The 269,986-nt window shown below is 36.6% G+C and overlaps 5 protein-coding genes and 1 pseudogene across 11 annotated transcripts; 4 read left to right on the top strand and 2 right to left on the bottom strand.

Moving 5' to 3' along the window:
• Nucleotides 1-9,677: 9,677 nt before the first annotated feature.
• On the top strand, nt 9,678-10,783 carry LOC141556905 (vesicle-associated membrane protein 8 pseudogene; annotated as a pseudogene).
• A 31,595-nt stretch (nt 10,784-42,378) lies between these two features.
• LOC141556904 (proton-coupled amino acid transporter 1-like) lies at nt 42,379-73,578 on the top strand. 2 transcript variants are annotated; one of them, XM_074291843.1, is made up of 10 exons: nt 42,379-42,710; nt 46,761-46,851; nt 47,526-47,614; nt 50,475-50,570; nt 56,820-56,904; nt 59,570-59,788; nt 62,758-62,856; nt 66,143-66,309; nt 69,903-70,072; nt 71,767-73,578. In XM_074291843.1, the coding sequence occupies exons 1-10, from the start codon at nt 42,511-42,513 to the stop codon at nt 72,039-72,041; spliced, it is 1,491 nt and encodes a 496-aa protein (XP_074147944.1). In that variant the 5' UTR covers nt 42,379-42,510; the 3' UTR covers nt 72,042-73,578. The 2 variants fall into 2 exon arrangements, with proteins under 2 accessions (XP_074147944.1, XP_074147945.1); XM_074291844.1 differs by lacking the exon at nt 59,570-59,788.
• A 13,013-nt stretch (nt 73,579-86,591) lies between these two features.
• Nucleotides 86,592-145,678, top strand: LOC141556902 (proton-coupled amino acid transporter 1-like). 4 transcript variants are annotated; one of them, XM_074291839.1, is made up of 12 exons: nt 86,607-86,746; nt 87,127-87,334; nt 87,938-88,091; nt 112,704-112,794; nt 116,747-116,835; nt 123,560-123,655; nt 128,151-128,235; nt 128,892-129,110; nt 130,941-131,039; nt 138,475-138,641; nt 142,206-142,375; nt 145,336-145,678. In XM_074291839.1, the coding sequence occupies exons 3-12, from the start codon at nt 87,943-87,945 to the stop codon at nt 145,605-145,607; spliced, it is 1,437 nt and encodes a 478-aa protein (XP_074147940.1). In that variant the 5' UTR covers nt 86,607-86,746; nt 87,127-87,334; nt 87,938-87,942; the 3' UTR covers nt 145,608-145,678. The 4 variants fall into 4 exon arrangements, with proteins under 4 accessions (XP_074147939.1, XP_074147942.1, XP_074147940.1 ...); XM_074291838.1 differs by lacking the exon at nt 87,127-87,334 and having other exon boundaries at nt 86,592-86,746; XM_074291840.1 differs by lacking the exon at nt 112,704-112,794 and having other exon boundaries at nt 86,610-86,746.
• Nucleotides 145,679-156,791: 11,113 nt separating this feature from the next.
• Nucleotides 156,792-169,973, bottom strand: GM2A (ganglioside GM2 activator). The gene is made up of 4 exons (XM_074291842.1): nt 169,820-169,973; nt 165,064-165,216; nt 158,327-158,512; nt 156,792-157,927 (listed from the first exon to the last, which is right to left on the bottom strand). The coding sequence occupies exons 1-4, from the start codon at nt 169,904-169,906 to the stop codon at nt 157,772-157,774; spliced, it is 582 nt and encodes a 193-aa protein (XP_074147943.1). The 5' UTR covers nt 169,907-169,973; the 3' UTR covers nt 156,792-157,771.
• A 30,892-nt stretch (nt 169,974-200,865) lies between these two features.
• On the top strand, nt 200,866-238,465 carry CCDC69 (coiled-coil domain containing 69). Of its 2 annotated transcripts, XM_074291833.1 has the most exons (10): nt 200,866-201,088; nt 210,502-210,571; nt 214,042-214,134; nt 217,095-217,219; nt 217,686-217,773; nt 221,020-221,093; nt 233,514-233,615; nt 234,332-234,451; nt 235,193-235,290; nt 236,609-238,465. In XM_074291833.1, exons 1-10 carry the CDS (start codon nt 201,041-201,043, stop codon nt 236,775-236,777), a joined length of 987 nt encoding a protein of 328 aa, XP_074147934.1. In that variant the 5' UTR covers nt 200,866-201,040; the 3' UTR covers nt 236,778-238,465. The 2 variants fall into 2 exon arrangements, with proteins under 2 accessions (XP_074147934.1, XP_074147935.1); XM_074291834.1 differs by lacking the exon at nt 214,042-214,134.
• On the bottom strand, nt 231,605-249,881 carry LOC141556901 (platelet-derived growth factor receptor-like protein). 2 transcript variants are annotated; one of them, XM_074291836.1, is made up of 5 exons: nt 249,756-249,881; nt 247,250-247,543; nt 243,339-243,478; nt 238,861-239,136; nt 231,605-233,683 (listed from the first exon to the last, which is right to left on the bottom strand). In XM_074291836.1, the coding sequence occupies exons 1-4, from the start codon at nt 249,868-249,870 to the stop codon at nt 238,906-238,908; spliced, it is 780 nt and encodes a 259-aa protein (XP_074147937.1). In that variant the 5' UTR covers nt 249,871-249,881; the 3' UTR covers nt 231,605-233,683; nt 238,861-238,905. The 2 variants fall into 2 exon arrangements, with proteins under 2 accessions (XP_074147937.1, XP_074147936.1); XM_074291835.1 differs by lacking the exon at nt 231,605-233,683 and having other exon boundaries at nt 238,453-239,136.
• Nucleotides 249,882-269,986: the final 20,105 nt, after the last annotated feature.

Here is a 269,986-nt window from a genome sequence, read left to right as displayed (position 1 = left end):
AAAAAAGGATAAGGATTGGAGGGAAAAGGACTATTGAATTGGCAACTAAAAGATCATAGGTGACTTTGAAGAAAGCAGTTAAATATTGAAGTTTCAAGCGTGATTGTAGAGGATTTAGAAGCTCAATAAGAGCAAAGGAAGCAGAAGCAGCTAGTTTAGATGGCTTTCTCCAGATTATCTAAGAAGAAAAAGAGACATGGAAAACAGCTAACAGGCTTATAATAGGATCAAGTGAAGGCTCTGTTAAGGAATGGAGAGCAATGGTCATGGCAGTGGGTTTTAGTGAAATAGCCAATAGTTAGGAAGATAAGAAAGTGTCAGTGAAAGTGAGAACAATCTCCTAAAAAGTACAGGAGGAATGGGATTGAATGAGATGAGGTGAGATCTTTCAAGACAGTTGTGAAAATCGAGTAAGGCTTCATCTACTTCAGAGTTCGAGTAGGCCTGAAGGACTCTGAAGTTCAAGGAAAGGGCATTGCCTTCCCCTCCTATGACATCTCCCTATTTCATCCAAATATGGGCAACTATGTACTTATTGGTCAAGTTCAATTTCATGGGCAGAGCTCTCGTTTAGAATGTAAGACTCTCAGCCAATGAGGATGAGGGTCAGTGGTGGGAGGGGGCGTTTTGCGTTAGGGATTAAAGGTGCTGTCCTGCCCCACAGGAGGCGCTTCCTCTCTTCGATAGTCTACTCGAAGAGTGGGACGCCCTTCTCGCGAGAATGTACAATAAACTTTGCTTTTCTCTAGAGCTCTCTCCAGATTTTTTTATTAAATGGTGTTCCCTCACCATTTCCGTACCACACAGTTTGGGGGCTCGTCCGGGATCCTTTACTCGGTGAGTAAGTGAACTCCTGGGTGCTAGTGGGATGGCGCCCTGCCTTGATTTAGGCAGCCCGCCAGCTTCCAGGGGCTTCTCCTTGCTCCCTGACGTAGAGTGGACCCGAAGTGGAGAAACTCAGAGAAAAGCAACGGAAACTCCGCGGTGAAAATCCCAATCGGTTGGTGGAGGACAGATCAGTCAAGAAATTTGCTGCGCAGCAACCCAGTGGAGGTAAGCGTCCTGTGAAGCCCCTTGAGTCTAGTTATAGGTTCTGGAGGGGGCTGTAGACGGTAGACAGGAAGAGAGCTAGGCCTTCCTGGGTGACTGAGTTAACCGGCGACGGTTAGCGTGTTTGGGCGTTTAGGAGTCTGTTAAACTCCTTCCAAATTCAATGGGTGTGGCCTAGTCCCAGCCAGCCCTCGCGGAGAGAAATGAGAAAAATATCAGAAAATACCGGTAGACATTCCCTTGGGAGATAAATTAAGTAATTGGAACAACCTGCCAAAATATGAGGAAAAATAAAAAGCAAGAAAAAGTGGATAAGGTATTGTTGTTTTGTTGCAGACTGGTGGTGCCAAAAGGATTAAATGGTACCTGAAAGGAAGGACCTGAGAGGATTTAATTCCATTAGCCCTTCCAGGGGCCTTCGGGCGGGGAGGAGAAATGTGTCTTTTGAAGCAGGGGTCGTTCCAGCTGACCAGAAATACCTGTTAGTGGATCCCATTTGGGATCAGAAACCCTGTACACGGGGAAGTATGTGGGATTGAGCCAGTGAAGATGGTGGCTTCCTTCCTCTTCCTCCCACGTGTCCTGACTGCAGCAGGGCCACATGGGCCGGGGGAAAGAAACCCGCTATTTAGTGAAGTTCATTGTTTTAAATCTGATAGTAAAGTAGTTTTACATTATTGGGAATTTAAAGCTGTGATTGGGATTTTAAGTTAAAACATAGGTTTTTAAAACAAAATGCTGGTAACTTACTTAGGGGAGATTGTGGTTGTATCTCCCTACTTAGATGGTATGTTTGCTAGAGGTATTGGGTAATTTGTAACTGAGCTATGCCTTAAGTATTTGTCAGCTCTGTTGGGCATGTATTAAGTTTTATGAAATTTGGGTCAGTTACGTGCAAACATTGAAGTGTAAAGTTTAAAAATATATACATATATATTTACTTAAAGACGGGACAGGAAAGATTGATTTGTAAAAGTAATTAATAGTTTAAATGGAGCTATGATATGCTATGGAGCTATGGTGGTGTGGGGGAAGGGTGACCACGTGGAGAGGTCCCTCCTCCCATTAAGTATAGTGGGTTTTTTTTTGTTTGTTAGTTTGTTTTTAATAACTGCACCTCCTTGCTGATTTAGATATTAATTATTTCTACTGTTTAAAGGAACAGCCTACATTTAGATAAAATCTTTTGGGACTGAAGCTAATATTTACTTGGAGTTTTGAATTCAGGTATAACTGTTTGCATAGGTCGTTAAACTCCACCATCTGGAGGTGGGATGGTTAAAATTAGGACAGCTACCTGAAGTAAAACTGCCTTAAATCATGCCCCTGGTTTTTCCTCTTATGTTTGTAATCAGAGCCAAGTGGTCAGTGAGATATACATTGCTAGGACCGCTCCCACTTTGCCTTTCTTTTTGAGACGAAGCTGGCAAACTCTGGAACCCCAATCCTAGACTCCTGACTATAGATCTATATTCAGATGCGTTTTTCATGTTTTGCATGATCATGGTGGGGAAAGAACTTTTGACACTCAATCCCCTATTAAATATGCAGAGAAGATGAAATGAAGGGGTATTCAAGTTAGAACAATATTAAATCTAGAGGGCTGGGAGATGGCTCACAGATTCCATAGTGTTGAAACATGAGGCAATACTATTAGAAAAGAATGCTCCATAATCCAAGATCATAATTTTAATCCTGCTTCCTTTTTGTCCCCTGGAGAACAGAACTATTGCTGTATAAAACTGTATGACTATTGCTATTTTGGGAAATTTACTAGTCTGTTGTGTATAATCTGATAATTTCTGTAAACAGGGGGGGAAGGGAAACTGAGATTTCAACTGGTCAGAAAATTGGGAAAAACTGATGTCTTATTTCAGTTCAGGCCTAATTGGAAACTACTTACTCTTTGCTTACCTCATCATTTTGGTTCCCTGATGAAGGACCTCGAAAACTAGACATAATTTGGGTACTGAATGGAACTCTGGAAAAGGTAAAAGATTTTTTTCTTTTTGCAGCAGACATCCAGGCTGCTTCTGGCCTAGATCGTTGTTAGAGCTCTATGCTCGGCACAATTCTTTTAAGAATTGCTGCGATTGACGAAAGGTCTCCTTTTGTCTCGCTCTCTTGTCTCTACAGATAAGGGAGAGGCTGCAAAAAGTTGAAAAAGCTCTTTACCTGTCCACTAGCTAGACACACCTGATTTTAGCAGAGGCTGGGTTTGGAGAAGGCTGCAGAGACAAAAGGCCTTTACAGGGGACTCTAGCTGAAAATTTGCTAGACTATGATTGGCTAGCTTATGTTTTAACTTTGAATTATTGTCCTGACTCAGTCCTGCCTCAGTTTCCCTGCCTCTTAGTTCTGCAAACCTCCCCCCCCCTGCCTCTTTATCAGAATACTTATGTTTCAGAATAGCAGAATGTCTCTCCCATTACAAGTTAATGGGAATCTCTTATCAAAACTTCTTGAATTCTCTTGTGTGGAATTAGACATTCTGTATATGATTGTATTTGCATTGGGTGTTTTTAAAAACAAACTGATTTATATGAATAATGTTCACTTATGAAAGATCTACTTGGATATAAACTCATTGGGACAAATTCATTATTGTTATCAACACAAGGTTATGATAAATATTTGTTTAGAATTTATGTATGGTTCTTCTAGGATGGTAAATGGGAAAAGAAATGGGTTTGTTAGAACTTCCACTGTACCAAGGGCAGTCTACCTGCCCATTAGTTGGCTCAAACTTGTGAATTGTTGTGAATTGTATGCTTTAAATCAAGCGTTAAAATTATTGCGTGTCCAAGATGGGAATATATATACTGATTCTAAATATGCCTGGGGTGTGGTGCATGTATTTGGGAGGATTTGGAAGGAAAGAGGATATGTAAACAGTAAAGGTAAAGAACTGGTTCATCATACACTAGTCAGAGAGATACTAGAAAATATTCTGACTCCTAGGAATATAGCAGTAATACATGTAAAGGGACATCAGATGGGAAATTCTTTTGAGGTAAGGGGAAATAGATTAGCAGACCGGGAGGCCAAGGGAGCCAGAGATCAGGAAATCTCTCATATAATGGCTTTGATACCTGTACTTCCCCCTAGTCTACCCTCTCCTAGTTTTACTCAGGAGGAAAAAGAGAAAGCCTCAACTCTCGGAGCAGTTGAGAACTCGGAAGGATGATGGCTCTTACCTGATGGCAGAGAGGTACTGACCAAAGCAAGTATGAGGCAAGTCCTTCAGCAACTGCACCAGGGCAGTCATTGGGATGTCCAAAACCTGTGTGATGCTATACTGACAAGGTATGTTTCCCCCGGCCTATATACTATGGCTCGACAACTGGTGGACGGTTGTCTTGTTTGTCGAAGGACTAACAGGGCTGCCCAACGCCAGCTTCCAAAAGGGGGACCACCTCCTGGAATCAGACCATTCCAAAGCATCCAGGTGGACTTTACTGAGCTGCCACCAGTGGGTCGCCTTAAGTTCTTGCTGGTCATAGTGGACCATCTGACCTCATGGGTGGAGGCATTCCCGTCAGGCCGAGCAACTGCCTCGACAGTAAGTAAGGTCTTATTAGAACAAATTATTCCTAGATATGGAATGGTGGAGAGGATAGACTCGGATCAGGGAACACATTTTTCTGCCCAGGTATTGCAGAATCTGATTAGGGCCTTAGAAATCACTTGGGATCTCCATACCCCTTTTCATCCTCCCTCTTCTGGGAAAGTAGAAAGGATGAACCAAGAAATAAAACGGCAGCTGACTAAGTTATCTTTAGAGACCCAACTACCTTGGACGAAATGCCTTCCTCTCGCTCTGGTTAGAATCAGGACCAAGCCACGTAGAGATATTGGGCTTTCACCTTATGAATTATTGTATGGTCATCCTTTCCAGGCTTATCCTAAGGGAGACTGGGACCCTATTTTAGAAACTAAGGATTTGTTTGTTAAGAGATATGTTAAATCATTGCTGGAACATTTGCAAGGACTTCAACAAAAAGGGCTAATAGCTCAGACTCCTCCTCTAGGTTTCCCTGTTCATAGAATTCAGGTTGGTGATTGGGTGCTGATCCGTTCCTGGAAGGACGAAAAGCTGACTCCGTGCTGGGACGGACCCTACCAAGTGATACTGACCTCAGATACTGCGATTCGCACCCAGGAACGAGGCTGGACACACCACACCAGGACAAAAGGACCTGTGGCGCCACCTTTATCAGAGTGGACAGTTGAAGACAGGGGAGACCTCCAATTACATAAGAGGAGGGGACCTCCACTGAATGGGAACACTGATTCTGAATCCAGTGCATTGTAACTGTATGACTTCTCTTTTCTTACTTTGGGTCTCTTTGCCTGTTTGTGATTTGATATATTTTCCTTTGGGAAGTTCACCTTAACTTTACGGTGTTATAATAGTTGAACATTATGAGGCTCTCCCTAAGCTTTGGGTTTATCTATTTCCTTATGACCTTCTAGAGATGAGAACCAATTTCTCCTGCTCATGCAGAATATAGGGAGAACATTTAACTTATCGAATTGTTGGATCTGTGGTGGATCCCAACAATTGAACCAATGGCCATGGGTACCTGTCCCCTTAAGCCCAGCCTGGATCCTTAGCAACAGATCCCAAATTCATAATGGGACCGGTTTCTGGAATTGAGAAGAGAAACATCAGTGGTCATTGACAGAAGATAGGAAAGGGAAATACTGCTTAAATCAGACAGGACAAGGTTTGAAGCTGGGAATTAGTGTATGTGAGTGGACCTATTCGAGAACAGACCTGAGGCCAAAGACAATTGATTGTACAAAAATGTCTAAATATTGGCGGGATACGGGGAGGAATCCTCAATTGAAGTGTGGGAAGGACTAGAAAGACTGTACCTTGGATGTTCTCCCAGAAATAGGAGAGCAGGGATATTGCTATCAACAAGTCACTACTGCTGAAGTAGAATGGAGTAGAATGGGATGTATTAAGATGTATAAAAGAGAATAAGAGGAAAGGGAACATATACATTGGGTACAGTTACCAATGGGGTTGGTATAATGTCACCCCAGGGACACCCGGGCAACATGGGACTCTGTTTTCCACATTTTGGAGTACCTCTAATCTAACAGGCCAGTGGCCAGTTGCCAATTGTAGTTGGAGAAAAGAGCAAGGTTTATGGAAATGCCAGTATGACCCCTTTGTGGGGAGAAGCCCCCTAGGGACGAGAGACCAACAATATTACCCTTTTACAAGGAATAGCTCAGACATTTCCAAGGGAACAACCTGCTCTAAAGGGTCATTATTGGATCTGTGGTTTAACTGCCTATACTCACCTGCCTCTCAATTGGACAGGGAATTGTTATATTGGACTAATAAGGCCAAAAGTTTTCTTTCTTCCCGAACAGGCAAACCAATATTTAGGGATTCAGTTGTATGATAATTTGGGAAGGGAGAAACGGAGTTTAGATAACTCCATCACTTGGACTGGAGATGCAAATGGTTGGGGTGAGGCCTGGCCTCCAGAAAGAATAGTCAAAGAGTATGGGCCAGCGACCTGGGCTCAAGATGGAAGTTGGGGATATAGAACTCCAATATACATGTTGAACAGGATAATTAGGCTTCAGGCAGTTGTAGAGGTTATCACCAATCAGACAGCAGAGGCACTAGATCTTTTGGCTGATGAAGCTACTCAAACCAGAGAGGCTATTTTACAACACAGACTTGTGCTGGATTATTTGTTGGCTGAAGAAGGGAGAGTTTGTGCTAAACTAAATTTATCCACATGTTGTATAAAGATTGATAACAATGGTAATCTAGTGAAGGAAATCACTAAGAACATTAGGAAACTTGCTCATGTTCCTGTACAGACTTGGACCTCACTGTTCAATACTTCTAGATGGTCCTGGTTTGGGAAGCTGGTGGAAGCAGCTCCTTTGGTTTGGCCTTATAGCTCTTAGTGGTGTTATATTATTCCCTATCTACGTCCCTTGTTTGATCAGATTAATAACCAGAATTGTCCAAAACTCATCATCTGGAATGATCAGGTTGGAAGAGAAAGCTGAAGGGTCTGTTAAATAGATGCTGTTAAAAGGGTAAGGGTGGAGCCGGTGGCCCAAGGCCAACAGGAACCAGAAGGAAGTGAGGAATTCATAGGGAATGTGAAATTATGTTACAAAAATTTGAAGAGATCTCAGTGTACAAAATAAGAGGTGGGACTGAATGAGATGAGGTGAGATCTTTCAAGACAGTTGTGAAAATCAAGTAAGGCTTCATCTACTTCAGAGTTCGAGTAGGCCTGAAGGACTCTGAAGTTCGAGGAAAGGGCATTGCCTTCCCCTCCTATGACATCTCCCTATTTCATCCAAATATGGGCAACTATGTACTTATTGGTCAAGTTCAATTTCATGGGTAGATCTCGCGTTTATAATGTAAGACTCTCAGCCAATGAGGATGAGGGTCAGTGGTGGGAGGGGGCGTTTTGCGTTAGGGATTAAAGGTGCTGTCCTGCCCACAGGAGGTGCTTCCTTTCTTCGATAGTCTACTCGAAGAGTGGGACGCCCTTCTCACGAGAATGTACAATAAACTTTGCTTTTCTCTAGAGCCCTCTCCAGCTTTTTTATTAAATGGTGACCCCTCACCATTTCCGTACCACACAGGATTCATGTAAAAGGGCTGCTTTGGCAAAAGAAAAAGTCCATTTGCATGATTCCCAATACCTCTGTTTTTGTCCCCCTGCATTTTTTATTTCCTTCACATGCTAATTGTACACTATTTCAAAGTCTGATTCCTTTTGTGCAGCAAAACAACTGTTTGGACATGTATACATATATTGTATTTAACTTATACTTTAACACATTTAGCATGTATTGGTCAACCTGCCATCTGGGGGTGGGGGAAAGGAGGGGGAAAATTAGAACAAAAGGTTTGGCAATTGTCAATGTTGTAAAATTACCCATGCATATATCTGGTAAATAAAAACTATTAAAGAAAAAAAAAAAGAAAAAGTCCACTTCACCTGAGACCAAAGTGAAGAAAATAGTAAAAGAAGGGTTTGCTAATAAATATTTAACAACAGATTCTCCAGCAATGCAGAACATGCTCTAAAATGATTTTCTGCATTATTAATTGCTTCTCCATCACTTTCTAAAGTTAAGATAATCAATAAAATAATAGATCAAGTTATAATTTGTAGTGTTTGCAAATTTCCCTATTCATACTGAAATTTTTAAAGTTGGTTTTGTTGGACAGAGCTAGTACAGACTAGCTCTAGCACTAAACTAACTTCTAATCTAACTGGACAGAGGAGTAAGGGATTTGAAAGTAGATGATATTATAAAACTGAATTGGTTCACCAGCAGATCAAAATAAGAAAGGGAAGAGAGTAAGTATTCTTGGCCTAAGAAAGAACTGCGGAATGGAGAGAAAAGAGGCCATAGTAAAGATGAATAATGAATAATTCAAAGTTGTAAGGGACAGATAAAGATATAATGATAAAAGACTATGATCAAATAAAGGACTTTCTGGAGTTCATGAACTTGGAAATGGAGCATTATGTAATCTCTGGTGTAAGGCTGGAAGAAAAGAGTAGAAATAAGATATATTGAGGACTAGAAATTTAGGATGCTTGAGGGATATGGATAGGTAGATAGAATATGTATGTGTATATATATACATATATATGTATGTATATATACATACATATATATAAAACATTTATAAATCTATCTTTCTATCATCTATCTATCCCCCCTAATTGGAGAGCAAAAGTTGAGTGAGGAAAAAGACAGTAAACCAGGCAATGAACTAATTGAAGAAGGACAGAGAATGTCCTGGGGTAGAAACGTATATGAAAATTGCTTATTATATGCTTATTGAAAGAATTATTTTTAAAATATTGTGCTTTGTAAATCATAACATGTAATACTAATGTGAGTTAACCTATTATCTTTGTAAAAAACCTTTTGAACCAATTCCTTCCCTCTAATCTTACTGCCATCTCTACAATTTGGACTATCATAATGTCCTTCTATCAGATCTTATCTCCACCCTCTTACAAGGTCTCCCTTCAATCTATCCTTCATACTCTGCCAGATTTACTTTTCTCATGCAAAGATTATGTTACCACCCTCCTCAAAATCTTTCAATGGTTTTTTTATTGCCTTCCCAGTAAAATTCAACCTCTAATTTGACATTTAAGTTCCTCCAAAATCTGGTACTACTCTATCTTTCTGGCCCAATTTTTCCCTTTCCAGTGCTCTATTCAGTCAAATTGAAAACTGGTCTACTCATCCTCTCACAATCTTCTGTTCAATACATATCTTCCTCCTTGACTTTTCTCACACCATTCCCTATATGTGAAATCTCTTTCTACTCCTCAATTCCTATACAAGTCCAATTCAAATGATTTTCTGAGAATCATTATTGATCTCATCCATCCTCTTCTCCCAACCTACCAGTAGTAAAAAATTACCTGCCTATCTGTTAGAAATCAAGGTGTCATCTAAATTCACATCTCTATCATGCAGACCAGTGTTCTGCAAATAATAGTCATTTAATAAATACTTATTAAAATGAGGTGGGTTCGCTCCGCGCTGCAACCTGTGGCTGCAGGTGTGCGGGGAGAGCCGCCCAGTCCGGGACGGGGCGCAGAGCGGCCGCCGGCGGGCGAGCCGGGCTCTGCCTTTGGGGCGGGCTAAAAGTTGGAATAAGCAGGAAGTCGGCCGAGCGCCGCCGGGACCCAAGTGCCCGAGCCAGTTCCCGGCGCTGCTGTCCCAGCTGTTGACGCGCCCCGGCGGGACGGGAGGCAGCGATGGAGGAAGCCAGTGGCGGAGGGGGCAGCAATCGGGTGAGGAGCCTGCAGAATGAGGTGGAAGGGGTGAAGAACATCATGACCCAGAATGTGGAGCGAATCCTGGCTCGGGGAGAAAACCTGGACCATCTCCGGAACAAGACGGAGGACCTGGAGGCTACGTCAGAACACCTCAAGACCACATCACAGAAGGTGGCTCGGAAGTTCTGGTGGAAAAATGTGAAAATGATCTTTCTCATCTGCGTGATCGTGGGCGTCATCATGCTGCCCGGCCACCCCATGGGCCCTTATCTGTGGGCCCTCTGTCCCACTGAATGAGATAAGGTGAGATCTCTCAAGACAGTTGCGAAAATCGAGTAAGGCTTCATCTACTTCAGAGTTCTAGTAGGCCTGAAGGACTTTGAAGTTCAAGTAAAGGACATTGCCTTCCCCTCCTATGATATCTCCCTATTTCATCCAAATATGGGCAACTATGTACTTATTGGTCAAGTTCAAATTCATGGGTAGATCACGCGTTTAGAATGTAAGACTCTCAGCCAATGAGGATGAGAGTCAGTGATGGGAGGGGCGTCTTGCGTTAGGGATTAAAGGTGCTGTCCTGCCTACAGGAGGCGCTTCCTCTCTTCGATGTCTACTCGAGGAGCTGGACGCCCGATTCTTGCGAGAACGTACAATAAACTTTGCTTTTCTCTAGAGCCCTCTCCAGCTTTTTTTTTTATTATATGGTGATCCCTCACCATTTCCGTACCACACACCACTCAGCCCTCCCCGTGTACCAGGTGTGTGGGGGGGAAGGAGGAAAGGGGAGGGCGGGCCTGCCCCGTCCGATGTACTAGACTGTGGCTGAGTTTCAGGGGGCTCTGCATGGGCCTGTGTCCCCTGGAATGCTGCTGGTGACCTGTGGGTAATAAAGACCTTTCAGTGTCCTCCCCCGTGTAGACAGTCTCCTCCCTGCCTCAAGGCCCTTTCTTGTCCCCTTTGCTCTAGGGCATTCCTGAGATCCTCCTCCAGCCTCCATGATTTTCTGCCTTAGGCATCAGGGTGGGACTAGGCTGATCCAAAGAAACTGGGACAGCTTCTAAGTTAGGTGAGCCCTAGGGGACAGAGAACCAGGAAGGCCAGGTCCAACATCGTGGGGATCGCACCCTGAGCAAGAAGCCTGAGTTTCTCCACGCTCTAGGCAACTCTCTGTGGCTACAAATTACAAAGTGCCATCCTGCACTGGGGAAGGGACTTCCCTCACCCGAGAATTCCCCCTTCCAGAGATATCACGAGTTCAGTCCCCATCCCCTCTCCTTGTTTTATAGTCTATTTCCACAGGATTTTGCTTACAAAAAGTTTGATCTGTAGAGTCAATTTAATTAGCATTGATTTTGGTCCCTGTTAGGGAGGCTGAGAGAGGGCTTGTGATTTCACTGACTTTCTTCCTGCCTCCCCTCCCCCATCAATGCAGATCAACTGCAGTTTTCCCTGAACTTTGGATCTTTGAGAACCATCTGGGAAAGGCCAGGTGACTTGTCCAGGGTCACCCAGCTAACATACATCAGATCTTGAACCCGATCTTGTATATAACTACTTATTTGCATATTGTCTCCCTGTAGAATGGGTATTCTTTGAAGGCCGGGAACTCCTTTTGCCTTTCTTTGTGTTCTGGTACTTAGCCTGGTATGTAGTAAAGGCTTAATAAATGCTTGTTATTAATTGAATAAAAAAAAAAAAAATGAGGTGGGTTCATGTACAAAGATGTTTGTTGCAGCCTTTTTTGTAGTGGCAAGAAACTGGAAACTGAGTGGAAACTGGAAACTGAATAAGCTATGATATATTAATGTATGGAACATTCTTGTTTTATAAGAAACAATAAGCAGGATGATTTCAGAGAAGCCTGGAGAGACTTATATGAACTTAAGATAAGTGAAATGAGCAGAACCAGGAGATAATTACACATGGCAACAAGATTATATGATGATCAATTTTAATGGACATATTATATATGATTCAGGCCAATTCCAGTAGTCTTGTGATGAAGAAAGCCATCTGCACCCACAGAGAGGACTGTGGGAACTGAGTGTGGATCACAACATAGCATTTTCACTATTTTGTTGCTGTTTGCTTACATTTTGATTTTTTTCTCATTTGTTCCCTTTTTGATCTGATTTTTCTTATGCAGCATGATATTTGTGGAAATATGTGTAGAAGAATTACACATAATTAACATGTATTAAATTACTTAATGTCTACAGGAGAGTATGGGGGGAAGGGAGGGAAAAACAATTTTGTAAGAGTGAATGTTGAAAATTATCCATGTGATACTTTAACATATTTAACATGTATTGGTCTACCTGCCATCTAGGGAAGGTGGTGAGGAGAAGGAGGGAAAAATTGGAACAAAAAGTTTTGCAATTGTCAATGCTGAAAAATTATCCTTGTATATATCTTATAAATAAAAAGCTATAATAAAAAAGAAAAAAAAAAGAAAATTATCCATGTTTATATTCTGAGAATATAAAGCTTTAATGAAAAAAAAATAAAATGAGGTGGTTTGTTGAGAAATATCACTAGCATCTTGGCAACAGTAAAATTACTACTCATATCTTACAAACATAACTTTTTACTTTAAAAAAGTCTGGTAGCCCAAGTGCTCCTAATTCTGATGAGAGAAGTAACTAAAATAGAGAGCTGCCAAGGTAGCAACAAGGTGGCGCCAAATTCCCACCATGAATTTATGGGTGTGCATGCTCACCTTCCTGTCCTTCCTAGAACTTTTGTTGATCATATGCAGGTTCAAAGTCCTGTCATCTTTTCCATGTTTGTTGATGCCAGCATGATGAAGAGCCTTTTCACAGTCTACTAGTACATCATCCAGGTCTGGACCCTGATCCTATACAAATGCTTTTGTGACAATAGTTCAGTCAGTAAATATTTATTAAACACTTGCTATGTACTAAATAGCATGATTTAAGCACTGGAAATTCATCAAGGTGATTAGGGGTACAGTACCTTAAAGTCAGAAGTAACTACCCAGATCCACATACCCAATTGTTGGTGAGTTTATTACCATCTTTATCAGAGTAAAAATAATTACATTAACTAGCATAAAGTAGCTGCTTTTTTTTTTTTTTTTAATGTTTTGATGTATGAATTGTCTTGATAGTTTCAAGAACTATCCAAAGGGGAAAAAATCAAGAAGGGGTAAAGTGAGGCTCATTAATTAAGTATAGCATTTTGAAAATTGTCAAATTTGAACTTTCTTTTGCATGTTAAATGATTAACTCTGTTATTTTATCAATTCTTTTAAATAGTTTAAAAGATTTTAATAGTTTAAATTCTTTTAAATAATTTAAATTGCTTTAATGTATTTTCAGAGTAATGATTAGTTACTTGACCTTAATCTGGTTGTGATTTTGGCTGAACCCAATCTATTTTTAAGATTAAAAACAAATAATTATAACTTTTTATTATAGAATACTAGTGCTGTAAAACAAACAACAGCTTAGAACAAAGTTAATGACTGGGATAGGGAGAGAAGATAATAATCCCTTAAATATTTAATGAGGATTGTTGTTTTCTTTTTTTTTTTTTTATTCATTTTTCCAAATTATCCCCCCCTCCCTCTACTCCCTCCCCCCGATGGCAGGTAATCCCATACATTTTACATGTGTTACAATATAACCTAGACACAATATATGTGTGTAAATACCATTTTCTTGTTGCACATTAATTATTAGCTTCCAAAGGTATAAGTAACCTGGATAGATAGACAGTAGTGCTAACAATTTACATTCACTTCCCAGTGTTTCTTCTCTGGGTGTAGCTACCTCTGTCCATCATTGATCAACTGGAAGTGAGTTGGATCTTCTTTATGTTGAAGATTTCCACTTCCATCAGAATACATCCTCATACAGTATTGTTGTTGAAGTGTATAGTGGTCTTCTGGTTCTGCTCATTTCACTCAGCAACAGTTGATTTAAGTCTCTCCAGGCCTCTTTGTATTCCTCCTGCTGGTCATTTCTTACAGAGCAATAATATTCCATAACCTTCATATACCACAATTTACCCAACCATTCTCCAATTGATGGACATCCATTCAACTTCCAGTTTCTAGCTACAACAAAAAGAGCTGCCACAAACATTTTGGCACATACAGGTCCCTTTCCACTCTTTAGTATTTCTTTGGGATATAATCCCAATAACAGCAATGCTGGGTCAAAGGGTATGCACAGTTTGACAACTTTTTGGGCATAGTTCCAAATTGCTCTCCAGAATGGCTAGATTCTTTCACAACTCCACCAGCAATGTATCAGTGTCCCAGTTTTCCCACATCCCCTCCAACATTCATCATTATTTGTTCCTGTCATCTTAGCCAATCTGACAGGTGTGTAGTGGTATCTCAGAGTTGTCTTAATTTGCATTTCTCTGATCAGTAGTGATTTGGAACACTCTTTCATATGAGTGGAAATAGTTTCAATTTTATCATCTGAGAATTGTCTGTTCATATCCCTTGACCATTTATCAATTGGAGAATGGTTTGGTTTCCTATAAATCAGGGTCAGTTCTCTATATATTTTGGAAATGAGACCTTTGTCAGAACCTTTACTTTTAAAAATATTTTCCCAATTTGTTACTTCCCTTCTAATCTTGTTTGCATTAGTATTGTTTGTACAGAAACTTTTTAGTTTGATGTAATCAAAATCTTCTATTTTGTGATCAATAATGATCTCTAGTTCTCCTCTGGTCATAAATTCCTTCCTCCTCCACAGGTCTGATAGGTAGACTATTCTCTGTTCCTCTAATCTATTTATGATCTCATTCTTTATGCCTAAATCATGGACCCATTTTGATCTTATCTTGGTATATGGTGTTAAGTGTGGGTCCATATCTAATTTCTGCTATACTAATTTCCAGTTTTCCCAACAGTTTCTTCCGAATAATGATTTTTTTTGTTTTTTTGTTTTTTATAAAACTTCTCTTTTATTAGAATGACCATGATAGACATCAAAAAATCATAACTATTTCCCTATACAAAGAACAGAAAAAGAGACCAGTAGAAAAAGAATTATGAATCTCCATTATGTACAACTTGGTTTTCTTCATTTAACATGGTAGTTTCCACACTGCCCTGCTTGTCTATGCTACCTTATAAAATTCCTTCTATGCGCTTCTGTTTATTTTTAACTTTCTTTTTTTTTTAATTAATAATTTTTTATTATATATATTTTTTTAATAATATTATCCCTTGTATCCATTTTTCCAAATTATCCCCCCTCCCTCTATTCCCTCCCCCCGATGACAGGCAATCCCATACATTTTACATGTGTTACAATATAGTCTAGATACAATACATGTGTGTGAATATCATTTTCTTGTTGCACAATAAACATTAGATTCCGAAGGTACATGCAACTTGGGCAGACAGATATTAGTGCTAACAATTTACATTCACTTCCCAGTGTTTCTTCTCTGGGTGTAGCTACCTCTGTCCATCATTGATCAACTGGAAGTGAGTTGGCTTTTCTTTATGTTGAAGATTTCCACTTCCATCAGAATACATCCTCATACAGTATTGTTGTTGAAGTGTATAGTGATCTTCTGGTTCTGCTCATTTCACTCAGCAACAATTGATGTAAGTCTCTCCAGGCCTCTGTATTCCTCCTGCTGGTCATTTCTTACAGAGCAATAATATTCCATAACCTTCATATACCACAATTTACCCAACCATTCTCCAACTGATGGACATCCATTCATCTTCCAGTTTCTAGCTACAACAAAAAGAGCTGCCACAAACATTTTGGCACATACAGGTCCCTTTCCACTCTTTAGTATTTCTTTGGGATATAAGCCCAGTAGTAGCGCTGCTGGGTCAAAGGGTATGCACAGTTTGATAACTTTTTGGGCATAATTCCAGATTGCTCTCCAGAATGGCTGGATTCTTTCGCAACTCCACCAACAATGCATCAGTGTCCCAGTTTCCCCACATCCCCTCCAACATTCATCATTATTTGTTCCTGTCATCTTAGCCAATCTGACAGGTGTGTAGTGGTATCTCAGAGTTGTCTTAATTTGCATTTCTCTGATCAGTAGTGATTTGGAACACTCTTTCATGTGAGTGGATATAGTTTCAATTTCTTCATCTGAGAATTGTCTGTTCATATCCTTTGACCATTTATCAATTGGAGAATGGTTCGGTTTCTTATAAATAAAGGTCAGTTCTCTATATATTTTGGAAATGAGACCTTTGTCAGAACCTTTGTTTTTAAAAATATTTTCCCAATTTGTTACTTCCCTTCTAATCTTGTTTGCATTAGTATTATTTGTACAGAAACTTTTTAGTTTGATGTAATCAAAATCTTCTATTTTGTGATCAATAATGATCTCTAGTTCTCCTCTGGTCATAAATTCCTTCCTCCTCCACAAGTCTGAGAGGTAGATTATCTTCTGTTCCTCTAATCTATTTATTATCTCCCTCTTTATGCATAAATCATGGACCCATTTTGATCTTATCTTGGTATATGGTGTTACGTGTGGATCCATATCTAATTTCTGCCATATTAATTTCCAGTTTTCCCAACAGTTTTTTCCAAATAATGAATTTTTATCCCTAATGTTGGTATCTTTGGGTTTGTCAAAGATTAGATTGCTATAGATGTACCCTTTTTTGTCCTTTGTATCTAATCTGTTCCACTGATCTACCGGTCTATTTCTTAGCCAATACCAAATGGTTTTGGTGACTGCTGCTATATAATGTAGCTTTAGATCAGGTACACTTAGACCACCTTCCTCTGACTTTTTTTTCATTAGTTCCCTTGCAATTCTCGACCTTTTATTCTTCCATATGAATTTTGTTGTTATTTTTTCTAGGTCATTGAAATAGTTTCTTGGGAGTCTGATTGGTATAGCACTAAATAAATAGATTAGTTTGGGGAGTATTGTCATCTTTATTATATTCGCTCGGCCTATCCAAGAGCACTGAATGTCTTTCCAATTATTTAAATCTGACTTTATTTTTGTGGCAAGTGTTTTGTAATTGTTCTCATATAATTCCTGACTATTCTTTGGTAGATGGATTCCCAAATACTTTATACTCTCAACATTTGTTTGGAATGGAATTTCTCTTTGTATCTCTTGCTGTTGCATTTTGTTGGTGATATATAAAAATGCGAGGATTTATGTGGATTTATTTTGTATCCTGCGACTTTGCTAAAATTCTGAATTATTTCTAATAGCTTTTTAGCAGAGTCTTTGGGGTTCCCTAAGTATACCATCATGTCATCTGCAAAGAGTGATAGTTTGATTTCCTCATTTCCTACTCTAATTCCTTGAATCTCTTTCTCGGCTCTTATTGCCGAGGCTAGCGTTGCTAGTACTATATTGAATAGTAATGGTGATAGTGGGCAGCCTTGTTTCACTCCTGATCTTACTGGGAAAGGTTGCAGTTTATTTCTATTGCATATTATGCTTACTGAAGGTCTTAAATATATGCTCTTGATTATTCTAAGGAATAATCCATTTATTCCTATACTCTCAAGAGGAATGGATGTTGGATTTTGTCAAATGCTTTTTCTGCATCTATTGAGATGATCATATGGTTTTTATTAATTTGATTATTAATATGGTCAATTATACTAATAGTTTTCCTAATATTAAACCAGCCCTGCATTCCTGGTATGAATCCTACTTGATCATAGTGTATTATCCTGGGGATGATTTTCTGAAGTCTTTTTGCTAATATCTTATTTTGATTTTAGCATCAATATTCATTAAGGAAATTGGTCTATAATTTTCTTTCTCAGTTTTCGATCGACCTGGTTTAGGTATCAGTACCATGTCTGTGTCATAAAAGGAGTTTGATAAGACTCCTTCATTCCCTATTTTTTCAAATAGTTTATATAGCATTGGGGCTAATTGTTCTTTAAATGTTTGGTAGAATTCACATGTAAATCCATCTGGTCCAGGGGATTTTTTCCTGGGGAGTTGATTAATAGCTTGTTCTATTTCTTTTTCTGAAATGGGACTATTTAAGCAATTTATTTCCTCCTCTGTTAATCTAGGAAGCCTATATTTTTGGAGGAAGTCATCCATTTCACTTAAGTTATCAAATTTATTGGCATAAAGTTGGGCAAAGTAACTCCTTATTATTTCTCTAATTTCCTCTTCATTGGTGGAAAGATCCCCCTTTTCATTTGTAAGACTAGGATTGTTGTTTTCTTTAGAGCGTAAGTTTTAAATAGTTTTAAATTCTTCAGTGTATAACAGGATGAGGTCATTGGTGCAAGATGCCTTGTTTAAAGATGCTCTTAATGACCACAGCAACTATCCTTGGCTTCTCTGACTCTGGGCAAAGTCAGACTGATCACATAGCTATTTACTCTATAAGTGTGAGAGGCTAACTGGTAGTTGTCCTTTGTTCTCAAAGAGGTCCAAAATGACATCACTATGTTAGAGTGGAGTTACAATATGTCAAACTGTGGCTGATCAGACCAAGATGAGCTTGGAATGCTCTGCCACAGGGTAAGGCACAAATCATCCCTGTGAACATTTGGGGTGGGCTCTCTTAACTGGGCATCTCATCTTTCTTTTGAACTAATTTAATTCTGCTTCACTCATAGAGCACAGCACCTTCTCTGATGAGGACATGCCATGCTAGATAGTCCTGTGTCAATGTCTCCAGTGTTATACAATAAATTCTAAAGCTCTTAAGAGCAACCTTAGGGGCAGCTAGGTGGTGCAGTGGATAGAGCACCAGCCCTGAAGTCAGGAGGACCCGAGTTCAAATTTGGTCTCAGATACTTAACACTTCTTAGCTATGTGACCCTGGGCAAGTCACTTAATGCCAAATGCCTCAGCAAAAAGAGAGAGAGAGAGAGAGAGAGAGAGAGAGAGAGAGAGAGAGAGAGAGAGAGAGAGAGAGAGACTTTAGAAGCATCCTTGCATCACTTGTAAGAAAAAAAAATTATGTGGAAGGTAATATGGCCACCAGATGGTACTGCAGCAACCTGGGAATGGTCTATTCTCCCCTCCCCCAGCCTCCAACATCTCCATTCCCCACCCTAACTTCATTGACCCTAGTACAATGGTAATCTAGAAGGGTGTGCTCTAAACTACACTTGGGTATTGCCTAAACACAAATTCTCTATCTTCCATTAGCTTGAACCATTATTTTTTCTTCAATACATAAGGTTCATCCATTTTCTTTTTTGCTCCCCCTTAGTTTATAGAATGAGATATATAATAATATAATTCTATAAATTACCATCATTGCTGATAGTGGTAATAATAATAATAACATTTATATAGTGCTCTAAGGTTTGCAAAGCATTTTACAAATATTATTTCATTTGATCTTCACAAAAATCTATTATTATCCCCATTTTCCAGGGGAGGAAACCGAGGTAAGCAGATTTTTTTTTTTTTTTTTAAAGCCCAGAGTCACACAGCTAGGAAGTATCTGACACAGGATTTATTTTTTTAAGCTTAGTTCTTCTTGACATCCCAGATAACACTTTATTCACTAAGCCTACAGGAAATGAAAATAGACAATTAAAAACTTCCAAATAATGGCTTTCAATAATGTTATGCTGAGCAGAAAAGAGTGCAAGAGCAAGAGCACCTGGTTTAGAGTCAGAGGATCTGAATTTAAATCTTGATTCCATTATTTTCTACCTGTATGGCTATGGGCAATCTCTAGGTCTGTTTCCTCTTCTTTAAAATGAAAGACCATTCAAAATAACAGTCGATAGTATAAAATATTTGGGAATATATCTACCAAAGGAGAGTCAGGAATTATATGAGCAAAATTACAAAACACTTGCCACAAAAATAAAGTTAGATTTAAATAATTGGAAAGACATTCAGTGTTCTTGGATAGGCCGAGCGAATATAATAAAGATGACAATACTCCCCAAACTAATCTATTTATTTAGTGCTATACCAATCAGACTGCCAAGAAACTATTTTAATGACCTAGAAAAAATAACAACAAAATTCATATGGAAGAATAAAAGGTCGAGAATTGCAAGGGAACTAATGAAAAAAAAGTCAGAGGAAGGTGGTCTAAGTGTACCTGATTTAAAGCTATATTATAAAGCAACAGTCACCAAAACCATTTGGTATTGGCTAAGAAATAGACTAGTTGATCAGTGGCATAGGTTAGGTTCACAGGGCAAGATAGTGTATAAAAATAGCAATCTAGTGTTTGACAAACCCAAAGATCCCAAATTTTGGGATAAGAATTCATTATTTGACAAAAACTGCTGGGAAAACTGGAAATTAGTATGGCAGAAACTAGGCATGGACCCACATTTAACACCACATACTAAGATTAGATCAAAATGGTTCAAGATTTAGGCATAAAGAATGAAATCATAAATAAATTGGAGGAACATGGGATGGTTTACCTCTCAGACTTGTGGAGGAGGAAGGAGTTTGTGTCCAAGGGAGAACTGGAGAGCATTATTGATCACAAAATAGAACATTTTGATTACACCAAATTTAAAAGTTTCTGCACAAACAAAACTAATGCAAACAAGATTAGAAGGGAAGTAACAAATTGGGAAAAAATTTTTACAGTTAAAGGTTCTGATAAAGGCCTCATCTCCAAAATATACAGAGAATTGACTTTAATTTATAAGAAATCAAGCCATTCTCCAATTGATAAATGGTCAAAGGATATGAACAGACCATTTTCAGATGATGAAATTAAAACTATTTCCACTCATATGAAAGAGTGTTCCAAATCACTATTGATCAGAGAAATGCAAATTAAGACAACTCTGAGGTATCATTACACACCTGTCAGATTGGCTAAGATGACAGGAACAAATAATGATGAATGTTGGAGGGGATGTGGGAAAACTGGGACACTGATGCATTGTTGGTGGAGTTGTGAAAGAATCCAACCATTCTGGAGAGCAATCTGGAATTATGCCCAAAAAGTTATCAAAATGTGCATACCCTTTGACCCAGCCATACTACTACTGGGCTTATACCCCAAGGAACTACTAAAGAAGGGAAAGGGACCTGTATGTGCCAAAATGTTTGTGGCAGCCCTTTTCATAGTGGCTAGAAGCTGGAAGATGAATGGATGTCCATCAATTGGGAGAATGGGTTGTGGGTAAACTATGGTATATGAATGTTATGGAATATTATTGTTCTATAAGAAATGACCAACAGGAGAAATACAGAGAGGCTTGGAGAGACTTACATCAACTGATGCCTGAGTGAAACGAGCAGAACCAGAAGATCATTATACACTTCAACAATGATATTGTACGAGGATGTATGCTGATGGAAGTGGATTTCTTCAACATAGAGAAGAGCTAATCCAATTCCAATTGATTAATGATAGACAGAACCAGCTACATCCAGAAAAGGAACACTGGGAAATGAACGTAAACTGTTATTTTTACCTTCTGAATCCAATTCTTCTTGTGCAACAAAAAATTCGGTTCTACACACATATATTGTATCTAGAATATACTGTAATATATTTAACATATATAAGACTGCTTGCCATCTGGGGAGGGGGTTGGGGGAGGAAGGGAAAAAATCTGAATAGAAGTAAGTGCAAGGGATAATGTTGTAAAAAATTACCCATGCATATGTACTGTCAAAAAAATGTTATAATTATAAAATAAAATAAAAATTAAAAAAAAATAATTAAAAAAAATTTAAAAAATTAAATGAAAGAGATTCTCTATTTGCATTGTTATATCAGTTTCCTCATTTTTAGTGGATTGTACTGGGTCAGGGATTCTTACCTTTGTATATATACATTGCAGATTCTTTTGATAATCTACTAAAATCTATTGAACTCTTCTTAGAATGATATTTTTAACTACATAAAATAAAATGCATAGAATCATATTGGAAAACAAATATATTTCAAATAGTTATCAAAATATTTTTTTTTAAATTATCTAAAATACTAACATGTATGCGTTGATCCGTGGGCCCCAGGTTAAAATCCTTGAACTAGAGGAACTCTATGGTCCCTTTTAGTTCTAAAGCAATGGTCCTAGGATCATATATATTTTATCCAAAAAAAAAAGGAAAACATTTGGAATAATTTGAAATGATCAGAGAAAAAAAAAAAAAGAAAAAGAAAAAAAAGAAAAAAAGGAAAAAACAAAACTCCAATGCAACTAATAAGTATTACAGCATAAAATAAACCAAAGAGAAGATACCAGATCCAATAATAGAAGCATAGGCTCTAGAAGTGAAAGTGCTTTTTGCAAGAAAAGTTAACAAGGGATAATATGCTCACTAAGAGAAATAAAGGGAAAATCTACCATCTATAAAATAAGATGAAAATTAAAATTAATAAAGAAAAAATAAAAACTTACATATCTGAGCTTCAGTGGCTTGAACCAATTATTGGATATTTTAATGAAAAAGTGCATTTACTGAGGAATAAGATGCTTCTTTTACAAGATAAAATAACAAATGAAAAGACAAATAACAAAACTAAAAAATCAATACAACAGAAAAAAATGAGAATTACATAAACCGAAAGAAAATTAAATCAGAGTCAAATTCTTTAGAGAGAATAATAAGTTTGATAACTGTCAGCTAATTTTTTTTTTTAAGAGAAAGTAATCAAAAATTTAGAAGGGGAACTCATAATAAAAGGAGAGAAGTAGTTAAATAATTATCCATCTTGTCAACAGACTTTATCTGTTTTCCAAGGACCATCCTAGATAAGTACAAAGAAGCTTATCACAGTAGGTTTGATGAGGGTTGGGGTCCCTTTAAGATTCCTAATTGCCCAACCCATGACTGACCTTGATTCACAAATTCTGGTCAAAGGCACCCTGTGAATATCCGGGCCCAGCCCCCACCATCATCAGCTCAGCTTCCCCCAGCCCTCACCTGATCTGGGCTAACTGAAAAGCCCACCAGAACTGGGTACCACCCATCATCTTCTAGGTATAAAAGAAACAAGCTGGAATGCCCTCCCAGCCAACACATGGTATCCTTCTAGCCATGTAAGGGTCCCTGCCGGCCAATGGCCACTTTTGGCCCTGGGGTCTTTCTAACAATAAACCTTTTATTTATCAATCTAGGTTTTCGGGCCTGTAAATTCATTTTACAGAGGACACTGCGCCTCATGGGATCTATGTGCCAATAAATGGGGTTCCCCCTTTCCTTTCCCTCATTAGGTTGACCAATTTATATTGAGATCTTCCTTGACCTGTGAGATAAAAACTTGGACTGACCCTCAGTCCTAGCTGGTGGACTTCTGCTTCTTCAGTGGCTTTGGCAGAATATTTAGAACAGGGACACATATTCTCAATTTTTATTACTTTTCTAGAGAAACTTGGATTTATCACTGGAGAAACTGAATTGTATACATCTTTAGATTAACGAAACCAGGCAAAAAATGTTGCAGCTAGATGAAAGTATGACTCACTTGCCTTGGAAAGGTAAATAGCGAAATATCAGCCTTGGTTTTACCATATATCCTCATTTAAAAAAAAAAAAAAAAAAAAAAAAAAAAAAACCAAAAACTAGTAAAGACAAAAATATGACAAAAAGCAAAGAACCAATTAAACTAGATCAAATTAGAGGTGTTTAAAGATGAAATTGAAAGGACAACTAACAGACAAAAAATGGAAATGATCTTTAAAGATTTCTATAAAAATCTCTTTTCTTCATCAATCAAAGTGGTATCACATTTTAATTGAAATACCTTAATTTCTGATGTATTACATAGGTAAATAGATATGGCACTAAACAAAATGAGCTGAAATAGATCAAATACCTGCAAAGGTGAAACTTTATAGCTGGTGTACATTGGGTGATTGATTCCCCAAATATACAAAAGAATATCAAAACTGTACCTTATTATTACAGGAAAAAAGATCATCAATAAAATATTAATAATTGCCAGCCATAAACCTATTTCCAATGTCTACAAAATCCTTGGGAGAATCAACATGTACATCAAAGTCATCCTTGATGATAATGTGAGAAGAAAACAAAAATTGATTGAGATACCATTGAGACCCATCATCACCTTACATAGAGCAACCCAACTAATGCATTTAAAAAACCAAGTAATTAGAAAATATTTATTATCTAGGAAATTATCCAGTTGAATGGAGCATATACAGAGCTAATCCATCACTACATATATTTTGATAGATACTATGCATTGACCTAAAATGGGGTCAGAATCAAATTAGGAGAATAGGCTGAATAGTCTTAAAAAATTACAATGTTTAAAAATGTTTTAAAATTTATCTCAAAAATTCCTTCGGTATCCTTCTGTTTCCTCCTAGAGTGCCATCCCACATAACAAATAATATTTTAGAAGAAAAAACAAAAAAGAAGAAAACAATGAATAAAACTAATCAATATGACTATTATCAATAGACGTGGCATTAAAGAAGAGATATTACCATCTGCTTTGTTGTTTAACTCTAAGGATCATGGGATCTTTCCATAAGACTCATAAATTATATATTCTTATATTATATTATATTTATTATGTCATGATATATATTCTTATAGGACATATGTCTATATATACACATACATATGTTCCTTGTTAGTCCTATTTATAGTTTGGTTTAACTTTTTTGTTTGATTCATCCCAAACTGAAAGAAAAGGCATTAAAACCTTCTTTCATTATTGTATTACTGTCTATGATTTCTTGTAGTTCAATTAGTTTTTTTCTTATGAATTTAGCTGGTAAGAATTCTTATGAATTCATAAATTCTTATGAATTTCTTATGAACTTGGTGAATATATATTTAATACTGATTTTGTTGTTGTCATCAATGATCTTTTTCAGCATAATGTAGCTTTCTTGTTTCTTTTTTTTATTGTGAATTTTTTTTGCTCTGTTCTACAGCATAATTGCTACACCTGTTTTTTTTTATCTGCTATATGTAAAAAAATTGTTCCAGTTACTCATTTTGAGTCTGTGTGTCATTAAAAAAAAAAAAAAAAAAAAAAAAAAAAGTCTGTTTCTTTTAAGCAATAAATTATGAGATTTTTTTTTTCTTGATTAAAATAATGAGTCAGGTTTATACTTCTAAAATTAGGATTTTCTTCCTCTCTTTTGAGAGGTGTGTTGTCTCCAAGAACCAAAACCCTGAAAATCACATCCATCATAAGCTCCCCCCACACACCTCCTATTATGGATTCTCTCTCTCCCATAGGGAAGCATTCTTTAGTGGGATCCCTTTTCCATCACCACATTAAAAGTTGCCTAGGATCATATAGCTAATAAGTGTCTGAGGCCAGATTTAAACTCAGAAAACTGTTTTACTGACTCCAGGCTCCACTATGTCAACTTTCTTACCGTTGTTTTAATTCTTCCCTTTGCCACCTTACCCATTCACCTGCATACCCTTTTCTTCCTAAAAGGCTGGAATTCTTTTCCCTTTATTGTTTAATTCAAATATATCACATATTTCTCTTTATTCTCTTTCTCCCCTCTTCCTTTTTATGTGCTCTCCCATTCGTCTTTAGTCCTACAAACAATAATGATTCACCAATAGACTGGGTATTACAAGGTGTAGTCCACAGAGTTTTGGGACTCTTTCTTCACCATCAGTTTTTCCTGTTACATTTTACTTTCACCCTCCTTTCCTTGTGTACTTTTAGAAAGAAATTTCTCAATTTGTTGTTATTGTTGTGTTGTCTTTATCATTGTTGTTTTTAATTTCTTAAGTGTCTTTAACTTTTGAATTTTTTTTCCTTCGTGGAATAACTTGTCTTCTTTCATTTCTGAATTGCTGCATTTTTTACTTTTCTTATAATTTGTTGTCTATATATTTGTTGCAAAATAAATAATCTGCTTATGTCTGACTTCTTCATATGTCTCTTTTTTTAATTGAATTTTGATAATCTGGCTCAGTTGGTATGTCACTTTGGATTATATCTTGAAATACTTTGCACTTCACAACACTATTCTATTCCAATCTACAATTTCTGGTGGGTATAGAATAATTTCTTTTCTTTTATATTCAAAAGTCTTTTCTCTTTGTTATTTACAGAATTTGTTGTTTGTCACCTGAATTGTTCAATGTAACTATAAGGATCTTGGATCCCTTGCAACAAAGGGATTTTTTTTCCCCCAAACATGATCTATGGATTCATTTATCTGTCACCTTACTATTTTCAGAAGTTCTGGGCAGTTTTCTTTTGTTATACTTTGTATTATGGTGTTTAGGTTGTTGTTGTTGTCTTAGAGAGATAAATGACGAATATACCAAAACTGAACCAAGAGTTTCTCTCATAATTTAGACAAATCATTTGATGATTTTTATCTTCTGTTCAAGTTAGTTGCATTAGTACACCGAACAGGAGCACTGTGAGGAAAGTGTCTTGTAAATTATAAGACTACATAAATGTATGTGGATTAGCAGGATAATAGTAATGTTAAAAGTTACTTGAGAAATTGATTCTTTCTTCTCCTTCATAATTATAGGTAGGTCATGAAAAATAGATAAGTTCCTTGAGAAGTGAAATGATTCTGCCTTTCTTTATGTCCCCAATGCTTAGTACAGAACTTGGTTCATAATAAGCCCTTAAATTCAGGTTGATGACTGAATGACTTAAAGGAATGGTGGAGGGTGAGGGGGAACCATCAGGAGCTAAGCATTAACTTGCAAACTCTGTTTTATTATTTTATTGCTCTTTGAATATTTATTTATATATATTTAATTATTTTCATTTACTCTAAATATGCCTATATCCATCTTGTCCTGGGGATTGTGTGGATGTTACTAAAGTCTCAGAAATAGTAAAAGGTTGGTCAGTCTTCTGGCTAAAGAAATACTTTGTACTTTCCTTAAAGCCCTTGCTCTAGGGCTAGGTATCTATCTAGGTATCTATGGATGTTAACAAATTCCTCTTTCAACCTCAGAAAAGGGTAGTGGGAGGAAGCTACCCCTATGCTTACTCCATAGATAAGGAAACATTGAAGGATTAGCTAGCAGATGGAAGATCTGAGACTAGTTATTGTGACTCAGCTGTGTTTCTTAGGCCTTGGATTACTCTGTCAAAGCTTCAGTGGAAGAAAGACCTTAAACATAAGAGTTTTTCTACCAAATGAGGCCTTCCTTCATGGGAAGAAAAAGGAAAATATTATAGTCAATTCAGCAAGTTAGTTACTGATTTTCCATTTGAGATTATCCAGTTCCTTTGTTTTTCTTCTTCCCTCTTGTCTTTTTCTTTTCCAAATGTTCTTGCAATTTAGTCTTCTCCATGTGACCAGGGATAAAGGGATAAGGAGGGAAAAGTGAAAGAAAGCTTCATAAATAAAGGAATAATAGTAGCATAACAATTTAACCCAGGATTTTTCTATTTGAACTCTATTGAATATGAAATAAGAAAAATGATATGAGGGGTTTTTTTATATTTTTTTTATAATATTATCCCTTGTATTCATTTTTCCAAATTATCCCCCCCTCCCTCTACTCCCTCCCCCCGATGACAGGCAATGTGATATGAGGTTTTAAAATTTGCAAAATATTTTACTTTTTAAAATCAGTCTTTTGGGGCAGAGCTTGATGGATTTCTATGAGAGAAACAAATCAACCAATAATGCTAAATTAAAGCAAAAGTTGTTTGCTTTTTTGTGTGGTGTTTTATATCATAAGGAAAAGTACTTTGGTTAGGATGAGAAGGCAGGGTAAGGGAGGGACAGGACAAGGATACATTGGGACCACTACTGCATGAAAGACAACTAGACATATAGGGAGGAGTTTAGGCCTTGAGTAGACTTATGATCAGACCTTGCAAAAACAGGATGGAGAGCCAAAAAGAAACTGCCCTGACCCAAGCTTTTGATTATTCCTCCATTTCTTTGTTTTAAACCATTTGGGCTATCCCATATAATAACCTAAAAGACAGAAAGACAGACAGAGAGAGACAGAGGAAAGGATGCTGATGAGAGTCATGTGTTTCATAAGGAAGAATAGGGTCAGGTTTATGTTCCTCTGACTGATACCTCATCCTTTATATGGATGTCAGAATAAATAATAAAGTTCTATGGGGAATGAGGGGTATTCCAGATATTAGAGTTTCCAGAGAAGATATTATTAAGGAAGAGAAGGAAGTATCTTTGGAGCATAGACAGCCTGTTGGAGAAAAACAAAGTACAGAAAATGTCACCATAGATGCATGAGGTATTATGTTCATTTTATAGAGGAGAAACTGAGGTTCAGAGCAATGAAATGAATTACCAGGTCCACATAGCTAGTGAGTATCTGAGGCAGGATTCAAAACCAGATCTTACTCTTTCCAAGGAAGTGTTGACAACACAATCAAAGCTCCATATAAAGCTTGCTATATATCAACATAATTTCATAATAATGTCTAATAAAGCATTTAATAATGTTTTATAGTATAATGAAAGAAATATTGGTTCTGGAGTCAGAGGGTCTAAGTTCAAATGCTGTTTCTGCTCATATCCTCTCTGTGATTTTGGGCAAGATTAGATCACATTCCTGAACTTTGATTTTTCAAGTATAAAATGAAGTAACACTAGATGGCCCCTGAGATCCCTTTCAGATTTAGATCTTTAATTTAGAATTTTTTCCCACAGTATATATGCATGAGTAATTTTTTAAATAATATTATCCCTTGTATTCATTTTTCCAAATTATCCTCTCCCTCCCTCTACTCCCTCCCCTTGGTGACAGGCAATCCCATACATTTTACATATGTTACAATATAACCTAGATACAATATATGTGTGTAAATACCATTTTCTTGTTGCACATTAAGTATTAGATTCCAAAGGTATAAGTAACCTGGGTAGATAGACAGTAGTGCTAACAATTTACATTCACTTCCTAGTGTTCCTTCTCTGGGTGTAGTTATTTCTGTCCAACATTGATCATCTGGAAGTGAGTTGGATCTTCTTTATGTTGAAGATATCCACTTCCATCAGAATACATCTTCATACAGCATTGAAGTGTACAGCGATCTTCTGGTTCTGTTTCAGATTTAGCTCTTAAAGCCCATTGTACCAAAATCTACCCTAAATCCAGAGTTCTAGTCCTTTGAGCCATCCCAAAAGCCCAACCCAAGTAAAACCTTGTGTAGGGCCCAAGTAGAGCATTTATTTTTTTAACTGGATTGTTTAATGTCTCAGAGAACTTTTGAACACCACTAGTTCACTAAGCGCCAAGATGGAGGAGAAAAGGCAGGAACCTGCCTGAGCTCTCCTTCAAACCCCTCCAAAAACCTTTAAATAATGATTATAAAAAATTTTAGAGCATCAGTACCCACAAAAAGATGGAGTAAAAGAAAGAACGAATAAGGGATTTTGAAAACCAACTAAGAAGTGGAGGGAAAATTGGGAAGAGAAATGAGAGTGATAAAGAAGGAAGTACAAAAAGCCAATAGGGAAAATAATGCTGTAAAAAGCAGAATTAGCCAAATGGAAAAGGTGGTACAAAGCCTACTGAGAAAAATAATTCCTTAAAAATTAGGATAAATTAATTGGAAACCAATGACTTTATGAGAAATCCAAGAAACAATAAAACAAAACTAAATGAATGAAGAAATAGAAAACAATGTGAAGTATCTCATTGGAAAAACAACTAATTTGGAAAATAGATTTAAAAACTATTGGACTACCAGAGATCTATGACAAAAAAAGAATCTGGACATTATCTTTTAAGAAATTATCAAGGAAATGTGTCCTACTTTTCTAAAATCAGAGGGAAAACAATCTACTGATCACCTCCTGAAAGAAATTCTAAGATAAAGACACCCAGGAATATTATACCCAAATTCTGGAACTTCCAAGTCAAGGAGAAAATGTTGCAAACATAAGCAAATATAATGGAATTATAGTCAGGATAACAAAGGATTTAGCAGCTTCTACATTAAAGGATCAGAGGACTTTGGATATAATATTTCTGAGAACAATGGCACAAGGATTACAATCAAGAATCACTTACCCAGCAAAAATAAATATAATTCTTCAGGGGGAAAAATATACATTCAATAAAATAGAGAAACATTCAATGAAATTCAAGCATTAGTGATGAAAAGATCAGAGCTGAATAGAAAAATTAACTTTCATATAGAGGACTCAGGAAAAGCAGAATGGGTTAATCAGAAAAGGGAAATCATAAGGGATTTAATAAATAGATTATACATTCTTCCTACATGGAAAGATGATACTTGTAACTCATAAGCACTTTCTCATTATTATGTCAATTAAAAGGAGTATGTCTAGACAGAGGGCACAGATTGAAATTTGAAGGGATTGCTGTTATGGGGATTATATCTCAAAGAAATACTAAAGAGTGGAAAGGGACCTGTATGTGCCAAAATGTTTGTGGCAGCTCTTTTTGTTGTAGCTAGAAACTGGAAGTTGAATGGATGTCCATCAATTGGAGAATGGTTGGGTAAATTGTGGTATATGAAGGTTATGGAATATTATTGCTCTGTAAGAAATGACCAGCAGGAGGAATACAAAGAGGCCTGGAGAGACTTAAATCAACTGTTGCTGAGTGAAATGAGCAGAACCAGAAGATCGCTGTACACTTCAACAACAATACTGTATGAGGATGTATTCTGATGGAAGTGGAAATCTTCAACATAAAGAAGATCCAACTCATTTCCAGTTGATCAATGATGGACAGAAATAACTACACCCAGAGAAGGAACACTGGGAAGCGAATGTAAATTGTTAGCATTACTGTCTATCTACCCAGGTTACTTATACCTTCGGAAGCTAATAATTAATGTGTATCTAGGTTATATTGTAACACATGTAAAATGTATGGGATTACCTGCCATCGGGGGGAGGGAGTGGAGGGAGGGAGGGGATAATTTGGAAAAATGAATAAAAAAAAAGAATAAAAAAAAAAGAAATTTGAAGGGATGATATCTTTAAAAAATAAAATTAAGGGGTGAGAGAAGAACATATTTGGAAAAGGGAAAGGAAGAGGTGGAATGATGTAAATTATATGTTCTAAAAAAACACACAAAAAAAGCTTTTAGAATGGAGGGGAAGAAAAGGAAGGAAAGGGGAGGAAAATAGGAAGGAAAAAAAGGGAAATATTCTCATCATAACTGGCTGGAAGAGGAAATATCATACACATTCAATATGGATATGATTCCTGTAGGAAAGTAAGAGAGAAAGGAAATAGGAACAGGGGAAAGGGTGATAGAAGGGACAGCATATTGAGGGAGGGAGGTGGTCAGAAGCAAAACACATTTTTTGAGCATTTATGCATCCTGTATTTATTTATTTATTCTCTGGTTATACATGTACATTCATTTTTTTAAAAAAAACCATTTCCTTATGAATCATGTTGGGAGAAAAATCAGAACAAAAGGGGAAAATCACAAGAGAAAAAAATAGAAGAAAAAAAAGTGAACATAGCATAGGTTGATTTATATTGAATGCATATAGCTCTCTCTTTCTCTAGATGAAGATGACATTTTCCTTGCAAAGTTTATTGGGATTGCCTTGGGTCCCTGAATCACTAAGAAGAACTAAGTCTTTTATAGTTGATCATAGCACAATCTTGCTATTACTAAATACAATGTATTTCTAGTTCTGCTTGTTTTATTTAACATCAGTTCATGCAAATCTTTCCAGGTCTTTCTAAAATTAGCTTGTTCATCAATTTTGTAGAACAATAATTTCCCATTTCTTTCATATATCATGACTTATTCAGCCATTCCCCAATTGATGGGCATCTACTCATTTTCCAATTCTTTGCCATTATAAAAAGAGCTGCTACAAACATTTTTACTCGGTTAGGTCCTTTTTCCTCTTTTTATGATTTCCTTGGGATACAAACCCAGTAGCAGCACTGCTGGATCAAAGGGAAAAGCAAAACACTTTTAAGGAGGCACAGGGTAAAAGGAGAGAGAAAAACCTGAATGGAAATAGTTAACACTAGTAATTGTAAAAAGAATTTTGAAGCAAAAAAGAAACAGAAGCTACTGGCCCAACTCCACTGCTGATCAGCCCAGAAACTTTGATCTGCTCCAGGTCTGACTGTGTGGGCTGGTCCCAGCTTACATCAATTGGTGGTTTCTTGATATTACTGCCAGACTTAGTGGGATACCCAGTCAACAAACTATACTGCTACCAAAACTTCAGCTTCCCCTAACTAACAGGGATTACAGGCAAGGGGCCATCACAACTGGCTGCTTCAGCCTTTTGAGGAAGAAAAAGTTTTTAAAAATTGCCTTTTGAAACCATACATAGGCTCTTGTCCTAATCCTAGTCAACTGCTCTTTCCTTCCATGCATTGTATCAAGCTTCAGTACAAGAGGGAAAAAGCACAGGAGAAGGAAAAGAAAAAAAAAACAGAAAAAAGAAAGGAACATAACATGTATTGATTTACATTCAATAACCATAGTCCTTTTCCAATGCATTTTCCAAAATGACATTTTCTATCCAAAGTTTCTTGGAATTGCCTTGGAAACAATATTTTTAACATTGTACCTCTTACCCTTATTCAAATTTATGAAAAGAGTAGACTCTTTGGCTGCAAAGTAATATTTTTATTCATTCTAAATTAATCTTCCAGGCCCCAGAAAGATGAATAATATATGAAGTATTATGCTAGAGAAAGTTCATCTAAGATTAAGTTCCAGTTCGTAAGTTCATCATAGGATTTAAGTATTATAGTCATTACCTAGTCCAATTCCCTTAAGCAGGAGACATGGGTTTCAGTAACTGTGTAATCTCAATTAACTCCCTTCCCATCACCCAGCCTCATTATATTTATTTAATATTTTCTTTTCCCCCAATTACATATAAAAACAATTTTTAACATTCATTTTTAAAATTCTGAGTTTCAAATTCTCTCCCTCCCTTACAAGGTGGTCAAATACTGTATATTATTATTACTCATATGGTCAAAAGGTCTGTTCTGTCTCAGGCTGGTCATGAATTCAATGAAGGAATATTCTCAAGTTGAACTGGTAATAACCCCATTGGGATCTATTAGCAGCACTGCCCTCATTATGATCATCCCACTTTTTCTGAAGATCATTCCCTATATATATAGAAGGCATAAACCTTGTCATCCTCACTGTTCCTGGTCAGTATTCTGGTCAGTATTTTGGGTTTTTGATGGAGACTTGCCAAGCACTCTATAAGTTGGTCCAGGTAAGTATTTTTCCCTTCTTTTTCAATTCTACCAGTGCCTTTACATGATGATTTTACATTATGATTTATGTTCTGAGGTAGCTGACTGCTCAGTGGATGGAGTATCTGTTAAATCTTCAGTCTGAGCTCAAATGCAGCCTTAGTTACTTACTAGATGTGTGATCCTGGGAAGTTGTTTGACCTAAATTTGCTTCATTTTCCTTGTCTGTCAAATCGTATATCACACTTACCTCTCAAGGTTTTTGTGAGAATAGAATGAGATAAATATTTGCAAAATATTGTACAAAATTTAAATGAAAGCTGTTATTATCTATCTCTAATTGAACATTTCTCCTTTTACTCCACAAAGGAATTTATAATTATATTCCCCTTGAGGAGCACTTAGTCTTTACTTCCCACGAGCTTTGTTTTCATGATCTCCTTTTCCTCCAGCCCAGATCTAGGTGAAATAAGTCTGATCTCCTTGTATATTAATAGTCTAGGTGCAGTAGCTAAATAATAGTAGCACTCATATGGTACTTTAACTTCTGCAAAGAGTTTTACTATTTTATCTCATTGGGATCTCACAATAATTTCATGAAGTAGGTATATCATCACCCCCAACTTCTTGTTTGCTTGTTTTTTTTTTCTTTCTCATGTTTTTCCCCTTTTGATCTGATTTTTTTTTGAACAGCATGCCAAATATGGAAATATGTTTAGAAGAATTATACATGTTTAACCTATATTGGAATGCTTGCTGTCTAGGGGAAGGAGAAAGGAATTAGGGAGGGAGAAAATTTTGAAACACAAGATTTTAAAAAGTTAATGGTGAAAACTATTTTTGCATGTATTTAGAAAAATAAAATATTATTACCATTTTTTTAAAAAAGAAAATAAAAATGGGATAATAGTAGTATTTAGCTTGCAGGGTTGTTTTAAGAATCAAATGAGACAATATTTTTGGCATGCTTAGTGCAGTGACTGGCATATCATAGATATTCAGTAAAGGTTTATTATCCTCCTTCCAGCTTATTACTATTAAGGGCATTATCATTAGTCCTCCCAGTCCCTAGGCACAAAATCAATATAATCCTCAACTCCTTTCTTACATTTATTACACATATCCAATCTGTCTATAAGTCTTGTTTATTTTATGTTCATAATACATCTGATAAACATTTATCAGATGCTTATCACATCATGTCTGGACTATTGCAGTGATCTTCTGATTGGCCCTTCACCTCAAGTCTTTTCCCATACCAATCCATCATCCATTCAGCTGCCAAGGTGATTTTCTTAAAGCAAAGATATGAACATGTCACCCCTTCACCATCATCCCTCATCTCATTCACTAAACTCCAGTGGCTCCCTATTATCTCCAGGATCAAATTTTAAAAATTGATTGACTTTTAAAGCCTTTTCAACCTGACCCCTTCCTACCTTTCTAATCTTATTAAATCTTATTGCTCTCCCTGTATTCCAAGAACTTTCTTGCTGCTCCTCAAATAGAATACTCTGTCTCCAGAGTCTGTGCATTTTCATTGATTTCTTATACCCACTCCTTTACTTGCGTCTTCCCTCATTTCCTTTAAGACTCAGTTCAAATCATAAAAAAGGGAAATGTGAATAAAAAGGGAAATTTTGCACATTGCAAAAATGTTTGTAGCACCACTTTTTATAGTGGCAAGGAAATGAAAATAGAATGGATGCCCAAGAGGTAGAGAATGGCTGAATAAGTTATGGTATATAAATGTTATGGAATATTATTATTCTATAAGAAACAATCAGCAGAATAATTTCAGAGAGGCCTGGAGAGACTTACACAAATTGATGCTAAATGAAGTAGTAGAACCAAGAGAACATTGTACACAGCAATAAGATTATTCGATGATCAATTCTGACTAACAGGGCTCTTTTCAACAGTGTGGTGATTGAGACCAGTTTCAATTGTCTTGTGATGGAAGAGCCATCTACATTCAAAGAAAGGACTGTGAGGGCTAAGTGTTAACCACAACATAGTATTTTCACTTTTTGTGATGGTCTAATGTGTTGGCTTGCTTTGTTTAATCATGCTTCTTTCTTGTGACAATTTCATTTGGGCTAGGGACTCATTGGGAAGGATATTCTTTTAAAAATTTTTATTAACTTTTATTTTTTTCTGGTTATGAATCATCTTGGGAGTGAAAAATCAGACAGAACAAGAGGGAAAAATCACGAGAGTGATTGTACATATATTGTACATAGTACATATATTGCCCAATCGGGCAATGATCAACTATGAAAGACTTAGTTCTTCTCACTGGTTCAGTGATCCAAAGCAATCCCAATAAACTTTGGATAGAAAATACCCTCTGCATCCAGAAAGCGAACTATAGAAATTGAATATAAGTCAATACATACTAGGTTCACTTCTTTTTTCTGATTTTTTTTTCTCTCATGATTTTTCCCTCCCAAGATGATTCATATCCAGAAAAAACAAAAGTTAATAAAAATTTTTAAAAGAATATCCTTCCCAATGAGTCCCTAGCCCAATTGAACTTGTCACAAGAAAGAAGCATGATTAAGCAAAGCAAACCAACACATTAGACCATGTCTGCCAAACATACCTCATTCTAAACCTGAAGCTTACCACCATTCTCCTTTCATCATCAATCTTCTGGAATCAAGATTGGTCATTTCATTAATTTAAGTACTAACATCTTTAACTGTTGTTTTTTTGTGTCATTATGACGAAGACATAAGTAAATTATTCTTTTGTTTCTGCTCACTTCACGGTATGTAAGTTCATACAATTCTTCCCCCAGGTTCTCTCACTTTTTTGTTAATTTATTTTTCCTTTTGGCTATGGTACATTACATTCACATATTCCTATTTGTGTTCTCTAATTGTTGGGATCCTACAAGGTTTCCAGTTTTGTTTTTGTTTTTACTATAAAATTATTTCTATAAATATCTTTGTATGCACAGCTCCTTTCTGACTTAAATATTCCTGGGATATGCCTAGATATAGTTTGCTATCTTTTTAAAGATAGTTCCAAATAATTTTCCAAGATGATTGGACAAATTTATAGCTTCTGCAACTTTACAGCTATCTAATCCCTCTTTCACATGATGACTCTTTGGATTCTTGAAGATAGCTTACATAGATATCTTACTTAGATCTTTTTCAAAGCTAAACATTCCCATTTTCTTCAATTAATCTTCACATGGCATCAGTCTCTAGTTCCCTCACTATTGTGATTACCCTCCTCCAGATGTGCTCAAATTTGCCTTTGTTGGTGACACTTGGAACTGAACACAGAATTCTACTAATGGTATGAACAGGTCAGAGGACAATGGGACTATTATTTCCTTCCTGGAGCCTCCTAGCCTCTCATAATGCAGCCTGAGTGGGTCATGTCACACTGTTGATTTCTGATAAACTTAAAATCTATTAAAATCTCCACATATTTTTCACAAAAACTGTTTTCTAGATACATTGTATTTTTGCATTTGATTTACTTGAATTCAAATTTAAAATTTACATGTACCTCTAATCAGTTTCACCTAATTTGGTCCATTTTTAGACTGTTAAAATCATCTTCGATTCCTGACTCTATAATACAAGATGTTAACTATCATTCCCATCTTCACATCATCTGCAAATTTTATAAGCAACTTTTCTTCTTGACTTGTTTTAAGATTTAGACAAGTTGTTTGTAGAGTTGCTACCTAGCCTTGATTACTGAATGGGTCAGTCAAACTGAGATTTGGAGAAAAAGGCCAAGGTCTCCCACCTCCTGGGCCATCTCCAATCTTCCTGATTCATCTCTAGCTTATGGTTCCATATGGCTCTGGAGGAGAAAGTGAGGCAGGTGACCTTGCAAAGCCCTCTGTCACATCAATCCAATTCATCTGCCTGTCATAGTATCACCTCCCTGATGTTAAGGTTCTCTTAAAGATGGAAGGACAACCAACAGCAACTTCCAACTAGGAATAATCTCTTCTTCACTTGATCTTGAGGTATTTTATATTCTTTTTAATAATCACTCAGTAAGCATTTCTTTTTTAAAATTTTTTATTAATTTTGTAATTGTAATTTTTGACAGTACATATGCATGGGTAATTTTTTTACAACATTATCCCTTGTACTCACTTCTGTTCTGAATTTTCCCCTCCTTCCTTCTACCCCCTGCCCTAGATGACAGGCAATCCCATACATATTAAATGTCTTATAGTATAGTATATCCTAGATACTACATGTATACCGAATTTCTTTTTGCACAGTAAGAATTGGATTCAGAAGGTAAAAGTAACCTGGGAAGAAAGACAATAGTACAGTTTACACTCCTTTCCCAGTGTTCCTTCTCTGGGTGTAGCTGGTTCTGTCCATCATTGATCAACTGAATCAGTAAACATTTCTTCAGGGCTTACTTAAGGGTTTCTGACAGTAGTGAAATGAACATGGGTGTGACTAGAAAGAAGATCTTCTAAGCCCTAGTTCTGGCTATATGCCTCTAAACAAATCACTTAACCTTTTGAATCTATTTCCTTAGCTATAAGTTGGGGATGATAGTTCCTGCCCTAAAGTTATAGAATCTTAGGGATCATTTAGCCGAATTTTTCACCCGATGTTGAAATTCTCATTTTACAATATTCCTGAATATGTGAATAAAAAGCATTAATTAAAAAATGAGTTGCTTATTGAGGAAGTGCATTTATCATCAATATGAATGCTTGTCAGAACACTGTAGAGAGAAGGCTTCTTTCCTGTATGTTTGATTCAATATTTGCTATAGTAGGGCCAGTACACACAAATGACACCTATTGGTGTCAGAGAAGGTATAATAGGTGAGTAGGAGTAATTTACTGAAGTAACATGGCTTCCATCCAACTTTGTAAGCTCAGCTACATAGAAGTGTCAGCCATTCAAGAATTCCTTCCTGTTCAAGCCCCATTGTTCAGATTTAATAGTCAAACTTTGCTCACTATACCATTTACAATGTATATATTATGCAAGATCCTGCCATTCAAGTATTTAATTGACAAAGTTGCTTTCTTTCATGGTCAATTTTAGAAATGCTAAAGTACAAAAGATAAGAAAGCTATTAATATTATGGCATGCAGGGAGACTTGGGATCTTGAAGATTATACTAACAAGGAACAAGCTCTGGAAGGTCCTACCAATGTGTCATTTGGAACTTTACTCTGAATGATACTCCTGAAGGATAAATAGTTAGGCATCAAGACAGTTTGTCAACTCCCTATCCTTGATTCCTGGCTACAGGAAAAAGGAAATGGTTCCATGTTTTGTTGTCAGAAATCCTTTTGACTTTGTCCAGAGAAAACTAGCAGTTTCAAGACCATAGTGGTAATTCCAAGGCTTTGTAGCCAGCCCTTCCAGTAGCCATATCCTTTGACTTTCAGGCTACTCTGCATATCTCATCTGGGAGAGTCCTGACAATCTGAGGCAGAACAGAAAGTATGCATGAAATTCAAGTAGAAGCTCTATAAGCTCCAAGTTGGGTACTGGAAATCAGTAAGAGACAAAAAGATATCATCAGATCCTGGAGCAACTGGGTTCCCAGGATTCCAGAGTTTAAGAAAAAGGAGAGAAGAGATTGGAGGGGGGAAAAAAAGCAACTCAAGTTAAATTAACAAACATTTGATACTTTTTTGACACTGGAAATACAAATATAAGCAGAAAGAAAACTAATCCCTGCTCTCAAGGGGTTTATATTCTAATAATGGAAGGTGATGTTTAAAAGATAGCTGAGGAACAGCAGGAAAAGAAAGAGGAAAAGGAAAGACAGGGAGCAGCTTGGAGGAAGAAGTCTGAGGAGTAAGGAATTGGGAAAGGAGTAGTGAAAATGGCTGGCCTAGGAATATCCCTCTAAATGGAAATTCATGGATGAATCCCCCTATCAAAGGAGGAGACCACAAAAGCAGAGAGAACTTCAAGGGTGAGAAGATGAATGAGACATATTGGGCAACTCCAGAGAATCAAGAGTGAAGTCAGAGGAGAAATAAAGGAATGAGCATATGGTTAGTGACAGGGAGGGATCCTAATGAAATTGGTAGTTGGACATTTCTAGTTATGCCACTGTATCAGCTCTTACTCTTCCTATATTTTCCTAAAGTGACCTCTATGTCCTCATTTGTTGTTGTTATTGTTGTTGTTCACAAGGGCAGGAAATCCAGGGGGGAAAAGACTCCCAGTCAGTGCTATCAGGCTCTAAGAATGCCAGTCTGGTGAAAATTTGGAAACAATCACACATACCCTGGTGGATTCCAGGGAACAGCAATAAGTGTTGCAAATGCTAGTAGCAATCCTCTGGAGCATGGTGAATCCAGGAATGTATTTTGGGGCAACAATTTTATCTTGATTAGACCAGGAGCTTGAATTCATTGTATTACATTCTCCAACATCCATCTCTTCATTAAAATTAAATGTAATAACCTTTCCTATTTATGTAGCATTTTAAAACACCTTTCTCATACCTTATCTGTGTAGCTAGGGTTAGTTATCTCCATTTCACAGAACAGTAAAGTGAGCTCAATGTAATTTGCCAAATGTCATATAAATAGTATCAAAATCAGCACTAACTCCCAATGTAATGATCTTTCCATCATATCCCTATACTTCTTAGAATCCTTTCTTCTATGAACCTGTTTCCTCACCACTATTGAAATAAACACCAGGTAACTGTTCCCCTGAACTGCCTTGAGAACATGTCGTTATTTGCTAAAGGGAAAAGAATCTGCATGATAATACCAATCCTTATATCTAGAATATAGTTTATAGTTTGACCTAACAAATCATGTCTCCAACTCCGTGAATGCCTTTTATGTCTATATTTTTTATTTAGAGACCTCCTTCTTCCTGTAGGTGAGAGAAATAAGAACTCTTATATCTTCTTTCCCATACCCTCACCCCACTAGACCTTGTTATAGAGACCAAGGGAATTTAAAAACTAAGACTTTTAATCCCAGTAAATCACTTTATAGGACTATAGGCTGTAGAGCTAGAAAGGACTTCAAAGAGTATATGTCTTAACTCTTTAGGTTTACACATTAAATTTTAGAAAGTTAAATTATTTACCCAAGGAAAGAAGTACAAAATACAAAAAGCTAATTCAGATCCTCTGATCTCAAAGTTAGCATTTTTCCAATTTATCACACTTTCTCTCTGGCCTCAATCTCCCCATCTGTAAAATGAGGGCATTGGACTGGATCTCTCTGTTCCATTGTAGTTCTGATATCTATGTTGTGTTTGGAAGTAGCATGACAGAACAGAATGAGCATTGAATTTGGAGTCAGAACACTGAGATTTCAGTCCCAAATCTGTCTTTTAATTTTTCTTGGCTTCATTTCCTCATCTGCAAAATGAAGAGTTGGATTAAAATAATCTTGAAAGACTCTGCTAGTTAAAAATGTGCTATTTCTTTCCAGCACTAGGATTCACTTGGGTTTTTTGATAGTACAAAATTAAGAAGCATGAATAACTAACTGTCTTTTCTCATCACTAGCATAAAGCCCTTTTATTAAAAATTTTAGGGGGCATTTTGACTTTGGGGAAGGAAGTGGATGGAATCTGGCTTAAGAATTACCTGAAAGAAGGAGACTCATGTATAATATGGATCATATGAGTAGGGAAAAAAAGCATGGTTCCATGAAGATGCTGAAGGACTTCTTCCCTTTTCCCATGAAGATCTGTTTTAAATTCTACTATCCCTGAATTTTATTTTCTTTCTCATTTTTTTAACTTTTTGACCTGATTTTTTTTTGTGCAGCAAGATAATTATATAATACATGCATGCCTATATTGTTTTTAACATATTTTTACCATGTTTAACATATATTGGATTACATGTCATCTAGGGGAGGTGGGGAGGGGGGAAAGGGGTAAAATGGGAACACAATGTTGAAAAATTATCCTTGAATGTTTTGAAAATGAAAAACTTCAATTAAAAAAAACTTCTACTTTCCCATTGCTTTCTAATAACTTAATCCAGATGTGCTATACTAAAATAACTCTTCAAAGATTGATTAGCAAATCTAGACTCAGATCCAGACCTTGAAGGTGCCATTCAAGTAGCCAATTAGCATTTTAAAAGTGCCTACTTAATATCAGCTCCAGAGGAAGGAGATGAAGGTAAAAAAGTAAAGGAGTAGCCTTTAAGTATGTTTACCTTCTCCTGGAAGTTGAGAGCAAGTCCTAAAATTTGTGTCAATATAGTACAGCTTGTGAAATAGATACAAAGTAATTGACAGAGGTGAGAACTCTGACAATTGAGGAAGTCAGGAAGGGCCAATTGAAGGAGACTCTTTGGGGGCAGCTAGGTGGTGCAGTGGATCAGCCCCAAAGTCAGAGGACCTGAATTGAAACTGGCCTCAGACACTTAACACTTCCTAGCTGTGTGACCTTGGGTAAGTCACTTAACCCCAATTGCCTCAGGAGGAAAAAGAAGAAGAGAAAGAAGAAAGAAGGAGGAGGAGGAGGGGGAGGAGGAGGAGGAGGAGGAGGAGGAGGAGGAGGAGGAGGAGGAGGAGGAAGAGGAGCAGGAGGAGGAGGAGGAGGAGGAGGAGGAGGAGGAGGAGGAGGAGGAGGAAGAGGAGGAGGAGGAGGAGGAGGAGGAGAAGAAGAAGAAGAAGAAGAATCTGTGGTGCTCTTGGAATCTCCATTTCTTTTAAGTATAGTGAGAAGATTTAATGGCAGAATGATGATTTATACAACAGAAAATAAGGTTCTTCAGGTCTGGGATTATTTTGTTTCTGAACCAATTGTGCCAGGCACAAAATAGATGCTTAATAAACATGTGGTTGTTGAACTGAATTAAAAGTAAGTGTCTACAAACCTTTTCTCATCTTCTTACTTGCTGGTACTCCTCCTCCAATTTTTGTTGTTTCATTCTTCAGATTTTCCAATTCTTTGAAACACCATTTGGGGTTTCTTATCTGAGACACCATATGCCCTTTTCTTCTTCAGTTCATATTACAGATGAGGAAACTGAGGCAAACAAGATTACATGACTTGCCTGAGTCCCATAGTTTATAAGTGTCTGAGGCCAGCCTCTTCCAATTACTTTCATCTATTTTGCATATGCCTGTATAATACATGTTGCCTTTTAAAAAATATACTCTCTCCTAGTGTACACAGTGTACAACACACAGTAGGTAGTCAATGAATACCTGTTGATTGATTGAGGAGAAGCAAACTCCAGTTTGGCCTCCCCCAAATCACTGTGGGATGTAGATAAGAGGTAGAGAAGCTGAACCTGGGGGCAGATAGACCTTAGTCTCCTTTAGGGAAGGGACTTCTGGTCACTTTTAGGGAAGGGACTTCTGTCTATTCTCTTTAGTGCCCTGAGAGAGCCTGAAACCAAAAGGCACTTCCATTGGGTCTCTAAGAGGGAAGGAGGATAGAATTAGCCCAGGAGAGTTGGGCGGAGCCTTATTTAAGCTCCAGAAGACTGCCTGTGAAGGCATAGTCAGTTGAGCTGTGATTGTCCACACCTGCAGTAAGCACCTATTTGCTTTCTTACTGGACATCTTTCCTCTACTTTGTCAATACTTTAAGAGGCACTTTTGGGGTCCGCAGCCATGGATAGTTCAAATAAAAATCCCACTGGAGATCTGGAGCTCAAGACCAAGAATACTGTGACCTTCAGTTCTAGTCCAGTAATCTCACCAGACAGCAACTGGAAGAACAAAGAATATAACAACTATGATTCAAAGAATGGGAGTACCCTTGAGGATGGGAGCAATGGCTCTGACCCACGCCACAAGGTCAAAGGAACAACGTAAGTCTATCTTTCTCATCTTTTATTTGGTTTCTATTCTATCTTATATGTAATACTCTTTGGGTTGTCCTCTGGCTCATTGTAGGTGGTGTTGAGATGTGAGTGTATTTCATCCTCCATCCTTGTGGGAAGATTAAAGTTAATTGAAAAGCTAAGATCAAAGCTCCTAGACACCAAGGATCTGGTCTGCTTTGCAGACTTAGTTTTACCTGTGCTGTCCCTAAAAAACTCTGAGTGCAGAGAAGAAACCCAGGCTGTTCTACGGGGTCCTATTATTCTCAGAATAAGGTTTTTGAATGCATAAAATAAAATGCATAGCTTTCCTGACTTCCTTCAAGTGTTAGAGTCCTCTGCTCTTTAAGAAACTTTTCCCATATCTCCTTTAACTTATTGCTTCTTCTATGTATCTCCAATTTATGCTGTGTATCTTGTTTTGTAATTCTGTACACATTGTCTTTCCTCAATAGATTGTGAGCTCCTTAAGAACAGGGACCATTTTTATTTTTTGCCTTTCTTTGTATCCCCAGTATACAATACCTGGCACATAGTAAGTGCTTAATAGATGCTTCTTGACTTGATTTTAAAGTGATTTTATAATTTAAATTCCTAATCTAGAGAAAATTTAGGACCATGAAAGCATCAGGGAGAACCTGTGGATTTCCGGTATTAATACTAATAGCTCAAACAACTACACGAGGAAGGGAGAATAAATATTATTATAATTGCCTTTTTGCAGATGGTGACAGGGAAGCCTAATCTTCCAACCCACTTCTCATGAAGATAAAAACAATAGAGACTCCAAATTATGTCAGTGATAGACTTTACTGACTCCTGGCTCTCTCTCTTCCCTTCAGACACTACTTTAAATCAATCATAACCAGGATAGGGTTTTCCTTGGGGAAATGTCTTTTGTTTCTTATCCAGGAATTGTCCCGAGGAATTCTCTTTGCATGTAGTTAGCTTGAATTGATGTACAGGATGCAAATTTGTTTCTTCAATATCTGCAAATGCGTACAACCCGCAAGGAAAGCCCCTGAGGTGGTGGAGAATTCAAGGACTGAGGGCACACTCTCCAAGCCTTATCTTGACATTTAATTTAGATGCCTCTTTTGGAGATGTATTTCCTTTGTGAAGCAAAGTGACTCTTCCCCACAATGGATTTTTAACAGAGGTGACCTAGAATTCACACAACTGTAGCACTAAAATAAAACCCAGAAACAATCTATTCAAATCCATCTCTTCACTTAACATAGCTGGGGATGGGAAATATGTTAACCTGAGATCACACCAGAAGTGAATGAGCCATTTACAATTAGACTCCAGGTTTCCGGATTGCTAGTCCAATGTTTTTTTGAATTGTTGCTGGAGATGGGTGGAATGTGTGTTTGAGGTTAAGTATTTCTAAGAGAAAAATATTAGCTCACTTTTGAACTCCCAAATTCTTAAGTAAACATTTCAAAAGTGAATCACTTATCCTTCCTTAGCCACACAAGCAACCTGTCTCCATCCAGCATTTGGGAATGCAGGGGCTATGCAGATGATATTTCTTCCTGGAAATTAAAAGGGGCATCTGATTAGTTGTGATCTCTGTTTACTGCTCTCCTTAACACTTAACAAGTTGAATAATTGCTCCTCAGCTATTAGAGGATTTAGATGTATAAAGAGAGGGTCTAGGTTGCTAGGATAAAGGGAATCACTATACTCACAAAACAAATATGATTTCTTAGCCCATGGACAAAGTTCTCTACCATGTCTTCAGAAAAAAAACTTTTTTTTACATACGAACTGAAGCCCACTTCAGTTTAACTTTGTCCAAGGGTAAGGAAGCAAAAGAGGAGGGACATACTGGTTAGTTATTTTTCAGCTAACAAAAGGTAAGAGTATTCTTGTTGAAATTTTGTTTTAGGATGAATTTGTCCTTCACACTTCTGGGTTTTCCAGGAACACTATCAAATCTTCTGCCTTCTCCCTCACTATGTAGATTATATATAAAACTCTGGTAACTTTCAACAAATTACTTTCTCTCTCTGACTCTTTGGAGGACAGCCTAATAGTTCATAAGAGAAAAGAACACTGAATTTCAAGTGAGGAGATCAAAATTCGAATGTTTATTCTCCTTCTTACCTGAGTAACCACAGATAATTCATGAACACTCCTGGCCCTCAATTTTCTCATCTGTAAAATGAAGTAATTGGACCAAGCAATAAGATTCCTTTCAATGCTGATATTCCTTGATCTAAGAACTGGCTGAATTCTTTTGTCCTACAGTATGTTCTCAGGGCTCCTGCTGTTCCATCATTTCAACCTACAATAGAAATTTCTACTCACTCAGAAGCACCAGGATCATTCTTGTGCAGAAGTCTGGGCCTTGATTTTTCACTCGGTGTAGAGAATAGTGGGAAGCTTTTAGGCCAAAAGCAGCTGTTAAATTGTGCTTTGCACTGTTATTTCTCAATCACCCACTGTTTGGACTGGCTTAACTACTAGGGGCCTATGCCTTTTTCTTGGCTGTTTACAAATGCTGGGGCTCCCTTGCCTTCTTCCCATAGGGAGTCATTTCAAATTCTAGAGATATTGCCACTTTTTTCACCACCCTTCAAGACTATTGTAGATTTTTTGTTGTTGTTGTTATTGATAATAGTGAGTAATATCTTTAAGGTTTGTAAAGAACATCATAAACCCTACCATATTTGAGCCTCATAACAGTCCTGAGAGGTAAAGGGTATAAATAGTATATTCCTTTTTACATAGGAGGAAAGTACTTTAAAAAATGAAATGATTTATCTAATGTACACAGCCAGTTAGACGGCAGAACTGGTAGACAAACTCATTCCTTCTTCCTTCAGTGATCTTTTGTTTGCTATTCTCTTGTTCTCTTTTTCACCTTTCCTTACATACAGCATGGGCTAATTTATTTATTCAGTCTTTGTCCCCAAAGAGCTTGTACTGGGTAAGATAATACACACACACACACACACACACACACACACACACACACACACACACACGAAGAATAAAGCATGTTCTGCTCCTGTCATGCACCTAAGTGCTATGAGGTCTCAAAGAAGGAAGAAATCACTTCTACTTCTACTCTTATGGAGTGAGAAGAATAATCAGAGAAGTCTTCTTAGACTACACAAATTTTGAATTGCCCCTTGATGGGATAGACAGAAGTGTGAGAGAGGGAGAAGGTCATTCCAGTGAAGACGAATCCTGGGAACAGAGATGGCAGAGCACAGGATGCATCTGGAAGAAATGGAATTCCTTATTTTAGCTAGAGTATATTAGAGGACTATGGTTGTGTGTGTGTATGTATGTATGTACGTATGATGATGATATTGATGATGATGACATAAATCTGTCTGAATGAAGACATCTTATAGTACTATATTGTTAGAGGCCTGAAATATCAAATCAAACAATTTGGACTTTATCTTCAATGCTCCACTACTGGAAAGTTTGAACAAGAGAATAACATGAGTTTTGCATTAGAAAGGTTGATTTGTTTATGAGTACAGAACGGGCAGGAAAAGATATCTTCTTCTTCCAAAATATCTGCAGTCCTTGGAGTGAATATTATAGAATATGAAGGCTCTATTTCCTTATGTTTGTTTTGCCTTCAGTCAACACAGCACGCCTAGCCGTCAGACCTTTGGCTTCCCATATTTCTGTGCTTTTTAACCTCCTAGGGAATTGATTTACTAGAATACTTACTTGAGATCAGTTCCACATTCAGGTGATGCCCAAAATCTGAATATCTTTTCCTTTTCAATGTGCCTCCACATGGGCTGCAAGTGGAAATGCAACAGAACCTTCCTTCAACAGAGCTTTGGCCGCCTGGGCTCTAGTTGTGGAGATAGAGCTCTTTTATAGTAATGTGGTAATTAATATAAATTCCAGATATTAGAGGACAATGGAGCTCACAAACTGCACCAGTAGCTACCATCTAAACCAGTTCTGTTGCTTACGGTCGCTGGAACTGCAATCAGGAAACTGAACATGAGGCACCCCTCCCTTGGTACTAACTCTCCCTCTTCTGCATCTCTGCAGGTGGTGGCAAACTGTGATTCACCTGGTGAAAGGGAATATTGGCACAGGTCTTCTGGGACTGCCCCTGGCAGCAAAGCAAGGAGGGCTCTTGGTAAGAGGTGTCTGTGTTGTGGGAGGGAGGAATACCCATCACTCTGGGAAAGAGTTGGTGGAGGTATTATCAATTTCATTCATTCATTCATTTACAATAATGAAATGGGAAAACTTATTCTTTACTGAACTTTGAAAAGGTAAGGCCTTTCTGAACACTAAGAGTGTCTTGGAAGATAGAACACTAAATCTTTATTAAACTATGTTTTTAAAAAAAAATTAGTGTAAATTTGGCTAGTCTCTGAAGTTATATGCTAAAGTGATATACTTAGAATCATGGAATGTCAGAACTGAAAGAAGATCATGATTGTCTACTTCTTCCTCCCCTCCCTCATTTTTTTTTTCAATTGAGAAGAGAAGATCACACAGTGAGAAAAATTTGAGCTAAAATCTGGATCTCTTCCAGGTTAAGTCAGTCTTTATTATACCACTGATATAATGCTTTTTTTTTTCTTGAGCACACTTGGGAAACTTACTAGAGTTCATATCAGCATTCATTTCATGCAATTTCTTCTTCAAAGTCACCATTTTCTTCTTCATTGGATCACTCAAATGGTTGTTTCCTAAGGATAAACTGTGACAATGTTGTCTTTGTTCAGTCGTCCCTGCATCTTATAATTTTGATAACTATATCTCTTTTTCTTTCTTCTTCCCACCACAAATTCCTCCCTAAAGATTGGTTGTCTAGGTCTGTTGGGCATGGGCATTATAGCTGTGCATTGTATGGGCATCTTGGTGAAGTGTGCTCAGCACCTGGGCCGCAGGTAAGATACATTTATTTCTTCCTGTTCTTGAATGAAATGTTCTGCATTTAACTCTATGTTCTCTTTTGGTACTCATGTGGCCATGTTTTATTTGCCTCCGATCTTAATGTGATACATGTATGATTTTTTTCAGATTTAAGTGAAACTACCATTACTATCTGTTTCTCAAATAGAATAAAAGTACTAAGCTGTCTCCACCTCACTTCTACCTCCTGTAAGGCAATTCCACTCTTTCTCCTTTAGAAGTGAATATCATATTGGACTTGCCCTAAGAAGAAATGGATGTGAATTCTGTTTCTAACACTTAGTGGTTTGGTCTCTAATTTTTTCATCTGAAAAACAAGGATAGTAGCTATCACATAGGTTTCAAATGTTAAAAAGCACTACATAAATGTTATCTATTATTGTTAAGATTGTGCCAGACTAGTGATCTATTCGGTCTATAATTTAGTATGCATGAAAGAGCATAGTATAACAGAAAGAGTCCTGAAATGGGAAACGAAAGACCTGAGTTCTAATCCCAGAATTACCACTCATTGACTGTGTGACTTAAAATAAATTGCTTGCTCTCTTTGGGTCTGTTTCTTAATTCTAAAGTGAGAGGTTGAAATAACAAGGATATTTGGGGTAGCTAGGGGGTGCAGTGGATAAAGCACCAGCCTTGAAGTCAGGAGGATCCAGATTCAAGACCTGAAACCTTGTCTCAGGCACTTAATACTTCTTTGCTGTGTGACCCTGGGCAAGTCACTTAACCCCAATTGCCTCAGGAAAAAAAAGAAAAAAGAAAAGAAAGAAAGAAAGAAATAGAATATTCAAGGAGCCTTCTAGCTATTATAGTCTATGATTCCTCTTGTGAAACCATGTATTTAGCATTTTTTCTCCATAAAGATCCTCCTCAGAGGTCCCATAGGCAGGGCAAATAGTATCCTAACCAACTAGCTTTTGCCTGACAATAGCATTTTTATAATGAACATTATTATTCATCTATCATTCACAATTACTCCTATAACCATTGAACTCCCACCAAGCATATTCCTCAATTTCTACCCTTATTGAGAGCAAACTATCTCCTAATCCCACCTACATCCCAACAATCTTGCCCATTCCTTCCACTGTGCCTTCTGGAATTCCCATTTCATAATTAATAGCTTCATCTTGGACATCTTTCTTTTATGTTTCTTCCATGTACTAGCCTTCCCTGAGATCTCTCCTTCTCCACAGGATACTACATGCCTAGCTATCTTCTCCAGCATCAGATGTACCTTCCCTCACACCTTCCCACAACACAGTGGTCCAGCAAAGAGAGTCAGAATGCTCCTCACCTCCTACTACCAACTCCAGAAAATCTCCCTGCTATCATCACTCATCAACATCTTTGAGGTTCCTCTCTTTCTCTGCCAAACTTCTAGAAAAAGTTGTCCACCCTCACTCCTCTTCCTCCACTTCTACTACCTTCACTTTCTCTCCTTCTACCCAAAAACCTTGCAAATTCATCACTTAAATAAAACTTCTTTCTCCAGAGTTACCAATTATCAAGTCTTTTCTCAGTTCTCATCTTACTTGACTACAATTGTTGTATTTGACACGGTCAACTAGGATGCTCTCTCTCTCTTCTCTGGGATTTCCTTATGCTGCTTCTGAGGGATTCTTTTTCTTTCCATCTGACCACTCCTCAGTCTCCTTTGCTGGATCATATCAGAGCCACTAACTATAGGTTTTCTTTTTTGTTCAGGCCCTCTTCTCTTCCTTCTATATATACTCTCTTGGTTACCTCATGAGCTCCATGAATTTAATAATCATCTCTACTCAGATCACTCCCAGGTCTTTATGTGCTGTCCAGTCTCTCCCTAGATTCAGTCTCATGTAACCAACTGTCCTCATATCCATTTAGCTAGCTAGCATTTATATGTAATATTTTTTTTGTTTTATTATAGCTTTTTATTTACAAGATATATGCATGGGTGATTTTTCAGCACTGACAATTGCAAAATGTTTTGTTTCAATTTTTCCCCTTCTTCCTCCCACCCTCTCCCCCAGATGGCAAGTAGACCAATACATGTTAAATATGTTAAAGTATATGTTAAATATAATATATGTATATATATCCATACAGTTATTTTGCTGCACAAGAAGAATTGGACTTTGAAATAATGTACTAACCTGTGAAGGAAATAAAAAATGCAAGCTGACAAAAACAGAGGGATTGGAAATGCTGTGTAGTGATTCATACTCAATTCCCAGAGTTCCTTCGCTGAGTGTAGCTGGTTCTATTCATTATTGAACAAATGGAACTGGTTTAGTTCATCTCATTGTTGAAGAGAGCCAGATCCATCAGAATTGAAGTTTGCAAAGAGCTTAGAAAAACTATCTCATTTGATCACCACAACAATTTCTAAGAGGCAGATGTTATTATTCTTCCCATTGTATAAATGAGGAACCTGAAATTATAAGGGGTTTAAGGACTTGCTCAGGGTCTTACAGCAAGTAAGTGTTTGAGAACAAAATTTGAATTCAGATTTTCCTGACACCAAACTTGGTACTCTGTCCACTGGACCACTTACCTGCCCTCTCATCTAGTTGTCTGCAGAGTCACATATTATCTCAAACTCCCCTAATTCAATAATAATCATATCATAGGGTTGTGACTATTTGAAGATAACATATTTAGACTGTTATGGTTTTACCTCTGTGAACTAAGACTAAGTCACTTAAAGAAACTGAAGTTTAAAGATAATCTGTAAAACTGGCCCAACTTTATTTCCACTATCTACTTGTTTATGAGGCAAGGACTTTGTAAACTCTGTTGTGCTACAGAAATGTTAACTGACCACTAATGTTTTGTATCATTCTTTTCCCTCAGGGTACAGAAGCCCTATTTGGATTATAGTGATGCAGTGATGTATGGATTAAAGACCAGTCCCTTCCCTTGGCTCCAGAAGCATGCTATATGGGGAAGGTAACAATGGGCACAGTCTCTTTATCTGGAAGGGGACAGAATACCTTGAAGTTCCACTGATCTCTTTGTGAAGCTTCTTGATCTGAAAAAACCTTGATAATCCAAATAATTGCATAGGAATTTTATATCTCTAGATTATAAGCTCCTTGAGGTTAGGGACCATGTATTTTATATTTATAATAGCTTCTTTTTTTAAAATACATGCAAAGATAGTTTTCAGCATTCACCCTTGCAAAACCTTGTGTTCCAAATTTTTCTCCCTCCATTCTCCATACTCCTTTCCCCAAGACAGCAAATAATCCAATATAAGTTAAACATATACAGTTCTTGTAAACATATTTCCACATTTATCATGCTGTATAAGAAAAATCAGATCAAAAAGGGGAAAATAATGAGAAAGAAAAAAAAAACAAGCAAACAACAACAAAATAGGTGAAAATGCTATGTTGCATTCACATTCATATTCAGTCCCTATAGTCCTCTTTCTCTCCATCACAAGTTATTAGAATTGGATTGAATCACCTCCTTATTTGAAAAGAGCCAAGTCCATCAGTTAATCATCACATAATCTTGTTATTGTCATTTACAATGATCTCCTAGTTATGCTCATTTCACTTAGCATCAGTTCATGTAAGTCTCTCCAGGCCTTTCTGAAATTATCCTGTTGATCATTTCTTATAATACAATAATATTCCATAACATATACCATACCATAGCATAACATTGCATATACCATAACTTATTCAGCCATTCCCCAACTGATGGGCATCCACTCAGTTTTCAGTTCCTCACCACTACAAAAGGGCTGCTTTTTTTTTGCACATATGGGCTCTTTTCCCTTTTAAAAGATCTTTTTGAGATACAAATTGGATTCACAGTTTGATAGCCCTTTGGGCCTAGTTCCAAACTGCTCTCCTCAAAGGTTGGATTGGTTCACCAGCAATGTAGTAGTGAGGGACCATGTTTTTAAACTGTATATCATTCTTGACACCTAACTTTGGATTTTATAACCAGTGGGCATTTAATGTTTGATTTATGAAAAATGTTTGTCAAAGAAACTAAATTTGCCCAGGTTCTGTCCTTGTTTTCTAATAATAATAATATCTAACATTTATATAGTACTTATTATATACCAGACACTGTTAAACACTGTATAATAATTATTTAATTTAATCTTCACAATAACTCTGGGAAATATGAGTGATAGTATCTCCATTTTACATATGGGCAAACTGAAACAAACAATAATTTTTTTAATTTAACTTGCATAGGGTAGGTAATCAATGTCTGAGGATAGATTTGGATTCATGTCTTTCTGAACTCAGACCCAGCAAACCACCTGTGCCACCTGATTGCCCTCTAAAGACTTTCAGCTCCAGTTAAAAGAACTGATGGAATTTATTTCTTGGTACCTATTCAACAGGATATAGTATGGATACTTCGAATACAGACTTTTAGAGAGACATTTGTCATCCCAGTATTTATCTCTGTAATTTCCTGTGATTGCCCTTTGGGGCCAAGGAAAATAAGTCTAATTCATATTCCATATGACAACCCTTCAAAGACTTAAGGGCAGGGAGAATCTTTTTTCCTAAGTCTTCTCTTTTTAAGTCTAAGCACCCCGTTCCTTCAGTCTACAAAGGGCATGGTTCCAGAGCTCTTGATCATCCTGGCTGCCCTTCATGTTTTACATGCTTCCTGATTTGTCCAGTCATTTTTCAGTCATGCCTGGCTTTTCATAACCATTTAAGGTTTTATTGGCAAAAATACTAGAATGGTTTGCCATTTTCTTCCCCAACTTACTGATAAACTTCCTAAAAAGTTAGTTTATAGAGATGTATTATCAATCTCCATTTAAATTTCAGAAATGCTCATCTCCTTCCATATACTATGCTATATTTGAATGTGTACATAAGGAGGTGGCATAGTGACTTGAATACTACATTTGGAATCAATAAAACCTGAGTTTGAATACTGTTCTGACATTTGGAGTGTGAGCAAATCAATTAACCCGTCTCACTCTTGGCTTTTCATGTCTATCAAATAGGAATAATAATAGCATTTATTTTATGGGGTTGTTGTGAAAACAGATAATATATAAGTAGCTTTATAGATTTTCAAGTACTATGTAAATATTGGCCATATTTATTATAATAAAAAGAAAATTTCAGTATTATTTCTGCCCCATCCCCAGGGAATTGAAAGTCTGGATTTGGAGTCTTTAACCTTTTTTTGTATCCTGGACTCCTTTGGCAGTCTAATGAAGTCTATGGATCTCTTCTCAGAACATAAAATGCTATACATAGGATAAAAAAAAAAAGAAAACCAGTTAAAATTATCAAAATTATTTTTCAAAAATTTCATAGGGTCCAAGTTAAGAAATTTTGGTCTATATATACTCTGGTCCCCAAACTAAATGCAATAGTTCAGACATAGCCTGGTAAGGATAGAGTATAGAACTATATTTCTTCCTTATTTTAGAAGCTTGGTCTCTTAACATCTCCTTAGATCGTATAAAATTTCTTTCCTCCCATATCATATTATTGACTTATGTTGAGCTTCCAGGTAATTAAACTGCACCCCATTCTCAGTTCTTCATGAGATAAGCTATATATCCAATCCTCTATCAGGAGACTGATCTATTTTTTTTTACCCAAGTAGAAAGCTAAAATTTAATCCTGTTTGATTCAATCCAGAAGCTAATCTGTTCAAATTTTATAAAATCCTGACTGTCATCCAATGTATTTGCTCTTCTTTTCAGTTTTGTGTCACCTGGAAATCTGATAAGCATCTTTTTCTTTATCCAAATCATTGACTTGAAAGTATCAAATATCACAGGTTTAAACACCTATGCTCTATTGGGGATCTCTTTCCAAATTGAAATTGAAGTGTTAATGACAACCCTTTCTTATTAAAAAAAACTCATCTAAAGGTCTAGCCTTCATCTCTCTATCTTTGCCATATGACTAGTATAAGGGATTTTATTTTAAAATATAGGTTAAAATTTTTTCTATAGCATTATTCTTTTCTACTAGTTTATTACTCCTGTCAAAAAAAAAAAAATGAGTAAAGTTTGGCTAGCATGATCTGTTTTGGATAAAGCCATGCTGGTTCTTTGTAACCAGTGCATTTCTTTAAGGAAATTCACTGTCTCTTAAATAATGCATTCTAGAATGCCAAGTCAGTCTTATTGATCATTACTTTACAGAGATTCCATTCTCTTCTTCCCCCTCCCTTCTCTCTTATTCTTCACCTTCTCCTTCTTCCTCTTCCTCTTCCCATTCTTCTTGTTTTTTTTTTTTTTTTTTGAAAATCAGCATAGCAGTGATCAATGATATCATTCTATTTCTCTACCACTTTTCAATAATGATTGATAATAGCTCAATGAACAAATTTGGCAGTTGTTTTTGTTTGTTTTCTTGTCTTTAGAATCAGAGAATGTACTTCATTCTCTGAGCCAGGTGACTTCATATTATCAAGACAGCTATGTGCTCTCTTGGATGTCATCTATATTAGATGTCAACTATATATAATCATATTTATTCTTTTCAGTCTAAAGATCTTTCTTCTTCTCAGGAGTAACTTTGTCTTCTCTTTGTTACTCTTTATCACAGTCTCCACCATGAGCAGTGATCCAATAAACCTTTCAAAAAAAAAAAAAAAAAAGCACAACTTTGTAGTTTTTGTCATTCATAGATTTCTTCAATAGTTTCAGCTCATTGTGAATTTTAGCACTCTTATTACAATTCCTACAATATCAGGTTTTGCTTTTATCTTCATTCTATTACATGTTAGAATATAAGCCCCTTAAAGGTAAGGATTATTTCATTCTTTATATTTGTATCCTGAAAATCTGTCATCTAATAAGTGCTTAATAAATGCTTACTGATTAATTATTTGCCTTTATTTCCATCTGTTTGGAGAATTCTTCCTGTATCTACTGTGATCACTTTCTCCAATTTGCCTTTTTCCTCCTTCTTTGGAATGGCTTCTCTTTGTGTCAGAATTTCATCCTTGAGAACTTCCTTCCAAGGTTATCTTGTTCTTTAGATTTTCACTCAAGTGGCATACTAAACTTTTTGAAATCTGTTCTCTCAAATTCTGGGGTGCACATCAAATTGTAGATTTTTTTTTCCTCTCCTCTATCATAGACTCTAAGATAAAAGTGCTTTCCTCACTTCAAGTTTCCATACTTTTTTAACCCCAAACAGCCAATTCTTCACTGCTGGTAAGAATTAGATAAAAGAAAAGGAGAATCTTTCTTGTTGATTCTCCTACTTTTTGAAGGACAAAATTACATTGAAGTCAATAAATAATTTGGTAGTCTGCTTTTGTAAGACATTAGGTTAGGACTCCAGTGAAGAATAATAATGATAATATATCTAGTATTTATGTTAAAATTAAAAGAAAGCTTTATAAATATTATCTCATTTGAGCCTCACAACAACCCTCGAAGGTAAAAATGGGCATTACTCCCATTTTGGAGATAAAGATTACTGTGGTGAGCAAAAGTTAAATAATTTGCCTATGCTCACACAAAGTCTGAGGCTGGATTTTAAGACAGGTCCTCCTGACTTCAGAGCCATTAGCTCTTTCCACTGAGCTACCTAACTTTCAACATAGAGCTTTAAACATTTTATGACCAAGCATTTTTCATGTATTTTCTCATTTTCTTCTTCCAACTTGAGTGTAGAGATTGGCAGCACAGGTGTGGTTGTTCATGCTTTATTTCCTGAGAAATGAAGCTCAGAGAAGTTATGTAACTTGGGCACACAAATCTAACTGGTAAGTGTTAGTGGGCTTCAAACCCTTTCCTTACCTTACCATGTAGTCTTCCTCAAATCCAGGTCCCTGTGGTACAAGTAATGAAATATTTCTATTTATTAGTCATACAATTGGAGCCCTGTCAACACCAGGATCCTCCCAGATGTGTACCGGAACTCAGTATTAGGGAAGACAGCTCCAGGAGTTCCTGGTGCCAACTCTTCATTTGAGTGCCCTATATGGGATTCAGAAACCCTATAGTGTTTCTGCTTGCCCCAAACCACAAGGGGACTGCCTAGGTCCTGACTCTCATAGGTCAGTGCTCCCGAAAAAATAGCCAGGGACAGAAATTCTAGAGCCATTTTTTCTGACACAAATTACAGGGTCCATACCTCTAGTTCTTCCTTGTGAAAGAAAAGTGAAAGTTCACATTGTGCTGTGCCAGGTCCTACAGGCAAGAAGCCAGAACAATTAAGACCATAGACCAAGCACCTGTGGGGATATTGACATCCTATGGGATGATTCTAGGTTCTCCCTTAAGTAGCAGATACAGTATAAGGAACAAAGAAGCACATTGCCAGTAAGTTGGCCACTGAGTAATGAATCATTTGGCCATGATGACCCACAAAAAGATTTTATTATATTGCTTAAGTGTCATTCCTTTGGAATAAAGCGCAGGGAGATTTTAAGGCGACCCTATCAGGTTAGAACCCAGGGACCAGTTCTCAGTGGCTCCCACCACTCCTCACAATCAGCCTTCTAATCTCTTCTAGTTGATCACAGACTATTAGGTCCCACTAAGAAGGACTCTCATAGTCCATGTACTATGTTGTTTCAAACTGTAGTGGATTCAAAACTCAGAGAGCCAGTTGAAGTAAACATGCCAAATGTTACAGAGCTAGAGGGTTTTCTAGGGTATAGTCACCCTACCTCCAGAATTCCACGCTCTTCCTTGAGTTAATTCCCATCAGAAGGAAATATAACTTAGGGCCTCCCTTCAAGCTGGTTAGGTTAGACCTAGCCTTTTTCCGGGCAAGACATGGTGATTGATCGACTTCCTGGGTTTAGACCAGGATTTCCTTGTCTCCTGTCTTTATCCTCCCTTCTCTGGGTTGATGGTTTACAACTTCAGCCAAACAGACACATGGCTATTGCCATGTGAGCACAACAATATGCCCTCCCTGATCATTTGAAGGAATGACAGGATACTAGCACCTGATCATAAGGAATCTCACTCAAAGATAAGAATGCATTATCTCAACTTTCTTTAAAAAAAAATGGATTGTCTCAACTTTTCTTTAAGAAAAAGTGGATGCACTTTTTGCAGGCCTTTTCTTATTGAAACATTTTCATTATTAATAATAATTGAAGAAGGTTTATATAGAGTGGAGTGGAGGATTTGGATGGGGGAGGAAATTTGTATAAAAAAAATCTAAATGCACATGATAGCTTTTCAAAGTAGCTGTTTTTTTCTTTTTTTCCTAGGTATGTTGTTAGTTTTTCCCTGATTCTCACTCAGTTGGGATTTTGCTGTGTTTATTTTGTTTTTCTGGCTGATAATATAAAACAGGTAGGATTTTTCTTGCTCTTGTTTTGCTCAAACAGATAAACAGCTTTTCTTAGATTCAGATTTTGTACCAAATGAAAGACCTCTGAGGCATGCATCTATCCAAAGCATATCTCTAGTCTTGGTATATGGCCCTATGTCAAAGTTAAAACTAGGTTGGTTAGGGCCTAGACCCTAGAGTTGTAGAATTGGGATGAATGAGCTAAATAAAGAATGGGAGACTCATAATTTTCAGGCCATGAGCATATGTTCACTTCAATCTTTTGGCATATTTACTTAAATGAACACAAACCAGGATGCAATTTTGAGAACACCTTGAATTTAGGGTGACTAGTTCTGATTTTTCTAGGATTTTATATAACTTTAAAATTACATTAGTTACTATTATGATACTAATAACACAAAATGGTTTCACTGTTTTTAAATAATAGTAACATCTCACATTTTATGTAACTTTTTTGTTAACAAAACACTTTACATTCATTATTACATCTGATCTTAACAACTAACCTGTGAAGTGGTACAAAAAATAGTACTTCTATTAAGTGAGGAAACTGAGGTTCAGAATGCCTCTGAGCAGTATTGGTAAGTGGTAGAAGCTGAAAGCTTAGTCCTAGATGTTTTAACAACAGATTTGGTATTATTTTTTACACCATAGTCACCAAAGAAGCTCCTATGGGATACAGAAATTCAATCTTTTTGCCACTTTTAGGGTATTCTTTTGATCTCTTAGGATAAGTATATGCAGCAGTTAATGTTGAATGACTGTGTCAAAAATAAGAGGTCAAAATGAAAGAGATTTATTAGCTTGCTAAGGAATGTGCCCTAGCTGATGACAAATGCAGATTTCTAGAGTACAGATCTGGGTTTATATTAACCTTTCTGGTCCAATTAGAGTACATGACCAATCAGCATTCTCTGGCTACTTGAGACTGAAAAATAAACCATTTCAACAGGAGAGGAAAGGGCAGAGAAAGGGAGATCTGTGTGTGGAGAAAGAAAAGGGAAATATTTAGAATGCAATTTGAAGGATTTATTAGCAGAATAGGAAAACTTTGTTCAAGGACAGAAGACAAGGACAAAAAGACCAAATAGTTAATATAATTGTGAAAGCAGTTGTTTTAGACAAAACTGTAAAGTCTCTTCAAGGCTAGCATTAGCTGTTACAATAGTGAATGAGATTATCTGTTCTTACTTAGGGATTGAGGGCTTTCAAAAATGCAGTGATGGCAGATGGTGGAGGGATTTCTGTGCTAATTTATCAAGATATTGCAAAACTCCCCTGGAGATGTGGGTTCAAGTCCCACTCCTGACACTACTTTATAAACATTTTTTTAAAAAATTGTTGCAAAATAATTGTGGTTCTTCTTTCCTCATCTCCACATCTTACACTCTAAACTCTGTTAGTTATAGATCACAAATGATAAAGGGTTATTTTCAAGATCATAATCATATGACAGTAATGCTGAAACCAGGAACCAAGTTCTTGTTATGGAGAAATATGTGCATATCTTTGCATGAATAATTTACCCTTCTAGAAGTCTGGTTCTTATCTGCAAAAGGACTAGGTTGGGCTGGATGACCTGAGTTTCCCTCTAGCTCTTAAAAGTATCTAAATTGCACTTGATCCCTTGACAGATTTTTTTTTTTTTTTTTTTTTTTTTTTTTTTTTTTTGGTAAATCATAGGATTAAGAACTGAAAAGAACCTTAGCAAATATTTGGTTTGTAGATTTAAGGGAGGCTATGTAATACAGGATGAGCACTGACATTGGAATCAGAGGGTCTGCATTCAAATGAGAGATTGAACAAAATTGCCTCTAAGATTCCTTTCAATTCTAGATCTATGATCTCAATTTAATGGCTAAGAAAACTGAAGCATCAACCCAGGCCCTCTGACTTCAAAATCACTGTTGCTCTGCTGAGAGAGGTAGAATTTAAAAATGTAGGTCCGATCACTAAATCCAATCAACAAATTTATTGAGAATATAAATTGGGCAGAATATATTCCTGTGCAGTAAACAAACACCATGAGAGCAGAGACAGTTTGATTTTTGCCTTTTTATTTCTAACGTAGTGCCTTCCACAAAACATACCTTAGTATTTTCTACATTTACTTCTGCTTAGTGTATTAAACATCTATTTACTCTGCCCTTTCCTAATAGATGTAGGAGATACAGAATCCTTGACTTGAGGATCTTACAATTGAATTCATATTTATATGAAAAGTTGAATAACATCATGAGTTTAGAAACAATTCAAGTTATTTGTTAGATGTCACAAGGTGACATGTAATTAATTACCCAATGAATAGGACAGGTAGTATGGAAGTTTAGAGAGACCTTATGTGCTAGAGAGCTAGACTTTGAATGATAGACAGCTAGCTAGCATTAAGATAGAAATAACTCTAAAATGTAGGTAGTATATTTGAGGTAGCAAGAACTCAAAGCAATAAGCATATGGAGGTCAGAAAGTATGAGTCACTAGTTTGACTGGAGCAAATCTGGAATTGTAACTTGAAGCCAGTTAATAAAAGACCTTGAATTCCAGCCTTCAGGAGTTTGAACTTTGTCCTGTAGATAATAGAGAACCACAAAAGAATTTTGATCAGTTTTGACCTGGTCATAGGATTATTTGGGAGAGATGTATATAACCTATTACTCTTATCAGGTGATAGAAGCAGCCAATGAAACTACCTCTGACTGCTATACCAACACGACTGTGACCTTGACACCTTCCATTGACTCACGATTCTACATACTCAGCTTATTGCCCTTCTTTGTGCTGCTGGTATTTTTCCGTAACCTTAGAGTCCTGTCCATCTTCTCTATGATCGCCAACATATGTATGATTATAAGCATAGTTGTGATCTTCCATTACCTCGTTCAGGTATGTATCAGACCATGGTCATAACATCACTGGAGCTTTAATACCTAGGCATCCAGAGGGCAGTTCCCTCTATTGTCATTATTACAATAATTAGTAAGGTAAGAGAAACCTTTAAGAATTTTGGTTCTTAGAAACCAAATTTCTGGAATTTCAGGAAAAATAATGCATCTTAGTATCTTCAAATGGCTATCTGGGACCTTTTTCCATGTGTTGGACAAAGAAAGAAGACTAGAAGGAAAGGATATCTTTTGAAATTCCTGTACCTTTCTTACTGAGTGACTGAGCAGTCATTAGTTAATGCCAGTTTCGATTGATTGTTATTCCAGCTTTCATGGGATGGTATGCCATGCTGGCTAGTCCAGTGGGACATGGGGGAAAGGAAAAGATGTAGTTTTCTCCTTCCTACTCCCAGCTGCACCACTTCCCCCCTCCATTCTTCTGATTTTATGGTGCAGGATTTCAATAGAAGGGAACAGAACAAAGATTCTGCATCCATTTCCTCTAAAAGAATTTGAGGATCATACTCAAGTGTCTCATTGTAGCATGCAGGTAATCAACTCTTGGTCTCAAAAAGTTGCATTTTTGTGCCCTCCATATTTATATCAAGTGGCCATTAGCACAATATTCCTATACTCAGAGATGTGGCCCAGATTCAGTTGTCACAATGGACCGATATTCTCGGTAAGAAGTCATGAACTATTGGAAAAGAGGTGAATCATGGGAATATCAAAGTAGCTCACATTCCCCAGAATTGTCTCTTCCACAACTTAGTGGATGAATATCTTCTTGATATGTCTCATATATATCACACAAAGGAAAATTACAGTCTTCCTTGGGTCTCTGGTTGAGAGACTTGGCTTTGAAGTTTAGCTTCTGAGGTGAGTAAAGTATTAACAAGAATCTCTCCTTTGCCCCTCTTACAAGCCTTTTTATTTGATACAATGGCTTTTTAGGATAATTACCTGAAATTATGAGTGTCTGAACCATTTCATGTGGATGGAACACTATACCCTCTGATGCTCTTATTAATAAACTCTCTTTTTCTCCTGATTCTTTTTGCTTTACATTCTTCTTGTACTAATAGAAACCTGTCTCTCTCTAGAAAACATGCAGGGAGTACTTCAGGAGGCAAAGAAGGAGGAAGAAAGTCCTTGCTCCTTATTCTCCCATATAGATTATTCTTTAGTCATCATCACTTACCAGCCTCTCCTTCTTGGTATTTATTCTACCCCCTCATTATTGTCTTTTTCCCCTCAATTATTTCCTTTCTTCTATCCAACCTTTCTTTATCCATTGCTCTTCTGCCCCCAACAAGCATACCAAGGTCTCCTATCTTTAAAAATAAACAAACAAACAAAAAAAAAAATTGGCCTTAAACTATCTTTCTTATCTTTCATAGTCAAACTTCTAGAATTGACTACCTTCATTTCCTTATCTCCCATTCAGTTCTCAGTCCTTGAGATCTGATTTCTAACTTTAATGGTTAAATGCAACTACTCTCTGCTCTCTTCAATTATCTCTTAATCGCTAAATTCACTGACTTTGTCTTGATCCTTACTCTACCTGCTCTCTCTGCAACTTTTCACAGTGTTGACCATCCTTTTTTCCTTGTCAGTAATTCCTCCTTGACTTCTATGACATTTCTGACTTGATTTTTCTCTTACCTGTTCTTCTCACTTTCCTGTAATTGGATCATCCTCTTTCTCCTGCTCATTAAATGAGAATATCCCCTTAAAGGTCTATCCTAAACCACTACAGATTTATCTATACATAGATGTCAACATAAGCAACTTGCTACTGTGTGCAGGTATCTCCTTGCCACTTTAGTATAACTCTGCTTTAATTACAACACAAGTTGCTGTTCCTTCTCAAGAAGGTCGAGACACCCCCATCAGGGATGGGGAGCCAAACCAGACATCTCAGCAAGTTTCCCTTACTGGGCTGGAGGATCTTATACTTCACTCAGAGTTCCTCCACTATCTGTAACTCTCTACAGATTAGGTCCTTCTGTACAATGTAATTTCCTTGAGGATAAAGACTTTTATATTCTAGGAGTTAACATAGTGTTTTAATGAGTATTTTACTTGAAATGAATTTTAAGGTATCAGGTATTAAAATATCCTGAAAAACAAATTTGGAAATGAGGTGGTTGCTCATATTTTATCTGTGCATTATCTCCATAAATAGCTCCATGTAATAATTCCTCTTTGTAAGGCAAATGCAATACTACTTCTATAATAATAACTATTATACATAGTGTTCTATAATTTGTAAAACACTTTGCATAAATGATAGTCTCATTTTCATTTTGTGAATGCAGAATCCAGTGCTCAAACTAACCAAGAAACCTGCTGTCTATCTGTTCACAGGTAGAAAATGGTAGAGCTAGAGCTTGAATCCAGATTTACTGAACCCTAGTTCAGTGCTATTTATACAAAGTCCTTGAGAGTTTGAGCCTTAAAAACTCCCCAAAGCAGAAGAAGACTCCTTCATGGCTCTCTGAGATGTCCTGAAGGTCACCTTGATTCCAGTATCCACTGTTATTTAGGACTATCCCTTTAGTCCCTATTTTATGTCTGGCTTTTTCTTTCCTCTCTGGAAGAATCTGTTAACTTTTCTTTCACAAGTCAATAAAGACTGGAGACCAGGAATTTCATAATTTTATTTAGTTCAATATACATTTATTAAATAGCTTCTATATACATACCTCCATACTGGGCATAGAAAGAAATAAATTAATACAATTCCTAACCTCAAAGAATTTCCATTTTATTGGGGGATACAATATGTGTACAGATTAGCCAATATAAAATGATTCTGGGAGGAAGAAACCACCCCCAATTGCTTGAGAGCAATACTAAGGTCAATTTAACTGGTGCCATCTTTTTCTAAAGAATCACAGGACTATTCAAAGGGCTTGTCTGCTTAAGGGCTTCTTCTTAACTTAGTTTCATGTTTTTATCTTTCAGGATGTTCCAGATCCCAGTAGCCTACCTTTGTTTTCTGAATTGAAGACCTACGCATTGTTCTTTGGAACTGCTGTTTTTTCATTTGAGAGCATTGGTGTGGTAAGGTTTAAAGTGACTTGAAATTTCCTTGGACCATTAATGAACTCTTAAAGAAGAATTTAGGACTCATTGTACCTATTGTCCCCACTGAGCCTTTTAGGGGAGTCTAGAATAATGTGGTCATAATACAGAAATTTTGACTTATGGTGGGAGGCTGAGGTAGAGCTGGAGTGTGTCCAATAAATTAGTTTCATACATTTAAAACCAAAAGAGACTTTAGACCAAGAGTTCTTAAGTGGAGATCCATGAACTTGATTTGTAATATCTTGATGATTGCATTTCAATTTCTTTGTTTCCTTTGTAATGTTGTGTGTTTTATTTTATGCTTTTCAAAACATTGTGAGAAGTCCAAAGTTTCACAGAACTGCCAAAGAAATCCAGGACACAAAAAAAATTAAAAACTCTTGTCTTGAGCATTATCTTGTCTAGCCCCCTTAGTTTAGAAATAAGAAAACTGGTATGCAGTTTAAGTTATTTGTCAAAAGTTACATAGGTAGAATAGAACAAGGATTTTGACCTGGAAAAGTTGTAAGGTTTCTTCCAGGCCAACCCATTCCTAGATAAGGAATGTTCCTTGAGAACCTTTATCTTCTGATAGCCTATTCCCCTCCTTTGATAGCTTCAACTTATAAGAAGATCTTGGGGCTTCAGATGAAAGGGATAAGAAACATCTTGTCCAACCCTCTGATTTAACGTACAAGATAATTGAAGGCTAAATGACTTGACCCAATTCATATCAAAAGCAAGATTTGAACCCTAGATACTCAGAACCTCTCTATAATTTTCAACTTCCCTTTCCCAGCTCTAATGTGTAGGAAGAAGTACTTAAGTCCAATCCTTCGTCCATATACTAAGTATAAATGATAGTTGTAAAATTGGTCTGTAACTAGTATCATAGAATAGAAAAAAGCTGTCATTTCACATAAGTAGGAAACTGAGACCCAAAAAGGCAGAAGATCTGCTCCATAATCCCAACACCATGGTCCTCTAACTCCAAACCCAGAGCCCCTTCCATTATAGCCCACTGCTGTAGAGAAGAGATTCTGACTGGACATGGGACCCTCAAGGTAGGCCTGTTATATTGGATGTAATAGATGATTGCTCCTTTTAAAAATGGCTGAATAGGAATTTCCAGGATAGAATTAAGGAGGAGACTGAGAATGGCATAAACCTTTATGAGTGGCAGAGCTCCCATGTGGTGGTTCATAATGCTATCACTAATTGTATTTTATAGTTTACAAAGCCCTTCAACAATGTGGTTCAGTCATTCAGTCATGTTTAACTCTTTGTGGCTCCATGGACTACAGCATTCCAGTAATGCCGTTTTCTTGGCAAAGATACTGGAGTGGTTTATCATTTCCTCCTCCGATAGATCAAGTTACTTGCCTAGGGTCACATAGCTAGCAAATATCTGAGACCATACTTGAATTCTGATTTTCCTAACTTCCAGGCCAATACTCTGTGTACTATGTCACTACCTAGCTGCCTCTTCAACAAACATTATTTCATTTGATCTTTATAATGACCTTAGGTAGATAGTATGAATATAGTAACAATTTCACAAATGAGAAACCAAAATCAGAGGAATTAAAAGACTAATAATTGGCAGGATGGGGGGTTGAATGCAAGTGTTATGCTTTGAAATGGAGTTTGTAACTGTCCTATGTCTTATTGTTCTCTTTAAGACTTGTATATAGAATCTTGGGAGAATATACACAATTTAGATAAAATTCATCCCTGATCTTGTTATAGGTAGGAGTTGAACCCAAGTCCTCTGGCTCCAGATCACCATGCTGGACCACTGTACTTCTGATGTAGGTATGGGAATCAGAAGAAAGACCAAAGCTGAATATGCAGATTTGGGAGTTATTAGTGCCTTACACTCCACTTAACATCAATCATTGTTGAGTATTGGATTGGGAATTAGGCTATCAGGAATCTAACCTTAACTTTGTAACTCACCATTGTCCCTGACTGGATCTCAGATTCCTTATCAATCAAATAAGGATTGGGAATGACTGCATTCCAAATCCCAGCAATCCTAGTATTTGGGGGGTTTTGACCCACTTTAGGCCCTACCTCTGACAGACAGTAACCTACACTGAGGTCTGGCTAAGCATGGCAGCTGTTCAGTGAGCTTGAAAATCTTGGATGGGCTCAGGAGCTATGTATACACAGATAGTCCCCCAAGGTCACAGTGTTCCGAAGAGAGGAATCGGATCACAGGTTTAGTTACAAGCTAGATGACACAACAGATAGAGAATTGGACCTGGAGTCAGAGTTCAAATCTTGCCACACACAGGTCACTTTGTGACCTGGGACAAACCACTTTAAGAGTTTACTACCTGTTTTCTCATCTGTAAGATGAGAATAAAAATAGCACCTACCTCCCAGGATTGTTGTGAGGAAGTGCTACATAAATCTAGGTGGCACAGGAAATAGAACACTGGATTTAAGAATCAGAGTTCAAATACTACCTTAGATTCTTGCTAGCTGTGTGACTGTGGGCAAATCATTTAACTTCTGTCCTTGATTGCAAAATGGGGATAATTATAACATCTACCTCTCAGAGTCATTGGGAGAATAAAATGAGATAATACATTTAAAGTGCTTAGCACAGTGCTTGGGACATAATGGGTGCCTAATAAAATGCTTGCTAACCCTTCTTGTTACCCATTAGCAAAACTTTCTGATGCTGAGACAGAGTTCTAAGCTTTTTATGAACCATTATCAAGTCATCTACCCAAGATTTTAATTAGTGGAAGAAGGTAACACATGTGGCACTACATCAGGATGTGGTGGCTACCCCAACTTCTCAAAAGCAATGTCAGTGAAGCCCAAGTTCTGACAGTTCACATCAAACTGGGAAAGTCTTGAGTAGGGGTTGGAGATGGATTCTAAGTCTGTCACCTGAGAACCAGTGGAGCTTCCTTGTAGAAAGGCTCACCCTCAGAGACCTGGCTGTCCATTGGGGGAGACATTTAGGGCTCCAGCAATTCATGAAGACCAGCCAGTAAGGGCTGCAGCTCTTCTAATCTGCTGGGTAGAGGGAACAACCAGCCATTGTGATCAAATCATGGATGCACAGAAGAGTTCTTTTCCATGTTACTACCCGCTGAGGGCTCACAGAACAAGATGAGTTTGTCCAGAGCTGAGAGTTGAAAGGAGGAAAAGTGAGGACATTTCTTTAGGGTCCAGGAAGCAGAATAGAAATGCTTTTCAGTTACCTCTTTTGCTAGTAATTAATATTTCTATTTTTGTCTTTCCTTGCCTCCCTTTCTAATAGGTTCTTCCCCTAGAAAATCAAATGAAGAAAAAGGAACATTTCCCATTCATCTTGTATACGGGGATGTCTGTGGTTACCGTTGCCTATGTCATCTTGGCATGTCTGGGCTACTTGAAGTTTGGAGCAGACACCCAAGCCAGCATAACCCTCAACCTACCGAATTGCTGGTAGGTACATTTATGGTTTGAGGAGGTAGAAATGTAAACTTTGGAAGGTACAATTCTGATAGAATTGTACTCCTGGCTCCAGTACTAATTAAAAGCCATTTCCTATCTGTTTTGCCTTGGAAAAGTTCTTTTTGTACCTTTATTTCCTCATCTATAAAATGGGAACAATATCCATTATTCTCTTTCTCATAGGATTTTTAGGATTAAAATTATATTATGTATACATAACACTTTATAAATTGTAATAGAAGTTATTCTTTCATGGACTAGCTACTGTATTCAGCACTGGGAAACATGTACAGTCTTGAAAAGTTAACATTGTGATTATTGTTCATTTTTACTTTTATTTAAATAAAACAGAAGCATTATAAAGATTTCTGTAGGCTGAGCCAAGAGTGATACTGATACCTCATTGCTGCTCTCATTCTCTTAGAATGAATCATAGAATATCATCCCTGGAATATTAGATTACCTAATCAACTCTTCATTTTACTGAGGAGAAAACTCTGAGGCCCAAAAAGTGACTTTTCCAAAGTCATACAATGAGTGACAGAGTCAAGATTCACACCTAAGCCTTTGGGTTCCAAGTCCATTGCTCTTTTCTCTTTATGGTTCCTAAAAAATGTGTGGATGTCACTATTATTAAACCATAAGTATGATACTCAAAACTATTTCTTCAGCAGAGAAAATATTTCAATTATGGATGACATATAATAGCATTGATAGAAAGGAATGAAATATTCACAAAACTGACTGCTCTGTATGTCTATACCCTTTTTTGTGAGCTGCTCTCCTCATCTTCTCTCTGATACCTTCAGAGCTGTGGTCTATGATACAGCTGTAATTTCCTTGATTCTAGTTCTAGCTCTGGTCTCTACTGGCTATATCACCTTAGGCAAGTCATTATCCATTTCTTCCTCTATAAAATCAGAACAGGGATGGAAGTTTGAACGGGATAATCTAAAGCAGGGATTCTTAACCTTTTTTATGTCATAAACCCCTTTGAAGCCTATGAACCTCTTTTTTTATAGTTTTATTTTCCCTAATTACATGTTTTTTATATTTGTTTTTAAATTTTTGAGGTCCAAATTCTTTCCCTTCCTTACCAATTGCCCACCCCATTGAGAAGGCACATAAGAAATTATGCAAAACATTTCCATAAAAGTCATGTTGCAAAAGAAAACATAGATCTCCCCCACCCCCACCCCCAAAAAAAAGCCCTTCAAGGAAAAAAAAAGTTTTAAAAAATAGTATGCTTCAATCTATATTCAGACACAATCAGTTTTTTTTTTTTTTTCTCTAGGTACGGATAGCATTTTTCATCATAAATCCTTCAGAATGTCTTGGATCATTTTATTACTGACAATAGCAAAATCATTCACAGCTTATCATCATACAACATTGCTATTATTTTGTACATTTTTACTTTGTTTTAGCTCATGGATGACTTTCCAGGTTTTTCTGAGAGCATCCTGCTTAACATTTCTCATAGAACAATAATATTCCATCATAATCACATATCTCAGTTTATCCAGCCATTCTCCAATTGATTTTCTCAATTTCCAATTCTTTACCATGAGAAAAGAGCTGTTATAAAGATTTTTGCACATATAGGTCCTTTTCCTTTTTAAAAAACCTCTTTTGGGAGTCATGTTTAGTGATGGTATTGTTAGGCCAAAGGATATGTGTGATTTTATTGCTCCTAGGGCATAATCTTTTGATCATTTATCAATTGGGGAATGGCTCTTATGTTATAATTTGACTCAGTTTCATATTCATTTGAGAAATGAGGTTTTCATCAGAGAAATGTGCTTCAAAATTCTTTTCATTATTACCATTGCTAACTATTTCTCCCCTTTATTCTGTTATTTCTCTTCACTCTGTCCCTCCTCAAAAGCGTTTTACTTTTGACTATCACCTCTCCTAATATGCCCTCTCCTCTATCACCCCCTTCTCTTCTCATATCCCCTTTCCCTCTTACTTTCCTTCAAAGTAAGATAGATTTCTATACTCATATTGAGTATGTATATAATTTTTTCTGATGAGAATAAGGTTCACTCACTCCTCTTTCCCTCCACTGTAAAAGCTTTTTCTTGACTATTTCAAATAATTTACACCATTATACTTTTTCCTTTTCCTTTCTCTCAGTAGATTCCTCTCTCACATTAATTTTATTTTTTAAGATATTATCACTTCACATTCAACTCATACCTGTGCCTTCTATCTATAGCTCCTTCTGTCATAATAATGAGGAAGTTCTTATGAGTTACAAGTATCATCCTTTCATGTAAGAATGTAAAGAACTTATTAAGTCCCTTATGATTTCCCTTTCCTAATTATTTTGTGTTTTTCCTGAGTCTTGTATTTGAAAATCAGATTTTCTATTCAGGTCTGGTCTTTTATCACAAATTCTTGAATTCTCTATTTCATTAAATATTTTTTCCATTGAAGAATTATATTCATTTTCACTAAGAAGGTGATTTTTGGTTGTAATCCTAGTTCCATTGGTCTCCAGAATGTCATATTCCATGCCCTCCACTCTTTTAATGTAGAAGTTGTAAAATGTTGTGTTATCTTTACTGTGGCTCCACCATATTTGAATTGTTTCTGGATGCTTGGAATATTTTCACTTTGATCTGGAGTCAAGGAATTTAAGTTAATCTTTTTAGAATAGTTTTCAAATACATAAGATTAAAAGAAAAGCAATTATATTGAAAGTAAAATAAAAATACTTCAAAAATTATGTCACAGACACTAGGTTTAGAAACCTTAGTCTAACATTCTACTGTTTTTAAACTCACTTATGACAATATCATATACAGTTATTCCTTCTACTGATGGATACATTCAGCTTTTGAACATACTCTTAGATCCAGCTTTGGGGACTAGCCCAAAGTCAGTTGTCAACAAGAACCACCAGTCTGGATAATGTGACCAACTCAGTGCTCACATCTCCATCTCTACATAGAAACCTTTAGAGAGAGATGCTTATGGTCCTGTGTCAAGTCCAAGCTATTTAAACTACCTGGGTCTAAGTTTCTTCATCTGTAAAATGAAGGAAATGAATTAGGTGGTTTCTAAGATTTTTTCCAATTATTACTCCTCAGCCTGGAATACAATACTGCCTCCAACATTAATGAGCTATGTGATACAGACTAGTCTATCATGTCTTAGAGAGCCAAGACCCTGTTTCCACATCTATAAAATGGGAATGAAGATACATGTAATATCTTCACAGAGTTGTTATTAGCTTTAAAGCAAATAATGCATGTAAGATGCTTTGCCAACTTAAAAATATTAAATAGTTATTTAGATGCCAGTTATTGATTTTATTATCATTGACCACTATTGCAGTAGTGCTGCACAAACTTCTGGCTTCTTAGTCCAGTGTAATCTAGTATTTGGTACTAATGAAGTAGAGAATTTTGGAGAAGAAAATATACATGAGCCTCCTCAGCTAATTTGATAACATCCGACTCCCCATGTTAGTTCATCCTCTTCGTGCTATGTAACCCTTATTTTCATGCAAAGAGCTAAGAATTTGGGTGGATTTTCCTAGACAAGTTGATTAATTAGTTGCTTTCCATCTGCAGGTTATTTCAGTCTGTGAAGCTGCTCTACTGCCTTGGAGTCTTCTTTACCTATTCCCTACAATTCTACGTCCCAGCCGAGATCATCCTCCCTTTTGCCCTCTCCCATGTGCCAAAAAAATGGAATTTGATGGCAGAATACTTCATGCGTGTGGGCCTGGTTTGTATGACATGTGAGTAGGAAGCAGGATGACTTGATTTTGATGTTATTCTTTGGTACTCACAAACTGGGAGTTGATCAGGGTCTAGACCATGACAGAGAGGCAGGAAACTCTTAAATTCACTGGCAAAGTTCAACAAGCTTGTAACAAGGTAGAAAAAAAAAGTCCCTTGACCCAAATGTCAGGACCATTAGGTTTTATTTATGGCTTTGGTACTTATTGTGATGTTAGATGGTTTGAGGTTGAAGCACCTCTGTGACAGTTTTGTTATTGTTTAATTTTTAGTCATGTCCAATTCTTTCTTACCCCTTTTGGGGTTTTCTTGGCAGAGGTACTAAAGAAGTTTGCCATTTCCTTCTCCAGCTCATTTTATAATAAACTGAGGCAAATGGGGTTAAATGTCACACAGCTAATAAATGTGTGAAGATGAATCTTCCTAACTTCAGGCCCAGTGCTCTATCCATTGTGCCAGTTAACTGCTCTATGGCAGCATGGGGCTGGAGTCTGGAAGATCTGAGTTCAAATTCTACCTCAGACACTTACTGTGTCACTCTGAGTTAACCTCAGCCTGTGTCAGTTTCTCAACTGTAAAATGGAGGCAATAATACTACCCCTGCTGCAATGATCAAATGAAAGAATATTTATAAACTACCTGGAACATAATAGGCATTCATAAATGCTGCTTTCCTTTTCTCTTTTTTTTCAAAGTCATTTGAGATTCAAAAATAATTAAAGTCAGCTGCTAACAATTCTCTCTTCTCTCTTAATGTGAAAGATAACAGTCTTCATGTCCCCTAGCCATGAATATTCAGAACACTTCACAAAAAAAAGAGCTAGAGATTATCCTCTTTTATAGTATCTCATGACTAGGTTCTTGAGCTTGTTCTGAGGCTTTCAAATATACTATTCCACTAAAGTCTTCTCCTAGAACCTTACTCAATATGAAGATGACCCTGGCTTCTCCAAGGTTAGGACAACAGAGTAGACTCTTGCAGCACCCACTAAGCAGGATAAATTTCTGGAGGATACCTAGTCCTTCTCATCTGACCCAGCCTCCCCAAGCTGGTAATCCAGAAGCACAGGGTAATGGATATTGTGGCTAAGGTAGCTTTTGGAATGACTCTCCCTCAATGGGATGATAGTATAAAAGGATAGCCCTATCTGGGTAAGGCTGGAGAGAGAGCTCTCCCATGACTGGGATGCATGATCTTCCTCCCCTTTAGAGAAGGGCTTTTAACAGAGCTTAACAGGGTTTCAGCATACCAACCTAAGTAAGTGTAGTAAGGGTGGCCAAGTGTGTTTATAGTTTGTTTTTTTTTTTCAGTTACAGTAACTCAGAAAAACCCTTTACTTTTCTATTAAAGTAGAGGAGGATTGTGATTTGCATCTGAAGAGTTTATAATTAATTACCCTGACAAAGGTACAGATCTTTTGAAGTGCTGAAATTAGCTTCTATTAAAAGATGGCCTATGTTTCAATTATCTGCTAGGAAAGACCTTATGATGCAATGGTAAAAGTCCAGGATTCTGAATCCAAGGACCCTGCTTTGAGGTTCAACTCTGTCACTCCTTTGCTAGGTTAGCTTTGAAAGGATATTGCTTAAATTCCTTGCCCTCCATGTCTATCCTTGGACAATGGACATAGTATTACTAGTTATACCATTCATTTTGGGCTGGGCACAAATAAGACTGTTTTTTCCTTCATAGGTATGTTGGCCATCCTGGTCCCCAAGTTAGACCTGGTTATAGCCCTGGTGGGCTCCACAAGCAGTAGTGGCCTGGCTCTGATCTTCCCACCACTCCTGGAAATCGTCACCTTTTACTCAGAAGGCTTGAATCCTATCATCATCATTAAGGACATCCTGATCAGTTTCCTGGGTTTCAGTGGGTTTCTGGTGGGCACCTACCAAGCACTTTATGAGCTGACTTATTCTCCTATTCCTCCCACCATTGCCAACTACACCAGCACCTTTGTACACTGATCTACATTCAGGTGGAACCCTTCTCTGCTTCCCCTCATTCCTCTACTCCCTGTGGAAAGTGAACTCCCTCTTTCCAAGACTAAGCCAACTGTGCTATAGTAGAAAGAGCCCTAGGTCTGGAAATGGAAGACCTGGATTCTGCTATATGACTATTGGCAAGTCACTTAAGACTCTTTGAGCCTCAGTTTCCTCAACCTGTGAAATAAAATACTGCTTCTCCTTACAGGATTAAGAGCATCAAATTTGAATACATTGAGGCAATGTATTCAAAGCACTTTGTAAATTGCAAAGTGCTATAAAAATATGACCTATCACTGCTCCTTTTCTTCCCCCTCAATATTCTCTTACTTTGGGACCTCTCCAAAGTGCTGCCTCAATTTTCTCTTGACTTTGCTCTTAACTTGTCAGAAAACTTCAGCTAAAAGTTTCCAACAGCTGCCTGTCATATAAGGATGACCTAACCAAACCAGGTCAAGCACATGCTTGCCATCCATGAACTGTCTGAATACAAAGTGACACTGAAACTCTAAATACAGTGTATTTGGAGTTTGACTCCTTTTCCAAATCCTCATCCCTGGATCTCTGCCTTGTTCCTCAAAGACAAACTAACCTATGAAATATTTATATTAAACCAAGAGTCTAGAATCTAAAATGTTATTGGGTTCTGTATCAGAAAAGATTCAGTTTTAAGAAGTGGGCACATGCGAGTGAGAAATCACTTGAAATCATGAAGAGAATTAAGGGAAGGACCTTAAGGATTGTTGTCCAACCCTCTCTCATTCCAATGGAAGAGAAGAAAGTTCAGAGAGGACAAGAGGCTTGTCCAGAGCTGAACCATGAGTTAATGGCTAAGACTAGAAGTCATGACCACACAGGATTCAACTCTTTCTTATGAGATCACATCTGCATTAGAATGACAGCCTATCAGAGCAAGAAGAAATCTTAGAGACTATTTGGTCTAATATCTTCACTTTGCAAAAGAGGAAAGTGCAGATGTAAATATGGGAATGGATTTTTCCTGATCACAGATAATCCACGATTCCTATCCTGCATCCAGTGCTTTTTTCACCATATTACAGATATTTGGGGAAAGAAGAGGAATACCCTGCTATTGCAGAGAGCTCTGGGGAAAGAAGACAGAAATGATTATAGAAAACAAAAAAGACCTGAGAACTTATAAACAAATAATATACATTTGGGGGAGGGATCCCCTTCCCTTATCTCTCCTAACTATGGTTAGTCACAGTCTGCAAGTAAAAATTCTTATTTTGGAAGATTAACAAGCTAATGTTCCCAAGGAATGATTGCAGGGAGAAAAGGGAGTTGTTGAAATAGTTCATGATAGTAAAGATCAGAATTCATCCCACAAGTATTTATTAATTACCACGTGTTTGCAAAGTACTCAGTTAAAAGACTAGGGAAGGTTTCAGGTTTAAATAGAATAGTATTCTTGCCCTCCTCTCTTGCAAAGAAGAGCCTTTGACCATCTCTTCATTCATGTAAGTTACCAACATTAAAGACTGATAACTATTAACAATTGTTTTGTCTTTGGATTTTTCTTTTCCTTTGTCAGAAAGGGATGCTTATAGTTTGGGAGATTGACTTGCTCATCCACAGTGTGGGCCAAGGTGTCTCAACAGATAAAAGAAGTATTTGAAAGTGGGCAGAGACTAAGGAGAGGGAAGGAGATCTAGAGGTTACTGTGAACCTCTGAGAGCAAGGGCAAATTCAACAATATTATTAAACATTTAGTATGTACAATATACCATGTGAATTGCTAGGAAAAACAGAAAAATAAGGCATAGTAGTTGCCCTTTTGGAATTAATCTAATAATAGAAAATGATAAATGTATACTGATAAACCTGATAGTTGGGAGAGGGGGAAAGCCACATAATTATTGTCTTTTTGTTATATGAACGACTAATTTCTGAAACAGATTATGCTGATTCTAGCTGGATCCAGAGTCAAAAAGGAAGAATTGACCATAAAGGAGTAAAAATTCCCTTACATTTTAAACAATTAAAGAAAAATGGGCTGCCTCATAATAGATCTTTAAGGGTAGGTCGGATGTCTATTTTTCAGGGATACATAGTGCAGAAGAAAATTAAGAACTTGTTTTAAGGCTTTCAAAGCATTTCCCCTGCAAGATAGGAGGTACAAGTATGACAACATAGAAATAATATTTCCTTTGAGGGGGAAAATCAAGGTGTTCTCATATCCTCTCCCTACTATGAACCCTTGGCTCTGCTCTGGCTAGCTGACCAAATTGAGTACTACAGGTCCAAAGAGAGTGCTCAGAATCTGGAACTCATTGACTCTTTATACATACACTTTAGGATCCTGGGAAGAATCACTTACAATTTAGTTTTGGCTCCTGTGTATCTAGGGTCTTTCCCAAAGAGCACAGTGGAAAGTTACTTGGTGTACAAAGAAAATTAGGTTAAAAGACAGTTATTCATTTCTCCACAAGAAAGAACTGATTAACACAAAAGACTTACCAGTGCTGAACAACAAAGACTTAAGCAAGCAGTATTATCTAACTACTGGTAATACTCTCCCAGGATATTGAGACTTAAAATGTCAAAATATATGAAGGAGATTGTGAGACTGCTAAATCAACATTTCATGTTTTATCTCATATTTGCATTGTCTAAACAATACCTTCAAGGTCCACGTCTTCTGGCAAGCTCAGCCAGGGTTGGGCTCATCCTTCTATTGGAGATCATCTCTGAGAAGTGCTGAAGTAGTTGGCAGGGTGTTATCTGAAGTGCAGCTGGCACTTGCAACCTTTCAAACTTAAAAAGTCTGCCTTCAAAGTTGAAAACATTCACTTTAGGATTACTGCTCAGTCACTTATGTTCAAGAAAGAAACAAGAGATAAGCCTAAGACCCAGACTAAGGGTCACTTAGACAGTTCATGCTCAGTCATGCACTTTGTAGCTATCATGCTGCTGGAGTGGGAGATACCCCAGAAAAAGGAGAGAGGAGGAGAGGGAGAGGAAAAAGACCAGAGAGAAAAGAAGGTGGAAAAAGAAGAGGGAGTGAAGGGAGGGAAAGGTGAAGAGAGAGAAGAAAAGGGAAAGGGAAGAACAAGGAGAGAAGAGAGAGAGAAAAGGGAGAAAAGAGATAGGAGAGAGAGAGGGAGAAAGACAGAAATAGAGGCGAAAGAGAGACAGAGAGAGGGAGAGATCACAGAATGCAGTTATTTCTTTTAAGGTCCACATAATATATTTGTAATTTCTGTGCAATCATTTTTTTAAATTATACTATATCATGAAAATGCTTGTTTCATTCCACAGATTTAAATTTTTTTTTAAAAAAGATCCACCGAGGGGCAGCTAGGTGGTATAGTGGATAAAGCACCAGCCCTGAAGTCAGGAAGATCTGAGTTCAAATCTGACCTCAGACACTTAACACTTCCTAGCTGTATGATCCTGAGCAAGTCACTTAACTCCAATTGCCTCAAGGGGAAAAAAAAAAAAAAAAGATCCATTGAGTGTCTACTGTGATACAGCCTTAACATAGTCTCCCTGACTTCAGTTAATATGGGGCAGTGACGACCCCTAGTCTGTTTTATCTTTCCAAAGTGATAAGCCCTTAATATCACTGGAAGTTATCATCCCCATGTTCCATAATCTGTACTCTAATTCAGCCTCCAATACATTAATATTATTTTCTCCAATTTGGAAATGAGATTCTGAAGGATTGTTACTTGAGCCTTCAAAGCAATAGTTACATACAGTGCAATTTAAGTGTTTCCACTTCAACTCCAAAACTTGACCTACTATACCAAGCTCAGATAGGGGCTGTGGTAGAGACCTATTAAGATTCCTAATAACTCTGAATTTAAGTGCCCAATAGAAGTATAAAATGTTATGAGGCCAGATATGGAATCAAGAATGAAGAAAAGCTTCATTGAAGAGGTAGCATTTGAGATGGGCTTTACAGGATATGAACAGGCTTGATGATATCTAGAAAAGAATGGGGATAGTGAGTAGGTATTTAAAGTAAAAGAAGAAACTGCTGAGGAAGTGAGATGGGAAGTCAATCCAATTTCCAAGGAAAAGAAAGATAGATGTGGAGACTTTATTTCAGATTAATGGAAAAAAAATCAAAATTAATGAAAAAAAAAAATCAAATGAAGGTGGCCTAGCTGTACCTGATCTAAAACTATATTATAAAGCAGCAGTCACCAAAACCATTTGGTATTGGCTAAGAAATAGATTAGTTGATCAGTGGAATAGGTTAGGTTCACAAGACAAAATAGTTAATAACTATAGCAAACCCAAAGATCCCAACTTTTGGGATAAGAATTCATTATTTCACAAAAACTGCTGAGAAAACTGGAAATTAGTATGGCAAAAATTAGGCATGGACCCACACTTAACACCACATATCAAGATAAGATCAAAATTAGTTCATGATTTAGGCATAAAGAACAAGATCATAAATAAATTAGAGGAACATAGGATATTTTACCTCTCAGACTTGTGGAGGAGGAAGGAATTTGTGACCAAAGAAGAACTAGAGATCATTACTGATCACAAAATAGAAAATTTTGATTATATCAAATTAAAAAGCTTTTGTACAAACAATACTAATGCAAACAAGATTAGAAGGGAAGCAACAAACTAGGAAGACATTTTAGAGAACTGACTCTAATTTATAAGAAATCAAGCCATTCTCCAATTGATAAATGGTCAAAGGATATGAACAGATAATTTTCAGATGATGAAATTGAAACTATTTCCACTCATATAAAGAGTGTTCCAAATCACTATTGATGAGAGAAATGCAAATTAAGACAACTCTGAGATACCACTACATACCTGTCAGATTGGCTAAGATGACAGGAAAAAATAATGATGAATGTTGGAGGGGATGTGGAAAAACTGGGACACTGATGCATTGTTGGTGGAGTTGTGAAAGAATCCAACCATTCTGGAGAGCAATCTGGAATTATGCCCAAAAAGTTATCAAACTGTGCATACCCTTTGATCCAGCAGTGCTACTACTGGGATTATATCCCAAGGAAATACTAAAGAAGGGAAAGGGACCTGTATGTGCCAATATGTTTGTGGCAGCCCTTTTTGTAGTGGCTAGAAACTGGAAGATGAACAGATGTCCATCAATTGGAGAATGGTTGGGTAAATTATGGTATATGAATGTTATGGAATATTATTGTTCTGTAAGGAACGACCAGCAGGAGAAATACAGAGAGGCTTGGAGAGACTTACATGAACTAATGCTGAGTGAAATGAGCAGAACTAGGAGATCATTATATACTTCAACAACGATACCGTATGAAGATGTATTCTGATGGAAGTGGATATCTTCAACAAAGAGAAGATCTAATTCAGTTCCAATTGATCAATGATGGACAGAATCAGCTACACTCAGAGAAGGAACACTGGGAAATTAGTATAAACTGTTTGCATTTTTGCTTTTCTTCCCAGGTTATTTTTACCTTCTGAATCTAATTCTTCTTGTGCAACAAGAGAACTGTACGGTTCTGCACACATATATTGTATCTATTATAACTGTAACTGTAATACAGTAATAAAATACTGTAACATACTTAACATGTATAAGACTGCCTGCCATCTAGGGGAAGGGGTGGAAGGAAGAACAGAAGTGAGTGCAAGGGCTAATGTTGTAAAAAATTATCCATGCATATGTACTGTCAAAAAAAAGTTATAATTATAAAATTTTTTAAAATAAAATAAAATAAAAGAGACTTTATCTCAGGATTTACTGGAAAAAAAAGATATACTATGTCCATAACTTTTTCTTATCTACCAACATAGTAACCTAATCAAAGTGTTGGAGTCCAAAACTAAGAGTGTGAATCTGAAATGAATACCAGAGACCAGGCAGAAAATATGCTTTTCAGTCTTTGTTTATTAATCTGAGTGCCAGGCTTAATATATCTTTTAGGCTAGTGTTATAACATTACTAGATACCTTTAGTTGACATCATTTCCTTCCAGGGTTAATGCACATTCCATACTTTGACATTTCAGTATTCACTTTAACTATCAATACCAAGATACTTATCAACATAGAATTGTAAATAGCTTAGTTGTGATGCTTATCAATATCAACAGAATTATAAATAATTGTGATGTTTTATCAATACCAAAGTACTTGTTGAATAGTAAATAATAGAAATGAAATAGTAAATAATAGAAATAGAAATAGTAAATAAATAGAAAAGAATAGAAATAGATAATGTATTTGCTTCAAGTATGTCTTTAATTCATTGTTGAGGGGTAAATAGCATACTTAAAAATGCCTTGTTCCTGTTGCATGCATTCTCCATCAAGATTATCCTAAATTTACAAAATAAGTCTTTACAATTATGAAAGAGATGGTGAGCCAATAATTCGAATTGCTTCTCCCTAACAGAAAATAGGTGCCAAGTAACACTTGGACTAGACCCCAATATGGACCCATTCAATACTGGCTCTCTACATCATTTTCTAGTTTGTGACCCTGGGCAAATCACTTAACCCCAATTACCTCAGCAAAAAGAGAGAGAGAGAGAAAAAAAGAGAGAGAGAAAAAAGAGAGAGAGAGAGAGAGAGAGAGAGAGAGAGATAGAAAGAGAGAGAGAGAGAGAGAGAGAGAGAGAGAGAGAGAGAGAGAGAGAGAGGAGAAGAAGAAGAAGAAGAAGAATACATTCAAGAGGAACAAAATGCAAAAGATTTGCAGGATTTATCTTTTTTTTTAATTAAAGCTTTTTTATTTTTCAAAACATATGTATAGACAATTCTTCAATATTAGCCCTTGCAAAAACCTTGTGTTCTTATTTCCTCCTCCTTCCCCCATGCCCTTCCCAGATGGCAGTAGTTCAATATATGTTAAACATGGTAGAAATATATGTTAACTCCAATATATGCATACTTATTTATACAATTATCATGCTGCACAAGAAAAAAAATCAAACCAGTAAAATAAAACAAAACAAAACAAAAAAAAAAGGGAAGCAAAATAAAATGCAAGCAAACAACAAAAAGAGTGAAAATGCTAGCTAGGTTGTGAACCACACTCAGTTCTCACAGTCCTCTCTCTCTTTTCATAACTGAACAATTTGAATTGATTTAAATCATCTCATTATTGAAGAGAGCCATGTCCATCAGATTGATCATCTTATAGTCTTGTTGTTGCCATGTATAATGATCTCCTGGTTCTGCTTATTTCACTCAGCATCAGTTCATGTAAGTCTCTCCAGGCTTCTCTGAAATCATCCTGTTGATCATTTCTTACAGAACAATAATATTCCATAGCATTCATGTACCACAACTTATTCAGCCATTCTCCAATTGATGACCATTCATTCAGTTTCTTGCCACTACAAAAAGTATGCTATTTACCCCTCAACAATGAATTAAAGACATACTTGAAGCAAATACATTATCTATTTCTATTCTTTTCTATTTATTTACTATTTCTATTTCTATTATTTACTATTTCATTTCTATTATTTACTATTCAACAAGTACTTTGGTATTGATAAAACATCACAATTATTTATAATTCTGTTGATATTGATATTGATAAACATTTTTGTGCATGAGGATTTATCTTTTTTAACCACTCAAATATTTGGTTTGCTATGCTATCAGCATCAATTCCAGGGACACTACTTTTTGCACTATTTTCTGCCAAGGCAGCTAATTCAGATATAATCTGTACATTCTAGGAGTTTGTACTCCATTTTGTGGCAGGAAGAAGTGGGTGGGAGGGAGAGATAGAATTTATGCCTAATTAGAGAATGAGACTTCATGTGGTATAGGAAATGGAAAGTTGGCCTTGGACTCAATAATATTCAAGCTCTGACTACTAGTAGTAACTACGAAAGAATAACAATCCCTCAGTGCATCTAGACAACTCTAGATGCTGATAAATTAGATCTATGATCTAATACAGGATTTATGATGCCAGGGTTCCACTCAGAGATTTTCCCCACATTGATGAACTTACACATTCATAAAATTACTCCCCCTTTCCCTTCTTTATTGACTCCCCCATTCCCAACAAAGAAGGATAAACTAAATTCCAAAGGGTGATGTAGATAACAGGTGCTATATAAGATTTCAGAGAAGAGAGAAATGGTTAAGAATGATAGTGGTCAAAGAATGCTTCATTGAGGAAGAGAGACTTAAGCTAAAGACCCAAAGAATGAGTGGTATTTGATTTAACATTGAGATTTGGGCAAAAATCATATAAAAACAAAAGCAAAGATGGGAATAGTGGCTTCATATCTTCAAACTTGATAAGATCAGCTTAGTTGCAAGGAAGAGCTTATATTGCGGAGAGATAGCATGATGGACTGAACGTTAGTATGATCTGAGTTTTAGGTCCAACTCTGTTATTAACTTCTGACATTATGATCCTGAATAAGTCACTTTCCTTCTTTCCTCGCCTAAAAAAAACTAAGATACTTTATGGCCTCATTTGTCTTTCACTGATCAATTCCCTATGTGTTATCTCCTTTTTAAAGAATGAAAGCTGTTTGAGAACAGTGATTATCTTTTATCTCTGGATACTCAGCTCTTAGCATAGTTCCTGAAATTTAGTTAAGTGCTTAATAAATTCAGAACTTGATCTCTCATTATTCATTCATTATTTCTAAGGTCTTTTCCGTCTCTGTGATTCTATCAAAGTGCTCAGTAAACATTGGGATGAATGAGTAGGAAAAATAGATAGGTTTCCTTAGGGGATCTAGATACCAGGCTGAAAAGCTTGAACTTTATTCTATGAGCAATGAGGCATTATGTGCACAGATTTGAACAGGAAAGTGATACAGTAAAATCAGGGTGAATGGTGACTTGGAGAGATCGTCTTGGGGTAACGAGACTATTTAGCCAGCTATTGCAGGCTTGCAGTGCTAAGCACTAGGATTAGGATGGAGGAAAGAGAAGGGGAGAGAAATGGACAAATGTGAAAGATGGGGATGAAGGATCAAGAAATGAGATGTGACTGGGGGATATACATTGGAAGAAAAGAGCATATTGAGGAACAGGTGGATGGGTGAAAAGGAGAAAAGATACCTGGGGAATGTATTTATAGAATTGTTCATTCCACAGATATTTATTGAATATGTGTAAGTCAATGAAGAATAAAGCATGGTCTCTGCCCTTGTGTTCATAATAAGGAGCCCATATAGTATAATAAGCAAAAAATCAACTTGAATTCAGGAGACCTAGTTCCATATCACAAAATTTCAGAGTTGGAAAGAATATCTAAAGTCATTTAGTGTAATTTATAGAAGAAGGTAGTAAACTGAATAATACTCAACAAGTAAATATCCAATTTTTGCTTGTTAACCTCTAGTGAGAGAGAACATTTTATACCCTGAATCAACTCATCCCACTTTTGGAAAGCTCTGAAACCATAAGAGAGCTCTAGGAATTTGTCTTTCATATCAATCCTAAATTTTCCCCTTTACAACTTCCTAGTTCTGCCCTCTGGAACCAAGTAGTACAAATTTCTCTCTTCTGACCAGAGAGTCCGTCAGATACGTAGATCTAGAACTAGAAGACATTCCAGAAGTCAAAAAATGATGTCAAACTCAAATAGAAAGGAACCTATTAAACCATCTCCAAGCATCCCAGCAGCTGTATAGTGATTTGTAAAATTATCTATATTCTCTTGTATTTTGTTAAATAGTTTCCAATTGTGTTTTGATTCAAGTCATGCTAGGAGAGTTGCAGGCTGCAGGTTGCCCATAGGTCTCATGTTTAACATTTGCTGATCTAAACCATACTCTTCATTTAATTCATTCATTTATTTGTTTCTTCATTTATGTCTTGGGTTTTTGTTTTGATTTTTTTAGGAGGGTTTTGAGACCCTATCTTGCCAGATTGGAAATGCAGTGGCTATTCATGGTCCCAACCTTACCATTGATCACCACAGGAGTTTTGACTTGATTCATTTCTGATTTGAATCTTTTTGCCTCTCTTTAGGCAGATTGCTTCCCCCTCCTCCCAAACCTGAGTCCACAAATTAGTGCAAGGGAATGGTTTTCACCCACTGAAGCTCAAAACTCCTGAGCTCAATCAGTCTACTACCCTCAGTCTCCTTGGTAGCAGGTATTACTGGTGTGCACAATTATGCCACGTTTAACCTCTTTATCTTACAGATAAAGAAACTGAGTCCCAAATAGGTGAGATATTGTTTGTGTAAATAGCATAAGAAGAGAGATGTGAACTTAGATCCTCTGAACACATATCCAGTTATCATTCCATGGTACTTTATTGCCTCTTCCCTCAGTCGAAGACAAAATTTATGTCCTTTTCTCTAGGTTAAATAGCTCTAGTTCCTTCAACCAAAGATGAACTAAAGCATCAAACTGATTAACTGAACTTCATTTGTCTCTTCTCTTTTAGAGAAGAATTTGCTAACAAAACTGGGAATAATTATATTTGCACTAAATGCCTCCCAGAATTGTAGTGGAAGAAAGTTCTTTGCAACTCTTTAGTTACTATAGAAATAGGAGGAGGGAGGAATTATAAATGCTATCACTAGGACTCTACTGATATCATGCCCTGTGAATGCTTTAGGGCTCTCAAAGGCCATGCCAAGTAAGAGCAAATTTGGTTAATTTTTTTTTTACTAATCACAAAGACTTTAAATTAAAAATCTAGTGGTGTCTTGAGGGTCTGCTATCCAAAAACTAAAAGAAGAGAGTTCTTTGGCTACAAAAATTCATAAGGAGCTGTCTACTAAGGCATGAAGGAATTTTAATTTGATTTGGTGGAGGAAAGTCATTACTTTGATTAAAATCACAAATCTTTTTAAGTTTGAAAGAAAAGAAGCTATGAATAAATAAGCAGAAGTAAAAATAAAAGCAGGGTGCTATAAAAGCTAAAAGAGATATTATTCCCATTTGTCCCACTTTTAGTTTTGCCAAGTGCCTAAACAACATTTTTTTCATCAGATGCTCACAAAAATTCCATTAGGTATTTCCACTTTTTTGCTTGATTTCTTTCTTGTGTTTTTTTTTTTTTATTTTGGTCTGATTTTTTGTTGTACAACATGATAAATATGGAAATATGTTTAAAAGGATAGCATATATTTAACTTGTATCAGATTGCTTGCTTCTTGGGGATGGGAGAAAAATTTGGAATACAAAGTTTTACAAAATGAATGTTGAAAACTATCTTTACATGTATTTGGAAAAATAAAATACTATTGAGAAAAAAAAAAACACGCAAAATAGTCCATGAACAGGTAATGTAGGACTAGCTCCAGAGTCAGAGGTCCTGAAAATCTCACCTCTAAAAGTTATAACTTTAGTAAACAGATAACTAACCTCCCTGGACCTTAGTTTCTTCATCTGTCAAATGTGGAAGGTTCCCTAGAAATCCTTTTAATCTTTTCTAGTTCTAAATCAATTAGCTTGCAGTCTATTTTACAGTCAAAGATACTGAAACTCAGAGAGTAACTTGTCCAAGATCACATAACTAATAGGTGCTGGTTTCAGAATTCAAACCCAGCCCTACATCCAATGCTTTTTTTCCCATTGATCAACACCTTTAAATCATCTATCTTGCTCTCTGCCTTTCCCATCCTCCTCTTATTCTGCTCCACTTTACCCCTTCTCACCTAACCAAACCCACTCTTTAAGATTTCCACTTTGTTCTGGGATCAATCATCAAATCAATTTTATTATCTTTGTTCCTATTGAAAAGGCAAGCCAATTGATTGCTCTACTTATCAATTCACTATTCTCATGATTCTCTAGAAATTTTTTTCTCTGGTAAGCTTTACCATACTTGTGCTGTCCTCTCCCTAGATAAGAACTATTAGTTCAGTACCTGGGACATAGTAAGCACTTGTTAAATGTCTCATTAATTTTCTCTAAAGCTTATATGAAAACTTAGATTTCGACTCTCATGTGCTTCATACAGTGGTTGGAGTCATGCCTGGCACAAATTTATTAACTGACTGGGTCCAACTCAAACCAGCTTGTGAGAAATTTGTTAAATTTTTAGTGTGAGCATTTACCTTGGAAATTGTCAAATCTACAAATCAGGGCTTGATTGATTGTTTTGTTGATCATTTTAATTTAAAATAAAATGTTAATAATGAAAATTAAATAACCTACTTGTTAAATATTTGCCAGTACACCATATCTTTCAATATCATAGTGATAAAAAATCTGAAGGAATTTTAGCAATAGCTCCAGTAATACCATTAGGAATATCACTTGGACCTCACTGAGGTGAGGCAGAGATTATAGAATTATTTTATCCCCTGTCTTAACTTGGTCCACAGCATTTCCACATCTGATTGAAGAGTGCTACAGAAGAATGGTGAAGATGGGAAAAGTACCATGAGGACAACTTAGACATATATCTTGATTTTGAAAAAGAGAGAAATATGGGAGTCCATGCTTATAGATTGATGATATAGCTAGAAAAAATAACAAAATTAATCTGGAAGAACAAAATGTGAAGAATATAAAGGGAATGAGTGGGAAGGGGGAATTATAAAGAAAAATGGCCTAGTAATAATATCAGACCTCAAACTATATTATAAAGCAGTAATTATCAAAACTATCTGGTGTGGGCCAAGAAATAGAATGCTGGATCAATGGAATAGACTTGATACACAAGATACAGTAGTCAATGCTTATAATAACAGTATTTGATAAGCTCAAACTCCCCAACTTTGGGGATAAGATTCAATATTTAACAAAAACTGTTTGGAAAACTGGAAACCAATAAGATATAAGTAGGTACAGACTAACATGTAGACCAATATCACACACTATATATCATAAGTTCTAAATGGGGGCATGATTTAGACATAAAAGGTGACACTATAAGCAAATTAGGAGAGCAAGGAATAGTTTACCTGTTAGATGTATGGGAAGGGGAGAAATTCACAACCCAAACAAAAGATAAAGAGCAAAACAAAATGCAAAATATATTAATTTTGATTACATTAGATTAAAAAGCTTTTTACAAACAAAACCAATGCAAACAAGATTAAAAGGAAAGTAGAAAACTGGGAAATAATCTTTACAAATGTCTCTGATAAAAACAATAACCCTGATTCAGAGATCCTCTATATCTAACTCCAACCAATCTTTCTAGCCTTCTTATATAATATTCTCCTTGGTGCACTCCAAATTGTAATCCTACTAGACCATTCTAGGTCAATCAGTTAATAAACATTTATTAAGAATCTACAACATGCCATGTACTGGCTAAACACTGCTAGTATAAAAAGAGGCAAAAGACAGTTTCTAGCCTCAAGCAGCTCATGTTCTAAAGAGAGAGATAAGTGAGAAACTATCATACCAATAATCTATACACAAAACAAATAGGAAATTAAAAGAAGGAAGATATTAGAGTTAAGAAGGGTTAGAAAAGGTTTCTTGTAGAAGACAGAATTTTACTTAGAACTTAAAGGAAACCAGGAGGCAGAGATGCAGAGCAATAGCACTACAGACATAGAATGGATAGCTAAAGAAAATAACCAGACCTGTGGAAGGTCAGTGTCACTGAATCAAAGAATATGTGTTGGAGAGTAAGATGTAAAAGAGTGAATTAAATTAGTAAGGACTTTGACATAGTTTTTTTGTTTTTGTTGTGTTGTTGGTTGTTTGCTGGGGTTTTTTTTCCCTTTTGATCTGACTTTGAATATCAAACAGAGGATTTTTGTATTTGATTCTAGAAGTGATAGGGAATGTCCCCTATTTTTGTCCTGCCCTCTGTCATATCTTTACCTTTGCTCACTCTGTCCTCAATAACCTGAAATGTACTCCTGTCCCCATTTCTGCTTACTGATACGCTTTTCCTTCAAAGTCCAATTCCAGAGCCTGAAGCCTTCCCTGGCCCCTTAGGGTAAGTATAATTGTTCTCTGAAGTTTCTCCTTGAGCTTCTCAAAATTCTTGTTGCATAAAATGGATGCCTTCTTTGCATTCACTCTTTTATATTCCAATTGTGTCTGTGCATTTCTTTCACTGCCTTTAACATCTTGGCAGCAGAGGCTATAACTTATTAAGTTTTGGATCTGAAGGTGATCCACATGTGTAAGGGACTGTATAAGAAAGATCTAGTTAGTTGATATCTAAGGTCCCTTTTGGAAAGCTAGGTGGCACAGTGGATAGAGTGCTGGGCCTGGAAGTAGGAAGACCCATCTTTCCTGAATTCAAAACTAGCTTTAAATATTCTCTAGCTGTGTGACTTTGGGCAAGTCATTTCAGCCTGTTTGCTTGCCTCAGTTTTCTCATCTGTAAAATTAACTGGAAATGGAAATGGCAAACCACTCTAGTATCTCTGTCTAGAAAATCCTAGATGGGGACGTGACTAAAAAACAACTGAACAAGTCCCTTTCACCTTCAAAGTCTTTGACTTCATTTTGCTATAAAGTTGAAAAGGGAGGGGGCAAATGATGAAGTTTAAGCTTTGATCACCATGCAGTAAATTCCCTTTCCCCTATGGGGTTTGTCTTTCATCCCAGGCTCTCACAGTCCTATTGGCTATGGCAGTGACCATTGTGAGGTGTCTCAGAGTTCTCTCCCCAGAGATGGAAGGCTACTATGAGGCAGACAAGTGGGATTCACTCCAGACTACTGAGTCTGGGCAGGAGCCCAGGTATCAGCACTCCCAAGTCCAATCAGGGCTTTCCTGGGAAAGTGTTAGGAGTAGCCAAAAGTTTGAGAGGGGGAATGCACCTTCAAGAGGTAAGCTGAATCTTATTAAACCTCCGAACCTCCGAAGAGTTTCATGGGCACAATCCCAACAGGCTTAGGCAGAGCATCAAGACAGTCTCTACAAAGTTAGCCATTGATTTCCACTGTCCATTACCCTTTAATAATTATTTCCAGGTACTGTAGTTATAGCCTTCCTGGAATTTACCAAAAAATATTTCAAAGGTATTTATTATCACATACTGTTAGGTAGCTCTGGTGAGCTGTGGGTAAGGAAGATAGCCCCTGCTTGCAAATACCCTGAGGAGTGCAAATACCCTGAGGAGAACTACAAATTCTTTGTTTCGCTAAGAAACAATCAGAAATCAGATAAGAGTATGGAGACCAGAGCACCTAGGTTGCCATTTTTTTAGGTGCTGTACCATCTACTCAAACTGCCGCTGTAGAATTGATGGCCTGGGAAGGAGGGAGGAAAAAAAAAGAGAGAAGAAGAAAGTTTCAAACATCCTATGAAACACCTTCACAGCAGATCAGAATGGTTTCTGGCACCCAGAGTTTCTGAAAGTCTTTTCCTTTGTCTCTGTCTTTATGTACTCTTGGATCATGTGTGCCATTAAAAAGGCAAGTGTACTATAAATTATGTTACTACTTCTAAGGACTTGAATTCAGTGAACACCACATGATTTGGGTGATGAAGTCCTGTGTCCCAAATTCCATGACAAGTGTGTCCCTGACCAAGTCTTTTGAACATCCCTGCTACACTTAATCTTAGGGTACAGCCAATGGAGTACAGGAACAAGAGGCCTGTATACTGTAGGCAGAGCTTTGGTCTAAATTTCCTCTGCCACTTACTGTCATTTCATTTCCTTTCTGTGCCCCAATTTTATTGTCTATAACATAGCAATATATTTATACTGTATCTCCAGAGCTGAGAAGCTAGGCAGAGCTGCAGATGGAGTGCTGGGCCTGGAATCAGGAAAATGTGGTTCTCATCCTGTCTAACTGGGTGACCCTGGGGAAATCACTTAATCCCATTTCTCTTAGTTTCCTCATCTGTAAGACAGGGTAGATAAGGAATCACTCCAATATCTTTACCAAGAAAACCCTAAATGGGATCAAGAAGAGTTGAACATAACTGAAATGACTGCACAGTAAAACCTCTAAATTTTATTGTAAGGAAAGCACTTTGTAGCCCATAAGCCTATTATAATCCTGTTTCCACAGCCATCATGTCCTCTAAGCTGCTGCTCAGTAGAGGGTCCAGCTCTGATGACACTGACTCTGGAGTTAAGATAAACCTAAAGAAGATCATTTGTAGTGTGACCAGCTTTAAAAAATCAGATTCCTTCCACTGGACCAGAGAATCCAGAAATTTAACGTGAGTAAATTCTCCCATGTTCATTGTGATACTTGAAGGAGATGTGCTTGGATCATTGGAGATTGCTTAATACTAACTCAGAATAACATAAGCTCCTTGAGGTCAAGGGGTTTTTTTGTTTTGTCTTTGCTTCTATGGGATTATTTATCATTATCATCATAATTATCATTTACATAGTAGAGAACTTCACAAATATTATCTCATTATCCCTGAAATAAGGCAGGGAGATAAGATCCTATAACATGGGAATAGCATATTTATAGTCTACCTTCAAAGCTGGGCAGCTAGGGAGAGCTGCAGATTGAGTGCTGGGCCTGGAATCAGGAAAATATGAGTTCTCATTCCATTTTACAAGTTAGGAAACTGAGTCAGACAGTGTTAAATGTCTTGCCCACAGTTACACAGTCAGTAAGTGTCTAAAGCCATCTTTAAAGTTAGGTCTTCTTGACTCTAAGCTCAGTGCTCTCAGATTCACTAACTGTGGATATCTTGCTATTTGTTGGATTGAATTGAATCTAGTGAAACAGACAAACAAGAACAAAAACAAAAACACCCCAAAGATTGTCAAAATCATAAAGTTCTATTATTTTCAAGTACCTTCATCTTTCTGGACTTCAATTTGAAACAAAATGAGGACAATAAAGCTTGCACTCTTTGGGTTGTGAAAGAACTGTTTTTTAAATTGTAAAGTACTCCAAAAATGTAAACAACTACTTCTTTTTTCTCTTCTTTTGGTATAGCACTGTAAGATGAGTAACTAGTAAGTTCTTTTTATATATAGGAAAACTGAGATGGGGGAACAAGGTGCTAGAGGCTAAGCCAAGATTAGAATTCCTTTCCCTCAAGTAGCGGTTCTGTGTCTGGACTTGTTTTATCTGACTGTACTAAACCTTAAAGATCATGTGGGTGTCAAAAGGAGCAAAAGAATTTTTAAACTTCAGAACACAATCACAAACACAAATACATGTATAAAAGTGTCTCCCTTTTTGTGTCATCTCCCTTGGTTTAAAGGGGTGGAGAGACTTAAAATAAATGAATGAAAGAGAAAAAAAATTAACCATTTAGTAACCATTTAATCACTTAACATCAAGATTCCACAATCACCCAAAGGTTATTCCTTATTCCTTATGACACTGATGTCCTGTGAGTTGAGAAATGTGGATGGATTTTGATTCCAAGATACTTCTGAGTTCTTCTCTTGACCTTTTGAAACTCCTGAGGTTGGTATGGTTTCTCATCAGATACCATGAGCCAAGGAGTTACCAAATTAATGCAGAAAGAGAATGTCATAATGGGTAGTTTTTGAATGCTTCTTCAGCTAATAGCCTCCTCTTCAATACATGTTTAGCAGATTAGGTCTCCTCCTTACATGTTTCACAATCTCTCCTTTCTCCATCATCATGATTTTCCTGGCAACAAGCTCCCCAGGTTCTCCACACAGAAAGAAGCCATCCCAGACACTCTACATGTACTCCAGATTTTTGTTACATGTGATTGGCACTAGAGATATAAAAACATGAGTGAATGAGTCCTTTCCCTCAAGAAACTTATATTCTAAAGGAAAGAAAGCAAATGTGTGAAACTGGTGACCAAGAAGGAGAATTTGGGGCTAAAGTATTACAAAAATGGTTAAAAGAACATTGAGTAGTTATTGTCCCATTCTTTCCAACAACAATAATAGTATTAATTTGATGACTCTTCTCAGAACATGAGACGAAAACTGTTAGAATTCTGAGTACAGTGCAGTAGTCTTCTTTTACCCTACCTTTATATGTACTCTTTGACCTGGTGATGTTGTCTTTCTTGAATATGATTATTATATAAATAAGACATTTTGTCTCTTGGCTCTGGACAATTTCTTGGGCTGTGCTCCATGCCTTTTTTCCTCATTTCCCTTACTGGCTTCCCTGGCTTCCTTTTAAGATCCAACTAAAATCCCATATTCTAATGGAAGCTTTTCCCAAACCAACTTTATTCTAGTGTTCTCCACATTTTAATTGTTTCCGGTTTAGCCTATATACAGCTTATTTGTACATATTTATTTGCTTGTCTCTTCCATTAGATTAGGGCTGGGACTATCTTTTGACTCTTTTTGTATCCCCAATGCTTAACATTTGTTATGTTGCCATTTGGCACATAATAGGCCCTGAATAAATGTATATGTATTGATTGGCTGAATTTTGCAAAAGCAGTACAGAGGATAGAGTACCTAGGGTATCTGGTTGGATGATAGCTTAAGTATGCTCTAGATCTTGCTAAATAGAGGTTTAAGTGAATTTACATTCATTCACACATCATTAGTTTCACTCATAATCAGAAAGGCGGTCAAACTGAATGGAAAATTCTCCTAGGAGAAGACAGGAGAGATATGGTCGTTGCAAATACATGATCATTTCCTATGTAATCTAATATAATTAGCTAGGTGTATTCCATCTTAGATTGGATCTTGAGTTTCTGGTTCACTTGTACTTACTTAGTTTGAATCCTAGGAATTTATACTTATCAAGATGTGCATCCCATTGCTCATGACACTGACAGATTCAAACAATGGAAAATGAAAAAACAAACATTTAATTATAATATAAATCAAGAAAAATAATCTATCACATTCCCATAACATCACAACATCCCTTCCCTTTTCTTCCAGTGTAATCTGAGATTCTTCCAAACTCATGACTCCTTGATAGAATTACAAATTCAGTCTTTGTAACCAGAGGGTATTCTTGGATGATCGCAAAGCTGAAAATTTCAGAGAAAATATGCTTCTGTTCCTAGGATAGCCTCTCTTGTTGTCTGTCTTTCAAATTTGCCTCTTTTTTATATGGCTCCAAGTCATACTATTTCCATGTGGGTCCTGATACTTATCTTTCAATCAGTTTATCATAGCTATACCTGAAAAAGTTAAGTCTGATCAGTCTAGTACTGCGACACATTGCCTTCATCACTCTCACATCCAGTCTTTCTCTTCTCCTTACAATGACACATTGATGTGTGCCCACATCAAATTAAAGTTTGCTACAAGGGGGCATCCATAAAATTTTATTGTTTAGATAAATGGAAGACAGTGCTGGTGATGTGAAGGTCATGAGATGCACAAGGATTCAGTAGAAAGTGACCATTGCTATTGCTGTTTCTGACTCCATTTACCCCAAGGATTCTCTGCCATGTCTGCTAGTCTATGAATACTCTAGCATTAATGCTACACAGAATTATAAGCTTGTCTTCTTTTGGCACACTGATGAAGAGAGTTTCCAAGTCTTCATAAAATTTTTCGTTGACTTTACAAGGCATTGTCATAGTGGGACATATGTACTGATCATGGTGACATGGCACTTACCTGAAAGTGTTAATCATATTTTCATGTATCTGTTATTCACTCCTTTTGATATCTATGTGAGCTTGTTAATTCGATAAGTTTTGATTTCACAGTGTTCTCCTTCATGTGGTCATTCTAGAAAAAAATGTGCTCCAATTCCAGTTTCAGTAAGCTAACCTTCATTTGCCAGCCTTGTTTCACTCAGGGTGCTGACCTCATTGTTGTTTGCCTTTGAAAGCTGGACAGTATACCAGTGCCATGTCAGAAAACTGAATTGTTTTCTTTTGAATTGTCTTAGGAAGATTCTAAAGATCATCCAACAAGATAAGATACCAAATATTAAGATCCTTTCTCAAAACTGCCAAGTATTCAAACTCTACTGCAAAGAGTGCAACTCAAATGGGCTGGTCACATTGTTTGAATGCCAGGCATATATTTGTTTAAAAGACTATTCTACAAAGAACTCACATAAGAAAGGCAATCACATGATGGTCAGAAAAAAACTATTCAAGGACATTCTTAAAAGTATCCTTCTTCTCTGAAGAACTTTGGATTTGATTGTGTGACATGGGAGATGCTGGCAAAAGATTGCCCAGCATGGTGTGTCACATCAAAGAAATCTGTGTGCTCTATTAGTGCAGCAGAATCATAGTTTCTCAAGAGAAATGTGAAATGTACAAATTTAGAGACATCTCCACCCCAAATGTTTATATGGATTATTTGTGCCTGACTTGTGGTAGAGCATTCCAAGTTGTATTGATCTGATTAGCAATAATCAGATACACTGTACCTTGATTCCAACATAATGATGTCATTTTTTATTTATTGAAGATTTTTTATTTTCAAAACATATGCAAGGATATTTTTTCTTTTTTAAATAACTTTTTATTGACAGAGCATATGCATGGGTAATTTTTTGCAACATTATATCCCTTGCACTCACTTTTTTTCCGACTTTTCCCTTCCCTCCCTCCACCCCCTCCCCTAGATGGCAAGCAGTCTTATGCATGTTAAATATGTTATAGTATATCCTAGATACAATATATGTGTGCAGAACCATACAATTCTCTTGTTGCACAAGAAGAGTTGGATTCAGAAGGTAAAAATAACCTGGGAAGAAAAACAAAAATGCAAACAGTTTATACTCATTTCCCAGTGTTCCTTCTCTGGGTGTAGCTGATTCTGCCCATCATTGATTAATTGGAACTAAATTATATCTTCTCTTTGTCAAAGACATCCACTTCCATCAGAATACATCCTCATATAGTATCATTGTTGAAGTGTATAATGATCTCCTGGTTCTGCTCATTTCACTCAGCATCAGTTCATGTAAGTCTCTCCAGCCTCTCTGTATTCATCCTGCTGGTCATTTCTTACAGAACAGTAATATTCCATAACATTCATATACCACAATTTATCCAACCATTTTCCAATTGATGGGCATCCACTCAGTTTTCCACATTTCTGGCCACTACAAAGAGGGCTGCCACAAACATTCTTGCACATACAGGTCCCTTTCCCTCCTTTAAGATCTCTTTGGGATATAAGCCCAGTAGTAGCACTGCTGGATCAAAGGGTATGCACAGTCTGATAACTTTTTGGGCATAATTCCAGATTGCTCTCCAGAATGGCTGGATTCATTCACAGTTCCAACAATGCATCAGTGTCCCAGTTTTCCTGCATCCCCTCCAACATTCAGCATTATCTTTTCTGGTCATCTTAGCCAATCTGACAGGTGTGTAATGGTATCTCAGAGTTGTCTTAATTTGAATTTCTCTGATCAATAGTGATTTGGAACACTCTTTCATATGAGTAGAAATAGTTTCAATTTCATTATCTGAAAATTGTCTGTTCGTAAAGGATAATTTTTTCAACATTTACCCTTGAAAACCCCCCTTCCCTAGATGGCATGTAATCCAATATATGTTAAACATAGTAAATATATATGTTAAATTCAATATAGGCATACATATTTATACAATTATCTTGCTGCACAAGAAAAATTACATCAAAAAGGGAAAAAAATGAGAAAAAAATAAAATTCAAGCAAACCACAACAAAAAGAGTGAAAATACTATGTTGTGGTTCACACTCAGTTCCCACAGTCCTTTCTCTGAGTGTAGATATCTCCCTTCATCACAAGATCATTGGAATAGTCCTGAATCATTTCATTGTTGAAAAAGTCATGTTCATCAGAATTGATCATCATATAGTCTTGTTGTTGCCATGTACAATGAACTCCTGATTTTACTCATTTCACTTTTTATCAGTTCATGTAAGTCTCTCCAAGCCTCTCTGAAATCATCCTGCTGATCAATTCCTACAGAATAATGACATTCCATAGCTTTCATGTACCATAATTTATTCAGCCATTTTTCAACTGATGGGCATCCACTCAGTTTCCAGTTTTTTACCACTATAAAAAGGATTGCCACAAATATTTTTGCACATGTGGGTTCCTTTCCCTTCTTTAAGATAGTTTTAGGATATAATCCCAGTAGAAACACTGCTGGGTCAAAGGGTATGCATAGTTTGATAGTCCTTTGAGCATAATTCCAAATTGCTTTCTATAATGGCTGGATCAGTTCACAATTCCTTCAACAATGTATTAGTGTTGCAGTTTTCCCACATCCCCTCCAGTCTTCATCATTAATCTTTTCCTGTCATCTTAGCCAATCTGAGAGGTGAGTAGTTGTAAGGATGTGGTTCCCGCAAAACAAGAGAAGGGAATTGTAAGGGCCCTTTAAATGGGTGGCGCCACAGTGCAATGGGAGATTTGAGTGGCCCAGAAGTATTCTCTGTGGATATAGGATTGCCCTGTGGGTGGGATCCTGTCCATATTGAGATAGCTTCGTAATGGGTGACAGCTCTCTTGCTGGTTGGCTGTGTGTGTGACCTCAGAGGTCCTTTATAAGCCCACTGCAGACAGCAGTCGCTCTCTTTAACCTGGCTCCCTAGCCTGGGGTAGTCAAGCCAAGCTGATGGATAACCGAGAGGTAAGGAGTTTGGTAGTGAACACATGGGTCTTCAGACCAGGTGTTCACTAGGAAACCAACAAGTCAGGGCATCAAGTCAGGGCATTATGTGAGTAGGTATAATAAAGGCTTTTAAGATTACACGTGGCTGTTCTTGAACGTGCTACCGGTTATTAAACTATAGATTCAAGAGATTGTGGCTGTAGACCTTTGAAGGCCTCAGAGGAGGCAAACCAGGTAGAGTTGACACTGCAAAGGTCAGTGGTCAAAGGTACTTTGTTGGGCATAGGGCAGACTAGTAATAGTAACTGCCAGGAGGGCATGTTACAAGTAGTGATATCTCAGAGTTGTCTTAATTTGCATTTCTCTGATTAGTAGTGATTTAGAGCACTTCATATGATTAGAAATAGTTTTAATTTCTTCATCTAAAAATTATTCAAATTCTTTGACCATTTATCAATTGGAGAATGGCTTGCATTCTTATAAATTTGAGTCAATTCTCTATATATTTTAGAAATGAGACCAAAAAGGCATTGGAATTAAGAAGAGTTGGGAAAAGCTTCCAGGAAAGATGAAATTTTAGTTGGAGCTTAAAGGGAATCAAAGAGGTTAGTAGGCAGGATGTAAGAGGGAGAGCACTCCAGGCATAGGGAAAAACCAGAAAAAATAGAGCCAAGAGATGGTATATTTTGTTCATAGAAAAGCTAAAAGATCAATATCACTGGATCAAAGAATAGTTTCAGGAAAATGTGAAGAAACTGGAAAGATAGGAAAGGACTATTATGGAGAACTTTGAATGTCAACAATTTGTGTTTGATCCTGGAGTTAATATGGAGTAAATGGAGTTTATAGAACATAATCACATATTATATAAGGCAGATTAGAGAAGACAAATAGGTCTCATACAAATACAGAAATTAAATACACAATGTCAAATGTTGAAGTTTTATATAAAGTACACATTACATGTACTCCATTGGACATTGTCTGGCCCTACATATGGGACACTTCTGCATTAATTAGTGAGCCTGAAGTGTGTAGGAACTTGAATGGTGACTCACTGTCACTTTTATACCATTTACCTAAATATAATTTTTTTTTTTTAGGAATTATTTTCTTCAGTGATTTTGTAACTTTTTCCATTTAACCAAATCTATTTTTTAAGGAGTTGTTTTCTTTGGTGAATTTTTGTACCTCATTTAGCATTAAGCCAATTCTTTCTTAGTGTTATTTTCATGGTTTTTGTACCTCTATTCTCAAGCTGTTAATTCTCTTTTAAAATTTTCTTGTATTACTCTCAATTTTTTTTTCCAGATTTTCTTCTATTTTTAACTCTTCTAGGAATTTTGTTTGTTTTCTGAGTTTTTTTTTAATATCTGTTTTCACCTTATTATCTTCCAGTTTGTGTCTTGGTCTTCCCTGCCACCACATTGGCTTTCTATGGTCAAGTTCTTTTTTGTTGCTGTTTTCTCCTTTTCCCAACCTCTTCTTGACTTTGAACTTCATATTAAAGTTGCGTTCTATTTACCTGGAAGTGAGGAGACAATGTCCCAATGTTTAGACTTTTTTGTGTGGGTACTGCCATTTTCTTTTTTTTTTTAATTATACTTTATTTTTAAAATTAATTTTATAATTATAACTTTTTTTTTGATAGTACATATGCATGGGTAATTTTTTACAACATTATCTCTTGCACTCACTTCTGTTCTGAATTTTCCCTTCCTTCCCTCCACCTACTCGCCTAGATAGCAGGCAGTCCCATACATGTTAAATATGTTATAGTATATCCTAAATACCATATATATGTGCAGGACCAAACAGTTCTCTTGTTGCACAGGAACAATTGGATTCAGAAGGTAAAAACAACCTGGTAAGAAAAACAAAAATGCAAACAGTTCACCCTCATTTCCCAGTGTTCCTTCTCTGGGTGTAGCTGATTTGTCCATCATTGATCAATTGGAACTGAATTAGATCTTCTCTTTGTCAAAGATATCCACTTCCATCAGAATACATCCTCATACAGTATTGTTGTTGAAGTGTATAATGATCTCCTGGTTCTGCTCATTTCACTCAGAATCAGTTCATGTAAGTCTCCCCAGGCCTTTCTGAAATCATCCTCCTGGTCATTTCTTACAGAACAATAATATTCCATAACATTCATATACCATAATTTACCCAACCATTCTCCAATTGATGGGCATCCATTCATTTTCCAGTTTCTAGCCACTACAAAAAGGGCTGTGTGCTGCCATTTTTCAAGGCTATTTCTTATCCAAGCATTATTTGGTCTATGGGAAGAGCCCTGGGCTCTCTTGCAGCCACAAGTACTAATGCCACTCTTAGCCCTGCAGCTGTGACCATATCCCTTGCTCTCTTTTATCCACAAGTGCTAGTATTCTTTTTTGCCTTAGAACTGAGACCAGGGTTTTTGTTCCCTTATGACCAAACACAAATGCTACTCTCCATCCTGGAACAGTGACCCAAAACTCCTATGGGTAATAGAGTTGCTAATCAGGGCTAGCTGCACCGAGTGCCATCAAAAGGTCATCTATAGCCTGCTTCTGATCAGTTGTCCGACCCTCCCCCTTTACAGTCTCTAGATTGAGAGTTTCTGAAGCTATTGGTGCTGTTGCTGTTGTAGTCACCTCCAAAGCCTGTCCTGGCATAGATATGCTGTGTTCTGGACAGGCTTTCACCCTGCTGTCACAGACTTACTTGCTAACCTCCTAAATCAGGCTAAGGCTTGGAAAATGTTTCACTCTGGCCTTTTTTTTTTTTTTTTTTTTTTTTTTGGCTCTACCACTCCAAAATTATATTTGATATATTATTTTAAAGTTGTTTGGAGGACAATGTTGAAAAAATACAGCTGAGTTGCTGTTTTTAATATACAATGTTGGCTCTACTTCTCTTTATCTTTAATTCTTGATAATTCTTTGGATTTTACCAAGTGAAGGATGTTTGTCTTCTTCATATCACATCTTAGAATTTTAGGATCATTATTTACCTCCCTGGTGAGATATCATGTGACCCAAATACTTAATAAAGACTCTAAAGAATTGGCACTTGTTGATTGACACCTTACCCCCAGGTGAAAAGAGACTAACTTTTTTTTTTTTTTAAATAGCTTTTTATTTACAAAACATATGCATGGGTAATTTTTCAACATTGACCCTTGCAAAACCTTCTGTTTCAACTTTTCCCCTCCTTTCCCCTACCTCCTCCCTTAGATGGCAAGTAGTCCAATAACATGTTAAATATGTTAAAGTATATGTTAAATACAATTTATGTCTACATATTTACACATTTATCTTGCTGCTCAAGAAATATCGGATCTAGAAAGAAGGTAAAAAAACTTGAGAAGGAAAACAAAAATGCAAGCAAACAATAACAGAAAGAGTGGAAATGCTATGTAGTGGTCCACACTCATTTCCCATAGTTCTCTCTTTGGGTGTAGCTGATTCTCTTCATTATTGAACAATTGGAACTGGTTTGGATCATCGAAAAAAGACTAACTTTAACATAAAGTTCAAATCCAAGAAATAGGCTGGAGAAATGTGTAAATAACAACAACAACAACAACAACAAAAAACAAACAAACAAAAAAAAAAACTTGACCATAAAAAGCTATTTCAATGGCAAGGGAAAAAACCAAGACAACAAATCCAGAAGACAATGCAAAGCTCAAAGGAAAAGAAATGTTAATTTGACACAAACTCAACAAGAATTCTTAAAGCAATGGTTCCTAATACTAACAACAATCTTTCCCCATGCTTTCACTTTTTCTAAATCTGATACAGTCATCTTTCACTATGTCTTTATCTCACTAATTCATTTTTTCATGAAAAAAAAATTAGTAAATCTAGCAGAAACTCCTGGGGAAACTTCCACTTAAATTGATAGATATCACTGAATAGATGTAGATCATCTTTTCTTGACCTCCTTCTTACCTGAGGATCAATAATATGCACTCTTTGGATCTAACCCTGAGAAATACTAATTGTCCAGAGGATCTTAAATTTGAAAAAAATCTTGTTTTAACTCCTTTCCACTCCCAACTAGGAATAAAGCAAGAATAACTAACTATCCTCAGTTTTGGTGGAAATATTTATTGATTGGCCCTTTGAATATACAATAGTTCTGTTTTTCTTTCTCTGTCTCTGTATCCCTCTTTCTCATTTTATCTGTTTGTATGTGTCTTTCCTTCTGTGCCCTCCTCCCCTCCCACTCCCACAGTGGAAGAGAAAGGAAGAGAGGCCATGTCCAGTGCTTCACTCCAAAAAGCCTAAATAGAAACTCAAAACTAGGATTAGAAGAGAATGCTGAAGGCATCTAGCCAACCAATCCTTGAGCAAGGAATCTCCCTCTAACATCTTTGAAAGTAATGATACAGAAATGGGACTACCACTAATGGGAAATTCACTACCTCCCAAAGTAATTCATTCAAGTAGTAAGAAAACACTAATTATGAGGGAATTTTTTTTTCTATTGAACTTTTTTACCTCCCTATTTTTTTTTTCACTTTGCTTTGCCCTCTGGAAAATAAGAACGAATAAGAAAAAATAAATCTAATCCCTCTTTCTCAAAATAGCCCCTGAAATATCAAAAACAATTTCCACTTTAAATATTGCCAATTTCTTCAACATATCTTCATATATCATGGTTTCAAGCCTATTTACTATTTTCTTTTCTCTGGATATATATTCTGATTTATTATTCCTTTTCAAATGTATTGCCCAGAATTGGACAAAATAATCCAGGGTATGACCTAATTAGGGAAGATGACAGTGGGACTATTTGTTCCCTCAGAGACTTGTCAGTACCCTTGCTAGAACTTCAGATCTTTATTAGGTCTAAGTCAAGGAAGTTGCTATTTATTGGGGAATATTCAAGTAGTTAAAATCCTGTGATGCTTACCCTTGTACTGTGAAGCAGCATCAGAAGGTACATATTTGAGAAAAGGAAGAAAGAATAAGTGTGAGGAGCTAGATAAATTACAAAAGTTTTTTAAAATGTGGGACTTTTCAGAAGCAACAACAAGGAGTGAACAGAAATGGATAGGGTTTGAAGCCAAAAGGCAAATGGCTGTTTTTATTGCTATGCCTAGAGGATTAGTTAGATATTAAATTATTTTTCTCCCTGGAAACTCTTTGAGATGATACCATTTGCATATGAGGTCATAGAATAAGAATATTCCTCCTTATTACTCCCCTTTTTATTTAAGTTTTTAAATACAAACTTTATCTTTTAGTCTTAAAAGTTTTTGCTACTGAGTTTGTGGTTTGCATGTTCTATAAATAAGGAACATTGTGTTGGTAAAGATTTGGGCCATGTTTTGCAAGATTGAGTATTGTTTAAAAAAAAATGTTAAGATAGTAGAAAGAAGATAAGCTTATATTATTTACTATGTGCCAGGCATTATACTATGTGCTTTACAAATACTATCTCACTCGATCCTCAGAGCAACCTTGTAAATTAGGTAGTATTGTTATCCCCAATTTACCGTTAAAGAAAATGACTTGTTCACATTAGCTAGCAAATGTCTGAAGTTGGACTTGAATTCAGGTCGTCTTGATTCTAGGTCCAGCACTCTGTCCACTGTGCCACCTAGCTAGCTCTATTACAGTAGTAATGCTAATACTATATTCTACAATTTTACTCATCTATCAGAAATAATTTAATTGAGCATTTACTTATATCCAAGCTACTTATAGCTTGAGTATGAATGAAACCAAATTAAAAGGCAACTGGGAAAATATTTAACAAAATAAAAAAACATACAATAAAACACAGATAATTTTAAAACTAAGTCACTATGCAGCCTTCAGGACTCCTTATATATGGTTTAATGACCTTATTTCTATTTCAGTTTAATGCCATTGTTCTATACCAAGATGATTTCAGATCTCATTTATAGCTATCTTAAACAAGGAAAAGGTCGTAAAAATGTATTTTAGATCAACATTTCAGAATAGTTGAGTAAGTTACCATTCTTCTAATTCCTGAAATCAAAGGGGCCTGCTCTCTTCTATCAATTATTATTGTTGTTCATCTGAGGTTTTCTTAACAAAAATATTGGGGTGGTTTGCCATTTCCTATTCCAGCTCATTTTACAGATGAGGAAACTGAGGCAAATGGAATTAAGTGACTTGCCCAGGATCACACAGTTAGCAAGTATCTAAGCCCAGATTTGAATTTAGGAAAGTGAGTCTTCTTGATTCCAGATCTGTCACTGTATCCATTGTCCCACCTAATTCTTTCTCAACAAAGAACAATGGTTTGAGACAATAATCACTTCAGTCAGGTTGAGAGTCAATGGTCATATCTCATATAGAATTAAAATTAGTAATCTTTGTTAATCCATTTCCCTAAGAAAGACTTTAGTTTTTATTCTACCTACAGGGAAAAGTCTGAGGTTTTTAGGCTAAAGAATTTTTTTTAATTCTAAATTTTATTAAATAACTTTTTAGGGGCAGCTAGATGGCACAGTGGATAGAGCACCAGCCTTGAATTCAGAATCTCAGACACTTAATACTTCCTAGCTGTGTGACCCTGGGCGAGTCACTTAACCCCAGCCTCAGAGGAAAAAAAAAAAAAAACTTTTTAATATTCTTTTATAGTACACAGTTTGCTGAACCTGAGAGAAACATCAAGGGTAACAAATAAAATTCTAGAAGCTGTTAAAGTAAATAAATGATCGCCAAATCTGATTTTTAAAAATAAGAGAAAAAAATAAAAATTACTCATATCAAAAATGAAAAAGAATGTACAATAAATAACCAAAGAGGAAATAAAGGAAATTATCAAACTATTTTATCAAATAATGTGTTAACATTATCACTTAGAGAAGCTAAGTAAAAATATGAAACATTTATATCCAGCTTATATTTATTTTATAAACTCACCCCAGTGATGTGTTTGGCATACACGTATGCATACATATGCATGCATGTATGTATGTATATTTATGAATATGTGTGTATGTATATAAGGAGAGAGATAGAGACAGAGAGGGAGCGAGAGGGAAAGAGGAAAAGAGAGAGATAGAGTTGGAGACAGACACACAGAGAAAAATGGAGTAGGACTATGCTTATTTCATTTCATTGAGCCCCACACTATCAATTTCCTTTTAATATTTACATATCTTGGACTGACTTTGTTTTGAAAGTAATTTCAGTTTCAATATTAATAATTCAAATAATAAAAACCTATATGATTATATCAATAGAAGCCAAAAGACTTTTGACAAAATTTAATACTCATTTCCATTTTAACATAAACTTTAGAAATTGAAGGAATGAGTAAGTTTTCTCATATTATAGTAAATAGTATTCATCCAAATCTTAGAACCAAATGTTATATGTAATAAGAGAAGTCAGAGGTTTTCCATTAATATCAAGAATAAAGCAAGGATGTCTATTATTATTCATGATATTTAACATAATGCTACAAATGCAAGTTAATACAAGATGACAAGAAAAAGTTGAAGAAATACAGATAAGCAAGTAGGAAACAAATTATCCTTTTTTGCCAATGATATGTTGGTGTAGTTAGAGAATCCTAGAAACTGAAGTAAAAAATTAATGGAAATAATAATTTCAGCAAAAATACAGGATATAAATCCACATAGAAAAATCAACCTTTCTATATATTAGGAACATTAATTATTTATATGTAGGCTAAATCAATATCACAAAAATAACAAAATTATTAAATAAATTTAATTTTTTCACTACCAATCAGATTCCCAAGAGAATTTTTATGGATACTTAAATACAAAATGCATGTGGACAAACAAAAAGTAAAAAATATCAAAGGATAATAATGGGGGGGAGTAGAAAAAGATATCTATTACTAACAGATCTCCAACTGATTATAGTGCAATAATCATTAAAGTAATTTGGTAAAAAGTAAAAAAAAAGAAAGAGGTTCAAAAGCAGAATGAATTAGATATATAGCTTACAGAAACAGTTGCATACTGCTTCATTTATATTTATATAAAAGATAGCACAGTGATAAGTGATGTCTATATTTGTAAATATCTACATATATTTGTGTTGGCAGTTATTATTGCTACCATTAATGATATACTACTGCTAATAATAATAATAGAGGATAAGAGAAGATTCTCATTATCATGAGAAAAGTCTGTTTTATAAAAATTCCTGGGAAAATGAGACAAAAATTAGCAGAAATTGGGTTTAGATTAACACATCATTCCATATATCAAGATAAGGCGAACCTAAATATAAAAGGTTCAAATTCATTCATAAAGAAAACCATGACATCAGGGAAAAGATATCATGATATGCAAATGAGTTGTAGTGGAAGAGAAAGGAACAGAGTAATTACGATCTGAAGATAGAAGATCTAAATGAATGATAGAGAAGATCACACAAGGTAAAATAGACAGTTTTGATTGTATAAAATATAAAAGGTTTTGCACACACAATATAATAATAATGTAATAATGTAACAAAAATTAGAAGATAACTAGAGAAGAGTTATTGCAAAAACTCTCTTTTTAAAGAAATAAAATATTTCTAAGATATATAAGGAGCTGATTCAAAATTATAAGATTAAGTCATTCCCCAATAGATAAAAGATCAAAAGATATGAAGTTTATAAAGGAAAAAAAATATAAATTAAAAATCTTATGAAAAAATTACCAATAATTAGAGAATACAAATTAAAATTACTTTGAGGTTTTACTTATAACCTATCAGAATGGGAAAAAATGACAAAAAAGAAAATGACAAATGTAGGGGAAGATGGATTATTGGAAAACAGGTATACTAGTATGTTATTGGTGGGATTGTGAATCATACAGTTGTTCTAGAAAGCAATTTGGAACTATGCCCTTAAATTAGCAAATTCTTTATACTCTTTGACTTAGCTAAACTACTACTGAGCCTATATCCCAAATAAATCAAAAAGGATTGTTGTAGTTAAAAATTAGAAACTAAGGGTTATTGGATAATATGGTTGTAGTTAAAAATTAGAAACTAAGGGTTATTGGATAATAGCTAACCAAATTGTGGTGCATGGGCTGTGATAGAATATTATTCTGCCACAAGAAATGATGAAATGGATAATTTTAGAGGAAACTGGGAAAACCTTATGAACTGATACAAAAAAAAGTGAGTAGAACTAGAGCAATTTTTAAAATTATGACATAAAGAAAAACAATTTTTAAAGCTATTTCTAGTCATATGAAAAAATGTTCCAAATCACTATTGATTAGAGAAATGCAAATTATGACAATTCTGAGATACCACTACACCCCTCTAAGATTGGCTAAGATGACAGGAAAAGATAATAATAAATGTCGGAGGAGTGTGGGGAAACTGGGACACTAATACATAGTTGATGGAATTGTGAAATGATCCAATTATTCTGGAGAACAATTTGGAACTATGCCCAAAGGGATATCAAACTGTGCATATTCTTTGATCCAGCAGTGTTTCTGAATGTGGATCACAATATAGTATTTTCACTTTCTTTGTATTGTTTGCTGGCTTTTTTTTCTTTTTTCTTTTTTCTTTTTGATCTGATTTTTCTTGTGCATCATGATAAATGTGGAAATGTTTAGAAAAATTGCACATGTTTAACCTACATTGGATTACTTGCTGTCTAGAGGAGGGATTTGGGAGAAAGGAAGGAGAAAAATTTGGAACATAAGGTTTTGCAAGGGTAAATGTTGAAAACTATCCTTGCATATATTTTGAAAATTAAAAGCTATTAAAATTAAAAAGAAAGAAAAACAATTTTGAAAGGACTTAGACTTTTTGTCAACATAATGATCAACTATAAGTTCAAAAGAATGAAAATGAAACATGGCACTCATGTCATATCAGAGAAATTATGAATTGTAAGCAACTCAGAAAAATGAAAGAGAGATTGAAGATTGGGGGGGAAAGGGAGAGGTAGGGGAGAGAAAGAGAGAGAGGTTGGTGGACATGGCTAATGGAGGAATTTGTTTTGCTGAATCATTCAACTGGATATTGAGGGATTTCATTTGTTATTGTTTTAAGCTCACTCAGTGGCAAGGTGGAAATTAGTGAGAGGGCTAGGTTAATTTTTTTAAAGTTTTATAAAATTACTTTAAAAAGAAAAGTAGCAAACTAGAATACTGAGTTGTCAGGATTTCAATATTATCATAATTTCATTAGCTTTTTTTGATTATTAGTTTCATTAATGAATTTTGATTCATTAGTTTCATTAGCTTTTTTTGATTGCTACTTGAAGTAGAGGGTTGGACTTAGATTCTGAAGAAGACCTGAGTTCAAACTCACTAGCTAGGTGACTACAGGCAAGTAATATCACCTTTTCAAGCCTCTCTCTGCATTTTCACTTGTTACATGGGAATGAAAATACCTATAATACCCCACTTTACAGAATTGTTGTGTGGTTCAAATGAGATAATTTAGGTCAAATCCCTCTAGAGGGGTGGTCACCTATTACCCTTTGTGTTTTTCAAGCTTTACAGAATTACATAACCGTCACTTACTGCTTCAATCATATTGATTCAAACTATGAGCACTGTTGAATCATATTGAGATTGTGGTCTATGTAACTCTTAGGTCTTTTTCACAGCAAAAATTATGGCATGTCCTAGGATTCCAAGTTGGAAGAACCCTTGGAGATCCTTTAGTCACCTTTATTGAAGCCTAGAGAGATTGTAGATTTTACCAAGATCAGACATTGTAGTTAATTAAAAGATCTAGAATTTAATTCAAATAACATTTATTAAATGGCTACTTTGCATAAAGGACAGTACAAAGTACTAAGGTAATGAATAAAACAATCCTTGTCTTGAAGGAACTTCTATTCTATTGGGAGGCTATAGCAAATATAATAATAATAGTATAATAACATGGGAATTCTATGGGGAAAAAATTCTATTGGAAAAAATTTTGGAATCAAGGACCTGGTTTCAAATCCCAATTCTATTACTTACTACCTGTATTGTCTTGGAGAAGAATCTTCCCTTCTCTGGGAATCAGTTTGCTCTTATGTAAAATGAGAGTATTGAATTGAATGAACATTATAAAGTGCCTTCCCTCTCTAAGTCTATGAACATGTGAAATAAATACAAAACAATTTGAAGAAGTAGAGAATACTAACAACCAAGAGATTTGGGAAAGATTTTGTAAAGGAGGTGCTTGATACCTGAGATGAGTATTGAAAGAAACCAAGTGGAGGTGAGCAGACAGTGTTCTTGATATGAAGGATATAGCTCATGCAAAAACATGAAACCAGAAGATAGAATGCCAAATTTATAAAGGAACTCTCAGTCCAATTTGACTAGAATATAACATGAGTAAAAGAGAATAATATGAAACAAGGATGGAAAGATATATTGGAACCAAATTATTGAGGGAATTTCAAGCCAAAAAAGATAGTTTGTATTTGTTCCTAAAAACATTAAGGAACCTCTATACTTTATTTGTTTATTCATTTGAGCAAGAAAGGGTCATGATCAGATTTGCACTTAGGAAAATTATTTTGGCAGATAGGGAGACCCTGAATTGGAATAACTAGAGCCTATAGACAGAAAAATTTAGATATGTATATTTGCATTTCCTATTTGATCAGGACTATGGTAACAGCATCTTAGGTTTACTTATTTTTCCATCTGTACTTGACACAATGTAGAATGTTAGATATTGAATAAACTCTGGAGGCCATTGTTAGTCTCACTTACTACCTAGTCTTAATTATTGAATGGATGTGGCTTCAAATTGAGACCTGTTGAAGATTAGCTTAAAAAGCCCAAGGTCTCCCTGTCTCCACTCATCCTGATCTATATCTGGCCACTGGACCCAGATGCCTGTAGAGGAGAAAATAAGTTGGGTGACCTTGCACAACCTTCCCTTCTTTAAATCCAAGTCACTTGCATATCATGGCATTGTCTCCCTGATGTTATGGTCATCTTTGAGAAAGAAGGACAAAAAACAGTTCAGTACTAATTATAAGTGACAGGTATTAAGGGTTTCAACTACGTTTCAAACCTAGTTGAAGGGTTTCAAACTCCTACGAGTTTGCCTTCCCATTCCAACCACAGCTTGCAGTTTGAGCATCTGTATCTTCACAAGTTTCCTATGCCTTCTTCCAGCAGCCCGATAGTGCAGAGCCACTGATGATTGCTGGTGGGGCCATCACCTAACCTACTGAGTCTGCTCTTTACTGGTTTCCACTCAGCATTGTTGCACAGAGCCCAGGGGCACTGCTGGTCAAAGTTGCAGAATTATTCCAGTGTGATCAGGCCACATGTATAAAAAAGAAACTCATGACTTAAGGGGACCATAGATTTAGAGCTAAAATGGACTTCAGAGGATATTTAATCCAACTCCCCCTCATATTACAAACAGGGAAACTGACGCTGAAAGGGCTTAAAACACTTGCCCAAGGTCCAACAGTGATAAGCATTAAAGGGAGGGTTTGATCTCAAATCTTCTGATTCTACTTTGACACTACTCTGGTTACTTCTGGTTATTGCCAGGCATAAGGTTGTGAAATTCTTTTCTGCTTGTTCCCATCTTTCCATAATGCTACAATATATTTGTGCAATTGATTCCTTGAACCAAATCATAAAACTTTACATTTATCTACATTAAATTTTTTGATTCAATCTGTCATTATAAACTTTCTAAGTACTTTTAGAATCCAATTCTGTTTCAGTTAAAATCCCTTCTTCTTTAAGAGATCTTCCTCACTCTTCCTCCACCCTACTTGTGTACCTCTGACTCTTGCTTCTCTCTGAGATTTCCTTCCATTACATTATATAATTTGTACATATACAATTATTTGTACCTTGTCTCTCCCACCGGAATGTGAGCTCCTCGAAGGCAGGAATTATGTCTGCCTTTCCTTGTATTCCTAGAAATTTAGCACAATGCCTGGCACTAGTAAATAAATATTTGTTGACTGACTGTTATTCTTTCTATTAGACATCCTTCCCAATTTAATGTATTTAAACTATTCTTCCTGGGAACTTTGAAAGGATTTGGCTGAATGCTGTTATATATTAAGATGAAATAATCCTGACTATTGTTCAGTTGGGCAATTATGTGAGTGGAACAAATTAGTGGGGCATAGTAATGGTCATTGGCTGTTTTACAAATTATCCATGGGATCAGAGAGAGAGAGAGAAAAACACAGAGACAGACAAAGAACAAGACAGAGAGACAGATTCAGAGAGATAAAATGAAATGATGGCCAAGACATCGTTTGGGCTTGGGTCAGGTAGAGGAGGTTCCTCTCAATGATCTGATTTTCTAACAAAAAAAGTCCACTCTGCCATATGGGACCATGAAAAAGTTTTATTGCTTTGTGCAATGAATGGTAAAAACCCCCACTAGATTAGGAGTCACGAAATCTAGATTAGAGCCTTGGGTTAGCCATTTACTAAGTAAATATTGAAACAGAAGGTTATATAGTATAATATTCAGTTCAGCAAACTATAACCCAAGAACCAAATTAGACCTTCAGCCTGTTTTTGTACAACCCCAAGAGCTAAAAAAAATTTTGTTACATTTTTAAATGTAATAAAACTTTATTTTTAAAAAAAATCAAAGCATTTTTTGTGGGCCCTACAAAAACAGGAGGCCTGTGGGATTTAATCCTCAGGAGGTATAAAACATTGCCACAATTTTTTCTTTTATTAATATTTTCCAGTTATATTCAAACAATTTTTTACATTTGTTTTTAAATTTTTTGAGTTTTAGCTTCTCTCCCTTATCCCCACCCACAATTAAGAAACCACTTGTGAAGTTAGACAAAACATTTTCATAAGTCAAATTGTGAAAAAAAATTAGATCGCTCACCCTAATGAAAATTAAAACCCTCAAGAAAAACTAAGTTTAAAAGAGAGAAAGAGGACAAGAAAAAGAGAGAATGTTTCAATCTGTATTCAGACCCAACTAGTTCCTTCTCTGGGCATGAATAGGGTTTTTCATAATAAATCCTTCATAGGTCATGGATGATTGTACTACTGAAAATAGCAAAGTCATTCATAGCTATAGAACATTACTATTACTTTGTACATAGTACATTTTACTTTGCTTGAGTTTATGAAGGATTTTCCAGGTGTTTTTTTTTTTTCTTGAGAGAATTCTGCTCATCATTTCCCATAGAATAATAATATTTGATATCATAAACACATACCACAGCTTATCGTGCCGCTATCCCAATTGATGGGCACCCCCTCAATTTCCTTTTTTTTTTTTTTGTCTTGAGAAGAGAGTTATTATGAATATTTTTGCACATATAGGCCATTTTCTTTCTTTTTTTTAAATCTCTTTTTTTTTTTTCAGACCAAGTAGTGGTATTGTTAGGTCAAAGAATATGCATGAATTTATAACCTTTTGGGCACAAATCCTATCTTTTGATCATTTATCAATTGGGGCATGGCTCTTATATTTTATAAATTTGACTCAGTTCCCTCTATTTTGAGAAACAAGAACTCAGAGAAACTTGCTTCGAGATTCTTTTTACAATTGTTATTGCTAACTGTATTTCCCCCCTAGTTATTCTCTCTCTCTCTCTCCTCTGTCCCTCTCAAAAATGTTTTGGTACCTACCACTCTTCTCCCCCACATATGTCCTATCGTTTTATCACCCTCCCTCCCTTTCCCATATTCCATTCCTCTTCTATTTTCCTGCAAAGTAAGATAGATTTTTATACTCCTACTGAGTATGTATATTATTTCCTCTTTGAGCCAGTTTTAATGAGAGTAAGATTTACTCTCTCAACCTCTCCTCCCCCTCTTTCCCTCCACTGTAACAGCTTTTTCTTGCTTCTTTTTTTATGGCAGATAATTTGTGCCATTCCTCTTCTCTCTTTCCCTTTTGCAAATAATGTTGTTCTCTCACCCCTTAATTTTATTTTTTTAGTTATTATCCCTTCATATTCAACACGCATATGCCCTCTGTCTATATACACTCCTTCTAACTCATAATAATGAGAAAGTTTTAATGAGTTATAAGTATCACCTTCCCATGTAGGAATGCAAACAGATAAACTTTATTAAGTCACTTATGATATCACTTTCCTGATTGCCTCTTTCTGCTTCTCTGGAGTCCTATATTTGAAAATCAGATTTTCCATTCAGCTCTGGTCTGAATGTTTGAAAATCCTCTATTTCCACTGAATGACCACCTTTTCCTCTGAAGGATTATACTTACTGAATAGGTGATTCTTGGTTGTAATTCTAGTTCCATTGCTCTCTGGAATATCATAGAGGTCTTGCCCTGGGTCCAGGTGTGGGCTGTGCCGGTGCAGCCTAAGCTAAACTCCCACTCTGGTTCCACAGACTTTTTCTGCTGAGCTTCTAGGTCCTTATTAGTGTCTCTGGACTAAGAGGTCTGAAACCCACCAGTATTGATGCTGATTCAGAAGTCTGTCTGGGGCCAGATCTGGGTCTGGGTCTGGGGTCTGAGCTGTGCTGCTCTAGTATTGCTTGCACCAGGAATAGACTCCTGCTCTGATGCAACGGACCTTTTCTGCTGACCTTCTAAGTTGCCTTCAGTTTGAAAATGTTTAACTCCATCTTTTGGGATGTTCTGATGCTCTAAAATTGGTTCAAGGTCATTATTTAATTTGGAGTGGTTTTAGGGGAGAGGTTGGGTGAGTTCCTGCCTTTTCTTCTCCATCTTTGCTCCACCTGCACAGTAACAGTTTTTAGGGCATATGGAAATCAGAGGACATTGGTTCAAAACCTAGCTCTTGTACATAGCTTAAACAAATCCCTTAATTCCTCTGGACCTCAGTTTCCTCAGCTGTAAAACAAGAGAGTCATACTAAATCATTTTTAACATCTATTCTACTTCATGTACTATAATCTTTATGAAATCTCACTTCTGTGCCCTATCATGGAAGCATACTGGATTTACAAAGATGATACACAAAATCTATGAGATTTAACTAAACCTGTAAGAAATCAAAGTATCTTCTTCCTGAACCAGGTCAGAGCAACAAATGTTGCTGTATTTTGGCTATGAGCCTCCCACTAGATTCCCCCAGCCCACAGACTTCTGCAGGCCTGAGTCTCCTTGCACTGTGCTGAGCTGGGCTGGGCTGCACCTGCAAGTGCTAAAACCCCGTCCCCTTCCACTATCTGACTGAGACAGACCTTTCTTAAAGTTCTTCCAAAATATCTTCTGCTGGAAATTTGTTACACTCCAAATATTTATGGATTCTGCCACTCCAAAACCCGTTCAGAGCCTTGATCTGGTATTGATCTGAGGGAAACCAGGCAGAGATCAAAGACCTTTTTAACTCTCCACCATTTTGGCTCCCTCCCCCCAGATTATGTTTTTCCTGAGAACCAGTCTAGTTAAGTATAGAAAGGCACCAGGAGGCTGGTAAGTAGGCAATGAGTTCTTTGTCCATGGTGACCCATAAAGTTAAATAAATTGATTAAAAGAGGATGTAAGTTTTTATTGATCAATTTAAATAAAGAATAGAGAGAAGTCTTAGGATAAGGTATCTTGCCTTCATAATACAATGTGCCCATTGTTAACATTCTTTGAGTTAAAGGCTATTAATACCGTGGAAAAATACAACCTCTTGTTTCCATATTAAAGGAACAACAGGTTGTTTGCTGAAGCAAGACTCATTTAATAACAAGTTACACAGAAAGGTTCCGTATGGGGATCAGTCAATTGAGGAAGGGTATCAGACCAAAGCAAAAATGAGAGGCAAGATCAGTCATGTCTCCTTTCATGCTAAGAGCTTCTTTTTCTCCCTTTCCTAATAATAGCTGATATGCTAAATTGATAGCTACACTATGTCAAGTCAGCCTTAGCTGCCATATCATGTTCTACATACAATTTGACTATCTTGGCTAGGCTATTTGCCATTTGCTCTGCTTCACTTTCACCTGAATCAGCAGGCCTTCTGAAGTCACACCTTAGGTGATTTCATCCATTCAGCTTTGAACTACCTGTTCAAAATGAACATTGGCACAGGACCATGTGCTGAATGGGGAGTCAGACTGTACAGCCCCCAGGGCATACTTCATATCCCACCCAGGGGTCCACTCCAGCCCTCTCCTCATCATCTGGCCTGCCAGTGCTGCTTCATCACCAGTGTCCTGACATCAACTCCATTAAGCTTTGGACCCCTGCCAGGAGGTCATATGGCCCTGACTAGGGAGAGCCTATTATATTTGTCCAGTTCCAGACACTTAACACAATGCTTCCCAGACATTCCTCACTCCTTCTTACCCCTACTTTCACTTATTCTAGGTAATTAAATCAATAATGCTATTGTTTCTATTGATTACTTTTTGGCCTTTTTTACCCTCCCTGTGATTTCACAAACTAAAACACTCCTCCCTAGAAATAAAACACCTCCTTATATGTGAATTCCTTTAAAGCAAGGACTATTTTGATTTTCTCAGAATCCCCAAAGCTTAGCACAGTGCCTAACATACAATAAATGCTTGCTGGCTAACTGACTGATATATTTCCCTCTTCTATTAAGCTTCTTGAGGACAGGGAATTTCTTATACTTGCAGTTGAATCTCCAGCATTTATAATATGAAAATTCATTTAATAAATTATTTTTTATTAGTGTGATATAATGAAGCACTTGGACTTAGTCAGAACACCTGGATTTATTTTTGGTTTTGTTAGTCTTTTAGAATTTTTTTTGATAGTAACTTGTTTTTTCTAATTACATGTAAAGACAATTTTTGACATTCATTTTTTATAAAATTTTGAGCTCCAAATTTTCTCTTTTCCCCTTTCCTAGATGTTAAGCAATTGGATATAAGTTATATATGAGAGCACCTAGATTTGAATTCCAGCTCTGCCATTAGGCAGCTCACTTCTCTCTGAGTCTCAGTTTCTTAGTGTTTAAACTAAATGATCTTTCAGGTTCCTTATAATTCTATATTCTTTGATTTCCCCCTTTAAAATTTCAAAAAGTAAAATGTTTATTGCTTTATATATAGAATTTTGACCAGCAGAGGGTAAAGGGAGGAACTCATTTTTGCTTCTTTTTCTGTTCTCTTCTTATTCTCTGTACATTCCTCCCTGTCTTCCTACCTTAATCCATTTTGGGGCTAACTGTACTACAGCTATGAGCGGGGAGGAAGTTCAAACACTTTTAACTCAGTCATTAGCATAGAACCCAGATTTTCCAAGAGAGGATGTTGGAGCGAAAATACCCCACCTAAATAATTCTTTTATTTTGTCTCCTTGGTTCTAATTGACAGGAACCTCTTTTTACATTTTACAGATGCTTTATGCACATCTCCACACTAACTCTCTTGTGTTTCCCTCTCTCTCTCTCTCTTTCTCTCTCTCTCCTCAGAGGATTTCAGGCCTTGATCCATCTATTCAAAGCAAATATTGGCACAGGTCTTCTGGGGCTGCCTCTAGCCATGAAGAATGCAGGCATCATAGTAAGTGGAGGTTTATAAAAATTGGGCTTAGTATCACCCATTTGACAGAAGATTTCAAAGAATGTTAACAATGGGCACATTGTATTATGAAGGCTTTGGGGGGGGCTATGTTTTGCCAGATCAACTTTGTTATTAGAATCAATAATCAAGAGGAATACTTAATAGCTTCCAACAATGCCACATTTTTCCAATGCCACATTGTTATGTGGAGGTAATCCTGAGCTCTCAAAACTCTAGTGGGCCATAAACTCTGTACTATAAATCCTACAGCCTGGAAGAAACATTTTGAATTTAGGCAGGGTAATGAACCTTTGTCAATTGGAGGAGGATCTGCTTAGTTAAGTTGGAGAAGTTCATCATTTAGGCTGGCTGACACAGCAACTCTTAAAGATGGTAAGAGATCAGAAGATTGAGATTTTCCTTCCTAAAAAAGAAAACACACTGATGAAATCAGAGATTCTTCAAATTTTCAAGCAAATAACACTTTTTGTAACAAAGTACTTTTGTATCTACCACCTCATTTTATCCTCAGAAAAACTTTGTGAGGATGGTGATTTTTCCCATTTTATAAAGGTGGAAGTTAAGGCTCAGAGAGTAGAAGGAACCTGTTAAATTTTACAGAGTGAGATAGTGTCAAAGTCAGGAATCCAAGGCCAGGACTTTTTCCATTCTATCATTCTGCTACCCCGTCCCAGCTTGGAGCCAATATATATACTGTAGAATTCAAAAGTACTTTCACCATAGTACCATGGAATACACATGGAAAAAAATGCCATTACTCTCATTTTGGAAAAAATTTAATCATTTTTTTAAAAATTTAAAATACTGGAATACTTCAAGGATGCATAATTTTATTAATGTGGACATATCTTACCCTTATTCAATTCAATTCAACATAGCTATTAAATGTCTGTTATGTGCTAATGGGCAAGTAGAGAGTGGGAAGGCTCATCTTCCTGAGTTCAAATGTGGCCTCAAACACTTCCTAGCTTCTCTGGGCAAGACTTGACCCTGTTTGCCTCAGTTCTTCATTTGTAAAAGGAGTCAGAGAAGGAAATGGCAAACCACTTCAGTATCTTTGCCAAAGAAAACCAGCGTTATATGCTAAATATGATGCTAAGAGCTAAGAGTCAAAACTTTTGGAGTGTTTGGCCTCAAACAGTTTACATTATATATTCAGAGAAGGAAGTTCCTCCATCTATTGAAACTTGATCTTTATTAGTTACTGCTGCCAAATAATAACAATAATGGTGATGATGATGATGATCATTTGGTGGCCAACCTTAGAATAATGAACTGCCTTGCATTTTGCTCTTAAAACAGAGACAAAGGGCTCCTCTCTATGATACGAGTTAAGTAAGGGGTACCTATATGAAATTAGGGTTAATTGAGGTCTAGTGGCAGGTTCAGGGTACAGGGAGTCAAATAGAGCTCCCTTGTAACCCCTTTGGATTCCGTGCAAGGATACAGAGTTAAATGAGGTCTAGTAGCAGCACAAGAGTCCCCTGTAAAGGAATTTACAGACCCGAAAACCTACATTAATAAAAGAGGTTTATTTGGGGTTTGGAAGTAAGGGTAAAGGTAGAAAGAGACCAGGGCCAGGCTGGCGCCAGGTGAACAGGAACCCTGGCATTCCAGTGGCTGATCTTTGAGAATCTAAAATCATCTCAAAGCCAAGGGAAAGCACCAGAGCAGGATTTTATATATAGGATCAAGACCTGAAGTCCTCTGAGGATATATAGAGAGAAACACAAAAGAATGTTACTGTGGAGATGTATTCTGATCACTTTTACATAAGATGTCTTGATCTTTAGATATACATTATTTCTTTTGTTTCAATGATAAATTTAAATTTCATTTCCTGTTCCCTGAGGTTTCTTTATCCTTTTTTGATCCTATTAGTATAGGGAATTTTCCAGTGAGGAAACTTCTACCAATGTAGATTAGCTTGCTCTTCAAGTACCAATTATATCCTTGGAGAATTGCCTCTAGCAACTTGAGAGATTATATGACTTGCCCAGAGTCATACAGCCAATATGAATCAGAAGCAGGATTTGAATTTTAAGTTTTCCTGATTTCATAGAATTCCATGTTGGTATTCACTGTATCACACAATACCTTTGTAATAAGTATGTTTGTTCACTAGGTAATGACTATTTTTGATCATAAAAATTCTTAAAGAACTGTCTGCTAAGCCATGGAAAGGTCACAAACTAATGAAATCACAGATTTTCTTATGTGTGATTTATTGCTTTGGGATCCCTAGGTACTTAGTTAATTTCTTTATTTAAGTTACTTAATTTCTCAGTATTCTAGGTATAAGACTATGAGTGCAGGCACTGATGTACTTTTGCAAAGGGAATTTGCTCACTTAAGAGATTCCATATGCCAGTGAAATCAAAGACCATGTATGTGCTTGCATGCACATGTACACATATGTAATGAATCTCTCTAATTTTTAGCAATGGAAAGGTTTTGGTTTGGAGATATGTTTTATATATATAAATACACACACATATATGAGATATGTAGTTTGTATATAGTTGTTTGAATTATTTTCTACTCTATTAGACTGAGATCTTTGAGAAATAGGGACTCTTTTTTGCCTTTCTTTGTATCTCTAGCCCTTGGCTGCTGTGCCACAGTTCTCTTTTATTATCCTGACTCAGTTTCCTTAATTAGACTGACTCAGTTTCCCTAAATTGTCCTGCTTGGATTTCCCTAAATTGTTCTGCCTCAGTTCCTAATTGTTCTAGTCAATCCTGCAATACCATGCCTCCCTCCTAATCATGATGATCCAGATAAGGAGAAAGAATTTCTTAGACATCATCAGAATGTTGGGTGCCTCTCCCCATTCTGTAATCCCAATTTATCAAATGTCCCCATGCCTCCCCCAACCCTGTCAGAACCGGATTGTTAGTCCCGTGTGCCCACTCTCAGTGCTCTGACTCCGCCCCTGCTTCAGTTTATCCCTGTATCTGAGCCACGTGTATATATATGTCCTTGAGAACTCACATTGCTGCTGGATTCTTGGAAATAATAGACTTATTCAGCCCTGGGGCCAAACCATGGATCCATTTGGTCCCAGTAAATCTCTCCCTTTCAAATAAAATATTAAATACTCTAATCTCTATCTTGCCTCAGTTTCTCCAGCATTACAGGCAAAGGACTAGTAACACTCTAGATGTTAATGCTAAGAATTTTCCTAAATTCCTAATCCTATTTAATGTCCTAGAAAATAATGACAAATTTGATAATCAAAAGGATCCATTTCAAACAAGTGAAAGAGAGAGGGATCTGTCCTAAGGACTCCCATCCTGGTCAGAGTCAGTGATGGGCTACCATAAGGCTGTGCCCAAACTTCTTTGGCCATTGGGATTTTGCATGTTTGAAACAGATCAATGTATGGGACTGTTAAAATTATGAGAAACAGCTCAATGTGGTGAAAAGAACCCTGGATTAAGATGAAAAATCCTGGCTTCCTTTCGTCTGGCCCTGATACTAACTTGACACCTATAGGGTGAAATTTGAGATGGAGGACCAACTATTAGACTAAAAATCCAGGTATAAGGTGATAAGGGCCTGGCACTAGGCTAGTAGAAATTTCAGAAAAGAGAAAGGATATTTGAGAAATATTCTGAAGGTAGAAATGACCAGTCATTGGATATAGGAGTGAAGAGTGAGAATGAAAAGTCAATGATGATTCTTTCATTGTGAGCCTTAGTCAGGGAGGATGATGATGCCTTCAACAATAATAAAGAAGGAAGAAAGAAGTCCTGAGGGGAAAGATAAATTGAGTAATTCAGAGCTTTTTCCGTCTTCACTGCCCTTTTATTGCCATGTCTCCTTCCCGAGGGTTATATTTTAAGCCTTTGTTCCTCAGCAGCCTTAGATGGATTTTGATAATTTACAAATGAAATCTCTCCTTTCTCTTCCCATCTTTTTTCCCCAGGTGGGTCCTCTCAGTCTGCTGATGTTAGGTGTCATTATTGTACACTGTATGGGCATCCTGGTGAAGTGTGCTCACCACTTCTGCCACAGGTAAATCCTGTTTATCCCTGTTCTTATATGAAAGTAAGAAAATCATATCTGCAAGGAATTTTAGAGCTAAACTGTCCATAACTTTTGACACAGAGATAGCTAGATATGTAACCTAAGGGAGTCAGTGATAAAAAGAAGGGTTTCATATAAATCAGAATAGCTATAATACCACTCTTTGTACTGTAATTGGAAATATAGTAAATTCCCATGGATTAGGGAATAATTAGCAAGTTATAATATATCAATATTATGTAATAGTTCTGTTATAAGAAATGGCAAGTGAATATAAGGAAGCATGGAAATGTGCCTATGAACTAATGCATTTGTGAAGCAAGCAGAGCCAGGAAAACAATTTATGCAATGACTACAACAATATAGATAAAACAATAAAACAATAGAAATGGAATAGAAATGAAAATACGGTTGATTGAGCAGCTAGATGGCTCAATGGATAGAGCACCAGCCATGAAGTCAGGAGGACCCGAGTTCAAATTTGATCTCAGACACTAACACTTCCTAACTGTGTGACCCTGGGCAAGTCACTTAACCGCAATTGCCTCAGCAAAAAAAAAAAAAAAAAAAAGAAAAGAAAAGAAAAAGAAAAAGAAATTCCAGTTGATCAAGCCTGGTTCCAAAAGGGAACCTGTTTTCTTTGTTGGAGGCAGGAGTAGGGTAGTCAATGGGTTTAAAATGCTGCATAAATATCAGACTTTTTCAATGTATTGATTACTTTTGTTGAATTGCAGCCTAATTATGAGTGAATAAATGGTTTGCTCCCTGGATTTGCTTATTATTAATTGATATAGTGATATGTCACTAACTTATTAAAATGGCTACTCATTTAATCTTCACTCATTTCTATAGGATAATCCAGTTCAGTTAATGGAAAACTCCCTCAAGAGGCCCAGAATTAATATCACACTACATTCTCCTAAGTACCTTCTAAACATTTCCCTTTTAATATCCAACTCTCTAAATTGATTTGATGTCATTGGACAAAGAAATCTAATTTATTTTCTTCATAGCACCTCATATACTGAAAAAGAATGTATTTGTGGATGGTGTTTTATTCCCTTTCCACATTATAATATCTCCTATGATCTTTGTGAGGTTGACAGGGCAAAGAATTATTATTTCCATTTCACAGATGAGAGAATTGAGGTCTAAAGAGAGTGAGTGACTCTTCCAAATGTCTTAGAGCTAATCAGTCTAATTTACTTTCCATTAGACTTAAACTGTTTTTTAAAAATTGGCTATATTTATTATGGAAAATTTTTGCATGACAATATATGCATAATCTATATTGAACTGTTTGCATTCTCAACGAGGGGAGACAAAGAGGGAGGGAAATAATCTGGAACTCAAGGTTTGAAAAATGAATATTAGAAATAGTTTTTACATGTAATTAGGGGGAAATAAAATACTAAATAAATTTTTTAAAATAAAAAAATTATCTATTCTTGATGCCTCCATTTTTCCACTTGCTCCTTAGCTCTTGCAATTTAGTTTCCAACTTCATCACTCAATTGAAATTATTCAATTCAAAGTGACCAGTAATCTCTCAAATGACAAAGCTGATGGTCATTTCTCAGGCCTGATCTTTTTTGACCTATCAGCTATATGAGACACTTTTGACTACTTTCTTTACTCTGTGCTATTTTTCTCTGTCCTTGGGCAATATGTGCACTATGGAACTCAAAAGCTCAATATGTGCAATGACCATTTCATTCTTTGCACATAATAAGTGCTTGATAAATACTGATTATATCTCAGTTGATCTAGGGCCACAGAAATCATCTAGTCCAAAGCTTTTTAATTATCATTATTATTTTTTAATTTTTAAAGCTTTTTATTTTCAAAACATTTGCATAGTTTTCAACATTCACCCTTGCAAAACCTTGTGTTCCAATTTTTTTCCTCCTTCCTTTCCCTCCACCTCCTCCCCTAGTCAGCAAGTAATCCAATATATGTTAAACACGTGCAATTCTTCTATATATATTTCTACAATTATCATGCTGCACAAGAAAAATCAGATCAAAAAGAAATAAAATAAAATGCAAACAAACAACAACCAAAAAAAAAAAAAAAGAAATGAAAATACTCTGTTGTGATCCACACTCAATCCCCAGATTCCTCTCTCTAGAAAGAAATTCCCCTCTCTATCACAAGACCATTGGAACTGGCCTGAATCACCTTGCTGTTGAAAAGAGCCACATTTTACAGAACTGACAATTGTATAATCTTATTGCTGTGTATGATGTTCTCTTGATGCTACTCAATTTAGCATCAGTTCATGTAAGTCCCTCCAGGCCTTTCTGAAATCATCCTGCTGATTGTTTCTTATAGAAAAATAAAATTCCATAACATTCATATACCATAACTTATTCACCCATTCTCTAGTTGATGGTAGTCCAAAGTTTCTTAAATTTTTAGAGGCAACTCCATATTGGGGGCAGAACTGGATATGGGGGTAGTAAAAATTTTTGGCAACAGTAACATCTATCAAATATTCCCAAGATTTAATTCTTTATGTAAAAATAAACAAGCACATCCATCTCAGTGGTATATAAATTTGCTTTCATCTTTAATAAATGGCAAAACTATATGTATACCAAAGAATTGTTTTAAAATAAATTTCTTAATGCTGATTGCATGCAGAGGAAAAACTATGAAGACTTAATGAATCAAAGAATACTATTTTTATTTTTTTTCTTTCTTGTGTTTTTTTTTGTTCTGATTTTTCTTTCCCAATATGACTCATATGGAAATATGCTTAAAATGAGCAAAATGTATAATCTATATCAGTTTACTTGTTATCTTGGGGAGGGAGAAGGTAAGGGAAAAAGAGAGAAAAAATTGGAATTCAAAATTTTACAAAAATGAATGCTGAAAACTATCTTTACATGTAATTGAAAAAATACTATTAAAATAAAATTATTTATACTTTGTTATCAGTAAATGGTTTGTATACCTATTTTGTTTACCTATATACCTGGAGTCACATAAAAATTAATCAAGTGAAAAGGAATTGTAAATGGAAAAAGTTTAAGAAGCTCTGACCTAGTCAAAAGCAAGAACTTTCTCTATCTACTATGTCCCTGACAGTCACCCAATCTTGAAAACCACCAGAGAGTAAATTGGCATCCTATTCTGTTGTTGGGCGGCATGATACTTAGGAGGATGTGTCTTACTGCGAGCTGTGTAATTTCCTCTTCTTGATGCTCTTCAGCAAAGCAAAAAGAATCACCTTCTCGTCCACATAAGTCTTTCAAATATTCCATGTACTAAAAAGAGTAGTGGATCTGTCAGACAAAAGACTGACATTCAAGTCATAGCTTTGTCACTTATTAGCTCATTTAACCTGAGTTTCAGTTTCCTCATCTATAAAATTGGTGGAATAAATTATCTACCACTTCTCTCATAAAGTTGTGCCAAGAAAGCAATTTGGAAGTATACCCAACAACCTCACCATACAGAAAACCACCTGTTCTGCCTACTTGTATGTTTATTGCAGATCAGACAGAAGTCAGTTTTTGGCTTAATTGATGGTGAATATGGAAAATATAACAATGCATTTATTTCATTGAAGAGCAGAGTCAGAAAGATTTTGGAAATTTTGTTGTCATTGTTTAGTCTTCCTGACTCTAGACAATTAGGTGGTGCAGTGTATACAGTGCCTGGACTGGAAGATGCATCTATCGGAGTTTGAATCTAAAGATACTTACTAGCTTTGTATGATCCTGGGCAAGTCACTTAATCCTTTTTGCCTCAGTTTCCTTATCTATAAAATGAGCTAGAAAAGGAAATGGCAAACCACTCGTTTCTTTGCCAAGAAAGCTCCACATGGGGTTATGAAAAATTAGACATGCCTGAAATGACTACCTAACTATATCAGTGACAAAAATGAGTTTCCTTTAGAGAAGGTGAAGAAAAGAATGATTTATTACATTCTTACTATGTGCCAGGCACCGTGTTAAGCCCCTTTCAGCAGATATATTATCTTATTTGGTCTTCACAACCCTGGAGTTACAAGCCATTTTATAGAAAGAAAACTGAGGCAGATAGAGATTAGTGATTTTCTAGTTTTAGCGACACACGTGTCTGAAATAAGATTTGAACTCAGAACTTCCTGAAACTATAGGTATACCAAAGAATTGTTTTAAAATAAATTTCTCAATGTTGATTGCATGCAGAGGAAAAACTATGAAGACTTAATGAATCAAAGAATACTATTTTTATTTTTCTCTTTTTTCTTTCTTGTGTTTTTTTTTTTGTTGTTGTTGTTCTTATTTTTCTTTCCCAATATGACTCATATGGAAAAGTCATGTAACTCCTTAAGAAACAAAATAGTATATTGAATAGTAATACTGGTATTACTAACTATAAAACCAAGGTGATTCACGTGACCTCCCTGAGGTTCTTTGTCAAAAAATAGGATCTTTTAATGGCATTAGTATAGATGAAGGCTTTGAAAGTCCGATGAAAATACTACTTACCAATAGATGGAACATTCTCAGGAATACTTTTATGAAAAGTAGATTAAATGATTCTCTCTACCCATCTCTAATTTATCTATCTGACTCTCGATCACACTTATCTTTTTTCCATTCTTTTATGGTTTTCAAAACTAATTTTACCAAGAATGTAAGAATACTCTTGCCCAGAATGGAATTATTTTATCACTAAGCATTTCTTTCATTACATAATTTGTTATGTTTTTACATTCATTAGACAGGAGAACAATTCCTTGATGCCAAATAGAACTAGTCTTACTATCAGGAATGGTGATGATGATGATGGAACCATTCCTTGTAATTGGCTACTTCCTAGGGAAGTCGCACTGATTTTCTGTTGTTTCTATTGGACATTTGATTTTTTTTTTTTCCTGTAAACTGTTTAGGCCATTTGGGATAGAGTAGAAAGAATAGATCAACATAATCGTAATATTAGTATCAACTGGTAGCTCTATGATACTTATAGTTTGCAGTTTTCCTTTTTTTTTTTTTTTTTTGCTGAGGCAATTGGGGTTAACCTCAATTGCTTCAGGGAGAAAAAAAAGAAAAGAAAGAAATAGAAAGAAATGATAAGCAAGATGCTTTCAGAAAAACTTGGAAAGGCTTCTATGACCTCATGTAAAGTGAAATGTACTAGTTGGTACAAAGTAACAGCAATATTGTAAGATGATCAGCCATGAATGACTTTGCTATTCTCAGCAATACATTGATCCAAGACAACTCTGAAGGACTTCTGTGAAAAATGCTAATCCATACCCAGAAAAAAGCAGTGTCTGAATACATATTGAAGCAAACTTTTTTTAACTTTTAATTTTCTTGAGCCTTATTGTTGTCTTTCATTGTTCATTCAGAGAGTTCCACTCCAGCCTTGTTCTGTTCGACTGTTTTAGTAGTGATTTGAACAAAAGTCATAAATGTCATACTTAACAGATTTGCAGATGACGTCAGACCAGTAGGGCTACAATAGAAACAGGGTCACATAGATCATAAGCATTTGAGACTAGATTTGAACTCAAGTTTTCCTAAGGATAGAGTCAGAACTCCAAGTCCAAGATCAATGCACTGAGTCAGCTAACTGTCCTAGGATATCTAATGCATATTCTGTATGACAGAATCAAAATCCAAAAAGATCTCAAGAGACAAAAATAATGGGATGAATCTAATAAGATGAAATTTAACAGGGATAGAAGTAAAGTGTAGCCCATGACCAAAATCAGTTCTACAACAATATAATATGAATTATAGCCAGACAACAATTCATCTGGAAAAAGGACTTGGAATCTTAATGACTAGAAATTTAATACATAAAAAAGTGTGATGGGATTGCCAAACAAGTTAATATTTCCTTAAGCCCCTTGATTTGAAGACTCGTGTTCATAAATGATAGTTGAGTTGTGCTTTACCCTCCTCTTAAGATCGCATCTCAGATCTCAGTTTTAGATATACTTGCTGTCCAGAAAAAGATCATCAGAATGGCAAAAGGACTGGGAACTTGAAATGTGTGTGGGAATCTCTTAAAGAAAAATGAGAAAACAGAAAATGAAAGGGAACCATCATAAATGTCCTTATTTACCTGAAGGGCTATCAGGTGGAAGAGGAAGAGGCATTGTCCCCAGGGAGCAGAACTAAGACAACTATAGGAGGTGGAGGTCTTGACATAAGGGAAAACTTGATAATCACTAATAGAGTTATCCAAAAGTAGAATAAGCTGCCTTAGGGAGCAACAATAATAATAATGATAACTTGTGTTTAATAGCATTTTAAGGTTTGTGGAGTATCTTACATAATGTAATCTCATTTGCTTTCCTCACAGGATGGTAAAATAGGTGCTACTATTATACCCATTTTACAATTGAAGAAACTGAGATCAATTTAAGAAATTTTCCTAGAGACATACACCTAGTAAATATCCAAGGCAGGATTCAAATTCAGGGTGTCCAACATTCTATGCATTTTGCCAATTAATTCCTCAATTTGGGAAATTTTCCAGTTGTGATTATATGTTGCATTTGCCAGGAATACTGTGGAAAGGATTTTTGATTGAGTCAGAATTGGGCTGGATGAACTTTCAAGGTCCTCCCTAGTTCCAAGATTCCATGGTCCCTAAGAGTCCAGGGGTGTAGACTTCTAAATCTATGCTCTTTCTTCCCTGATTTACAGGCTCTGGCTAAAGTAGCTGAGAGTTAATGTCTATTTATGTCTCCTTCCAGATTGCAAAAACCCTTTGTGGATTATGGAGATACTGTGATGTATGGGCTGGAAGCCAGTCCTTTCCTCTGGCTTCGGTCCCACTCCTTGTGGGCAAGGTAATATCTTGTCTCCTCACTTGTAAAAGGATAACATACGTTTAAGCCCCATTGAGAGCCCTGCTTAGCTCCTTGATCTAAGGAAGGAAAAAAGCATGAACATTATTGGTGTCTATTGTCTAGAAAATGAGATACTGATCTGGACTTTCTGTCCTGGGAAGCCTTTCAGTTTTCTGGCAGGAATTGTTGTCTTTTTCTTATCGTACCATCAAGGGATTGTTTTCCCATGTATGAACTAAGCAAATTGAAAACCTCAAAGAAGTATTTTCATATAATAATAACTATTATTACTAAGAAGATGAATGATAGTATTAATACTTGTATATTATACCAAAATCCATTTTTAAGATTTTGACAATAAACAATATAAAAACAATGCCAATTATTATTAATATTGTCAGGGCAGCATGAAATAACTGGAAAGAGCGCTGCATTTAGTTTTAAAACTCTGCTCTGCTACTTAAAGTAACCTGTGTGACCTTAGACTTTCCTCTTGTGGATCTCAGTTTTCTCCTCTCTAAAATGAAAAGATTAGATTAAATGATTCTTTAGGTCCTTTCCTTTTTAAATGTTGTGACTTTGTATTAATAAAAATAACAAATTAATAAATGAACACATTTAGTTAAAAAGTATCTAAGTAAAACCCAGTGAAATATTAAGAAAATACAAGACCATCACTCCAACACAACTCTAGAAAGATGAACATTTCTCCGTGCAAAAGATAGGGGAAATGATGGATGTTCTAAGAGCTCAAGAAAAACATGTGAAAAATTTAAATTGATGCTTTGGGAAGAAATAGATGTAGCATCACAGAACAAAAGTAAGACAGTTTTAAAAAACACATTATTTTATTGCTATTCAATTATTTCAGTCTTGTCCTTCTCTTCATGACCCCATTTGGGGTTTTATTGACAAAGATCTGGAGTAATTTGCCATTTTTTTCTTCAGCTTGTTTTACACATGAAGAAACAAATTGGGACAAACAGGGTTAGGTGACTTGCTTAAAATCACACAGCTAGTAAGTGTCTGAGGCCACATTTGAAAACAGGAAGATGAGACTTTGTGATTCCAGTCTCAGCAATCTTATCTACTAAGTCACATCTAGGCCAACCCCTCACACTATTGGATTTATTGAATTTAATTGAAAGTCATTTATCATAGAAGGAGTCTATGAAATGGTTAACATCCACCCTTCCTGGTGGATCCACATTAAATCAATTTACAACATGCAACAAATGGCGGAGTCGTAGAGATTTGCTTGCAGAGAGGTTTAGAGTGGTGATTCAAAAAGAAGTGTTGGACACTAGAGATTACAGAAAAAAAATTATCTTTAAGGAGCCTGGATTTATCATTGGAGACATATTATGCCTTAGTATATTATGCACAATGAAACTATGCCACAGATCACTGCAGGCTGCAAAAGTTTAGCACCTACTTAATGTCCTAGAAGACATAATTAGGTTATCTGAATTATACAACAGAAGCCTGCTATCTTTCATGAACTAACAAAGAACAAATCCTCATATTATAAATACTTACCCCCAAAATATGTTGGAGAATTTAATCAATAAACTGTAGGTGATATAGAACATTACGATAAGTGAAACTATTGTCCATAATTGTCCCCACCTACCATTGATCAATAAAAATATAAGGCTATTGTCTACAGTAAACACTCCCAACTCCAAAAAACTTTCAAAATATAAAGACTTACTGGAAGAAACGAAAACTATCTGGGAATAAACTAGAGTATATGTCATCCTTTTCATCCTACGTATCACTCATTCTGACAATGCTTTCAGTGAAGGTGAGCTTACCTGATAGGATTTTTCATTCTTTAAAAAAAAAAAAAAAAAAAAGTCATTCTATCCATTGGTGCAATAATTGACAGAACATTTTATGTAAAATAACAACAGAATAGCAATTTGTCCGAGGATAATTTCTATCTGAATTCTATCAGAAGAACTGAACATCATCATCATGATCATCAATAATGACAATAAAACTATACTTTAAGACTCATAGAAAAAAGGATGTTCCTCACCCTAACCTTGGGAGATAATCAGTGCAAGTAATTAAGTGTTCTTGCCATTTCAGAGAGTTGTACCAACTTGTCCGAAAGTCACACAATTATTATGTGATGGAATTAGGCTTTGAGTCTAGACACTTAATCTGCAACTGGAGCACTTTCCTCAGTCAGCTACAATGCAAACTCAGTTCTGACTCCAAACTCAAAGCTTTGTCATTGTCCAGAACGTGAACTCGGGTCTTTTTTCCACTCTGCCAAATGGATTCCTCCCAGATTAGGCGTACTTTTTTTTTTCTTTGGAATTTTGCTGGCTTAGTTCAGGATTCAACAAAAGTCAACAAACTATAGCACAGGCTGATTTAAAGGGAAGGAATCAATCCCATAGCGGCTGCAGATTCCCTGGGAGAGCTGTCTCCTTTCTCTTCTTTCAGTGGTTTTGTCTCATCAATAGCACCATGACAGGCCCTGATACTGAGCACACTGTGAGAGCATGTGCCAAAGTTGGTCAATGCACCAGGGTAGGTACCAGGGAAAAACACAGTAATGATATGATTATTGAACTGTTTCCTTCAAATTTAATTTCATTTGTAAACTGCAAAACACTCTATAGGGATGGCTAGGTGGTACAATGGCTAGAGCATCGGCTAGGAAATCAGGAGGACCTGAGTTCAAACCTGACTTCAGACACTTAACCCTTCCTGGTTATGTGACCCTGGGCAAATCACTTAACCCCAATTGCCTCAGCAAAACAAACACACACACACACACACACACCCCCCACAGTATGTAAATAAGAATTAAGAGCAGGTAGCAAGAAACTTTGGATAAAAGGTTGAATTTTGAGACTTGGGATCAAGTCCTATGACACATACCTGTACCTGTGGACAAACCACACAAACCTCTTGGTAGCCAAGCCAGTTCTCTAAGATTTGCATCATACAAGGAAAGAAAGTGCTAGATTTGGAGTCCAAGGATAAGGGATTGGATCCTGCCAATGCCATTTACTGCCTATGTGACCTTGAACAAATGCACTTCTCTGGGCCTCAGGTTCCTCATAGGAAAAATGAGGGGGATCCTTCCAGTTCTGAATCTGTGTCTCTATAACGTATAAATTAGAGATTAATTGATTAATAGAGAAATTATCCAACACCAGTGGTTTCCACACAATAGAAATCACAAATTCAGACCCCTAAATTAATTAATGTGAGTTTTATTATTATTTCTATAGTATATTAATTGTATTAATATTTATTATATTAATATTTTATATATTATGATATGTTTATATAAATATTCATATTTAATACATTTTATTATATAATACATAAGTATTATATAAGCATATATTAAATATATTAAATTATATTCCACAAAAGGATAGACATTAAAACACAAACATAATTTTGAGGATAACTTTTTTCTTCCTCTTCTCAGGGTATCCTAATACTAGAAGAACCTTTAAGGTCCCCCACACTCACTTCCTGCTTTTCTTTAAGTGTTGATTGTAGGTTATATGGCAAGATAACCAGGCTGCTCCCTGGACTTAATGGTTCCTAATCAGAACAGCTTTTGATCTTGGATATTCTTTAAAGACTTTTTCCTGCACTGTAGGACTTGTAATAGCCTCCATGGAACTTGTGAACATGAGGTTTGAAAGTGACTCTGGAACTTCATGCATGTAGTCCTCAAGAAGAAAAGGCTCCTATTATCAAATGAGATAATATTTGCAAAATGCTTAACAAGTGCCTGACATGTAGAGACACTTAATAAATGCTTATTCCTTCCCTCACTCCCAAATCCAGAATTTTCTCTATTTGGCTATGAGGTAGGAAAGAGTAAGAACAAGCAACCTGCAGAAAATCATAGAGAGGCCTGTTGAAATGTGCATCAGAGCTCAATTTAGAGCTGATTAGGAGTGCCCAAAAAAGGCTTTGTTCTGATGGATCCAGCTTGTTATGAAGTTAGGACTTTAGGAGGATCTGGGACTCCATTTGGACATCACTATGATACAACTAATATAACCCTTCTGGTTAATCAAGTGTCTCCTGACCACAAGACACCCCAATAATCTTTTTTTTTTTTTTTTAACAAAAGGGAATGTTATGAGAATAAGAGACCCAATCAAATCCTCCATCCTTGTTTCACCTTGCTGCTCACTGATAGTAGCTGGAAGAAGATCTGAGAAGCAGGAGGATTTTTAATAGACCATATACACAAAACTCCATTTTCCAAGGAGGAAACTGAAGCATAGAAAGTGACTTGCCTAAAGTTGCTTCTAGTGAATATAAGGAAAGGGATATATGAAGGTATGAGGATGAACAGAGGAAGCTTAATTGGGAATCTAAAAGCATGTGGGGAAAAAATTGTGCAAATAAGAAGGATCTACATTGGTAAAGTCTCTTAAATTTCCTCTTCAAAAACAGCAGGGGGAATGATTGTTCTCTATCTGTTCCTCCCCCCTCCTAGGCACCTCGTGAGGTCCTTGCTAATCGTTACTCAGCTGGGTTTCTGCAGTGTATATTTTTTATTTCTGGCTGACAACTTTAAGCAGGTAAAGCTATGGCAGAGGAGAAAGGGAGGGTGGTGGGGTACAAAGAGATCTTCTCTTATGCACGTCTTCTTTCAAATGGAGCAAAGGCGAAAACAGGCAAAGCTGGGATTAGGACCAGAAAGGTGACTTGCCTGGAATGTAAAACACAGAAGGCAACATAACTGACTTGTTATAAATACTTATTTTTCTTATCCCATAAGACACTAAAGTCAAAAGAGATTTCTTAGTTTGCTAAGTCAACTTGCATTTATTACAGGAAAGGCTCAAAACTTTCTGGGACAGTTACACAGTTGAGGAATGGTCCACCTCAGCTCTAGCTCTAGTGAGTGAAAGGACCCAGAATTGGGTATTTATAGCACTTTCACCCCATTACCATCTTGGAGCAGTAAAAGAGATGCCTGAAGGATGGCACACTTGGGATATCTGAATATTGCCCTATCTCTAGATGAGATTGCTTGGAATCTTCCACAGATCCACCAAATGCCTTTTATAACAATCCCTCAAGGAAATCCCATGGGAATTTTTAAAGTTATGCCTTTTGAGACTAAAACCCAGGTTTTGTTTATTTTTTCTCCTCTACCATATAGCCTTTTGTTGCTATTTGCATATTCTCCTATGAGATATGTTTTTTCTCCTCTTTCTTCTCCCTGATTTAGGTGGCAGAAACTGCTTCCATCAGCAACAGGTGCCTGCAAAATGAGACAACTATGGGAATGCTGCCTTCTCTTAATTTGCACCTCTACATGCTCACCTTCCTACCCTTTGTGATCCTTCTGGTGTTTTTCCACAACCTCCTGATGCTGACCATCTTCTCCACTGTAGGCAACATTGCCATCTTGGGGAGTGTGGCCTTGATCTTCAGTTACATTACACAGGTGCTTTCTCTAGGCCTCTTTTGGGAGAGAACATCACAAATATTACCCATTATATAGGATGGATCTCTGGGAGTGAAAAGGGAGAAGAAGATGAGAGGAAGAAAAGGTAGATAATATAAAACCAAAATATATTAATATGGATTTTCAGAAAGAATCATGATAGGGATGTGTAGCAACATTCTCATGAGCAGCTGGGGGAAAACAAAGAATTATGGAAAGTTAGAACCAGAAGTCATCTTAGAATAGAAATTACATATACTACATGCATGGACATGTATGTATATGTTATATACATGCACATATATATATGTATAAACACAGATTTAGGTATCACCTTCATAAAATGAGTTTTTCAACTTTTTTGTATGTTCTCAACCTCTTTGACAGTCTGATGAAACCTAAGGATCCCTTCTCAGAATAATCTTTTCAAATGCTTAAAATAAAATAAATTAGATTAAAAGAAAAGCAATTGCATCAAAAGGCAATTTTGTAAAAAACAAACTCATGACCTCTATCCAAATCAAGAACTCCTATCATAAGGACAGCTAGATGGTGCAACACTGGCTCTGAAGTTAGGAGGACCTGAGTTCAAATTCAACTTTAACACTTTGTAGCTGTGTGACCTGGGCAAGTCAATTAATCCTAATCTCACCCCCCCCCCCCAAAAAAAAAGCTCCTATCATAGAAATTCTTTCAGTTGTAAAATAAAGGGAGTGGACTAGATGTTCCCTAAGATCTTTTCCAGCAATAAAATCCTGTGTTTTGATCCTAAGATTATAGAGCTAGAGAGAGACAAGATTTCTGAAATTTCCTCACTTTATAGTTGTGGAAACTAAGACTTAGGGAAATTAAGCAATATTGTAACACAACTGATAATCTCTTCACTCAAGTGTCTGCCTTAAATCTTTCTCCATCTTAATCCAACCTCCAAATAAGTATCAAAGTGATTTTGCTAATTTACCTGCCTGACCTTGTTAATCCTTTCTATTCAACAAATTCTAGTAGCTCACTATTACCTGTAAGATCAAACATAAACACCTCTGTATGATTATTAAAGTCCTGCATCCAACCTTGCCATGCTTATTACACAATTATGCTTCATGCACATTGATCAACCAAACTGGTCTTCTCTTGGTTCTCATGCATAGTCCCATCTCCAAACCTTAGCACTGTCTCCCATGCTTAGAATTTATGTTTGTCTCATTTTTGCCTCTTAAAACCTACCTGCTTTCAAAGTTTAATGAAAGTATTACCTTTTACACGGCTAATCCTCCCAACTATTGGTAACTCCCCAACCCCCAATTATCTTGTATTTATTAGAGTTATATGTGTCTGTCTTTCTGTCCGTCTGCCTATATCTGTGTCTGTCTATGAATATCTGTCCACCTATTTACTTGTCTATCTGTCAATCTATCTGTCCATCTGCCTGTCTGTCTATATCTGTCTTGTCTATTTGTCTTTTTGGCTATATGTGTCTATCTGTTTTTCTATCTATCTATCTGTCTCTCTATCTGTTGGTCTATGTGCACATACACACACACACATACATACATATATATTACATTCCAATTAGATTGCAATTGGAAGGCATTCTCACTTTTGACTTTGAATCCTTAGTTTCCAGCACATAGTAGGTATTTGATATATACTTGTTGATTGTTGAGCGACTTGCCCAATTGATTACTTAAATGATAATAAGCTGAAATTTGACTTAACATTTCCAGATATCTTCCCTGTTATCAAAAAAAAAAAAAAATTTGAAACTATATTCTGATATAATAGAGTAACTTGTCATAACCTGTTCCTTTTTTTTTTTTTTTTTTTTTGTAGGACATACCAAATCCTAAGAACCTTCCTTGGTCAGCAAATTGGCAGACGTATAGCTTATTCTTTGGTACAGCCATATTTTCACTTGAAGGCATTGGTGTGGTAAGGTTTAAACTGGAATTGGAATTAATTGTTCAATGCATATTTATATCTCCTTTGAGGAATTCAATGTTTCAGAGCCTAGGTAGGCCTAGTATTGGAAATGTTAAATAAATGTATATGTAAAATATGTATCATATATGTATGTACATTAAAAATATTGTATTGATAAATTTATACATACTTTAAATGTACATAAAAGTAAAAAGATATAATTATGTAGTTGGTATAATTTTACTTTATATAATATTTATCTTTATATGCATATATTATATATTATATATTTGGTAGCAAAGAAGTGAAAACAAATGGGGAATGGCTGAGCAAACTGTGGTATAAATATTACTGTAAAATAACAATGAATCTGAGAAATTGTGAGACATATGACTGTATTGTGAGCATGAAATATGGAAATGTCTTCTCATGTTAGAAGATTGATGCATTAGGATGATGTCAGAGCCGCACAAGTTGATAGGGATTTTGTTGGTACTCCTGAACTGTGATTAAAGGTCAATTAAAAATTCTTTCTAGAGTTCTTTGACATTTCCAGCTTAATATTTTTCCCCACAAGAATCTGGCACTGACTAAAAGCTCCCGGAAACTAGAGTTCTCTGAGAAATCAATTTTGTCTGGGAAATCCCACCATCTGGTCTACCCTCAGCCCCATGGCTATCTCCCTCAATGGCCACCATATTCTTGGGCTAAGAAGTTATACCAAAGCTGTAGCCATAAAATCAGGTTCTCTGAACTGCCTTGGAGTTATAAAGTTCTGTCTTATGCTGCCATCTGTTGGAATATGGGGGTAAGACACTGTGGGATTGCGTTTTTGTTCCAAGGTGGATCCCAAAGGGAAGGGGATAAAGGAAGAAAATAAGCATTTATTAAGCACCTATCTTGCCATGTCCATGGACATGACTGAACAACAATTATGTACCAGGTACACTCTGTTACACACTTTACAAATATTATCTCATTTGATCTTCCCTATGAGATAGGTGCTGTTATTATCCCCATTTTACATGCTGGAAAATGATTAAATGACTTAGAGTCATACAGCCATTAGTAATCCCATTTTACAGCAAGGAAACTAAGGCAACCAAGAAACTGACTTGCTCAGGGTTACATAAGCTAGTAAGCATTTGACTTCATTTGATCTGAACTTCCAGATTCCTGTGCAAGATTTTATCCCCTATCACTTAACTGCCTAGCAAAGGCTGGGCACATGCTATCTGATCCCAAGGCTGCCCCAGATCTCTTTGTCTCAGATCTGTGATCCATTCTCCTAGGGCAGCTAGGTGGCGCAGTGGATAGAGCACCAGCCCTGAAATCAGGAGGATCTGAGTTCAAAGCTGACCTCAGACACTTAATACTTTCTAGCTGTGTGACCCTGGGCAAGTCACTTAACCACAATTGCCTCAAGACAAAAAAAAAATAAAAAATAAAAGAGGACTTCATGTTTCAATTTTTTTTCCTCCTTCACTTATCTCCTCACTCCCCAAGATAATAAGCAAACATGTGTGTTCCATTATTGTTCTATAAGAAATAACCAGCAGGATAATTTCAGAGAGCCCTGGAGAGACCTACATGAATTGATGCTAAGTGAAATGAGCAGAACCAGGAGATCATTGTACACAGCAAAAACAAGATTATATGATGATCCATTTGGATGGACATGACTCTCTTCAACAATGAGAAGATTCAAACCAGTTCTAATTGTTCAATAAAGAAGAGAATCAGCTACACCCAGAGAGAGAACTATAGGAAATGAGCGTGGACCACAACGTAGCATTTCCACTCTTTCTGTTATCGTTTGCTTGCATTTTTGTTTTCCTTCCAGGTTTTTTTCTTTCTTTCTAGATCTAATTTCTCTTGTGCAGCAAGATAACTGTATATGTATACATATATTGGATTTAGCTGTACTTTAACATATTTAACATGTATTAGACTGCCTACCATCTGGGGGAGAGGGTGGGGAGAAGGAGGGGAAAAGTTGGAACAGAAGGTTTTACAAGAGTCAGTGTTAAAAAATTAGTCATGCATATGTTTTGTAAATGAAAAGCTATAATAATAAAATTTTAAAAATAAAACATAAAAACATGGCATTCCTTTTAAACATACTTCCGAATTTGTCATGTTGTACAAGAAAAATCAGACCAAAAGGGGAAAAAGCCATGAGAAAGAAAAAGCAAGTGAATAAACAAAGAAGGTGAAAATACTATGCTTTGATCTATATTCAGTCTCCATAGTTCTTTCTCTCTCTCTCTCTCTGGATGGAGATGACATCTTCCATCCCAAGTCTATTAGAATTGTCTTGGATCACTCCATTGTTGAGAAGAGCCATTGTGTATTATAATTGATTATCACATAATCTTGCTGTTACTGTGTACAATGTTCTCCAGGTTCTGCTAACTTCACTTAGCATCACTTCATGTAAGTCTCTCCAGGCCTTTCTAAATCAGCCTGCTCCCATTTCCTATAGAACAACACTATTCCATTACATTCATATACCATGACTTATATAGTCATTCCCCATCTGATGGGCATCACTCAGTTTCCAGTTTCTTGACACTACAAAAAGAATTGCTACAAACATTTTTACATGTGGGTCCTTCTCTCTCTCCTAAATCTTCTTAATTCTAGTGTTTTCCATCTTTTAATTATTTCCTATTTATCCTGCAAATAGCTTGCTTTTTTCCTTATTTGTTTCTATGTTGTCTCCTCATTAGATTGTAAGCTCCTTGAGGGCAGGGACTGTCTGTTGCCTTTTCTGTGTCCCAGTGCTTAGCACAATACTGGCATAGAGCAAGTGTTTAATGTTTATTGATTATTTTAGCAATGTTTATATCTTCCACTGGAAAAAAAATCAAACCTTTTCCAAGTATTTGCAAAGTATAATAAGCAGGAAGTACAGGAGTCCAGTCACTTAAAATTTCAATTATCTATCTTGAAGCTTATAAAAATAGAAAACTAGCAAAAGCTGGCAAGAAACAAAAGTATCCGTAACCCTGCATGTCTAAGTTGTTTCCTGAGTTACAGTATTGTTGTGAATCCTAAAATGTTTCATCTCAGGGTGACTATCTGGTATCACAGAATAGAAATATCATCTGAGTAAGAAATAGTTCTTAATCTAGACAAAATATCCACTGTATTTGTAGGGTGTAACCTTTGTCTCCCTTAATCCTCCCTCTTCTCTTAACATCTTTCTTTTCTCCTAACCCCATCCTCTCCTATTTACCTACTGGTAACTTACATTTCTATACACGACTAAATGTGTGTATATTTAAATTCTTCCTTCTTTGAACCAGTTCCAATCAGTGAGGTTCAAGCAATGCTGTAATGCTGTGATCTAAAACCACTCTTCTCATTATAGCACAATAGTATTCCATCACAATCATATGCCACAACTTATTCAGTCATTCCCCAGTTAACAAACATGCTTTCAATAGCAATTGTTTTCCACCTCAAAAAGAGTAATTTGCTTACATGTAGGTCTTTTTCCTTTTCCTTTTATCCCTTTGGGATACAGACCTAGTAGTACTATTGCTGGTTCCACTGGCATGCACACTTTTATAGCCCTTTGGACGTATTTCCAAATTGTTCCCAAGAATGGTTAAAACAATTCAAAACTCCACCAATAATCCAGTAATGTTTTCTATTTACCCCTCATCTCCTCTAGCATTTGTCATTTCTGATAGGTGCCAGATGGTACCTCAGAGTTGTTTTAATTGGCATTTCTCAAATCAAGAGAGATTAAGAGCATTTTTCATAATTATAAATAACTTTGATTTCTCCTTCTGAAAACTGCCTGTTCATATCCTCTAACCAATTGTCAATTGGGGAATAGATCTTATTTTTATAAATTTGACTCGGTTCTATATTCAGTATATATTTCAGAAATGAGATATTTATCAAAGAAACTTACTCTAAAATTTTTTCTTAATTACTTCAATGTCTTTGGTAACTTTTAGCAAAATGTCAGACATGACTGAAAAATGACAAGTTCCTCAGTATTATCTCTTTCAATTAAATATATTTTTGCTTTTGTTTTATATGAAGTCATGACTACAACCGCTGTCTTTTTTGCTTCAGCTGAAGTTTGTTAGATTCTGTTCCACCTCTTTATTTTTATTGTTTGTCTTGTGTGTTACAATGCCTGTGACATTGAGAACATGCTTATCAGTTTTACTCTGTATATCTTTCTGTTTCAAATATGTCTCTTATAAACAACATATTGCTGGATTCTGGTTTCTAATCTTTCTGCTAACTGCTTTCACTTTTAGGGGTGAGTTATCCCATTCCCATTCTATGATTAGTAACTATTTCTCTCCATCTCATTTTCTTCTATTTCTTTTCCTCTCATTTATCCTATCCCTCCTCAAAAGTCTATTTTGCTTCTAGCCACTATCCTCCTTAATCCTCCCTCCTCTTTAACATCCTCCCCCCTTTCTCTTAATCCCATCTTCTCCTATTTCTCTATAGGTAATTTACATTTCTATACACACCAGAATGTATGTTTATATTCTTCCTTCTTTGAACTAATCCCAAAGGTAATATGGTTCTAGCAATGCCTGTCACTTCCACTTCCTTTTATTTTTTCCCTCTATTATAAAAGTTCTTTCTTGTGCACCTCTTTTATGTGAGAAAAATTTCCCCATTCTATCCCTCCCCCCTTCTCCCAGTGCATCCTCTCTCTCTAAAATATCATGGAATCACAGTCAAAATCAAGCAAGATTTGAGGGTTTTCACATTAAAGGAGTAAAAGACTTAGATATCATATTCAAAAGGTAAGGAGCTAGGATTACAACCAAAAATCATCTACCAAAATTGAGTACAAGCCACAGAAAAAAATGAGTATAATCCATCCAGAAATAAAATGAATATTTAATGAAATAAAGGATTTTTGAGCAATTCTGATGAAAAGATCAAAACCAAATAGAAAATCTGACATTCAAACAGAAGACAAATTAGAAGCATAAAAAGGTAAATATGAAGAAACATAATGTCTTAATAAAGTTAAACTGTTTATATTACTATATAAGAGAAGACCAATGTAACTCTAGCATCTTTAGGACAGGTAACAGGAATTTATGTAAACAAAGGGCTTAAGTGTGAGTCAGTTATGTTGGAATGATTTCCAAAAAATAATAATAAATAAATAAATAAATAATAAAAATAAATAAATAACCAAATCGACAGTGGTGGCAGGAAAGACTAAGACATAAACTCAGAAAAAAACAACAATGTGAAACTTCCCAAAAGAGATAATGCCTGAAAGAACCCTGTCCCCTAACTATGACTTCAGCATAGGACCTAAGGAATAACCCAAGGTGTGGCAGTATTGGGATTTGCTATCCCAAACTCCTATTAAGGGAGTCATATCCCAAAGAGAATAAGCACTTTAACAACAGGGGTCTAGACCATCTAGCCAGTGGCTAAGTTAACTTATGATGTATGGTGGTAATTAATGATATGATAATAGTAAATAGGTACCTATAGGTACCACAGTGTATATGGGAGAAGACCATAAATTAATTATAATATATACATATATACAACTTATTAAAAGTATAAATTAACAATCTTTGTCAGGAAATGGAATTTACCATTTAGACCACAGGTCTAAGCAAAAATTAAAGTTTATTGTATTCAAATTTACATTTATACTGTTATGATATTTTCTATTCATGAGAATATATTTTTATAAATATACAGTATTTGGAATAATCTATAGGAATATAAATTTTCTAACTGGTGCAAATTCCATGAAGTATTGGAATATTTCTCTTATTCTTTTTGAGTAAGTGGAAGACATTTATCTCAAGAGCTAGGCTTGCTGATAGGGCTGATAATGGGAAAGCAAAGGAGAGCAAAAACCTGAAGGGCTAAGACAACACAGTGCTCTAGTTTTTCTTCCTTTACTCTGGGGAAATGGCATTAAAAATACCTGGAGTCTTTAGAAACCCAGTCTAATCTGAAACAACTAATAAACTGGATAGTAGCAGTAAGTTAGAGAAAAAGAGAAAAAGAATATACTCTCCTACCAATTTCCTACTCCCTTCAAGACACAGGAATGAGGCAAGAAACAGGAGTCTCTGCCAAAAATCTTCAACAGTAACTCAGTCTGGGAGTTTCTATACATCTTTTAGGAATGGTTGTGAAAAACTACATGAAACAGGAGATAGAGTTGATCTTGAAACCAAGGCCACCTGGATTGAAATTCCACCTTTGACATATGATTGGGGTACCTAAATGAAATTAGGGTTTAATTGAGGTCTAGTGGCAGATTCGGGGTATAGGGAGTCAAAGAGAGCTCCCCTGCAACCCTTTTGGATTTGGCACAAGGATACGGAGTTAAATGAGGTCTAGTAGCGACTGAAGAATCCCCTGTAAAGGAATTTACAGACCTGAAAACATAGTTTGATAAGAGGTTTATTTAGGTTTGGAAGTAAGGTTAAAGTCTAGTTAGTAAAAGGTGAAGGTAGAGATAAGAGGGCACCAGAAACAGTGTTCCTGTGGGCAGAGATCCTTTGCATGCCAGCCGTAAGGCTGCCATGTTTAGAACCTCTGCAAAGAGAGGACTCTAGCTTCGCTCTTTTATAATGAGAGATTTAGCTAAAGGGGCCTGTGGATGAAGTCCCAAATTGGCTCAGATCTGGGTGGGGGTTGTGAGAGCCAGGATCTCCTATTGGAATTCAAAAGGGTGCTTTTGACCAAGATTTGTGAATCAAAGATCCTGGCTTCTTGAATTGATAAGCTAGGAGGGGCTGGGAATCAGAAAGGAATAAATTGATTTGAAAGGATTAGTTTCTTAAAGGGACCACAACCCACATCATAATGACTCTATGATCTTGATCAAGTCAGTCTCTAGCAACTTTCTTAAGACTCAAGCATTGAAGAGAAAGCGCTGATATGCTTTGATAGAAGGAATTTCCTTACCTGGAAGTTCCCTATACCAGTGAAATCACAGGTTTACTCCTTAACCAATTCCTCTAGAACTGATTATTCATTCAAAAATTAAATTTTCTCTGGTATATAAAGCTTTTTTCTCTTAACATTGTAACTGCATACTCACAAATTGGTAATCTATGCCAGTAGAGTATGAATTACTGAGATATGAACTGACATACATATATATATATATATATATATATATATATATATATATATATATATATATATATATATATATATATATATATGTATATGTATATATATATATATATATGTATATGTATGTATGTATATACAGGTTTCTTAGCTGGGAACTATGTATGACTGAAGAAAGTAATAAAATGTCCCAATTATACTCAGGCCCTTTCCATCAGGAGGGTTATAAAGCTGTATTATTTCTTTCAAGGTTTTTTCCAGCTCTAAAATTGAAATTTTATAATTCAAGTGACTATATTTCTTTTACCCTTTTCTGTCCACCTTTATGCAGATTCTCCCTCTTGAAAATCAAATGAAGTATCCTAGTCACTATACAGTGATCCTGTATGTGGTGATGCCCATCATCATCATTCTTTATGTCAGCATGGGGACTCTGGGCTACATGAAATTCGGAGAAAACATTCAAGCCAGCATAACCCTCAACCTGCCCAATTGCTGGTATGTCCTAAAGTAGGAAGGGGGGAAGACTATAAGAATGAAGTCAAGTAATGTGTTCTGTGTTGCAGTTGGGTTTTTCTCACTGAAAAAGAGAGGCATTCATTGATCAACCAGAAATCAACACAGGACCCTAAACAGATCATTTTAGCTGTCTGGATCTCAGTTTCCTCAAGTGTAAAGCTAGAGAATTGGACCAGATGACTCCCAAGGTTCCTTCTGGCTCTAAATCTATGATTTTAAATAGACTGATGTCAGCGTAAAAAGAAATCAATAAGTGCATAGGTCTACTTCTAATCAACATTTTATAAATACCTGGATAAAGACAGAGGTTGAATGCTTGTCACAAGCACAAATAAAAATTGCACAACAGAATTGAGAGCCAAACTAGATGTTGACAGATCTCCATTTGGTGTCTTGTGAAACATGGATTATAGTAGACACAAGAAAGGGAGATCAATTAAGAGACCAACTCTCAGATGAGAGTTGGTAATGGTCTGAACTAACAGAACTATGTGAGTAGTGAGAAGAGAATGGATAGGATGATGTTGCAGTAGAAATTATAAAATTTGGAAACTGAATGAACATATGGGATTAGTGAGAGTGAGGAATCAAGAAGCATATCAAGTTCTGTGTGAGCTTGAGAAAATGGTTTGCTCTATAGAATTAGAGAAGTAGTATAGTTAAGTTCAAAGGAAAAGATGGTTGTAAATATATTGAGTCTGACATATATAAGACATTTCAAAATGGTGATATAGGACTGGAGCTCAGGAGAGAGATGGGTTGGATATGTCTCCTCCTAGGAATAATCTGAATATAATTGATAATAAAAGGCATGGGAGTTGATGAGATTACCAAATGAATATAAAAAGAGGGCCTAGAACATAATTTTGGTGTACACCCAAAGAGAAGAGAAATGGTATTGATGTGGAGCTAGCAAAGGAGACTGAAAAGGAAGTCAAACAGGGAGAAGTGTCATAAAAACCTAAGGAAGAGTGAATAGCCAGGACAGTGTGGGAAACAAAGTCATATGCTTTAGAGAGGTTAAAAAAGGAAAGGACAGGGTAGAGATGATCAGATTTGATAACCAATAGATCATTGTTGATTTTGAAAAGGTTAAAAGTCAGATTGCAAAAGGTTGAAAAGTGAGCATAAGCAACCAGTGTAAACACATTTTTCTAGGAGTTTGGCTAGAAATAGAGGAAAGGTATATAATGATAATTTGAGGTGATGACAGGGTCCAGTAAAGGTTTTTTTAAAATGTTGGAAACTAGACAGCTAGGTGGTACAATGGATATGATGAGAGTTAGGAAAGGGGTAACCCCTTGAAGGAGAAATTAATTGTAAATGGTTATGTCTCAATGAAATATGAGGCAAATCACTCAGCTGAGAGGTGATGGGGTAAGGAAGGAGTATGGATGGTTTGAGGAAGAAAAGGAACGTTTTATAGCATTATCTGTGGGGAGTGGGATAGATGATCAGTTAGGGAAAGCATTGCTTTGCTGTTCTGAGGCCCTCCTTGAGATCAGATAATGTAAATTTGTAGTGAAACTGGGTGAGTAAAATTATCTGTCACATAGTCAGATAAATTTGGTTCTATTCAATCTATTCCAAAATTTGGGATGGAGAAAGATTGATAGAAATAATCCAAGAATAAGTGTGATAAGAAGAACATAGGAATAAGGGAAGGAGAGGAAATGACTAATTGTAAGGTTTAGATTGGTAAAGAAAGTAAAGTCAGATCAGGGTCATGAACTGAGAAAGTGCAAAGGTGTGGAGGGATTGAAAAGGAAAATGAGGTTAAGGAATACATTTGAGAAGATATAAGGCATAAAGCTGGAAAGATAGAAGAATGGTTATGTCCAGATAGAAGAATGACAAAAGTTTGTTGTTGTTGTTTTTAAATAGGAAAATAAATATGAAACACTTTTGGCAAGATCTAGGGGGTGATCAGTTTAGGCTTTTTTTGTTTGGTGATTTCAGAATGGGGCAGGGCTATGAAGAATATTTATTGGGAGTTAGATCACCCCCTTTACTCTATGTTTCACTTCTAGTTCTGGTTCTTTTTATGCTGCCATCGACATCTTCTTCCTGGAAAGTTAACACAGTTAATATTTATCTCAATCTAGATCATGAAAACCATTTATTTTTAACTCCCATGTCATGCTATCTTTCTTTCTCAGGGAGTTCAGTACCCAGATCCTCCTCTCCTCCCCAACTGCCAAAATTATTTATCATATTAGCTTGCCAAGTAACCTTGCCTCATTCTGAAAATCAACAAACAGGCCTAAGCTTTCTAGCATGGGAGAAATTTTTAGTAAGAATTATATGTTTGTATTTAACATGTATTGGTCAATCTGCCATCTAGGGGGAGGGAGAGGGGGAAGGAGGGGAAAAATTAGAACAAAAGGTTTGACAATTATCAATGTTGCAAAATTACCCATGCATATATCTGGTAAATAAAAACTATTAAATTAAAATAATAATAATATGTTTAGATGTGTTCCCTATGTCTTCTCCTCATCTCTATTCCTACATTTGCTCCTTTTATGACACATTCAATTTCAATCACCTTCTCTTTATGGTTAGCTTCCCCTGGATACACTTTAGGCTGTTGATGCTTAAAATGTGATGCCCAGAACTGTGATCTGACCAAGTTTTGGTCCTTGGGACTAGCCTATCTCTTGCTTGGGATATTAAAATTCTTATTGGTTCAGCCTTAATACTAAAAGCCAGCTTTCAAAAAAGCCTGGAAAGACTTACACGAACTGATGTTGAATGAAGTGAGCAGAACTAAGAAAACATTGAACACAGTTAACAAGATTGTATGATGATAAACTGTGATGGACTTGGCTGTCTTCAACACTGAGAATCATTCAAAGTGATTCCAATAGACTTGTGATGGAAAGTGCCATCTGCATCCAGAGAAAGAACTATGGAGACTGAATGTGGATCAAAGCATACTATTTTCATCTCTTTTTCTGGTTAATATTGTTTGTTTCTTTATGTTTATTTTTCCTCATGTTTTTTTCCCTTTTAACCCAATTTTCCTTGTGCAGCATGACAAATATGGAAATGTTTAGAATAATTGCACTTGTTAAATCTATATTGGATTGCTTTTGCAATCTTGGAGAAGTGGGGAGCAAAAGAGGAAGAGGGAGAAAAATTTGGAACATGAAATTTTGCAAAAGTGAATGTTGGAAACTGTCTTTGGGGGCAGTTAGGTGGCGCAGTGGATAGAGCACCAGCCCTGAAGTCGGAGGACCTGAGTTCAAATATAACCTCAAACACTTAACACTTTCTGGCTGTGTGACCCTGGGCAAGTCACTTAACCCCAATTGCTTTGGCAAAAAAAAAAAGACTAGAAGCTAGATCTCCTGACTCCTAATCTACTTAGATGTCTGAAAAGCGCTTCCATTTTTCTAAGGCCATCAATGATACTAATAATTCCATTGATACCACACCATATTGAGTTCAGTCTATATGAGCCTTTACAATCCTTAAGGGCTAATATGTTAGGATCTTGGGAGGATTTTCTGAAACAAGATATCTGGATTCTATCTTCAGGTTATATCAGTCTGTCAAGATGCTCTACTCCATTGGGATTTTTTTCACCTATGCCCTGCAGTTCTACATTCCTGCAGAGATAATCATCCCCCATGTCATCTCCTGGGTACCACAACAGTGGGAATTGTTGGTTGACTTGTCTGTCCGTGGAATCATGGTTTGTATGACATGTGAGTAGAAAACAGGATACTTTTTTTTTTCTAATAGGGTGATTACTTCACATCAGCTGAATATTAGCTTCTTCATCTGTAAAATGAGAAGACTAGACTATGATATGACTACAAAGCTCCTACCAGCAAAGTTATGTTCTATAGTTTTGATATTTGTATGAATATTAGATTGGAGAGGAGAGTAGTAGTATGACCAGTTAGGAAGCAAGTGCAATAGTTTATGGAAGTATTCTGGGGGCAAGGAGATGGTGATGGGAGACAAGAACCTAAACTATAGTATGGTGAGGCTTGAGAAGAAATTCAAAAAAATGTGTGAATCTGGAATCAACATGATATACCAATGAAATATATTTGAGATATCTATGGGCAGACCAATTAGAGAGACCTAATAGAAATTCAGAGGTAAAGTAGGAATAGACATAAAGATTTAATCTCTTCATAAAGATAAAGGAGTGTAGCAAAAGATAAAAAAATTAGGTTCAAGACATCCTCAGAAGTCTTGTTTTTTTGTTGTTCTGTTATTTCAGTCCTGTCCAACTCTTTATGATCTCATCTGGAATTTTCCTTTTTCCTTGATAATTTCTAAACTTTTAAAAAAAACTTTTTGTTTTCTCACTTAGGCAGCTAGCTGTTGCAAATCTGAGTTCATTTGGCCACAGATACTTTCTAGCTGAATTGTTTTTCAGTCATTTTTCAGATGTCTGACTCTGTTGAATCTTTGGGGGGTTTGTTGGCAGAGATACCAACATAGCTGCTTGAGAGCACTTGATCACTGGTGTCAAATTTTGCAAAGAGATCCGAGTCTGAAGATTGAAAAAAAAAAAAAAAGGCCCCTTAATTCAGCAGTCAAGGAAACCTTTAAGTAGTTTCAAGAACTTATGATGAAAAAATGCTATCCACACCCAGAGAATGAACTATGGTGTCAGAATACAGACTGAAGCATTCTTTTAAATTTTGGGGTTTTTTTTAGGGGGAGGGGGAGAATGTTTTCTTTTGCAATGTGACTTTTATGGAAATATTTTGTACAAGCAAGTAGTTTCATTTGCGTGAGCCACATTAGAAAAATGATTACAAGAAGCTGAAGAGTAGGTAATAAGTAAATTGAGTCAGTAAATGTAAGTGATGCTTTCTATTATCTTGACGGTGAAAGTGAGAAGAGATATAGTATGATAGCTCGATAAATGGGTTAAGTTGAATTAAATTTTTATTTTTAAGACTAGGAAGACTTGAGCATGTTTATAGGCACTGGGAAAGCAGTTGAAGGGAAGAAATTGAAAGGAGAAATAGTAAGACTACATGATGATCAATTCTGATGGACGTGGCTCTCTTCAGCAATGAGATGATTCAAATCAGTTCCACTTGCTCAGTGATGAAGAGAGCCATCTACACCCAGAGAGAGGATAGTGGAAACTGAGTGTGGACTACAACATAGCATGTTCACTCTTTCTATTGATAATTGCTTGCATTTTGTTTTCTTTTGCAGTTTTTATTTTCTTCCTTCTTGATCTGATTTTTCTTGTAGAGCAAGATAACTGCATAAATATGCATACTGGATTTAACATTTAATGTATTGGACTACCTTCCATCTAGGGGAGGGGGTGGAAGGAAGGAGGGGAAAATTTGGGAAAGGTTCTGCAAGGGTCAGTGTTGAAAAATTACCCATACATATGTTTTGTAAATAGTTTTAATTAAAAAAAAAAAAGTAGAGGTAGTGACCTTTTTTGCAAATTGAACTCTTAAATCCATGTAGTAGATTATAGAGATCATTGTTTCAGGGACCTTAAAGCACTTGCCTTTAGAAAGAGATATTTCCTTTTTCTGTTAGCTCTTCCAAGTAGAACAAATAGAAAGGATAGCATTAGATTAGCCTGTTTAGCTTTTAATCAATAGAAAACAGTGTAATGGATACGTATGATCTTTTTCCTCAAAAAATCAGGTGTTTAGAATTAGGAACCCACTCCAGGCTCTGTAGTAGTCCCTAGAAGAGTGATAGATATTAAATGGAAAGAAATGAAGGGGCAGAAATATGATTTTTTCCTACTTATGGGCTAATTTAACTTTAGAGAAGCTCATAGCTGTTAGAGCTGGAAGTGGCTAATAGAACATAAACTATAAAATATCAGAGCTGGTAGATTCCTTAAAAGAGACTTAAAGAACAGAAAAAAAGGAACCAATGAAACTATCTGGTCTAATCCCCTTATTTTACATATGCAGTAAGTGGACAGTACATAGATTCTGGTGGTTAAAGAGGATAACAGAATTACCACTTTCAGATGGAGTTTAACAGCAATTTAATTTTGGTCCCCAGTCAAGAAGCACAAAAGCTACAGTCAAAAATCAACCTTTTAATTCATGATGCAAAAATAACACAAACTCAGCTGAGTAAGAGGGGGATCAGTTATGTTAGTGGCTCACAGAACAATGTTATTTTCAGTGTTATGAATCAACGAACTCTTCTTGTTAACTGGTTGTTTCTCTTAAAACTAAGTTGTTTCTGATGAATAAGTGCATGTGTTTAATTTTTGTGGTCTCTAAATTAATACCTTGGATCAAAGCACTGATTGCTCCACCCAAGTTTAGATCTACAGTGAACTATATGATTAACTGTCTGGGAGTACATTTATCTCTGTTCCACTTGTAGAAGGAGTCTTCTCCTTAAGGATTCTCATCTTAAAAAAAAAAAAAAAAGCACAAATTTTTTTCCCTGTTGAATGAGTCTGAATGTCGTGGTGAGGTTACTTTTCAATGCCAACAAACAGGTGTGAAGAAAACAGTAACAGCCAATTCTTATGCCTTTTCAAGCCCAGCTTTTTTTTTTTTTTTTTAAATAGCTTTTTATTTACAAGATATATGCATGGGTAATTTTCCAGCATTGACCACACCCAGATTTTAGATGATGACTTTAGTGGTTTTATTAGGTACTTGGATAATCCTGAATCTCTGCAATTTTCCTCTTACAGATATATTTGCCATGATGATTCCCCAAATGGAGCTGATTATTGCACTACTGGGTTCTGCAAGTTGTTGTGTCCTGGCTCTAATCATCCCACCACTTTTAGAGATCTGTACCTATTACATGGATGGTTTAAGCTCCTTCACCGTTATTAAGGATGTCTTTATCAGTACCATGGGCATTCTTGGGTGTATAATGGGAACCTACCAAGCTTTCTATGAAATAATCGACCAGACCTTTTTCAGTTCTTCACAAAATTCCACCAGGGTCTTTGTATAACTATCTACTTTTAATTGAACATCTCTCTATACTATGATTTTAAGTGTTATTATACACACCTCACTCTTGAATTCCTGCTGTGTCAGTGTTTTTTCCTCTTCTAGATCAAGCTTAAAACTTAAGACACAATAATGAGATAAAGCAATAGAACTATGGGAGTATGAAGCCTATAACAATTGATGCCTATAATCTTAAGTGAGGAATGTACTTCCTCCTACTCTGAGGATACCTTCATTTAAAACACATAAGCAGAGACTCTTAGTCATACTCTAGGTCCCAGTATGGTTTGTAATCCTATATGCAGTCTTGTAACTGAATGTGGGGGTCATGACATTTTGATTTATTATCAGTAAATGTCTGATGTGTATACCCTCTTTATGTACCTATATACCCAAGGTTGCATAAAAATTTCTTGGGCAAAAAGGGGTTGTGAGTAAAAAAAGTTTACAAAGTTCTCCTCTAGATGATATTCTGAATGGGTATTCTTTAACTGGTCCTTTTTTTTTTTTTAAACAGTATTTTATTTTTCCAAATAACATGCAAAGATAATTTTCAGCATTCATCTCTGCAAAACCTTATGTTCCAAATTTTTCTCTCTTCCTCTCCTATCTTCCCCCTTCTCAACATAGAAAGCAATCTGATATTGGTTAAACATGTGCAGTTCTTCTAAACATATTTCCATATTCTCATGCAGTGCAAGAAAAAAAAAAATCAAAAGGGGGAAAAAATGCAAGAAAGAAAAAACTATACAAACAAATAATAACGACAAAGATGAAAATACTATGCCTTGATCCACATTCATTCTCCATAGATCTCTCTGAATGAGGATGACACTTTCCACTCCCAAGTCTATTGAAATTGCCTTGAATCAACACAGTTGAAAAGAGCCAAGTCCATCACACTTAATTGATCCTTCTAATGCGGATATAGTCACCTCTCTTGACAGAAAAGAGAAAATAAGTCAGGCAAGTCTTTGTGTCAATTAGAAGAGAATAAGGGTGATTTCTGGATGACTTTTCTTCAGCATCTATGTTTGTATATCCCTGGGAAAGTTTTATACTGTGCTGAAAGCTGCCTGAGATCTTAGGAATAAACTATGAAAAAGGCATATGTAACTATCATGTGGGTGATGACATCTGCATCATTAAAAATCATTTCTGAGTCCTTCCCTTTTTTTTTTGAGTATGTATATACAGATGCCAGAGGACCTTACACTCATAAGGGTTGTCAACAAGAGCTCAAGTTCCAGGAAATCCTATCAAAACTTTAGTGAAGGCCCTTGTTGCTTTAGCAAACTAGAACTTAAAGCAACAGGGGAGCAGGGACCTTCCTCACAGTGCCAGGGCAGAAAAGAGTGCTTGAAGTCATTCAAATACATTTCTCCTTGGAAGAACTGAAAATAGAAGGATCTCTGAAAACAGCTGCACACAAAACTTCTGAAGCTTGGGACAGTGTACTCTCTACGTTGGAAACAGAGTCCTACTTTAAGGAAGAGTTAAAAGCCAATGGGCTGGGAAAATGAGCAAACAACAAAAAAATTCTAACCATAGAAAGTTACTATGGTGATAAGATCAAAACATGCATTTAGAAGAAAACAAAGTCAAAGCTCCCACATCCAAAGTCTCCAAGAAAAATAAGAATTCGTCTCAGGCCATGGAAAAGTCCAAAAGGGATTTTGAAAATCAAGTGAGAGACATAGAGGGAAAATTGGGAAGAGAAATGAGAGTAATGCAAAAGGAAATACAAAAAGCTAATGAGGAAAATATGCCTTAAAAATTAAAATTGGCCAAAGGAGGTTGAAAATTAGAATTGAGCAAATGGAAGCCAATGACTTTATAAGAATAAAACAAAACAAAACAAAAAATAGAACACTGTGAACTATGTCATTGGAAAAACAACTAACCTGGAAAATAGATCCAGGAGAGATCATTTTAAAATTACTAGTCTAGGGGAAGCTAGATGATACAGTGGATAGAGCACCAGCCCTGAAATCTAGTCTGACACAACACTTCTAGCTGTGTGACCCTGAGCAAGTCACTTTACCCCAATTACCTCAGTTAAAAAAAAAAAAAATTAGTCTGAAAACTATGATTAAAAAAAAAAAAAGAGCCTGGACATTATCTTTCAATAAATTATCAAGGAAAACTATTTTGAAATTCAAGAAGCAGAAAAAGCAGAGGATAAAATATAAATTGAAAGACCCCACTGATCACCTCTTGAAAGATACCCCATGATGAAAACAGAATAATATAGCCAAATTCTGGAATTCCCAGATCAAGAAGAAAATATTTCTAGCATCCATGAAGAAACAATTCAAGTATAATGGAGTCACAGTAAAGATAACACAAAATTTGGCAGTTTCTATATTAAAGAATTGGAGGGCTCAGAACATATTCCAGAGAGCAATGGAGAGAGAATTACAACCAAGAATCACTTAGCCAGCAAAAATGAGCATAATTCTTCAGAGGAAAGGGTAGAAATTCAATGAAATAGAGAATTTAAGTATTTTAGAACCTTCTCATTAATGTGGCATTTAAGAGTATATATAGACAGAGGGCACAGGTGTGAATTGAATATGAAGAGATATCTAAAAATTGAGAAAAAGGAATGTATTAGAAGGCAGGGAAAGGGAGAGGTTGAATGGCATAAATTCACTGCAAGAAGAGGCAAGAAAATGCTTTTACAATACAAAGGAAGAGGAGGGAAGGGCCACTGAACCTCACATCAGAATTAACTCAAAATAAGAAATAGTTCACACATCCAATATGGGTATAGAACCTATCTTACCCTACAGGATAGTTAGAAGGGAATGTGAGAAACACCTGAGAAGGGTGATAAAAAGGAGGGCATGTTAGGGGAGAAGTGGTCAGAATGAAAACCGTTTTTAAAGAGACAAGGTGAAACGAGAGGGTAGAATATTCAGGGGGTAAATATAGTTAGCAATAGCAATGGTGAAAAGGATTTTGAAACAAGTTTCTCTGATAAGGGTCTCATTTCTCAAATTTATAGGGAACTGAATCAAATTTGTAAAAGAAAAAGCCATTCCCCAGTGGATAAATGATCAAAAGAGATGAACTATGCCTAAAGGGCTATCAACTCATCCTTAACCTTTGACATAATACTGGTACTAGGCATGAACCCAAAGAGATTTTTTTAAAAAAGGAAAAATTTCCATATATACAAAAATATTTATAGTAGCTTTTTTTCAGAGCAAAGAATTGGAAATTGAGGGGATGCTCTCAGAAAAACTTGGAAAGACTTCCATGACCAAGCAAAGTGAGATGTACTATGTACAAAGAAACAGTATTTTAAGATGATCAGCTGTGAATAACTGTGAATAACAATGATTCAGGATTAATTTGAAGGACTTAAGGTTATGCTCAGGAAAGACTAAACAAGGAAAATCTCAAATAAGGAGGAAAAAAGTTCCAAGGGGAAAACTCTTTACTTGGGAGTCCATGAACACTCCAAGGAGTCTTATGGAAAGATTTCAGAGCAGGAATGTTAACTTGGGCCGGAAAAAAATTACATTATCTTCATCAACCTTTAGCTGACATTAAACATTACACATTCTTAATATATCTGTTGTCTTTGTGAGCTTTCCAAGTCATATAGTGTGTACTGAACTTAGACTACTTCTTTACAGAGGCCTTAGATCTAGCGTTCTTGTGCTTTTTTGTATCCTTTATCCTATTAGCTGTCTGGTCAAGCTTATGGCTCATTCTCAGAATAGTGTTTTTTAAATAACTGAAGAAAATGTGTAATAGTATAGCCTTTTTGAGGTGGCAAAGAATGGGAGTCAGAGGAGGTGCCCATAAATTGGGATATGACTATATTATGGTACATGAAATGATAGTGTGCTATTAGAAATTAAGGGAATTATTTCAAAGACACCTGGGAAGATTTTAATGAACATATAATGCAAAATATGAAAACTAGAATGGTAAAGATACTGTTTTGAAATATTTGTTAATTCCGATTCCAGACTAGTGAATCATTTTTGGACACAACCAATGAATACATTTGTTTTGCTTGCCCAAAATCACAGCTAGGAAGTGTCTGAGACCAAATTGGAACTCAGGTTCTCCTGACTTTAGGGCTGGTGCTCTATCCACTGTGCCACCCAGCTTCCTCATTTTGCTTGACTATGCTTCTATCATGTTTTTTTTTTCCTTTCCTCCTTACTTGGTGTAAGGGAGGAGCATGCAGAAAGGAAGAGAAAGATTTTTGACTGAAAAAAAATTTTAAGCATAGCTATGTACCATGCACATAGCACATTTTCTGCACAGACACACTGATTCAAAAAAAGGTAAAAAAAAAAATTACACATCTAATGCAGGAAACAAATATCCACATATATGTAAGATATACATAGCATAGATGAAAGATAATTTGAGGAAGGTATTTACAGCTAATGGGACCAGGAAAAGGCTTCTACAAGATAGGATCAAACTGAATCCTGAAGACAGGGATATTAAGAGACAATGGTGAAGAGGTAAATCAAAGGTTCTTAAACATGGGATGCATTGACTCTGAAGTATCTATTTCCACATAATTCATTTCCCTTGTAATTCCACATATTTTGTACATTTTAAACATTCTGAGAAGAGATCCACAGGCTTCAGACTACCACAAGAGTCCAGGGCACAAAAATGGTTAAGTATCTTTTAACCATTGCAGACATGGCACCTAGAGCCCTTATTTCAATCTCCCTACCTCCTCAACCCCTTAAAAAAAAAAGTTATAGTCCCCTAACTTTTATCTTCATGCTTTCTTTTCACAAGCACCCACATAACTTTGCAATAACACAAATCCAAACTAGCACACCTCCTCCCATACCCCTACATGACCCGTAGGGGCCTTGTGATCTTATTCATTTGAATTCATATCTGAATTTATAGGTTTATTAGCATATTACAAAAGGATTTTTTAGTTTGGGTCAAGAAACTAATTTCTCATATGGCTTTGGGGCCTGAGTTTCATTCCTACTAAGTGACTTAACCAGTACAAACTTGTATTAGAAATTGTTTATGGAGCAGCCATTTTCTCATTGTCATGTCTTAACTTTTTGTGACCCCATTTGGGGTTTTCTTGGCAGAATACTGGAGTAATTTGCCATTTCCTTCTCGAGCTCATTTTACAGATGAGAAAACTGAAGCAGAGTTAAGTGACTTGTCAGGGTCACTAGTAAATGTCTAAGGCCAGATTTGAATTTGAGAAGAGGAAACCCCTAATCGTGTCAGTGCTCTATCCACTGGATCTTCTAGCTGTCCTAAAATCATAACTTCCCTTAATTTTGTACATCAGTAAGCCTTAAGTGCCAAATCTGGGTCACCTACATTTAAAGGTCTTTGTTCTTTTCTTCATTTTTATTTAAAGTAATTAATAGTATTTTATTTTTCCATATATATATATGTAAAGATAGTTTCCAACAGTTTTACAAAATTCTTTTGTTCTAACTTTTTCTTCCTTCCCTCCCTAAAACAAGCAATCTCATAAATACGTGTGATCTTTTCAAACATATTTTTATATTGAAAGTTTTCTTTATAATAATTTTCCATGTTCATAGTCTTTAGGGCTAAAAGAAACTTTAGAGGTCACTTGGTCCAAACTCTTATTGTACAAATGAGCAAACTGATATGGGATATTATTGCTTTGTAAGAAATGACCGGCAGGAGGAATACAGAGAGGCTTGGAGAGACTTACATCAACTGATGCTGAGTGAAATGAATAGAACCAGAAGATCGCTGTACACTTCAATGCTGTATGAAGATGTATTCTGATGGGAGTGGATATCTTTAACATTAAGAAGATCCAACTCACTTCCAGTTGATCAATGATGGACAGAAACAACTACACCCAGAGAAAGAACACTGGGAAGTGAATGTAAACTGTTAGCACTACTGTCTATCTATCTAGGTTACTTATACCTTCAGAATCAAATACTTAATGTGCAACAAGAAAATGGTATTTACACACATATATTGTATCTAGGTTATATTGTAACACATGTAAAATATATGGGATTGCCTGTCACCAAGGGGAGGGAGTAGAGGGAGGGAGGGGATAATTTGGAAAAATGAATACAAGGGATAATGTTATAAAAAAAAAATTACTCATGCATATATAATGTCAAAAAAATTTATAAATAAAAATTTAAAAAAAAAATGAGCAAACTGAGACCCAGAAAGAGGAAGTGTCATCCCACATTTACTGTATTAGCACATCTAAGATGAAAATCAATGACAGTAATATTTTAGACTCTTAAAATTGGTCAAGATCTTAACAGTAACTTAAAGAATGTGATTAACTAAATCTTGTTAAGAAAAATTTGACCTATAATTAGGTGATTTTGAACCCAGCAAGAACTAGGTTCAAGTTCTGCTTAACTTACACTCCTTAGTGACTATTCACAAATCACAATTTGTCTTTTCATTCTCTAAAAATAGAAATTGATTTGCATTGAAGGGAGTTTCCACACCAAGATCTTCCCAAACCGATTCAGATCTCCACCCACCTATTTTTTAAAAATCCACAAAAAAAAAAAGGACAGGTTAATATCAGTTTTCTCTGAGCTTCAACAGTGATTTAATTAAAAATCTACAAAAATTTACCTTTAAATGATAATGTGTTGTGACAATGAGCCAGATCTAAAATTGGCTTACCAGGGAGGGTGAGCTAACAAAGAATGATAGCCTAAACCATGATGGAGAAAGAGTGCTAAAAGGACATTACCAATTACTACAAAGGATCCTAAAATAAAGAAGCAGGTGAGCACGTATTATACAATGGGCACCTTGGTTTAGCAAAGCCCAATGCTGATTCCTCTCTCCAATCAGACTAGGAATCCTTGTAGACCCAGACCTTGCCTCCTCCTTTATCGCCACAGAATACTCAATACTCAAGAATTAATTGGTTAGTGGATTTATGGGCCAGTACTGAGCTTCAGACAATGCAATAATATACAAAAAATCAGCCCAGATAATGGGAATAGTATGGGAGAAGCTTTGACTCTGGAGAAAAAGGAACTTGAGTTCAAATCCCACCTAACAACTACTGCCTATATGACTCCCTCTTTCCAATTCCAGATACCTAGCCTGGATCCATGTTGCAGAAATTTGTTCAGGCCTCAGACAGCCAGCTTGGACATATCCCTTAAAGAGTAAAAGCTTATCTCTTCAACAATGAGATGATTCAAACCAGTTCCACTTGTGCAGTACCAAGAGAGCCATCTACACCCAGAGAGAGAAGAGTGGAAACAGAGTATGGAACACAACATAGCATTCTCACTCTCTCTGCTGTTATTTGCTTACATTTTGTTTTCTTTTTCTTCCTTCTTGATCTGATTTTTCTTGTGCAACAACATAACTGTATAAATATGTATACATATATTGGATCTAATATGTATTTCAACATATTTAACATGTATTGGACTACCTGCCAGCTAAGGGAGGGGATGGGGAAAGGAGTGGAAAATTTGCAACAAGTTTATGCAAAGGCCAATGTTGGAAAAATTAGCCATGCATATGCTTTGTAAATAAAAAGCTTTAATAAAAAAAAAAAATAAAAAAAAAATCAGTAAAAGCATTCTAGGATATGGCAAGCTGGAAGCACCTGAGCTGCAAATCTCTGAAAAGAAACAAAAGGAGTAGAACAGGTTGCCAGAGGATACCCTTCATTTAGGGAGCTATGAGAACTCTACCATGGCTGAGAAAAAGTTAGCAACCAGGTGGGGCCATTTTGACCCCCAAAGTCAGTTGAGGCAGAACCTAAACAAGTGAACTACAAATATTCAATATTCATATTGGGAGGAAATGAGATACTTTGAAATCTAGTCCCCAAGGAAATTAGAGGGGAAGAAATCAGGAAGTAAGTGATAAAGAAAATAGCAGGGGTAGGGCTTGAAAGTACGAAAGATTAAGAAAAGATCTCAACAAACTTAAAAACAGATAAATGAACAGGAAAAACAGTACCGAAAGGCAATATGGTATTTGGATCTAATAATGACTTCAGATATCTATAAATAGACATAAGGAAGGAAAATGATCCAACACTTGATGAAACAGAGGACCCTATGGAATGAGAACACGGAACTATAACATGTTGTTTTTTAGTGGTTTAAAAGAGAAATTGAGAAATATGAATAGCACAGAGAGACTTGACCTTTTGCAATGGCAAGTCTCACCAAAGAAACAAAAATAGAAGGGAAGTGCCCCAAATTTCTAAATACAAAAAATGAAATTCCAAACTTAACAATTTTGTAAGTCATCAGGAGAAAAACCAAATACAAAAGCAAAGATATTCAAATAATATATCCACTAGAAAAAGAAATGGAATATGTTCTCATAAAGTACTGGAACTCAAGGTAACACAGAATTGTCTATACCGGAAATAACTATAAACTGAACAAAAGATGGGATATTCAATAAGAGTTTGAAACATTTTCTTAGAAAAATTACAGAAAATCATCCCCAGGATAATATACCATAAACAAGTAGGATATATACTAGGAATGCAGGGCTGGTTGAATATTAGGAAAACTATTAACATAATTGATTATATCAATAATCAAATTAACAAAAAACATATGATCATCTCAATAGATGCAGAAAATGCATTTGATAACATCCAACACCCATTTCTATTAAAAAACACAGAGAGTATAGGAATAAATGGACTTTTCCTTAAAATAGTAGCATCTATTTAAAACCATCAATAAGCATCATATGTAATGGGGATAAGCTTGAACCATTCCCAATAAGATCAGGAGTGAAACAAGATTGCCCACTACCACCATTACTATTCAATATTGTATTATAGAAGTGCTAGCTTTGGCAATAAGAGATGAAAAAGAGATTAAAGTAATTAGAGTAGGTAATGAGAAAACCAAATCATCATTCTTTGCAAATGATATTATGGTATACTTAGAGAACCCCAGAAAATCTTCTAAAAAGCTATTAGAAATAATCCACAAGTTTAGCAAAGTTGCAGGATACAAAATGAATCTACATAAATCATCAGCATTTTTATACATCACTAACAAAATCCAACAGCAAGAGATACAAAGAGAAATTCCATTTAAAATAACTGTTGATAGTATAAAATATTTGGGAATCTATCTGCCAAGGGAAAGCCAGGAACTATGAGCAAAACCACAAAACACTTCCTACACAAATAGATTAAATTGGAAAAATATTAAGTGATCTTAGATAGGCCAAGGGAATATAATAAAGATGACAATACTACTTAATCTATTTATTTAGTGCTATACCAATCAAACTCCCAAGAAACTATTTTAATGACCTAGAAAAAATAACAAAATTCATATGGAAGAACAAAAGGCCAAGAATTTCAAGGGAACTAATGAAAAAAAAAAAAAATCAAATGAAGGTAGCCTAGCTGTACCTGAGTTAAAACTGTATTATAAAGCAGCAGTCACCAAAACCATTTGGCATTGGCTAAGGTTAGGTTCACAGAACAAAATAGTCAATAACTATAGTAATCTCATGTTTGACAAACCCAAAGACCCCAACTTTTGAGATAAGATTCACTATTTGACAAAAACTGCTGGGAAAATTGGAAATTAGTATGGCAGAAACTAGGCATTGACCTACACTTAGCACCGTACACCAAGATAAGATCAAAATGGGTTCATGATCTAGGCATAAAAAATAAGATTATAAATAAATTAGAACATAAGATAATTTACCTCTTAGACCTGTGGAGGAGCGAATTTGTGACCAAAGAACTAGAGATTATTAATCACAAAATAGAAAAATTTGATCATATCAAATTAAAAAGCTTATGTACAAACAAAACTAATGCAAACAAAATTAGAAGAGAAGCAATAAACTGGGAAAACATTTTTACAGTCAAAGGTTCTGATAAAAGCTTCATTTCCAAAATATATAGAGAATTAACTCTAATTTAAAAGAAATCAAGCCATTCTCCAATTGATAAATGGCCAAAGGATATGAACAATTTTCAGATGATGAAATTTAAAACTATTTCTACTAATATGAAAGGATGTTCCAAATTATTATTGATCAGAAAAATGCAAATTAAGACAATTCTGAGATACCACTACATACCTGTCAGATTGGCTAAGATGACAGAAAAAGATAATGATGAATGTTGGAGGGGATGGGGGAAAGCTGGGACCCTAAAGCATTGTCAATGGAGTTGTGAAAGAGTCCAACCATTCTGGAGAGCAATCTGGAACTATATTTAAAAAGCTGTCAAACTTTGCATACCCTTTGATCCAGCAGTGTTATACTACTGGGCTTATATCCCAAAGAGATACTAAAGAAAAGAAAGGGACCTGTATGTGCCAAAATGTTTGTGGCAGCCCTCTTTGTAGTGGTTAGAAATTGGAAACTGAGTGGATGCCCATCAATTGGAGAAATTTGTTTTTTAAACTTTAGACTTTAAAAAAAAAATCAGCAAAATATTGTATAGACCAATGGGGCCAGTGTCCATTCTGTTATCTGTAATAATTGGACTAATCTGATAAACAAGACAGAAAAGAAGAATCCTTGAAGTAATCCTACGAGGCAATGGCAGAAAGTGCAAGAAGGCAGAGTCTTGAATGGATATATATGGAAGCTTAGATTGTGAAAACATGAGAAAAGGAGATCATAGGGGTTATGAATCAGACAATGAGTATATTGAAAAAGACAGATAATGAGGAGGATTTAAGAAATCCTTTTTGGAAAGAGGTGCAGAAAAATATAATAAAAAAATTAAGGACTAATTAAGGGAGGGTAAAATTCAAAACCAGATAAAAGCAGGAGAGTTATTAAGAAAAATCTAAATGGAAAACAAGAGGATAGGGTAGGAGTTGGGGGGGGGGGATTCAGGAGAATCAATGGAAACAGGATTTTTTAAACTAAGTAAAATAACTGGAGGAACTTAAAACAGTTTTGTTTATAGAGGGACTAGGCATAACTTCTGAGGCAGCAGTACCTCTTGCTGAGGAGTGATGGATTAGGGCAATTTGAAGCTGAGTGGCCCTCCTTCCTCCTGGCACACCTGACCATTCAAGAAAGGAAGACAGGTAGAGCTATGTAATTGGAATCGCCTAAGAATAGGACCTGAGGGAAAAAAATTATCCAGAATCCAAATTGAACCCTAAAATATCTCTTTAGCTGTTTAAGAAAAATATAGAAAAACAAATACAACAAATTGTAGAAGAGCAAATATAAATTTACTTTTAGTCCAGTTTTAGTTTATTGTAAACCCCTTGGTCCTTCTGCATCTTGCCTAAAAGTGGACTAGGACTGAGCTATCCCCACTTCTCAGGCTCCCCCACCCCCATTCCTTAAAGGGGAATATGGTAGACTCCTTAGCTGAGGAGCTTTGGCAAATTTTCTCAGAAGCCTGACTCCTAGGACACTGGCTTCAATTACAAAAAAGTGGCTAGTTATTGCTACTAGGGTCTTCTGGCTGGCTTACCAATTCAGGCACTTTCAAAATGAGCTACAGCTCAGGAAATTGAGGCCAGAAGGACACCCTCCAAAAGGGGTCTGAGGGACCTGTTGTGTACCTGTTAGCTGCTGCTTTTCCATAAAGCACTGGAATAAATTCACAAGTGGTTCCCCCCCTGGTTTTGCTCCCCCCACCATGTCCATTCCGAGTGGGGAAAACTACAAGTGGCACTAATGGGGGGAGCTAAGGGAAGTTTGTCTAGGAGGATCATTAAAATGAGAAAAAAAAAAAAAAAATATATATATATATATATATATATATATATATATATATATATATTCTTTATAAAGACCATTGCAAATTATGTAATATTAGCTACCATTACTTTAAAAGATCCTATGCTAAAATTGAGAAATAATACTCTTAGGAAAGTGTTTCTCAACACTATAAAATAGACCAGTTCTTTGGATGGGTTTTTCCTATGGGGGGAAGAATCTTGGAAACTGCTCATAGGCCTTAAGGCCTATGGGGGAGGAAGCTGGAGAGGCCTGGGATGTGTGGGAAGACAGAAGAACAGAGGTAGTTGTCCTGGGATTGAGGAAACTGTGGAGCTCCAATTCCAGGGAAGAGCCTAACTGAGGTTGGAAGGCATGGGGCTGAACAGCTCATGGTTGGAGGGAGAAAGTGATGAGGGACTGAGAATGCTGGCAAGCTCTCTCCAGGCCCAGAGGATGGCCTCATTTCTCCTTGAGGGAGGCGTAGATCTTGAAACAGCCCAGATTAGTGGTGCTATTCCTTAGAATGATCTCAGTGCGGTAGTTGCCATTGCCCAGAGAAGGTGGCAGCTTCACAGGAGGTATTTCGAAGGTGGTTTTGGGCAGGGAGTAGGTTCCCTATAGAGAGAGGAATGAGCACAAGTTAGGGAGGAACTTTTCTAGTGATCTTCTCTTCCTCTGAAAGTTCCAGAGCAGTAAAATTTCCTCCCAATCCCCAGAAATAGGCAAGTACATAATATTTCTTTGCAATGCTAACGTGCATTGGGCACTGGGGCCCATGTCTCCTCCCCAGAGTAAGATAGGGCAACTTAGGGTATCTCTTTTAATTTCTCTACCAGCTCCTGAATTCCCAGATGGTCACATGGGGCCCCTCAGGACAACTCAGATGAGTCGCACCAGTTAAGTTAGGCACTCACGGGTGGTAGAAGAGGAAAGACAGAGTGACCCAGACTTGAAGTACCCAACACTACTACCTTCTCATATAAAGAGTACAAAATGACCTTCCCAATAACTTACCTTCTTAAAGGGGCAGTGACAGGGTAGGCCATAGGTATGGAGAGGCTCAGGGCAGGGCTCCCCAGGTGGAATGAAGGAGTCAATTGTCTCACATATATCTTGATAGGTGCAGCTTCCAATCTTTTTAATACAAGGGATTCGCAACCAGAATCCAGGAGCCACTTCTTTATCCAAAGCTACCACTACCTTTTAAGAAAAAAGATATAGTTCATGAGGGAAGTAGGGCCTGCAAGTAGACAGAATCCATCCACTTAGTCCTCCCAACATCCTTAGGAGGGCAGGTATCTTTTACCTTACATTTACAGACGACTAAACACAAGAATCAAAGGATCCCACGGTCACAGTGTCAGGAACTAGGAATAGAAACCAACTCTCCTGTCTTTGAGACAGGGCTGTTTCCACAAATACAAATGTGGTTTGAGCAGAAAATGTGTATTGAGCATTTCCCCTTAACCCCTAGTTTGAATAGAAACAAAATGAACATGTGATCTTCAGGGTCCATGGTTGACTTCAAAGGGCTTTTCTGTGTATTACAACAGAAATAACTTTTCAAACAAATTCCCCACACTAAAACAGATAACAAGGAAAAAAATTATTCCTCTTAAATGTCTAGTCTACAGGATATGGCCTGAGAACTGAATATTTTTCCTGCATTCTCTAGGCACCCACTCCAATCTCTTTTTCTCTCAAGGTTCTTTGCTTTCAATCTCAGATTCTCTCTTCAGACAAGAAAAACAAAATCAACCATACAAATGTAGAATATCGCTTTAGGCAGCAGTTTGTATTAAAATGACAAGGATTTTTAGCAGAGAATACAGGTCAGCAAGGCAGCCCAAAAAAGGCTGTAGCACAATTTTAGATTCTGTAACTAAAAGCATGATGTCTAGATGAGGAGCTATGAAAATAAATGCATAGTGTATTGGACTACCTGCCATTTAGGGAATGGGGATAGGGGGAAAAGGGGAAATTTTGGAACAGAAGGTTTTGGAAGGGTCAATGTTGAAAAATTACCCATGCATATGTTTTGTAAATAAAAAGCTATAATAATAGCTTTTTATAATAAAGAAAATAAATGCACAATAACCCTCTATCTTGATCAGATACTATTTACATTATTGTGTCCATTTCTAGCTGCCATATTTTAAGAGACATCAACATACTGGAGCACAAAGGAGGGTATCAAGATTTGAAATATGCCATGAAAAAAACTGTTTGAAAGAACCGAGGATATTTATCTTGGAGAACAAACTTGCATGGGAATTTGAATCCTGTCTTTAAATATATGAAGGACTGACATGAAGATTCAATTTCATTTATTTGACACCAAACAGAATGAAGACAATTGGCACACTTGGAATAATTATAATAATAGTAATAATAATTATAATGACTAGGAATAATCCCACTATTCGACAGGAACTATGCTAAACTCTTTTACAAATAATAATCTGTTTTGATCAAAATAAAGGAAAATAAAGGTCCTCAAGTCTAATGCCACTGGCCCTAAACTCAGAAGACATGAGCAAAAGTCCTTTTTCCAATACTAACCAGACATTGGAAAGTCTCTTGACCATTCTGGACTTTAGTTAATTCATTTAGTTCATTAACCTTAAGTGGTCTTAAGGGTTTTTTCATGGCAACATGGGGATGATCCAGAGCTACCTTCCCACCTTCAGCTGACTTTGTCCTCTTTCACACTGCCCCTCATAGTTTAGAAGATAATCAGTTCTTCCCAACCCCCCCCCCCCCAATCAATCTATCTTCTCTCTCCTTTGTTCCCAGCAGGAATACAATAATTCCATTCTTGTTTTACTGGGTTACTTCAGCTTCATTGTTTTTTACATAAATTCTGGTTGGTCTCTAATTTACCCTGGAGTCCAAAAGGATTATGACTCCCTATATCCTGACAGCTTTAAAAAAAAAAAGAAAAAAATCAGGCAGCCTCCTAGCCATGACTTATTTCTAACTAATAATCAGATAGTGCCTTGACTTTTCAAACAAAACAAAACAACAACAAAAAGTGGCAGGGAGGAACAGAAGAAAGACAACAGACGCTTGAGCCTTCTTTATTTCTTTTCTTTCTTTTTTTTTGGCCTTTTTTATTTCTTGAATAAACTATCTTTCCTTTGACATTTGTATTAACTACAGTATTTGTCTTAACTACTTGCCTCCTGAATGAAGCTGTCCTCCCCAATTCTACCCTCACTGACTTAATCAATCACTACTGCCTTCTGGATAGAGTCATTACTAAACAAGACTAGGATGAAGAGGAAGAATTGCCAGAGCCATATCACAGCTGACTCCACATAATAACACAAACTCATTCAAACAAGTATCACGTCCTAGATTCTGTAAAAAAAAAGAACTTTTTGTTCCCTAGTCCTTCAGTTTCTCTGCCAATCTAGATTTTAAAAAACAGAGGGATCTGTCTGGTTTTCAACTCCAGCTCTGCCATTTACTATCTATGTGACTTTGGGTAACTCATTTTCTTTTTGTTGGCTTTAGTTTCTGCATCTATAAAAGTTTGGAAATAAATGATTTAGGTTACCCTTCTACTCAAACTTTATGATTCTAGTTACACAAATAGCTCACATTCCTCCACTACCTTACAAAATATTTTCCTCACAATAAATCTAGGGTTCTCTCACTTGAAAATGAGGAAATAGAATGAATTTGTAACTTAATAATCACCACTGACATTTACAATGACTTTAATTTAGGTTTACAATATACTTCACATACTCTTGATTTTAAGTTTCATAATCTGTCAGATGAGAATTGTGAGTATTATTAGTATTTTGTAGACTTCATACACAACTGGTCACATAACTAAATGGAACTTGAATTCACATCTTGATGACTTTAAGTCTTGCTCTCTTTTAACTATGCCATGTGATTAATCACAATTTGAGTGGCTGAAATCATTCTCTGACTCAAACCTAGGTCTGCTGATTCCAAATCCCATGATTTTTACTCCACCATGCATTTCTGAAGCAAAGCTTTTAATTATTCTGAAACTGAAAATAACTGACATGGATTTATAACACCAATGACCATTCCTTAAATGGCCAAAAGATAGGGGGAAACTAATTTAAGAGAATAACAAACTACTACCTACCCTATGAATTTTGGAATACTTTATCTAAAAATTTGGAATGCTTTACCATCCATAATGAAAAATACAAATCAAAATGAATGAGATTCTTCCTCATGTGCATCTTTTAATAAAGATGACAAGACCTAGAAGTAGCCAATTTTGGAAGAAAAATGGGGAAATGGACTTGCCAATACATTGGAGTTTTAAACTGGTTCATCTATTTTGGATATCAATTTGTAACTATGCAAAAAGTGACCAAACTCTTTGACCTAAAAAACCCACCACCATATATCCCAGAGAAATCAAAGATAAAAACAGAGGTGTAACATAGACCAAAACATCCACATCATTCTTAGGGACAGCAAAAAATGGTAAAACAAAGGAGGAGGAAGTAGAAAGAATATCTATTACTGGGGAAGTAGATGGGACAAAACTTTAACTTACTGTGAGAATGTAAGACTATTATTTTGTATAAGTTATTTATAATTCAGATAAATATGGAAAGATGCTTGAATTGACACAGTATATTAAGCAGAACCAAGAAGATACATAATGACAACAAAAATGTAAAATAAAAAATCATTAAAGAGAAACCCACCATAAGTGAGAGAAAAAACAATTATATCCCTAAGTGTAATTAAGGAAAAACTTGAAGGTTCCACAAAAGAGATATTGAACCTTAGCTGATTATTGATAGAGAAAAGCTAGAAGACCATTTAATCCAAGCCCATGATTTTTCTGTAGATGAAGAAAATGATCCAACTCTGATGGGCTTAGCTCTTCAACAATGAAGTAATTCAAGACAATTCCAATAGATTTGTGATGAGGAGAGCCATCTGCATCCAGAGAGAGGACTGTGGGCACTGAATGTGGATAACAACATAGTATTTTCACCTTTTCTTTTGTTGTTTGCTTGCTTTTTTTTTCCTTTCTTTTTTCATTTTTCCCCCTTTTTGTTCCAATTTTTCTTGGGCAATATTATAAATGTGGAAATATGTATAGAAGAATTGCACATATTTAATCTATATTGGATTACTTGCTATCTAGGGGAGTGAGGTGGGAGAAGGGAGGAAGAAAAATTTGGATCCAGGTTTTGAAAACTATCTTTGCATGTATTTTGAAAATAAAAAGCTACTATTTAAAAAAGAAAAAGAAAATGATCCAAGACCAGAGAGACATGAGGTAGACAGGCCTAGAATTAGAATCTAGACCTCTCCCTGACTTCTACTAGCTAACATACTCTGCAATAAGTCAGTCTTAATTAGACTATAAATTCCTTGAGGATAAGGCGATGGTATTGCCTTCTTTCATGCTTCTCACATTCTAATACAAAGTTTGTCACAGAAGTGTTCTGTAAATATTGAGTTATAAGACAGGAGTCAGGAAATCAGGGTTTAGACCTCCCCTCTGATATTTACTAACAATATGATGACCATGAACAAGCTACTTAAACTTTCTCACCTTTTAAAATATGGTAACAACTATATGGCATACATCATATGAGGAATATTCTTTGCAAGCCTTAAAGCATGAAGTAAAATGATACTATTCTTTTTAGTTGATGAAAACAAATTTGAAGATAGAGAATTATGTTCAAAGAAGATGACAGAATAATCATCCAACTATGTCTCAAGGCCCCTTCAATAAAATGATACTCCTAGTTTACAATAGGCCTAGATCTGGCTAGCATGTTTGACCTCTGAGTGTTCCCAATAAAATGCACCCCCCTAAGTGTAATTTTTAACTCAAATTACTGGAGCTGAGAAAACCAGGGACTTCAAGTCTGACAATTGCAATTTAAATTGAGTTAAATGCTTACTAAAGAGTGGATCAATGAGTCAGGGGAGGAGAGAACAACTCTATAAGACAGAGTAGATCTTGCCTGAACTCTTGCTTTTAGCATCCAGAGTCTTTAATTAAAAAACAAAAAACAAAACAAAAAAACAAAACAAAACACTACAGCCCCGATGAGCCCATTCAGAAGATCTAGCCCTTAGGATACTACTGTCACATGGAAGACAAAGAAATTAAGTAACCCAATTTTCTAAAGTATTTTATGACTGCTCTTCCAAACAAAATTTAAAAGAGTTAGTGCAAGGATTATTACAGATGTATAAAAATACTATTCTAAAGACTATATTTTACATGGTGCTATATATAGAGTGCCAAGCCTGGGAGTAAGGAAGGCTCATCTTTGTGAGTTCAAATTTGCCCTCAAACACTTACTAGCTATGGGCAAGTTACTTAACCCTGTTTGCCTCAGTTTCCTTATCTGTAAAAAGAACTTGGGAAGGAAAAGGTAAATTATTCCAGTTTCTTTACCAAGAAAACCAAGAGGAGTCACAAAGAGTTGAAAATGATGAAACAAATTATTCTTGTTTCTGCTAATTTTCTCTGCATCATTTCATATAAATCTTCCCAGTTTTCTCTGAATTCTTCCTTCATAATGTCATATTGTAAACAGTTCTATTTTATAGGTAAAAAAGCTGAGATGTACATAGATTTGAAAAACAAAAACCAAACAAAATCAAAAACTTGCCAAGGATTCAAATCCAGATTCCATGTATGACTTTGGAGTACAGCATTTTTTTCCCCCTCTCTACCACAGAAAGAGATAATGGCTTAGTCTTGGCAGTCTATCAATGTTACCAAAGTTCTTGGGTTCCATTTTGTACCAGTAGTTTACCCCAGATTATGTCTCAGTTTTTTTAATACCTGGAAAGAACACCAGAATTGAAATTAGGGGATCAAGATTCTAGTCCTGGATGTTGGCAAACTGCTTTCCTTCTCTGGGGATCCCAGGATGATTATAAATCCGGAGCTGGAAGGAAGGTCATCTAGCCCAACCCTCCTTTTCCCCATATTATGGATAAGAAAAATAAAACCATTTAGTTTAAGTGACTTGCCCAAGATTACAAAAACAGTGAGTGTCAGAGACAGGATATTAATTTAGATCCTCTGACAACAATGCACTCTCCACTGTACCATACCATCTTCTTATAAAAACAATAATTTTTATTCTATCTTAAAAGTTTGCAGAATTTATAAATACCTCATTTGATTCTCACACTAACTATAGGAAGTAAGTGTTATTGTTTCCATTCTTGAGATAAACAAACTGAGCTAAATAGCATTTAAGTGACTTGTCTATATAGTATCAAATTAAATGTCAGACATAGGATTCAAACTTAGGTTTTCCAGACACCAAGTATGTCCCCACTTTATACTCTAGTCTGCTAGATATGAGAACATTATATAATTAAACACAGGAGGTGATTATTACATTTATAACAATTTGGACTTTAGATATTGGCTAAGATTCCTTCTAAGTCTCATTCTCTAGGGCTTCCCTGTAGGGGTCTATTTGCCAAGTGTTCCCCCCCAATGTTGAGATTGGGAAGGGACCCCAAAAGATTAGAGTCACAAATAAGGATTCCTTATATATCTTCCCTAAAGTCTAAAGGAAGAAATATTATTTTCCTAGGCCAGATGATTTTTACAATCATTGTAGGACAGATTATTAGAAAAGAAGCACTCTAAGGTCAGGGGACCTTAAAATTATTACCATATTTCCCTTAGAAGTTGTACACCAAGACTAGCTCTGGTAATAGCCTTGTCTTATTCCACTTCCAGGACATACCTGCAAAGGAGAAGTAATGGGTACAGCAGTCTTGATCTCCAAGCCAACGGTTAATTTTCCAGGGATGTTGATAGGAACTGGTTCTACTTCCAGGCTAGTGATCAATACTGGGTCATCTTCATTATCACAGTTTTGCCAAGAAAAATCATTGACCTAAAATATGATTAAAGCATTTGGTGAAAAAGTAAGCAAGAAATTATATAACAAACTTTCAATCATTTTCAACTAACCAATCACCTCTGAAACTAAGCTTTATCTAGCATCCAAAGGCTTTTGTGATCTATTCCCTTTTCTTCACACTTTTATTTGAGGTATACAAGAGTTTGTCTTCTCTTAAATATATTACCCTATAACTGTTAGGCTAGATTTTCTTCACTGAACACATCACTTTCACTCCCACAGTTGTTTAAATGATTTCTCCAATAACTCTCTAGGTCTATCTACTTGTCCAAAGCAGATCTCAATTTCTCCCTACCCTAAGAAGTCTTTCCCATAGACAATGAAGCAGTGAGTACCTTATAGCACCATAATTTGTGCTGGATAAAACTTAAGAAAAACAAAATGCAAGAAAACAACAGAGAGTGAAAATGCTATGTTGTGCTCCACAGTCAGTTCCCACAGTCCTCTCTCTGGGTGAACATGGCTCTCTTAATCACGTCATTGAAACTGGTATCAGTCATCTCATTGTTGGAAAGAGTCACATTTATCAGAATTGATCATTATATAGTCTTGTTGTTGCCATGTATAATGATCTCCCAACTGATGGGCATCCACTCAGTTTCCAGTTTCTTACTACTACAAAAAGGGCTGCCACGAACATTTTTGCACATGTGGGCCCTTTACCTCCTTTAAGATCTCTTTGGGATATAAGTCCAGTAGAAACTCTGCTGGATCAAAGGGTATGCACAGTTTGGTAACTTTGGGGCATAGTTCCAAAATTGCTCTCCAGAATGGCTGGATCAGTTCACAATTCCACCAACAATGTATCAATGTTCCAGTTTTCCCACATCCCCGCCAACATTTTCCTGTTATCTTAGCCAATCTGAGAGGTGTGTAGTGGTATTTCAGAGCTGTCTTAATTTGGATTTCTCTGATCAACAGTGATTTAAAGCACGTTTTCATATGACTAGAAATGGTTTTTAATGTCTTCATCTGAAAATTGTTCATATTCTTTAACCATTTAGCAATTGGAGAATGGCTTATAAACTTGAGTCAATTATCTAATATAACATATAATATAATCAAAATTATCTATTTGGTGTTTAATAACGAATTCCAGTTCTTCTTTGTGAATTTGTCACAAATTCCTTCCTTCTCCAAAGATGTGAGAGGTAAACTATACTATATTCTTCTAATTTGCTTATAATATCATTATGTGTAAATCATGAACCCATGAACCCTTATCTTGGCATAAGGTATGGGTCGATGCCTAATTTCTGCCCCATTAGTTTCCAATTTTCCCAATAGTTTTGTCAAATAGTGAGTTCTTATCCCAAAAGCTGGGGTCTTTGGATTTGCCAAATACTAGATTGCTAAAGCTATTGACTATCTTGTCCTATGAACTTAATCTATTCCACTGATCAACTATGACTACTGCTCTATAATATAGTTTTAGGTCTGGCATAGCTAGGCCATGAAGGTATTATTTTTATAAATATTTGCCAGCTGAGGAAACAGAGGCAGACAGAAGTGATTTGTTCAGTATCATACAGCCAGGAAGGGGTAGTTAGATGGTACCACAAAGGGCCAGGACTACAGCTAGGAAGACTTGTTTTCCTGAATTAAAATCTGGTATAAGACTGTGTGACCCTAAGTAAGGCACCTAGGTAAGTCAGTTTTTCTTTATCCATAAAATGATCTGGAGAAGGAAATGGCAAACCATTCCAGTATCTTTGCCAAGAAACATGATCAAAATAATATATAGCCAGAAAGTGTCTGTGGCTGAACTTGAACTCAAATCTTCTTGACTATTTCAACTACTTAGATACCTAAGTGAGAAAACTTACTTTTTTTTTTTTTTTAAGCTATGCATGGGAAAAAGGAAAGGACTTAGCTTATATAGTGGAAAAAACAGTTGTCTCTGGACATTGTCTCTACGGTCCATTTCTAGATCCAGCTATACATCTAGCATAATATAAACCTTGCCTCTTCTTGACCCTAAAGAACAGAACTAGGAACATAGCAGGCAGAGGCTGCAGAGAGGCAAAATTTAGCTCAAAATAAGGAAACATTTGTTAATAAGAAAAATGGGTTGTCTCAAAACAGAACAGTTCCTCATCATGAAAAGTTTTCAAGAAAAGATAATGAACACTTGTCAATACTGATGGGGAGGTTCTTATTATTGAATCAGGCTACATATTTCTTAGGTCCTTAATGGGAATCACTGAGCCTAGTTCCTGCAATGATTTGAATTAGTGGTGAAGACAAGGACAAGAACTCAGGAACTACAGAGTATTCACTTTTCTATGGCCTTTCCCCCAGGGATTCTCACCAATTAAAGTTTCCTTCCCCTCTCCCCTCCCAACTGATGATCTCAGAAGCACAAGATAAGTGTCAGCTTGGGGCCCAGATGTTGATAGTTCTCTTGGGGAAGGAAATAGAGCATGATTAAGTGGGAAGTTACTCTTGCCTTTGCAAGGGTCCTGGGGTTTCTGTCCTGCAGAAGGTTCCTTGGAATATGGTCTCATGAAGAAGCAAAGCATCCCATGAGCCTCTTACCTAGACCCAAGTGGAAGGTTAGTGGAAAACTTGTTGGACTTGGGAATGAAAACTGGCTTCAAATCTTGGTCTCGGAACTTGATTTCTATAAAATGGGCAAAGATATCTACAATACCTATCTCCCAAGGTTATTGTACAAATCAAATGCAAACATTTTGTAAACCTTAAAGTGTTACGTAAATACTATTATTATTACAAAGAGTTCCAATTGTGTGACTTTTCTACATCCAGATTATTATTTCATGATTATCCCCTTCCTAAGAAGGCACCATAAAATTTACCCTTTCCACTACACCAATCTGTCTTCCTGCTTTGGACAGGTTTGCCTTAATCATCCTGTCTTGTTTGAGACTGGAATATTAGGGGCAGTTAGATGGCACAGTAGATAGGGTATTGACTCTGGAGTCAAGAGGACCCAAGTTCAAATTCAGCCCTACACTTAACTAGCATGTGCATGATCTTGGGCAAGTCACTTAACTCCATTGCCTTCTCTTCCTTCCCAGAGAAAGAGTAGACTATTAAAATGGAATTTCTGTGATGCTTTAAGATATATATTTCCTCATGATGACTTTGTAAGAAAGGCATGCCTTTTATAGATGAAGAAACAAGCTCAGAAAGTTACCACAATTTATCCAAGGTTACATAATTAAAAGAACACATGTCAGAGATGGGATTCGACTCCCAAGTCCAGAGCTTTTTTAAAATCACATACAGTTTCTCAACACTAAGAAAAGCCACTAGGAAGACTAGAAGATGAATGACCTTTCCACCCACTCCATCCCCATCACAAAGTTACAGCTTCAGGATAACAGATAAAAAATTATAGTTAATTACTGGGCAAAACTTCAAGGCATCCAATACATCTTTCAGGGATTTGTGACTTCTTCCCCTGAAAAAGTATGAAAAGTACACACAGGGGTATATTGACTTTCAAAGATTTAATTACCAGAGAAAAGTTAAGGAGCTACCTAGCAATCTGAATGAACAGAACTTTTGTGGTTTTTTCCCCTTACCAAAAATTAAAAACCCGGCTATTCATGGCATAGTACACAGGTGACAGAAAATTGATCTGGAAGGCAGAAAAGATTGGGTTTTTTTCTGACCTTAGCTATGTACCACTGTGGATAAGTCATTCATTACCCTTCTTTTCTACTTCATTTTGCCCTTTTCTAAACTTTGGCATCTTGTAATAGATAAACTGAAACTCCTCTCAGTTAAAATTCCATGGCTCTCCATCCCATGATCAGAAGCAAAGGATTGTTTGGGAAAGAGTTGGGGAGAATTTATAGGGGGATAAGGAAGGGAGGAAAGGAAGTTATCCTCACCAAGGAATGGGGAACTGTCTGGGTTTTCATTCCTGCTGCCCTTCCCTTTATGCATCATAATCTTGGGGCTTTCCAGAGTCCCCCAAGAAAGAAAAGGAGGACTCATATTGGTCCCCTTCGGAAGGTCTGAAATCCCAAAGCAAGCTATTGCGCTTATAGGAAAGACCCCTAGCTCCTCGGTAAATGTCAGTCAACAATAAGTGCAATTTAGTATAAAGAATAGGACTGATGTAGGAGCCAAGAACAGTAAAATGGACCAGATGATGCTACTTTTCTGTTTGGCCGTAGCCACTTCCTAGGATTCAGGGTTGGTAGGATCTCAGTGATCATCTTCCAAGACTCCTGTTTCACTGATGATGGAAATGGATCTCCAGAAAGCTTAAGTGACCATTTCCTCTTCTGTTAAATGAGAGAGGGAGATCCCTTTCAACTCCACGATCTTTTAGTAAGGGAGAAGACTAAGATACTTCAGCCCAGTTTAACTTGGACTGGGGCAGGGGGTAGGAAAGGTTATGAGAGGGTGCTGGAAATGGAGATTCTCTACTAACCCACCTTTGAATCAGCACTAGGGGCGACCCTCCCTGGTTCCCTCCACTCGTCCCCTGCAATCAGAGACGCCTTCCCCCATAATCCATTCTCCTGGGGGGAGCGGGAAGCAGCTGAGCGAAGAAAGGGTGAAATAAGGAAGGGGCGCCCCACATTCGGCAACTCACCATATACAGGGGGAACGGACCCTTACTGGCGGGAGCAGGCCTGGGAAAAGACACAACCAAAAGCACGAGGAGAGGAAGGGACTTCATGGTGTCGGTCAGTCAGCAGATGCAGGTAACAACAATTGGCGATGCTCCTTTAAGGGGTGAAGGGGGCAGGCAAATATACGCTCCGCCTAACACCACGCCTTCCGACCAGATTGCTACAATCCAGTGAAGTGGGCTGTTCGCATCAGGGCTTACGTCCTGTCAGCTCCACCCACTTCCCCTGACTCCTGACACTGAGGTCTGCTGGGCTGGGGCCGAGAGATCGAGGGATTGTAATCTCGAACTTCTGGGACACTACTTTGTTACTAGAAGGGTTCTGGAAAGGGAAGGAGAGATCTGCATCTATTATGTCACTTCTGGCCTTCCTAACCAGCCCGATGGGGGTAGGTCCCGGCCGATTAATTACTTTTCCCCTTTTGCAGATCAGGAAACCCCTATTAGATGGCTTGTCTCGTGGTTAATAAATGGCATTGCCCTGAATCACGTTATTTTCCAATATTTTTAAATTATCATCTCTAGGCGGCGTTATCCGATTCTACGTACTTTTTAGGAGAAAGGAAGTGAAAAGGGTCGATGGGTAAATGATGAAAACTGATTATCTGTGGCATTGGCTACTTTGACCAGGCTTAGATCAATGTATTTCTTGTCTTTCCCTACCAGACGTATACATGTGCCTTAAAGTCCATTGTTCCGCGACCTTGATATAGATCTGTGAGATCCAAAGCTTCACTTAAGGCAATTTGAATAGGTGGGACCAAGGTTTGCAAAAGCACTTCTCTTTGGCAAAGCTACACACGGACGGAAAAAGCCTGGGATCTACTGACATCTGAGAAATCTAGACATCTAGAAATCTAGAGACATCTAGAAATCTAGAACTGGAAAAGACAAGATTTGGAAATAAAATAGTGAGATAGGTGGAAACTAAGACTTAGAAAGGAAAAGAATGTTATCTACATCTAAATACATTTTTCTTCAGTTTTCGAAGAACTTTTCCTATAGACTTTTCAGAGGCAGCTATAGGGGAGTGGCTTGAGTAATCAGTTTAGAGTCAATGAGATTCAAACCCACGGGGACCCCATTAGTAAGGCTTTGGATAAATCATTTAACTCAAGAGTTTGTGTCCAGCCATTATTGGAGCTAAGTAAATAGAGAGCTGGTCTCAGAACCAGGAAACCTAGGTTCATGTTTTACATAGTAGCTGTGTGAACCTGAGAAAGTCACTAACCACCTTGAACCTTAGTTTCCTCATCTGTCAAACAAGAGAAATGGTCAAAGCTTCTTAAAGTGTAGCTCAAGATCCAACATGGGGCTTTAAGAGTATAGCTTCTAGGGGACTTTAGGATCACTAACACTTTGTTAGAACAGAAGCACTCTAAGGTAGGAGAGAACCTCCCTAGTGCTATCTCCCCTAGAAGATATACTCATACAGGATTTTGTAACTGAATGTGAGGGTTGCAAAAAATGTGGCAACAGTAAGAGATTTCTGAGCACAACAACCAAAAGTTAATTCAAAATAAAATATGCAATGTATCCAAGGTCTTTCTGACAATGCTTACCCTTGTTGCATAATCAGACTTTACTACAGCCTTGATTCTGAACATGCAACATGAACACTTTTTGCACCGACCATGAACAAGTATTACCAGAAACATCTTGGCTCAGATTAGAGATGGGGTTGCATGAAAATTTCTCAAGTGAAAAGAAATCAGGACTAGAAAAAGCTTAAGAAGGCCTAATGTAGATGATCCCTGTGGATCTATAATCATCAATTGAAAAATGGAAATGATATTTACATTATGTACTATTTCACAGGGTTGTGGTGGCCCAGTTACTTTGCAGAACCTCTAAGCACTTGAAATGGAATTCAGTGACACAGAAGTCTTGTGAGGTCCTTTGGGTAGATAGTATTATTACTGTCGTTCCATAAATGAAGTAATTGAGGCCCAGAGAAATCATGTTTTAGTTCAAAGAGCACTGAATTTGCTATTTCTCCAAGCATTGGATTCTCCATCTGCCAAATGAAGTGATTGTAAAATTCCCTTCTATGATTTATGATCTATGACTTGTCCAAGATCATATGACAGCACTAGGAGGGGGGAGAAGTAGACAGTTGAAGCTCTGACCTAGCTCCTGAACTTGATTTCTTGGAGACAGGACTAGCAGTCCTGAGTCTGAGGAAGAAGGTGATGTACTTAAATCACTTTTCCCCTTGGCCTCAAAATCATGTGTTCCATTCTTTTCTGGAAGGCTGACTCCTATTTGCCTGTGTCTAGAGATCTTAAAGGTAATCTCAAATTAAGCCTTGATATTAATGAGGGTGGTTCCAAAATTCCACTTCCTCTCATTTGAAATAACAGGATTAAGCTTAATGAGATAATTATTTTTAAAGAGATTGAGACTCTCTGGAAATCTATTACAATCACAAGACCAAGAACCAACCATCAATAAGAATTGGGTCACTTTACTCTTCCCTGGCTCTAGTCTATCTTTTCAGGTTTATTTCATAATATTCTTCTTTGCCCACTGTTCTGTACAATCAAAATGGTCTCTTGCTATTCCTCATACCCAATATCCTGTCTCTCCTAGCCATGTAGGTTGTACCCCATTCCAGGAATATACTCCCTCTCTTCATCTCTACCCCCAGGATCCCCCTTGTTGTTGTTGTTGTTTAGTTAAATCTCAATCTTTGTGACCCCATTTGGAGTTTTCTTGGCAAAGATACTGGAGCGGTTTGCCATTTCCTTCTCCAGCTCATTTTACAGATGAGGAAACTGAAGCAAACAGCGTTAAACTAAGTTGCCCAAGATCATACAGCTATTAAGTGACTAAGACCAGAGCTTTGTTGTTGAATCATTTGACTTTCCATAACCCGCATTTGGGGTTTTCTTGGCAAAGGTATTGGAGTGGCTCATTTTACAGGTGAGAAAACTGAGGCAAACAGAATTAAGTGATTTGCCCAGTCACAGACTTGAACTGAGGAAATTAAGTCTTCCAGATTCCAAATCCAGTAATCTGTCCACTGTACCACCTAGAATCCCCTAGCTTCTTTCAAAAATCAGCTCCAGTAATGTTTTCAATAGGAATCCCACCTGGGATCCCACCAGTTACTGTTGCCCTCCAGGCCAGAAATTACTTTGTGTCTACTTTGTATTTATTTTGCTATTTTGAATTCTCACTTTCCCACCTCAATCTCCAGTTTATTAGAATGTAACTGGTTGAGAGGCTTGGAGAGACTTACATCAACTGATGCTGAGTGAAATGAATAGAACCAGAAGATCGCTGTACACTTCAATGCTGTATGAAGATGTATTCTGATGGAAGTGGATATCTTCAACATAAAGAAGATCCAACTCACTTCCAGTTGATCAATGATGGACAGAAACAACTACACCCAGAGAAGGAATACTGGGAAGTGAATGTAAATTGTTAGCACTATTGTCTATCTACCCAGGTTACTTATACCTTCGGAATCTAATACTTAATGTGCAACAAGAAAATGGTATTTACACACATATATTGTATCTGGGTTTTATTGTAACACATGTAAAATGTATGGGATTGCGTGTCATCGGGGGGAGGGAATGGAGGGAGGGGGGATAATTTGGAAAAATGAATACAAGGGATAATATTATAAAAAAAATTACTCATGCATATATACTGTGAAAAAAAATTCTAAATTTAAAAAAAAAAAAAAAAGAATGTAACTGGTTTTGTCTTTGTATGCATTGTGCCTGGCTTGAAATTCAGGTGATTGTAGACTTGAATGGATGAATGACACAAATTCCTAAGTCTGATTTGGAGACCTAGGCCTGGCTAGGAGTTGGGGCCTTTGATTCCACAAAAAAACAACAAAACAAACAAACAAAACCAGAATCCTTTCTTTCCTGTCCCGTCTTCCAAACAAGCAAATTTCACCCTCCAGATCTCTCTGAGGTCACTGCCATACTATTAGACTCTCGTCATTGAGGGTTCAAGCTCCATGACCAAAGGCTCTTTCTTAAATTTCAGTTCCTTGAGTTTAAGAAGCTACCATCCTGCATAATTATGGGATGGGGGAGTGGGGAAAGAAGGAGGTACAGGGAAGCCCTGGAAAAAACAAGCATGAGGCAGTGTAATATATTGACCAATACAGATTCCTGCAAAACTCTCTGGATAAATAATCGTATTGATGGTGGTTGAAGTCCCTTTAAGATTCCTTTATGATTTTCAACCCTTCCATGGCTCAAGAAGCTAGGATCTTTTGATTCACAAATCCTGGTCAAAAAGCACCCTTTTGAATTCGATATCGGGCTTTCCCAGCCCCCACCAGATCTGAGCTGGCTTGGTCTTTCCCAGACCCCTACTATCTGCTCAGGTTTCCCCAACCCCCACAAACAGCTTCTTCCTTATCTAAAAACTCATTGAATTCTATTCAATGCTAACCCTGGCCCAAACCTGGCCTGGGACTCCACCCACCTTCAAGATTATAAAAAGGGAAACCCTTAGAGTCCACTCTTTGCAGGAGCCCCCCAAACATGGTATCCTTCCAGCCATGTAATGAACTATGTTCAATATTGGGGAATAAAAAATTTTAAATGGCATAATCCTTGCTTCAGAAAGTCTAGATTATGAAGAAGAATATGGCACATTACACCTATAAATATAATTCAAGGTAAAAAATAACAAGGGTAAAAGAGAAGACCAGACAAAACATGAGGAATGTTTGCAAGGGAGGCTTCCAACCTGCTTCTGAAGCAGCCACAGCAAGAGCACATCCCAACTGAAGTTCTTTACCTCTAGGCAGGAGTTTCTAGCCTTCCTAACAATTTAAATGAAGTATCCAAAAGTAAGAAAGGTGAAGGACTGCCACCAAAATGATCCTATTAAGCCCATCCACCTGGATTTCCTGGACTAAAAAGCTCACATTAGAAAGTAAATAAGCCTGCTCCCAGGTGAACAAATATGAAGCACCCATTGTTGAGATGTTCCTTGTGTTCATTATAGGTGTAGTGGGACACACACATGTACCATACACTGTGCTAAATTCTCTATGATGAGGTATAGGAGAGCAATTACTGATTTGAAAGGAGAAGTGCATAGTTTGTGACAAATTCACAATAGGTGTTCTCTCTGCCAAAGTCACCTTTTTTCATGAGAAAAGGTCACAGATAAAATCCAAAGATAATTTGTAATATGCAATTCTTCTTCCACATGACATCCCTTTAATATATGAAGTCTGATATTTTGTCAACCCCTATAGCTTTTCATTTCTCCATGGTAAATATTCTTAGTTCCTTTGAATAATCCATTTATGATTTAGTTCCCAGTCCTCTTATATGTTGGTTGCTACCCTATAGAGATAACTAGAGATAATTCAGTGGCCCACTGCTTAAAGTGCTGGACTGGAGTTAGAAAACTTGAATTTAATCCATCAAGAAACACTTACTAACTGTGACTCTGGGTAAGCCAATTAACCTCTGTCTCAGTTTCCTCATTTATAAAGTGGGGATTTATTGTTGCTCTGTTATCTCTGACTCTTCACAACCCCATTTGGGGTTTTCTTGGCAAAGATACTGGAATGGCTTGCCATTTTCTTCTCCTGGTCATTTTACAGATAGAGAAAATGAGGCAAGCAAGTTAAATGACTTGCCCAGGATCACACAGCTAATAAGTATCAGGGTCAAATTTGAACTCAGATCTTTCTTACTCCAGACCTCCAAAATAGGGATAATATTTCTTAAGGTTATAAAAATAAAACAGATATTTGTAAAGCACTTTGCAAACCTGAAAGTGTTGTGTAAATGCTAGCTATGATAATAACAATGACACTTGTCAGTGTCCTCTTTAAAATGTAACACCTAAAGTGATTACTTCCTCCTAAGGTTCCCATGTTTTCTACTTCCACAACTGGTTCCTACTGATTAGAATTATTTATAGAATAGTAACACCCCTTGGTTTTCCTTTTATGTTTTGGAGGTTAGAAGAATGTAATATTATTAAGGCATGTCTAGAATTTACAACTTTTCTGTTTTTGACATAGATAGAACTATAGTTAAGTGATAAAATGGAAAAAACACTAGCCCTGGGGTCCGGAGGACCTGAGTTCATATATGACTTCAGGTACTAGCAGTGTAACACTAGGCATATCACTTAAAACTTCTGTTTGCCTCAGTTTCCTCAACTGTAGGAAGAAAGAAGGGAAAAAGAAAAAAAGGAAAGTAGAAGGGAAGGAAGGAAAGAAAAAGGGAGGAAGGAAGACCTTGGTTTTACCATTACAGCTTATCCTGAGTATTGTCTTCTGTGGATTAATGGGCCTTTCTACACACTATTTCTATGCTCTATTTGTGCAATTTATCCTCTACTCCTTGCAGTATCTGGCAGATACAGGAGGAGGGGTGATGTTTTCTTTCTCCTCCACCATTTTTAAAGCTTATTGGATCAGATCCACAAAACTCCAAGCAAATAATATGTTTATTGACCTTAGTTAGGCACCCTCAGTCTCTCAGTGCACCATGTCTATATTTTGAAGACTCTGACACTTTGTGTTCTACATTAAAGAACCACTTTCAGCTCTGACATTCTGTGATTCTGGGTCAGCTACAGTCAGACTCCAGATCTGAAGGGAGGGAAGGCTGCCCTGGGTAGATCAAAAAACAGCTATATGCCTGCTCCCATTCCCCAGAGAAAGGAATTCTTTCAGCTTAGACAGAGTAGAGGGCTAGAGCTAAAAGGAACTGGCCAAATGCCTATTCTCTTGAAGGGGAGGAGGTCTGGAGGGGTCAGTTAGGTTGTTGAGCCTGATTGTGGCTCACACTTCAGGGACAGGAGTTTATTTTTAGCTGCCTAAGAAGGAATGTGGCACTCCATCCTTATTTAGTCATCAGAAGAGCTTGTGAGCTAGAGAAAGGGGGCAGGCAGCTGGCTGGGAAGGAGATGGGGCACACAGATTGCCCCTTTCTGTAGCTTGTGGCTTCTCTTCTAACTGCTTCCACATCTTACTCCCAGCTCAGGGAAAAGTCACCTACAGCAGCAGACCCAGAAAGAGAACATTGCCCAATTCAGATATGTCTTCTCTCTTTTCTTGAAGCTCTTCCCCATAGTGTTTTCTTTTAGATCTGTGAAGACATTAATGATAACCTCTGTACTTTTTGCAGAGTTTTATAGTACCATTCTATAATTCAAATTTAAATTATAATCCAGTTGGGTAAATACATAAGGCAGAGATAACTATCACTCTTTTCAAAAGTGAAGAAACAAAACTCTGAGAAATAAGATGACTTGGCCAAAAGCATACTTTCAGTTCAAGTCTCTTTCTGCTACAACAGGCTCTTTCTAGGGAAAGAGGGTCCCAGCCTCTCACTTACAAGTTATGTGACCTTCACAGATTGAAGCATACTTTTTAAAATTTTATTTTTCTTGAGAGTATTATATTTCTTGAGAGGGGGTGGAGATCTGTTTTCTTTCATAATGTAACTTTTGTGGAAATGTTTTATATGACTTTACATGTGCATACTCAATTGGGAAGGAAGAAAAGGAGAGACTGGAACTCAAAGTTTTAAAAACAAATGTAAAAAATTGTTTTACATGTAACTGGGGAAAATAAAAATATTAAATCACAAGTTATGTGACCTTGACCAACTGACTTTTCTCTATATCTCATTTTCCTCATCTATAAAATGAAGATAATAATCCTTGCATTATTAAAATACACATATAATACTTCATAAAAAGTGAGATAGTACATATAAAGTGCTTAGTAATTGTAAAGTACTACATTAGCATGACTTTTTTTAATGTGTTCTTAAAGAAGAGGGGAGGGCAGAGGTCCTTGTTGATCTCACCCATAGGCAATAATTCCGAGTTTGAAGTAGAAATATACTAGTCAAATTTAAATATCTTGCTTAAGGTCTGAGCAATGTAGAATACATTTCATGCTTAATCTTCATTACTAACATAGTCTCCATCATCTTCTAAAGTCTGGACAATTAACAAAATCCCCAAACTAAACCTTGACTTGTAATTTGCTGAAAAGGGGAAATGAGAGAAAAAGAGGACAGAGAAAGAGACAGAGACAGATTCCGAGGGGGGTGGAGGGAGGGAGAGTATAGGAAGAGAGAGAAATTTGCTGAATGTCATACAACTAGTTAGTCATTAGTAGAGGTGGAAATCCAACAGTGAAGTGTGCAATGAGCTCGAGGCCAGAGAACTTAGATTCAAATTGCAGTTCTACCTTGACAATCTATGTAACCATAGGCAAATCACTTCACATCTTAGCTTTAGTTTCCTTTTTCTAGGCATTGGGAAGTGGATAGAGCCTGTACTTGATATCAGGAAGTTCTGATTCAAATTTGGTCTTAGTTACTTGCTAACTTCTGATCTTTGGTAGTCATTTAATCTTTGTTTACCTCAGTTTCCTCACCTGCAAAATGGGAATAAAAATAGCACTACCTCCCAGGCTTATGAGGATCAAATGAGATAATATTTTTAAATCACTTAACAGTGCCTGGCGCATAGTAAGCATTATATGAAGCTCAGTTATTTAACTACAGATGAGCTATCCTAAAGTTATATTATCATTATCATCATCCTATCATCATTATTATTATCTAAGCAATAAGTATTTGGATCTCTAAGATTCTTTTTAGTTTTTAACTCTAAATCTATAACTATGATCATGACTGGCCTTACTAAATTGAAGGCCAGCATTAAAATCAAGACTTGGGTTCAAATCTTGCTTTTGACATATAATATCTATATGACAATGAAGAAATAATTTAACTTCTCAGTGACTTATGTACTTATCTATGATCGTGTCTTTCAGCTGTCACACAGCTGAAATGTGTGAGAGTCATGATTCATAGTTTGAAAGAATTCAGAGATTCTCTTATAGTCACAAAAGAGTTTATTTACACCAAATATCTAACAGACTAGTCTCTAAGAGAGTCAGGCAATTAGATGAAATTTTAGAGAGTTTTTTATCCTGAAAATTTGGGGCCTACCTAGCAAGCTAAACCACCTTTTTTTTTTTTTTTTTTTTTTTTTTTTACTTTTCATCTTAAATTCTATATTACTTTTAATTATTAGCTTATTTCTACAATTGAGTCTGAGGTGGGGAAGTGAATATGATAGATTATTTTTACTTATTTAGAAAGGCTGGTTTGACTAACAACTAGGTCCAGAGAAGAATAAACCTGCATAAATGCATCCACAATGACATTCCCTCTAAAATGAATAGGAACTTACAACCTTCCAAGGCTTTTTTTCCATTCCATGTCTAGATAGTTTGGATTATTAGAGTATTTCTTTTACATCAAGCCTAAATCCTTTTCTTTTATTTATTTATTTATTTGTTTGTTTGTTTGTTTATTTATTTATTTAATTTTTATTTTATTTTATAATTATAACTTTTTTTTTTTGACAGTACATATGCATGGGTAATTTTTTACAACATTATCCCTTGCACTTACTTCTGTTCAGATTTTTTCCCTTCCTCCCCCAACCCCCTCCCCCAGATGGCAGGCAGTCTTATACATGTTAAATATATTACAGTATAGTCTAGATACAATATGTGTGTGTAGAACCGAATTTCTTGTTGCACAGGAAGAATTGGATTCAGATGTAAAAATAACAGTTTACACTCATTTCCCATTGTTCCTTTTCTGGATGTAGCTGATTCTGTCCATCATTAATCAATTGGAATTGGATTAGCTCTTCTCTATGTTGAAGATATCCACTTCCATCAGCATGCATCCTCATACAGTATCATAGTTGAAGTGTATAATGATCTTCTGGTTCTGCTCGTTTCACTTAGCATCAGTTGATGTAAGTCTCTCCAAGCCTCTCTGTATTCCTCCTGCTGGTCGTTTCTTACAGAGCAATAATATTCCATATCCTTCATATAACACAATTTACCCAACCATTCTCCAATTGATGGACATCCATTCATCTTCCAGCTTCTAGCCACTATGAAAAGGGCTGCCACAAATATTTCCCTTCTTTAGTATTTTTTTGGGATATAAGCCCAGTAGTAGTATGGCTGGGTCAAAGGGTATGCACATTTTGATAACTTTTTGGGCATAATTCCAGATTGCTCTCCAGAATGGTTAGATTCTTTCACAACTCCACCAACAATGCATCAGTGTCCCAGTTTTCCCACAGCCCCTCCAACATTCATCGTTATTTGTTCCTGTCATCTTAGCCAAGCTGACAGGTGTGTAATGATATCTCAGAGTTGTCTTAATTTGCATTTCTCTGATCAATAGTGATTTGGAACACTCTTTCATATGAGTGGAAATAGTTTTAATTTCATCATCTGAAAATTGTCTATTCGTATCCTTTGACCATTTATCAATTGGAGAATGGCTTGATTTCTTATAAATTAGAGTCAATTCTCTGTATATTTTGGAGATGAGGCCTTTATCAGAACCTTTAACTGTAAAAATGTTTTCCCAGTTTTTTGCTTTCCTTCTAATCTTGTTTGCATTAGTTTTGTTTGTGCAGAAACTTTTTAATTTGGTGTAATCAAAATGTTCTATTTTGTGATCAATAATGCTCTCTAGTTCTCCCTTGGACACAAACTCCTTCCTCCTCCACAAGTCTGAGAGGTAAACCATCCCATGTTCCTCCAATTTATTTATGATTTCGTTCTTTATGCCTAAATCTTGGACCCATTTTGATCTAATCTTAGTATGTGGTGTTAAATGTGGGTCCATGCCTAGTTTCTGCCATACTAATTTCCAGTTTTCCCAGCAGTTTTTGTCAAATAACGAATTCTTATCCCAAAATTTGGGATCTTTGGGTTTGTCAAACACTAGATTGCTATTTTTATTCACTATCTTGCCCTGTGAACCTAACCTATGCCACTAATCAACTAGTCTATTTCTTAGCCAATACCAAATGGTTTTGGTGACTGTTGCTTTATAATATAGTTCTAAATCAGGTACAGCTAGACCACCTTCACTTAATTTTTTTTTTCATTACTTCCCTTGAAATTCTCGACCTTTTGTTGTTCCATATGAATTCTGTTGTTATTTTTTCTAGGTTATTAAAATAGTTTCTTGGAAGTCTGATTGGTATAGCACTAAATAAATAGATTAGTTTAGGGAGTATTGTCATCTTAATTATATTCGCTCGGCCTATCCAAGAGCACTGAATGTTTTTCCAATTATTTAAATCTGACTTTATTTTTGTGACAAGTGTTTTGTAATTTTGCTCATATAATTCCTGACTCTCCTTTGGTAGATATATTCCCAAATATTTTATACAATCGACCGTTATTTTGAATGGAATATTTCTCTTTGTATCGCTTACTGTTGGATTGTGTTGTTAATGTATAAAAATGCTGAGGATTTATGTGGATTTAATTTGTATGTATCCTGCAACTTTGCTAAAATTCTGAATTATTTCTAATAGCTTTTTAGCAGAGTCTTTGGGGTTCTCTAAGTATACCATCATGTCATCTGCAAAAAGTGATAATTTGATTTCCTCATTTCCTACTCTAATTCCTTGAATCTCTTTCTCGGCTCTTATTGCAGAGGCTAGAGTTTCTAGTACTATATTGAAAAGTAATGGTGATAGTGGGCAACCTTGTTTCACTCCTGATCTTATAGGGAAAGGTTCTAGTTTATCGCCATTACATATGATGTTTACTGAAGGTTTTAAATATATGCTCCTTGTTATTTTAAGGAATAGTCCATTTATTCCTATACTCTCAACGTTTTTAGTAGGAATGGATATTGGATTTTATCAAATGCTTTTTCTGCAGCTAAACCACCTTTAAGATTATAAATTGTAAAAGAGAAATAAAGACAGAGACAGTATCTTTTGGCAAGGCACTATCAATCAGACAGGATGAGGTTTTTGTAGAGGACAAATAAGGAGCAATAGATAAGAGGTTTTATTGCTCCACATTCCTTAACTATATATTCAATTTTGAGTAGATGCTGGACTCTGACCTATCATCTTCCCATTTCTATTTTTTGGGGATCAAGAGCTGAGGACCCATTATTGTTCTAGATCCATGAGCCTATAATCCTCAGTGGCAGATAAATTCCAGTTGCCAATCTGCAGGAGGGAGTTTGCCCACCAGAAGTTCCCTACCCTAATGAACTCACAAGTTTTGCCACCTCCCCACTATATCTGCAATGGCATATGAACTCTTTATGGGCAGTCAGTAATATTATAACTAAGTACTTCAATTTTGCTGCACTTCAAGTCAGGGCTGGGCAAAAGAAGCAGTGATGGTACCATTTGGGAAAGACATCCCATTTCTGCTGCACCTCTAGCCAAAGGGAATTCTGCTACCTCAGAATGCTTATGGTCAAGGAGAACCCATTTAAAGGTACAACTGTGGACTGTTGTCTTAAGTACCCTTTCTCCTTCTTGAAGCACTGGCCATAGCTACCTAGTGAGAAGTAAGTTGTCCAAAATTGTACGACAGCACAGTGAAAGCTGACCTAGAGCCCAAGTCTTTTGACCCTTTCTCAAGAATTCTTTTTATATCTCTAGAGGCCTACTTGCATAAAATAGAGAAAGAGAAGGTCAATTAATTAGGCTTGCAACTAAAAAAGCTAAAAAAAGAACAAATTAAAAACCCCCAATCAAACATTAAACTTGAAATTCTAAAAATAAAAGGAGAGATTAATAAAATTGAAAGTAAAAAAAAAAAACTATTGAATTAATAAATAAAACTAAGAGTTAGTTTTATGAAAAAAAAACCCAATAAAATAAATAAACCTTAGTAAATCTGATTTAAAAAAAAGGAAAGAGGAAAATCAAATTGTTAGTCTTAAAAATGAGAAGGGAGAACTCGCCACTAATGAAGAGGAAATTAGGGCAATAATTAGGAGTTACTTTGACCAACTTTATGCCAATAAATTCGATAACTTAAATGAAATGGAATACCTTCAAAAATATATCTTGCCCAGATTAACAGAGGAAGAAATAAATTGTTAAACAGTCCCATTTTAGAAAAAGAAATAGAACAAGTTATTAATCAACTCCTAAGAAAAAAATCTCCAGCACCAGATGGATTTACATGTGAATTCTACCAAACATTTAAAGAACTATTAACTCCAATGCTATATATACTATTTGAAAAAATAGGGATTGAAGGAGTCCTACCAAATTCCTTTTATGACACAGACATGGTAATGATACTTAAACCAGGTAGGTTGAAAACAAAAAAAAGGAAATTATAGACCAATCTCCCTAATGAATATTGATGCAAAAATCTTAACTAAAATATTAGCAAAAAGATTACAAAAAATCATCCCTTGGATAATACACCATGACCAAGTAGGATATATACCAGGTATGCAGGGCTGGTTCAATATTAGGAAAAATTTGCATAATTGACTATATCAATAACCAAATTGATAAAAAACCATATGATCATCTCAATAGATGCAGAAAAAGCATTTGATAAAATCCAATATCCATTCCTAATAAAAACACCTCAGAGTATAGGAACAAATGGATTTTTCCTTAAAATAGTCAGGAGCATTTATTTAAAACCTTCAGTAAGGAGGATGAATGGATGTCCATCAGTTGGAGAATGGTTGGGTAAATTGTGGTATATGAAGGTTATGGAATATTATTGCTCGGTAAGAAATGACCAGCAGGAGGAATATAGAGAGGCCTGGAGAGACTTAAATCAACTGATGCTGAGTGAAATGAGCAGAACCAGAAGATCACTGTACACTTCAACAACAATACTGTATGAGGATGTATTCTGATGGAAGTGGAAATCTTCAACATAAAGAAGATCCAACTCACTTCCAGTTGATCAATGATGGACAGAGGTAGCTGCACCCAGAGAAGAAACACTGGGAGGGGAATGAAAATTGTTAGCACTAATATCTGTCTGCCCAGGTTGCATGTACCTTCGGATTCTAATGTTTATTGTGCAACAAGAAAATGATATTCGCACACATGTATTGTACCTAGACTATATTGTAACACATGTAAAATGTATGGTATTGCCTGTCGTCGGGGGGAGGGAATAGAGGGAGGGGGGGTAAATTGGAAAAATGAATACAAGGGATAATATTATAAAATATATATATATATATATATATAATAAAAAAAAAATAAAAAAAAAAATAAAACCTTCAGTAAGCATCATATGTAATAGGGATAAATGGGGACCATTCCCAGTAAGATCAGGAGTGAAACAAGGTTGCCCAGTATCACCATTACTATTCAATATTGTATTAGAAATGCTAGCTTCAGCAATAAGAGTTGAGAAGGAGATCAAAGGAATTAGAGTAGATAATGAGGAAACCAAATTATCACTCTTTGCAGATGATATGATAGTATACTTAGAGAACACAGAGATTCTACTAAAAAGCTATTAGAAATAATTCACAATTTTAGAAAAGTTGCAGGATAAGAAATAAATCCATATAAATCCTCAGCATTTTTATACATCACCAATAAAACCCAACAGCAAGAGATACAAAGAGAAATTCCATTCAAAATAACTGTCGATAGCATAAAATATTTGGGAATTTATCTACTAAAGGAAAATCAGGAATTATATTATTATTATATTATATGAATTACAAAACACTTTCTACACAAATAAAGTCAGATTTAAACAATTGGAAAAGTATTAAGTGCTCTTGGATAAAGATGACAATACACCCTAAACTAATCTATTTATTTAGTGCTATACCAATCAGACTCCCAAGAAACTATTTTAATGACCTAGAAAAAATAACGACAAAATTCATATGGAATAAGGTCAAGAATTTCAAGGGAACTAATGAAAAAAAAAAAATCAAATGAAGGCAGCCTAGCTGTACCTGATCTAAAACTATATTATAAAGCAGCGGTCACCAAAACCATTTGGTATTGGCTAAGAAATAGACTAATTGATCAGTGGAATAGGTTAGGGTGACAGGACAAAATTGTGATAAGCTAGAATTGTTCTAGAATTGTGAAAAGTGCAATTGAGAATTGTGATAAGCTAGAATTGTTCTAGGATTGTGACAAGTGCAACAGAAAATTGTAAGAAACTAGAATTGGTCTAGAATTGTGATAAATGTAACTAGAATTGTGACAACCTACCTCACTGATATTTGTTAACTAGAATTGTGATGTTTTACCTTGTTGACTTCCCACCTCAGTGTTGACATCCTACCTCATTGGCATCCAACCTCTTTGGCTTATTATCTCGAGTATGACTTTGATGAATGGGTTGAACACTTGGGCCACTGTTGAGCCTGGTTCTCATTGTCATACTTCTGTTTACTGATCTGCTGTTTTGGACCTCCTTGGGCATAACACTCTGTCATCTCATGGATCAAGCAAACTATAGCTAGTGCTAAAAGTTTAGCTTGGTGAGATGTGCGGTTCCCACAAAACAAGAGAAAGGGAATTGTAAGGGGCCTTTAAATGGGTGCCACAGCACATCGGGAGATTGAGGCCCGGAAGTAATTTCTGTGGATATTAGGACTGCCCTTGGGCGGGATCCTGGCCATATTGAGATAGCTTCGTAATGGGTGGCTCTCTCGCTGATTGGCTGTGTGTGTGACCTCACAGGCCCTATGTAAGCCCACTGCAGGCAGCAATCGCTCTCTCTTTAACCTGGCGTTCTTCACCTTGGCTTCCTAGCCTGGGTGGCCAAGCCAAGATGGATAGCCAAAAGAGGTAAGGGTTTTGGTAGTGAACACATGGGTCTTCTGACCAGGTGTTCACTCGGGAACCAACAAGTCAGGGCATCAGTTAGGGCATTATGTGAGTAGGTACAATAAAGGCTTTTAAGATTACACGCGGTTGTTCTTGAGTGTGCTACCGGTTATTAAGCTATAGATTCAATAGATTGTGGCCAGAGACCTTTGAAGGCCTCAGAGGAGGCGAGCCGGGTAGAGTTCACACTGCAGAGGACAGTAGTCAAAGGTACTCTGGTGGGTCTAGGACAGACTAGTAATTGTAACTGCCAGGAGAGCACGTTACAACTGTCGATAGCATAAAATATTTGGGAATTTATCTACTAAAGGAAAATCAGGAATTATATGAGCAAAATTACAAAACACTTTCTACACAAATAAAGTCAGATTTAAACAATTGGAAAAGTATTAAGTGCTCTTGGATAAAGATGACAATACACCCTAAACTAATCTATTTATTTAGTGCTATACCAATCAGACTCCCAAGAAACTATTTTAATGACCTAGAAAAAATAACAACAAAATTCATATGAAATAAGGTCAAGAATTTCAAGGGAACTAATGAAAAAAAAAAAAAAATCAAATGAAGGCAGCCTAGCTGTACCTGATCTAAAACTATATTATAAAGCAGCAGTCACCAAAACCATTTGGTATTGGCTAAGAAATAGACTAATTGATCAGTGGAATAGGTTAGGGTGACAGGACAAAATGTCAATAACTATAGCAATATGGTGTTTCACAAATACAAAGATCCCAACTTTTGGGATAAGAATTCACTATTTGGCAAAAACTGCTGGGAAAACTAGAAATTAGTATGGCAGAAACTAGGCATGGATCCACATTTAACACCGTACACCAAGATAAGATTAAAATGGGTTCATAATTTAGGCATAAAGAACAAGATTATAAATAAATTAGAGGAACATAGGATAGTTTACCTCTCAGACTTGTGGAGGAGGAAGGAATTTGTGACCAAAGAAGAACTAGAGATTATTATTGATCACAAAATAGAAAATTTTGATTATATCAAATCAAAAAGCTTTTGTACAAACAAAACTAATGCAAACAAGATTAGAAGGAAAGCAAAAAACTGGGAAAACATTTTTACAGTTAAAGGTTCTGATAAAGGCCCCATTTCCAAAATATATAAAGAATTAACTCTAATTTATAAGAAATCAAGCCATTCTCCAATTGATAAATGGTCAAAGGATATGAACAGACAATTTTCAGATGATGAAATTAAAACTATTTCTACTCATATGAAAGGGTGTTCCACAGAGGATAGTCTACCTCTCAGACCTGTGGAGGAGGAAGGAATTTATGACCAGAGGAGAACTAGAGATCATTATTGATCACAAAATAGAAGATTTTGATTACATCAAACTAAAAAGTTTCTGTACAAACAATACTAATGCAAACAAGATTAGAAGGGAAGTAACAAATTGGGAAAATATTTTTAAAAGCAAAGGTTCTGACAAAGGTCTCATTTCCAAAATATATAGAGAACTGACCCTAATTTATAAGAAACCGAACCATTCTCCAATTGATAAATGGTCAAAGGATATGAACAGACAATTCTCAGATGAAGAAATTGAAACTATATCCACTCACATGAAAGAGTGTTCCAAATCACTACTGATCAGAGAAATGCAAATTAAGACAACTCTGAGATACCACTACACACCTGTCAGATTGGCTAAGATGACAGGAACAAATAATGATGAATGTTGGAGGGGATGTGGGAAAACTGGGACACTAATACATTGCTGGTGGAGTTGTGAAAGAATCCAGCCATTCTGGAGAGCAATTTGGAACTATGCCCCAAAAGTTATCAAACTGTGCATACCCTTTGACCCAGCAGTGCTACTACTGGGCTTATATCCCAAAGAAATACTAAAGAGTGGAAAGAGACCTATATGTGCCAAAATGTTTGTGGCAGCCCTTTTCATAGTGGCTAGAAACTGGAAGATGAATGGATGTCCATCATTTGGAGAATGGTTGGGTAAATTATGGTATATGAAGGTTATGGAATATTATTGCTCTGTAAGAAATGACCAGCAGGAGGAATACAGAGAGGCCTGGAGAGACATCAACTGATGCTGAGTGAAATGAGCAGAACCAGAAGATCACTGTACACTTCAACAACAATACTGTATGAGGATATATTCTGATGGTAGTGGAAATCTTCAACATAAAGAAGAGCCAACTCACTTCCAGTTGATCAATGATGGACAGAGGTAGCTACACCCAGAGAAGAAACACTGGGAAGTGAATGTAAATTGTTAGCACTAATATCTGTCTGCCCAGGTTACATGTACCTTTGGAATCTAATGCTTATTGTGCAACAAGAAAATGGTATTTACACACATGTATTGTATCTAGGTTATATTGTAACACATGTAAAATGTATAGGATTGCCTGTCATCGGGGGGAGGGAGTAGAGGGGGGGGATAATTTGGAAAAATGAATACAAGAGATAATATTATAAAAAAAAATAATAAAAATTATTAAAAAAAAAAAAAAAAAAAGAAAGAAAGGGTGTTCCAAATCACTATTGATCAGAGAAATGCAAATTAAGACAACTCTGAGATACCACTACACACCTGTCAGATTGGCTAAGATGACAAGAAAGGATAATGACAAATGTTGGAAGGGATGCGGGAAAACTGATGGATTATTAGTAGAGCTGTGAATGGATCCAACTATTCTGAAGAGCAATTTGGAATTATGCTCAAAAAGTTATCAAACTGTGGATACCCTTTGATCCTGCAGTGTTACTCCTGGGCTTATATCCCAAAGAGATCTTAAAGAAGGGAAAGGGATCTGTATGTGCAAAAATGTTTGTGGCAGCCCTCTTTGTAGTGGCTAGAAACTGGAAATTGAATGGATGCCCATCAATTGGAGAATGGTTGGGTAAATTGTGGTATATTAATGTTATGGAATATTATTATTCTATAAGAAATGACTAACAGGAAGAATACAGAGAGGTTTGGAGAGACTTAGATGAACTGATGCTGAGTGAAATGAGCAGGACCAAGAGATCATTATACACTTCAATAATACTATATGAGGATGTATCCTGGGAAGTGGATATCTTCAACAAAGAGAAATTCCAATTCAGTTCCAATTGATCAATGATAGACAGAATCAGCTACATCCAGAGAAGGAACACTGAGAAATGAATGTGGACTACTTGCCCTTTTGTTTTTCTTCCCAGGTTATTTTTTACCTTCAGAATCCAATTTTTCTTATGCAACAAGAGAACTATATGGATCTGCACACATATATTGCATCTAAGATATACTATAACACATTTAACATGTATGGGACTTCTTGCCATCTAGGGGAGGGGATGAAGGGAGGGAAGGGAAAAGTTGGAACAGAAGTGAGTGCAAGAGACAATGTTGTAAAAATTACCCATGCATATGTTCTATCAATAAAAAGCTATAATTTTTTTTTTTAAAGATTTCTTTCTCCTATATTATGCTGACTGAAGCAAGATCATAGCATATAAGAACTAGAATGGGAATAGACCTTTGAAATATTCCAACCTGGGGTAGCTAGGTGATGCACTGGTGCACTTCAAGCACCAGTCTTGAAGTCAGGAGGACCTGAGTTCAAATGTGGTCTCAGACAATGTAGGCCTAGCTGTGTGACCTTGGGTAAGTCATTTAACTGGAGAATTGCCTCAGCAAAAAAAAAAGAAAGAATTATTCTACCCCAAGGAGTCTTGATTGATGCAGGGTCTGTGGGTTCTTTAAAAAATTGTTTTTATAATTGTGTTTCAAATGCTGAAAATCATTTTTATGTGTAATTGGGGGGAAATAAAACATTGAATAAATATATACAACTGTATTTAAATATAATTGGTTACCTTTATAATCCTATGCATTTAAAAAATATTTTTCTAAGAAGCAATCTACTAGTTTTACCAAACACACAAATGAGTTTAATCCAACCCTCACATTTTTTAGGGGAGGAAATTCAGGCCTAGGCAGGTAGTGATGTCTCCAAAATCAGTAGAGTTGGGATTTAAATCCAAGATATTTAACTCCACATTCAGTATTTAAGATTGAGCTTTAAAGTTAAGCAGGTAAGTGATATAATTTAGAATGTAGAGGAGTGAAACTGATTTTAAAAAAAAATTCTACTCATAAAATATTCAGTTATTTGTTTTCTTTTTTTTAATTTCAATAATCTTTAATTATTTAATTTTCCAGTTACATATAAAGATCGTTTTGAACATTAATTTTATAAGATTTTAGTTCCAGATTTTTTTTCTCCTTCCCCCAGATAGCAAGCAATTTGATATAGGCTATATATGTACAACCATCTTAAACATATTTCTATATTAGTCATGTTGTGGGAAAAAAAAGTCAGAACAAAGGGAAAAGCCATAAGAAAGAAAAAGCAAGCCAAAAAAAAAAAGGGGGGGGGAATAGTATGCTTCCATCTGCATTCAGTCTCTATGAATGAGGATGGCAATAAAATGTCCATTATAAAAGTCATCTCTTTGGTTAAAGTCACAGGGCCTTAAAACAAAAATCCTCCATATGACTAAAGTATTAATTCAGTCATTTATATTTAAGTAATAAGGGGAGTTTTGAGGGGGAAGATCGTGACATCTAGAGGCCAGGGGGAGGTGTGTGTGTGTGGAAATCTGAGGAGTTGTCAAAGGACTGAGTAGGTAGCACTAAACACTACAAATCCTCAGATCTGCTGGAGCTGTCACAACTTGAAACATTTACACTCTTACCTGCACCTGAAGAGTACGAGTCTGTACTTGCTCTCTGCCCCTTTAAGAAAAGAGTTGGGGTGTGGTGAGGGAAATAGCCTACTGCAGTTACTGGAGCCAATCCAGGGCCCCGGTTTAAAAGGTAGTAAGACTGAATTTTAAAAACAAACGTGTTATAACCCCAGGCATTGGTAACCACAACACTGCCTGCCCCCAGCTGTCTCTGAGTCAGAGAGCATAGGAAGCTGCTCTCCAGATCCTGTCCTATCAATTCAGAGGTTGCAGTCATCACGTTATCGTATTACACAGTCGATGGGTCACACCAGGGTTGGAGACCAGACTTTCTTCTGATCTCTGTGGCTTAAATTGTCATGTCAAATAGGACTGAGTGAGGCCAGGTCCACTGAAGGAGCTCATAGGACTCAGAACCAGAAGAGGCAATAGAACGTATATAGAACATATCTAAAATATCGGATCAAATGAGAGCATTTGGCAACCATTTTAGACATAATCTAATCCACTCCCCTTATTTTACAGATGGGGAAACTGAGGCCCAGAAAACAGAAGCAACTTGCCCAAGATTATTTAATGAGTTCATGGTAAAGAAAACAGGTGGTGCTTCTGACCTTCTGGGCATCTGATTTTTCCAATCTTCCTCATAAGACCATTTAAAATTCACAATTCCTTAACATAAAAAAAAATTCAGCCTATCTTCATCCAATCTCACATTTGCCTCATGCTCTGCCCCTATTCTCCATAGTCCCTGTAGCTTTTTCCTCTCCTTCCAACCTCTCAAGAATAAAAATCCAAAGTTTCAGGGATCTCAGAGATCCCTGAAAAAAAGGAATGGGTGGGTAGATGAATAAATGAATGGGTGAAAAACATTTTTGATGGGAATATGAATACAAAAGCAAGATAGTCCCTGCTTTTAAGGAACTCACTTTCAAATGGGGAAGACACTTAGGAGAGGACAAGGAGTTAAGGCCTAGAAAGCCACTTAGATGATATTGAATAAAGGTATAGGACAGGAATTTTCCAGAGGTGATAGTGTATTATACATTGGACTACAGTTCTCAAAGCAAGAAGTGAACAGGAGAAAGGGAAAGAAGAGGAGAAAAGAGAAGGGGAAAAGTTGTGGCAAGGAGTGTGGGAAATTCCTAGAAGATATCAACCTGAAGTCGTCATTCCTCCAATTTTTTAAATATACCTGCTTGTGGTCATCAAAACCACTTGGTACTGGTTAAGAAATAAAGTAATTGATCAGTGGAATAGGTTAGGTTCTTAAGACACAATAGTTAATGACTATAGTAATCTAGTGTTTGACAAACCCAAAGACTCCAGCTTCTTGGATAAGAATTTTTTGACAAAAATTGTTGGGAATATTGGAAAATAGTATGGCAGAAACTAGCCATTGACTCACATCTACCATCTTATACAAAGATAAGGTCAAAATGAGTTCATGATTCAGATATAAAACATGATACTATAAGCAAATTAGGAGAACAAGGGATAGTCTAAATTTCAGATCTTCAGAGAAGGAAGGAATTTATGTCCGAAGAAGAACTAGAGAATGTTGTGAAATGCAAAATGGATAATTTTGATTAATCAAATTTTAAAAGGTTTTGTACAAACAAAACCAGTGCAGCCAAGATTAGAAGGGAAGCAGTAAACTGGGGAAATTTTTATATCCAAGGGCTCTGATAAAGGCCTTTCTAAAATATATACAGAATTGACTCAAATTTATAAGAATAAAAGCTATTCTCCAGTTGATAAATGGTCAAAGGATAAGAACAAACAATTTTCAGATGAAGAAATTAAAGCTGCTTTTAGTCATGAAAAAATGCTCTAAATCACTATTGATAAGAAAAAGGCAAATTAAGACAACTCTAAGGTACACATCTCTCAGATTGGCTAAGATGATGGAAAAAGATAAAGATAAATGTTGACATGGATGTGGGAAAAGTGGGACACTAATACATTGTTGGTGGTTGTGAACTGATCCAACCATTTTGGAGAACAATTTGGAAGTATGCCCAAAGAGCTATCAAATTGTTCATACCTTTTGATCCAGCAGTGTCTACTGGGTCTGTATCCCAAAGAGATCATAAAAAAGGGGAAAGGACCACATGTGCAAAAATGTTTGTAGCAGCCCTTTTTGTAGTGACAAGGAACTGGAAAATGAGTAGATGCCTATCAGGTGAGGAATGGCTGAATAAGTTATGGCATATGAATGTAATGAAATATTATTGTTCTATGATAAACAATCAGCAGGATAATTTCAGAAAGTCCTGAAGAGACTTGCAAGAATTGATGAAAAGTGAAATGAATAGAATCAAGAGAACATTATACAAGATAACAACAAGATTATGTGATGATCAATTATGATGGACTTGGCTTTTTTCAGCAATCAGTTGATTCAGTCCAATTCCAATAGACTTGTGATGATAAGAGCCATCTAAATCCAGAAAGAGACTATGGGAACTGAATGTGGATCACAACATAGTATTTTTGCCTTGTTTGCTTGTTATTTTTCTTTCTCACTTTTTTCCCTTTTTGATCTGATTTTTTTTATGTCATATGATAAATGTTGAAATATGTTTAGAATAATTGCACATGTATTCGATTACTTACTATCTAAGGGAGAGGGGAAAGGAAAGGGAGGAAGAAAAATTTGGAACCCAAGGTTTTGAAAGGGTGAATGTTGAAAACTATCTTTGCATGTATTTTGAAAATAAAAAGATATATATATATCTTTTTAAAATAAGCTACTAAAAAAAATATACCTGCTTGGTGGCATCAATTTTTATATTGCCAAAATTTCTTCCAGTTTTCTCTTCCCCTTCCAGGGGGTCATCTATATAACAAATAATATTTTTTAAAGAGAAAAATAACAAAACTGATCAATCCATTGAAAAAGTTTTAAAATATTAGCAGTGCTCCACATATGGACCTCTCCCTTCTACAAAGGAATAGAGTGGGAGAATCTTCTCATATCTCTTCTTTGTGGCCATATTTCTGGGAAATTTTGTAACATTTATTTTTGATTGTTTTGAGGTGGTTCTTTATATCATGTCATTTTCTTGGTTCTTTTTTAGTTTATTTCATTAACTTTATTCATGTAAGTAAGAATTATGGGAACAGGCTTCTCAGTATTCATCATATTCTTCATTTCCTTCAGTACAGTGATATTTTATTATATCCATGTACCACAATGTATTTAGCTATTTTCCCAAATGATGAGCATATACTTACTTTGTTTCCAATTCTTTGCTACAAAAAGTACTTCCTATTTGTTGAATCTCTGGGCTAGTCACTTTATTTGCATAATTCTAAATTACTTTCCAAAATGGTGGTGTTGATTCTCAGTTTCATGGTTAATTCAATGGTGTATCTATGAGTTTGGGTACAATTTAAAGAGACTATGTGTGCTATGCATTTATCTCAAGGAGGTCAATGACAAAGAAAGACCTCATATACACTAAAATACTTACAGCAGCACTTTGTTGCAAAGATGTCTACTGTTTGGGAAATTACTAAACCATCTGTGGTACTTAAATAAAATAGAATACTATTATGCTATAGAAAACATTAATGTCAATTACAGAGAAATATGCTAAATTTTAAGGAACTGATACAAAGGAAACAAATAGGACCAAAAAACCACAATTGTTACACTAATGGAAACAAAGAATCAGAAGATCAATTTAGCAATGATTTTAAAAAGAATTTTGTACAAAATTATGTAATGATCAACTCAGATGGACTTGGCTCTTTTCAACAATGAGATGATTCAAGACAATTCCAATAGACTTATGAGGGGAAAAGCCATTTACATCCAGAAAGAAGACTGTGGGGATTTAATGTGGTTCACATCATAGTATTTTTGAAGGAGGAGGGGAACTGTTCCCTTTAAGATTATCATTCTGAGATTGTGTTTTCTTTGATCAGGATCTCCTAGGATCCAAGGAGTCAAGACAGAGCCAAACCTTTCAGGAAATTCTAAATTCTCATTCAGTTGAGAAATCCTGATCTGTTCTGTCCCAGCCCTGACCTGGCCTGATCTCGGGCTGTCTCAGCCCCCATTAAGATACTCAGTATAATAGCTTCCTTCAACTAAGGTCTTTGTAGATAGACCTAGATAGCTCACCCAGCTGCCAGGACCATTCTGCTCACTTGAGAAAGCATTCTCAGTGACAAAACTCCATTTCCCACTAGAAATTGATTTCTATCCAACAATAAATTTTCATTTTGCAACTAATAATTCAGGAATGAGTGAATTCTTTCACTCTTAAAACCTGCAGGTCACACAGCTAGTATGAGTCTAAGATATGGGATTTGAACTCCAATCCTCCTGAATTCAGAGCTGGTGCTCTATCCACTATGCCATCTAGCTGCCCCTTTAAAGAGTATTCTTATTGCCATTAACCTCTTGACCACCAGGAATTGAAATCATTCAAACAGTATCATTTTCACCTTTTTTTGATGTTGCTTGCTTGCTTTTTTTCTTTCTCATTTTTCTTCTTTTTGATTTGATTTTTCTTGTGTAGTATGATAAATATGGAAATATGTTTAGAAGAATTGACATGTTTAACATATATTGGATTACTTGCTATCTAGAGGAAGGGAGAAGAGAGAGAGAAATTTAGAACACAATTTGCAAGTGTGAATGTTGAAAACTATCTTTGCATGTATTTTGAAAATAAAGAGCTATTATTAAAATTTTTAAAATTAAAAAATAAAAAGATTGTTGTAAAATTATTATGACCAAGGTTGGCCCCCAAAATAGATATTATATATATATATATATATATATATATATATATATATATATATATATATATATATATATATATATATATATATACATATTTATATTTTATGATGATGGTCAGGAGAACAATTCCTGATTCAAAAGGTGAAGCATAAAGCACATGTGAAAAAAATCACAATGGTGTTCTCTTTGCCAAAGATGTCCTTATTTTGGAGATGATTTTGTGACATGCTTTAGCAGGGGATGAGGGAGTTAAAGCTGGATCTAGGGAGTGACTAGAATGTATATTAAGATATTGAGACTATCATAAAGATAGTCTGTAAAAACTTGATTTCCTTCACAATTTTCTCAAAAATTGAAGATGCTAAATAGACAGTCTCAGAGGTGGGAGTTCTAGAAAATAAAGCCTGATAAAGAGTTACAGCCTTATAGCATTCTATATAAATAGGAATTAGCCTCTTTTTTGATACCCTTTTGTGTACTTGATTGTGGCTGATAATAGAAGTATGGGCTTCCCCCAGAATTTACTGATAAGGGAAGAGAATTAGCTAGTTTCAGATTCCATATCAATAAATATCATAGCCCTAAATAAGCAGGCAATTGGGGCAGTTAAGTGGCACAGTGGATAGATTGCTGGGCCTGGAATCAGATTCAGCTTCTAGGTTCAAATATGGTCTCATATACTTATCACCTGTATGACTCTGAGCAAATCACTTAACTCTGTTTGCCTCCTTTTTCTCATCTGTAAAACGAGCTAGAGAAGGACATGGCTATTTAGTCTAGTCTCTTTGCCCAGAAAACCCCAACTAGGGAAATGTCTGAGCAGCTCTATGAAGGCTTCCTTGATCCTTTCCAGCAAGATCCATGGGGACACAAAAAATCTGACACAATTGAACAACAAATCTGTGAATACCATTAACAGACTTATCTATAACCCAAAGAAGTCAAAGAAAAAAATAATCCATGAGTTATATGGTGTGGATCATTATTTTTTGTTGCAATAAAGAACTGAAATCATCATCAATTGGGAATGATTGAATAAACTGTGGTATATTGATGTGATGGAATATTATTGAACTATAAGAAATAAGGAATTCAGAGATGCTTTGGAAGACTTCATAAGAACTAATGCAGAATGGAAATTATTCAGAGGAAAAATCAGATGTTTTCCATCTATAATATCAAAGAGATTGCCAATAGCCTTCTTGTGAAGATCAAATGAGACAAAATACATAAGAAGCTTTGCAGCCCTTAAAATGCTATATAAGTGCTGGTCAGCATCATTGTCATCATTATCAACCTGCTTTAAAAAAAACAGTTAAATGTAAAAAGTCTTATTTGAAAGAAGAAACATTAAATAATTAACATTGAATCACATGCAAAGCAGTTTCCAATGATTTCAAGTTATAGTAACTATTCCTGTATCATAGAATGATATATTTAGAATTGGAAAACACTTTAGAAGTCATTCAGTCCAATCTCCTTTTCTTACATTTAAGGAAACTGGGAATGTTTCTCAAATGTTTCTACTTATAAATATTGTGCAGGGAAAGAGTTGTTTAAATAACTAAAATTATCATATAATATACATAAGAATCATTAATATATTAGCTAACATTTGTGTAGAGTTGTAATGTTTATAATATAAATGTTTTATCTTATTTGATCTTTACAATAATCCATGCATGTTGATTATCCTTTGTTTTTAAATTATTGTTGTTGTTGTTGTTTTACAAGTGAGATAACTAGGGCTATGACAGAATATGTAACTTCCTGAGATCACAAAGTTAAGTATCTGAGGCAGAATTTAAACTTTTGTCTTCCTGAGTGCAAGTCCAGTGTTCTGTACACCACCCCATCACTGCCACCATCATCACCACTCCCTTTATGTATATAGACCTTTATGCATAGTTAATTGAAAAACAAACATCTTCCTATTTTGTATTGTAAGTGATTAAACAACAAATATAAAGTTACCCTTTTAATTACACATGTTGAAATTGATGCCAAGAAAGTTTTGCTATTTTATAAAGTTATTAGCAATAATGTTGCATCAAGAAAAAATTACAGCATAATTTTTGAATTTTTAATGAAAACAACACATGTGGCAATTATATTTGATTTTTCTGCTCAATTGAAATCAGGACAAAAGTACTAGTTAAAAATGTGGATCTGCTGGCAAATTTATAATGTTCCATGTTTCACAAGTGTTAGTATCAAAAAACATATATGAAGAATTACAAAAAGTTTTTCATGTAATCCAAAACATGTCTGAACAGGAAGACCTTCTAGACCATCCTTGACCAACAGTTATTTAAGAAGGATCTAGACTGATGCTAAGTGAAATTAGTAGAATCAAGAGAACATTGTACACAGCAAGAAGATTATATGATGATTAGTTCTGATGGACTTAGCTCTTTTCAACAATAAGATGAGTCAGGCCGTTTCCAATAGGATTGTGATGGAGAGTCATCTATATACAGAAGGAGGACTATGGAGACTGAATGGGGATCACAACATAATTTTTTCACCATTTTTGTTATTGTTTGCTTGCTTTTTTCTTTCTTTCTCATTCCCCCCCCCCTTTTTTCTTGTGCAGCATGATAAATGTGGAAATATATTTAGAAGAATTGCATATGGTTTAATTTATATTGGATTATTTGCTATATGAGAAGGGAAGAAGAATTTAGAACACAAGGTTTTGCAAGTATGAATGCTGAAAACTATTTTTTAATGTTTTAAAAATGAAAAGCTATTCTTTGAAAATAAAAAGTTATTATTGATTTTTTTTTTTTTAAAAGAAGGATCTAGGTGGTAGATAGTGCTGGATTGGGAGTCAAGAAGATGAGTTCAAATCCTGCCTTAGATACTCCATAATTATGTGAACCTAGGCACAGGCTCTCTATCTTAATTACCTCACCTACAAATTGGGGATAATAGCATTGTTATTAGATTGTGAACTCCTTAAATGTAGGAACTACCTTTTACCTTCCTTTGTATCTCCAGCACTTAGCACAATGTTTGGTATATAGTAGGTGCTTAATAAATGTTTATTGACTGACTACTTCCCTGAGTTATGGAAGATCGAGTGAAATAGCAGAAATAACATGTAAATAACTGCAAACCTTAATGATGATGATGATGATGATGATGATGATGATGATGATGATGATGACTTCTATTAACTGTAACACTTTTTCTAGAAATCCCTCTCTGATTAGCCTGATTTCTTCCTCACTTGATCTCTGATTGCCATGGTAACCAATACATCATGAAGTACTAAATTATATGCCAATTTTTATGATTCTCTAATTTTTATAATTATTATTATCATAACATTTCAATAGAGAGGGGATAAATGGAAGACCAGATATAATAAATTCTCACCAACTAGATCAGTATGATTCCAGGGCAGGTTCTAAAGCTGAATGCCTTAACTCTGTAAGATAACTTTTAGCACTGATTTGTGCAAGATCTCAAAGCACTTAACTAGCACATACCACTGGGGAAAAGAAAATCAAGAAGTTGGATCTTGTTTCCCAGGGAGGTTAAAAGCAACTGAATGAAAAATCTTCCTGGGATATGGAGATGCCAAGAATAGACTGTCTCTGTCATCCCACCCACCAATAAATTACCCACTGGATTAGCTCCTTTTTTCCACTGAGCTAGTATTGAATACTATTTTGCACATCCAAATTCTGAGAGGATCCCAAAGACCCAGTTATGACAGATTGTGATAAGATTGGGTGTTTTGAGCTTCTCTTAGCCATGTCCCATGAGTTATGTCATATTATATTATATGTTGCATTATGTTATACAGAGGATAGTTTCACTATTGATGTTGATATTAGCTGAAGGGACATATTGTGCTTTATAGTTTTAAAACACTTTCACAAACATCTCATTTGATTCTCAGATGCCCCATTTTTCAGTACTTCAGAGGATTTATGTGATCACAAACCTTCCTCTCCCTCTCACTCTGGGGGATTCTTCTCCATATCTTTCTAAAAGAACTTCATAGAGTATCTATACAAAATGTTAAGAGGCCCTCCTATGGGTTCTTTTAATATTGGGTGGATACCAACACAATACAGGTCACACTTTGTTATTTTTCCTCCCTATGTGATTGGCCTACCTCCCTTTGCAGACATTATATCTGTGATGATACCAGATCTCCAATGCATCTCATGATAACAAACACTGCAGCCTGCAGATGCTTATCACCTCTTAGGGCACCTGATCTCATAATATTCCATGATTCACAGTTATAGAGTATCACTAAAAGAATATTGATGCACAACAAACAAAAGTAAGACTTTGAGACAGACATCTTATTAGATGAAGCAATAAGGGGTGAAGTGCCTCGCTTCAGATCATAGTCTGTAAGTGTTAGAATGTCAGATGTATTGTACTGGTTCAAGATCCAGAGCTCTTTCTACTATATCATATACAAATCCCTTGATTGCCAGTATTTTTCAATTTTCATACCTTTTGGTTACCCATACTTCATAGGTGTTGGCTAGATGACAGTGGAATGGGCCTGAAGTCAGGAAGATTTGAGTTCAGATCCAGTCTCAGATGTTTCCCAGCTACAAATTGCTATCTGCCTTAATTTCCTCAAATGTAAAATGAGGATAATATTAGCAACTACTTCACAGTTTTGTTGTGAGGATCAATTTTTATTAAGTACCTCACACATGGTAAATGCTTATTCAATATGAAGGGAAATAAAGCCCGCTTTTTATCCCAATAAGGAATATGATAATTATTAGTATTTTGCTTAGGCAATTGGGGTTAAATGACTTGCCGGGGGTCACATAGCCAGGAAGTGTTAAATATCAGGTCCTCCTGTCTTCAGGGCTGGTGCTCTATCCACTACACCAACTAGCTCCCCTATTAAACAATTTTTAAAAAAAAGAAAATGTCATTGTGTAACACTTTTCTTTTTCTTTTCTTTTTAAATAGTATTTATATTTCCAAATAGATGCAAAGACAGTTTTCAATATTCATCTTTGCAAAATCTAGTGTTCCAGATTTTTCTCCTTCTTCTTCTATCCTCTCTCACCCTCTCCAAGATAGAAAGCAATCCAATATAGCATGTGCAATATGTGCAATTCTTTGAAACATATTCGTCATGCTGTGCAAAAAAAAAAAAAAAAAAAAAAAGGTCAAAAGGGAAAAACATAAGAGTGGGGAGGAAGCAACAATAACAACAACAAAGTGAAAATACTATGTTTTAATCCACATTCAGTCTGCATAGTTCTCTATCTGTTTGCAGATGGCACTTTCCAGCCCAAGTCTATTGCAATTGCCTTGAATCTCATCTAATTGTTGAAAAGAGCCAAGTGCATCATGATTGATCATCACTTAATCGTGTTGTTACTATGTACATTGTTCTCTTGATTCTGCTCACTTCATTCAGCATCAGTTCATGAATTCTTTCCAGACTTTTCTAAAATCAGCCTGTTCATCATTTCTTATAGATGTGTAATAATTTTTAAAAGTATCATAAAGTTGTTTAAATATTTGCCAAAACACAGTCAATTAAATTAGCGAGACTTTCTAGGGATACAAAGACCTCAGGTTTGTAGCTGCCATGCTTTTGCAAATTATAAATGATTTAATTGACAAAAACAGTGTAGGAGAATGGAAAAAACCTCAACTGGGAACCCAAGCACCTGGGTTTGAAGCCTGAAAACTCAGGGATCCCAAAGTCCATGTCTATTCTCCTGGAAGACCTCTTCTTGCCTGGGTTTCAGCTGGGAGATATTAGGGAGCCTCTCAGCAATTCTGATCACCTGCCTCAGGCACCACTTCGCTTTTGTGAGGCCCTTCTCTTTGGACATTTACGGCAGTGACTGCCAGTGAGTAAGTTCAAGTCGGCTGCTTTCTGGTTCAGTTTCGGGGTCTTAGAGGCAGCCTCCGGGAGTCCAGCAAGGAGAATCTGATCTTCTCCTCCTCTACCCTTACAGCCTGGAGTTTGGAGACTTTTCCCGGGAGACCCTCCCAAGAGGAGGATGGGCGGCAGAGGCAGTAAATTAAACTGCTACAAATCTTCCAACAAGGTAAAGAAAACAACGCTGAAGTTTGGTCCTCACAAGTGCTGTCTTTGACTTGGGCTTTGCCAGGAGGCACCGATAGGTTCTGGTCCCCTGGGGTCCCGGGTCGGGTCGGGGGGACTCTGAGTCTGTTCTGAGTCCCCACTCCCACTTGCGCTCCAGCTGGCCCCTGGCCACTAGACACCGGTTTGTGTTGGTAAGATTAACATGGAATCAGCCAGTGGAGGAGGCAGCTCTCTGTGCGTGGGTTTGCCTTGCACCAACCCTGCCCCGGGACGGAGCTATCCTAGCTGAGCTTAGTGTAGCTCAGCCCTCCCCAGGAGTTCACTAGCACAGTCCCAGGCAACCGTGGCGGAGTATGTCGGAGGGGTATTGAAATTAGTACTGTACGGGGCACTTTGATAAGATGGAGCCTTGTAGAGGTGGGGCTGCAGAGGAACAGGGGATCTGGGATGTCCTAGCCAGAACCCCATGAATGAGCTCCCCTCTTTCCTTCCTCTCTCAAGCTTCTTCTAAACTCTGGGACTCACTTGGGATTGATTACTATGAGGGAGCCCTTCCTTTCTCTGGACTTGTTAAGCTCCTGGGTCAAGGGTGGGGGTGGGGGAGAGGTACTTGCTACTGGGACTCTCAAGTTACTTTGGTATGGGGCCACCTGCCCCTCTGGAACTGAAAGTCATAGAATATTAGCACTCAAAGGCTCTTCTAACATAGACTTTCTAGACTACAAGGGACTTTGGAGGTCATCTTGTCTGACCCCCTCATTTTACAAAGGAGGAATACCAGAGCTAGAAGGAGCCTTAATACAGAGATCGTGAAGCTGAATGTTAAAGCTAAAAGAGATCTTAGGACAATGTTATTCTCATTTTATAGATACTTGCCTGACATTAGATAAATCACTCCCCACCTTTGTGCCTCACTATAAAATAGTGAATCCACCCCAGAATGGACTGGATAATTCTAACTGCTCCATGTTCCTGTGGCTGATCAGAAACCCAGCTTTACTGTGTCATAGTGGATGGCACATCCTTCTATCTTGCTGGTCCTTTTCTCCCATGTTTCACACCTGTCAGAAGGCAGGTTCTTTGTTTACAGAAGTGGGATGTTGGGAAAAGAGATATTTTCTCAGACCAAGCCTCCAAGAGGGAGTCAGAGATGGCAGCAGCTTCTCCTTGGTGTTCCCCCAACTGGGCCACATAGGAAGATGGATGTTTAATAAATATGTAAGACCCTATGTAGGGTACTAATGTAGGATATGTGAAGGATCTGTGATCTTCCTGGTGAGGAACTCTCTTTCACCAATATTAAGATTTAGTAAGTAGCTTCCTGAGGTACTGAGATTTTAAATGACTCAAAAATAAAAGTCCAAGGCAGGATCTGAATCCAGATTTTCCTGCCCCTAAGGCCAGTTCTACTGCCTTTGTTTCTGGGGAGACGGAAGTAAATGAGGCCTTTATCTTTAATGAACTCATAATCAACAAGCTCTGGGGGAAATAAGACTTAGGTACAAATGTTTTTAAATACAAAGTACAGTGTGATTAGTGCCTAAGAGGAATGCTATGAGATCAGATGAGACATTACTACTGACTAGGGAAGACTTCCTGGAGTAGGTAACATTTGGAGTAGGGCTTGAGAGTTGTCAGTAAGCAATAATGTGGAGAATGGGACAAGAAAGGCTTTGGGATAATGGGGAGGAGGGGAAGCAATGCCCCATGGGGAGGGGCATACTTTTGAGATATAATGACATATTCCAAACAAACTGGATCTAAATTATAGGAGGATTTATAGCATGTTTGTTCACAATGGATACTTAGTGAATGATAATTAATTTGAAGTAGGCTAGAAAGGTAGTATGGAACTAGCTTCCTCAAATTCAAGCTAAGGAATTTCTGCTACTTTAGTAGAAATTGGAGAGCTTTTTTGAGGAGAGAAGTGATGTATTTTAGTCAGATTATTCTGCCAGTGTTGAGATAGATTGGAAGGAAAAAGACTGAAGGTAAGAAGATCAGTAAGGTGAATTTTCTTGGAATCAGAGAGGACAGAGGGGAATCTGTGGCCAGAACCCTATGAACAGAATTTTGCCCTGGCGAGTGGCCAGGCTGATATGAAGAAGGTATGTCTGTTCTCTCCCCACCCTCTCAGACAGGGAACTGACTAGACCCTCTTACCCAAAAAGATATCTAGGCAGCCTGGGTAATCACTGATTGCAAGCCTTTTGGCACAGAAACCCTCACTCATCCTGGCTCCAAATGAGTATGCTGGTGTTTCTCCTCTGCCCACACTGTACTGCTAGTGCCCAGCCCATGCCCTTACATGGCAGGATGGACTGGTTTCTTTTTTGTTGTTTAAAGTTCAGTTCGTCTGCCATTTCACTGATGTCGAGCAAGTTCCTCCTCCAGGTACCAACCCTTGGCGGATAGCCTGAGATCCTGAGACAGTGCTCTTCTGCATCTGCCCCTACCCCAACAGAAACCAGCTAGTTCCCTGCCCCTGAGCCCTGAGAGATCCTGTTGTTCCCCCAGAACCCGGTTCAGGATTGCTGACAATGGGATGAGAGAAAATTGGTTAAAATTATGGGAGAAGGGATTGGAGGTCTAGAAACTGATAATGAAACCTCATTGAGTTGTAAACAGGAAAGCACGTGGAAACATGAGCTGCTGTTATTTAATGACAGGCACAATGAAGAAGGCAGCATGGCATAGTGGATAGAGTTGGCCCAAGAGTCAGGAAGATCTGGATTCAAGTCTCACCTTATCAGTTATTGGCTTTGTGACTTTGGTCAAGTTATTTAACATTTCAGTGGCCCAGGTCTCACTTTAAGGCTAAATTACAGAGCCAGGCTGCTCCCTAAACCAATGAAATCACAAATCTAGGCAAAACTATTATCAATAATAACATTTCAAGAGGCCATGATAACAGGAATGTGCATATACACATATACACTATACATAGAGTTTTCAATTCACCATGCTTTAGCAGACACCCTATGAATTTGTGGGGGTCAAAATAATTTATCTGATGACAGATGGCTCTGCTCTCAGCTAGACATTTTTGTACAACCTTCACCACACATACATTGTCCAGTGTATATAAAAAGACTTTTGAGCTTGATAAGACCTGGCAGACCTTCCTTATGTTTCAATGTCAATTCGAGGAAGGTAGACATCAATATTAGTCTTAATCATGCTAATATATAAAAGTAAAAAATAACCTCTGCCTAATATTGGTTGGGATCAAACTCATATAGAAACAGATCCCCTTCAGGTTAGCATATTGACTTAGAAAAACATTAATTAACATTATCTATGGTGTACTGTATTTTTGTTTATTTTGTTAAACATTTTTCAGTTATGTTGTAATCTTGTCCTGGTAGCACTTGGGAGTTTTACAGGGCCCTTGTGGTAGAGGCTGTGAATTTGACACCATTGGCATGGGAATCATTCTTCTTAGAAATGAGGAGCTGACCTCCATGACCCTTCCAGTTCTAACATAACAGAATTCTAAGACTTGATGGTGTTCCAAATCTTTCTCTCTTCTATACTCTTGAGACCCCAGAATGTCGTGAAGAATCCTTTTAGCCTTTGTTTGGAATAGGTAAAAAGCATAATAATGATAATAACAGTGATAATAATTACATTTGTATAATACTTAACATATCTCATTTGGTCCTCATAATAACTCTAAGAACGGGAAAGAACATGCTGGAACCAGCTTTTGCCGCTTGGGAAGAGCTAATCAAACTGAGATTTGATTTATTGTTTTATTGATTATCTAGATTAGACTGATATCAAATAGAAACAGGAGCCACTAAACCTTACACAAGAGTCCCTGTAAAACGTAGTCACTTAGAAAACCAAATATTAATATGTTGTGTTTTTATTTATTTTGTTAAAGATTTTCCAATAACATTTTAATCTGTTTCCTAACCATACTTGGGAGTATTAGTCATGTGGATTATTTTAAATGTGGGTCATGAATACATATTTTGGGGGGATGAGCCAGTTTAACATTTTTCAACATACTCCTGACTAGGAATGAGGTGCTATTAAAATGTCTATTTTTACATATGAGTAAACTGAGGCTGACAGATTAAGTGATTTACCTACGATCACACAGTAGCAAATGTCTACTTCAGACATTTAACTTCTTCCTCTCTACAAGTTCAACCCTCTAACTACTGAACTAATTTCCCTTCTTATCTTTGTCATCATCTCCCCAGAGGGCTGAGACTAGACAAGCAAGATGGAAGGTTGAAGATAGCTGGTCTGCCATGGACACATAATGTCTACCTCTGGCAGAAGGCTGGAGTTCTCCAATCTTCTTTACCCCATTACATTGAGGCAGTCAGGACCTATCAATGAGTTCTCCACATCAGCACATGCTGACTAAGAGATCTGACTAAGCTATTACACACTTAGAAAAGATTGATCACTCACTCTCCAGGCCAATTCTTCTGTTAATAAACTTGCTTGTAGAAAAACAATCATTGATAAAATATTGATAAGAGAAATCATGGAATTTTTGAATACCAAAGAGAGAAGATAAGTAGAGGGTCTGGTTATCCAGCCTAGCACCTTTGTCCAGTTCAGGAATCCTTTCTACAGATAAATAGTGTGATAGGGTGGCAATTATCCAGACCATGTCTCAGTTTTATAATTCATTGAGTATGTGACCTTTGGCAAAGTACTTTCTTTTTCTGGATCTGTTATTCTACCAAATAAGACCATTGGACTATATGGTGCCTTTTTTTTTTTTCCCCAGATCTAAATCCAATGAAAGTGAAGAATTTATGATGTCAAAGTTTAGTGGTTATCTAATGCAACTCTTTTATTTTAAAAATGGGGAAACAGAGATCCAGAAATGGGGAGGGAATTTGTTAAAAATTACAGAACTAATATGTAGCAGGACTTGGATTTAAACTTAGGTTTATTTTTGGGTTCTCTGACTCCAAATTCAGGGCTGCTTCTAATGTCTGTTGTTCATTTATTTCCATCATGGCCTACTTTTCATGATCTTATTTTGGGTTTTCTTGGCAAAGATCTTGAAGGTTTGCTTTTTCCTTCCCGAGCTCATTTTACAGATGAGGAAACTGAGGCAAACAAGTTTAAGTGGTTTGTCCAGCTAATATGTTTAAGGCTGAATTTGAACTCTGATCTTCCTGACTCTGGGTCTCGCATTCTACTTAGTGTGCTACCTAACTGAACTTACAAATGTATAAAATTAGAATAACTGAATTTTTATGATTTTCTGATCTACTTTTTAGTCACTATCATTAGTTATTAAGCCTATGCAATCATTTCTGAGACATTTACAGCTCTGAGACATTTACAGCTTTCAGTTAATCCCCAAGATGGGGGGGGGGGAGTTGTTGATGGGCAGATACCTTCTTCCAGACATCTTGCATTACCTCTAGGAGCCCCAATAAGTGGGAGCAAGTAGCAGCAAGAAGACCACAGGTCTGTTGGATAGCTATCACTTAAAGTGATCCATTATTTAGGCACCCCTACGCTTTTTAGGCATCTCTGTAGAAAGAGGCCTGGCCCAACAAGGGTGTTTCTAAGTAGTTTTGTGTTAAAGGAAAAGGAAGTTTTGTGGGGAGTTCAGGATGTAAACTAATCATCCTCCTCCCTATCCCAAAGCATACTCAAGCCGGTTTATCTATCTTCCATTAGTAATGATGAAATTCTTAGATCTTTGAATCAGAGGAGTCCAAATATGCATTTTACCTATTGGGAAACAGAGATCTCTTTTAGTATCTGGCAACAATGATTTTCTTTCCCTCTGAACTTCTCTAATCTGGTTGTATACACAATAATCTCTCTGAAGCTTTGGGTTTCCGTCCTGCCCCTCCCCCTTCTTCCCCAAGAGGCCCTCTGGGCCTCCAGCCTCTGCCTCCTTCCTGCCCCTCCCCAACTCTGTGAATCAACTTATGTGGTAGATTTCTGGTTCTATACCTCACTTTTTCCAAAAATTTTGTCACTAGAGGACCTAGACACTACAAAGGAAGATGTACCTTGGGGCAGAGTCTATCTAGAATTAGGCATACATACTGGCTCTCTGGATACCTTCCTCTTGGATACCTTTCCAGTCTAGCAGAGTGTGGAGGAATCTCAATTTATAGTGAGATTAATTTATCCCTTTTTTTTTTTTTTTTACCCCAGTTCAATTTCAGATACAATAGGAGATCAAAGCTTTTCCAAGTGTGAATCATGAAAATTCAAAGGGACCTCAAAGAGATAATATGATCATGGATTTAGAGCCCATAAGTCTGAGATAAAAACTGAAGCCAGCTCTTCCTGACTTCACATAGGAGTCTTTCTCTAGTCTACATTTTTCAGTATGTACCTGAGCTGGGAGAGCTCATTCTTTATCATCATTGACAATTGCTATCCCAGCTTCTGCTTGAAGTCTTCCAGTGATGGGAAATTAATCAGGTTTGATGTGACCTATTTCTATTTTGAGACAACTCTTAAGTGTTTAGATTTCCTTTCAATTGAGCCTTATATTGCCTCAGATCAATGCCTCTATCAATGTCTTCTCTTTTGATTCCCTGAAGCTCTTAAAAAGGAAGAGGTATAGGGTGACCTCCCTTTAAAGCTTAGTACTTCCTTAACACAGGATCACCCAGTGACTAACTAATGATTTCATCACATTTTCCTAATATTGGAATAGGGAAACTCCTCTAAGTGAACTGCTTTCCATGGGAAGCCTAGGGTCCTCCAATGCTTAATTGTCTTGCCTGAAGGTAGTACCTACAGAGTCTCCAGATAGTCTGAGTTCTCAGAGAGCAGGGTTATGGCTTACATGAACTGTGAGTCACCAGTTATATACTGGGCCTCTGGTTTTACAAGAGCCCATTATTGCTGGACAGCTAGGATAAAGATACTTAAATCAACTTTTGTTAGATCTCTGATCTCACTGATATGAAAACTCTCACCAGTGAGACAAATTGCTTCCCATTCATACTTTCATACATAAATGCCTATGAAACTTGTCTTTCTTTCCCTAAATACTAAGAAGCACTGGTATTTATACACAACTGACAGGAGAGTTTCCTCCAGGTCTTTTGGCATTATGTGGCTACAACTATTACCAGGGATCTCTGTAATCCCTTACAGTCATTATGGGATTAGCTCACCTCCTTTTCTGCATATACTTTTGTCTGATAATTTCTTTCTGTATTGCTCATGAATGTGTTGAGGTTGGGAAGGGGACTCCAGAAGTTTGGGGTCCTGAGGTAAGTCAAAAGAATTTGCAGGCTTAAATCCACTTCCTAGTCAAGGGGCAAAGTTTATTGTAATTGTAACAACATTATAAGCAGACTATTTGCTAATTCCAAAAGAAATTAGTAAAGTCCTAAGAGAGGAGACCCTTTTATTCAGCTTTATATCTTGACATGCTAATTCTATGACCTAAAGGAGTGGTCTCTGGAACTTGATTTTCATTGACCAATAGATTATCTACCTACAGTCAGCAAGGAATTGAGGAGTGATCTATTCAGAATAAGACAGACTGGGCATGAGCGTTTCCTGAGGCAAACTCCAAAGCCAGAAGATTTAGGATTTACTGACTTATTGTTAGAACAGAAGCCCTCCTAAAATCAGGAGAGCACAAAATCATCACTATATTACATTAAATACAATTAATCGTTCATAATATGCTTCACTCTTTGTCCACCTACCTTTTGTCTCTCCATTGTCTTTGCATCCTTGGAAAGATTCTTGGAATTGCTGCCCAATAGCATTGCTGGAAGAGTATTAAAAAGAGATAGACTTGAATTTCAAAAAACAGCCTGAGGTCATTGAAAATAATACATCATTTCCCAAATACAACTCAGTCCTTTCTTCTCCTTACTATTTATTTTGAGTTTAGTTCATTGACATTTATAATATCTGGCTAAGATAGGTGTCCTGACGGGGTCAATTCTGTGGAATAATCATCTAATCCATGTCAGATCACAGACATCTTCATCCACTTGGCTTTTTTTTTACTTTGTGCACAGTTAGACCAAACTCTTTTGGACAACTAGAGACATCATTTAGGAATATTTGCAGTGTTCTGTCTCTTGATATAATTCAGGACATCAGTTGCAAAGGTCAGCATCTGGAGGACCTTATTGTCCATATGAAATCCCCCTTTCACTCAGATTTCACGTGGAACTTCTGCCATGTGGAATTTCTGCCATGTAGAACTTCTGCCAGAACTGCCAACACACTGTTTGGAAAGCTTATTTCCCTTTTTATACTAAAGGATCATCAGACAAGCTGAATGTCTCTTGTTGGTACCCCCAGACCTTATAAGGACTTAAAATCTGAAGAGTCTTTTTAAGTGAAGGAGGGAAAAGTAGCACTTACTGTTTGCCAGGAGATAATATGTGTGTGTACATGTGTATATTTAATTATTACCTCATTTGTTCTGCACCACAACCTTGTGAGGCATGTGCTGTTTTATTCCTACTTTACAGTTGAGGAACTGAAGCAAATAATATTAAGTGACTTACCTAGGATCACACAGCTTCTGTCTCAGAGGCTACATTTGTACTCACATCTTCTTAATTCTTGGCCCAGTGCTTTATCCATTTTACCACCTGGCTGCTCCAAATGAATTTAAGGGAAAAAGAGAGAGAGTTCATATATTCAAAGAGAGTATCTCCTACTCCTTCCACCATGAAGAAGGATTTGGATGAGGATTTAGAAAAGTCATAGAAAATGAGAAGGTATGAATGAGTTGCATTCTATATATCACTGGGTGGTATGGGTGTGGGGTATAATCCCCTAGAAAGACTAACCCTTGAAGGCAAATAAATGCCCCTGAAAGTTTAGGCCAGATTAGGGAGTAGGGTAGAATGAAAGGCCTAACAATGGAGAGATTTACTTGAACTGATGCTAAGTGAAGTGAGTAGAAACGAGACTTTTGTTCGCAGCAACAACAAAATTATGTGAAGATAAATTCTGATGGACTTGGCCTTTTCAACAATGAGATGATTCAGTCCAATTCCAAAAGACTTGTGATGGAGAGGAGTCATTTGCATCCAGAGAAAGGGACTGAATGTTGATCATAACATTGCATTTTCATCTTTTTTGTTGTTTGCTTGCTTTTTGCTTTGTCATTTCCCCCCCCTTTTGCTCTGATTTTTCTTGTGCAGCATGATAAATGTGGAAATGTGTATGGTGAAATGAAGATGGGGGTGGAAGAAACAGACAGCAATTTAAGGGAAAGGCCAATTAGCTGAGCACTAACTGACCAGGATTATGCAATGAAACACCCCTGAGGGATTTAATCTCAGTTAGACAGTAATGGTTCTGGAAAAAGTCAAATAAGAGTTCACTAATTCTCCCCATTTTAAAGTTTTCTTCGGCCTGTTTATTGTCCCTTGGTCCTAATATTTGTTTTTGTTTTTGTTTTTGTTTTTTTTCCAGAGGCACCGAGAGACAGGAAAGCTACCAAGGCTTGAGCCCATAGAACTGGGCTCTCTGCAAGAAGACAAAGGTTAGAAGTTCTTTTATGTCCTCCATATTTCTACAACTGGAACAGCTCAATCCCTTTGAGTTGTAATTGGTCCATTTTGTCTGTACCTTGTCACTGACATCTGCTTCTTTGTTGGGTCCCTGGTTAAAATGCTGGCTAAAGGTGTTCCAGTTCAGGACCATGTTTCTAGAATTGGATTTCAGGTGGTTGACTCTTTCATCTGTATGATATTGTTTGTGGCTGGGGTCACAGAACCAAAGAATCCTGGAGTTGTAAAGGACCTTAAACCTAGACCTGAACAATAATCCCCCTCCATAATATTCATAACTATACCAATATGGTGTCATCCAGCATGTGCCCAAAGACCTCAAGTGAGGGAAAACCTGCTTCCATTTGAGGCAACATACTACACTGTAAGATAATTAAAATTCTTAGGAAGCTTTCCCTCTCAACATGATTAAATCTGCCTCTTTGCCACTTCCTTCCCCTATTTTTCTCTTTTCCTTTCCTTCTCTACCCTTTCCTTAGTCCTACTCATTGAGACCAAGCACAAACCAAATGCTTTTTCCATATATAGCCTGTGAAATATCCAACTGGCTAAATATCCATCAGTCTTTTAACCAATCCTTATTTTAGCATGATCTCAAGCATTTTGAATATCCTTGTTGCCTTTCTCTGGACAACTTTTTCCTCCCATTTTTTTTTTTTTTTAATTTAGCAAGTATTTATTTTCTCTCCCTCCCCCATCATCTCCAATGGAAAACAAAACAAAACAGAACAAAACTCTTGTATTAAATTCACATAGCCAAAGCAAACAAATTCCTACATTGTCTGTGCCCACAAATGTGTGTTTCATTCTGAATGTTGCATCTGTCACTTCTTTGACAGAAGGTGGGAAGCATGCTTCAGCATCAGTTTTTTGGAATCTTGGTTAGTGATTGCCTTGATCAGTATTCTGAAATCTTCTAAAGTTGTTTGACTTTATTTAGAGGGCAATTGTTATTTTACAAATTTTTCTTCTGGTCTTGTTCACTTTGTTCTGTATCAGTTTATATAAAATCACCCCATATTTCTCTAAAACTATCCTTTTAAAAATAGCTTTTTATTCAAAATATATGCAAAGATAGTTTTCAGCATTCACCCTTGCAAAACTTGTGTTCTAAATTTTTCTCCCCCTTTTCCCTTTACCCCCTCCCATAGAGAGCAAATAATCCATTATATGTTAAACATGTACAATTCTTTTACACATCTTTCCACATTTATCATGCTGCACCAGAAAAATCAGATCAAAAGAGAAGGAAAAATGAGAACAAAAACAAAAGGCAAGCAAACAATAACAAAAAGGGTGAAAATACTATGTTGTGATCCACATTCAGTCCCCATAGTCCTCTCTCTGGATGCAGCGGGGCTTCTCTATCATAAGTCTATTGGAATTGACCTGAATCATCTCATTGTTGAAAAGAGCCAAGTTCATCAGAGTTGATCATCACATAATCTTTTTGTTGCTGTATACAACATTCTCTTGGTTCTACTTAATTCACTTAGCATCAGTTCATCTAAGTGTCTCTAGATCTTTCTGAAATCACCCTGCTGATCGTTTCTTATAGAACAATAATGTTTTATCACATTCATATACCATAACTTATTCAGCAATTCTCCAAATGATTCACTTAATTTCCAGTTTCTTGCTACTCTAAAAAGGGCTGCTACAAAAATTTTTGTACATGTGGGTCCTTTTTCCTTTTTTATGATCTCTTTGGGATATAAACCCAGTAGAGACACTGCTAGATCAAAGGGTATTCACAGTTTGATAGCCCTTTGAACATAGTTCCAAATTGCTCTTCAGAATGGTTGGATCAGTTTCAACTCTACCAACAAGGTATTAGTGTCCCAGTTTTCCCCCATTTCCTCCAACATTTATCATTATTTTTTTCTATCATCTTAGCCAATCTGAGAGGTGTGTAGTGATAATTCAGAGTTGTCTTAATTTGCCTTTCTCTGATCAATAATGATTTAGAGCATTTTTTTCATAAGACTAGAAATGGTTTTAATTTTTTCATCTGAAAATTATCTGTTCATATACTTTGACCATTTATCAATTAGAGAATTGCTTTAATTCTTATAAATTTGAGTCAATTATATATTTTAGAAATGAGGCCTTTATCAGAATGCTTGGATGTAAATATTTTTTCATAGTTTTTTGCTTCCCTTTTAATCTTCTCTGCATTTGTTTTGTTTGTGTAAAACCTTTTAAATTTAATATAATCAAACTTATCCATTTTTGCATTTTGTAATGCACTTTAGTTCTTTGGCCATAAATTCCTTCCTTCTTCACAGATTTGAGAGTTAGACTCTATTACCTTCATGTGCCAAAATTTGTTCAATTATTCCCCAATTGATGAGTGCCTCCTTAGTTTCTAGTTCTTTGCCACAATGAAAAGAAGTACTATAAATATTTTTTGTGCTTACATCTCTGGACACTTTTTAGTTTCTCAGTGTTCCTCCAAAAATGTGGTGTTGAGTATACTAAACTAATTGTAATCTTGGGCAAATCCCTTCTCCTATATGGTCCCCAATTTCTTTATAAAATTAGAGTGTTGAATAAAGTGGTCTCTAAATTACATCCTAATTCCTTTTCAACTGTACTATTTATTTTATTATGAATCTCAAAGTTGACCCACTGGTTGAAAGCTAGATAGACTGTAGCAGTATATGGGCCTTCTCAGGAAAGGGGAAGAAAAGTCCCTGGCTCTTGCCTCCAATGTTCAATTTACTTGGGAGCCCACAAAGCAAATTCCCTTCCCTCTAAGCCACTGAGCCCAGAGGGAAGTTCTTCCCCACTCTATCCCAGACCCTTGAAATGCTAATAAGTCAGGTTTACCCCATTCCTAGGTCCTCCTCTGCATAAACTTTTCACAAGGGAAAACTGCAGCATTTCAAGAAGTAAAGGCATAGATGTTAGCCTCATAGAGGTCACATGAGAGAGGCAAAAGGCTCTATAAAGAGAGATCACTTCTTTGAGTAAGCAAAGCCATGACTGCCCTTTTTGGAAAATACGATTTATAGGGTGTGATTTGGGAGTGGGCGAGATTGAGCTAAAATCTTTCCTTTGGAAGGCTTAATCCAGTGGGCAAAATCTCTGTGCTGAAGCTCTTCTCTGTGAAGACCTTCTACTAAGCCTTTATCAGTCAATAATACTTCAGTGAAAAGGAATTCTGCTGGTATTTTGCCCAGGGTTTGTTAGGCAGAAATAAACCCAGAGGGTGAAAGAGACTAGACCTTTGGACAAAGCAAGTAAGCCATGTGGGAATATTGAAATGTTTTCACCAGCACAGGTTAATATTAATTTTATTTTAAATTTAATTTAATTTATATAATACACATATAAATAATTAAATTAATTTAAGTAATTAATTTAATATTAATATTATTAATAGTGTTTTTAGGTTTACAAAATGCTTTACATACATTATATCACTTGATCTTCATAGGTTGTTGTTTGAAGAAAGGAAAGGAGAACAGCTTTATTGCCCAACAGGAACTAGCCAGTTGGGTGCCCAGAGGAGCAGCTCATATACTCACAGGTTGTTGTTTGTCCTTTGTTCTCAAAAAGGAGCATGACATTAGGAAGGTGATGCCATGACATGGAAGTTAATTGGATTTAAGTGAGGGAAGGCTGTGCAAAGTCACCAGCTTCACCTTCTCTGAGCCATCTGGATCTAGTGGTAAGATAATAGATTGAAATGACTGGAGATGGCCCTCAATCCTCCCATCAAAGCTGCATAGTCCAACAATGTCCAGATCAATCTAATCTATTTAAAGTCTTTTCTGACCTCCAGGCTTACATCATCAATTACCTTTTGGGTATCTTAAACTGGAGGTTCTGTAAGTCTCTCAGTCTCAGTATGACCAAAGCAGAACACTTTTCCCTTCAAATCCTCCCCTCTTTCAAATGTCCCATTTTGTTGAAGGCTCCATCCACCATTCTTCCAACCAATCAGGCTTGAAACCTCTATGTTGTTCTCAACTCTTCTCTCATCCTCATTACGTATCAGTCTGTTTTCCAGGTCCTATCATTTCTACTTTGGCAACATTTCTTTCATATTTCTTTCTACTTAAATAGCTACCACCATGGTGCAGACTTTTACATTTTACACCTGGATTATTACAATTACCAGGCCTCCCTGGTCTCCCTGCCTCACATCTATCTCCACTACAATTCATCAGCTGCCAAAGTGATTTTCCTGAAACACAAAAGGCCAATTGCCAGTAGTCCTGACTTGCTACTGGTTTCTAAATGACTCTGGAGGGGAGACTGGAGACTTTGCACTGCCCTGCCTCACTTAAACCTAATTCATTTGCAAGTAAAGACATCCTCCTCCTGATGTCTTTGGTTCTCTTTGACAACAAACAGCAACAACCACAACTACAATAAAGAAAGAACCGATCTGACCATGTCTTATTCTCAAACACATATCCCCAACTAAAGAAATTCCAATGGTTCCTTGTTAACTCTCAGATGAAACATAAAATCCTCAATTTGCTGTTTAAAGCACTTCCAATCTTGCTTCTTGCAATCTTTTAAGTCAATTTCCTCTTTTCCATGTATTCTCCAAGCCAGCAATAAATGCCTTCTGCTGGTCTTTGCACAGGATACTTCCCTTCTTAGCCCAGTACCCTTTCACTTGCTCTCCCTCTTGACCACTACCTGTGAACTTCCTTCAAGGCTTATCTCAAATAACTCCTCAGCAGGAGGCTTTTCCCAGTTTGCCCCACCTCCACCCTCACTAGCAGTGCTTTCCCTCAGAGATTTCTTTTTACCTGCTCTATATAGATTTTTTAAAAGTGCAGTTGTTTGCATGTGGTCTCCCTCATTAGAATATGACTTCCTGGAAGACAAAGAACAACTTTTTTTGTCTTTCTTTGGTTTCCCAGGGTTTAGCACAGCATCTACTTAGCATAAAGCTATTGCTTAATACATGGTTATTGAGTAACAATCCTATGATACTACAGATATTATCCCCATGTTACAGATGAAGAAACCGAGGCTCAAAGAATGGAAGTGACTTGCTGTTGTTCTCATCTCCCTGACTATCCCTATTCCTTTTAATAAATATAGTAAATAAGTTTGTTAAGTAGGCAATAAAAAAACATAACATTACAAAGTGTAACCTGGAAATTGCATATAAACCATCCCAACTATTAAAGGAGAATAATTCACAAAGTATATCATATATTGACCAAAATGCGGGTTCTGATAACATGTGTTGAACCAGGAGAACCCATTTAGGTGTTACTTATCAAAGTTTCTTGTCCATAAATTCGAGAAAAAATCCAGACCTCCATAGCTCCAGACTAGCAAAACATCAAAAAATGCCGACAATTTTGAAATGATGTGAACAAGTTAACCTTTAAAATTTTACCAATAACTTTAGATAATTTGGATATCTTAATGAACCAATCCCAAGATGGCACAGATAGGAGTCAGTTTGTTTCCTTAAAAAAATGAGACTTCAAATTCCTGTTCCCAACCCCATCGCAGCAGTTTTCCTTCTCCTTTCAGTCCATGCTCACTAGTACTTCCAGTCCCCAAATTCATGACTTCCTGAGTGACCATATTTTCTACCTCTTTCCCCTTCCCCTCCATCTTTTCGAACTACTTTTCTTCACTATCCCATTCCCCTGTCCCCATGTCTCCATGTGACTTTGTATCTCTTTTTGCCTCTTGCCTCCATCTTATTAAAGTTTTATAGCTACTATGTTTCTTACTGTCAATCACATACTTTCTTAGGTGTACTTACTCCCCTTTCATAATTTCATAAGTTAATTTTCAATTCCTGCCCACAGTTAAGGGATATCAGAAGGGATGTGATTCAAAGTCAGGTGTTTCTTAACTCTAGTGCAGTATTATTTCCACTGTATTATGCTGCCCTTTTCTGGACTGCATTTTCTTTCTTCATAAATATTAATGTTTGGAGGGGCAGGATGACATAATGAATAGGGCTCTGAACTTGAAGACCAGAAAACCTCCATTCACATTCTGTTTCTGGAACATACTGATTGTGTGATCCTGGGCAAAGCATTGAATTTGTCAGTGTCCCAAGCAACTTTCCAAAATATGTTTAAAATTTTTTTTTCAATTAATATTCATTTATTTTTTTCCCTCCCTCACCCTCTTCGGATTAAACAAAACCCTTGTAGTAAATATGTATTTGTAACACTGTCAAAGAAGGTGGCAGGCTATATTGATAGAGGATGGTCCCCTTATTCAGAGTTCTCTGGATTAATGAAATACGTTTGGCAAAAGTTAATCAGTAGTAAATGAATGCTGAAAACTATTTTTACATGTTTTTGGAAAAATAAAATACTATTGGAAAAAAATTGGCTAGGCTTTGATGTTCCTTAATTATATTTGGTCCAGCATCCTCCAGTTAACTCTATGTCCTCCTACTCATGAAGATAGAGACTCTGCTAGCCATTTCCTCTGATTAGGTCTTGCCCCCCAAATACCCCAATGGACTCATGATCTGGTTTTCCTTTATAGACCCAAATACCCATCTCTTCCATGATGAGCAGCAGCAACTGGACGTTGTCCATGTTCTCCAGAAGCACCAAGATGAGTCAGAGAAGCTGGGGCCAGAGTATAAGACCAGAGAAGTGGAAATCCAGGTGGGTTCCCCGACCTAGTTTCCAACAATTTTCTTAGGCTATCACCTACCATTCTGTGTAGAAGAAATTATTTGGAGAAATGTGGGAGGGAAATAACTAAGGAACAATCACTCCATAATGAAAAGACTAGTGTCACTAGGCTTGGAGTTTCTTTTCCTTGATGTTTTTAAACCTTTGATTCCTAAGAGCAAAAAATAAATGTTCTATATAGTTCACTTTCTAAATCAACACCAAATTCACATTCAGGAGACCTGCTTTCTCATCTTTGCTCCTAATTCTCTGTGAGACTTTGGGTAAACACATTTCTCAGGGATTTGGTTTCTTCTTTGTAAAATAAGTGAGTCAGATTTCGTGATCTTTAATATCCTTGCCAGTACTGGTGTCTATGAAACTTGCCCTTGGAATTATAATGGTAGGGAACTAATTGACTCCATACTACTCTCCCCTGGATCTGCCTTATTTCCAGGTGGTGATTGAACAAGAATTAGAGCTTCATGAAAAACCTGCTGAACAGCAACAAGTATTGCAAAGGGAACATGAAGAGAGCTTGCAAGGTAAGGGTAGGGGCAGCCCCTCTAAAACTCCAGATTCTGAAAGAGGAGAACCCTGTCTTCTTAGGGGAGTAACAGGCCTAGTCCACCTGGTACATGGGATGCTTTCCTAATAGGAGATCATGTTCTTGCTATACCTTCATGTGTAGGACCACCCTTTGGGTCAAAGATCCACTGACTAGTGTTGGAGGCCAAAGGGGAACTTTCTAATCACTCTCTAAATTTAGATTTGTGAATTGAGTTGAGTTCTGGACCAAGTCAGAAGAATTGGGTTCTAGTCCTGATCTTCTTATTTAGCATGCTTTGCAAAACTAGGCAATTTATTTACTCTTTCTGGACCTCTCTATTAACAAAGCATGTATCTCTATACCTCATAGGAATATTATGAGAAAGAAGTTTTGTTCTGAGAGGATTTGTTAGTAGAGGTAATAAAAACCTAACATTTATATATTGCTTACCATGTGCCAAGAAATTTACTATTATTATCTCGTTTGATCCTCACAACAACCCTGAGAGGGAAGTATTATTATCCACATTTTATAGATGAGACGAACTGAGGTTATATGATTTGCCCAAAGTTACACGACCAGTACATGTCTGATGCTGGATATGTCTTCCCGACTTCAGCCTAGTACTCTATCCATTACCCCTCTAGCTTCTCCTCTCATGGAATAATAATTATCAAGAGCTTGAAGTTGTATGTCAATGGTAACTAGTCTGTAGTTCTGAGTCAAAGGGAATATTTTTCATAATTAGAGATTCTGGTATTATACTAAAATGGCAATGAATATCCAATTGGAGCCTTACTAGCCCTCTTGGCTTTGGTGACTGTTTCAGTGATCTTTGGATAATGACACTTTAAAAGATGGAAATGTTCTTACATGGACTTCTGATTCTATTTTGTTTATCTGGTCCCTTTTTTCATGTGTACATGCACATGCATGCATGTATTTCTTGTTCTTACAGGAATCTTATTTTCTCCTGTATTCCAGAAGAGCAGAATTCCCTTGCTAGAGTTGTCATTTTGTCTTCGTGTCTAAGTATGGTCCTGAGAAAATCTGCATATGGCTCCTGGTCTCGTCAGCTCAGCACTGAATTGGCCAAAGCAGTGACTGGGGAAGAGAAAGAGGCAGAGATTTTGAGATAAAGTAGAACCCTTTATTGGTTGAGGAAAAGCCTCACTCATACTCATAGAGTTTGTTGACTGAAAATGAGAGGAAGTATTTCTGGGACTACTACTATGGGGTGAGGTTAGGGATAAACTCAAAATTTGGCATCTGGAACCATTCCCAAGAGGTAGGAATGTCCTGACATACCTGGGGAGACGTGGCCCATCTTGCTTGAAAGCAGGTAATAGGAAGTGCCCCACCAAGGTGCCTCAAGTTGGGGAGCCACACCTTAGGATGCCTTCCCTCCCCTCCGTTCTGGAATGTACCCCTATGCTTCCTCCTACTGAGAGACATAGAATTATAGAATGTCAGTAAAATGAAGGGAACTTAGGATTTAGAATATTAGGGACTTTAAAGATCAACTAAGCTAACTCCTTTTAAACTCGTCTAAGAAGAATTTAAGGTATGAAGAAGAATTTAAGTATGACTATCTTCCCACAATTAAAGACAGAGCAGACATCTCAACTTTTTTTTTTTTTTTTCTCGCAAGATAATTGAGGTGAAGTAAAGTGACTTTCCTGGAGTCACACAGCTAGTAAATGTGAATGTCTGAAGCTGGATTTGAACTCAGGTCCTCCTGACTCCAGAATGAGTGTTCTATCCACTGTGCTATACATCCCATACTCTTTCCAAGAGAAGCGACATGGTACAGTAGAAAGAACAATGAATATAGAAAAATATGTTTTTTGTATATGTAGGTCCTTTTCCCTTTGTTATGATCTCTTTGGGACATAGACTTATCTGGGTTAGAATTTCATCTCTGAGATCTATCTGTGAGACCTTTGAAAAGTAATTTAACCCTATTTAGCCTTATTTTCCTCACCTACATAATAAGGAAATTAGAATCTATATGGCTTCTAAAATCCATTCTGGCCCTAGTTCCATTCCTGTATGGGAATATGGAAGAAATTCTAGCTAGAATGGCTAGAACAGCTAGATGGCACAGTGGATAAAATGCTGGTTCTGGAATCAGGAGGTTGAAATCCAGCCTCAGACACTTCACACTTACTAGCTGTGTGACCTTGAGCAAGTCACTTAATCCCAATGGCCTAGCCAAACAAAAAAACAAATTGTCCTGTCAAATTGTCAAAGAATATCTATTAAAGATGTGTCAGATTCTGAAAGGTATCCAGACTTTCCTAAACTCAGATGTCACTTTGTTAATGCACTCCTCTAATTGAGGGAACAAGAGGAAACCACCTTCATATAAGACCCCAAATCCAGAATTCTATCCTTTAATGCCAAAGGAAACCAACCCAGGAAGCTCAGGCTATATGCCTTAAACCTTGTTGAAACTAGCCATTGCTTCATACTACCCAGCAGCTCCCGTTCTTCTAGGAGACTGACCTGTGATTGAGTCAGAAGCAGCTGAGTAATGCTAGACCAGAATCAAGATTCAGATGAAAAAAAACTCATTTAGTAGTTTATGTGGTCCTGACAAATCATTTAACCTCTATCTTCATCAATTCCCTCATCTGTAAAATGGGGATAATAATAATAATACCTATTTTCCAGAGTTGTTGTAAGGATCAAATGAGATAATATTTGTAAAGTTCTTTGTAAGCCTTAAAATCCTATCTAAATGCTATTATTTATTACCACTACTACTACTGCTGCTGCTGCTGCTGCTGCTACTACTACTACAATTACTATTTACTCTTACTTTGTTACCCTAAAATCAGCAAAAGACCTAGGCTAGTAGAATATAGGGTCTTAATGGTACCCTCCATTATCTCATGTGATTATGATAACTGTTCTGGGAGGTAGGCAAGAGTTGTCATATTCAATTTACAGATGAGGAAACTGAGGTTCAGGGAAGTAAGGGTACTTCCAAGTACTTAATTCCTGTAATGATTGTTGTGACTGGTAGTGGAATAATAACTACAGCTAAGGTCTCTTGCTTCTTTGAATTCTGTTTACTAGATTGGGCTAAAATGTCAAATGTGCCTAGAAATGTTTATTTCTCAATTATTTCTTAGTTGTCTGACTGAGTTTGTGCATCTGGTAGGAACTGATGCTTTTTTGGCCAGGGGTAAGGTATTTAGGTAGCTGAGCTAACCATGGTGCTCTTTCCCTGCAGCACTTAAGGCCTCACATGAAAAGGAGAAAATAGAGCTCACGAATTCCTTCCAGGTGGCCAACACAGCCCTGCAGGTGAGCAGAGTGGTAAGAGGACTACACTGGCAGATCTGGTGTGGGAAGGAGAGACTGACTGGCATCAGCTGTGTGGGGCAGACTTTTCCTGCTGGAGTGGTTAATCCCCAAACTTTCCTCAAACTGGTTTTGTCTCACAGTACCCAAGGAGTTATCCTAGTTGGTCGTCTATGCCCTATATCTTTTATTCTGTAAGTGAAATAATCCGCTTTTAGGGAGCAGAGTCTGACATATTTTTGCTAAAGTACTGAAGACTATTTTAATGACTTGATGTATCACCATGTCAGGAGACTCTGCATTTTAAATTAAGAGTCTAAAAAAGATATTATTCAATTTCAAGGAATACAATTCTAATAGTCAAACTTTAGGCATTAATACAATCAAGGAATTATTAGCTTTTGTTTTGTTTTATGCTTAATAGTATTTTATTTTTCCTAATTACATATAAAGATAGTTTTCTGTTAGGATTACAAGGTGCTAACTCAGGTTGTCTAAACAATTCTCTAGCTCAGACTTCACACCTTTAGTTCACACCTTTAAAGGAGTTCACACCTTTAGACTTCAGAAAAGGAGTTTGCACCTTTAAAGGAGTTTACACAACCTTTAAAAGGAGCAAGTTCATCAGTTGAAGTATTTCCCACAAGCCCCTGAGTTCTCATAAGCCCATTCTCTGCGAGGATAAAAGAAGGCAACATTAAGTCTGAAGAATAGTCTAGACTGGGAAAAGAACAAGACTTCCTGGGAGAAGAACAAGACTTCCCGGGAGAACTTCAGGGGAAGCTCGAGGAGATTCAGGAGCACAGGATTCAGGAAGAAGAGGATTCAAGATTCTACCTTAGCTCTGGCTGGAGGCTCCAGAAGCTTCCCAAGAAACCTGCTCACAGAGGAAAAGATTATACAGAAAAGAGATCTCCTCCCAGAGAAGGATTACAACTGAGAGACAATCAGAACTTTACAGTTTTCAACATTCATTTTTGTAAGATTTTGAATTTTAAAATTTTCTCCCTCCTTTCCTTTCCTTCTCCCTCCCTAAGACAGCAAGCAATCTGATATAGGTTAGACATATGCAATTATATTAACCATATTTTCATGTTGTGAAAGAAGAATTAGAAAGCAAGAAAAAAAAATCATCAGAAAGAAAAAACAAAAAGTGAAAATAATATGCTTCAATCTGTATTCAGATTCGAGTTCTTTCTCTGGATTAGATAACATTGTCCAACATGAATCTTGCAATTGTCTTGGTTCACTGTATTGCCGAAAAGAGCTAAGTCAACCATAGTTGATCATTACACTATGTCATTGCTACAATGTTCTCCTGGTTCTGCTCACTTCACTCAGCATCAATTTGTAAGTCTTTCTAGGTTTTCTGAAGTCCATTTGCTCATCTTTTCTTATAGAACAATATATTCCATTATATTTATATGTCACACAATTGTTCAGCTATTTCCCAATTGATGGGCATTCCCTCAATTTTCCATTCTTTGCCATTACAAGAAAGAAATATTTTTGTACATGTAGGTCCTTTTCCTTTTTTTATGAAATTCAGACCTAACAGTGATATTGTTGGATCAAAGGGTATGCACAATTTTATAGCCCTTTGGGCATAGTTTGAAATTGCTCTCCAGATTGGTTGGATCAGTTCACAATTCTACCAACAGTGCATTAAAGTTCCAATTTTCCCACATCTCCACCATTTATAATTTTTCTTTTCTGCAATATTAGCTAATCTGATAGGTGTGAGGTGGTATCTCAGAATTGTTTTTGTTTTTTAGTTTTCTGATTGCTTTCTAATCTTGGTTGTGCTGGTTTTGTTTATGTAAAACTTTTTCAATTTAACATAATCAAAATTATTCCTTTTGCAATTCGTATTATAAATTTGTTTTCTATCTTTTTTTGTCATAAATTCTTCCTTTCCTCATAGATCTGACAGGTAAACTATTGCTTTCCTAATTAGGTTATGGTATCACCTTTTATGTCGAAATCATGTACCCATTCAAAACTGGAACACTAATACATTGCTGGTAGAGTTGTGAAATGATCCTACCATTCTGGAGAGCAATTTGGAACCGTGCCCAAAGGGCTATAACACTGTGCATACTCTTTAATAAGAGATAATAAAAAAGAGAAAAGAACTCACATATGCAAAAATGTTTGCAGCAACTCTTTTTGTAGTGACAAGGAACTGGAAATTGGGTGTATGTCCATCATTTAGGGAATGTTGAGTAAATTATGGTACATAAGGTAATGAAATATTATTGTTCTATAAGAAATGATGAGGGGACAGCTAAATGGTGAATAGAGCACTGGCCCTGTGTAAAGTTCTTGAATTGTAAAGGTCCGGTTGTCTCTAAGTTATCCTTGGGGACTGCCATCTCAACTCAATCTCCCAGCCAGACTCTCTCCTTCCAGCCTGCCGTCCCAACTCTGTCCCAGACTCGACTAACCTCCAGACCCAATGCTGCCCTCTTTTATACTCTCAGAGATTGTAGTGAGAACTCAACAGGGCTTGTGAGAAACACTTCAACCAATGAACTTGCTCCCTCAGAATTCCAAAGGTCCTTTAAAGGCCCGAACCAAAGGTGTGAATTCTGAGCCAGAAAACTGTCCAGACAACCTGAGTTCTCACCTTGTAATCCTAACAGCCCTGGAGTCAGGAGGACCTGAGTTCAAATGTGGCTTTAGACACTTAACATTAGCTGGGTGACCCTGATCAAGTTACTTAATCCCAGTTGCCTTGCAAACCACCACCTCCTCCCCCCAAAAAAAAATGTTAAAAAAAAGATTGATTTCAGAAAAACCTTGGAAAGACTTACATGAATTGATGCTAAGTGAAGTGAACAGAATCAGGAGAGCATTGTGCACGATAACAAGAAGATTATATGGTAATCATCTGTGATGGACTTGGCTCTTCTCAACAATTCAATGATTCAAGGCAGTTCCCAATAAATTTGGGATGAAAAATGCTAATTACATCCAGAGAGAGAACTATGGAGACTAAACATGGATTGAAGTATAGTATTTTCATCTTTTTCTTTATTTGTTTTTTTTTTCTTTCTGTCTTATAGTTTTTTTCTCCCTTCTCCTTTGGTCTGATTTTAATGTATTTAGTCTATATTAGATTGCCAGCTATGCTGGGAGGGAATGATGAGAAAGAGAGGGAAAAAAGTTTGGAATGAAAAATTTTTCCAAAAAATGAAAGTTGAAAACTATCTTTACATGTATTTGGAAAAATAAAATACTGTTGCGGGGAGAAATCATGTACCCATTTTGATCTTATCTTGGTATAGGGTATAAGATACTGCTCTATACCTAGTTTCTGTCATACTATTTTCTAGTTTTCTCACTAGTTTTTGTCAACTAGTGAGTTCTTATCCCAGAAACGGGAGTCTTTAGGTTTATCAAACTTTAGATTACTATAATCATTTACTAGTGTGTTTTATGTATCTAAATCATTCCACTGATCTACCACACTCTTTCTCAGCCAGTATAAAATAATTTTGATGATTGCCACTTTATAATATAATTTTAGATTCTAGACAGGCCATTTTTTTTTTTTATTAATTCCCTTGATATTCTTGACATTTTGTTCTTCCAGGTAAATTTTGTTATTTTTTCTACTTTTGATAGTTTGATTGGTATGGTACTGAATAAGTAAATTAATTTAGGTAAAATTGTCATTTTTATTATATTGAGTTGTGGCTTTTAAAAAATTTTTACTTCAACATTTTTAATTTCAAAGATCAATGATTCTAGCAATGAGGGATTCTGTCACAGATCACTATCCCTCTATATCTTAATACAAGTCCTACTATGCCACAAAAGTAGCATCAGTGATTCCTTAATTGCCTCTGGGATAAATTACTAGGACATCACTTTAGTATTTAGAATCTTTCACAATCAGGCTCTGATGTAGCTTCCCTGATTGATTTCCCATTACCACCCACCTCTCATGCACTAAAAATTCCAGCCAGATTGGTGTACTCTTATTGTTCCCTATGTGTGACATTCCATTTCCTGTCTCTGTGACCTCTATACAGGTTTACTCCTAGCCCTTGTATGCTTCTCTCAGGCCAGGCATGGAGTCAAGAAGACATGAGTTCAAATTTAACTAAGATACTTTACTAGCCATTTGATTCTGGGAAAGTCACTTAAATTCTATTTGTCTCAGTTTCTTCCACTATAAATGAGAATAACAGCACTTTCCTCACAGGGTTGTTCAAATGAAGTAATATTTGTCAAGAACTTAACACCTTACCTGGCACATAGTAGGTACTATATACATGCTTATTTCCTTATTTCCTTTCTGCTCTCCCTCAATAGCTCTACTTTTTGAAGTCCCCAGTGCCCTTCAAGATAAAAGGGAGTTACTTGCTATCTCTTGCATGAGGCTTTTCCTGATTTTCCCTCCCTTCAAAATCTTTGTATACATTTTATTTAAATTTTGGATTGTGTGGGTTGCCACATCAGCCTTATACAATGTAAGCTCTCTGAGGGAAAGAATTGTTTCATTCCTGCCATTGTATGCACAAGTACATAGCATAGTGCCCCGTGCATAGCAGATCCTTACTCAACTTGCTGAACTAAGTGAAATTGAATTTGTGAGTTGTCAGGGCCGAAATCTTAGTCATTCTTGTACTCTTGGTGAGGATGTTTTCTGAATTTAGTTAGACTATGCCTATAAAAATAAACAGCAAGTCTGTTACAAGGCCTATTCTCTCTTTTAAAAAAATTTTTTTATTAAAAATATTTTTCTGGTTATACATGTATGTGTATGTTAATTTTTAAATACACATTTCTTTATGAATCTTGTTGGGAGAGAAAAACTAGAACAAAAGGGGGAAAATGTATTGATTTACATCCAATTTCCATAGTTCTCTTTGTTGATGCAGATGGCATTTTCTATCCAAAAAGTTTGTTGGGATTGTCTCGGATTGTTAAACCACTAAGAAGAACCAAGTTTTTCATAATTGATCATTGCACATTCCTGCTGTTATTGTGTACAATGTGTTCCTGGTTCTGCTTGTTTTGCTCATCATCAGTTCATGTAAATCTTTTCAGGCTTTTCTAAAATCAGCTTGTTTATCTTTTTTTTTTTAATAGAACAATAACATTCCATTATTTCCATAAACCATAACTTATTCAGCCATTCCCCAGTTGATAAGTATCTACTTATTTTCCAATTCTTTGCTATCACAAATAGAGTTGCTACAAACATTTCTGCACATGTGGGGTTTCCTTTCCCTCCTTTATGATTTCATTGGGATACAGTAATAACCCTGCTGGATCAAAGAGTATGCACAGTTTTTAGCCCTTTTGGCATAGTTCCAAATTGCTCTCCAGAATCTTTGGATCATTTACAACTCTACCAACAATGTGTTAGTGTTCCAATTTTCTCACATCCCCTCCTACATTTATCATTATATTTTCCTGTCATCTTAGTCACACCTGAGCGGTGTGAGGTGATGCCTTAGTTTTAATTTGCATTTCTTTAATCAACAGTGATTTAGAGCTTTTTTCCCAAGTGGCTATAAATGGCTTTAATTTTATCATCTGAAAATTGTCTTTTCATATCCTTTGGCTCTTTATCAACTGGAGAATGACTTGTATTCTTATAAATTTGACACAGTCCTTTATATATTTAGAAATGAGGCCTTTATTAGAAACACTGGCTGTTAATTTTTTCTCCAGCTTTGTACTTCTCTTTTAATTTTGTTTGTGTTGGTTGTGTTTGTGCAAAATCTTTTGAATTTAATGTAATCAAAGTTATCCATTTTGCATTTTATGATGTTCTCTAGATCTTCTTTGGTCATAAATTCCTTCTCCAAAGATCTGATCAATAAACTATCTTTTGCTCTCCTAACATGCTTATGATATCACCCTTTATGCCCAAATCATGGACCCATTTTGATTTTGGTATGGAGTGTTAGATGTAGATCTATGCTGAGTTTCTGATATATTATTTTCCACTTTTACTCAGCATTTTTTATGAAATAGTGAGTTCTTATCCCAGAAACTGGAGTTTGGAAAGGGTTTATCAAATATTAGATAATGATAGTTATTGATTATTGTGTCATGTATATCTAACCTATTCCATTGATTCAGCACTCTATTATTTCTTAGCCAGTACCAAATGTTTTTGATGATTGCTACTTTATAATAGAGCTTTAGATCTGGTACTGCTAGGCCATCGTTTGTATTTTTTTTCCATTAATTCCCTTGATATTCTTGCCCTTTTGTTCTTCCAGATGAATTCTGTTATTATTTTTTCTAGCTTTATAAAATAATTTTTGACAGTTTTGTTGGTATGGTACTGAACAAGTAGACCAATTTAGATAGAATTAACATTTTTTATTATATTAGCATGGCCTATCCATAAGCAATTGATATTTTTCCAATTGTTTAGATTCGACTTTATTTATTTGAGAATACCAGGCTCATTCTCGAAGCTTTGATTGCATCAGATCATTGGGAACTTTCAGAGTTTGTGCTGTACTGGTTTGCTTTCTTAGAACCCAAAGTTCTGAGCCATGATAAGGCATAAGAATAAGATATTAACAGTTTGGATTGCTTAGATCCAGGATGGCCTGCTAATACCAAGGTTGTGTTTCTTGATTTTTTCATTGGGTCACCTACAACTTGCGTTTTTTTGAGGCTGTGATGTTCCAAGATTTGTAACCATAAATTTTTGGGAGAACATTCATGTTACAAAGATAAGCTTTTGCTCTAAGGAATAGCTTCAAGTCATTACCTTCACTTTGTAGATTCTCAAATATAGTTTTAGTTTGTTCTCTTCCTCCTGTTTTATTTTGGACTCTGCTTACTGTCCATCTACAGGAGTTATATTAATAGATTAACCATCCATTTGCATATCATAGACCAGACAATAAGTATTTTCTTTCCATTTAGTTTTTCTATAGTATTTATTCTCATTATCTCTTTTCAGTGATTTTTCATTAAGGGGGTCCTATAATGGCTCTTTGATGGAAGAATATCTAGGAAACAAGTTTCTGGAAGACCTTGTCACCTATCGTGAATCCCTCAGCAGGACTAGGGAACTCCTCTTTCCACATAGACTGTGCACAGGACTATCACTTTTACAGTAGTAATGGATTATGGATAATGTAAATTACAATGCAATTTATAATACAATCTAAATTACATGAACCCTTTTGGCAAGCACAAGCCTCACTGCGTAGGATTTCATTTGATCATTAGAGTCTCCTTAACAGAACCAATTCTGTGGTTTCATTTATCAAGAAATCTTGTATAATATTCAGATTTATACAAGAGATTCCTTGTTGGAGTCAACATCACTTATTGTAGAAAAGGTATTTGGTATTACTGGTGCTAGTTTCAAGTTCTAACTATGCTAAATACTTCCTGTGGGGTCTTAGACAACTTTTTTTTTTTTAGCCTCTCTGAGTCTCAGTTTCTTCAACTATAAAATGTGAGGAGCTATTGGACTAATTAGATGGTGTTTAAAGTCTGAGAGTGTTGAACTAAACAGCCTTTGAAGAATAATCTCTACTAAATTAAATAATCATCTATTGAATCCATTTTTAAAAAATCAATAAACAATAAACTTGACAATCTTGTATCTTCTATACCTTTTAGTCACTTGTCTGACTATAAAGATATGTACATTTACATACATTAAGGAAATAGTCGCTAAGCACCTGACTATATTTTTTTCCTATTTTCATCAATGACTCATATATATATATATATATGTATATGTATATAAAAATTCTTATGTACCATGAGTTTGTAAAGGTGAGACAGTAGCCATATCGATTACCAATGTTTTGCAGTTCTCTTTTTAGGGGTAACAATGTCATCTATAACTTCTCCTAATACTTTGACATCTTTCAGGCTTGGAGATATTTCATAAAGTAATCTCTGAGTACATTTAAGACCAGGTCATTTTTAGCATGGATTTTCCTGATGTGTTGTTGCCAGGACCCAGTCACTCTTCTTCATTTCAACTTCTTAGGTACCATTTAATTTTCCTTGTAGGATATAATGAAGACTGGAATATTAGGATCCAAATGCAGTTGTTCCTCTGTTGTTGATGAAAAACAATTCTTACAAAGATATCACTTTTGTTCCTTTTTTCCCCCTTTCTATTTGTTTATTGTCTTCCTGGCAGTTTTATTTGGATACTTTAGGGATGCTTTGGAGAAGCTAAATTTCTCACCAATCTTGTTTTTCCTCCTCCTCCTTTTCTCTTTTATGAATTGATACTGTTCCCAATCTGTGGCCATATTCCTCTCTAGTGATTTATAAACAAGTTTGTATTTTAAATTAGTGTTAAATTTTACATCTTCTTCCCCTTTCTCTGCTTGATATGTCCATAATAAGATGGTTTGGAGGTTCTCTTGACTTCTTCATTGTAGTAACTAAGCTCCAGTGAAAATGTTGGCAATCAAGATTAATATTTTTTTCATTTCTCATTTTTTGGCATCAAGGGATCATGAATAGGTTAGGTCAAAGTTGCAATATTTCACAATGTTTTATTTCTTCTTTATACTTTTAATTTGATGTTGATTTTGACCTTGGACAGAGTCTGTACAGACACAATTCTAATGTGACTTTCAAATGAGAAACTAGTATTTTCTTTGTAAGATATTGTTTCTTATTTCATGGAACTATATGATACTTGATGGTATCCAATACTTTTTAACTTTCTCCTGAAAAAAATGTATTCTTAAAAATTTTAGTACCTTCTGTCTTCTTTTCTACTATTTTATTTGAAGGAGTATAAGTAGGCCCACATAAGACTAGGGGCTATTTTAAAACTTGCCTTTGTCTAATGGTTGCCATGGCCAAAGAATTAATGATCTGGTGGCCTTTTTGTTGTTTGGGTCATTTTCAGTCATATCCAACTTTTTGTGACCCATTTGGGGTTTTCTTGGCAAAAATTCTAGAGTGGTTAGCCTTTTTTTTTTTTTTTTCTGGCTCATTTACAGATGAGAAACTAAGCCAAACAGTGTGGCTTGCCCAAGGTTACATAATTAATGTGTGTCTGAGATCAGATTTGAACTCACAAAAAAGATATCTTCCTGACTCTGGGCCTGGCCCTAAAATCAGTGTACTATATTTAAAGTCATTCTGGTGTAATACATATAGCCTGCTGAAGCTTGGGACTATTATAACCAAGGCCACTTCCTTGTTATGATAAAGGCACTAGGGTAGTATGCCTTTATGAAACCTTCCCAAATTAGTATAGCCAATAGTTATATCATACTTTGTCTAAGCCTTTCCTTTTTGTTTAATCTTGTATCATGTTAACATGTTTATGTGTCATTTCCCTGATTTAATTATTAGGTTGTTGGATTTTTCCCACCTTGGAATCCCCAGTGCCATGCATAGACCCACTCACAGCATGGGCACTTATGAAATGCTTGTCATTTCTAATGCTTTGTTTATAATGTAATGTTGTTACAAGATCATAGTATCCTATAATTGGTATCCTTCAGTATGCCCAGAAGAATGCTAATGTTTGAAAAATAAATGTTTGCTACAGGGAGCACTTTGGGTCATGATTAGAAAACAAAATAGTAGATGGGTTATAGTTAGCATGAATGACTTGAGAAATCACATGATTGAGATCACACATTTATCAAAATGTTTATAATGTAATAACTGAATTAAAGTTTTGTGCATTTTCTTTAAATGTGAGATAAGTTTTCTAAGCACTTTTATTCTAATTAAAGAGATAAGAATAACAATGAAAAAATAGAACATGTTAAAACAGGTCCAACATAATCCATTTAAACAAACTCTTGGTCACCAAAATGTAAAATGACCTGTTCATTAGCTATTTTAACTCTCATCATTTATTCAGGAAGTTTAACTATTTAACCTCTTAACCAGAGGCCAAAAGAGTTCACTTAGTAAATACTGATTTCTTGGTCAAGAAGAGAGAACTGATAGTAAAGAACAGTATTGGTTTCAAATGCAACTCATTTGTAAAATGGATTGGAAGAGGAAGATTATCGAAAACAATTACCAATAAAACAGCAAAAAATGGTGGGAAGAAAATGAGTTTATAGAAAACTTATTATCTTGAGGGCATTAAAGAATGAAATTTGAGGGACAACAAATACAACATAAATGGTACAGATCTGCTAAGATTTCTACAGTAAATTATCTCTTCCAAAAAAAGAAGGGGAGCCTCAGCAACTTCATGATATTTAGCATGAAGAAGTAAAAATGACTTTTTAAAAGTAGTATTTTATTTTTCTAAGTACATGCAAAGAGATAGTTTTCAACATGCATTTTTGTAAAACTTTGTGTTCTAAATTTTTCTCCCTTACCTCCTCCCTCCTCAAGACAGCAAGGCAATATGATATAGGTTAAATATTTGCCATGTTGTACAAGAAAAATAAAGTAAAAATGACTTTAAAGTAAACAGAGATAGAAAGAATGGTTGGAACAGACTAAGGATATACATAGATAGAGTCTAACATGACATTTTCTAGGTCACTGAAGGACTGATTTGCCTGACATATGAAAGAAGAAAATGTCATGCTTCATTGTTAGTACACAGAAGTCACAGCTGGCCACCTCACGAGTTACAATTCTATTGTCTTTCTACATTGTACTCCTTCACTTTGATGTGACACTAATACTCGATGTCAAGAGATTTAGAGAAAACCTCCTAACAAGTTACATAGAGTCCCAGTGAAACATTTATAAAGAACATAATAAAGATATGTGGATGGAATCTGCATGATAGAAGGGTTTATCTGCATTAATGAAATCATAGGGTTATTCATAAATGAAGAAACAGACTTACTACTGACTTTTTAGTTTCTGTTATAATTTTAAAAGATGTTTTAATTTCTAGCTGAAGACAAATACTTAAATTCTTTGGAATCAGTTATATAAATCGTTCTATCAAAGAAACCTAACCCATCTAAAGGGTTACAAAATAACTCATATCTGCTACTCCCCAGGAATTTGAAAGTACTCCACTATTATCCTTTTTATATTTTATTTTATTAAAGTTTTTTATTTTACCAAATACGTGTAAAGATAGTTTTCAACATTCACCTTTGCAAAAGCTTGTGTTCCAACTTTTTCTCCCTCTCCACTCACCCATTCCCATAGCTAGCTAGCAATTCAATATAAGTTAAACGTGCAATTCTTTTAAACATATTTCCATATTTGTCATGCTGTACAAGAAAAATCAGATCAAAAAGTGAAAGAAAAAATAAACAACAACAACTACAACAAAAATAAGTCCATAATTATTCTTAAACTAAGATCTCCCAAAGTTCTCTGGCCTGTGCCTTTAGGAAAGTTCTATAATTTTGAAATTGGAAGATTGCTTGACATTTTAATCCCAGCATGCTTTTAAAAATATGGATGAAAATGTTTGATAATCCTTTTACCAGTTCATAGATTTGAAGATTGGGAACAAATGTTTATTGAATTGTTGAACAAGAAATCTAGATTTGATATCACTGTAAAGTGTAGTTGAGTAAAAAGGAATTTTGAGAATTGATGAGACTTTTGTAGACCTAAAATAATTTTCTGAGTTTACCGCTTTAGAAACATAGTGTACTTTTTTCTCCCTCTTCAAGTTATCTTGCATTTATTCATCTATCCATTTGCTCATGTGTACATGTGTACATTGCTTTTCCCAGGAGAATGTAAATATAATGAGATATAAGGGTTTTTAATCTTTTTAATCTCCAGTGCCTAACATAGTGCTTGGCAGATTGAGAGTATATATTTGAAAAAAATGTTTATTAGATTGGATAGAAGTGGTCAGAGTTGAAGAGCTAAAATTGGAATTTAAATCCTTTGCTCTGACCAGTACAACTACATTGTGTCTTCCTCAAGGAATCAACTAGGGAGAAAAGACAAACATAACTCTTAGGGAACAATACAATACTTTATGCCACACAATCCTAAACTTAACTAGACTGAATGTTTGTGCTGAAGAAGTCTGGGGAAAGAAGTAGTCACTGAAGGCTAGGATAAACAGAGAAGCTTTCTAGAAGTGGGAAGAGTTCAACTGGGGCTTAATGGATGAGTAGGGAGAAGTAGGAAGGAAATTCTAGGGGACTAGAAGCAATAGAATAGAGTGTATAAATAGTTGGAAACCAAGGTTAAAGTGCAGAGTTCTTGCAGAAGATATTAAAGAGGAAAATCAAAATAGCAAATTCTAGGTTGAAGACTTTGGACTTTATTCTGTTGACCATGGAAAGACACATAAAGGCCTTAAGCTAGAAAGTGAAAGAGTCAAAAGTGTGCTTTTTCAAGCTGAATTTAACAGCCTGTGAAGAGTGAACTGGAATGAGAAATGACATTTCCCTCTTCCATTCATCCATTGATCACTATGTAACCTTCAATTACATTTCTTCTTGGTTTCCTTCTTTACAATCCATTTCTTTTCTTGCCCTCCAGAAAACCATAGATGAACTAAATTCTCAATTGAAAGTCTTCCAGTCGAAGATGAAGAGAGTAGAGGAATCTATCCTGAGCAGAGATTATAAGAAGCATATTCAGGTGGGATCCTTTGAATGCAGTAGTTTTAATCCTTAGTGTATTTGTGTTTTAGAAAATCCAAAGATGTCCTAGACAAGAGAAATGATTATTTATCATAGCTACAGAGAGGCAGTTTTTGGCTCAAAAATTATCCCAAATAATAATTATAAATATAATCAATTCAGTTATAGTTTTGTTTAATCTACTACTTATTCATATGTATTTGTAGTTAATAAAATATGTTATATATATATTGTGAAATTTAATGTACATTAATAATAACAATAAATCCTAATAATAGCTCTCCTAAAGTGGAATGAGTTGTCTTGGAGAATAATGAATTCTTCCTTCCCTGGAAGTCTTCAAAAACAGGAATGTGGATGGATGAATTTGTCCGAGATGTTGTAGAAAGGATTGATTTTTACCCAAGTAGAGATTGAACTAGATGAGATTCCTTCCAGTTCTTAAGAGTGTGAAATTTTGAGATTCTGTGATTCAAAAAGATAAGGAGGGAAACTGCAGATGGTCCAGGCAGGCCCAATGTGTTACTCCTTTGTGAGTGGGAGGGACCCAACATTGTTGGAAGTGAACAAGATCTGGATGACTGATCTCTCCATTTTATTGATGAGGAAACCAAAGACCAGAAAGGTTAAGTTATTTGCCCCAAAGCATAATGACAAGTCCTAGACCTGGTGAGTGAAGAAATATGTGAATGGATTTTATGCTTCTCTGTCTAGGATTATGGGAGCCCCAGCCAATTTTGGGAGCAGGAGTTGGAAAGTCTGCACTTTGTCATAGAAATGAAGAATGAACGTATCCATGAATTGGACAGGAAGTTGATCCAAATGGAAACAATGGTGGGAAAAGGGCTTCTCTGTTTTATCTTTATTCTTCCCTTCATATCTTTTTCATATCACTTCTCCTCACCCTTGTCCCTCTGCCACAGGGACTTTTCTCTCTGACAGAGCTCACAGACTTTGAGGATTGGAAGAGATCTTACAGATCATGTAATCCAATTCCTTTCTTATTTGGATTAGAAAATTGATGCAATGACTTCCAAGAGTTATATAGTGAGTTATTAGCCAATCCCAAGAATGGAACCATGGCCTTCTGACTCCCCCATGTCATAGCTCCACCATGGCAAGAAGGAGCCTAGAGGATTGTGGGGAAACCCTGTCTCTGACCAAAACAAAAATACCCTCTCTTTCCATATCAAGTATGGATGCTTGAACACATGGGATGCTAAAACAAATAAATAAGTAATTTTTTTGAAAAAGATCTTCTTGTTCAAATAAAAATCAGACTTTATTTTTTTTTCCTTGAAGTCCTTCTATCTCTGAAAGTCTAGTATTCTATGTTTTGGTGATTCTAGGTAAAACAGCCTGTATCTGTTAGCCACTTCAGTGAAAGATTTTATGGGACAGAGGTTGAACTTTTTTACCTAAAACAAATTTTTAAAAATCATTTGATTTCTTGCTATTCATTCAACCATTATTGCAAATAATAGAGAGTTAGCTGCCTTCATTTAGACATGAGTTTAATTGATTCATCATTTAACTCCTCTGGTGTCTGTTCCCTTTCTTTCTGATGCTTCCCAGAAAGAGAAGAACCTTTCATTAGAAGAGAAAATTACAATACTGCAGCAAGAGAATGAGAATCTTCAAGTCCAGGGACAGAATCACCAACGGGTATCTAGGTAACTACTCTCCCACTTTTGAATTCTCATCTTCCCTCTCTAAATAGCAACTTTGTGAGTGAGAATCTGACAATTAGGCAGATGTAGTCAAGATCAGGAGGCAGCTCCAATGGCTATGTGATTTACCAGCTGTCCTGGGGAAAGTCTCAAAATGGGAATATCTGGCCTTTCTCAGCCCACCCTTGTTCTACCAGTCAGTACCATGGATTTGTCTTCTTGATCTTGGCTTTGCCAAATTCTCTCTGACAAACAAGTAAGTGATCCTAGATAAAAGTATTTCTCCTCTTTTAGGGCTCAGTTTTCCCATCTATAAAAGTTTCAGAGGTTAAACTAGATAATTTCTAAAATCTCTTTACCTCTGACATACTGTGAGTCTGTGAGTGAGCAGAACTTAATCTGGTGGGAGGAGGAGGAGGAGGATAGGGCAGAATCCAGAAGAAGGAGAAGGGGTGTGTGTGTGTGTGTGTGTGTGTGTGTGTGTGTGTGTGTGCGTGTGTGTGTGTGTGTACATTGGTAAGAAAATTGTAAACTCACTCTTCAAAGAAGTACATAAACTATATAACTCCATGCTGAAACATCTTCGGAGCACACTGGGCCACTTAGAGACTGCTTCCTTGGAGAAGAGGACTTTAAAAATTAGGGTGGGGTTTTGGTTTTTTTGGTTTTGTTTGTTTTGTTTTAAGCAAAGAAATTTTTAATCTTTTTATTTTTTTCAGTTCCAAATTCTCTCTCTCCTCCCCTCCCCCATCCTTTGAGAAAGCAAGAAAAACAAAATCCCATTACAAATATGTATAGTCAAACAAATTTCCACATAAGCCATGTTGAAAAATAAAAGAAAGCAAAAGAAAGTGGAAAAAAAATGTCCTTAATTCTTTATTCTGAGTCCATCAGTTCTCTACTTGAAGGTGAATAGCATTTTTCATCATGAATCCTTTGGAATTGTGGTGGGTCATTATATTGATTAGAGTTACTAAACATTTTACAATGGATTACCTTTACCCTATTGCTGTTACTATATAAATTATTCTCCTAGTCTGCTCACTTCATTTTGCATCATTTTAAATAAATATTCCCAACCATCCCTTTTATTATTTTTTTCTACCACATTCACATACTATAACTTGCTCAGTCATAGGAAATTGAGGTGATTTTTTAATGAAGGGGAGGAAATGAGGGATTGACTGAGAGAATTAATGAGTCCTTTTCCTGTGTCATGGACTCCAACCTTTCACTACTCAAACAGGACAACTTGCTGTAGGATCTGGGGCCATGTCAGACCCCAGTATCTGTATCTGACTCTGGTGTCTGTGTCCTATAGGCAGCTTTCAGAGGATCTTTATCTTGTCCGAGAGGCCCTGGAGAAAGAGTCACAGCTGCGTCAACAGATCCAGCAAGAGAAAGAGGAGCTGTTATATCGGCTTGTCACCGGTGATTCTCCAGCACCCTTTCCGCTGACCTCTACTAAAGTGTCCTACCTTGCCACATAGACCTGGAACTCCTGCTGTGGGGATGTTGAAGGAGGGCCAGTGGACAGAAGATAAGGAAAAGTCAAGAAGATCTCCCTTCTCCATGCCATTGGCCCCTCCAGCTGCTATCATGGGCTGTTCTCTGCCATTATAGGCAGCCCAGGGACTTCCCCTGAAGCCAGACTAAACTTTTCCCGATGGATAATAGCAGGCAGGAAGGGGAGCCTTTCTTCAGAGGCAAGAGCACTGACTCCTGTTCCTGTCCTGGCTCAGCCCCAGACTCACTGTATGACCTCAAACAAATGATTGTCCTTCTCTTAGGTCAAGTAAAAATGGAGTTAGACGGGAGGATATCCACGCACTGTTCTTGTGGCATTCTACAAGTTCTTTGCCACCTACTTCAGGGTAAAGAGAGGACTGGCGCTTTTTCCCCCAGAAACTTGGAAGTTAAGAGCACTATTCTGTTTGCCCTTTGGTGTCATAAGCAGATATATTATATCTTCTTTTTCCTGTCAAAATCCCCCTTTCCCCAGGGGGAAATAGAGAAACAAGGGTAGTGGGTGGAACTGGCCTCCTGAATCCCAGAGGCTAGATCCATTATAGGACAGTTCCTCGTTTTAGGGCTCAGGTCACTGTTGTACCCTCCCTCCCCATAGGGCAAGATGCTCAGTGGTCCCCACCACTGGCCTGTAGCCTCTTTGATCTGGTCATACCCAGCATATCTTGACAGCAAGTTCTCCAACCCAACTTTTCTTTCCCAGTCATCTAGGGGTGATCCTGAAGCACTGCAGCACTCTCCAGTTCACAGATCATTTCTATTTTTCTGGATACCCCAAACAGATGCAGAACCCTGGATTAGGAGAATCCTCCTGCCAAGTCTTCAGTCATCCACCTGCCCTGCCTTAATCCTGTTCAGCTGAATTGATACAGGTCCAAAAAGCAAGATTAGGGTTACAGGTGGGAGAGAAATAAAGGAGACCCAATCCTTTCCTGGCCCATCCCCTCCCCTTCTATCTTGCCTTTTCCTGGGCCTCCTACTTTCTTCATTCTCCTGCGGGGGCTCAGTTACTGGGAAAGATGAAATACCAGGCTGTCCCTTGGAGATTAGCACTTTTATGGCTGCTGGAGATTCCTTTTCCTTTGAAACTGAGGAAAACTGGGGCCTTCCCTCCTGATGCTCCTCCCCTTTTTGACTTGCCTTCCTTTCCAAGTCAGTAAATTTAAGAACATCAAGTGTTATCTCTGCTATTTGCTCACTGTGTGATTTTGGGCAAACAGCTTAGATTCAAAGCCAGAGTTCAAGTTTTATGATTTTATACAATTCTTTGACTAGATGATCTCTCAGGTCCCTTCCACATCTAATCTCCTTGGGGGTCTACACTCTTTGATCCACTCCTCTATGAAACGACAGTGTTACTCAGATATAATCTGGGTCCTAGAGGCAAGAAGGAGACACTTAAGCACTTTGCAAGGAGAATACCTTGGAAAGGGGTCAAGGTAGTGAGCCATGGCCCCAGATCCTGATCTGAATCCTACACTTCCCTTCAGGTAGCACTCCTATGTGTGTGAATGATATGTGTGAGTATGTGTATGTGTGCTTGTGAAAGGTGTGTATGCATGCAAGTGAATCAGTGCGTGTAGTAAAGACTACAGTGAGCCATTGATGCAAGCCAAGATTTTGAAATAAAAAAGATTGTGTAGCATCTTTATTTGGCCTCCGCCTTATCTTGGGGAGGGGGAGTTGTGGAAGGGGGGTAGCCTGTTACTATAGGATCAAGTTGAACAGTGAGGGCTCAGCTCCTGAGCTTCATTCCCACAAGATCTGTTGAGGCTGTGATGGGATTAAATATTTGCTAGCTGGGGAGGGGGGATTAATAACAATAATAATGGAAGGGGAAAGGGAATTCATGGTTCCAGTCAGAAAAAAAGAGGATGGGGGCTGGAATTTAGGATCTATATTGGAGGGGTTGGGGATTGGGAGCTTGGGTAAGTGGCTAGAGTAATGGTTATTTATAACAAATTTAGATGAACAACACTACTAGAGTAAAGACTCTGACTATAGGGTAATTGAATTGGACCACCTCCACTGGGATATATCACTTACTCTCCAGGTGCCCTCAGGTCAGGGTCCTACAGTATAACAGGGAGTTTAATGGTCACCAGCCTTGTCTGTTGAAACTAGGATCCGGGAGGGCTGGAGAATTCGAATTCGGGTGCTCGCTGTCGAGGTACCCTGCAGGTTTGTGGCTCGACAGGTATAGATGCCTTGATCTTTCACCCGTGCCTCCTCTATATATAAGATACTCTCCCATTCTTGCTGTACCTGGCCAGCTCTGCGCACCACAGTAGAACATTCACTGACATAGGGTGGCCGACCTACCTGTGTGGGGAGAGAGGGTATAGATAAGCAGCAATCAGAAATCCTTCCTTCTGCATGCCCAATATTATCCCCAGCAGCTATCTTTATTGTTGTCCCTTTCATCTCCATGGGGCTTCTCCCATCCTTGATGTCACATTTAATGAAATCATTGAATAGAAAAATCTTTGATTTCTGGCCTCTATTCTGGTTCTGGCTCTGGTTCTGTGGCTGACTATGCAACCTTGAGAAAACTATTTTCCTTCTTTGGGTCCAATACTCCTGTATGTATGGAGATTTAAAAAGATATTAAAATTATTCCTACCTTTTTAATGCTATTTGGAGATTATGAATATGAATATTCTATTCAAAGTGAAGGGCTCCATTAGCGAAAACTAGGTGGTACAATGGATAGAACTCAGGGTGTGGAGTCAGGAAAATCTGAGTTCAAATCCAGCTTCAGACACGTAATAGCTGTGTGACTCTGGGCAAGTCACTTAACCCTTTTTGCTTTAGTTTCCCTATCTAAAATGAGCTGGGGAAGGAAATGGCCAACCACTCCTGCATTTTTGCCAAGAAAACCCCAAATGGAGTTATGAAGAGTTGTACACTGAAACAATTGGATAACAAAAACAAAAATCAAAACTCTGTAAACATTCTGAATCTCCCTTACAGTCATATACCATAACTTGTTCAGTCATTACCCAACTGATGGACATCTACTCAATTTCCAGGTCCTTGCCATTATAAAAAAGTCTATGATGCTTGGCTTTTAAGAACACAAGGGCATAAAGCATTTAGATAACAATAGCATTTATACAGTTCTTTAAGATTTGCAAAGCACTTTATATATTTTTGTTTCTGATCCTCATAACAATCCTATGAAGCAAATGCTATTATTACCTTTTTTTTACTGAGGCAAATGCAATAAAAAATGATTTGCCAAGGGTCACCCTATAAGAGTCTAAGGCAGGATTTGAACTTAAGTTCTGGTTCTCAAGAGCAACACTACTCAGTGGGATTCTTAGCTGTCTAAAGCAATGGAAAAATTCCATAAAAGTGGGTATGATAATGAACCACATTTTTTCTTCTTCAAGTTGTTGGGTTACAAATTTGAAATATACAAAGAGCTATGATTTTTTTCAATATAGGACCGTAATTCTCAATTTTTTTAAAATTTGACTGATTCTTGATGTCTCATTGAGTCACTTCTATTCATTCACTTCCATTTATCTAATTCTAATTTTTAGTGAATTATTTTCTTCAGTTAAGTTTTTTACCCTTCTTTTGTATTTGGCCAAATGAACTTTTAAAGGAGCTATTTTGTTCATTGGATTTTTTTCCCATTTCACCAATTCTATTTTTTAAGGTGTTGTTTTCTTTTTCCATTTTGCCAAACCAATATATATATATTTCCATTTCTCCAAATGTATTTTTAAAGAATTGTTTTCTTCAGACAATTTCTATGTTTTCTTTTCCAAACTCTCCTGCAAAGCTCTCATTTCCTTTCCCTATTTTTCTTCCAACTTTTAAGATCTTTTTTGAATTCTTCCAAGAGAGCCTTTTGAGTTGAATAGCAGTTTATATCTCCCTTTGAGTCTTCATCTGGAGACGTTTTGACTTTAGTGTCCTCAGGGTTTAAGATCAGAGTTCTTTTTTGCTTTTTTGATCATTTTTAAAGGTTGAAATCTGCTCCTAGGACACAAGAGAGATTGTCCCAAGCTTCTTCTACAGGGTGACTGGGGTTTTAACAGTGTAAAACTAGAGCCAGCGCTGCTGGCTTCCTCCCCACCCAGAGTGAACCTGGCCAAGTTCTGCTTATCATGTTGCAGTTCAGTGGCTCACTGTTTGCCTTCTGTAGTTACGTTGGAGGTCTCAGTTAGTCTGTTGATTCACTGGCTTCTGAACCAGAACAGAGTAGCTAATATTGCTGCATTTTGGCTAAGAGGCTCCTATTAGATTCCCTGTACAGTTCCTCTCTGCTCTGGTATTAACTTGTGGCATGTCTGCACTGGGCCAAGTCCTCTCCTGCCTGATTGAGACAGACCTTTCATGAAGTCTTTCCAAGAAATCTTCTATTAGAAATGTGTGACACTCCCAATATTTGTAGGTTCTGTCACTCCAAAATCCATTCAAAAGCTTGATCTTGTATTAATTCTGAGGAAAGCCAAGAAGAGCTCAGGCAAAGTTCTGTCTACTCTCCTCCACCATCTTGGCTCTGAAGAGCAGTGGTTCTCAAAGTATGGTCTTTGACCACTGGGGTTTTTGATATTAAAAACTCTTTTCATAATAAAATTATGACATCATTTACTTATTAGAATATTTGTCCCATTCCACCTATATATCTGCAAGACCAGATTTTTTTCATATTCTTCAATCAAAACAAATGCATTATAACAGATTAAACATAAAAAGGGAGAAAAGAGAATCCAACTGTCTTCCACCAAGCCAGACACTAAGTAGATTTCAAAAGTAAGCAAAACACTTCTACTTTTCTCATTAATTTTTTAAAAAAATATATAATTATTGGTTGAAAAATGTTATTTTTGTTAAGCAATAGGTTTACTGTTATTTTAAATGAATTAATAAATATTTTTAAATGTTAGCAGTTTTTATTTCAAGTGCAGTCAGTCAATAGATACAACACGCATAAAATTTTTTGGAATCTTCATAAAGCTTTTAGAATATAAAGATATTTTTCAGACCAAAAAGTCTGAAAACTGATGATGCAGAATATTTGCAGATTATAACTGTATTTAATAGGCAACCAGATTGTTCAGTAGAGAGGCAGAGTGCCAATCAAGAAGACCTGAGTTCAATTTTGGCCTCACAGAATTACCAGCTGTGTGATTCTGAGCAAGTCATTGATCCTTTTTGACTCAGTTTCCTCATTTTCAAAACAGGCTAGAGAAAAAAACCACTCCACTATCTTTTCCAAGAAACCTCCCCCAAAAATGGATCAAAAAGAGTCAGATGACTGAAATGACTAAACAACAACAAATCTTTTACTTAAAGTCCTAAAAAGTTGCCTGAGGCACATCAGAGTTAAGGGACTTATACAGAGTTAGTGAGTAAAAATCAGAGCACAGGTCTCTGATTTTAAGTCCAACAGTCTAAGGCTAAGCACTGCACCATGCTGCTTCTAAAGCTATGAATCAGAATACTAATCCCCCTTTTCCCATTTATTTAGCAGTGTTTGCTTTTCATAGCTGATCTCATTTCTAAAGTTCAATGGTCACCTAGTCAGGTTTCTGGCCCTTTCCCTTCTGGTCCAACCTGCATAAACTGTCCAAGTCATCCTCCATATGCATAGACCTGAATATCTCCCTTCTCTGTTGTGGACTCCTCATTTTCTCAGAATAGAAGACAAACTCTTCAGCCTGGAATTTAAGGTCCTCTGCTATACTTCAGGATCCACCTTAGGTATCTACATTGGCCCCCAGAATTGTACCTACGTGGTTCCTCCATTTTAGTCAAGGTGATCTCTTCGGTGTCTATGTATTCCCTGCTTATTGCCACCTTCCTGCCTGCTCAGATTTCCTGATTTGTTTCTACTTATGACATCCAAATGTCCAAATATGTTCCAGTCCCAGATTGAACCCTTCTTTCTCTAGGAAACTCTCTGGATTCTCCATTCTACTTTCTCTGATAACCTATAACACTCCTAGTTAGTAACTCTGGGTTAACTTTCCTTTTTCCTCTCTCCCTCTCTCCTCCCTTCTGTCCTCTCCAATCCCTTGGCTCCATCCTCCCATTTTCTCCTCAAATTCTACTTCTCTTTATCCTTCCCCTTTTTTTTTCCACTTTCTTTCCCTCCTATCGCCCCTCTTCCTATTCCAAATGTTGGCTCTATTTCCTTAGCTAGAGAATAAGCTTTCCTTTTTCCCCTTCCATTCTCCCATGTTTGTTAAATACATTTCCTCAACTTAAGACTGTTTCTCTCCCTCTATCCTTCTTCCTTTCCCCTTCTCCTCCTCTTGCTTATGAGTGCTAGTTATATTGCTTCTGCTAGAGAGAGCAAACTCCTCTGTCTCTCTCCCTCTCCCTCTTCTCCTCCTTCTCCTTCTCCCCCTCCCTCTCTTCCTCCCTCTCCCTCTCCCTCTTCTCCTCCTTCTCCTTCTCCCCCTCCCTCTCTTCCTCCCTCTCCCTCTCCCTCTCCTCCCTCAAAGCTTGCACTCAGGCTGCCCTGGCTTCTAAGCATTGCCCTCTTGCATTCTTCCACTTACCAGTTGCCCTGGATACTCCCAAGTAAAGTCCACGGTGATCTCAGGTTCTCCCAGAGCAGTACAGGTCACATTGAAATTTTCTCCCAAGGAAACAGAGGTTGTTGAAGCTTTAATGATAGGTTTGGGAGAGGATGATGGGTCTGCAGGGGGCAGCAGAGGGGAGAAAAGGAGTCTTTGTTTTAGTTTTAAGCAAACAATAAACACAAAGTAACATGGTTGACTGATAAATATTGATGGGCAGGTAGGGCTGAGAAATCAACAGACTGACAGGCATCCATGTGTGAGGACTTTAAGAGAGAATCAAAATGAGCAAGAAGAGGGAAGGGATCCAAATATTTTGAAAGGTCTGGAGACAGAGGACTGGACTAGATGGCCTCTGAAGTTTCCTCTCTAACTCCAATTGTCAAGAACAGCCTCCTCTGAGTCTTATTCTCAAGCGAGGACAGGGTGTAGTGGGCTCGGAGCCAGGACCCCTGAGTTCAAGGCTTGGCTTTTACCATTAACTATATAAGAATTTGAGATCCTCAAACTTACAGGGGTCAAGATTAGCAGAGCACTGGGTAAACTGTACAATACCACTGAAATGGAAGAAGCTATTAGATTCATTTGCATCCTTCAGATCCACCTCCCTAAGCAGCTGCAATGGGATAAAAACTAGAATAGCAAACTATTTCAGCTGCCAGTTAAGTGAGCCTAGCCTTCTGTTATTGTCAACACGTCCTAAGTGTCTTCTTTGATTCCTGACTCTATGCTTAAGTCTTGAGTTCCTCCCCCTGGAGACCTTCAGTTTGCTCCTCTTTCCCCTAGCTTAGAGCCTGTGGCTGGATATGTCATTACTACTCCAGTTGCTGTCATCTCCCTCCCCTTCACCCCAAGGCTTAGTGCCTTCCTTGATGAATCCCTAATTGTAGTGATAATTAGCCTAGGACAATATCACACTCTCAGCCTTGTTCTTCAGAGAGAACAATAACAAATGAGAATAACACAACTACAAATAATTTGCAGATTAGATAGCATTAGGCTCAGAGAATAGACATGAAGTCCAGTTTTATTCAAACCAAAAGAACCCTCTGATTGAGATCTCTGAATCTAGTTTACTACATTCTTTTTCTAATTTTTATTTTTTTTCTTGTATTCTTCATTCTAAAGTCTCAAAGTTGGCAGAAACCTCAGAGAATACCTAGTCCAACCCATCCTTTCCACACCCTGAGAAGAGTTGCTCATCTATACTCTGCTTAAAGACCCTAGTGACAGGAAACTCACTATATATAAGATAGTTCGTTCCACTCTTGGACAGATCAGATAGGAAAATTTTCTTTTATGGTACTCATTGTTCCAACTCTATCCTCTGGAGAGAGGCAAAATATTTGCCATTATCATGACCTGCTAGCACAATTCTTCAATAGTAGAGTACTAGACTTGGATTCAGGAAGATAAATCCTACCTCAGATACTTAAAAGCTCTGTGACTCGGGACAGGGGACAACTCCCCGGGCCTCAGTTCCTCACCTGTAAAATTAGATGTTGGATTTAATCACCTTCAAGGTCTCTATCTCTAATAAATGATCCCATGTGATCTGACCAGAAGAAACTGATGGAGTCCTTGGTCCTTGGTAGTTAGATGGGAGCCTAAATTACTGTGGTTACTCTCTGAGGCAAGCCTGGAGAAGCACTGATATGATTATCTCTTTAATGGACATTTTGTTTCTTAAGTAGGCCTTTTGTCCCTTGTCTACATTGACAAAATCATCATAATCCCCCAATTGCTGTATACAATCAGAAGGACAGCTGGTTAAGTTAACTCTTCTAAAACTTGTTCAGATCCCACACAACCTTACAAGGAATTTAAAGGGGGGGGGGGAACCCAATTATATTCTACCCCAGTCTTAGATAGTCTAAGGATAAGTATAGTTTCTCTGTCCAAGAGTGAGGTGATATCAATCTCAGCCCCACACCAAACTTCTATCTAAATGCTAAATACTGTGAAGGGATCACTATGATTGGCTTTGGTTTAAGAGATGGCCAAATGACCACACTTTTATTAATAATGTTACCCAGTTACCCAGAAACTCTCTCTTAAACTGTTAGCTATTATTATTATTATCATTATCATTATGGATTAATAAAAGGACATGGATAAGAATTTAGAGGAAAAAATATGGGACAGTTGTGATATATACTAATGAAGAAGACAAATCCATCTAAGTAGAGCATGGAACTTGGGAGTCAGAGAACCTGAATTCAAATTCTGGCTCTGCTTCTTACTACCTTTGTGACCTTAAGCAATCAATATAATCTGCTGGGCTTCAATAGCCTAATCTGTAAAATGAATGTGTTGGATTAGGTGATGTTACAGGCTTTTTCCAATTTGAGAGGCAGTTATGTATCCCAGTGGATCAAGCAATAGTCCCTGAGTCGGGAAAATCTGAATACAAAATAAGTGGTTAAGAAAAACTTGTTTTCTTCTTTATAGATCTATGATCTAGGTATCATCATACTAGTTTCTATATCAATTCTTGATTTATATTGAGCTTAAAAGCTTCATTTTTTTCTATATGAATTGCTACTCTCTCATATACTGAAATTGTGTCTATACTGAATTTTTTTTTTTTTTTTTTTTTTTTTTTTTTTACCCAAATGCAAGTCTTTACATTATTTGTTCCTATTCTTGGAAAAAACCTGAAAATTCCCCATGCCCAGACTCTTTTTCTCCTAATTATCCCAGTATAAAACTTAAAGTGACATAAATGAGTTGCTTATCATCAGGATCAGCCTCATTTCTCAGTTGTCTCAGTGCAGGATGAACTAATTTTCCCCTTTGGGCTCCCCCAAACTCTCTTCTTGTTAGTCCTAACCTTCTTTCTTTTTTTTTTTTTCTAACTTTCTTTCTTAACTAAAACCTGTCCTTTCTGTGACTGTCCTTTTATTTCTTTCATCCCAAAAGCCTGGGACTTCTTTCTTTGGGAAGATAAAGAAGTGTCCATTCTTTATACACAGACAGCTGATTATGTAAGCAAATAGATATCCACAAGCAATATTACCAGCATTTCTGTACACACTGAAAAAAAAATTCATTTATAAATCACACTTAGATGGAGCCAGAATTGGGGATAGGGTGAAGGAAGACAGTATATCTTAATTATATAATAATATGTATAATAATCTACATATTAATAATGAAAAATTATGCTCAAGCTATATAATAATTACAACCTATAAAGGCTCACATTTGTTGAGTCATTTTTCAATTGTGTTTGACTCTGTGACCTCATTTGGGGTTTTCTTGGCAAAGATACTAACATGGTTTGCCATTTCCTTCTCCAGTTCATTTTATAGATGAGGGAACTGAGGCTAAGAAGTTTAAGTTACTGGCACAGGGTCATATTTCTAATAAGTGTCTGAGACCAGATTTCAACTCACAAATAGGAGTCTTCCTGACTCTAAACCCAATAGTCCATCCATTATACCACCTAGCTTCCCTAGAATCTCACATAGAAAAAATTAATTCACAACAGGTTGAACAGAATGCAGGACAAGTGATGAAAGTTCATTAACTGTTAGATCCAGAGGTATGTGGATAAATATTTAACAACTAACTTTTGGAGGATAAAACATACATTTTTAAGTTCATTTTCTCTATCACTTTCTTAAGTAGAGACAACAAAACAACAAATCAAACCCTGAATTGTAACCTTGGCAGATTTCCTGGTAAGGTTCCCTGAGCTGGGGCTAAAAAATCCAAAATTGAGGCCCTGCCCTAATTTACTGTACCATCTCAGGCCCAGCACTTAACACTCCCTAACTTAATCCAAGGGTCTAACCAGCCACTATTTGGCTGAGTTACTTTCCCACCCTTTTCAGCCTATATAGCACCTCTGCCCTGACCCCTTCTCCTCAGACACACATACTCACAGTTGATGTAGATCAGTATGTACTTGGTAGAGATCTGCCGAATGCCCCCCAGGCTGGCCATGCAGAAAAGAGAGCCAGCAAAGGAGGCTCGGGGTCTGTGGATGGTGAAGCCCTTCTTTGCATCAAAGGAGATGTCCACTCCATCCACAGAGACCTCCTCAGGAGGGAACTCCCTGTGCAGTGTAACCTGGGCATCAGGGCTGGTCACCTGGCAGGGCAGCAGGGTTGGCTGGTTGGTCCGAAGCTGTATCACTTCATAGTAGTCTTCAGTGGGGACAAAGAGCTCCTGTGGATCTAGAGTAGGCAGGAGAGGGAACAGAAGTCAAAGGAGAGATGCATTCTCAGGACAAAGGAGGCTCTGTTGGTCTTTACTGCTACCACCTGAGATCCTAGAAGATTTCCCATTCTCTATACTCATCCTCAAGAGTGTGACCCTCTTGTTTTTTTAAAAATAATTATATATATATATAAATATTTATATTGATCTTTATTGTGTTTTATTACTAAAGCTTTTTAATTTTCAAAACATATGCATGGATAATTATTCAACTTTAACCCTTGCAAAACCTTGTGTTCCAATCCCCCCCCACCCCTTCTTACCCTCTCTCCTAGATGGCAAGTAATCCAATATATGTTAAACGTAGTAAAAATATATGTTAAATCCAACATATACATACATATTTATACAATTATCTTGCTGCATCTTGTATGTAATCTTTAATTAAATTCAGAAACATCATGAAAAGGATGTTGGACTATCAGGAACCTTGGGTTATAGCTCCAGCCCTGACACTTACCACCCTCTATATCTTGGGACAAAGAATTTCCCTTCTAAAAGCCTCACATCTGTAAAGTGAGGAGACTGAACTTCATGGCAGAGTTGCCATGCAGAATTGGACACAAATTTTAAGACAAAGTCAATGTGAGGATTTGTTTTTCTTGTATTTACTCCTGAGTTATAAGAAATTATTATGTTATACTGGAAGCAGCTGGGTGATACAGTGAATAAAATGCTGACCCCCAAATCAGAAAGATATGAGTTCAGATGCAGCCGCAAACACTTACTAGATAAGACACTAAACCTCTCTCTGACTCAGTTTCTTTATCTGTAAAATGGGGATAGTTAGAGTACCAACCTCCCAGGATTGTTGTGAGGATTAAAATGAGATCCTATTCATAAAGTGTTTTGAAAACCTTATTGAACTATATAAATGTTAATTGTTATTACAAGGAAGGCTTTTATTTTTCTTGATGATAGTGGGAATAGAGTTATAGGGAAGAATGGGAGAGGTAGTGATAATAATACCAAAAAAGAGAGAAAAGGGCATCAATGAAGCACTTTTAGAAACACACAGAAAAGAGCAGAAAAAAAGCTCTAAAGGAACACAGAAAAGCAGGGAAGTGTAGCCACTACTCTTTTTAATGTATGTTTGGAATATTTTTTTAAAGCAAGTTTTGCATCATTGAGATCCATGGGATTGTATATAGGGCACTTATCCTAATCTTTACATAAACAATGTTCCTGTTTGCTAATGGTTGTCAAGTTCATCATAACAAAAAAAGAAAAAAAAATTGAAAGAAGTAAAAAACTATTTATCCAAATAGATTTATAGTACTTATAGTAGCACAAAATTTGGAACAACTAATGTCCAATGGTTGAATAAGTCTTGGCATGTAAGAGTAATGGGATACAGGAGAGCCATTAAAAATATAAATATGAAGAATACAAAGAAATGTGCAAAGGCACATAGAAATAAAAAGTAAAGAAAACAGGATTTGAACAATGTCCATGTTAATTAGAATAATTTTTATAAAAAACTATGAATATAGAGATTCAAATGAAAACAACACAAAAGGAATAATGATGCAGCAATTGTTAATCTGTTATTGTTGGTTTTTTTTTTTTTCTGTAAGTACTTTTGACAATTGGTATTGTGCATAAGAGATTGTATAAAGCAAAGTAGGATTACATTCAAGAATTTGTCTAACTACAAGTGAATGAGTCACTGAGGGAAAGGGAGGGATTTACAACTAGACAATCTAAAGGTTGTATTTATGGTCATAAAATATTAAAGGGTTTAAAAGAAGACATCAGTCCATGAACTGAGGGCTCTGGGGAGATTTTATTTAGGATCTGGACAAGAGTCACAAGACTTAGTTGACTTGTAATTTGCATAAAGGGAAGAGTCAAAGTATAAAATCATAATTAATTTGAAGTAAAAATTTGTTTTTCTTCCAAATTCATAAATTTTTTTAAACTAAAAATATAAAATGAGGCAATTGGATTAATGGAAGTGCAGCTCTGAGTTCTATATTCTGTGTTCTAAGGCCCCTTCTAGCTTTAACATTCTGTGTTCTAAGCCCAGTCTAGGTCTGACAATCTATGTTCTTGTTTTAAGGCTTTTCTAGGTATGAGATTCTGTATTCTGTTTCCTTCTAGTTCTGACATTATGTGTTCTATGTTCTAAAGCCCTTCTAGCTCTGACATTCTATATGCCATACATACCTGTAAAGAAGACAAAGGTTTTCCCCGTACGGTCCTCAACATCCTGACACTCACTGTCCCGGCAGTACCGGGACCAGCAGCTGTATTCTCCTGTGTCTGCAATGGTTGAATTCATCACCAGGAGCTGGCTGTATTGGGTAAAGTGCTTGATTCTGGACAAAAACAAAAAAACAACAATAACAAAACAATGAAGGAGAGATTTAGGGAATCCCATGAGGGCATGACCCGGGCTGTCTTTCAGTCCCTTTTCCAGCTTTATGAAGATCACGATGATAGCAGCTTTACCCATTACACCCTTTCAGGGACCCATCCCTAAGTTCGAGGCTAAGCCATAGAGAACCAAGGCTCAGTGTCTTGGCACAAAACCAGTCAGGCATTTGGCTTGGTTCAAGCAGCAACCCACACCTTTTCCTCTGAAGGGAGCCAGAGAAGGAAAGATATTCTACTACTTAGAGGGAGTTGCCTTCCACTGAGCTCCAGGATTCTGCTTATAATCTGACCTCCTAAGGAGAGCCTGACAGTTCAGAAAATGTGTGCCTCTTTCTTCCCTACCCCATGCCCAATGCTATACCTGAGCCGCCCCTCTCCTTCTTCTTCCAAATAAACTGGGAATCTCCAGCGGACAGATTTCCCCCGGCATCGAAGCTCCAGAGCATTTCCTGCTTGCAGGCTCAGGGAATCACCCACCTTCTGGAATTGTCCCTTCCCTACCACCTGGATCAAGATGCTAGGAGGTGAAGCTGTCAAGGCCCCAGGCATCTGGGTGACCACTCCAGGTCTTATCTTTCTGGTTCTTGGTGCCTCTGGGACTTTTTGGCTGTCAGATTGTTTGGGCTTCTTGTGACCTAGAGCTTTAGAGGACTTCACGTCACTGGGGTCTGCAGTTTTAGTAATGTTCTTCCCCATGTCCTTGACAGCTCTGGTGGGCACTCGGCTTTTTGCTGAGGCAGAGAGTCACAAAGAAAGAGAGGAAGATGAAGAGAAGGAAGAAAAAGAAGAGGAGAAGGAGGAAGAAGGACAAGAAGAGGAAGAGAAGGAAGACTGTTAGCTTGAAAAAAATTTTATATTTATTTTATATTATATTTTCTTCCCCTCTTACATTCTTTACCTTGACTAAGAAATAGGAGAATCTTTGGAACAAATATACCTAGTGAAGTAAAACAAATTTCTGCATTGGATTTATTTAAAAAGAAAATTTATGTCTCATTTTGCACCTTGGGCTCAAGAAAGATAGGATTTTGATCATCATTATAAGAAACAGAGATTGATTTCAAAATTGCTCAAAATTCTTTCATTCTTTATGAGATCTTTGGGATTAAAGAACTTAGAGCTGAATGGACTGGTAAACACCACCTAGTTCAATTCATTTTGCATCTAGGGAAACTAAGACCCAGCAAGGTTAAGAAACTGATCAAAATTACAGGAGTAGCAGATTATTTGTTAGATCTTGAACTTGCCACAATAACCCTCTCTGCTTCCTGAAATCCTCAAATTGGCCCTGACTACCTTAGTATTGATTTATCAGATTCTGTCTGATTTTCTTTGTCTGGATTTCAGGTTATCTGTTTAAAAAAGGAGATGGGGGAAAAAGTTTCTGATTTCCATCCACCTCTTTAGACACTTCTCAAATTTCCTAGTGTCTATTTGTAATATCCCATGGATCTGGGCCTAAGAAACATCTCCAACCTCTTCCTCTGAAGGGAGGTAGGCAGAAGTCACTATTGGAAAAGTGGCCTTTGAAGGTGGTACTATTTTTTCATGTTATATTTCCAGCATCTAGCACAGTTTCTTGCATATAGTAAGTGCTTAATGTATGCTTGTTGGATTGTATTGGCTATCCTTTATATGATGTTTTCGATCTTACAAAGCATTACTCATTATCTAATTTATTCCTCACAACAAGTCAGCTGCTGAAGGAAGATAATGGGTGGCTCAGCACTCACTAATATGTTATAGATAACACTTAAATATTATTAAATCTATTTTACAAATCCAAGATTACATCAACAGTGAGAGTTATTGACAGGATTCAAACTCTGGTTTTTTGCCTCTAAATCCAGAGACTTTTCCACCACAGAACAATTATCACTGCACATGGTGAAGAAGGGTACCCAGAAAACAAAACGTCCCAGAAAGGATTGGTTGGCAAGAGCAGTTTTGAAAGAGTTTATTCTGAGGTCTCCAAACAAAGGCTGTATAGGTAGATTGCTTAAAAGGGATGTGGTAAAAGAGTATGTTAGTGAAATCCTTGATGCTTGAAGGACTAAAAGATAATGATAAAAGATAATTATAAGTTGTTGTCTACATACTGCTATTCATGAAGTCCTGCCTGGAAGATATTGCCTAATTCCTTGCCCCCTAGCAGTACCTACCTCCTCCCTTAGTGCCAAAGGAGGAGCTGTCTAGGTATTAGATCAAAATCAGGGCAGATTATAGAGCCTACAGCTGTCAGAAGGCAATAAGGCAATCTTCCATGCTGAGCCTCATTCAGCACTGCTAGACTGGACAAAAGGCAGCTTTGTGGGGTAGATAGAAGTTGAATTTGGCACCTTTTTCTCACCCTTCCATGCCTTCCATCTTTCTAAAATCCATTCCTCTAGGATTCCCTTTGCCTCTCTCCATCCTCTCCCTCCATCCCTTCTCAGAAGCCGTTATGTGGTTAGCATGTCTCCTTCTTGCCCCTTCTCATTAGTAGAAACCCAGAAGGTAACTGGCAGAGAAAAGTAGGAGTCCATCAAAAAAAAAACTTAAGAGTGACTCTTTTGGTAACCATAACATGAATTTGAAATAAATTTCTGGGCATGTTAACCAAAGCATTCAGATCCAGACCCAACACTCTTATTGGGAGAGCAGAAAACACTAAATCTTTTCTACGATAATAATAATAATAAATATAGCTCTATCTATATCCATCTATATGGATGTCTATAGTGTTTTCAGGTGTACAAAGTGTTTTTCTGACAATGGACCTACCAAGTAGATGCTACAAGGATTATTATACCTATTTTCTTGAGAAGGCAACTTAGATTCAGTGATATTAAGTCATTTGCCTGAGAGTCAAAAGCTAGTGAAAGTCTGAGCTCACATTCCTAGTTCCAAAGCTAAGGATAAACTTGATGACTCCCCAAGATCTCTTCCTACTCAAATTCTGTGATGGCATCTGGATCTACAACTTATTACAGACTTAAAAAAACTCAAGGCTCAATTCCTGTGTTCATTATTTATGGCTCTGTGCTTTGCCTTCAGAGAACCCACAGATATCTTGGGTGGAGAAGGGGATTCTAGTCCAGTTATACACCGTGGAAGGATAATGGGAAGAGGTAGAAATGGAAAGGTAGAATAGATATATCCATACCTGAGACCACACAGAAGAACAGGACAAAAGCCCAAAAGCAGACATCTCTGGGGTTCATGGTGGGAGGGGAAATGTAGGAGCTGAGATGCTGATGTGGCAAAGGCTATCCCAGTCTGGAGAAAGATTCCCCACTCTCCCCTTTCTGGCCTCTATGTAGGGAGAAGGGGAGGGAAGTGGTGAGAGGCCCCAGTGGCCAAGGGGGACCTGGAGAGTGCCCCATTTCAAAGGCAAATCAAATCTTGACTCTGGGCCTTTCCAAACAAAATTTTCCTCTTTCGAAGGGGTCGGGTTCCGCCCACTGACATGAAAGAAGCTATTCAGAACTGGACTCAAGAAAACAAGGTTGCATAGTCAATGGAGGGGAGGGGTGTTGCAATGATGAAGAAGTGGAGATGGGAGGATGAGTGTAGGGGATGCCCCCCAGAGCTGGGGTAGGGATGGTATCCTTGGAACAAGGAACTGACCCAATTACATTACACCATAGGTCCTGCTTCCACAGACATGTTTTTCAACTTCACCAAGGAGAAAGTATGGGAGAAAGAATTAGCCATAGAGTCATAGAATCCCATGGCTGGAAGTGATTTTAGACTTAATCTGGTCCAATTCCTGCTAGATGTCTAGAATCACAGATACAGTGCTAGAAAGAACCTCAGAAGACATCCAACCCCCCCTCATTTTACAGATGAGGAAACTGAGGCTGAGGGAAGTTAATTGACCTTCCAAAGTTTATCATGAATAAGTAACCAAAGTGAGATTTGAATCCAGCCCTCTGACCTCCAATCCAATATTATTCCTACTAAAACCCACTGCCTCTCCTACTTCACTTTTGGACAACAATCAATTCAGTTCATAGGATTTTCTTTACATTGATCCAAAATAGCTTCTCTTGAACTCCACAATTTCCTCCCACCCCCACCACTATTGCTCCTAGTGCTATCCTGTGGGGCCAAACATAACAAATGTAATTCTCGTTTTGCCCTTCAGATGAAGATACTCTGAAGTCCTTTTGATCACATCTGCTGCAAAGCAATGGATGAGGATGAATTTGGGGAAGGTGCTCAGGAGGGAGGTAGATTAGGAAAAAGACTTAAGGCAACTATTTTCTACCATCTAGAACTGATCATTGCCACAGGGAGAAGTTGTGATGTTCTTCCTTTTTGCTAAACTTAGAATGAATTCAGAGGAGGTTGGAGGAGTATCACAAAGCATTCATGTATTCACAGAACATATGCATAGCAAATAGACATAAACCTATACCAAGTTTAACCATCTGCCTTATGTACTTCAACAATGGACTCTTGTAGCCTGACTCTGGATCTCAATTCTTTTTTTTTCAAGGCAATCATGTTTGTGACTTATCCAAGGTCAGTTATTAAGTGTCATATGTCTGAGGCCGGTGCTCTATCCATTATGCTGCCCTTGGATCTCACATGGTAAGAAATGAAAGAGGATATATCTCCATTGATAAATTTGTCTTGATTTAATTCTACTTCTACCAATGCTATTTCCTACCTCTGTTCCTTCAGCTCTATGATACTTCTGACTTTTCCTGCCTACATAAGAGCTCTGTATCCTTCCATTGTCCTTCCCAAATGATAAAGCTTCATCTAGCTCCATGGAAACCATTCAGCCAAGGCCCAAATTGCCCCTACCCTAGATCAGCTGGAAGTTGATAATGAATGCTTACACAAAGATAGGTGCCAAAGGATTGAAAGGAAGGGTGGAGAGGAAGCATTTCAAAAGGTGATACAGTAGGATTAGGTGACTAACTGGATATGGGGGAAAACATAGCAAATGGGGTGAATTAAATATGGCCCCAAGATTTTATTTGTCAGGAGATGAAAAGGTATGAGACATAATTCCTGTCTTTAAATATCTGAAAAGTTATCATGAGAAAGAGGAATTAGAATTGGTTTTCTTAACCCAGAAGAGAAAAAAACATGGCATCTTGGGCAGAAAAACATTAAATTTAGTAAGAAGACCCTTCAAATCCCAGTTCCCCACATACCAATTGTGACTTTAAGCATGTTGCTTTCCACTAAAACATACTGCCTCCCAATTTTTCTCAGCTGTAAAATGAATATAATCTCTAAGTTTGTTTTTAAGCTCTAAATCATGGAATCTTTTGAACTAGAAACAATAAGTAGAAGTTACTGAAACTAAACTTTTCCCTGAAGACAATGCATCCTTTGTTACCTTTTCTTTTTTTCTCAATAGTAGTTTATTTTTCAGAGAGATTCAGAGGTCTTATTCTTATTTCCAGTTTATGAAAATTCCATCTACACAATGGTTAAAGAGAAAAGAGAATATCAAGTAGATAACTTTTCCAAAGAAATTTAGTAATGAAAGAGAAGACAGAGAGGAGATGGAATCAAGATAGCCTAAAAAGGAAGCTTTTTTTTTTTTTTTCTTTTTGAATTGGAGAGATCAGAAAATGTTTCTAGACAGATTGGAAAAATCTAATGGAGAAGGAAAGGTTAAAGATGAATGAGAAAGAAAAGAGATGGCTTCTAGAACAAGGTCCAGAAAAAGGAAGGAAGAATGGAATCTACAATTCTACAATATCAGCAAGGACATCCATGAGATAGATGGAAATTATATACCATGAATCCATAATAAGTAAAATCAATCTGATTCCATGACTTCCCTCTGCAACACTCAACAGCATGTGAGCAAGGGTAAAAGTTAAGAAACTGTTTTCTGGTGATTAGGATGATAGTCAATATTTGAAATCCCCAAGTTCAATGTTTGACACATATTATGTGTTTAATAAATACTTGTTGCCTATCTAAGGTGGAGGATAGATGCAGAAGAAGACTAATTCACATACTAAAGTTACTGAAAAAACTGGCAGAATGATGTGGTCAATAAATAACAGCAACACATGGAGTGTGTACCTTCAAAAAGGAAAAGATCATTGCAGGGTTATAACAGAGGAATAGTCTAGAAGAGAATATTCAAACAAAAATATTGCCCAACTCTTCTCCAGATCCTGAGAACAGAGAAAAAATGTCCAGTCATGGAAAGGCTTACAAAAGGTTTGTGGTCTTCGAGAAAGAGGCAGATTTCCATTCAAGTAAGGATATAGAAGTAATACTGATTAGAAATTAGAAGGATGTTAAAAAGTTTGTAGACACTAGAACAGAAATTCCAAAACAATGGAAAGCCAGTGGGTAAACCAGATTGGGATGAGTCTAGAGAATTTATGAATAGGGATGTTTAGAATAGGTATGACATTTGGGAAGGAGGTAATCTGGAGCACCATTTGCTTCTAAAACAATGAGATTGCTGAATTGAACTGGGGAGAAAATTTAATTTTTAGAAGGTACATTGGTATAGAATCTCCTTTTGTGGAGAATTTAGAGCATTATCTGCCTCCAAATGGAATTTGGAATATTGCTGTTTTGATGTATCTTTCCATGAGTTTTCCACCCTAGCTTCTACCCTGTTCTGTCCTTTGTCTTTGAGGGAGCTAGACTTCCAGGTGATGGGAACTGACTCTGCAAGACGTACTGTTCCAGATAGGTGTCCCAGCTCTGGTCATTCTAGCACTAGGTCACTTTGGGAAGTTTACTGAACCTTTGGAAGCATCAGTTTTTCCATCTGTAAAAGAAAGGGGGTTTAGGGTGGAGAAGGGATAAGGGGACAGAGAGAAATAAAAGGATGTTCTTAATTCTTAATTCCAGTTCTTAATTCTATTTTCTCACATCCAATAGTTTAAATTTCCCCTGCTGCAAATGGCATTTTATTAGCCTAAGCATGGGAGATAGAGGTCATACCAGGGTAATGTAGTTCTGAACATTCACTAGAGTTAGAAGGCTATGAGTCCAGCAGCCCTGGGAGCGTATCCAGCTGGGTTGAAGCTTGGCAGGTCAGTACTCAGGGCTAGGGCTCTAGCTGACAATCCCCCCAGGGACAGAGGCTGCTAAGAAGTATCCATGTGCTCCAGATAAGCAGGGCCCCAGAGAATGCCCCATTGTGCCCTAGGAGGGCCCAACTTAGGGAAACTTGAAGCCTCCTGTTGATACAATGGAAGGAGAGATGATGTACAATGTTCCCTGTGGGGATGGTTTGAATAATTTGGATGTAACTCAGTCCCTCTGCTCTGCTACAAGGGGAGCAGAAAGCTCCCAGCAGAAAGAAGATTCATTGCCTTGGAATAGGTGGGGGAGATAGTTGCTGATCTTGGCAAAGTAATGGAATAGACAAAGCTTATCTTTGGCCCTTTCTCTTCCATTCCTCATTGGGTATCTGTCCCCTAACTACCCATTGGGGAATATTTCACGCCATAAGAAGACAGCAAAATAGAATTTAATTTCTAAATTATTCTGAACTTTGGTAAGAGCCACATACATCCTTGGGCTTGGGGTGGTAGGGAATTCTTGTTAGCTGTCAACTAGCTCCTTTCTTTCTTTAAATGTTATCTTGACTTTCAATCTAAAAATAGTTTCTGGGGTACTTTGCATTTCACAAAGCACATTCCTCACAAAAATCCTGTGCAAGTATATGATAAAATTATTATCTTAGTTTTATGGAGCAAAAAGCTAAGGCTCAAATTGGTAAAGTAATTTACCCATTGTCACACAGCTGATAGGTGTCAGGGCCAGGTGTCAAAACAATGATTTCCAACCCATTGCTTGCTGAGGACATCTACTGGAGTGTTCTCTCCACCAAAAGCAAGCAATTTCTAGATTCTTGCCTAGCTCTCATTTCTCAAAAAAAAGAGGACCCAGTTGGTGTCCTGGCTGTTCTAGGCCAGTTTTTAACTAATGTGGAACAGAGCACTGAAATAGAAATGATGGAAATCTTGATGGAGAAGGAGGGGCATTATCTCTCCATCTTAAAGTTTGTGATAAAAAAAGAGAGGGAAGCAAGAAACAGACCACCCTAATGTGGGTAAGAATAGTTTGTTGGTTTTTTTTTGTTTGTTTTTTAGTAGCCTTTTATTTTTCCAAATACATACAAAGATGGTTTTCAACATTAACCTTTGCAAAACCTTATGTTCCAAATATTTCTTCCTTCCTCTCCCTTACCTCCTGCCATAGACAGCAAGCAATCCAATATAGGTTATACACATGCAGTTCAAAATATATTTCCATATTCATCATGCTGCATAAGAAAAATCAGATTAAAAAGGTAAAAAGAAAAAATGAGAAAAAAACAAAGCAAACAAATAACAACTACAAAAAATAATGTGAAACTATACTTTGACCCATATTCAGTCTTCACAATTCTCTGGATGAGGATGGCTCTTTCCATCATAAGTCTATTGTAATTGTCTTGAATCACCTCATTGTTAAAAAGAGTCAAATCCATCACAGTTGATCATCACATAATCTTGTTATTGTTGGGTACAGTGTTCTTTTGATTCTACTCACTTCACTCAGCATCAGTTCATGCAAGTCATCCCAGGCTTTTCTGAAAACAGCCTGCTCATCATTTCTTATAGAACAATAATATTCCATTACATTCATATACCAGAACTTATTCAGCCATTCCCCAACTGATGGGCATCCACTTAATTTTCAGTTCCTTGTCATTACAAAAAGAACTACTACAAACATTTTTGCACATATGGGTGCTTTCCCCTTTTATGATTTCTTTGGGATACAGCCCCAGTAGAGACACTGGGAAGAATAATACTTCAAGCTTTGACCTCACACGTCAAAGATGTCAAGATCTTTACTGCATCCCTAGCCATCATCAGTTATCTTGACTTTTGTCCTGCCACTGGACTTCAGTGGTTCAAGAAGAGAAAATGAGGGTGATGACTTCGTGTGACTGCCTCGATTAAATCCAATCCACAGGCAAACCAAGATATTACTGATTCTTTTCAAAACTGAAGGGCATTCTCAAGCCATAGTCATGACTCCTGCCTCACTGCTCTCCCTTCACTTCCTTGACTCTATAGTTAACTGCTTCAACAATATACTGTCCTCCAACTCAAATTCTTTGATCACTGGTCTTGTTGCTGCTCATGCCTTACTAAGCAAACTTTACCCACCCACCTCTTGACTTCTACCTATCATGCTATTATTGAACACTGTTGAAATAAGTCTTATAAGCAAGTGAACTGCTATCAGCTACAGGTTTATTGTCCAATCTCAAGTGGTCCCTTACTGAAGCAAAGTTATTGTTTTATTTGAGTCAACAAGTATTTATTAAGATCTAGTTATATTCTCAGTATTGTGCTAAGTACTTGGGATACATAGAAAAAGCAAAAAAAGTTCCTGTTCTCAGAGATCTCACATTCTAGCAGGAGAGACAACATGCAAATAATTGTGTACAAACAAGATCTAGGCAGAAAATTTTGAGAAAATCTCAGAGTAAAGACACTAACATTAGGAGAACTAGTAAAGATTTTTTTTTTTTTTTCAGAAGGTATAATTTTAGGTGGGTTTTGAAGAAAATCAGGAAGGAGAAATGAAGAGTAATATAGTCCCAGTCATGGGGGACATCTAGTGAAAATGAGTAGAGTTTAGGGAAGGAGTTGTGGGGAAAATGATTTATTATATTGTTTAGGAGGGAAACTATTATACTGTTTACATCCAACTTTATGTGATTGAAGGTTGTCCACACCCAGAAAGTCTTTGACCCCAGTAACTCTTTAAGAATGCTGAAGATGGCTACAAGGTATTTTGGATTTCTTCAGGTTCTGGAACCACCCAAAGCATTCTTGTTTTGGATTACCACACCCAAAATTTGTTATGGGTTCACCCAAGCTCATGTTTTGGGTTCCCTTGTGTTTTGGCTTCACCCAAACTTTATTGAATATTTACTCATATCTATCTCAATCTCCATTGTTTAGATCTTACATAATATAAACCTTGTAGAGTCTGGGCCAGAGGAAGTCACAACTCTTTTCCAGCTCATTCTCCTATGACAAATGACCAATGAAGTTTTTTCCTAAACCTATTTCAGATTTTAGGATTTGTTCTCACAAACAATAGAATGTCTTGTCCAACAAGGTTATCCAAGAGGTCAGAATCACTAACTATGGAGGATATGGAGGGGAATAAAGTGCAAGAGGACTGGAAAGATTGGAAAGGGATAGGCTATGAAGCCAAAAAAAAAAAAAAAAACTAGTAAAGCAAACTATTCCTTAGCTACTCCAAACCTTCTCTTCTCTCTCTAAGCCTCCTTCACCCCAAATGGGGTCTCATAATTGAATGTGGGGGTCATGAAATTATGATTATTGGCAATTGCTTAATTGTATACCTATTTTATATCTCTATATACCTGGGATCACACAAAAATTTTTTGATTGAAAAGGGGTCATGAGTAGAAAAAGTTTAAGAAGCCCTCTCCTATAATGTATGGCACTGTAATTTGTTGCTCTTTGAACAGGGGTCTTCATAAAATCATAGATATGACTGTAGAAACCATCTGGTTCCACACTCTCATTTTATGGTAAGGAAACAGGTCCAGGTGTTAATTGATCTACCTAAGGTCACATAGGTTATAAGTAAAGCATTTTTTTTTTAATTATAAAATAAATTCATCACATTACTTTCAAAGTTGTTCTCCTTTTTGTGTTTCCTTCAGTTTTCTTTTGTACATGGTTATATATATATTTTTTTTTTCTGGTTATACATGTACATTAATTTTTAAAAATACACATTTCTTTATGAATCATGTTGGGAGAAAATAATCAGAACAAAAGGTAAAAGTCATGAGGAAAAAAAAACAGAAGAAAAAGAAAAAGAAATGAGCATAGCGTGTGTTCTCTCTCTGATGCAAATGGTATTTTCTATCCAAAGTTTATTGAGCTCGTCTTGGATCACTGAATTGCTAAGAACCAAGTCTTTCATAGTTGATCATAGTACAATCTTGTTGTTACTATGTACAGTGTATTCCTGGTTCTCCTTGTTTTGCTCAGCATCAGTTCATGTAAATCTTTCCAAGCCTTTCTAAATTCAACTTTTTAATCATTTTTTATAGAACAATAATATTCCATTATTTTCACATATTATCACTTACTCAGCCATTTCCTAATTGATAAGCATTTACTCATCTTCTAATCTTTACTACCATAAAAAGAGCAACTACATTTTTGTCCATGTGGGTCCTTTTCCTTCCTTTATGATTTCCTTGGGATACAGACACAATTGTGACACTGCTGAATCAAAGGCTATACAGAGTTTTATATCCCTTTGGGTATAATTCCAGATTGCTCTCCAGAATGACTGGATCATTTCACAATTCCACCAACAATGCATTAGTGTCCCAATTTTTCAAAATCCCCTTCAACATTTATAATTATCTTTTTCAGTCATCTTAGCCAATCTGAGGGGTGTGAGATGGTACCTCATAGTTGTTTTAATTTGCATTTCTCTACTCAATACTGATTTAGAGCATTTTTTCATATGACTATAGATGGCTTTAATTTCATCATCTGAAAATTGTTCATATCCTTTGACCATTTGTCTATTGGGGAATGACTTGTATTCTTATAAATCTGACACACAGTGCTTTATATATTTTAGAAATGAGGCTTTTATCAGAAATACTGGTTGCAAAATTTTTTTCCCAAGCTTTGCACTTCTCTTTTAATCTTGTTTGTGGAAAACCTTTTTAATTTAATTTAATCACATTTTTTAAAATTACAAAATGAATTCATGATGTTAATTTTTAAAGTCCTCATTTTTTGTTTTTTCTTCTGTTCTCTTCTGTACATGTTTTTAAATGTTTCAATGGTCATTTTTTCCCTCTTTCCTTTTTTTGACAACACAGCTAGATGGTTGTGATCACCTCATTAACTTAGCTCATTTAACTCTCCAGAATCAATCCTATTTTTACTGTACCACAGTGTCTCCTGTGTACTTTATGAAGATAATAGAAATTGTTTGGGTGATTTCTTTCTTCTCTCCCTATTTTTAAAATTTATAAAGATTTCTTTTTGTATGTATATGTGTATACATACATATATATATATGATTTTTCCAGTTACATGTAAAACAGTTTTTTACATTTGTTTTTATAATTTTGAGTTCTAGATTCTCTCCCTTCTTTCCTTCCCACTTCTCTATTTAAATTTTTTTTCACAATAGTATTTTATTCTTCTAAATACATATAAAAATAGTTTTCAACATTCATTTTTATTTCAAAATTTTCTCCCTCCCTTCCTTACTTTCCCCAGGAGAGCAAGTAATTTGATATAGATTAAATATGTGCAATCCTTATAAACATATGTTTATATTAGTCATGTTATTCAAGAAAAATCAGACCAAAAGAGAGAAAAACACCTCTCTTCCTATTTTTCAAAAGTACTTGGCATCATTCCCTATTCTCCTGTATTCTCAGTTAAAGATATAGCTCTTTATATCAAGTTGATTCCTTCATGTGTACCTTTGAGTCTATCCTATATAGTCCAGCATGTTGTTCTCCAAATTGTTTGCTACATCTCTTTAATCTTTAATCTCTCTCTATAGAATCGTCCCTGCTTTAAGAGTCTTGTTAGTCCTTTTTTTTCTTTTAATTTTATGCACCCTTTACTGAAAGTCCTCAAAAAAATGAAAGAAAAAAGTAAAGGACCCATATATAAAAATGTTTGTACCTCTTTTCTGTTGTTGTAACAACAAATTGGAAACAAAAGGGGATGAGGAATAGCTAAATGAATTATGTTTTATAAATGTAATAAAATATTATTGCATAGTAAAAAGTTACTTTTAGGACAGTTTCAGAAAAACTAGAAAGACTTGTATAAACTAACTCATAGAGAAATGATGAGAACAGAAAAAGAATTTATGTAGTAATAACAAAATTGTAAAGAAAATCAATTTTGAAAGAACAATGTCAAAGAACTCTTGATGAAAAATTACCTGTCTCCTAACAGAGAGGTAATAGCATCAGTGTAGAATAAGATATTCTTTCTGATGTGGCTATGTTTTGCATTTAGGTGACAACGATTTTTGTTTTATTTCATTTTATTTTTTAATTTGGCAGTGAGCATTTGGTAGAGGAGAGTAGCTACTGATTGTTCACTTCAATGCAATTCTTAATGACCCCATTTGGGGTTTTCTTGGCAAAGAAACTAGAGGGATTTGCCATTTCCATATACAGCTTATTTTACAGATGAGGAAACTGAGGTAAACAAGGCCAAATTATTTGCCTGGGACCCCACATTTAGAAAGGGTCTAAAAGTGGATTTGAAATCAAATCTTCCTGACTCCAGGCCCATTTCTCTGTCTTCTATGCCATCTGTGTTTTCATTGCCAAAAAAAGGGAACAAGATAAAAAGGGCAATTGAAGAGTTTTAAATCATGTACAGAAGAGAAAGGAAGGAAACACATAAAAAGAGGACAGCTTAGAAAGTAACATATTGAATTTACTTTATAAATTAAAAAAAATTAAGTTATGCAGAGCAGGGATTTATAGTTTATATGTGATTCTCTTTTCCTGTTCTCTTTTGTGTATGGAAATATCCTCTCTTTTTTGTGTATTTGTTAAGTTTAGAACTGGAGGTCCTGTAGAGCATAACAAATTTAACATGTCCAAAATTGTACTCATTTTTCCCTCCAAAAGCTATCCCTCTTCTCTATTTTCCCCTTTCTAGTTAGGTTATCACTAGATTACTACTAGTTAGATTCCAGTTATCCAAGTTTAAAATTTCCAAGTTCTTCTCTTTCTTATAGCCAACCAGTTGCCATATTTTGTATATTCTTCTTCAATATCTTTTGACTTGATCCCCTTCTCTCTATTCACACAGCTCTGGTTTAGGTCCTTATCACCTCTCACCCCAATACAAGGATATCATCTTCATTGGTCTATCTGCTCCCAAAATCTCCTCTCTTCAATTCACTTTCCAATCACCTGCCAAATTGATATTTTGGGGGGGATTTATAAAATTTTATAGAAAGATTTAAAAAGAATGGTTTTAAAACAAAGGAAAAGAAAGGTTGATTGTAAAAGCAATTGATAAGATTAAAAGGGCCTAAGAAGTTTCTATTGGCATTAACACAAGTCAGGTTTGGGGGCTGTGCTGGTGACAACATCAAGGTGAAAAGGCCTGCATTCTTGAGATGAAATTGGGCACTTGACCCTTTCATGGATTGTGTGAATTTTTCTTGTTTTGTTTTGTTAATTTATTTCTTTTTAATACACATTGCTTTATGAATCATGTTGAGAGAGAAAAATCAGAGCAAAAGGGAAAAACCCTGGGAGAGAAAAAAAAATAATAAAAAGAAGTGAACATATCATATGTTAATTTATATTCAATCTCCATAGTTCTTTCTCTGGATGCAGATGGCATTTTCTGTCCACTCAGCATCAGTTCGTGAAAATCTTTCCAGGCTTTTCTAAAATTACCCTGTTCTTTATTTTATAGAACAATAATATTCTGTTATTTTCACATACCACAACTTATTTAACCATTCCCCAGTTGATGGACATCTATTCATTTCCCACAAATTGGTATTTCTAAGGCATATCTGACCATGTTATTCCCTTACTTAGGAATTTACAATGAATCCCTATTACCTATTGATGTAAGGGTAAAATACAAATGTCTTTCTTTGACCTTTAAAGCCCTTCACAGTCTGGGTCCAGCTTACTTTCCTCACTTATTAAATATTGAACTCCTTCATGAATTCCTCACTAGAGGCAAATACTAGGCAACCACTTACAGCATCTATTATAAAGGGCTTTCTATGTCAGATATGGGCTAGACTAGATGGTCTTTGAATGTCTTTAATTCTTTCAATTTAATAAGCATTTACTTGCGTAAATCACAGCATGAGGATGTAAATAAAGTTAGAATGATCTCTGCCTTAAGGAAGTTTACCTTCTACTGAGAGGAATCATGCACAGAAATAACAAAATAAAAATGCTTTCCAAATAAACATAAGGTAATTGGGGAAGGGAGGAACACTAAGCAAAGGAAGTAATCAGGAAAGGTCCACTACCTGAAAAACATTTTAGCTGGGCCTTTAGTGGCGTCAAATTCTGAAAGAACTTCAGATCTTGGGGATTGTTTTTGTAAAGATGAGAGATGTTATTTATGTATGGAGAACATGAAGGGCAGCAATGAGAAATCAGTCTGGAAGCAGAGATTGGAACCAGCCTGTGACCGGCTTTAAATGCAAAATAGAGAGGAAAGAGAGGGACACTGAAGCTATTTGACCAGGGGAGTGATGAGGTAAGCCCTGTGCTTTCTCATTCCCGTGACCAGATGTTGTGTAGTTCTATTAGCTTCATTATAATGTAAGTGCCCAATTTTGTGATGTCAAGAAGTGCATCTGGAGCTCAGTAATGGTTTTGGTAGCCAATCCAAGTAATTACCACTACCACAAAGAGACGAAGATCCCATGAAGAAAATATTACATAATCAAATTGCTACTGTGTATTTTTCTTTATCACTTCATGATACTAAGCAATGCTCAAAATAAAAAGAGTTCCGTGGTATATAGAACTTTCAGAATTTGAAAAGTGTTTTCCTTACAATTCTCTCGAGGCAATACCAGTATCATTATCTCTGATTTACAGGTGACATTCATTTCTGTTCTACAAATGGCTGCCTTTCTATGCTAAGAAAAGCCTTTCTGTTCTCTTTGAATCCAGTAGAAACAAGAGAGGGTTAAAAAAAAAAAATTAAAAAAAAAATTAAAAAAAAAAAAGACAACCCCCAAACATAGTTTTACTAGATAATTCAGAGGATGTCTTAGAAATTAAAATTTAGTTCAAAGATGAAGTACAAGCCACAAACAGCATAGTGTTTTAAAGTTAACACTTATTATCAAATACCTGCAATGGTCAAAGCTCTGTTGTAAATGCTGGATTTAGAAAAACAAACAGAGACAGCCATTTTCTAATTTTCTCCTGGAATGAAGTTCACTTCCTACCCTACTATAATCCTGTTTCCTGAATTGAGGTTCAGCCCCTCATTTTGATCTAATATTCTTTTTTTTTTTTTTAATTGCTCGGTGTTTTCAGTTCCTGACTCTGTGATTTTCAGTTGTCTGACTCTTTGTGACCCCCCTTTTTTTTTTTTTTTGCAAAGATACTGGAGTGGTTTGCCATTTCCTTCTGTAGCTCATTTAACAGATGAGGAAACTGAGGCAAACAGGATTATTGATTTGCCTAGCGTCATAGAGCTAATGAGTAGCTGAAGCTGGATTTGAACTCAGGTCTTTCTCTATCTCCTGCCCCACCTAGCAGCCTCTTTTGTCTTTTCTTTACCTTCCTGATTTAAGAGGGAGAAAAATCTTGAAGCAATAATAATAATTCATACTTCTATAGAACTTTCTTTACAACAATCCTATAGGAAAGAGAGTGCAATTATGATTAGCCCTAATTTTACAGATAAGGAAACTGAGACTCAGCTGAAGAGTTTGAGGGCCAGTCATAAATAGCAAATTGCAGAATCTGGACAGGAGCCCAAATGTCCTGCACTCTTTTCCCCTACAACACACTTATGGCTGAGGATTTTCAGATTCAATGGATGCAACAGAAGTCTAAATCCTCTAGGGGGAAACAAATATACACCAAATGCCTAATAGTTACAGAGCCACTACAGAGCTTTGTTCCTTCTCTCTGGGATCAACCAGTTTCTTTTCCCACTCTAAAGCGCTGAGTAAAGAGTTTTGCTAAACTGAATCCTTGTGTTAATAGGAGAGGAACAGTTTTTTCTTCACAACTCAATATATACTTTTTTTTTTTTTTTTCCTTAAACAGAAACTTTCAGGAAACAGTGTCATCTGATTTAGAACTCTTCCAAAGAGAAGAACTCAGGAGTAAAAATGCCTATTCAAGGGCAGGGTTGTGGCTGATTGATGGGTGGAGGGATGATCTGAATTTTAGTCTCAGATCTAGCAATGCTTCCCTATGTAATCCTTGGCATCTACTTACCCTTTCTGGAGAAACCTGTAAAATGACCTCCAAGGAGGCTGGTATCTCTGTTTTCTTGGAATCCCTGGTTTCTTTCAAAACTCAGCTTGAGACACCTTCTATAAAAGGTCTTTCTGGATTCCCTAGCTTTTCATACTTCCTCCCTCTCCAATTATCTTGTGGTAAATTTTGTATAAATTTTGTTTATATATATTTCATATATAAATATTTTCATATATATATTTCATTTACATAATGTAGGGTCCCCAATAGAATGTAAATTTCTTTAGGGCAGGGACTTTGTATCACCAGCACATAGTTGACACTAAATAATTGTTGATTGACTCTCTAAAGTTCCTTTTCAATTTTCACATTCCATGTTTCTAAATTCCCTTTAGAATTCATACACACATTATAAGAGTAAGCATTTATTAAGACCTGCTTACTGCTTCTGCCATGCTTTTTTATTTTCCTTTGACTATTTGTATAGTTGTGCAAAGGATATTTGCTGGCACACCTTGGGGCAAGCATTACTATTGGGTCTTCAGTGGTAATGTTTACTCAGAGGTCAGAGGTGACCCAAAGAGATCACTTTTAATTTTGAACTATTTTTGTAAGATCAAAGATCATGGAGTTTCATGATTTGAAGGCATATAATACCATAAGGAGAACCCTGGTATTTAAAGATAAGCTTAGGGACAGCAGGGACAGAGCACAGACCCTGGAGGAAAGAGGACCTGAGTTCAAATTTAACCTCAAACACTTAACAATTAGTAGGTATGTGACTCTGGGCAAGTAATTTAATCCTAATTGCCTCAAACACACACACACACACACACACACACACACAAGTAGTTTTTAAAATGTTTTCAGTAGATATCCTTTTTATTTTTTATGACTCGTGATATCCTTGTCCTGACTCTTTCCAGAGAATCCTTCCTACATTTCAGAGAAAGTTCCAATTTGCATTGGAAGAGGAAGTTCTTTTTATATCAATGAAACCCTAGATTGCAGCCCTTATGCCTTAAAAGAAACTAGAGATTTTCTGTCTTTTTTTTTTTTTTAAATTCCTGCTAGCTTTTCTTTTAAAATTGCATTCATCTCACACCCAGAAAGCCCTCCTGTAACAAAGATTTTAAAAGATAAAAGGGAGATGAAGGGGGAAGAGGGCAGAACAGCTAAGTATGAACTGCAACTTAATTGAAAGAAATGGAAAAAGTGAATGATGGGGGATGAAATTAGTTATAGACAAAACTTTCTCAAGAAAAGAAAGAAAGAGGATAGTGGATGGAAGAGATTTAGATGGAGTAGTTTTGCTGGGAATCTGACAAGGGAAACTGAGGCTGGAAACCCCAAAAAGAGTCATTTCCTACGTAATCGTGACCTAGAAGCCAGCCCAACCCCACCTCTGTTAAGTACCCCTACTTAACTATCAATAGAACTGAATTTACGTTAAGAACCTCCACTTAAGCTCTATACAATTTGAACTATCACTAATCAAACTTTCTATAACCTTACAGAAGACTATTCAAACCCAATAGCTCGGTATTGTCTCAAATCATATATACGAGGGTGGGAAGAATGGGCGGACATTCGGAGCAGAAAGGACTGAACTCTAATTCCATCAAAGAGTTCTGCTCCATTTGAGATCTCTTGATGATTTATAATAAACTTAAACTTCTACATTTACTTATAGTTTAGTAAATTCTTTTACTTCACCCACGCTTTGTCTCATCAAAAGCCTGCACATCCCCAACAGTTTTACATTGAGGAGCTCTGAATATGTTTGTGTGCAAATAGGAAAAAGCCAGGGGTGATAGGTGGGGGTGAGGATGCTGTATCAGGATCCTAGTAGTTTAGAAGTAGCTTTCATAGAGGAAGTTTGATGGTTCAAAGGAACAGAAAAATAACATTAATGTAAGAAACACAATACGTCAACTTAAAGGAGCATAACCTTTCAAATAAAATGTAGAGAGCGATTTCTGAGGCTCTGAAAGAGGATTGTCCCCTAGATAAAAGTATAGATGGGTTTGAAGGTAGAACAGTGATTGCTGTAGCGGTTGCTGCAAGGCATTATAAGCTCATTTGCATGTGACTTTTTCATGTTTTTGGAGGTTAGAACAAATGCAAATCCAATAACTGTGAACCTATAGAAAAAATGAGAAGGACTTCTGGATCATACCTGACCAAAACTGGCTTTTTATTTTTACATCATAAGATTATAAGGCAGAAATGTCATCCTTATAAGGAGACAATAATTTTAAGCATTAAAAATTTATAAAGTAATAAAACAAAATGAGAAAAAGTGAAAGCTGAGCACAAGAAGCAGCCTGTTAGAAAATTTGCTTTCATGAAGAAGCTCAGCCAGTGAATTGAGAAGAAGGTTTCACAGCTAATTGGTAGGAAACTGGACTGGTTGGAAGGGAGGTATAGTTTCTTTCTTTCTTTTTTTAAACAATAGCTTTTTATTTTCAAAATACATACAAAGATAGTTTTCAACATTCACCCTTGCAAAGCCTTGTGTTCCAGATTTTTCTCCCTCCCTTCTCCATCCTCCTCCTCTAGACATCAAATAATCCAATATATGTTGAACATGTGCATTTCTTCCAAACATATTTCCACATTTATCATGCTACACAAGAAAAATCAGATTTAAAAAGCTTTTAAAAATGAGAAAGAAATGAGAAGTTTAATTAAAATTAAAATAAAATTTAAAAGTTTTAAAAAACGAGAAAGAAAACAAAATGCAAGCAAACAACAAAAAGGTGAGAATGCTAAGTTGTGATCCACATTCAGCCCTCTTTCTGGATGTAGATGGCTCTCTCCATCACAAGCCTATTAGAATTGGCCTAAATCACCTCTTTGTTGAAAAGAGCTATGTCCATCAGAGTTGATCTTCACATAATAGGAAGCATAGTTCCACCTAGACCCCAGTGGAAGAGGGATGATTACTCTTGCTGCTGTACAGAGAGCTCTCTAAACTCATTGCCCTTCAATGCCATATCTGGCCTGGGAAAGGGATTATCTTCTACACTGGAGAAAAAAAAGCAAG

This window comes from Sminthopsis crassicaudata, chromosome 2, assembly GCF_048593235.1.
Source record: "Sminthopsis crassicaudata isolate SCR6 chromosome 2, ASM4859323v1, whole genome shotgun sequence".
Taxonomy (NCBI): domain Eukaryota; kingdom Metazoa; phylum Chordata; class Mammalia; order Dasyuromorphia; family Dasyuridae; genus Sminthopsis; species Sminthopsis crassicaudata.
The sequence above is the reverse complement of the archived record's forward strand: the minus strand, read 5'-3'. Positions and strand labels throughout refer to the sequence as shown.

Coding starts and splice junctions, on each gene's coding strand:
- LOC141556904 (XM_074291843.1), top strand. CDS start 42,511: ATGGATAGTTCAAATAAAAATCCCACTGGAGATCTGGAGCTCAAGACC. Junction 46,852..47,525: donor CAAAGCAAGGAGGGCTCTTG/GTAAGAGGTGTC, acceptor TCCTCCCTAAAG/ATTGGTTGTCTAGGTCTGTT. Junction 66,310..69,902: donor CTCAACCTACCGAATTGCTG/GTAGGTACATTT, acceptor TTCCATCTGCAG/GTTATTTCAGTCTGTGAAGC.
- LOC141556902 (XM_074291838.1), top strand. CDS start 87,943: ATGTCCTCTAAGCTGCTGCTCAGTAGAGGGTCCAGCTCTGATGACACT. Junction 123,656..128,150: donor TCCCACTCCTTGTGGGCAAG/GTAATATCTTGT, acceptor CCCCCCTCCTAG/GCACCTCGTGAGGTCCTTGC. Junction 142,376..145,335: donor AATCATGGTTTGTATGACAT/GTGAGTAGAAAA, acceptor TTCCTCTTACAG/ATATATTTGCCATGATGATT.
- GM2A (XM_074291842.1), bottom strand. CDS start 169,906: ATGAAGTCCCTTCCTCTCCTCGTGCTTTTGGTTGTGTCTTTTCCCAGG. Junction 165,217..169,819: donor GTCCGTTCCCCCTGTATATG/GTGAGTTGCCGA, acceptor ATCATATTTTAG/GTCAATGATTTTTCTTGGCA. Junction 157,928..158,326: donor GTCACTGCCCCTTTAAGAAG/GTAAGTTATTGG, acceptor CTCTCTCTATAG/GGAACCTACTCCCTGCCCAA.
- CCDC69 (XM_074291833.1), top strand. CDS start 201,041: ATGGGCGGCAGAGGCAGTAAATTAAACTGCTACAAATCTTCCAACAAG. Junction 201,089..210,501: donor GCTACAAATCTTCCAACAAG/GTAAAGAAAACA, acceptor TTTTTTTTCCAG/AGGCACCGAGAGACAGGAAA. Junction 233,616..234,331: donor ATTATAAGAAGCATATTCAG/GTGGGATCCTTT, acceptor TTCTCTGTCTAG/GATTATGGGAGCCCCAGCCA.
- LOC141556901 (XM_074291836.1), bottom strand. CDS start 249,870: ATGAATTCAACCATTGCAGACACAGGAGAATACAGCTGCTGGTCCCGG. Junction 247,544..249,755: donor AACCTTTGTCTTCTTTACAG/GTATGTATGGCA, acceptor TGCCTACTCTAG/ATCCACAGGAGCTCTTTGTC. Junction 243,479..247,249: donor CATACTGATCTACATCAACT/GTGAGTATGTGT, acceptor TGCCCCCTGCAG/ACCCATCATCCTCTCCCAAA.